This window comes from Limanda limanda, chromosome 6 (genome assembly GCF_963576545.1).
Source record: "Limanda limanda chromosome 6, fLimLim1.1, whole genome shotgun sequence".
Classification (NCBI taxonomy): domain Eukaryota; kingdom Metazoa; phylum Chordata; class Actinopteri; order Pleuronectiformes; family Pleuronectidae; genus Limanda; species Limanda limanda.
Genome location: NC_083641.1, coordinates 8,812,365 through 9,017,667, shown reverse-complemented (window position 1 = coordinate 9,017,667; position 205,303 = coordinate 8,812,365). Strand labels below are relative to the sequence as shown.

At 40.2% G+C, this 205,303-nt stretch overlaps 9 protein-coding genes across 13 annotated transcripts; 7 read left to right on the top strand and 2 right to left on the bottom strand.

The window, feature by feature from the left end:
• Positions 1 to 6,233: 6,233 nt before the first annotated feature.
• usp32 (ubiquitin specific peptidase 32) lies at positions 6,234 to 51,424 on the top strand. Of its 5 annotated transcripts, none has more exons than XM_061072876.1 (34): positions 6,234 to 6,405; positions 17,959 to 18,086; positions 21,469 to 21,574; positions 23,938 to 24,056; positions 25,391 to 25,550; positions 30,409 to 30,540; positions 30,736 to 30,843; positions 31,104 to 31,219; positions 31,311 to 31,373; positions 31,567 to 31,650; positions 31,784 to 31,845; positions 31,980 to 32,082; positions 33,445 to 33,631; positions 34,466 to 34,644; positions 35,231 to 35,371; positions 36,421 to 36,586; positions 38,698 to 38,855; positions 39,659 to 39,740; positions 39,915 to 39,989; positions 40,517 to 40,655; positions 40,747 to 40,852; positions 41,097 to 41,270; positions 42,037 to 42,211; positions 42,305 to 42,456; positions 43,323 to 43,434; positions 43,559 to 43,758; positions 44,037 to 44,221; positions 44,871 to 44,957; positions 45,668 to 45,788; positions 46,077 to 46,268; positions 46,416 to 46,641; positions 46,756 to 47,204; positions 47,286 to 47,378; positions 47,531 to 51,424. In XM_061072876.1, the coding sequence occupies exons 1-34, from the start codon at positions 6,348 to 6,350 to the stop codon at positions 47,702 to 47,704; spliced, it is 4,812 nt and encodes a 1,603-aa protein (XP_060928859.1). In that variant the 5' UTR covers positions 6,234 to 6,347; the 3' UTR covers positions 47,705 to 51,424. The 5 variants fall into 5 exon arrangements, with proteins under 5 accessions (XP_060928859.1, XP_060928860.1, XP_060928858.1 ...); XM_061072877.1 differs by having other exon boundaries at positions 34,463 to 34,644; positions 38,701 to 38,855; XM_061072875.1 differs by having other exon boundaries at positions 34,463 to 34,644.
• Positions 51,425 to 53,727: 2,303 nt separating this feature from the next.
• si:ch211-167j9.5 (tyrosine kinase receptor Cad96Ca) lies at positions 53,728 to 61,796 on the top strand. Its single transcript, XM_061073635.1, has 11 exons — positions 53,728 to 53,837; positions 53,918 to 54,011; positions 55,318 to 55,525; positions 56,057 to 56,195; positions 56,646 to 56,744; positions 56,912 to 57,072; positions 57,176 to 57,313; positions 57,767 to 57,878; positions 58,535 to 58,634; positions 60,282 to 60,381; positions 60,754 to 61,796. Exons 1-11 carry the CDS (start codon positions 53,777 to 53,779, stop codon positions 60,865 to 60,867), a joined length of 1,326 nt encoding a protein of 441 aa, XP_060929618.1. The 5' UTR covers positions 53,728 to 53,776; the 3' UTR covers positions 60,868 to 61,796.
• A 2,349-nt stretch (positions 61,797 to 64,145) lies between these two features.
• tmem97 (transmembrane protein 97) lies at positions 64,146 to 66,279 on the top strand. Its single transcript, XM_061073030.1, has 3 exons — positions 64,146 to 64,309; positions 64,422 to 64,566; positions 65,479 to 66,279. The coding sequence occupies exons 1-3, from the start codon at positions 64,196 to 64,198 to the stop codon at positions 65,751 to 65,753; spliced, it is 534 nt and encodes a 177-aa protein (XP_060929013.1). The 5' UTR covers positions 64,146 to 64,195; the 3' UTR covers positions 65,754 to 66,279.
• A 3,020-nt stretch (positions 66,280 to 69,299) lies between these two features.
• On the top strand, positions 69,300 to 106,005 carry ulk2 (unc-51 like autophagy activating kinase 2). Its single transcript, XM_061073713.1, has 27 exons — positions 69,300 to 70,373; positions 74,375 to 74,467; positions 74,670 to 74,711; positions 84,187 to 84,219; positions 85,913 to 85,949; positions 89,617 to 89,790; positions 90,333 to 90,406; positions 90,540 to 90,641; positions 90,731 to 90,789; positions 91,160 to 91,242; positions 91,344 to 91,394; positions 91,494 to 91,582; positions 92,100 to 92,268; positions 93,150 to 93,207; positions 96,374 to 96,523; positions 97,921 to 98,066; positions 98,179 to 98,259; positions 98,952 to 99,217; positions 99,310 to 99,488; positions 100,029 to 100,138; positions 100,357 to 100,494; positions 100,734 to 100,975; positions 101,083 to 101,261; positions 101,416 to 101,534; positions 101,732 to 101,889; positions 102,016 to 102,151; positions 102,752 to 106,005. The coding sequence occupies exons 1-27, from the start codon at positions 70,284 to 70,286 to the stop codon at positions 102,814 to 102,816; spliced, it is 3,123 nt and encodes a 1,040-aa protein (XP_060929696.1). The 5' UTR covers positions 69,300 to 70,283; the 3' UTR covers positions 102,817 to 106,005.
• Positions 106,006 to 107,149: 1,144 nt separating this feature from the next.
• On the top strand, positions 107,150 to 117,804 carry LOC133003581 (aldehyde dehydrogenase family 3 member A2-like). The gene is made up of 11 exons (XM_061073364.1): positions 107,150 to 107,237; positions 110,113 to 110,274; positions 110,965 to 111,196; positions 111,527 to 111,612; positions 111,717 to 111,925; positions 112,170 to 112,287; positions 112,467 to 112,608; positions 114,059 to 114,225; positions 114,380 to 114,479; positions 114,565 to 114,803; positions 117,360 to 117,804. The coding sequence occupies exons 2-11, from the start codon at positions 110,113 to 110,115 to the stop codon at positions 117,378 to 117,380; spliced, it is 1,476 nt and encodes a 491-aa protein (XP_060929347.1). The 5' UTR covers positions 107,150 to 107,237; the 3' UTR covers positions 117,381 to 117,804.
• A 2,770-nt stretch (positions 117,805 to 120,574) lies between these two features.
• On the top strand, positions 120,575 to 130,027 carry LOC133003580 (aldehyde dehydrogenase, dimeric NADP-preferring-like). Its single transcript, XM_061073363.1, has 9 exons — positions 120,575 to 120,900; positions 120,998 to 121,229; positions 122,197 to 122,282; positions 123,148 to 123,356; positions 128,178 to 128,295; positions 128,389 to 128,530; positions 128,622 to 128,788; positions 128,882 to 128,981; positions 129,469 to 130,027. The coding sequence occupies exons 1-9, from the start codon at positions 120,715 to 120,717 to the stop codon at positions 129,789 to 129,791; spliced, it is 1,563 nt and encodes a 520-aa protein (XP_060929346.1). The 5' UTR covers positions 120,575 to 120,714; the 3' UTR covers positions 129,792 to 130,027.
• Positions 130,028 to 139,995: 9,968 nt separating this feature from the next.
• LOC133003312 (porphobilinogen deaminase-like) lies at positions 139,996 to 149,382 on the bottom strand. Its single transcript, XM_061073005.1, has 14 exons — positions 149,241 to 149,382; positions 147,249 to 147,302; positions 146,863 to 146,935; positions 146,459 to 146,508; positions 146,037 to 146,092; positions 145,626 to 145,703; positions 144,550 to 144,627; positions 144,382 to 144,457; positions 144,103 to 144,216; positions 143,975 to 144,013; positions 143,757 to 143,876; positions 143,606 to 143,659; positions 143,062 to 143,151; positions 139,996 to 142,908 (listed from the first exon to the last, which is right to left on the bottom strand). The coding sequence occupies exons 1-14, from the start codon at positions 149,262 to 149,264 to the stop codon at positions 142,735 to 142,737; spliced, it is 1,080 nt and encodes a 359-aa protein (XP_060928988.1). The 5' UTR covers positions 149,265 to 149,382; the 3' UTR covers positions 139,996 to 142,734.
• A 2,745-nt stretch (positions 149,383 to 152,127) lies between these two features.
• LOC133003204 (coatomer subunit delta) lies at positions 152,128 to 162,907 on the top strand. The gene is made up of 10 exons (XM_061072852.1): positions 152,128 to 152,304; positions 153,466 to 153,729; positions 156,069 to 156,248; positions 157,191 to 157,396; positions 157,515 to 157,676; positions 157,867 to 158,032; positions 158,240 to 158,387; positions 158,691 to 158,799; positions 160,227 to 160,431; positions 161,247 to 162,907. The coding sequence occupies exons 1-10, from the start codon at positions 152,302 to 152,304 to the stop codon at positions 161,334 to 161,336; spliced, it is 1,533 nt and encodes a 510-aa protein (XP_060928835.1). The 5' UTR covers positions 152,128 to 152,301; the 3' UTR covers positions 161,337 to 162,907.
• A 1,141-nt stretch (positions 162,908 to 164,048) lies between these two features.
• Positions 164,049 to 168,589, bottom strand: LOC133003774 (C-signal-like). Its single transcript, XM_061073585.1, has 6 exons — positions 168,402 to 168,589; positions 168,176 to 168,227; positions 165,734 to 165,921; positions 165,128 to 165,298; positions 164,923 to 165,033; positions 164,049 to 164,437 (listed from the first exon to the last, which is right to left on the bottom strand). The coding sequence occupies exons 1-6, from the start codon at positions 168,552 to 168,554 to the stop codon at positions 164,324 to 164,326; spliced, it is 789 nt and encodes a 262-aa protein (XP_060929568.1). The 5' UTR covers positions 168,555 to 168,589; the 3' UTR covers positions 164,049 to 164,323.
• Positions 168,590 to 205,303: the final 36,714 nt, after the last annotated feature.

Below are 205,303 nucleotides of genomic sequence, written 5' to 3'. Positions count from 1 at the left end.
TAGACTTGTCATTGAAAGTGGTTGAATTTGAAATTGATTATTGAAAAATGATAAATCAACGTTTATTTTTTATTTATAATTACAATTAATTTATATGCTTTGTGCTGCTGTAGGTATATCACCCACTGTCCAAGTTACACATTGTGTTGTTTTGCTGTGTTGGGATGGCAACAGAACACAACATCACATAAGTCTTGACACTTTTAAATCTCTCATTTTAATTGTTGCCTGTTTGCTTGAAAAAATGGTAATAGTTCTCATTATGACACTTAAAGTAATTACCTGGATCCATGATTCAGTTTTGTGTCATTGAATCTGAGGTAATTAGGTCTGGAACGCCCTTAAAAAGTAATTGAGTGGGATGTGTAAGAAAGTGCAGGAACCCAGTGGTGATCTTACACTTTGCCAACTTCCCTGTATCCTGACCAGTTAAGAGTCCTTTGTAAATGTTTCACCTCGGACTGTTTTTCATGGCTTTGCCCCTTTAGAATCATTGAAATTAAATGGTTCACAGAACATTTTTAATATCAATCATCTACTCACCACTATGCCGATGGAGGGCTGGGCGAAGTGTTTGAGTCCACACAACACTTTTGGGGGATTCAGGGGTAAACAGCGTTGCAGCCAAATCTAATACAATTAAAGTAACTTGAGAATCCTTCCTTCACAAAAAATATTTCAGGCAAAAAACTGTTTTTCGTTTTGTAACAACACTTCCAATTATTGTCTTTCATTATTTTAATAATAATAATAATTATTATTATTTTAGTACGAAGCACCGGCAATGTGAAGCATCTCCTACCTGAATTTATAGAGAAACAAGAAAGTCACAGCATCTCTATGCATTAATGCTCACAGTAACCTCACAGAGAAAATCTCAGAATTAAAAGAGCGCATCGTGCAACACACTAGCCAACATGCTCTCAGCAGGAGTTTAATGTCGCAAACTTGGTTCATGGCAGCCCTGCTAAACATGCACTTACAAGTCAATGAATGAAGGTTTGGGGGTGAGACTTCGGCCTGCACAGACCAATCCAGCACAGACTGTTGGTACATGAGGTCCATTCAGCTGAAGTATCAAGTATCCACATTCGAAACTGATTAGAAGTATGGTGACATTCCAGGAGTATCCATCTACCACAAATGGGGTTATTGTTAAAAAAGTAAAATAAAGCTCACTTGCCCCAGATTCATCCATACATTATCGCTTATCCTCTTAAGTGTCACGGGGGGAGCTTGAGCCAAATCCCAGCTGACATTGGACGAGACCAGCACAGGGCCAACAAGCACTCTCATATTCACACCTACAGCCAATTAATCAATCTGCATGGTTTGGGGTGGTGGGGGGGGAGTGATTCAAAATGTGAGCCTTCTTGCTGTGAGATAACCTGCCACATTTTCAATAAAAGTCAAATCTGTTATTTAAATGTTCTTTATAAAAAATAAATCTTTTCATCCTTTTCGTATGCAATTTCCAGGTTTGAGCAAATAGTTTTGTGAACATTTTCAGTTTTTTATTGTAAACTTAAGACTTATGAAAAAATACATTAATAAGAATATTGCAGCCAAAAGCAAAAAACAGTCAACAGAACATAACAAAAAAAATCTAAATTTCAATTAAAAAACATTATTGTATCCCAGTATGTCCCATTAATAAGACATTAAATATATCATCATCCATCTTCATGCATCTTTGCATATATAAAGTTAGTAACATCGTTTGTAATAGCTCCAGCTAAGATATCAAACACTTCTTTGAGCACTCACAAACAGCCACCTCATGTGTTTTGCAACAGTGCACTTTACTTCTACTACAGTGTTACACAATCTGAATCTTTTATATTGATTTACTGCTTTGTATTGTTATAAGCTATGTGCACACAAAACCTCTCCTTGGTAGCAAGAGTCCTATAACTAACACAAAGTGGTGTGTGTGTGTGTGTACTTGTACTTGTACTTACACATTTGTGGGGACTCATTTTGAGCACAGACCTTACGGAGGGAGGACATCTTTGTAAATTGAGGATATTTTGCAGGACTTTTACACTTTTAACTGGCTTGCTGATGTTCCTGTCTCAAAATGTTTCTATGACTCGTCTTGTTTCTCTGATTGAAGAGTAACTGGTCTCTGTGGCAGTGTGTTTCCAATAAATAACAGTTCTAAAATACCTGTATTCATTCGAACAGTTTTACAAGCTGAAGAGGCTTCTTCTCCCCGAGTACCTCCACAGTCTGCATCACACACACATGACAGTGTGGGAGAGGTGGGATCAGCCACACCTTTTATCTCAGCAGAGGATAAAAAACCCTCAAAAGTGATCATATCCACTGATACAACATGTTTTAACCTAAAAGCGATTCCATTATTTTTCAAAATGGACCCTATGTTTACAGATTTGGTCGTGTAAAGGAATGGTACTTAGAAAAACAGTAATCTGTGTAATGTTGTCAGACTCTTAAAAGAGACCCAGAATAAAAAAGATGGAGCCTTCTACAGATGAAAAATGAATGTCTAGTGAACATTTCGTCACCTGTTGCCCCATAAGATTACACTATAGCCACAAGTGATGGAGTAACATCAGGGTGTAGACAGGACAGTGAAAGCCAACTCTGCTGAGAGGCTTTCAGTTCTTTTTCTCCTCTGGCTCATCATTGGTGAGATATTCAATGTGTCTCCATACACACCAGATCTGTAGAGAAAAGGGATGGGAGTACATCTCCAACTTTACCACAGAGCAGCAACTACATGTCTTTCAACACCTGTGTTGTCATGTTACTGATCATCGCAGGGGATTGGGTGTTGAATGCCGAGTTCTTACCTCCACAAGCAGAGCCAGTAGGCGGCCTGCAGCCAGCAGCACGGTCCCCAGGGCCTGGATCCAGAGAGGTAGATATAACCAGTGAGACAGGAAACCCCGCTGATACCCATACAGCCACAGAGGGAGGCCGTCCAGCCCGCTCACCACCCACGTGCCCAGTGGTGTCCGGAAGCCTAACAGCACATCAATTCAAATGAACTCACACAATCTGGGATTAGACCTGATCTGTACATTTATTTGCAGCGGCAGAATGTTACCGTTTGCCATGACGGCCTGTATGAACCGAGGGCTGCTGGTGAAGCTGTTCTTCCAGTTGTCACCTCTGGGTTCGTGGTTACACACAAACACACACCACTCCAGTGCAGACACCAGCCAACCCCACTAGACAACACACACGACAACAGACAAACAACATTATAAATTACTGAACAATGCATTTACGTTATACGTCTTGCACCAATTTGTCACACATGGAATTCTTATGTCTTTGTCTTGCTTCAAATAAAGAACAGTACAAGTGTTTGAGTGAGTTCTCAGTGTGATGTCACAAAGAGCAAAATGCCAGTTAAGGAACCATAGTAATGTTTTCACCACAATCAAATATAAATTTACCATTTAAAAAACAAACAGTCCAAAAGAGAACAAATGTGTATTTACAGCTGTTTCCACTTAATGCACACATATATTTATTTATGTCATCACTCACAATTTCCCTTCCACATCCTAAGAGAACTTCAGTCACACTGTTTAAAACGTGGGACACTTGTGGGAGACAGATGAATCAAATGTAGCAGAGGTATCCTTACAGTCAATCAATAATGGACCAAGCTCCAAAACCACAGAATCATACACCTTGCAAACAACAACCTATTATCATCTTTCCTTGTGTCATATGGGACAGATTTTAGAGACGGGAGTGATTCTCGTCTCAGAGATATTATTGGATAATACTGAGCATGATTCATATTGTAGATGATTTTTTGGAGCCAGAGTCTGAGCAAAATGTAAAGCGTTAAACATGACAAACATTGGCTCTGTTATTTAATCAAGAGTTTAGAAGAAAAAAGGGGAATTCTTAACAAAAGCTGCCAGAAAAAAAGTGTTTGGTGTTTTTTGAATGAAAGGACTCACATATGTGTGTGTGTGTGTGTGTGGTTTCTAGACTTCTCTGCATCAACTGATCATCCATTCAATGACAGTCTTTTTCAAAGACATGTGGTACAATAATGAGTATGTATCAATTTTAAATCGAAAAGATGGTGTGAACGTGAGTGTACAGCGCTGTGCGTGTTGAATGTTCTGCAGTCACCAGACCTCAAACAGCAGGCCCCACAGCATCCCTCTCCCCAGATTGTCCACCACTACGTCCAGCCAGGCCCCGAACCTGGAGCTCTGGCCCAGCCTCCTCGCCAGCCACCCATCCACTTCTGCACAGAACACATCATGACACACTAGAGACAGATGACTCTAAAAAATACCCAATAGTGAAAATAATTGTATGCAGTTACATTGTTTTCTGAAGACGGATGCCGTATCTGGTCTTCTTTTGAGTAAGTCAGAACAACTCTGTGTCTTTTTAGTACCTTAAATATTCAATTACAGGGGCCCTTCTTTCCAAGAACACATCCGTCCCTACATGAGCTTTTGAGGGTTTTTTTTCCCCTATCAGGTACAAACTCTTTATTGTCTCCTGCCATTGCTGCATGGTAGGGTGCATATTGATAAATCTCTTTCCTAGCAGGCAAAACAAATGAATATGCAAAATATATTTATTTTTCCAAGTAGAGTCAGGGGACACTCCGTTGATATAATCCAGCACTAAATCAATATATAAAATATATATTTCCCTCTGAATGAAGTGGATCTTTTTAATGTTGCAAGACAAACACAAGTTGGAGCTACACGTCAAACGAGGTGAACCCATGCTACATTACCATCAAGTGCTATGAAGACTGAGTAAAGGGGGACGAAGGCTGCCGGTGTGTCCGAGGCAGCCCATGCAGCCAACACAAGGCCAATCCGGATGTATCCTGGAAGAGACAGACACACAAGAACAACCGAGACAAATCACCCGCATCGCTGTGCATAGAAACACCTGCAGTAATATCCTCCTCACACAGAAAGCACTTCCTTATATCCAGCCATGTGTTCCCCACCAATAATATTGGGCCAGTACAGCAACACGTGGGGTCCCTCCTCCATTCAGCAGCCTGCTCCTGCAAATCCACGTCTGGAGCTTTCACCTCCAGCACAACAAACCCACGGATGAGTCAACGAGCTGCTCCACTCGGATTAACGCTGCTTTGACTGGGACCGGGCGCGGCCGTGGGCGCCTGTCATGCTCGTCACAGCCGCTGGGCGTCGCTGATTGGCTGCGGTGCCGGGTGTCACACTCACAGCGCGCCCCGCCGAACTCCACTGTACAAACCCAGACATTTAAGATTCAAGATTCAAGAGTTTATTATCAAATGCACAACAATAACATTAAGCAGTCGCTGGCAATGAAATGCGTGGGTCACAGGCTCTCTTCTAGCAATGCTCAAGTAATTACAACCAAAAAAAAAAATTGTATAAAATAGAATATCAAAAATTTAAAATAGAAATAATATATACAGCTGAAGAAAAAACGGTAGTGCAATTATGTGCAATAGTGCAAATATGCCACGGTGCCGGTGCCTCGGAGCAGTTTAACAGTCTTATGGCCTGGGGGGGGAAACTGTCTGGCCCGGATGCTGCGGTACCGTCGGCCAACACAGCGTCAGGGTTAGGGTTTAACATATAGTTATTGAAGTTATCCTTCAAAATGTAAACCCTCATCATCGCTGCTAAAACCTGTATCTTGATGATTTTTTCCTACACTTGACATCTATTGCACTTCTGTTTTGCCTGGGAGAGGGATCCCTCACATGTGGCTCTCTCTGAGGTTTCTACGTAATTTTACCCTGTTAATAAAAGTTTTTTTTTTAGTTGTTTTTCCTTACTCTTAAGGACATAAGATGTCACACCATGTTAAAGCCCTATGAGACAAATTGTGATTTGTGAATATGGGCTATACAAATAAAATTTGATTGATTGATTGGTTGAATATACAACAAAGGCGTCATATTCAAACTATAAAGCGCTGTTACAGTGACGTAGCAGTACCGGACCAGCCACCAGATGGCGTCACTCGCACTCCTGTCAGTACTATCTACATAATACAGACATCAACAGCTCGGCGTGACGGCGCGTTATGAATCCAAATGTCTGTTTATAGTTTTCAAAAACAAACATCCTGGTAAACACTGTGTCGCAGAGGACGTGTAAACAAGCCTCGGTGTCCGTCACTGGTTGAGAGGGAGCGGATCAACTGACCTGCGGAGTCCGATCATGTGACAGAGTGGAGGCGTCGCTGAAAACATTCACCCCTTCACCACACACGCACACACACGGCACCAGGAACCGATTTCACAATAAATGGATAAGGAGACAAACACCCCGGGCCAACTCGACACCTCTCTGCTCGCGTCGCAGTGAAATGAGGGGAGCATGGGGGCCAAAGAGTCGAGGATAGGGTTCCTGTCGTATGACGAGGCCGTGAAGAGAGGTAAGCCGCACAGCAACACACCAAATCCACCTCAGCGGCGCTAGCTTAGCCGCTAGCTACCAGGCTAACCTGGTACAACCTGGCACGTCCGGACCGCGCACGGGGGTCCAGCGGGTTTAGTGGCCGCGGGGATTGTACAGGATGGACCCCCGTCAGCGAATAACACGCGTCCCCTGCGACATCGCGCACATCCACGGCGGTGTTCGGCAAAGACGCATAACGGAAAGCTGTCTGGGTTTGAATCGCGCCTTGAGGTGAACTCAAGCTAAGCCTGTGTTTTCACCCGGAGCCTCAGAATACACCAAGCAGCGTTTCCCAGTAAATAAAGCTGAACTAAATGGTCTATTTATGGATTAATTTCACTTCGAAACGTAGCCTTCTTCGACTGGGCATGGACACAACACTGGCTGTCAGCGGTGACGTGCGAGCCGTTCCCTTCCAGCAGGGTCACGTTCACTTGACAGCCTTCTGAACGGAGCTCGGTGCTCGGCTGTCACTGGGTCGTGGGGCCCGGGAGGGAGCGGGCACGGCCCCGGTTCATCCAGACACTGTGACAGACACACCGTGGATGGGTGCAAACTTTCCTGTCCCACAGCTCAGTGTGTCTATTAGCTTTCATCCATGGGGCTAGCTGGATGTCTGTGCTGCTGCTAGCTCCCCCCCCCCCCCCCCCCCCCCGTCTGCTAGCTGGGTTCACAGGGGGAAATGCCTCCAGACGGTTCAGTGTTATTCAGTGTCTGGATCAGGCCGGTGCTTGTGCCCGGGGACTGTCCTCCTGATCGGACACTAGCTCCCGGTGCGGTCCGGGCGTTCGGCGGAACAACAACCAGATGTGCTTTGCATCGCTGCCGCTACTCGGGCTGTTTTTAAACCGAGCGAGTCCTCGTTTGATCCCTGACAACACGGAGCAGTGACTCCAGGCCTGTATCCACCGCACCGTCCTTCACCGAGCTCCTTCTCACACAGACCCAGACGGGCTTCCACTGAGGGTTCCTCCTGCCATACAGGCTATATGCAGGTGGACGTCTAGATTCACCCAGCTGGGGTCAAGCTGTGTTGCAGCCATATACAGTCTATGGTTGCAGCTTGTGCAAAGTCCCAGGGTTGGTGCACTAATGTAAGATGTGGGGGAGCATTCATCAACATGCACATAGCAGGTATTATCCCTGATGGCATTCTCACTGCACTTTACTCCCCCAGTTGGCAAAAGCTGACCTTTGTCAGGTTGGATTCCAGGCATTGAGAGGCTGTTACACATTCAACCAGGAAACTGTCATATCTTTACCAGGGTCATACAGGGAAGTCGGTCTGTTCCTTGTGTCCATATTCAACTTCATGAATAAGGCCTTTGACTGATGTTAACTTAAAGGGATAGTTCATCCAAAAATGAAAAATTCCCTTATTATCTACTCCCCACTATGCCGATGGAGGGATGGGTGAAAGTGTATGAGTCCACAAAACACTTCAGGAGTCTCAGGGGTAAACAGTGTTGCAGCCAAATCCAATACAATAGAAGTAACTTGGACCACTTCTTGAAATGTAAAAAAAAAAAAAAAAACATAGAAAGGCCTCCATACTGCTCGTGTGGTGTCATTCAAGTGTCCGTAAGCCCCACCATTAATAACTGCTGTATAAGCCTGTGCATTACAAGTATGATACATTCAGATAACGATTTTATTGCAATAGATAAGAAATAAGGAAGTGCTGTCACTGTTAATTAATATAGAACAACAATGTGGCTGCTTGATACACCTGGTGTATTTATGAATAATGTTTACCACTGTCGACGTAAAAGGAACTTTAACTTTAAAATAAAGTTTCCTTGTACAGCAGAGATTGAACAGATGGACAACATGGTCCAATACAACCTGGACCAGAAACCATGTTTTCAGAGGTGCAGTGCTCTCGCTCTCTTTTCTATAGAGTGTGTTGCAGTGGATTGGATACATACAAGTTTTTGCAATTGTTAAATAACCAATGTCAGCGTTAACAGCTTTAATAGCTTAGCAGTCTAGATGATGCGATCACATCACCATCACCTGCTCTCAGTAGGAAACCACGTTTGGCGGCAGAGAAAACTCAAAAACAGTTGGTCACCAGTGTGCAACCTAAGCATGTTTTGTAGGGATGAAATGATGACCAGCTTCATGGTATACCGTGGTAAAACTCCTGACAGTTTTTGTACCGTTAGGCTTTAATTAACTGATATTATGTCCCTACTTTGGAGCCGACGTCTGCACTCAACGTAGCAAGTTGTCACTCTTCGATAATAATCATGTTATCTTAATGTTATATATAATATAAGTTTAAATGTACATGTGGGAATAATACATTTACAGCACATTTTAACAATACCGCCATAATACTGATAGCCGTGATAGCTTTGGTCACTATATTTGTGATATCAAATTTAAACTCTGTTTCATCTGTGCATATATGAAAAATCTTTCGAAGATATAAAGTTGCCTAAATAGAGAGGTCATCTGGAGTCAAAACATTCAAACAAATAGGTCACTTGTAGTTTTACACAGGTTGTAAAACCTGTGTAAAACTAAGTATATGTAATTAAGTCATCAATTTTAATTATTTCTGTCTTTTATTTTCCATCATATGATGATCAGGGTTTCCTTCTGATAGAACGACAAGCCGTGGTTAGCTGATCATGCTCATTTTGTGCTTCAGTGTACAAAATGGATGGGATAAAAACAGGATTGCTCATGAATGAAGATAAATCCCATATAACTATTGTGAAATTGTCCAGAAGGAGGGTGTGATCCAGTGTTAAGTAACATCAAGGGTGATGTTTGAAGTGCAAGAATACCTGCTATAACAGCAGTGACTGTAAATCCTTGCAATAAATAATACCTCATCATGTTCAATTACCAGAACTCCTGTCTGAGTCTTGCCAAACCTCAGAGTTAATTCTTAAGCTATAATTTGTTTAGCTTTGTGTTGCAGTAAATGTTTTGTGACACGTGGGAATCCACCTTCAACATGAACACGTTCGTAACTATTTGTTAAAAATGTCAGATGGATGTGATAGTCACGTTTATGTGACACTAGCTGTGTCCTAATTCAGGGGCTGCATTGTTCAGAGGCTGCTTTTGAAGACGATTGTATCACAGTAGTGCAACTAGGCTGTCCCATTTCAATAACCAGAAACAAAGGATTCAGTGGATGGCTTCACCTGGGGCCATCTTAGCCTAGGATTTATTTATCATTGGTGAAGAAACTAACAAGCTAGCTCTGCTGGTAGCCAAGCTGCATAGGCATGATGCAATAGTGAGCTTGAGACAACCTGGTGACGCAAATAGGAGACCAGACGGTTTATTTTGGTTCAGCCTTCACAATCTACTTGAACTACGAATTCTACAGTTCAAGTAGACTGAGTCCCCTTAAGGACGCAGTCCCTGAGTGATGACAGCTAATCTCATTGACCTATCTTTTGTTGTGAGATAAAGTCCAATGGAAAATTGTACACCTGTTTGTTTGGGCAGGGCTGGGGAGGACATATTGAAACAGGTTGTATGTTCTGTGCCTTAATGAATCAAATTTGACTATTTTTTCCTGGAAATTCCTTGGAATACCTTCACGGGCCAATCAACCCTTTTGTGGTTGACTGCCGCTTTATAGTTGAGTAATACAAGCACCATGGTCATCTGTCTAATGGCACAGCCTTACAGTCCCCTGGGTAACTACATAGTCTCATTCTGGTTGACGTCAGCGGCCTTATCAGCCTGGGTGATAGACCCCTGCTTTGCATTCTCACCTTGTATTCCGTAGACGTGCATGTAGATTTGTTTACTGCTCCCACAAAGGATTCCAGTGTGGTGTTTGCTTTGGAAACATGGGCAGGCTATTTTGAAATTTTTGTAATTTGCATGATAGCGAATCACGTTATCAGAGCATAACAGAGCTGCAGGATATGGTGAAAACGTCTTTCAGTATTTTAAATTTATTACCTAGACTTTTTTCTCCCGCCATTATGTCATAACAAACCAAACATGTCATACTTCTCATAATCACATGAACAATTTCTAATAATTTAGTACTCATTAAAATGCTGTCACTATCTTTCTTTCTCTCAAACAAATACATTGACCTTTATGTTGTAGTGAGACTGGCCATCTGAAGCACGTCAGGTAGTTTCCCCTTCAGCTCTGCATGGTCTGCATGAGCATACAGTTCTCAGCAGGCAGGCAGACCTGACCTCTCTGTGCCCTCTCTGTCAGTTGTGCATGAGATTTGCCTTTGTGTGTGATCACTCCACAATTGCATCAACCCAAACTCATTTCTGATTTTAAATCAGGCAATTCCATTTAGTACAAGAACCCCATTCAAGGTCACGTTACTGAAGCCCACTGAGAGGTCCATGATGTGTGCACATGGAAAGTATTTGTCTCAGATTTGTTTAAATGTTAAACTTATGGTCAAACCCCTGAAATTCTTAAGATTTGTTGTCCTTTGGTGCGACAAACTACTGTAAACATCCCATTTTTAAAAATAAAGAATCCTTTTATTAGTCCCACAATTTGCTGTGTTGCAGCAGCAAACAGTACTAAAAGCAGACATCAGTAGAAGTAATAATAAGTCAACAGTCAATACAAATGCAAGGAGATATAAATATAATGTAAGCAGAATATATACACTGTGAGCTGAGTATATACAGTGTAATGGATTGCATATGAGCCATTTAATTGCACAGACAGAAATGAGTTATCGCAAAGTGAAATGAATTGAATATGTTTTTATAGTGCAGTCCCAGAATTGGTGCAGGTGGTCGAAACACAGACGGGCACACAAGCCTTACCGGCAGCCTTTAATAAAGCAAAGTAGCTCTAACCAACACCTCCATCTTGTTTCATTGATTAAACTCCAGGTTTAATAACTCCTGACTTGAATTAAATTAATGTCATTACTTAATGTGGATCATTTGTTAATAACGGTAACTTAGATGAAGATCTGACCATATTACTATTACATATACAAACTTATACATAATTGTAGGTAATTCGTAAATGTTCTTTAACATTTTCTTTGAGACTTTTGTGGGGGAAAAGAAGCCAATTACAGTTTCCCAGAGTCAACAGTTAAATCTTCAGATGACCAATTTTTTGCAACCAACTCCCAAAAGCATGAAATCCTCACAAAGATTATTCAAGTGTCCTACCAAGTCATGCCAATGTGACAGTGAACCAGCATGAACATTACAATGAACCTTAAACTGAAGCAGCTAAATGGTATTAAGTCGTCATTCATTTAATGTTTTTATACCGTTAAACAGCAGCCCTATGCTCAGTGTTTTGTATCAGTACTATGTATCCGCCTGCTGGTGTTTCTGTTGACAGATCACCATGACTAAAAGCTCACCGGGGCTCATGTGAGTTCAGTATTGTCATGCTGCTGCAGAAGCCTTTGTGTTGGCTGCCTGGGTTATTCTAGTCGTGCTGCTAGCAGTGGGCCAGCTAGGCCCAGCTTATTTCATAGGACAGCAAATATTGAGTCACAGCAGAAGGCTGAGCCACTTGCTGCTTTGTTGTCATGATAACTTAGTGGAGTAGTGGTAACACCAACACTGTGTGTGTGCATGCATGCACATTTTTTTTTGCAACACAGGTATGTGTATATCGGAGAAGCAAAGAGAGACATTTTATGTCAAGTTCATTTCTGAAACGTGTGAGTGTGTATGACATTATAGAATGTGTGGTTCGGGGGGGTTGCATCAGAGCTATTGTTTACTGTGAATTGAATGGTAGCTACTGCGGTTAATGCAGCCCAGTGTCCACCCATCGCATCACAGCATGACAATACACAAAGTGCTCCCATTAATCTGGAATTCTTTGTTTTTCTTCACCATTTAATTGTAACAAATTTGCTATTATCTGCCTGTGCTGTTTAGTCATCACATTAGTGTTATAGCACAATACTTGACTCTAATTCACAAACTAGACATTTTCTTTATTTACTGTTGGTATTCTCAGAGGCCACACTGTGACACATACATTGCTGTCTAACTCTTGTGTAAGAAGACATTAGAGCCAGCAGTGATTGTTACTGAACTTAATGAGTTTGAAAGTATCTTTATGGTAACTTTTAATGAGTCTTTATAAGAAAAGTAAGTATATGACTTTTCCACTTAATCAATTCTTTTCATTATTTCTTTAAAAATCTGAAAGCATCTTTAGTGACGTGCCGGTCAAGGTTTTCAGCAGATGTTGTAGACAGATGTGCGCCTCGACACAGTTCTGAATTCCTTCAACCTCAGCTGTGAGACCTCAATGTAGACAGGTGTTGTGTGTCTTTCCATTCCAGTTATGGTGTAGAAACAGCTCAGTGATTATCAAAAGGAACGTGATTTAAATGTCAAATGTAACAGCAAAATATCTGAATACTCTGGGTTTGTTCTCCTTATTAAAATATATGTCCAATATTGCAGAAGCTATTTGATTCAAGAACACACTGATGTTTCTCTAATGCTGATTTTTCAAATGATCGACTATTTGCTATTTGCTCCAACCATGCTCCATGATAGAGATGAATTTGGTTAATGGTTTCAAAACCAGGGCCGAAACCTTGACTTTTAAACAGTTTTCTGACAAATATAATTTCTTCAGCTTTATGCACACACATTCCTTACTCACTATGTTTATCTATATGTGTATACTTAGTATTAGTGATGTCTTTGCTTCATTCTAGAGATGACCCCAATCCTTACCCTAACCCCCTTTATTTCAACAGAGCATGAGGCAATTCATAATTACAAGAAACCAACACTACAAAAACATTCTCATGAATGTATTTCTATGCTTTGAAAGAAAATAATATAAGACTGTACAATCTATTGTCCTTCAGGGGTAGTTCTCTCTAAAAGTAGGTCTGTGAGATCATGGTCAGGGTGAAGGAAACATGTAGCTACCAGTCTTATGAAATATGCAACACGCACTATTCATAAGACCAAATTCTGACAGAGACTTGTTATGCAGGCAGGTTTTGCATCGATTGAGTGATTTAATAGATAAGAAGCTTAAAACCCAGTCCGTCGTCACTTATGTCTCTGAGCAGAAAGGAACGTTTGTGACAGTTGTGAGCTCTGGGCTTATTGTCAAGGAAACCTGAGTGATGCTAACTTCTGGGTTGGCCTACAGAAATGTATCATTTAGATTTTGTAGCTTACACTCAATCTCTCAAATTTTTAAAATTAAAGGTTAGTATCTTCTTAGTATTGTTTATGTACTCTGAGTAGACATTTATGACATTGACATTTTCGATATGTAAGTTGTTGCATTGACAGCTGCTTACTTTCCTATCCAGCAGCAGTAGTTGTCTCCAGGTGTAATCGCACCAATGTTAATATTTGTTTGGCCTTTATATTCATCCCTTCTACGCTTGCTACTCAACTAGTCCCAGTTAAGTCGTATAGTGTGGTCTCCAGTCTGCTCTTAAGAGCTCTGTTCAGACGACGTGTTATCACTATCACCTCAGACTGTTAGGAGACTATGTTGATAAAAATGTTAATGTTAAAGATGGTTTTCTCCAGAAGCTACGCAGCAGAGATGAAAATTTTCTTTTGAGACTCAATGCATAGCTAAGGAGTAACAGTGTCTGGTTTGGTTTGACAGAAAGTTTTGTGTTTCTTATCATGTGAATAAAGTTCAGTTCTACCTTGTAGCTGGTTTACACATGACACCTGGTGACGCGGGTTCATAATCCATTATCACACAGGTAAACACGTTTACACCTGGAAGTTGTCCACTGAAGCCACAGTGTGGTCTGATCGCTGCCGAGGACAGAAGCCTTCAGGGGCTTGTAGGTCTCACTTAAAGGCACATCAGTTTTTGTAAAGATTGAGTCAAATGCTCTTCTTTCCCTTTCCTTACATTCAGATTTATACAAGTCACCAGTTGTGTGTGGGGTGGTTTGCCCCTGAAACCCAAGTGTTGCTATAGAGTGTTCAGACCTCTGGAGGATCCACATTTCATTAAAAAAAACTGTTAATTGGGATCAGCTAATCCAATTGGTCGAAAAGTAGTGAGAAACAAAGTTCTTTTGTGTGTGTGTTCTCATAGAATTGGTCTCATGGTCCTGCAGCAGAACTGCGACAGATGTGGTTTAATTAACATTTTCACCGTGCTCAATAAAGTGTAAGATGGGTTGGATAGGCTTATTCCACAAAGGTTTAATACAGTTTGGAACCAACAGCAGCAACAGAGACATGGTCCAGCTGCAAAGTCCATTTAATTGCCCTTGTTTGAAACAAAGCAGCTTGCAGATGCTCACTGTCACACTCACTGCATGCGGTTAGCCTTAATAACAACTGCAGGTTTTTTGTTGTTGGCATTCCTTGAGTAGTCAGTCATAGCTCTGCTCATCAGGAAACAGTTTCTGTGTTTAAATTGTGCTGAGTGTGGGCAGGGGGCATCTTGGACAGCTGCTCTACATGGAGCAGTGTGTTCACATAAATAAAGGAATTATATTTTTGCTTATCGTCCTGTTACTTATCTCATGATATCCTGATGATGCATTTTTATTTAGGTTATTTTTTTCACTCATCCATTATATGAAGAAATAAGCAAAAACCAAAATGATCCCGGACATAGAGTGCATCACCAATAGGTTCTAGATTTTGTCTTGTTCTTTTGCACTGCACACTGTATACCAACAGCATACTCACAAATAAGCTGCTCTGCCTTGATTTAAAGTACTCCTTTGACTTTGACCTTTCTAATTTGTTTTTTTATCAGTTATTTTTTTCTCACGGAGAATACTTCCTTCTCTGCAGCCATGTAAGCAATTCCCTCGCTCCTATTTATTCAAGTGTTTAATAAGCACATTCTCATCAGTCTTCATAAAGCTGAAGTTGAATTATGTCGGACTTGGGCTTTGTAGAGAAGTCCGTATCCTAAGAAGTCATGCAAATCATAACAACACAAATGTGATGTGAAATGACTTTAGGAATGCATTGTGCTTTTTTAGTACAACATAGATAGGCTGTCATGTGTAGTCTGTCACCAGGACTGATCGTTCTCTGGTCCTCCTGTTGTCAGCAGCATTCCTTACCAGATGCAAAAACAAGACAATACAAAATTATCTGTACATTAAATGATTCCTTTAAATGTATAGTTTAAGATTTTGCAAAAACCTCAGAGAGAGTCACATGTGAAAGATTCCTCTCCCACAATGAACAGAAGAGCAATAGATGCCGCGTGTAACATATTTCAATGTGTGGGATGGCTTGAAGAGGAATTGGTTAAAACCGCAGCTGATCAATATTCTTCAGATGTTCCTCATGTAAATATCTCTGATAATTGGTGTCTTTGTTGTCACGTTGATTAGAGTTGTGACTCTGTACTTTGTTCTAGAAAAACAGTGCTATAAACTGCTGAACATTACTTGTGTGCGTGCGTCTGTGTGCGCCTGGCAGGTGTACATGTCTCTGCAAGTTGGGTAAGCTTCCTGTTTACGCCATAAAGACTCTATTGCCCTCTTCAGGCTGGTGTCAAAACAGTTTATAACCACATGAAACTGAGTCAAATACTCTGTTTCCTTTTTCGTGGGTCTGGAACTTGTGCATGTGTAGGTCTAAAAAGTTGGGGGACAGGGGCTCCCACTCTCTTCAGGAGGTTGTTTATTACACTTAAGTATTAAGCCACAAATAAATAAATAGTTTGTAAAAAAATATAGCTTAGTTTTATATTTCATATTTCAATAAACGCTGTAGTCTGTGAAATTAATCAAAGTCTTATTGGTTACCTGTGTTACTTGACCCTGTAAGCTTTTAGTTGTTCTTATCACATGGGCGCTAAAACAAACCATTTTAACTTCCATGAATTTGATAAGAGACCTGCAGCATATTGTAAGCAGCACAGATGCTTGTCAGCCTCTGCATTGCAAAGGCAGGACAGTGGAAGTGTTCACTCTGCTTTACTGTTTAATAATTCATCGCATCCTGTGTAACCTAAAAATATATATGTATGTATGTTGTATATACTGTTGTGGGCTCCGGGTTCTTTCTAACAGGCTACTGACAAGGCTATGTTATTTACATTTGAGTTGCAAGGTCAGTTCTCCACAGTGCTTTTTGAAAGTTTTTATTTGGGGGACTGGCCAGGAACCACACAGTTTGATGAATGACATTTTTTCATTTTAGTGCCAACAATCACTTAACTTTAGTCCAGACTGGAGAAGATTAGAAAACTACCGCTTATGTGTAAAAACCTGTGTCCTCAAAGTCATCCATCATCGTTTATAGTTATCCTGTCTACATTACAGCAACTAATATCTAACTCCATTAGTCTAATAGTGTTATGAAATCATTGAGGCTAAAAAATGGCAAAAAAATACATAAATTGAAATGCTAAAATGTCTATGTCTCATCATCACATCAAATTCTATTAAACAAATAAGAGCAGCCAAGTCATATCTGTTACCGCACATGTGTTATCATGAATGAACTAATTTGAATTGTTTGGTATACAGTTTTAATCAAAAACTGTTTTAAGTCAGTAGACCTGTTGGTTGATCACGTCACTGTTTTCCGCTCTATTGGAATGACCCACACATCTTTACCAGTTCATCACAGAGCTCAGTCTATAGCCGCTCCTGTAACTGGAAAACTCCATCAGTGTTTGATTTGGATGATTAAGCAAAAGAGCTGCGTTTTTCGCTGCAAGCTCTGCACACAACATCCACCACACAAACAATCAAATATACAGTATATTATAGAACAGTACAACACATGAGAAGGAATAATTATAACATAGGGTACCGGAGCTTTAACCCTGGTTTTCGAAAAGGCTCTGCACTTGTGTGACAAATGAGAAATATGAACATCCACAGCTAAATGGTCAACTATGATAGCTTCAATCAACTCTGACCATTCATTCTTATTCATTCTTTCATATGATGGTTCATGTAGTGGCTGAGTTTCAGCTCTGTGGGAAATAAATGGATATTGGATGACTTGTTGGTTGTTTAGCTGTATTGGTTTTACTCTGAAACTGTAAACCTGACCCATCTCACTCATTAGTCAACAGTGACCAAAGTATGGTTAATAGCTCATCTTTAAAGGACTGTAGCTAATTTTTGCGTTTGTTAAAAGCCATAAAAATGTCAGACCTCAATGCAGGTGCAAGACTGACAGCTACATTTAGTAACAGTTTTACCCATTTCCTCCAAATTACAGAAAAAAAACACTTTTTTAACACTAATGTTATTTGGGTCAGACGCTGCTGCTTATGAATCTGTGTAACAAGCTAAATGCAAAAAGGACATTTGAAATAATTTCCTGATAAAACCACAGACCTCACTGCCAACAGAAATGTTGTCCTCTTTTTTTTCACCTCACTGTAAAAAGTAAATGAAAGAAACTTTATTATATCCAGTTTACATTTTTGCTTTTGACACTTCTCATTTCACTATAAAGATTATATTCATCATTCTCTCATGGAGAAAGAAAGCACTGTGTCACATCACATACAATTACCCATTTTCTGTGAAAAAAAAAGTTGAGCACCTCTGAATGAATTCTCTCTTCTGATCATCTCTCCTCTGTAGTCACTGATGTGGAATTGAAACGGCTGAAGGATGCCTTCAAGAGAACCAGCGGACTCTCCTATTACATGACTCAACAGTGCTTCTACAGGGAAGTGCTGGGAGATGGAGTTCCCCCTAAAGTTGCAGAGGTAAGCCACCTTGATACTTACATTTAGCCGAACAGTCAATATGAAGAGATAACTTTTCAAAAGCGAATGAAATAGTTAGAAATGATCCCAGAGACGCCCAGAAAAGAGCGATGTTGGTGGAAGTGAGTTTCTCTTTAACTATAGACAAACTGGAGAAGACTCTGGGGTTTCAAGTGGATGTATTGTGGGACATGGGGATTACCATTGGCCTGAATAGGAGTTCCCAGAGAATGTATCGCCAGGAGACATCATCATTTTTTACCTAGAACCTTCTGTGACGTTCTCTTTTAAAGGGACTCTCACCTTTGTTGCATTTTTACACTTTTTTTGGATAAGGTTAAATTGGTATTAATAAGGTAATGACACTCTAAAATGCAAGACAGACCCACCAGGAGTAAAAACAAACAATTATTTCACTCTCATAATATTTAGTGAAAACTTCAACCAATAAAATTCTTCGGACCGAAGGACCTTATTGGCCGACAGACCTGTCTGTTTGCTGCATGGACATGCAGGTGTTCTTGTGGCGCATTCGGGCCCGCGTCATCAAGGCGCGTCCTCAACTAGAGGGTTTGTTTTGATTCCACGGCAGACAGTAGCGAGTAGCGACCGTAGCGACTGACGATGGCAGACCAAAGTGGTCTATAGGTCTAAAGTGGCAGTAGGTTGTAAGTCTGCTTTTAAATAAAGTTTCTTCAAAAAAATAAAAACACCGGGATGGTTTTAAGTCTGCTTGTGTAAATAAAGTTTCTTAAATAAAACACCGCGGATGGGAACGAGGGGATGGGGCATTGGAGGAAGGCGGGATGATTTGAATTTGCTGTAATTCTCAAATGCAACAAAGGTGAGAGTCCCTTTAATTAAGGTGCAGTCGTCCTCTGATAGTTTTACCCAGCGCAAAGCTCTGCATGGCAGATGCATTTTTACTTCCTGTTATCCTTTTGAAAGCTCATGATAGGGACAGGAATTAGACAGCCAGGGATCAGTCCCATAGGTCCTTTTAAAAAAAAAATCAGAGTTAGTAGTTGTGTCACTGATATAATTATAGTATAGTGAAAATGCAACACAAATACATATGTATTGTATCGATGGTAGGTCACTTAAAGTTACAATACAGCTGTTTATTGTCTGACATAAATGTAACTTCAGCTAGTGGACATCTCTGGCCAACATCAGAATTTACACACCCACAATTAAAGTAGATTAGGGCTGCATAATGTAGCGGAAATCTTCAAGTTGAAAAGTTAATAACTAACATTGTGGTAATCGGGCTATTGTTGGCAAATTGCTCAATATTTACTGGGACAATGTGCCCTCATTGTATTGCCTATAAAACTGTGGCTCAGAGGGTAGAGCGGTTCTCCTTAAGCAGAAGGTCGGCGGTTCAATCCTAGTGTACCCCATTCAGCCGACGTGTTTTTGGGCAAAATTCTGCCTTCTGTGGACGGGGCTGTAATTCACGCGAGGCAGTGCATTGCTTCACTGTGCACTGCCTCATTATACTACGGCAAATTTATTGCATATAGTTACTTCTGTTAACTAAAACATGCATCAACCAGGGCTTCTTACAGCGCTCAGTCCTTCTGGAGATAAATTTCCTTCAGAGTTCATCGACAAGGCCAGTGTTAGTCATCCTGTCCTCCCCCATCTCCTTAAACACTATGCTTACCTCAGTGAACATTACAGCTCATCCTGCCTCGTCTTCCTCTCAGCATCTTTCTCCTTCTTCTCCTCCTATGTCACCATGACAGCAGTCAGAGGTCCAGATTTAAAGTGACTGCTGCAGAGTCCAATATTTAAAAGAAAGACTGATCACTTGTCAAGAAACAGATGTTCTTTTTAATCAGCAGCAACTTCCAGAGCAATTTATACATAAACTCGATCTATCATGTGATCAAATACATTATTTTCATTCTTTTTTTTCATATGATGCTATTCACAATAACTTGTATTGGGTGAAAGTAGAATCAGTGTTTCAAACAGGAGGGCCTCAGATATGGCTGTATTGTCATTATTTGTGTATCTACACAGGTTGATTTACAGCTTTTCTTTTGGACATTATAAAGTGTCACAAAATATGTTTTTCTTTTACAATGATTTAAGTTTTCGAGATCTCAGTACCACCTCATATTTTCAGTTAGACCCCTTTTCAAAACTGATTGTTAAGCGCTTATTATATATGTGGACACAAGCAAATTTGTCTTTAATGCTTCCTGAGATCCAGTCCCTTAGACCACATTTAGAGGTGGTCTGGGACACATGTGGCCTCATTCTTTTAGCTGCATGAACGCAAATGTGTCCTGGGCCTCATATGAAGGACCACTCACTCAGCTGAGGTCTCTGACCTGCAGTTTCATAATAAAATCAAAAATCAATTGCTCTTCTTAGTGGCCATTTGGGGTGTAACGGTACTTTGAGGTCATGGCTAGGGTAGGTTTCTAGTACAGTTGAAACAAGCAACAGATAAAAGAAAACACTAAAGATGTTTTTTTCTTTCCTTTTATTAAACCCTGGTTAACTATGCCTGTGTCTTTCTTACCTAAGAAATATTTAAGAAGATGTTAGAATTAAACAGATTCGTCAGAATAAATGTAATGATAGTGAAATGAAAGGCGACCGAATGCTATAGAGGAAATAACCTTTTTCTAGTTCCTAAAATTGATAAATCATAAAACTGTCCCACATACACTAGAGGTGAAAATCTGCCTACATTTGCCCATTTTAGTTGCTTGAAGTTTGTTGGTGCTGACTTTGCACAGAGCTCCACAGTAATGCAGCGTTCCCAAGGAGCCAGCAGAGAAGGACTGAAAGTGTGGCTGATTGCTTTACTCCTGCTCAAAGGCAGAAGCTGGCAGGTCCTGCTGGTTTCTTGGTTGGTTGCCCTTGTTAGCAGACAGAGCTCTGCTACTCTGACTTAGTTTAAAATAAGTTATTAAATATGGTCATCAAATAGTCTTGAAAGCAACTTCAGTGCATGGCTAGACGATAAATCTTCCACAATACAATCAAAAAACTTTCATCAATGATTACTCAAACTATAAAGTAACTTGACAAATGAGAAGAACAACTGATCCGATTAAACAAAGGTGTTTTTATCACTGACTAGGTGGAGGTGGAGATAACCTGTGTATATAGAGAGAAAGGGCGTCTCAAAGTGGACTTTCCTTTGTTTTACTGACTGAGTATAAATAGATTTGAAAACCTGCTTTACTCTTGGGAATTTCATTTAATAAAGATTGTACAAGCTAGAATCACACATACTTCAAGTTTTTATATTATAACAAGTTAGAATAGTCTATTAATTGTGTATTAAAACAGCAGCAGCAGTGTGTGAAGTAGTTTGTCTGATTCTCACACTGCCATGTGTTTTTTTGTGTTCTAGGTTATTTACACCTCGTTTGGTGGCTCATCTAAAGGGCTACACTTCAACAATGTGATCGTGGGCCTGGTGCTTCTGACCAGAGGACGCGATGAGGAGAAGGCCAAATGTAAGTGACTTATGATGAGGCTGTTGACGTATTGTTACCCCCATATGTCAAATCTGTTGCCATGTGAATGTTTCTGATCAACATCTTCTGTCTACATATCTTCTAATGAGAATCTGACATGAACAATATAAATCATCCAGTGTCCAACATACATTCAGCCATAAAGTCCATTTACCATTTTTTTCCATTGCACGTGGGTCTTGTTTTTACAAAAAACTGGATATTGATAACATGTCACCAGCACAGTCGTATGAAGGAGTAGCATTAAGGCTATGCTTTTTAGTACTGTTCGTTTGACATTGTTTTTTTTATCTTGAGCGCCACCTGGAAAATCTCATACTATGTTCAGATGAGCCTTGCACTTTAATCCAGTGAAGCCAAAAATATTAATCTGTGACATTATTGCCCATTTATCTTTTAAAAAACACAGACAGGAGTAAAAAAAGACCCTGAGTTAGAGGAAAAGAGGTCAATAACATAACATTATTACTTTTTATGCAGTTAGGGTTACATTTTTTAGTGGATGATGAAGTGTAAAAAGTGTGGAGTGCTTTGTAGACCTGACGTGGGAGACCTGCAGACCAACCTTTCCACGACAGGATTTTGTTGCAACCTTCTCCTTCATTTAAGATTTGTAAAATCATCCTAAATATTATATTTTTAATGCATTTTTCACATAGCTTTTAGAGGTCAAGCCACAGGGGGAACCACACACACCCAACAAGTTTTCATCAAAATCTGGTGGCAAAGATTTCACAAATTTTTGGTGCACATCATCTGGGGAATAGTATTAACCAAGATTAGAAGTGTCATTGATTGGTGGATTTAAGTTTGTCTTATTCATCAATAACTACCATGTTAGAGACCGAAAAACTGCAAACAATGTGCGAATCGGCCTGATGGTGGCGCTATAATTTCAGGCCAAAACTGTAAAAACCACCCACAATATGAGTCTGCATGACTGGAAAAATTACACTTATCTTAAATTCAATGTCTTCAACACAAATGTCCATTAAACAATAACAGCCATTACCATGGCAATTGCTTAGTTGGTCAGATGTGACAGATAGTTTGGTTGCAAACTCAACAGTAAATGTGTTGATCTTCTTTTGGGACTTAATGGGAAAGATTGATCAAAACACATCTGTCCAAAAACTTCACAAAGTTCGGGCCTAGCGGGAAATTGGCCATAATTCAAGTTGTCGCTTTAACAATCCTGATTAAACTCAGCGGGCAAAAGCACCACTGGATCCTGAGCATTCTAACCAATACACCAAAATTCCAATTAAATTATTTTAAAAACCAATATATCAAACGTATGGCACAACCAGGAGTAATTGTAGCTGAAATAGGGGAAGTATTTGCTGTTGAGTTAGACATTGTAGCTTCCTGCTATAATTCTTTTTTTTCTTCCTTTCTGTTCATAGAAACATTTCACAATTACGTTTAATGTGAACATTGAGTGGGAGCCCTTCTTTGTGTCTGCTCAACTGATCTGTGCAGTGGGAGTATAAACGTGGCCTCGTATGCAGTAGACTGTTGTTTTCTTCCTGTGTTCCTGACACAATTAGATCTGCAGAGTCCATGTGTGTTCTCACTATACTTCTCTTCAATGTGCACTGCCGTTACACCCACTTCCCCCTTAAGCTAAAAACAAATCTGATTTGTTTCAGAGAAGTTCCATATTTTTGTGTCAGTTTGGCCTGGCAGATGACTCGATAGGTTCAGAGACATAAATCAGAGCTGCAGCTAATTCAGAATGCTTTGCTGTTGCAGTTGGGAAGAAAACTTTTCTACGTTATTGTTGAGTTGTTCCAAAATTGGATTAAAGCTGGTGAATGTTTTGTGTTTGGAGAGAGCGTAACCTTTAGCTTTCACTCACCCTTAGAAGCACTCAAAATGCCTCTTGGGAATCGAAGTTAACTTTTTACATTCTTATGAAGTATACATTGCTCATCTTTTGTACTGATGAGTCAAACCGAAGTGAAAATACTCAAACTGTCAATCATCCCTAGTCGTCCTTGTAAAAGAACTGAACACAAGTCACACATCCAGGTGTAAATGAGTTGTTGTGGACTTCACCATGTTTCAAGGAATTTTAACCTTCATGAATATAATAGTTATTTTATAGTGAACAATATTGATTGGATAAAATGTTCTTTGACTGTTCATCTCGCCCTCTCTCTGTATCATCCTCATTCTTATTCAGACGGTTGTGGCTGATGTGTTGCAGACGGTCTAATCCATCAGGACATTATCCACATCAAAGCTTCTATTGTCATCAATACTGCTATGTGCAAGTGGGCTGACTTCCTGTGATAAAGCTCATGTCTGACACTGTGTGTGTGTCTGTGTGTTTACAGACCTCTTCAGCCTGTTTGCCAGTGATCTGGGCGGATACGCTGCCAGAGAAGATATAGAGGCAGTTCTCCAGGTCCTGGATGGAGAAATTCCCACCTCCCTCAAGAAATGTTTCAGCGAGGTCAGCAACACGCACCAGAACACATTTTCCAGTCAATATCTATCTAGACTTATAACTAGTATATCATCACAGTCTCTTTTCAGGTTGTATCAATGAGTGAAGGGAAAATCCAGCCCAGATTAGTCTCACACCGATTTTATCATTAATGTATCACATTAGATGCACTGTATTGGTTTGTCAGTGTACTTGGAGTGTGTAATTCAGTGTAGTTTTTATCTCTTAAAGGATTTGTTCACTTAATCTAGTCCCTGTTTTTCTATTTCCATCTTGCCAACTGTGGTTTTTACCTGAGTCAGCCTCTGAAATTTTACAATTTTTGTTAATGTGATTTTATTTAGAATGCTCAAACTATTTAAATTGTTTAAATGCATACATACAGCTTAATAATAACATTTTTACAGGAGACTTATAGGAACTTTAGGAACAGCAAGGCTGTACTAATTATTATTACTATTATCGTTGTACCAAGGCACACAGAGATTACATAACATATCCCCTGTCTATTTCACGATTTGTATGGTTTTTCACACGATAAAATATCCAATATTATTATTGTGATCGAACATATTTATCTTTAACTTTAAATTGTCTTTGTAGAGGTCTTAAAAGGTGTCCTATATATATACCCTTCTCTTACAGTTTTAGAAATTAAACCCTGATAAGCTTCACTGCTCCAGTACCTTCTGCCTCCAACCACATTAAATATTACTGGAAGCAGTAGGTGGTCCGTCAGTGAGTAATTACAGGGCTGTCTCTGGACCAATGATTTTCAACACAGTGTGTAACAGATGATAATTACAGTGGGGATTGAGGATTTACATCCATCATATTAATGTATGTTTCATATTCAAGCCTCCTGCAGATTTGTCCGTTCTCAGTATTCTGTCAGTGGTGCATTTAAATTCTGATGTGTCTGATATAACACTTTGCTCTCCTTCTAAAAAACGGTCTACTTTGAAATTAGATGAAAACTGAGGTGAAAGAAAATATGACTTCCACAAATTCTATTTAACTGCTGTGCATTAAGATTTATTTGACATGTTTTTGTTTTTTTTGGTGCTTGTTCCATGATCTTTTGTAACATGCTTCTGTCAAATGGCCTTTCGAATGTCCCAGAGCCCAGTGTCACCCCTTCAAATGATGTGTGTTATGCAATATAAAAAGATTAAGAAATTAATATTATACTGTTTCAAAGAAACAAGAGAAACTGTTGCATATAAACCTGATAATGAATGAGCAGCGTGACAGGAACACAGAACAGATCACAGGCAGAAAAGAATGGGGATGATGTCAGATATAGACCAACCTAATAGTGTGATCATGTGTTGGGTCAGGGTGACAAGGTCAACTACGAGCGCTTCAGGAGCTGGTTGCTGCAGAACAAGGAGGCCTTCACTTTGTCCCGATGGCTTCTCTCTGGAGGAGTGTGTGTCACACTCACTGATGACAGCGACACACCCACCTTCTACCAGACCCTGGCTGGCGTCACACACCGTGAGTGCATAACCACACAACTCCTGGCCTTGATATGAACTATTTGTGCAGGAGATGTTGACTTTCATTGACACCCATAAAAACAACTACCAAAGCGGGGCTGAAAAGATTTTGGTTCACTATGAAACTGTAGCAGGAAAAATTAGAAAATGTGGGGGTTATTTGATGGCAAACACTGATGGAGATACATAATGCATTAAAACAACTTAAAATATTAACTGCTCTGTGATTAGTCTATGCAAATCAGATAATTGCATCAACCATACAGTAACAAACCAAAGTACATCAGTATATGAGTCATTAACTTTCATAAGATGCTTTCAGACATGCACTGAATCTTTTGGAAGGGCTGTTTGTGAGAATGCAGATGTCTGAGTTGGTTGCATGTCATACATCTTAAGACACATTAATAGATACCTGATTATCCGTGGTAATTTCATTCTTCCTTGGTTGTTACGATAAATTGACAGGTGACCAAGTGGTCGATGCTATTCATTGATTCTAATTTAATTGACCTATTTATTAATCAGTGTTCATTTCAAATCAAATTAAAGTTTTATCTGATTACATCAAGTGAATCAGAGAGTGAGTAAATTTCACAAAAGCATTTTGCCTTCATTTTTTAAACTCCTCACTATAATGCTAGCAGCTATAGCTTTCAGGGCTCTCTATCAAACCAACACTCATTTCTGTTGTCTGCTGTCTCCAAGTTCTAAACAGGGCGGAAAATGACCATTCAATTATTCTAGTGGGGAAACTACTGGCAATACTGACGTAGAAATGGCTCCTACGGACCCAAGCTGCAGCTGCACAACCTGATTAAAGCTGTTCTGAAATCATTTTAACCTTGTATGGAACACATTAGTGTTGCACAGTACACTAGTGCTGATAAGTTATCTCTGTGCGTGTGTATGTGGTACAAGGAAAAAGAAAAAAAAAAAGGTTGTTATGATACTGATATTAGCCTAGCAGTTAAAGTCTTTACCATATAAACACATATATTCCCCAGGTGGACTGTGCATGTTCTAACCCTCTCTAACTCTCTCTCTTAGGGATGAACCAAACTAATACACCTGGTTGGAATAACTTAATTATTCCAATTCAAATAGCTTTTTGGGCAGTTTTATAATAAAGTTCAGTGTTGTCCATTCATTTACGACACGGCGCGGAGTGAGTGTTCAGTGCCACATCAATATTGCATTGTACATGAAGGATTCCTGTCAGCGACACAAAGTGAGGTCTAAAGATTCTACATTTAGGGAGAAGGGAGTATTGTTATCAGATCGGTATTTGGTATTGGCAGATATCCTGAGATCAGGCATTCATCTGAAACTCAGATATTGTTATGGTTTTCAGACATTAACCAGCCCCAGCAGTTGCATGTTTCTAGAAGGCACATGATCTTTACTTTGCAGTGTTTGAGTTCAGTTTTTGCTTGATCTTACTATTGTATATATGTAAGACATGTAGATTTGTAAGTCAAAAAGAAGTTGTTTTCTTCAATTTATTATCATAATTCCCTGCATTTTAAGTACCATACATAATTAAATTTCAGTATGTGGGAAATTATAATAATAAAATACATAGATAGAGTTCATCTTAAGTTGCAGGCCAAGTAAATTTAGCAAGGCTTTATTTTGCCAATTAAGGACAGAGGGCTGGAAAGAAGCTGTCTTGTCCAGAGAAACTGGACGCTGCCTGTTAATCTGCTCCCAGCTTATCCTCTTAACTTTGTGTCTCTGTATGTTTGTGTGTGTGTGTTGGAGAGAGTGACTGAAACACTCTTGGTCCATGACTCTTGCCAGAAGAGGAACACCAAGGTTGACTCATGGCAGAGCTTATCACAGTGAATCCTCCATGTGCTAACTTGCTAGCTTCTGACTCTGTCACAATATTATCAGTGTAGAAATCCGTGGGAATATCAGCTTTCTGCACAGGATAACAGTTTGTGATCACGGCTACTACAGGGACTTTACTATGATACATGCTGGCTGTGGCGACCCCTCTCTAAGGATGTTCCCTGGATAATGGTATGGTATCTCTGCTGCCACTCGGAGAGAGTCGCACCTCTAGGTGGGTATGAAGTCAACAGTAAATTGACGGAATAATTTGTGGCCACCTCTGTTCTTTGAATGTCAGTTACCTTATGACTGACATTTGGGGTCACTTGTGGAAAAAGCCATCGTTGGAATAGTTTGTTTGAGTTCAGGCTCAAGTTCCTTTCATCTCCTTTCAACCTTTTTGATTGACGTATTTTAAAAAAAAACCATTTTATCTAATAGTGTTAGCATTGGTTTAAGAATTTACAATAAATCATTTTTTTTGTTTTTGTTAGACTTATGAGTAGGACTGGAGAGCATAACTTTTTGAATAACAAATTGAATGTTTGTAGGACCTAGTATTGAAAGTGGATTGCTTATCTTTTTGGCGGTTTTACAATGCATCTATTTATTAGGTCCTTGAATTCAGCCTTTCATTCGGTGCCAGCACTGATACTAAAAAAATCTACCCTTTACTCCCTACTTGTGAGGCATATTGCTCTTTTCAGGGAAACCATAGTTTGCTTATAGACCTATGGCTGAGTAGTCAAACATATTCAAATGTCTTCAGTATCTTAAGGGTGACAGAAGTTCAAGTCACTCATATACCGCCAATGCATTTAAGATCCTAAAGCATTTGGCAAAGTGGATAGCTAAACTCCAACTTTAAATGCAGCCATAATTCTACAGGTTTGGAGACCAACAAAGAGTGACAGTGATGTAGCTCTGACCACTGCAATGATGAGTGCAGAGGGGCAGAAACAACCCTGACATGGATGGATGGATGTACAGATGGAGATCCACAGTCAGGTTACTGAGTTTTGCAGAGTAGCAGTCAGATGGATGCACAGCGGTCATTAGTGCTTTGTTCTCTAGCACTAATGTGTGGGAGATTGTTTGCTTGTTTTGAGGGTTCTTGCCTGCCTTTTTTTGCTGAGTTAGTAATGTTCAACTGAACTTTGAGAACTGAAGGTAGTCTCTAGTGCTTGCTCCCTGTTTGAGTCCATAATCTACAATAATTTATCAGTGTCATACCTTTCCCTCCCCCTTAGATTGTACCTGATAAAATTGGTGAATGCTCCCTCCTAGTCCGTTTAAGTTGAAACATCTGAGCCAGGAAGCAGAGTTCAACCAAGGCAGTTAAAGGTGATTCAGTGCTTCTCAGTCAGGCAAAGGTCAACTGTGCTGATATTCACCTCCGGACTCCAGCAAATCACAACCTAAACAAGAGGGGGACATCCCTCTCAGACCGTCCATTCTTCAGGGTTCTGGTTCACCTGCAGTTGGCCTTAACCAGCATCAACATCCCATCCGAGAAACTGTCACCAAAACCTGCTGTAAGCAATATCAAGCTTTCAGGAAGCTTGCTTTATCAGCTCACAGTCAATACCTGCCAGGAATCACCTGCCATTTCATTTGTGTGTCTGTGTTTTGTCACCTGTCATATGTTTTGGCTCCATGCCAAAGGCTAACTGGTTAGCTCCAGAATCCTATTACCCTAAGCTGTGGATTAGCATGTTGGAAGGGGGTAGGCTGCTTCATTGAACCTGGCAAGGCTTCATATGCTATATTGGTCTGATCTGTATCACTTCAATACAAGCTGAGTCAAATATTCCGCACAGTGGCTGCTACCTAGCCACACCTTGGGTTTTCCGTGGTATCATGAGCGCTGCCACAGTATAAATAGGTTACATCATCTGTTGACTTCATCACCTAACCAGGGCGTTTCCAATAAGGCTGCAACGAAAGATTTTTTTTTTTAACCTCATCAGTGGTTATTCTTATTCTTAAGGAGTTAGTGACAGACACTCATCATCAAAGTTCAGTCTCTGAAGATATTCAGTTAACCTTGAAAAAGACAAAAAGCTATCTTGACACTGTAGTAGCTGTTTATTTAAATGATCAGTTGACACTTGACAGTAGTTGTTTATTCATCATCTGTCAACCTACTGATGGTACATGTGCATTGATTAATACACTAATCCTTTTTAGTACACACCTCATCATAGGAGACTTATAACAAGACAAGAATAACCCATATCAAAGCCAAACATGTTTGTCCTGTTGGAGAAGGTGTGACAGTGGACGATGGCAAAATATATCTAGAAAAACTTGTGGATACAACTGAAGTGATTGACTGGACTATGATGGTTGAGAGTAAAACAGAGACCAGCTTGGTTGTTCTCCCTATCCCCACCAGTCATCAGCACCAGTCTTTGATGAACACAAACCCTGTCGCTCAGGTTTTCTCACTTCTCTGCACTTAGTACCTTATTCATTTTTCATGGCACTGTACCTTAATACTTAATAACACTTTTCTCCATTTGATGCATTATATATTTCTAGTGTTGACCAACTCGTGTATACATGCACTACATCTTGTTATTCTTTATTTTATTTATTAGTAACCATTTGGCTGGGGTGTTGGGGTTTTCTTTATGTAGCTGTGCTGTTATGATGACCAGTGTCCTTTTAGACATGACGTACATCTAGAAGTTATAGTTACTAAAATATATCTGTTTTTACGAATGCTTTAAAAACTTAAACCAACAAAATGATGTGGGATTTTAGAATATAGCTTGTGTCTTGTGTACAGTTTACACAGTCTATCAAGTGCATTCTTACCTGGTATTAATATCATTCAGGAGGCCTCGTGAATTACTGCATAATCCTAGACAAAGAAGACAAACTTTCCACTCACCTTCTCTCCTTTGATTCCTGACAACACAGTGAAACAGGGAGAAGTAATCTTTCTGAAGGATGCTGCTGCAATTGTATTTCTCTGTTTCTAATGCTTCTCCTCTCCTTCTCTCTTGCAGTGGAGGAGTCGGACATTATAGACTTGGAGAAGCGCTACTGGCTGCTGAAAGCACAGTCAAGAACTGGCCGCTTTGACCTGGAAACCTTTGTCCCACTGGTCTCTCCACCTATCCATGCCTCACTGAGTGAAGGTTAGACTAAATTTATTCAAATGTATTCCTCACATGTTCCTTGTCGCACATGTCTTTGGATTACACACAGATACAATTTAGAGCTACATTGTCTTATTCCGGTCTTTATTCTTTCAATCCATGCCCTCACCAGTAAATACAATCCTCAGAATACCCTGTATAAATATAATATGTCTTTTGGATCTTATTTTCCAGGCCTGTTTCACGCCTTTGATGAGAATCGGGACAATCACATCGACTTTAAAGAGATCTCTTGTGGACTCTCAGCATGCTGCAGGGGGCCCGTCGCTGAGAGGCAGAAATGTAAGCCGTGCTTTGGTTTCAAACCATTACAGATAAATTCATCCCAGAGGCTTCACATAATGACACCAAGCATTTTTATCGTTACGTGTGTCGTCTGTTTCTTCTTTGTAGCTGTTATCTCTCATCAATGGAAGCATATTGGATTTCCCTGCTAATAGACTATAGTGCATGGTCAAGGCTTAAAATAAAGCTTTGTAGCAGTGCTGTGCTTCATATCCACATTTGTATTTTGCTTTGACATCACTTTCTTTCATTGGCAGTTTGCTTCAAAGTGTTCGATGTGGATCGTGATGGGGTTCTGTCTCGAGATGAACTCCATGAAATGGTGGTGGCCTTGCTGGAGGTGTGGAAGGACAATCGCACAGACACACTCCCTGTAAGTTCACATCCATCTGTTCATTCGTCAGTCGGGATGTGATCTGGTGTTTGGTGCTACTTCGTGCTGATACATTGTGTTACCCTTGCAGGAGCTGCACAGTAGCGTGTCAGACATCGTTGAGGGTATCCTGAAGATGCATGACACAACCAAGGTGAGACAAAACTCTTTTTGACAGAATCATCTTTGATGCAGGTGACAAGACATTGATATTTTCTGCATCGTCAACATCACACTGGCAGCTGCCCAGTACACTTTCAACAACCACACATCCACAATCGTTCTTGTCAACCTCTAAACTGGTGTCTGGAAGCTACTAACCTTCATGTTGTTTCACCCCTTACCAGCTGGGTCACCTGACTCTGGAGGACTACCAGATATGGAGCGTAAAGAGCGCATTGGCCAATGAGTTTTTAAACCTTCTTTTCCAGGTCAGTAAAGCCACACATTAGAAAAATTTGACTGACTATGATGATTGATGATGATAACGATAGTAATAATGTATAGTAATAGTGATCATAATCATTTCTATACTATGTGTGTGTTTTCTACTTGTTATGTTAGGTTTGCCACATAGTCCTTGGGCTCAGACCTGCCACTCCTGAAGAGGAGGGACAAATTATCAGGTACGTCCATGTCCTAATTATTGACAAATTACAGGTACACAACTTTAAGGAATAAATTGTTTGACCTTCGGTGTTTGGATTTCCGTTGTTGTGTATGTGTGTGTGATTGTGTGTTTGTATGTTACTGCATGTAGAGGTTGGTTAGAGAGGGAGAGCAGACATGGGCTGCAGCAAGGCCAGAACTGGTTCCTCATCTCCATGGTGTGGTGGCAGCAATGGAAGGACTATGTCAAATACGTAAGTCAAGTTTTTATATGTACTGATACTAACACTGCATATCCATTTAACAGATGTTGTCCTTGTCTAATGTCTCAGCCAGTGTTCTGTGTCATACAGTCTGCTGTTCTGTGCCGGGTAGCTGATAACAAGGATTCAGAAAATGTGGTGCTTTAATGTTTACAACTTGTTATTAACTCGTTAACATTTTGAAAATAATCTCTTAAGTGTAAATAGCTGGTTTGGGATACAGGAAATTGTTATGATTAAGTTCCACATTTTGGTGAGAGGAAGTATATGTTTATTCCTTCTATTCAGAATGAATTGCAGTTTTGTTTCCGCTGCAGCTCCAACATCCCTCACATCTACATCATTTCCAGTCAGCAGTGGCACTTTTTTGAAGCAGTTGACTATTTAAATTTCAGTCAAACTACTATGCAGATTTATGAGTTGTATGAGTCAAAAGGTTTTTTGTTTCATTTTTGGTTCCCGTTGTTCTTTCTCTGGTACAGGAGGAAAGTGTACCATAGATAATGAAAAGTTTCCTCGTAGATAATGAAATACATGTTGTTTGTATTGAGTAGAGGTAGGGAAGGTAATCCTTGAAGGTCCGACTACATCTTGAAGATCATTTGACCTCAGGGTCTCCTGTGGCAACAAATGTGATGCACGTCGTTTTCTAATAGGATCATTCAGATCTGGATTGATCTTGAGTTGTGTTGCAGACAGAGTGGATTCTTTATCTGGTTCCCAAAATGTAACTTGAAAAATGTTCCTCTGACTGACCTGTGTTCCTTCAAAATCAGTACTTGCTGTGGCCATGCTTTGCCCTATTAACCTAGCACCATCTCTCCTCTCTTCCCTCTGAGGCTCTTTGTCAAGGTACTCCGCTGGTTTCTTGTGTTTTTTTTTTTTTTTATCTTGGAGAATTGGCCACAGTTCTTGTGTGTCTCATTGTCGTCTGTCTCCTCATTTGATCCTAGACTAATTCCATGATGCTGAGTAGAGCGCTTTTTGTTCTTCTTGTCTCTGAATATAGTTCTTTATGACTATATGTCTGTGTGTAGGCCGCTTTGTCCTGCCGCAGATTCATTTTGGGAGCAATCAAATGTTAATATGCATTGTTAAAGTAGTGTGTCCCATTTTAAGAGCCTTGTTCTTTCATAGATTTCTGTAACTCCTGTAGCTTTTAAAAGTGCCACTGATGCGGTCTTAGATGTTACTTACATACCAGTTCATGAGACGAGGTTTATAAATGCTTCTTTTACAATAACCTCACACCGGGACAGAGGCAGTGACTGTCATGAGTGCAAACACCACATTAATATCACATATCACTTTAAACAATGACAGGGCAGTCCCTGCTGTTGTCTTCCTGTCCAGGAGCATAAGGGCATCGTGGTGGAGCAGCCATCCATCCTGAACTCACTCCGAAGTCCGATGGCCACAGCCACCATAGAGCCCGCCCCTCCGGATAGACTGGGAGGACTGGGGAACTTCAGCGCTGTCAGCCCCACTGAGGAGAGGTCACCTGATGCTGTGTCCAGTGCCTCAGAGGCCACAGAGACTGGTCAGTCACTTCACATAACAATTACACATGACAGATCTTACATGTAGGTTCAACAGATCCCATACTAAATTGTTTCCGAGACTTAACAATGTAATTGTCCACATCTTGTTAATTTAAAAAATATGACCCAGTCAGATGCAGCTGTTACCAGTCAATACATTAAGACCCAAGGCACTGAATAAAAACACCCTCTAAAACCTCAGCAGTGTTTAAAAATAACTACCTTAAACCTGGGGGGTCCTGAAGAGAAGATAGAATTGCCAACTTTTACAAAAAGTAAAGTAGTAAAATAAGTGAGCATTCATGAGCATTTAAAAAGTACATGAATATATTCGCGGAGATCTCCACTTCTTCCTCTGCCTCAAACACGTCTCTTACTGATTGAGGTCAGCAGGTCAATAGGAATATCATCTGGGTCTGAATATTCTCTATTGTTATTTCATCGCTGTTTTTGTCAATGACACTCTGCTGTAGTCTGCTTCAGTATCGCTCCCCTCGCTTAGATCGTCAGCCATTGTCTGAAACGTAACATACATTATTTGCAGGCTAAGTGTGCTAAAATTCTACCTATCCCACAATGCTTTTTGTTTCCAATTTCATCAACTTTGCTGCTCTGTCGTGCAATATCAAGTCATCGCAAGTTAAATTAAACAGTTCCCGCAGCAATTAAAATCATTTCAGCTCTAATGAAGGCTGTTCATTTGAAGTATCTGCAGAGGAAATAAACAGCAAAGAAGAAGAGTAGTAATGAATGATTATTTTTAGTTGTGTTTTAATATGATTTTTCCCCTCTATGTGTGTGATCTGGGTGCTTTTACTCCTGTCTACCAGCAGCCCTGAGCCCTCACGTAGCTCCGTCTGCTACAGAGAGCTGTTTTGCCCGTCAGCACAACGTATCAGACAACAACAATCAGTGTTTTTCTGGGGCCAATGGACACCTCCCCTCCCAGGCGGCAGCACAAAGACCTGGAGCTATCGACAACCAGTCTCTGGTCACCACCGACCCCATGAAGGCAAGGAGTGTGTGTGTGTATGTTGTTGTTAAACAGTAATTGCATTAACTGTCCCACAAATGAACTGTCAATTTGAAGGAGACTTATATTACATATTGTGAGAAGACTGGCTGCCATTAAAAAGCAGAAGCATCCATCTAGAGCTTTTCAATATGTAAAAAATAATATGTTATGATGTTACAGTGGTTTGTGTAATTATTTACTGCTCCAAAGATAGTTTGAGTTTTTAATCCTGACGAACTCGTACTACATCAGAAAATCGATGATCAGCAGTCAGGAGGTAATCATGTTGCACAGATCATACATCACATTCATTATCTCTGGCACATTTGAAATATGAGAACAGTGAAGCTACTCAGTTTCAGAGAAGACTCGGAGTGTTGTGCGTTCCCTCTGGGTTTGTGTACTGAACCAGGCTCATCTGTCCTGCAGCTGTTGCACGAAGCCATGCATTTAACAAACAGTTGTGATCCTGATCCTTTGACAACAGAAGCAGATCTCACAGCTTGTTGTACTAATCAGCATTCGCCTTCAGCACATGTTTAACAAACCAACAAGTGTCTTTCTTTCTGCTGTGCCCCAACAGGCCCCCACGTTAACCATGGAGGGTGGCAGGCTGAAGCGCTCCCGGCAGCTGATGCCTGATGGAGACTTTGAGACAGTGCCAGAGCCGGTGTGGCGGGCGCTCTACCACTGGTACGGTGCCAACCTCAGTCTGCCGCGTCCGGTGAGTGAAGACAACCAAAGAACTTATCTGTGTCATCCAGTACTGTCAAATATTCAATACAGAGGGAATACACTGAGTGTGACATCAGAAGAATGGCTGTCGTGTAAACACAAATGTAAAAAACTCAATTGAACAGCTGATATCTGTCTTATATCAGTGTGAGAGTTAAACTGTAAGAGAGAAGAAAAGTAAAAAATAATGTCTCCACTATGAATTCTTTAATAGTTTTTGGACCAGCCGTGCATGGTTGAGCAATTTATATATTTCTACGGAGAGAGAAATGCCACCTAACCAAGTCTTTTGGCTACTAAGTATCCTCATGTCACTATTGGCTAGTTGTCACAAAAATGCTCATGACTCAATTTCCTTCACAGCACCTCAGGGTGCTTTTACACCTGAACTGTTAATTCAGTCAGGGAATGACATGAACAATGAAAACCGGTCTGATGTGTGTGTCAGTGTATTTGATTAACTCGGGCTGGTGTGAAATACGTTATTTGTACACTGGTGCAGTATAAACAACTGCTCAAAGAAGGGTTTCTCCGGCCAGCTCCAGCTAAGCTCTGGTGCACGATCAGCATATGGATTGTGGGAAATGTGAAGGAAGCAAACTTGTAAACATGGACCATGATTTAACGATGATAGCACATGGATCAGTGGAGCAGAGGCATGTTGTGAATGTGTCCAACTCTTACATGTTTCCTATTGCAAAAGAGAGTGAAACATAGTGACCACACAGCTGCTGATGATGCAAGATGACAGTCACCAAAACCATGCACTGCTGACTATTGAGTTACCTTAGTCCATGTCAGCTTTTGGTTTATTTGAACAAAGTCTCTGAGATCCAATTATATACCATAACTAAAAGGCAACATTATATTTTCTTTTATTTGTTTCATCCAAGGGAAATAAGTACAGGAGTGAAAGGGACTTTACACAAAAACCTGATCCCATGTTTCCGGTCTGATCCGTGCACTCAGTGGTTTCATGTAAAGTAGGGAAGAAAAGTTGTCGTGCAGAAGGTGAAACTTTGTCTCTCACCCCTGCAGGTTATCCTGGAGAGCAAGACGGGCCACCCAGAGCTGGAGCTCTTTCCCCGCTACGTCCTCTTCCTCCGCCAGCAACCAGCAACGCGCTCTCCACAGTCCAACATCTGGGTCAATATGGGTATGACCAGCCTGCGAATGTTCCCTCCACATATAAACCCCCCAAGAGGTAACGTAAGCCTGCAGCAAGACCAGAGCAAGCCGTCAATGCTTCACTGAGCAACCCTGCATCCCCCGTTTAATCCTCCTTCAGTGGACTGATCCAGCTCAGGCAGCGCTCTGGAGTGGGCTTGAGAATGAACAGCCCATGAAGGGGAATTACTGCTTATCACTATAAAAGATGAATAATTCAAACTTTCCAGCCTTCACAGACCTTGCCATTCACGTATTAGTTTTGACAATTCCTTGTTGTAGTGCTCTACAATGATAGTGGTATTTTAAGTGTTATACTTAAATAATGAAAATGTTCAAACCAAATGGAAAACATATTAGAACAGAACATCCTGGATCAAAATTCCTTAAATATCTGTTCTCATCCGTTAGGATGTGTACATTAAAATCATTACCTTACCATAATTGAGAAAAGCAAATCCTTCATCCCATGTTATTTCAACCACTAACTGTCCCTTATTTTGAATACAAATTGGCATTGCTAGAGGTGGAGAGACTGACATTGTAGGAGGAATGTTCGTAACCTCAGATGAAAATCTTTTTTGTCGATCATCATCAACCTGCCCTCGTCCTTCCTAGTCCCTTAGAGGTGGAGCTACAGAAGTCCACCAAAATCTATGATGAATCGGATTATAGAAACTCCACCAAAAGTAGTTTTAATCACACACATTGTTAATTGTGGCCATAGAGGCAAAACTCAGCCAAGGTCCAACAGTCTCTATGAAATCACATTTAAATTCACTCAATCAGGATTTTTATCAAGGCCCATGAATTATTTTCTGAAAAATCAACAAAAATTCTGAAAAACACCCATCTAACAACGTTTAAGAAATTGAAAATCTGCCCCCTGATCTGAATCCACACCAATATTCAATATTTCACGAGTGTTTTTTGCATAATCCTGCTAACAAACAAGGAAGCAAACGGACAAACAAGCACAGATAAAAACATACAGTAACCTACAGTACCTTTCAATTCAATCAAGCTGTAACAAATAGTACCCACTCATCTAGATATATGAATGAATCCATGAAATTAGTGCATCAAAAAAGGCAAACCATAATTGAATAGAGGGCATAATGTTGCTGAGCACTCATTTCCTGTCACATTGTTTCATGTAGTTTGCTCTCCACCAAATTAAGCAATTTAGTATTTATTCACAACGGAAGTTGTAAACACACATCCACTCACTCCCACAATAACTGAAAATGAACGTCTTATGGGTTTATTCTTGTCATCCCTTTGCTTGATGTCTAAATGGATATCATGGACAAGTATGAAGTGAAAATGCGAAATTGAAAAAAGAAACTAGATGACAAAGCACTAAGCAGTGACATGCAGAGTTGCTCCAGTATAATCAGATTGTGGATGGCATCAGCACTCAGCAGGAGAGCGCTGATCCAAATCCCGCCAACAACATATCAGCTTTCAGGCCACAGACCTGAGTCCCCAGAGGAGCCTTGTCCTCCACAATGACTCACTCTCTGTCTGAGCAGCTCCTTGTCATTGCTCGGCATTTAGACCCTCGCCTGACATGTGGTAAAGTATCAAATATAGATCGAACAGCATTCAAAAAGAGCAGAGGAAGTTTTTGTCTAGTGGTATAATTGAATGGCAAGTCTGTGTTGATGGTTAATACTGCGTGATGATTTACACTTTGTAGCATATTAAAACCATTACTTAAATCAAATCAACATCAATGAAATTAATCTTTTGTATTGATTTAACAGGACTAATATTGATTGGTTTGCATTTGATTTAATACAATCTTTGTCCACTAAATTGATTGACCAATCAAGTTTGCACTGACTGATAAAACTGCCCTTTTCTTGCTGCTTCCTTACAACTAATCCTCAGTCAGCTGAATGCTGTCGTTAGTATCCATGTTCATGTGGGTAAATTATGTCAATGATTACTTGCATCTGTAGGCATCTTCTGTACATAAGACCATGATTATGGTTGCCAAAGCAACCAATCAGATTTAGAAATGTACTTTTGTCATTATGATTTGAGAAAGTTTTAAAATGCAGAAGGATTTTAAAATTGCAGTTGGTATTGTCTAGCCATTACAAAGACAAATGAATGTCCTGTCTTCTTTGTACAATCCAGCAGGTAATGTTCCATCCCCCAATGCTCCTCTCAAGAGGGTGCTGGCCTACACGGGCTGCTTCAGCCGTATGGCCACCATCAAGGACATCCACTTCTACCTGTCCCAGAGACTCCGCATCAAGGAGGAGGACATGCGACTCTGGCTCTACAACAGTGAGGTGGGCAACAGAGCTGTCACTACATTCCCCATCACGTCTACTGGGGGTTTCACACATCTGTTTTGTCGTATATTGGGCTAAATATAAGCTATTTATCAGCCTGTATTTGTCACAAAACTTCCCATGGTTGTTGATGCTGGGTGCAGGAGGGATGCAAAGGTCAGTTTGTGTCCTGTTATGGTCTCAGCTTGACCCCTTTAACTGGTCACCACCCGTTTACTTTGATTTGTTTACACTACTACTGCTAATCTGATTAAAGGTTAAGTGTGTACAACATGTCGGCCTCCAAAAAGAGGAACCGCTCTAGATGTAAATATAAAGGGGCCATTCTAGGTTAAAAACACAACAATTCATACAATTTAGATGATTACACACTAGTAAAACATCACTAGGATTATTTTATATTCAATTTCTGCCAATAGAGTCTTTGACCTAAATCTAACATGCTGAACGTTTAACATTGTTTTGAAATGTGAGTCATATGAGCACAGTATACCCTAAAAAAATTGATGTGGTACATAAACTGCAATGGGACATGAAGGACCTTTTATAAGACAGGACCTCAGGGTTGCACAGCAATGCATGTACATTTTGTTGACACACTTGAGTTCTATAAAGTCACAAACAGATACAGTTTAGGAACTCAACACATTTGCAGTTCCTTAAATTAATTTGTATCTTCTTTGTTAAAATCCTCTCCGTGACATAAAGCATATTATGTATATATATATATGATACTGTTTTTTCCTCAATTAGTTAAATAAACATTTGGGAATATGTTTTTTCTCCTCATTGTTTTTCAGAACTATCTCACCCTCCTGGATGATGAAGATCACACACTAGAGAGTCTGAAGATCCATGATGAGCAGCAGCTAGTTATAGAAGGTATGAAACATATCCCTTTTTTTCTATTCAAATTCTCTTCAGGATAAGTAAAAATCCTTCTTCAGAGTTTAATGAACAGATAATTTCATCAATAATAGGTCATTCTGAATACTGGTACAAGAAATTGGGAGTGAAATGGTTTAATCAGATGAATTTCTTACTCTTCTGCCACAGTCAGGAACAAAGATATGAGCTGGCCTGAGGAGATGTCTTTCATTGCTAACAGTAGTAAGATGGACAGACACAAAGGTAAGCTGGTAGACACTGTCATGATGAGCTCACTGCTTTTGTACACAAGCAGATCCTGAAAAGATTGAGGTTAACAGAATATTAGAAAAATGCATTTCCCAAAAATCTCTACAAATAATTGGGAGACAATTAAGCTTATATTGATGTCGTGCAACTTTCCTTCATTTTATTCTATCAGGGCCAGAACAAAGGAGATATAATATATATATATAAAGGAGAAATATATTCTGTTTAATCTTTTTCCAAGAATATTTTGAAAATACTTTTAGAATAGTTTAAAATGTTGCTAAATAATTTATTATACGTAGTTTTTGAAAAGCATGTATCATCCAAAAACAATTTGGCTCTAATGTTGGTTATAATTGTACTTATTTATTTTTCACATTTTTGTCATATATGCAACAGGAAGGTTCATAAGTTGTGGTCAAATAAAATCATTTGTTTACATGATTCCGTAGATTCCATTGTTTTGCCTCATTCAGCTATTTCTGTAAATCTGATCAGTGTGTCCTTGTTCATCAACACAGTTCCCACAGAGAAAGGAGCCACTGGTCTCAGTAACCTTGGCAACACCTGCTTCATGAACTCCAGTATCCAGTGTGTGAGCAACACCAAGCCACTCTCAGACTACTTCATCTCAGGGAGACACCTCTATGAGCTAAACAGGTGCCACTTAAGTGCATCACTTTTTGTATACATCTTGCCACCATTGTTCTGAGCTTTTCCTTTTAACGGGCCTGTGTTGGTGCATTTACAGAACCAATCCCATTGGGATGCGGGGTCACATGGCCAAGTGTTACGGCGACCTGGTGATGGAGCTGTGGAGCGGCACACAGAAGAATGTGGCTCCCCTCAAACTCAGAGTGAGCAGTTTCATCAGTCTTGAGATTGTCTAACAATCTGCCATGCAAAGCTTTTGTGTAGAATTTGTGTTGAAGTTGTACTTAAATGTTTCTATAACCTTTCTACCAGCTGAATTCCTGTTTTTTTACCTTTTTTGTGCAGTTTCTCAGAAATAGAAGACTTTTTGTCTTTAAAAATACATTTAAAAATAAAGTTAAAATACAAATATCTTATCTACATATATATACATTACTTCCTCTTCAGTGGACGATAGCAAAGTATGCCCCACGGTTCAATGGCTTCCAGCAGCAGGACTCCCAGGAGCTGCTAGCCTTCCTGCTGGATGGTCTACATGAAGATCTAAACCGAGTCCATGAGAAACCTTACGTGGAGCTGAAGGACAGTGATGGCCGGCCTGACTGGGAGGTGGCCTCTGAGGTCAGTCACATAGCTGATCAAACTCAGCTATCTACAATTGGAATAAGCACTAAATTATATATATATGTCGCTCTGGCATCATGGTCCAGGTCTTCAAGATGTAAAGGAAACATGCAGGATGCAGCTCTTAGACATCATTCAAAAATGATGCTCTTCATAATGACACAACTTAAGAATCAGCTTGTTTGACTGTCATACTGACTTGCTGCTGATCAGCTGGTTAACATAGTGGAGCATTAGGTCAGAATAGTCAGAAAGAGAGTTATAATAGAAAGAAAGATGATAATAAAAGAAAAAGAGAGTTATTCTAGAAAGAAAGAAGAAGATAATAATAATACAAAGAACGAGAGTAATTGCAAGAAAGAGGGTAATGATAGTAAGACTGAAAGAAAGTATAATGGCAAAAGCGAAAAAGAGATTCAGTGGCGACTTCTGATAAAGGAAACTTGATTTTTTATAAGCCACTCACAACTTCTCTAAATGAGATTTGCATCTAGCCTCCTTCTCCTCTGAGATATTTTGTGGTAATGAGCTGTAACATCCTCTGGTGTCCATTCTGAAAGTCAACGGATGAGGAGAGAACAGAGGAATCGATACCAGCCAGTCCATCAGCTGCGCTTTCCTTTAAATTGGAAATGGAGCTGTATTGATGTTCTGTTTGATTCTGGTTGTCCTGAGGGGAGGGATTTGCAGGATTAGTAGTGTGTGATCCCCACAATCCACTGTGTTTATATGTGTGTGTCTGTGTGTGTGTCCATGCCTCCAGGCATGGGAGAACCACCTGCGCAGGAACCGTTCCATCGTGGTGGATCTGTTCCACGGTCAGCTCAAGTCCCAGGTGAAATGTAAGACCTGTGGCCACATTAGCGCTCGCTTTGACCCTTTCAACTTCCTTTCTCTACCCCTGCCCATGGACAGCTCCATGCATCTGGAGATCACAGGTGAGGAGGCTGGAAGACGGGGAAAGAGACTCTTAGACTGAATTTCCTTCTTGTAATAATGCGAGTGACCCTTGCCATGTTCTATGTTTGTAGTTATTAAACTGGACGGCTCCACACCTGTGCGCTATGGCCTGAGGTTGAATATGGATGAAAAGTACACGGGACTGAAGAAACAGCTGAGTGAACTTTGCAGTCTGAAGCCGGAGCAGATCCTTTTGGCTGAGGTCCACACCTCCAACATCAAGGTACTGAGACTGACTCACAAAGCTGGAAACACAGAGTACTTTAAATACTTTATCTTTGGTGCTTTACAACACAATTTGATATTAAATTCAAGTTCATTCAAATCAAATCTGACTTTATTGTCATTTTACCAGACATACAAAAAAAGGAAAAGAACAAAACACACAGAACATGTGAACAGCACCATCCACAGGCAGGGAGGGAGAGTAACCTCAATATCAACACATTGAAATACAACAGGGCAATACCAGGTCACGACATGTCAGCCGATGATATGTTCTCTGTCTTCTCAAACCCTGCGGTAACACTCCTCTAAGCAGCCGCTTTGTAATGAAGCTAATTGATGCCCACAGAGCAGTGGAGGCTATAAACATTTTTCAAAGTGCTTCCAAGTTAAAATGTCCACTGTTCAAATGCAACTGTGGAAATCAACACAAGTTCTGGATGACCGGAAATCTTCTGAACTAAAGTGTATGTCTGCTGTCGTTTGCAGGGGTTGATATTTACTTCCTTCCTTCCTCCAGGAGTCACTGTTTGCATACAGTACACACAGTCCACATGCACAGAGCCCAGCTGTCTTATTGGTGGTTAGGGACCATTTTGACTAAAGACAATATGGGTTGAGGACCTATAAATAGGCCTCACTTTTTCAAAGACCTGTTTGAGGGTTCTTGGTTTTAGAGTTAGGGTTAGAATTAGGTTAAGGTTAGAGAAGGGGGCTAGGGAATGTATTATACCAATGAATGTCCTCACGGAGATGGAAACACAAGGTTTTGTGTGTCCTCGTACTTTACAGATACACACTACTAGTGCTTGTACAGAATTACAATGAAACACTCAGTCTGATGTAGCAATGCTTTGTGTGTAGAACTTCCCTCAGGACAACCAGAAGGTGCGTCTGTCAGTAAACGGCTTCCTGTGTGCGTTTGAGATCCCGGTGCCAGGTTCACCAACGTCCCTGAGCTCGCCCACACTGACAGGTGAGCTGGACAACTCCCGCCCTGTGTTTGTATTAACCTCGGCTCTGTCTGAGAGGCCGCAGTTGACTAGACACTTGACAGTATTTTTCCTTTCTTTCTGCCTCTCTCTTCTCAACTTCATTAGACATCACCCCGGTGGCCAATGGCTCAGCTGCTAATGGGCACCTGGGCAATAAGTCTGTCCTCATCCCTAACGGTGGGCCCAGCACTTTGGTGCCCTGCAGCCCCGATACGCCCCTCGCCAGTGGAGTCGCCAACGGACACATCACACTAGTGCTGGAAAGCCCGTTCATTGGATACATCATCGCCATGCACAGGAAGATGGTGAGAGCTGTACAGCATTTTTAAACAAGTGTTGTGTATAATTGTATGGATAAATGGATGACAGATTTTTAAATGTTTAATCTGTGGAAAAAAATTATAGTTATTATTGAATTAACATAATAATCTACATAATTATTCAGGCTACAAAAATCGTTTTCATTTTATTATGTAACAGCTGCTTTACCACAGTTTCCCAGCCAATGAGAGTGAGCAGAAAACTGACCTGGCTGAGTCCCAGCTCTTACACTTTACTTACACTCTACTGTGTCCACTTTCAGATGCGCACAGAGCTGTACTTCCTGTCATCTCAGAAGAATCGGCCCAGTTTGTTCGGCATGCCCCTCATAGTTCCCTGCACTGTCCACACCAGTAAGAAAGACCTGTATGATGCCGTCTGGATCCAAGTCTCCCGTCTGGCCAGTCCACTCCCGCCACAGGAAGCTAGTAACCATGCCCAGGACTGGTAATTGACACTTTCATCCCCATAACTTGTTATGTATTCTCTACATGAACAATATCAGTTTGTCCTGACGCCACAATGCTATACTAGTATCTTTTTGCTGAAGTAACCAAGGAAGCTCACACAGATCCTTTCCATCTTACTGGGGGGTATTTATTAAAATGTCAGTGTTCTTATAAATATACTTGACTTAGACTTAATGTAGCAGTTCGACCTTGTCTTCACTCACAGGAAAATAATTCCCTGTCTTTCTTATTCTTAGTATTTTGCAACAAAGCAAATAAATCTGCTCTATGTTGTATCTACTTATGTGAATGGTTTTATTTCAGATGTAAAGCTACACCACTTGTCTGGATGGAGTTCAGTATAGTTTTAAAATGGCGTTTGGAAATGTAATAGTGTGAACGTAGTCTCAGTGTTGCACAGCAAAGAGAATATTGTGGTGACTGGCCAGAGCTGATTGACATACTGTAGCCTTGTTGCTGATCTAACGCTTCATCCATTTCTGTTATTTACTCTGGGTTCAACCAACTGCTGAAAGACTCATCACATACATAAAACAAAGAAATGGTTTTGTAACACAGACAGTAAGCCTGACATCAGAAGAAAACTAATGGTTCATTCTGTCTCCTCCACATCTGTGAACCTGCAGTGATGACAGTATGGGCTACCAGTACCCCTTCACTTTGCGGGTCGTTGGTAAGGATGGTAACTCGTGTGCCTGGTGTCCCTGGTACAGGTAAGATTTCTTTCATTCAGACATTGTTCTTACACATTTGGTACTTGGGAGACGTCTAGATTTATGAACGTAGATAAGAAATTAAATATGTTTCTTTTCAGCATGTGTATTGGGAGCATATTGGCTCTTTATAAGTCATTATAAACCCTTATTAATGTCGTATCTTGCATAATCATATTCCAAATTCACCAGATTATTAACTTAGATTTTTCCCTCGTTAACATCTTAATTACTGCTCATTGATAGTGCGTAAAGAGGGCGTGTAAAAAAAACAGATATAAAAATACAATATTCTCCCGTAATAACACTTAATAAATATGATATTTTCTTGTGTACCAATCAGGTTGATGATTTAAAAATAAATGCAAATTAAGTCTTTCTAACGCATAGTATTTTGTGGTTTTTCTTATCAATAATTCACAGGGATTTTGTCACTTTTTTACTATTCTTAATGAAATATATCAAAATGGAACCTGCTGCTTTTATTTTTAAACAGCTGATTTAAGGTATTTTTTATTGTTCACTTTCTACAGTAACACTGTTTGAAAACAGAAAATCCAATAAAATCTTTTAAATCTACACTTGTTTTTGCGCAAGGTTGATCAGAGTGATTAGATTGAATTCAAACAAGGATAGTTTTTAATGGATGTGCTCCAGAGTTCTGTGCCCAGGTGAATGTATGTACTGCAGCTGCATCTTTGTGTTTCCAGGTTCTGTCGAGGCTGTACAATAGACTGCACAGAGGACAGAGCCTGTGTTGGAAATGCTTATATTGCTGTGGACTGGGACCCCACTGCCCTGCACCTCCGCTACCAGACCTCCCAGGAGAGGGTGAGACTTGCATTCACATACGTCACTGTTTGGGGAATCACAGACTTTCATTAATTTTATGCAGACTTACTCTAACCTTAACTGATAGCCTGATGCTTACCAGCATTGTCCTATAAGAACGTGATTTCTTAGGACCACCTTAAGGGAAACATTAACTTGGACTCAGAGATCAACAGATTCGATTTTAAACCATGATTCACACATTTTTCTTTCTCTGTATTGATGAACCGGGTACTGTGAATACACCCTCACTCCATGCAGTCTTATCACATCATGGTCTCTCTGCAGATCGTGGAGGAGCACTGCAGTGTGGAGCAGTCCCGTCGGGCCCAGGCTGAGCCCATCAGTTTGGACAGCTGTCTGAAGGCCTTCACCAGTGAAGAGGAGCTGGGAGAGGATGAGCTCTATTACTGTTCCAAGTGCAAGACCCATCGGCTAGCCACGAAAAAGCTGGACCTCTGGAGGCTGCCACCCATTCTGGTCAGTGGCACACTTATAAGACTCTGTCGGACCTGTGCTCTTGTCTTACTGTTGTAGTTTAGACCTAGAGCTCTGTGTGGTCATCAGTAATATCAATTACCTTTGCATCAACAATAGGACAACCCTGTTTGTGTGTCTCCTCACCAGATTGTCCACTTGAAGCGCTTCCAGTTTGTTAATGGTCGCTGGATCAAGTCCCAGAAGATTGTCAAGTTCCCGCGGGGGAACTTTGACCCCAGCGCCTTCCTGGCTCCCAGAGACCTGGAGCAGCACAGCCTCCACTCACGTAGTGAGAGTGAGGATCTACTGAGGGTCGGAGAAGACAACCTGTCCTCCATCTCTGCTCCCGCTGGCTTCTGCAACCTCCCCAAAGGTACCACATGTTGATCATTACACTGTGTGTTTGATGATTTCTTGAGAGCCTGAAATAATGTTGAACTAAAGAAAGTTTAGTATAACTGCTGCTTCACCCGTGGTCTCCCAACAGCCTCCCCTGCCTCGAGCAGGAAGTCAGCTCCTTCTCTCAGCCGGACCAGCAGCCCCTCCAGTAGCCCAAAGAGCGGAGGGCGGAGGCCTGGCCGACTACGCCTGCCTCAGCTGGGCAGCAGACACCGCCTGTCTAACAGCAAGGAGAACCTGGATGCTGTTGCAAATCCGGAGGCTGAGCCCCGGGAGGATGCTCCACAGGCAGACACAGAGGGGAGTGCAGTAGCAGGGGTGATGGGCCTTCCTGGATCAGCAGAAGCAAACGCATCAGAGTCAGTGTGCAGTGCTGAGGCATCCAGCAGCCACTGTGATGTGCACTTGTTGAACGGTGATACCAACGGGATGAGCTCGGGCTGCAGCACTGAGAGCAACATGGATGCCGACAACTTGCTGCTTCAGAACAGAGACAACATGTGTCTGGACGACATCTACAACCTCTATGCAATATCAGTAAGTCCCTGCCATACAGATAGTTATAATAGACTTACTGTTTGAAACAAATCTAAATATTGTTGTGATTTATCTTCTCAGTGCCATTCAGGAATCATGGGAGGAGGCCACTATGTGACGTATGCCAAAAACCCCAATGATAAGTGGTACTGTTACAACGACAGCAGTTGTAAGGTAAATAACAGCAGAACAGTTTATATGTTTGTATTTCAAAGTATACCTTTCATTACATATTTACTTTAGGGTAAAATTGGCTAAGCATACAATGTCACACTCACGCATAACAAACAGAACTCAACTGTGACATTTTTTTTTTTCCTGTTTAGGAAGTGCCCTCGGAGGAAGTCGACACCGACTCAGCCTACATCCTCTTCTACGAGCAGCAAGGTGTAAACTACTCCCAGTTCCTGCCAAAGATCGATGGCAAGAAGATGGCCGACACCAGTAGCATGGACGAAGACTTTGAGTCTGACTACAAGAAATACTGTGTCCTCCAGTGATGGCGCATTGTCTTCCCTCAGCCAGCACTACGCCTGCTCTCTGCTGCCGCCTGCTGCTCTGAGCAGGAAGCACCAGACATTCTGATCAGTCTGAAGAATTCTCACAAACTGCTAATGACTAGAGTCAGACAGTGCTCTCTGTCTCTAGGGATGCATCGCAGCACTTTCTACACTTGATCGCAAACATGGATTAGTGCAAAGGTTTGCCCAGACAACATGGAAGCCCCGGTGAAAGCACTAAACTGGTGCACTTTTCTCTAACCCCTGCTCCCCTTCCTTCCTCTCCTCCTCCTCTTCCTCACGTGAACAACATCCGCCATAACATACGTGTAACATATACTCGCATACTAACACGTCTCTGAATGTATGCCAGTATGGCCAAGTCATGAAGTGATGTTGCTTTGTTATTGTGCATTTATCATTTGTGATGTCAGAGTGGAGAAAAAAAGACAATTGGAGTATACGTGTGATCTGAGCCCGGATATCTTACCTGCAGAAGGAAAATAGTAAGACTACGTCATGCTTTCTATTTGTAAATGCACAGCCAATGATTGAAGACCCTTTTAATGCCAAGTGTAAACAGAGCCCAGAGCGTGTGCGTGGATTTTACATTTGGTGCCACAAGTCAACATGATGATGGAATTTGGTGTCTGGTAAACTTTTAAAAAAGTGGTTCTAGTAGTGATTGTTTCACGAAGGAAGATTTAAGTCATATGCTACCTCATTGCTTCTTGCAGCCGCTCAGCCACTTGTACCCTAAAAGTCTGACAGTATTAATAATATAAAAATGCGTCCTTCCTGTAGGAGACATGGTACAAACATTTCACCCCAACCCCATAAATCTGCCCCCCCTTATGGGGATAATCACACACATCCAGATGAAATTAGGCGCTTTTGCCAAAACTGTTTCATCCTGCAGCTGCCATATATCAGTGTTGATTTGTGCAATGTTGATCTGTGTGTATCCATAACTTCGCTGAGAATCTCTGAAAAGCTTGAGCAGGAATCTTTGATTTGCTTAGGACAGGTGCCATGATTTCAGAAGAGACATGCTTATATCATAATTAATACACAACATATGTTTGATATTTCTTTTCTTTTTATACTGCACATGCATTGTTTATTTTTTTTTTAATAGATTTGTTGTTTTGAAACAAGCCACAGGAGCCCCTTCAGGTCAGGGATGATATTTATCTCAATGCCACACTTAGAGCAGTCAGGCTCATCTTCGCAGCTCTGTCTCCACATGTACCTTTCACCCACTGCAGGTGAGATTCAAACCAGTCCGTGACACTAATGTTCGCCCCCTCCCAAATAAGAAAGGAGAAAAAGAAGTGATCAAAATTTAATTCACCTTCATTTTAACATTGTTACTTAAAGAGTAATTTTAAAGACTTCTCCACAGATTTAGCATCACACCCCTTACAGCTTAACAACAGGAATCTAAATCTTTGCAGCAGAACCACAGATGTTGTCATTTTTTTCCAACACATTCTTAGCTATAGTCAAAACCTGGCTGCTACTTCACCTACAGTGCAATTTCACTTAAATTAGCTGCTAGTAGCCTCAAACCTGAAGTCTCCAGGAGACACAAGGTGCAGGCTACAGAGTCTATCAAGCTCTCCTCTTTCTAAATTCACTCCCAAGGTTTTCCAAATCATATTCTTCAGCTCAATGGCTGTAGGTAAAGAAGGAATGAGAAGACTGCTCCCTTAAATCAAGGTTAAATATATGCCCAACATATCACCCAAGTAGAAGATGGTCCGGGAATAGTAGTGGTAGCAGCTGTAGTGTTCCTGGTGTTGCTGGTGGATGTGTTTGCACTTAGCTGAACCTCCAACCACACTCAACAACAATGTCACAATGTAGTTGAGTTATCCTGTACATAACTGCAGTTGGGTGAGAAGTTGACTTGCTAAATATCTGTGGAAGTTTCAGTAACACTGGATTACTTACTGGGTGGAGTGGCCAGCTCCACTTCCCAGACTCTTATGGCCCCAAAACTAATTTAATAAACTGATCATTTAGTTGATACTAAGTGCAGCTAGACATGAACTTATTTGACAAGGGCCTCAGGAGGTCCTGTGTCCAAATCTAGTTTTAATACTTTCAGTATTTCACCTGTCATTATTATTGTATTTCTAAACATTATTTTTGTTGAATCTATCTTTTATTAATTTATCATAAACTATCTTTATTCCTGTTCTTGTTCATTGGTTCATCTGTCCCCATGGACCCAGAATAGAAGTTCTGTCTACGTGAACTCATTGGTAGGTGATGTGGTACAGTGAGAGACAGTCATTTAAATGTATCCCTAGTGTCATATCATATATCATATCATCATAATCCCACTGGATTTCAACAAATACAAGAAAAACACAACACAACTCCAGTACTTGAATTAAAGGAAACGATAACAACATTTCAGATCGGCTGATGATTTAAGTTGACCGTTTATTTATACTTAAAACTAACCAAAGCCCGTTGAATCTGATGAGAGCTAAGGCATGTGTCTGGACGGTAGTTGTATCGGTTATCTTATCGCTCATCACTGGACCCAACATTTAGATCATATATATCTTTTTTTTTTCTTTTTCTTTGTGCTGAATCTAAATACCCGTTCAATGTTAATTCTAAACTCTGTTGCTCTTCTTATCTGAAGGTTTGATGTGACTGTTGAGGTTAGTTTGTAATGAACAAACGCATGTGTTGCTGTGCAGAGTCCTGCAGCAGAGATGAGTCTGCTGTGTGGGACTCTAATCACTGTGAACAGACTGCGGACGATTTCCCACTTTGTCTTCTAGATCACATGAGATGAGTCGTTCTGTTCGCCCCTTTTAGCTGCTGTATTTATGAGAAGGTGGTGTCATTATGGACGTCTGTGAGTGGAGAGATCTCTGTCACTGTTCCCTTCCTTTGCAGATTATGTTTATTGAACAAATGGAAATGTACATACAAGGGCTCTCCTTGAATGAGCTCTTTGTTTCCTCCCTCCTTTGCACCGAGCTGTAGCCCATGTCCAGTTTCTGTCCGTGTTTGTCATCACATGGCTCAAAGGGAAGCATTTAACTAAGGATCTGTCTCTTAAGTCCCCAATTGGAAATGTCTGCTTCCTTTAATGTTGCCCCTTTGGCCCTCAAACGACTACTTGTGTGATGCTATGCTAACTACACATGTGGCTTCAACTGTATCAGCAAAAATACAATGTTTATAGTTGATGGTAATTTTCAGCACAACTTTTATAATCCTGGAACATAGATTTTTCGGCCCAACAGAACTGAGCTCTGAAGCTGAAACTGGGCGAACGCTGATCCTGTAAAACGCGGGGCTCAAATCGGAAACCCCTCCCCTCTCTAGAAGCCCCCCCACCACCACCACCACCACCACCAGAAGAAAGGTTCAGGGTCGCAGACAGTGCAATCTACTACTGAGCTATCTGTCAGTGTCTGTAGCCTCTTTTTATTTAAGTTCATTTCTGTTGGATCTGAACCAGACGTGTTAATTTAAAGAAATTTTTTTAAGGTGTTTGTTGAAAGAAAGTGACGTTGCACTGACATGAAAACATGTACATAAAAATGTGTTTTGTAAATAAGCCAATGAAAAGTATGTATTTGAATATGAACTGTACAAAATACTGTACTTGTAGTTGTATATGGAGTGATACTGTTGATCTGTAACAAAATATCCAACAAACAAATTAAATTCTGCAGAGCAAAAAATGACAGCAGACTGAAATGTTTTCATTTATGTCCGGGAGGGGAATGCAGTTTTTGTAAACGGAGTGATTACAAGAAGAGTTGGTACAGACGTTCATGAATTATACCTTTGGTGATCCATCAACTTTTTTTCAGCCAAGGTGAACCTGGTGCTATGGCTGCTGCAGAGCCGGTTCACCTTCACCTTTTAAGAACAGAGCTTTTCAAGGGGCTAGATTCACCATAGAGTCTCTATACGATTTCCATGTAACACTAGCACCGACTTCAAGCACAGCATCAACAACAGCAGACTACAGCGTAGACTACAAACAACTCTCTTATAAAACAATCTCTTTATAAAAATGATATAATAATCCCGCTTCCTGACGTAGACAGGTCTTTCTTCTAGTCGTCTAGAATAGCAAAGGGTTGGTGCCAAAGTCATAGCACTTTATCTCACCAAGAGCCAATTTTTTGATTTGTCAAAACACAAAGAACTTATTCGAGCAAAGCACTGGCTCCAAAAAACAGGCCCTTCAACTGCCTTGGTGGAAAAGGGCAACATGACTTAATATCTATATTGCACCAGCACGTCAGTCCTTCACTTCATCCACTATGTGAATGCATTGTGTTAGTGTGTTACATTACACCTTCTTAACATTACCATTGTCACATTGACCATGATGTGACATTATGTCAGTGTGAAGGTGTACAGCCGTCAGTGGAACTTGTGGTGTTGGTGCAGTTTATCTGCAGATGAGAGAGGAAACCACACTCGGGGTCTCTGCAGCAACTTCCCCTCACTGCAGAAGATATTTCTGTCACGCACATGTGAGGTCCTTTTGTTTTCCGCCTCTTATCTAATCCTCTCTGTCTCATTAACCCATTCTATTCTGGTTTCTACAGTTGAGTTTCCCTAAACTCTTAAGTGGAGACTTAAGTGTGATTCTCACCACCTCATTTTTTAAAATTGAAATCTTGTCTGATATGTTTCTTATTATTTTCTCCAGAAATTCACCAGGATAAATAAATAGCCATTTAACAAGTCAGACTTGAGGTATATATATATATTTTTTTAATACCACAAAAATGTACAATCTATAGCTGCCTGTTACTTCACTGGAGAAAATGTACGATTTTACATACATATTTTTAAATATTAATTTCAATGAAATACTACTTTCAAAACTTGGTCTATTTCAGTGCAAAAAAGGGATTAAATCACTTGAGCTGACACTGGTATAAAAAAATATATAATATCTCTTTATAAGTTTACGTCCATTATCTATACCTCTTATCTATACCGTCTTTGAGGGTTCCTGAGGAGCTGGGGCCAATCCCAGCTGACCTTGGGGCGAGAGAGACCCTGGATAGGTCCCTAGTGTATCACAGGGCCAACATTAATAGACACACACACACACACTGACAGGATACAGTGAGGCCATGGGGACACAACTAATGATACAGGATAACTTCTTTATACACCATTCACCCACACATGTGCACCTGGTTTAGGTGCTAGAGTAGTCTCCAATGGACCAGCTGAAGTACCTGGAGCAAACCCTCACAGCACAGAACAGAAAAACATGCAAACTCCAAACAGAAAGGCTCCGGTTCGAACCCAGAATCGTTGGGGCTATAGTGTTGACCACTGCACCATCGTGCCACACATAAAAGTAACTAGATTCGATGATTCTGAGCATTTTGGGTTGAAAGAACATGGCTAATTTTCGTATGTGATCTGAATCTAACAAAACCAGCTAAACTTGATTCATTGTGTTTTACATTTTGTTTCATCTGAGACCTTCACACCTCAAAAATCCCATCACTGATCTGTCACTGCCTGTTTAAGTTCTGTTATAGTTGATTTGACTGCAGTTAAGTCATAGGTGGAATGTGATACAGTGTCATGCATCTCAAAGCGCCTGCTGCTACAATGCGTTTCCTCTGCTTTTGTTGGTGGTTGACATGCGATGACGTCTCCTGCTGGCGACAGTACAGACAGGCTTAGCACAAGACCACGTTGAATTGTTGAGCACAATAAACAGGACAGACCCAGACGGACTGCTCCAGCTCCACTGTCGTCCCAGTCAGTTTAAGGATGATCTGGTGTTCAGGTAACCACAGGTGAGACTCCGTTGTATCGTAAACATTTAATCTAAATGTGTCAGCTTCATGTGTCTCCTCTGTGTGATAATGTTTGGGGCCATTGATCCGTTCACAAAGAAAGTCCCGTGTTTCTGAGTATTTCATTTTGTGACCTTTCTTTCTGCTCAGCATTTCTTTGGATCACTGATGGTATTTTAACACCACGATCGCCATCTTCCAGTCTGACGACTCGTGTCTGAGACATAGTCCGCTTCAGTGAGCAGACCATATGATGGATGGTAATAACACCAGTGAAGTTATAGGCTCGACTCCGCCCTCAGACTCTACAGGTAACATTTTCATCCAGCTGAGTTTAGATACACACAGTGAGAGCCCGTTGGAGCTGAGTGTTTCTCTCTTACTCTTTAAGTCTTGGTGATGGACAAGGGTGTCTACTTCCTCGCGGGGGCCCTCTCCTTCACCGTCCTGACGTTCACACTGCTGGGCATCCTGTGTATCAGAAAGTAAGAGGGGCTAAAATGATTTCACGAGGAATTTACTGGTGTCAGTGTCGTGGATTGTGTTTTAATCTTTGGTACAGTTGCACTAAGGCTTGATTTTTTTTTAATTTTTTTTTTTTTATATACCAAACACATAGTGTGGCCGGTGAAACATTCAAGACTAAATTCACAAGTGCAGCTAGTACGTCAAGGTTTTCAATTACATGTTTGAGTAGATCTTATTTTAACAGAACATCCTGCAGAGGGTTTCATATCATTCAATGAAACGTGAAAACTGAGTTTATACAAGAGCAAATAAAACCTTGTCAAAAAATGGTAACAGCACGTGTGTAACTACTTTACTTATGTCTCTATTCCATTTAAGAGCCGCAGGCGCAGTGCAGGAGTAAATACAAAAAGAATGCAGCCACTGCTCATGTTATTGTTGCTAGTTCTTTGTGTGGTTTTCCTGTTCTGTCAAACTGGCCTCCAGCATGTATTTCTGCAGAAACTCAACACGGGCTGACCTACATTAACCGACAGGCTGCTGGCTTCAGACCGAACGTATATCACACTCTGGTTTTAAGACATCACCTTTGTGGTGGTGCTTCTTCTAAACATTTAACACTGTTGTGGTGCTTTTATGTCATTATAAGCTACTAACCATTACCAGTGTGAGCATATGAGCATTCTATGATTTTAATTTTGTTATAAGTGTGTTATAAGAACAGCCGCAAAGAACCACTAGCATAGCCAGTCTAGAAGTCAGTCTAAGAAACATTGTCCAGATAGGATTTCTTTTCTTTTCTCTTTCTTTTAGTATTTAAAAAATATATATATACTCCCAACCAAAGCTGCCTTGAGCTTCGTAAAGAATCTTGAGCTTCGTATAGAAGCTTTCCCTTGTTCAGGGAGGTGATTTAAATGATGTCTCTGATCCTCGGGCAGGGAGACTCTGAGCCGAGGGGCCCTGATTATAAAAGCTCACTGAAGTCACTGAAGCTGGAACAACCAGCAGAGCTCTGGTCGAGGATCTGAGGCTGAGCTGAGCCGTGAAGTTCTTTAGAAATATTCAGCACAATTTGAAATCAAGTCTGTAGTAACCAGTGAAGTGCAGACGAGAACAGCTGTTGTGATCATGTACAAACTGAAGATATCAAAGTGCTGCTTGGTTTAACCCTGAATACAATTATTTAAACAAGATGAAAATAAGGCATAAACAACCTTCTCCAATCAGACTGAGAGAGAAAAGACTACATCTTGAGACAGTAGAGGAAGGTACAGTGTTGAGTGCTGTGTGTTTCACAATATACGCCACTTTCTCTTGTAGATATCGCTCTTTGGTTCGTACCATTAGAGAGCTGGAGGTGAGGAAATCGGCGCCTCGCCCTGTCCCTCGGCTAGAGGCACCCGTCAGGCCTGTGAGGCAGCAGCCAGCAGCGGAGGAGGAAGATGAGGAGCCTTCTCTCCGGGCTTCCCTGCAGCACAGCAGCACAGTCAGGGCCTCGTCCAGGGGGCTGTGGAGAGGCCGGCCACAGGTACCACCACTCTGCCAACTTCTCCACGCCATTGCACGATTCAGATAGAAAAATTTATTTATTTATCAGATATTAGATCTCTGTTAGCAATTGATTTCTGCCACCAGTCACCTGTGGACACAGCAGAGGACACCTCCCATGCATCAGAGGGTGAATTGAGCGCCATGATACCCACTTACTGAGCTCTTTAACAGAAACACCACCCTGATACTGGGTAGTTCCTCACTTTTCTCTCAGTTCTTGGTGCCGTGGATTTAAGAAGATGTTGGAAACTTTCCTTGGAGATTCTGCTCCATGTTGACATGACTGCATCCCATCATCTCTGCAGATCTGTCAGCTAATGCTTTTGTGTGGAACATATCATCACTGTAGCTCAAGGTGGAGCCAAAATACAACAGTTGTGGTGCAATGTGGACAATTAGTGTGACTTTGACCTGCGTGGTATTGGTTTGTTGGTGGATGCCCGTGTCACTGCTGTTCTGAAGCTGCCTCCAGCCGCCTCTTATGAATGTCTCATGTCATTTATTGAAGGTTCCTCGGTTCACTAAGACAGATCTGAACCTAATGCAGCTGATCAAATCAGGAAAGGAGGGCGCCTTCTACCAGGCCAGGATGACCAGAGGGACGTGTAAAGGCCACAACATGTTCACGTGCAAGATCAGCAAGGAAGGTTAGAAACACAGGCATTTATTTTATGTAGCTGTTTCTGAGATAAAAGGCACAAAGTTATCATGTTTGCACAAAACCAAAACCCATGTAAGTTGTAAAAGAGGGTTAAGCATTCCATTTACCTATGTTAGAGACAAACTGCATACAAAATTGGACCATATCAAATCATTTCCAAAGCTATGAAGATACCATGAATATCTTTGTAGCTCTCACTTAACATGTCCATCAAATCAAAAGCGACTAACTGTAATCCAACACTACTGCAGAGTCATTTGAGGAGTGAATGCTGATTGAATCCGTTCTCGTTGTAGACAAAGGTCGGATGTTAGTGGGTGTTAGACGTTTTTTTGGCCAGTGCAAAAAAAGTGCCTCATTTCACACATGGTCAAATGTTGCTAAAGTAACTTATCAATCATAGTGTGCTTGATTCCTGTGTCTTTTCCCTCCTGAGGTGTCCGTTCTAAGCATGTGGACATAGAGGTTTCCATCATGAGGAAACTGGTGCATCACAAGAACATCCTGCAGTTACTGGACTGGAGCAACACTGAGGGTGAGATTCATGCAGTGTATTCTGGGAGGATGAACCTGTTCCACCGGCTGGAAAGAAAGAGGGGAAAGTCCTTTAACTTCCACCCTGTTGTTCACTGCTGCTCTCTGAGTTAGGACTGTGTCACCATATCTATGAGTGTGTTTGACTGTGTCTATTGCTTTGTGCAGATCCTTACATTCTGATCATGGAGTATGTGAGCTATGGCACTCTGAAGACCTTCCTGCAGAGCAACAGAAGTCACCTGAGTGCAGATCCTGAGCTGCAGAGCCTCCTCACCATCGCCTCTTATCACATCGCTCTAGCTATGAACCACTTGCGCTCCAAAATGGTAACAACATAGTCTGTCCTCTGCATGGGGATGAGTAATGTTTCAATCTCTTACAATTTGTCCACCAAAACTGAATACATTTCTGCTGTGGTCTTCCCTGTAGATTGTGCACTGTGACTTGGCTCTGAGGAATATCATGGTCAATAAGTTTCCTTGGGAGGTGAAAGTGGCAGAGTTCGGCCTTGCCCGAGATTTGTCACGCATCACAAGTCGCCACAGCAGCCGCTGGAGGAACCCACGGGTAAGACAACACTGACCACACGATAACGGTGACACTTATTTCACTTTTCCTAATAGTTGACATGCATGACACCACCAGGACATTTGACTTTATCAGATGACAGGTTGTTGAGATTGTATCAATTTTAAATAAATCATCATAAACCCTCTGAGTTGAAACATTAGCACTTAATGAAGGTTTCATTGGTAGAAAATCATCTCATAATTTCAACACTGACCACACTCTCAATTTGATCTTTCTTCAACAACAGTTTCCGAAAAACATGGTGTTGATGAGAAAGACCAGAAGTAACATGAAATAATGTTAACTCTTAATTTCCACCATCAACTCACCATATATAATCATACTGGTATATTACAATTGTGACTGAGTCTAAAACTGTTATGAGTGATTCAAAATACTTTCATACCAAAGAAAAAAAACACCTTTTTCCAATATGTATAACTTATACAGCAGCCAGTGCCACTGCGCTGGTACCCACCTGAGTACTTCAGGAACAACTACTACAGCTTCAAGGGAGATGTGTGGGCCTTTGGCATCGTGCTGTGGGAGATGCAGACATTTGGTGAGTAAAGAGCAGTATTTATATATACATATATTTATCATGATCGGAAGGTGTAATGTATTTTACAAAATGCCTGGTTAAAGATAGTAAATATTATTTCTATATCTCTCCCTTTGTCTGGATCGGTGACAACATTTAATGGATTCTTTGTTGACCCATGTCCCATCATTCCACCATGTTTAGTGGAAATGTCTGGTAGTGTTTACAAAAACCAAAGAAATGATTACTGACTGGATAATTGGACACAGGGGGCGGGAACTCAAGGTGGAAACACACGAGGAACAAAAACTTCAAATTAAAACAGGAAACAAAGAACTGAGGGAGAGCACAAATCCAACAAAACCTAAACACAATGAGACACAGGCAAAGACGATAAGCAAAATACTCTTCATATTAAAGTGGCAGATAAAGTGAAATTAAAAAAAACATTTATTTTGATTATCATACAATCTCATTCACTTTGGGACAATCCTTAACTCATCTATCCACCCAAGAGGATTCAATGAAACTCATTACTTTAACTTTCAAAGACAGCAGGTAACTAAAGACCCTGATGGGCTACATGTATTTTAACAGTGGAAAAGTTGATTCAACCAATTTAAACTATCTGTACTTTATTTTGTCATTGTGATCATACGTACACGTTACATTTTCAGGTACCTTACCATACCCAGACCTGGAGACATCAGAGGCAGTGGTGTACCACATCTGTATCGGTCAAAAAAACACAAACCCTCAAGGCTGCAGACCAGAGATGTGAGTAAAAATCTATAAAATCAGACTGAATAATAATGATATATATATTTTCTGTCATGCACTTTCATGTTTCAAATTTGATATAGTCTTTCTTAAGTGCATACAATATTTGCTATATTGTAATGAATAATTATTAAATTACAAATAGTTGGCTGTGAATTTGCAGTTTTCACCGTTTTACTTGTAGACACTCAACTAACAGTCAGTTATGGTCCAAACTAATCTCACTCTACAGGGTTCAGCCCATGAAGTGAGGTTGATTTGCTGCTTTCCCAGCTTTTTCTCTGTGATATTAGACGTTGACCTTGTCACTGATTAATCATCATTATGTCATGACTCTGAGCTCTATGTAACTAAAGAGCTTTCGGATTCTGTTGGACACTTTCTGATTAAACACATTTAGACTGTGTTTGGATTTGGTTTGTATTTCATTGTTTTTCCCTGAATCCTGTTTCCTGTTGTATTTTGATATTATGCTCCTTGTGTGTCTCAAGCTTGATTTTCTGACTTTGACCTGTTTCCCACTGTGACGGAGCGCACGGCGCCCGTCACGGCAGTGATGGCACTGCCCCGTTTACCTGTGTATCGGTGCGTGCGGCGCCCGTCACCGCACCAATATACTGTCATGTTGACACGTGTTATATGTATAAATGTTGTCTGTGTGTGTTACGTGTCTGTGGTCTGTGTCGGTATACAGTCTGTTCTAGAATTAGTAGGCTATGCCTTTAGGGAACAATTGTGTGTCAATATGTTGCTGGTTATGCTACCGGCCATATTGAGTTTTAGTGTTTAAGCTGATTAAAGCTATGAAGCTGGCCGTACCTGGGACACCCCTGTGCTTAATGTAATATTGGTATGTTCCAATTATACGGGGCGTGGTCTAGGTCCATTTAAGCCGGGCTGATCATTGAGTCGGGGGGAGAGACATGGGAGGACGTAAGTCGGGGAGAGCTGATGTAAGAGGGACGTAAGTCTGAGCGCTCTCGAGGAAGTGTTTGTTGAAAACAGTATAGTGTTATTGTAATTATTTGTTTGGCCATGGTGCCTTTTTATTTTCTTATTTCATAGTGTTTGTTTTTTCTTTTGTTTTATTTTGTATTTTCTTTCATAATTCTGCCTTGTCGGCCTTAATTTGTTGGGAATAATAAAATCCCTTCTTCTACCTGAATCTCCAACTACTACTGCGAGTTATTTCCATCGAGCTCAGCCGCTCATAAACATACCTACCTTTAACACCCACCCTTGTGATTGTCTGCATCTTTTCCTAAAGTGTTTCGCCTGTGTTCAGCCCTGCCCCCTTGTGTATACAAGTCTGTGTGCTTCCCTTTTTTAGTTGGTCTTGTTCAACTTGCTTGTACGCTTTCTGCTTTTCCTGTCAAGTTTCGATGTGGAAACCTGTTTTTGCTTTAAGTTCCTTTTCCCCGTGTTTTGCCTACAATAAAGGACTCTATTTTTTTCACCTGAATCTGTAGCTCCTGCATTTCATCCTCTCTATCCCCTTATTGTGACACATTATTCAATGAAATAATATTCTTTCAAAATGTCAGTCTGATCTTCACTAATGTCCTTTATTTCATTTTGTATCATCATCTGTACCTTTATTCCCAGTTGTTCATAACATGATTTGAAATGTCTAATCCCCCCCAGACTTCATATCATGCAGGCCTGCTGGCGGGAGCCATACACACTGAGACCCTCATTCACAGACATTGTCGAAATGCTGGAGAACATCCTGGAAAATGATGCAGTAAGAAACAGCTGAATGGCTGAACCATGTTTCTAATGATTTACATGATTATTTCCTAAGCTTGGATCTCTTGACTTTGTTTTAATGTGTAAAATGTAGTAAAGAAACCTAATGCAAACTTCATCTAGAATATAAAGCTACATGCCCTTTAAATTATCTCATGTAACACAACATCCTCAGAGATGAAAGAAAGAATTTACATTTAGGGTAATTTCCTAGAATTTAAACTATGATTAAAAAATGTTTAAGAAAAAACTAATCTTTCAATGAGTTGCTCATACAGTATGTTGCATCACAGTTTGACTAGGTAGATAGTTGGGATATGTGGTATGTTGAGGGTGAATTAAAACGTCCCTGTCCTCTTCTTTTCAGGATTATGTGGACATCGAGGGCCCAGGGCTTCTGGCAACAGACGAGGCTGAATATCATGACTCTAAATATCTACGAGCAGCAAACGTCACCTTGGATGATGAAAATCACATCTAAATAGATTAACTGCAACATCAGATCGAGCAGTTTACTGTACATTTAAAATCCATGCACCCTGGTTAGACTGCACCACTGCATCTGGTTGGGGGCAGCCTTTCAAGTGCTGTCTCAAATTAGACAACTGTGAGATGATCACACATAAACAACCCATCAAAAATAAAACAGCGAAAATAGATGCAACAGGAAATTGAATAATCTTGCTTGGACGGTAAATGTAATGTCATTTCATGGGCTGATTTGTCATTGTAAAAATAATTATACCATGCCTCTACTTTTTAGCTTTGATCCAAGTCATTTGATGTGTTGTGCATTTTCTGTATTGACACAAGTATAACAGTTTTAGTTTGACAAAAGAGATTTCTCTGCCAGGACGGACAGAAGTGAACTAGATTTCACAGGTATCAGAGCACTTAAACAATATTTACAACGTTGATGATTGTGGATAACATACATGGAGAGGTGTATCTTTGTTTAAAATATTTGTACATAAAAAATGTCTGACAGAGATAAAGGGAGCAGCAATGACACTTGTAATTATATAGGTATGGCAAATGATGGTATTATATGTGATTAGGCATAATGTATATACTTATAAATCTGAATCCACGATCTACTATCCATGGTCTTCCTCCACGATGTTGCCACATTTTTCACTATTTATAATTTTTCCTCAATATAAGAGTAAACCGAGAATCCCTTTGGTTACACAACTTGGGTCAGCAGACTCACTGGTTCAGAAACACAGCACCGAGAAGAAAAACAATAAATTAACATTAAAACAATTACATGGAGATTTCATCACATTATCATTATGTGACAACTTTTTTGTTCATGTTCCGACGTGGACAAACAGCAGCACGCTGAATGGATCCATCCTGGATTCCCTTGAGTGTCTTCAGTTCAGTGAATAAAAAATATGGAGACTTTTTTTGCTTTGGAGTTTGTGTTGGACCAGTCGTGAGGACATATATTGCAACCCTCTGCACGTTTGTAATTTCTAAGTCGTTCTATGTAAAAACTTTTCTTTTGCATGATTCTTTTACACATAATGAGCACAAGGAGATGTCATAACTTACAGCTCTCACTGGAACCCCCTCCTGGAGCTGTCTTTTTAAGTCATCATGTCTTTTTATCATTTTAGAAGAATTTAGCAAAATTATTATAATATATATTATGATTTTTCGATCTATTAGCCTTAATGTTTCAAACAAACTAAATATAGGCTGCCTGACACGTGGGGGTTTTTCAGCCTCATGTGTGACTGAATGGAAATGAAACACAGAAAGACGTCAGACTCTCGCTGCCTGTCCCACATGCATGTTTCATACGTTCAGAGAACCAATAACTGATAACTGAAAAAATATTTATAATGAATGAACACAGTTACTTTTGCTTTTTTTCAATCAGTCCCCCTTTTTGAAGGAGGATCTGAAAATATAAGACGAGTAAAAATCTTAGCATTGAAGCAACACTGTAAGCCATGGGTGGTGATTCATTGTGTTGAGAGGTTCAGTGCTTTTCATATACAGAAAGCAGATTCCATCAATGTGCAAACCGTGAGTGTGTGCTCTCACTCACTGAACTCAAACAATGCCTACAGCGTTTTTCATCATGACCCATGGCTTACTGAACCAGCAGAGCTGTCGCTGTATAAAACAGCCCAATCATTATATCATATATGTGGGAATTATTGATACTTTCAAAGTTTCCTTGCAGAATATCAGAGATGAATTCTGCTTTTTAATAACTTCTAGATCTTTTAACTGGTCAACAGTTAGAGGGGTCTGACATAAGGGTGATATTATCCATCCTGTGTGCACAAGATATTAACTAGTTCTATTTGAACAAGTTAATATCTTGTGTGAACAAGTAAATGATCTTGTGCGAAGAAGTTAATTATCTTGTGCAAAGAATAAATATATTTTGCAAACAAACTTTTTACATTTGTCCAAACTAGACAAACTAAACACCTTTTGAGTTTGTATGACAACTGACCTTACCACAGGTTCTCTTTCATGTTTGGAAGAGGAGAGTGAGGCGAGGGGTGTTCAGCTGCAGCATGCAACTTCACCACTAGATGTCACTCAGCCCTACTGAACAAATGCTACACCTCTATATATACAGTCTATGAATACACAACTGTGCAGAAACGATTTCCGGCTCACTCGAGAATCTCGCGTGAAGACCCGCCCACACACTACTTATGATTGGTTTACCCTGATAATCTCCCATGAAGGCAAAGGGCACTAGCCAGAGAGACAGGAAAGGGGCGGGTCTTTGTGCACCGCGGTTGAGGAATAAACAAAGGCTGCGTTCGAATAGTCAATTTTGCTCAGGAACCTCCCTCACTGAGTGACACGACCCGGAAAGTGTTTCAGCGGCTGCCATAATAAGAGTTGCTCAGATTTTCTAAATTATTAGAAAATGAGCTTCAATTCCCCCTGGACACAACCAAGTAAATATAACAAACAGAACAGCTGTATTATTCTCATGACATGATCCGGAAATGATCCTCACACGACTCTTCTCTGCCACATCTGTCCAGTCTGGACTCACAAGCATATTTAACTTTTATAGTTCACATTATCATCATCACGACTTAATATAATATAAAAATAAATAAAGTTATTTCAACCCCCTGACTGTGTAAAATGGACACAAGCCTCTCTCCATTTGGGTTTTCTTCATGTATATTCCTCACGTTATCATATTATTTCAACAATTCAGTCCTGTTCATTTACAATTAAATCTGTTTTGTTGTTTCTTCCTGTGAGGAGGTAATGATTAAATGTTCCCTTTTGTATAAAATGAAAACATATTTTCTCAGGACGTGCCGTTCTGTTTTGGAAAAGGGAACTGTACTATAACTGTCAGCGCACGGCACAGAGTACTGTACATTTTGCTCGTACCTTCTATTATGAATAAAGTTGTTTTTTAAACAGGGAGTATAAATCGAGTCAGATTAGCTCCGCACTGTGGTTCTACTTTCCTTACTCCTAACGTCTTCTCCTTTCCTAACTCCTTACAGCTTCTCCTTCTAATCTCTCCTTGCATTATTGACACATTCCACCGGGCTCGAGGACTAGTGGTTAGGAGAGGAGACATTTTGGACTTTCTGAACGCACCTAAAAAGCAGATCAGTGTCAACCAGACAGCAGCCAATAGTGTCCTTGTGTTGGTGAATGGTGCGTCTGGAAACGCCCCCATCCTTCCTTGTGAACCAATAGGATCCAGCCTACCAACACGCGGTTTTGCGACATCGTTCTGCTGAAACTTCCCTGTGTGTTTACCTTCACTGTCACTTGTGTTCCGTAAACCAGGGACAATGTCTCTACGTGTGTTAGAGCTCATCTTCTTCTTCTACTTTGCCTCTCACATCCCCATCACGTTATTTATCGACTTGCAGGCTCTGCTCCCTGGACATGTGTACCCGCAGCAGGTAAGTAGACCAAGAACCATGTAATGTACCCGTGCTACCAGTGACTGATCGTTAAACAGGGACGGTGTGGTGTCAGTAACTCTTCTGCTATGTGGCACCTTCCGACCTGCAGCTCAAAGATCTTCTGACTTGGTATGCAGAGGAATATAAAGACCCCATGATGTTGGATCCTCCGGTCTGGTTCAAGTCCTTCATTTTCTGCGAGAGTCTGCTGCAAATTCCTTTCTTTCCCATCGCAGCGTATGCTTTCCTAAAAGGTCAGTAGGTTGTGTGAAATCTGCCTGGACTTTCTATTTCATATGTCTAGTAAATGCTACTTAGAAATACATGCACGAAATACATGCATTTCCTGAGTGCTGGAACACAGGGAGTGGTGAGTTAAACTCAACAACTCATAGACAGTTGTTCATCAAACTTGCTCACAGATGATTAACCTTTGTATCTTTAGTTGTAGTTTGTCTGATAAGAGAGAAGCCCTGTAGAAATAATGTGGTGTTATCCAACAGTTGCAAAGAACTGTGGGAGAGGTAAGAAGCCAGAAGCTGGAAAAATGATTCATTTTATCTTACAAGATATTCATATAATTTACCTACAATTCAGGTGTGTCTTTAACAATTATTATTATTACTTATTTTCACTTTAGAATTTCATAAAATTAGATTATTTTTGCTCTTGTACAGAAAATGTGATTGTTATCAGCAGTAGTCATTTGCTGCACATACAAAAACTTGTTCCAACAAGAAAATTGTGTGCACAAAATGTTTATCATGTGGGAACAAGTTATTATCTTGATATATTATCAAGATAGAAAAAATGTCCCCTGACAGGCCTTTTTCTCCTCCCTCAGCCACCTACTTTGAGATAGTAAAAAATGCTCCTCCTGTCAAATGTCATGACATTGAGTCTGTACGCAGCACAGTGGATTTGACATGAAGCCATCTAAGTGTGATTGAAGTGATGACTTTCAGTTTTGATTGAAGGGGTTTTACAGAAACATTACTTTATCTGGAAGGAATCATTGCCATGTTTATACATAGTTCCTCCATTTTCCAGCGGCTTAAAATAATTTAGAGAAACGAACATTATTCTAAATATAAGGACTATTTGTAATACATTGAGGAGAGCTGGCTGTAGTCCACGAGTGTCTGAAGTCATATGTTTCTTTTCAGGTGGCTGTAAGTGGATCAGGACTCCTGCCATCGTGTATTCCACACACGTGGCCACCACGCTGGTTCCGATCCTAGCCCACATCCTTTTCTATCAGTTCCCTATGAAGCCCCACCCAGGGCCCCAGACTGTGCAGGAGCGCTGGCTGCTGATCTCCATCTATGTTCCTTACCTGCTGGTGCCTGTGCTGCTGCTCCTCACCATGCTGCTGTCCCCCACATACAACTCCACCTCCAAGTCTGGGAATGCATCAGCCAAGACCAAGAAGAAGAACTGACGCATCAACATCGTCTGCCTCACTCTCAAATCAAAAGATATTTTTCTACATTTCTGAATGTACCGTTTATATGTGGTATGAATCGATCAGAGAAGCTGTGTTTTGTACTGTGGAACATGGATTAGAAAGAATGGGCCATTGTTAAAGCAGCCAAATATAAATTTAAAAGGATTGTGGTGGTGGATCCTGATTGTGGATGCCGCTGTCCGTGGTCTATGATTAAAACAAAACTGCTTGATATACAGTATGTCTACCCAGATACTCTTCTATTACTGACCATAACTCCTCAATTCATTTACTTTCCATTCTGCTGTGTAAATACTCTTGTTTTTCTGATGTTCTCCATTACACGTGGCATCTCTTGCTCTTCTGTCCGTCCTTGGAGACTTTTCTATGATCCTTTCCCCCTGTTAATAGGGTTTTCAATAGTTTGTCCTTACCCGTTTTCAGGTTTAAGGACAGAGGATGTCACACCTTATAATTTGTGAATATGGGCTATACAAATAAAATGTGATTGATGATTGAACGTGAAGAACTGAATCCTTTTTGTCCAGTAAGTCTAATTTGTTAAGATTAATAATGAGTCTGTATGAAATTGGGATATAACTGTAGACTCTAAAGGGTAAGTGTGTCATGGTGGCTCATTGAGCCCTGACGTTTGGCCAGTGACTCTAGAACCAAAAAAATATGAGTCAGCTGTCAGCAGCCGCTGTAGCCCACTAGTCAGTCAGTTCATGTCATTGGGTTGTACCTGAGAAAAATAAGCAGAGCTGTAAAATCTGTTTCCTGGTTAATCAAAGGTCCTCAGAAAGAAAAGAGACAATAACACTATTATTCAACGTTTACACCTTGTTACAATCACTGTCCAATAAACTAAAGTAAACTGATCTGAAAACGTTTACACGTATCACAACTCCATTAAAATCCCTGGCCAAATGTGATGGCCTGATGGAAATCTATTGCTTTAAGTTACTTTTTGCTTTGGATGGATAAATAATGTGTTCCTACTTTCCTCATACACAAATGTTAAATGGACTGCATTTATATAGTGTTTTTCGAGTCTTAATAACCACACAAAGCACTTTACACTAGAAGCCACATTCACCCATTCACACACATTAATACACTCCCTGCACAGCCGGCAGGATCTTCCCTAAGGACATTAGCACAGACTGGAGGAGATCAAACCTCCTCTGGCTATGTTGAAAACCCTCTCTACCTGGTCGAACAAATCACTGTAATAGACCTGTTCATTGTTAAAACTATTTGTGGGAAACCGTGTTAAAAGTCCATGTGAATTAAATACATTTATCCACTGTATAATGTGAGCCTTGTGTTAAGATGGAAATATCCATCAGACACAGTGTAGATGACTATAGGTCTTCAAGTTGTAAGATCTTGTAGCTTCTATTCATTTTGTACTGTTCTAGGAGGGTTCCTTGTGTTGCTCTACAGTAGCTGACGAGTGCTAATATTCTACAACTCTTATGTTAAGCTCCTTTTTCACCACAGACGTATTGACAGTGTAATAACATTAACGGTTCTCAAATCTGTCATCTGAAGCAGCTCGGAGAAATTCATCCTGCTCACCAGTGTTACTTGCAGCAAGGTCAGGCAGGGTCAAAGGGCCTGTGTGTCTTCCCTCCTGCCTGTCTCTCTCTCCATCCCCTGTCTCTCTCTCAGGTGCCCCTGTTGCTGTTGCTGCTGCTGATGATGATGGCTTCCATTTGTGTAGTTTGAGCTGCTGCGTTGGTTCAGCCTATCACAACCCAGGGCTCCAGAATAAAGGGAGCAAGCCCTCAGGGTTCAGGGTCTTTTTGACTCAGTCTCAGATCTGTTGTGATGCTGTTTTGCTGTTTGCTATTTGTATGGTTTGTGGTGGGAGGTTTGTTTGAACATTAGGTAAGCCGGGGTTCCCTAAACTCTTTTGCACTGACAGAGTCACCTGTACAGACACACTTGGTGTCACCTGTGTATTTTGGAGATCTGCACCTTTAGAGTAGTTAGTTAGGCATTTTGCTGGTTTTATTTTAAGAATAGACAGATCAGGTCGTATTTTGTTATATTAATTTCAATTTCTTTGACACCAACCTTGTTGTACAACCTTCCATTTGTTTAACCACACACTAAAAACTTTTGTCACGTACAGATTTTAACTTTATTATTTTGGTTTCTCTTTATTTGTCTCTTTTTAACAAAAAATAGGGACGAACAACCAAAAATAGCCAATATTGTGTTTATGTAAAAAAGGGTTTTCTTCAGTGTTGTACTTTGACAAAAATGTCCCCTCACCTTCCCTGAACTTTGCATAAGAGCACATGATTTGGCAGTACTCAGCATAAATGCACGGCCCTTACTATCGCATGGACTTTCATATTGCAAAGTGACGAAGTTCAATTTCAGTTGGCAATGTAAATGCAGCTCTTAAAAATTATTTTACAGGCTGTACTGCTAATTTCAAGAGGTTAAAGGTCATGTATCAAATTATGCAGTACATACCAACAATGTATTCACCCTCACTGGGGATTAAATTGGTTTTTTTGAGGTGTGGGAAACCCTTGTTTAAATATTCTATTTTTAAATTAGTTATATGAGTTATATATTAGTATATATTATACTGGTTATATTAGCTATATAAAATAAGCACGTACCCATTTAATTTGACTTAAAAAAGGGTAAATGTAAAAAATGTCATGTGGTATTTTTATGTATTTATTTGTACCTGTGTCACTCTCACATCTGTCATACTTCGGTCACACATGTATCATACAGTTACTGTCTGCCAATGTCTCTTTGAAATCCACAGTGACTGGGCTTGAACCATTCAGTCTATGGCTTGAACACGTGTATGTGTCTCACAATACAGGCATTGTTATATATGTTTAGGACATAAGTGTACTGCAAGTTATGTTTGCAGCCATCAGGGGGCGTAAGATTCTAGACAGCGTATAGTCTGTGGACAACAACAAGCCTGATTTATACATACATGTGCAATTTAGTTATTATTTATCCGCAGCCAAATTACTGTGCTTACTCTGAATAATTTCTGTGACAATCATGTAGTACAATATAATTTTACATCTTCATAAATATAATTGGATTTCCTCCGGTTTCACCTCAGCTCTCTTTGTTGTAAATGCTTAGAATGTTGATAAACACGAGTATGATACAGTGTATGTCTCAGAGGTTCTCAGATACTTTAATGTAACATGCAAACAAAACCCACTTTAAATCTATTTCTATATGTTTGATTTAAATACAAGTCAAACTACAACGGTCTTGGGATCCCTAGTGAACTGCGCACACGACAAACATTTGATATTTTCATAAAAAGCGCATATAATTGGGAAAAACATCCCGATTATTTCAATTAGGCCACTTAAAAAAAAACTAAAAAACAAACACGACTTTGTCAAGCGACGTTTAAAGCTTCAGGAGGCGGACTAGCCCTTGCAGCGGAAGGAATGGTGTACATCTGGCCTGCGCGGAGGGATAGAGGTATAAAGAGGGAACCCGGTGGTGGGTCTCAGTATTGTTTGAGACAGCAGCGGAGGAGGAGCTGCGGAGTCATATGAGGAGATAGAGCTGTCCACTCATCTCCACTCGTTCTATCAGCAGCAGCTCGCAGGCGGACGTGGAAGAGACAGACAGCGAAGAGACAGACAGTGAAGAGACAGACAGTGAAGGAGACAGCTGCTCTCACGTCCGCTTCATCCCAGAGGAGGAGTTAATGTTCACGTTGAGACGCACTGAGGAAACCGTGTCTTCTGGAGGACAGAGATGTGTCTCATGGACTCGGACGTCTCGTTGAAGAAGACACACAATGAGGACTAACGCCGTCAGACAAGTGTTGACATTCGTGTTGACATTCCTGTTGCGTCCTTGTCATTAATGCTAGCACTAGCCTCCTGCTAACATCTGGCTGTAACGCGAATGTGTCGGTTCAGAGCCGTTGGAATTAGTCAGTGTTACACAACCTGCTAACGTCATTGACCCTATTATTGTTAGCATGTCCGCAGAGACTTGCTAACTAGACATGGGCTATGTCCATAGCTGTAGCCACAGGGTATCATCAGAGTCAGGCTAGCTCGGTGTCTGCTTCACTGTTGTCACGGTCATGTCCAGCAGGCTTGGCATCATGTAGACTGTCCCTGTGAACAGCTCCGGTGACTGGTGCCACTCCGTGTTGGTGAGCGAAGCTGAATCGCAGCTTTCCCACTGGGTCAAACACTGACAGCTGGCACGGTCGAAGCTAAGCTCAGAATCGTTGCTAGTCATGCCCAAAGCCGTCTGGTCTGTGTGACAACACAAACATCCCGACCCACTCAGAGGGCAAGTGAATGCACCATGTCCTGACTGCATCTCTTATTTATGCAATAAGCCACATCAGAGCTACTCGACATGGAATAACTCGCTGTGCACGAAGCAGCATCGCCAGGACCGAGCGGATCATCTGCTCCAGGACTGGTTTGGGAAGAGGAGAGGCTGTTTACCAGTGCCCAGCATCAGCTGGACCATCGGCCCATCACAATGGAGACGGTGGGAGATTTTGAGTACAGCAGAAAAGACCTGGTTGGTCATGGAGCGTTTGCTGTGGTGTTCAAAGGAAGACACAGGAAGGTAAAGAAATGGCTCGGCTGCACAGTGTTTTCTTCTTTTGTTTCCATCTTCTCTTCTCGCAGGAAATACAGGGGGCAGGTTGGCAGCTTCGTTTGTAAATCTGGGTCATTCAGTGGCAGTGCAGAGTGCTGTTCTGCAGCACTGTATGTGGGCTGTCACCATTTTTAGGGTGGTGATATCCGCTGCCACTTTAATAACTGAACGTCTAGATGCAGTGTGATGTCATGTGCAGGACAGAGCCGTGACAGCGGATTGCATCTGCCTGGTGTTAGCTGTGTAAGTTGTATGTGATTTGGTTCATTCATGAAACGGATGAGTCAGGCACCACTGAATGACCTGCTGACGTACTGAGGCAGGAGGGAGGATGAGGTGCAGTGTTTTTCCTTTGCCATTTTTAAAGGATACAAGCCATCCTTATGTAAGAGCTGCACGATGTTCATTCACACTGAAGCCATACAACCAATGACTCTCAGTGTGTAATGCTCAGACATGGAATTCGATGTTTACATTTGAGTTGTGTGTTATTTTCTGTCACAGGACACTAGGATAGTTAGTTTGTGTGTGTGTGTGACATAGATGCAGGAGGTGACATCATGTTGCCCCCATTACTACTGGTGTGTAACAGATGGTCCTGAATTGCTCAGGGACGTTAGAGCTTCCCCCCCACCCCCGCTTCCAGGGCAACTTCTGTCTATATTTCTATGAATTCAGAAAATAACTGGGAGCCTGGATACTGAACTGAAAGGACCCAATGAAAACAGTGACTCTTGCTTACATGAGCACAGCTTCACTGGAACATGTGCACATGTAACAACACATCACATGTGGACATGCAACAACACATCACATGTGCACATGTTACAACACATCACATGTGCACATCTTACAACACATAACCCTGTGGTATTTAAAACAGATGAGGCATGTGATCATGATCAAGTCCTATCATCTGCATGACCTCAACATATTAAGCTCCACCTTGGAGGAATACACATGTTAGTGCCACCTGCATCGATGACTTCATTGCTCAGGCAGTGCTTGTATGGGCTCTAGTTACGCTGTTATATCAAGTTATTATTAATATGCATAGGCTCATCAGAGAAGAGGTAGGACAATCGGCTAATAGCGTCAGCAGCTGTGTATTTGACATTGTTATGTAACTATCCAAAACCCCTATTTAATAACCACAACCAAACAAAAAGAAACAAAACTCTAAAGTGTAAATAACAATTGTATCAGAATCCAATTAATTTAAATCAAGCAGACAGACGTGCTCCTCTACATGTCTGCTAAAACCTTCTCAGAGACCGGCAGCATCATGGCCCAGCAGTGACCAAGTGAGCATGTGTCTAAAATGTATTCTGCTGGAAGAATAGAGAATTAAAAGGACCGCAACTGCCATTTAGACTTATCAATCTCATTGATCAATTGTCAATTGATATAAAGTTGAATGTATAAAAGTGAAAACCATGCTCATGAAGATGCTTGTTATTTTGTTTGACCAGCAGATCATAAGCAAAAGTTATAATTATTAAACTGATATAAGCTGCTGTAATGTCATGTGAAGCATGTCAATTTAAGATATGTTAAACCCCCCTGACCAGATTGATACCAGTGAGATTATTTGTTTATGGTTAAGTGATTTCTTTGCAAGTAGAAAGAAGGAATAACAATAATTGATCAAACATCATCAAACACCATTTCTCTTTACTTGCATGTCTGATTTTCATGAAATTGAATGAGTTCTTTGGCCATTAACTATCCCAAAATAAATAAATTTCTGTTTAATTAGATTAAAAAGTCCGAAGTGTCCTTGGGCAAGATACTGAAGCCCTAAAATGGCCCTCATAGATGTTGAATGCACTAATTGTAAGCTGCTTTGGATAAAAGCGTCTGCCAAATGACATGACATCTTCCTTTTTCAATGTCACAGTGTCTTTCTTTACAGGATATAATGACAGTGTGGACAGATGATATAGGTGTTAAGATAGCAACTGATGTATAGAGAAATAACTAATAGATGTTGTGTTAATACTCCAAAGTCTCTGCCATCCACACCTGTCACCCCCAGCAGTACTTGATGGGCCAGCAGGTTCACTTTCTATTGATTGTGACCCATTTTTTCTATGGGTGTGTTTTGGCAGCTCAGTCACAGTTGGCTGAACAGGTTGCCAGTGAGCCGGGGATGGATGCCACTCTGCTGGCCGTGTATTACGCCAGCCTCTAGGGCGGTGTGCACCCGCAGAACAAGAACATCTCCTATTAACCTAGATTCATGTGGAAAGCATGTCGCTTTATTCACACAATTCCTTCAATGGTTGTCAACTTCATTTGATTGACTTGTGTTTTTTCTTAAAGGCATAGAAGCAGTCTAGTACTCTGCTGGATTGATTGCTGTGTCCCTAGTTGGATGTTTGCATGTGCAGCACATGTCCTGAGTGCCTTTCAGCTCACATGAGCTCCATAAGTCTTTTTATACCTGCTCCAGGAGCTCAACTGAAAATAGCTTCCCAGAGAAAAAATAGGTCCCTCTCCTCGAACTTAAATTTTAGCGTAAGCAGGCTGGCTACTGCCCTATCTGTCATTTGAGTACCTCGTCATTCAGCATGTCATTCAGAGCAAAAGTGACCTGGTGTTACTGTGACAGCTCAAATTTCTTCCATCCTGCGAAGCCATCCCTTAAACATTGATGCTGACAATACAGTTTATATCAACACAGCTTGCCTTTAAGTACACAAATATATTCATGTATATTTATCCACTTATGTCAAATTATTTAAAAAAGGTACACTAAGTAGGGCTCTGCAATATGGTTAGAAACCAACATTATATGAATACTTCTGAATATGAGTTTCTTTTAATCATGTCTTGCAAAATCACGTTGACTATAAAATGACTCATTTTATTAGATTTAGCTGGTTACACAATGCACAATTGTGTAATATTAAAAAACTGCCACATGAGGAAAGCCAAAAAAATGGCAGAGATAACAATTTTACTTATTATCATTTCCCTGAACAGCCCAGAATGAGGACAGTCAACAATTCTAGTCTGATTTATTCATCATCAACTACAGTAGTTGGCTTATGACCGGGTTTAATGAGACCTGATTCCAGCTTCCTTAAAACAAGTATTAGCTACTTTTGTTTTGCTTCTAATGTTTTAAGCATTTTAACATCTTCTGCTAGATTGATAAGTAAGTTGTAGCAGTTGTGTTCATTTACACAAAGGCCTTTTTAAAGGGCACGAAAAGTAAGCAGAGATGGTATTTCACACAGCGAATATCTCATGTTTAATTAATGTAACTTCGATTTTCTACTACTACTAAACGAAAACGTTAACGATTTATCATATATTATCAACATATAGCACTCCCTTTCTCTCTTTTAAAAACTTAACCCTTTATTGCAGATGACTTCTAACTGACTTATGTACTTTTATCAGATTACATCATACACCAGTAATTCTGCTTCTGCTTTTAAGTATTGGACATTTATATTTACTCTAGTAAAAGTGGTCCTCAGACAAGGGGAAGCTGCTGCACCAGAGCCAAAGAAGCACTTTTTAAAAATTTTATTGGAGGTTAAATTAAAAAATAATCGGATAAAAAAAAAAGAGGTTAATTTCTGGCAGCAAGTTCATGCTCTTCCGTTAGTGGTTGTTGAATGCTAATTCTGACAAATGTAGAAAATTACAAAAATATGTAGGAATAGATGGGTGGCTGTACCAAAGACTTAATTGGTCAGTGTTAAGAGTAATAAGACTCTTATGGTTTGGCTCATGAGACATACTGAGCGTTGTTGAATAACTTGAAAATAATGGTTCAGGAGGAATACATATATGAAGTGTATGTGTCACATTATAAAAAATTTTGGTTTATCACGTTTTTCTTTTGATACAACATAAATGAAAACTGAGTGCTGGGAGTCAGTTAATGTCAGACAAAACCCATGTACTGCATTTTAATCTGTTACCTTTTTGTCCTGCTCTCTGTTCTACAGAAGACCGATTGGGAGGTAGCCATTAAGTGCATTAATAAAAAGAACCTGTCCAAGTCCCAGATCCTTCTTGGCAAGGAAATCAAGATCCTGAAGGTGAGCATGATCGCCTCTCACTTATCTCCTCTGTGTTCTTACGGAATGATTTGACATTGACCTTGTGTGAGTCAGCACCTTTGACAGAGATGAGCCTTGACTTCCCTGATAGACATATCATTGGCAGGGATCCCATTAGCGGCTGTAGCCAAAATTGATGCTCTTACTAATCCATTTTGTTTTTGACTCTGTTTTATCTCAGGAGCTGCAGCATGAAAACATTGTGGCACTTTACGATGTCCAGGTACGATTCTTATCTTTTTTGCAATGAATGAAAGTTTACCAAGAGCATCCCTCTTTATTAGGAACACCAGTAAACCTTATTCATGCAATTATCCATTATGACAATCAACCAGGAGCAATACAATGTATAAATCCTGTAGAAAAGGAGCTTTAGAAAATGTTCATATCAAAGATCACAAAGATGAAAAATGTGATCTCAGTGACTTTTATTGTGGTTTGACTGTTTTTGTCTATGGTCCAGGCTGCTGCTGGTGATGTGATAGTGTGGTAAATGTTTTCTTGACTCACTTTGGGCCTTAAAGGGATAGTTCACCCAAAAATTCAAATTCACTCAGTATCTACTCACCACTATGCCGATGGAGGGGTGGGTAAAGTTTTTGAGTCCATAAAACACTTTAGCAGTCTCACGTGTTGCAGCAGAATCCAATACAATTGAAGTAACTAGTGACCAAATCTTCTGACATGATAAAACAACAGAAAAAACAAAACATGCCTCCGGTCGTTATCAATTCCAACGGTCCCTGGATGCACCTCGTCGGAAGATATCAGTGAAAAACCAGGCTGAGATGATGTGATGCACTCATGTCAACTTCTCAGAGGAAATTTCAACTTCTTGTTTAATCCACGATACGGCTGTTTGAGAGCAAAACTACCCAGTAGAAGTATGGTGTTCCTAATACCATGCTAGGTGAGTGTACATTATGCAGACCATGAACACTGAGTGCTATACTTAGGCTTTTTCATTGTACAGTACAAAAGGCATTGGTCATATGTGGTCATGTGACTAACTGCTTTATAGTAACTGTTCAGTCAAATATGTTATCATGAGTAGGGATGGGTATCGTTTGGTTTTTATCCGATACCGGTTCCTAACCGATACTTTTAAAACGATACCGGTGCCTAAACGGTGCCGGAACCGATACTTTTTTCAAAAAATCGCACAAAACGATGCTTGACTAAGAAAGGCTTTTTTATTGCCAAATATATTAACTGTTTAAAGTAGATTATAAATATAAATAAATACAAAACCCTTTTTAACTTAAAACTATGAATAACATACGAACTGTTAACAAAAGTTTACACTATATTTAAATAAATAAAAATAAATACAAAACACACACACTCTGACTCGTGACTCTGACTTCGATGCCTGAGCCAAATAAAGACTGAGGGTCGCTTTTCCATCACTCAGAGACCCCCGTGTCTCCGCGGCTGGGGCTGTCGCAGGGAGGCTTCGGCCCCCCGCCTTCGTCCCCCTAAAATGCGGTCGCTTTTATGAAACATGTCTCGCCGTGGTCTTCGCTCCTCCCGCCCCGAGCCTTTGCAAGCCGACCCGGAGCCCGCGGCGCACCGCCACGGAGGAGATGCGCCCGGCGGGGCCAGCCAGCGCCGGGGAGAGGTCCCCCCTCTCCCACCTGCACTGGAGCCCTGACGCACGCGGGGCGCGGGCAGCGCGGGGACAAGAGTTTGTCCACCGGGAGCCGGGGGTCCCCGGTGGCCCGGCGGGAGCCGCCGCTTCCCGTGAAGGAAGGAGCGGAAGTGTGAGGAGGCGGGACGAGCGGAGACCTCAGTCTTCAATTGGCTCAGGAACCGAAATGAGGCACCGAAATCTCCGTTGCATTTCGGTCCGGGTAGGTACCGGTTGTATTGGAACCGGTTCCATATTGGAACCGGTTCTCGGTACCCAACCCTAATCATGAGGCATGACTTCTTAAAATAGTCTGCCTTCCAAACTGTCCCTCCACAACCGAGAGGATTTAAAACTGCAATTTAAAGCATTTCTACGTCAGCCAAACAAACCACTTTGAAGGGTTTTGCCAAACTGTGACACCTGTTGAAAGCATGATGTCTGCTGCCCTTAGAAGGGACCCACATTCACATGTTATATGAGCACAACCACAGCTCAAATCCACTATGTCTTCTGATTAGGAGCTCAGCATCTAGCAGAGTTCCATTTTGAACACTAACACACAATACTTGAGGCAGAATTCTAGTCTGTGTTTTTTTAAAGCTTACTGTCTTCGGCATTTATCTCTGGTCCTGGTGCTATTGTTGTAGTGCTTAAGTGATGGTTTGTTGATTTTTGGACTGTTGGTAGGCATTTTGTGCGGATTTAAGTTAATTTATGTACTAGTTTGCAGCTAAATTGGTTACACAGATGTTAATGTTTGTAGTTTTGTAGGAAACAGAGACTCTTAGCTGTTGGAGACACGTTGACCTGGTAATTGTGTTTCCACCACGTGAGCATACAAAAGGATGTCTAATGAGCTTCTTTAAATTGTTTTTCTATTTTGTCCTGACAAAGACATCCTTACCAGCAGATTGTGAAAATACAGATTTTAATATTATATTCTTTTTCATTCTAATGTGCCAAATTGGCTGTAAAAGCCCCACATTTGATTGCACTTCAACATAGAAATGGGATAAATGGGGAGTGAGGCAGAAACAGTTGATGTGATGATGAAGCACTTCCCACATGGTGGTGGTACTTCCTGTGTATGCATAAGCTTCCCCAAGGCCCTTCTGATCCGTCCATCCACCCTTCCACTTCTCCCCCCATGTCTACATCCCCTCACCAGTCCTGCAGATGTAATAAAGAGCACAGTCATCATAACGCAGTGGAACAGGTTGCTTTCATCAGTGACCAGACTTACAGAAACTTAGAGAATAAATGGGGTTTTAACAACTGGTTGTTTCTTGGTTAGGTGATTTGTATGCATTTCTGTTTTCAAAGAAACAGATTCACAACCTTAATATGAACACTAGACTGATTCAAATAAAATATACGACCCATGAAGTTTTGTATGTTATTGGAGATAGTACCAAAATGAAAACGTAGTGAGAATGTAAGGGCCAAAACAATAAGCCGGGCTCAGTTCAAAGGTAGTCAAATCCACCTGGAACGTCCTCCGATACCAGTTTCAGTCTATAAGATGGTCATTGTGTCAAATTAGACAATAACATTGCTACATAAGTTGTTGCTGTCACTTGGCCAAGACATATGACAGACTTTGGGGTTCGAAGCAATGTGTATGATACTGGCCAGCTTGTTTCTTGATGCGACCCAAAAAAGACAGGGTGACATTTTCTCAGTTTCTGACTCCTAGCTAGTAGCATTAGTTGAACCATGTCATCATTCTTCTCTTTCTTTGCAGTGTTTACTGTTGTGAACATGATAGAGACCGGTGCACCTATTGGTCAAGGTCACCCAACACACATAGTGGAAGTTAACATGCTAAAAACGATTACTTGTCATGTCTGGTGCCCATTTTTAATTCCTGTTTGGGTCTGCTTTTTATTGGGTTTATGTTGTTTGGTCTAAACCCAGCTTAATGCTCACTCATTAACCCATCATGTCTTGTTTGTTGATAAATCTATTTACATCAACCTTAAAGCATGTTCCAGATTCATGAGGGATTTGCGAAACCAGCAAAGACTAACTGTTCTGCTACCTTTGGGCTGAGCCAGGCTAGCTGTTTCCCACTGTGTTTATGCTAAGCTAAGCTATCCATTCTTTTGGGTTGGGATAAAATAATAGTGGCTGATTGTAAGAAAACTACTGTTGGTATTTTAATGTGTTGAGTTTTTCATGAATTTGTCTCAGGCATGATTGTTAAAATTTCATATCAGGGGACAATCAATAGTTGACTCAGTAATTGCTCATCATCACCCAACCTCAAACCACGGAACAATAATGACAGATGCTGAGATATTGCTGCGATCTTTGCTTTTATGCATTCTCAGTCCTTCAAAGCTCACTTTGTCAGTTTAGTGTATGATTTGAGTTAGTTCATCCATTTTCTTTGTGTGTGCCCTTATTTTGTTATCTGTCATCTCTGCCTCTGTTGTCTGTAACATTCACTGAGCTGGTCTAGTGCAGTTTTAGCCACAGAGTCTTCCTGTCCCTTGTTTCCCTCCCCCATATTGATCTGTCTGTTGGTAGCCAGTGTAATGGTGTCCATTTCCTCTTCAATAGATCTTGGAGTATTGCATCCCTATTGCAGTCCAACTGGGATCTGCCAGTTTTCTTTCAAGTTGTATGTCTTTTTTGTAATTTCCCCATTTTGCCTTTTGTCAACATGACTTCCTTCATCTGCCTCATCAGCAGTTGTTGTAGTTGTTGTTGTAATCATGTGCCATATGACTGGTCTTACCCAACAGAACAGGAAATGTATACAAAGTTGGTTGGTGCAAAAGTATAAAAGCCTATATTTATCAGAATTAGCAGAGATCTCTACGTGTTACTGTCATTTTGCATTCTCAGAGCTGCTTGCACATGTCAGTAGTAGCTAACATGATTCCAGTCGAGTAATTTGATAGATGGCAAAATTTAACCCAAATACCCAATTCATTTTCACTGTAGGGTTATGACAGTAAAACTTCAAATTATTTAAGATGCGACAAAGATATTTGAGTCATATCAAAGAGATTTTGTTCCTGTGGTTGTTGAATCAAATTATTTAGATTTGGTCTTGGAATAGTTTTGTCCTCTAATTAATTGTATTGTAGTATTTACAACCCGTAAAGCTAAAACCGAATCCTAGATTGCAATTTCTTCTGTGAATTTTCTCAAGCTCACACCACAGCTGACTGTGTCTGTTCACACTGCTCTGTGTGTATAGTGGCACTATACTCACTAGGCTGCATTGTGACGTGTGGACACTGAATAAACACTGAGTAGAACTGCTCATGTCCCTTTTGTATGTTTGACGTGATGTGTTAACACACCACCGTACTACCTCAGCACTTGTTGTGTTCTTTGCTCAATGCAGAAAAGAAAACAGTCAGTTCTTCCTCAGGACTTTTTACCTCTGTAGATTTTCATTGTATATCTGACTTCAACATAGTTGAATATGGTTAAGATATAAAGAATATTTTTCTGTATTAATATAGTTCGTGTGGCCATGACAGATTGCAGGTCCTTATTCACTGTAGTTTGTTGGAGCTCTGCTCATTTGCTGCTTTTAATGACAGTCTTAAGCGCGCAGCTGAGCACCTCCAGGTCCTCCTTCATGGAGCTGTTAATGTTAAGCAAGCTGTGGTCGGTGAGGTAGATGGGTCTAATTATAAGATTTTCTATATGTCAGAGCCCCATGACTCACTCGCTCCTCCTTCCCTTCACCACTGGCAGTGCAGATAATTGTGGTTTTTTTTTTCCTCTGTTTTAATATTAAAACTTAATAAGGATTTTCTTTTGATCTGGGAATGAAGATTATTCAATGTCAAATCCCTCAAAATGTCCCTCAAAATCATTAGGTCACCTTCCATGTGCCTTGAGGACACTGTTGCAATATATAAGTCTGGAATATCACAGTCTCTGTTGTACTGTATCTGTATATAATATCTAGTAGTGATATTCAGAATATGTAGTTGGTTGGTTCCATAACCTGAATATATTATCCACGTGGATTGCTTATTTGCTCTGCTACTGATATAAACTGAACCATTAATATAAAAGTGGAGATTGTTGTAATGGTGTAAAAGGTAAACAGGAGAATAGGGGGGTGGAGTTTGTTTATGAAGTGTTTGAGTGAAATTGCTCTTGTGGAACATGGTGTTCTTGCCAGAGGGGCCCCCAGCCTGGTGTGTGTTTTGTGAGTCCTAATTACTCAAGGTATTGAGGCAGAACTGACACAGAGAGGGCTGAAAGAAAAGAGGGGCAGTACTTGTTCTTGGATACTTTCAAGGGGGATTTTTGGAGCTCTTTGAGTTTTCCTAGAAAACTTGTAGTATGAACTGCCCTGGTGTCTGTCCAACATTCCTTTACAGAGATTTGCTTTCCATGTATTTAACAGGCTGTGGCACAAAATCAGATGGACTGTTACTGCTCACTAAAGCACAGTCACACACTCATGCCTTTTTACACTGAAATTACTGGTCGACCAGTTTGTCGTTCTTTTCAGACTGACGTTGAGTTGCTAGCTGCTGTACAGAATGATAGACATTGCTCTCCTCATTTGTGTGTTATGAATGTGGCCTCATCAGCATATCTGTCTCAGTAAAGTCAGAACAAAACAAACAATCCTGACCTTTTGTCCTCAGTACATAACAAGTGTTTTCTTGTTGCCGGCACTAACACGGTCATCTGACATTGTGTGCTGCTGCTACGACAAAGTGCAGAATACTCAGGATTATGCTGGCCACTTGCGTGACAAAAGCACGTCAGCCCTCCACAAATGCTTAACCCCCCCCCTCCTCTCTTGCAAAAACACAAGAATGCAGGCACACATGTAACCACGCACACACACACACACACACACACAGTCTCCTCATCCCCTCCACCTTCTCTAGTTTGACCATATCCCATCCCCCATGTTGTTGCATAACGTTTAACTCCTGGAGTTGGAGTGTGACGCAATATCTGAATGAATAACCAGAAGCACTGTTGTTGTTTTTAAGCTCCCATGACTCTTGGTAGTTCTGAGTATTTTTTTTTATGGTTTTGTTTTTGTACCATATCTTTTTCAGTGCCTGTGTATTGTGTTGTCAGTTTTCACATCTCGCGATGAAAAACATCCTCTCAGCATTCTATCTAGCCTACAGATCTGGTTGCTTGCAAAACAGCTTCTTAACGTTACATGAGAGTGACAAGGTTATGTTGACAGGTGTGTTATTTATATCATAGTTGTTTTGGAATATTTGTGCTGGAAGGGAATGTTTTTGCAGCCCAGCCCTCATCTGGGAGCAACCCATAAATTTCCAAAGTCCAGCAGTTTTTATACCAGATGTGGCCAATGTTCGACAGTGTTCTCTAGAAAACATTTGTTCTTGCAATCACTTTGATCACTTGTCAAATTCATTACTGCTACTCTCTCAAAGCCCTCTCAAGCAAAGGCATCCCTATGTGCCTCTGTCACCACCTGCCTCTTTAAATTCATCTAGCTCCTTGGCTATTAGGCAACAAACCAAACTGAGGAAACTGCAGCTGCCAGATAGTTGTTAAAGGGCCAAAACACACTGGATAAAATGTTCCTCCAAGCAGCAGATCTTCTTAGAATTACCCTCAGTTTCTGCTGTTTGTTGATTTACATTTTTTCTCTGACACTCGCACACGTGTTTGTGTTAAAAAAGCATTTTTGAGCAGTAATTTATTTCTGTGTGTGTGTTCATGTGTGTGATGGGGCAGAGGTCTCCCTGGCCTCATGGTGACTCTGCTCCCATCCCCCCTCTTTTCCAGACTGCAGAATACATCCTCATTATGTAATCCCTCCCCTCTATACACATGCATATTCTCAGGCACATACAGTCAGAATGGATACTGGTGGCCCATCCCCCACAACCACCTGCCCCTAATTGGAAAAACACAGTGTGTCCTTTCACAAATGTAACACAGAACCGACTGAAAATACTTTGACTATGTCCACACTACTACTTTTTCATTTTAAAATGGAGGTTTTTGGTGTTTTATGAACTGTGTTTTTAGCTTTAAATTCGTGTTTCAGATTAAATTGTGTGAGTGCAGTGTCAGACTGAAAACTAACTGAAACGGTATTGAAACAGAAATTTATTTTAGCCCCTTACCCTAAGCTTAACCGTCACAACGAAATGCCTAACCCCTTAGCTTAATTCTAACCCTAACCCTAAAACCAAGGCTTAACCCTCAAACAACCCTTTGAATTTGTGAGGAACCGCCAAAATGTCCTCACAATGATGGTATTGAACCAAAATTGATACTATACCCCTACTAGACCCTAACTATAGGAAGACAAGCGCACACACACACTCCTGCAGACAGGAGATAAATTCTTCCTGCAGATTATGACGCAATGCTGTGTTTTATTGTTGAAGTGACGCCTGGTTTATACAGGAACATAAATATGATTTCAGCAGGTTTTAATGATCAGTTTTACGTGTGAGTGATTATGAAAAGGACAGAGGAACAGAATCACTTGAGAAACAACATGCAACTTCACCACAGATGTCAGTAAATCTTTAAGCAACAGACACAATCTTCATAACCAAATTTACAACTTTTCAACATAAAAGCTCTATAATTCTGCTTAGTATAAAGCAGTGCAACTACAAAAAACGTTGAAGCATTCATGAAACATGAAGAGATTCTGTGAATGTTGTTGCCATTACAGTGACCTGTCTGTGTCCGATATGGTGATGACAAAAATCACGATGATCTAATGACGATTTTGACCATAAATCACATTGTTTTGTTTCTATTGGGTTTTTGCACCAGTTGCTTGAAAGGTCATAAACACTTAGTGGTTGTGAATTCGCCAGACTCTGATTCACACTGTTCACACATGGACTCGAGTGGACTATTCAAGCTGGCAGGGGAAAGTCTGTTCAATGTCCAAATGATGGGGACATTGTGTTCATACGTACAGCGCCGGTGGTTAAAATCTAGATAAGTTCAGGGTTACAGTGCATTATAGGATTGGATAAGACTTGAGCTACTTACCAACCAAACAAACAAGCTCTTTAGCATAGGGTCTGACGTCAGTTGACTTGCATAGTGGCACAGAGTCGGAACTAGTGGTCACAATGTGTTTTGAAGTGAGCTGAAGACCGTGAGAAATACTGGATTGCCTTTTGTTGTGTTGTTCTTCTCCTAAGAACAGAATTAAATTCTTCTGGTGATTCATTGCTTTCGAATCCATAAACATGCAGACAACTAGATTCTGTGCAGAGTGATCAACAGAAGCAGTATTTGGATTTTGGAGGAATTAAATCACTAAAACGTATCATTAAATATTTGAACTCTTATCACCCAACACTATACCCTCTAAAAGGAGTAAGCAACAACTTCATACCTCGTATAAATACTACTTCTACGTTGGATGCCTAAATACTACAATACTATTGAGGTTTTATTTGCTGGGAGTTTGGTCATTTACCAAATCTCCATTGGGTCTGTGAGGGAAAAACTCCTTATGTTTACATTACAAAATATTGCATTTATGACAAAATTTCACTTTAAATCTGACTTCATGACTAGTCTAAAAAGAGCCAACGTTTTAAATATTTTATCAGTCTAATTGACAAAGTTGTAATGGACTTTTAGTTCCTGATTTCAGTCACAGTGTCTCAGTACCTAGAACTAATTGGTTCAAATGTTGGTGAAAGTTTGGTAGATTCCTACATAATTAAAGTAGCATTGTAAGATTTCTTACTGTAACAACGGGCATGTACAAAATGTGTGTTAAAGAACCTTTCGTGTCAAAATGATTTACAATAACAGTGAGTCATTTAAACTCTGTTGGGATTATTTACTAAATACCATTAACCACCATTTGTAATCATGGAGTGTAAGTGCAGTACATACAGTTCCTTGAAAACAATATGCAAATAAAACTCTTAAAAACAGAAAATGTTCAGAAAAAGCCCTGGGGGTCATAAATAGAAGTTCTGGTGTTGTTTATATTGGATTCTATCCAGTGGCAGTTTTTTTTCTTTGTGGTGAAGCAACAGCTGCTCCATGATAAATGGCTTCTGTAACTGATTCTGTGTCTCTTCTGTTCCAGGAAACACCCAACTCAGTTTTTCTCGTCATGGAGGTAAGTTTTGAAACGTGACTGTGTGGATATTTTCTGATCAGAAGTCATATCCAAGTCTCAACAGCAAATACATTTTGTTACCTAACTATGTTTTCTTCACTAAAAAGTAACTCAAGTGATGACATCACTTATTATACAGTACATGTGCCCATTACCACTACATAGCTCTCTAAATATTCATTACAGGAGAGTTGTTTACCCCAAATAATAGTTGTCTTCCCCATTTGACAGGCTGCACTGATCTTACCCTCCAATGCTCACAATCTCTTTCACATTTTTTCCAAATTTCCTCTTTTATATTGTTGAGAGCCTCACACTCGGCATCTTTCCCAGCTCTCTCAACTAGTTTGGCTCCACACTCTCAGCTGGCTGCAGGCTTAGAAAAAACAAACCTCAAGTTACTCACTAAAAATACACGCCCTGTTTTCTAAGAATCATGTTGCTCGAAAGCCTAAGTTTTGACAGCAACACAGCATACTCCGTTTATAATCCTTCACAATCTTATAGGTTTGGATCAACTGTCAAATTACTGGTAATGTTTATTTGAGGATATTTACAATAAACTGTTTCTTCATCATGTTGTTTTCATAGCTGACACGATTGAAAGACAACGCAGGCAGTAGGATTTTTTAGATAATTGACTTTTTGTTCTTATATTTTAAATCCTAAGCAGTCAAATGTTTTAAAAATGTTTGTGAGGTTTATTTCTCACTAAACTTTGAAGCATGACCCTCAGTCTGGTTTCATCAGTGCTGATGCTGGTTTTCCTTAGCTGAAAAAAAGCCTGTCTTACTGAAAAACAGGTGGATATATAAGATATAAGTAGATGAGTGCACTAAGCCAGGTGGAATCCCAATGACAATAATACTGTGCCCTTTAAAGACTCAGTCTGGTGGGGGAAAACAGAACTCATTGGTTGCAATAACATTTTAAGTGAAGGAAGATGTTTGTCTTGGAGGCTTAAGCGCAGCCTTCTGCCAACGTACAGTAGCAGACGGTTTGAATGAGACTCAAATATCACAGATAAACTGCAGGCAGGCTTAACAGCGAGGCTAAATTATAGATGGCTAATTGCATAACTTTGGGGTTTGACACTATCTTCAAATCCTGTTACCATGTAAGTGTGTGGGGCCATTATTGAGTTCTTCAGGTGATTGTGAAGTCTTAAATACACAGCACCATCTCCATCATCATTACAAAAGCATTAGATGAGGCCATGTCTTTTGGAAGGATGCTGTTCAATCAATAGTTTGTGAGCCAGTACAGTTCAGACTTTTAAACCACCCCATTCTTTTTTTCATGGCTTTAAAATGACACCTCTCTGTACATGACGATCGCCTCAGAGGCAAGAACAGCAGATTTAGATTCGTAACTTCATTCAGTCTCACTTGTCTGTTCTTATCCACTCAGCAGTTCAGATTTTCTTAACTCTCCACAACAACAACATCATCTGTCTGTTTTTGTCCCTCTTGAGAAGTAACTGCAGTTGAGCAGAGGTTGTCAGCACAGATAAAGCAACAGCCGTTCAGAGGATTAATTGATGAGGCTGCTAGTATCTGGGCTTGGAACAAACACTCACATCCAAACACTGAAACAGATACACACCCATGATAACTAACTGTGCTTCTGAGAATGACATTGTTAAACCTTGTTTAAATTGTTGCTGTTAGTGATTATGTGTCTCCCCACACAGTACTGTAATGGAGGTGATCTTGCTGACTATCTGCAAGGTAAGCATCACACTAATCTGTCTGACACACACACACAACAGATGATTGCTCATCAAAACAAAGTTTGTAATGCTGCAGATGAGGAAAATCCACAAGACTGCGATTGTTGTGAATGCAGGGTTAAGAAGGTGTGCATGTGGTTCACTTATTATCTATGTGTGACGGATAGCTTGTGGAATATTGTAAGTTGGTATTATGTTGGAATGTTAGACAGCATGATTGTCTGTGTGTGTTTGTGTGTGTGTGAGCATCTGTGGGAGAGAGGCTGAGTGTTTATATGTGTCTCCATTAAAATTTCTATGTGGGGGATGTGAGTGTGTGTGTGGGAACCACTGCAGCTTTGTACAATGACTTCCTTCTGTAGTTCAGAGCCTGATAGCACACTGTTTATCATTGTGATTGTTTATAAAAAAGGTCAACAGCTCTGGTTGAAGAGTAACAAGTCAGCTTAAACTGAAATTATACGTAATGGACATGTTATGGGACGAGATGTTTAAAGGTAGGGTTGTAATGTTGTTTCAGAGGGGCTTTTTTAAAAATCTTATTTGATGAAATCTTCTTGTCCTGATAGCCCTCAATAAAGTTGTCTGGGGAAAGTGTCGCCCTTGCAGGACTGTTATAAACATGATAATTTCATTCGGACCAAATTAAATGATTTGCTGGCGTACCTGCCGATCACTAACCGACCTGCCTGCCTGCACGCACGCTGCTCGGGCCCTTACTGCACATGACGGGAGTCTTCAGTCGGAGAGACATATACCGCTGAAGCAGAATCTATAACAAGAAGTAAGGGAGCGAGTCATAGAGAAGTCAGCTTGTAGCGGTTTTCAGGCAGTGTTCATGTGTTTTGGGAACGGCAAGAGAGTTAATCGGAAATGGGATGGGATGTATTGGTTGCAGTGTTTCAAAGTGTTGCCTTCTTAACAATCCTAGGTTTAACAGGATCAGAATCCCCCCCACAAAGTTATAATTGAGAACATAAATCAATCCAGATGCAGACACAGTGTCCTTCACTAATGAAGCAGTCCCCTCAGCCTTGTAAGCGAAATGAGAATATATGTATACATAGATTTGAATAAATGTAGCATTCTAACACTGTGAGAAAAAGACAAAAACACTCCCAGTCATACAGCACTAGTTTTGGATTACCACTGAGGTGTCTGTGTTGTCAGTGATGTCATGGGTGAAGGATGATCTCTCTTACAGTAAGGGTCTAACGTTGCAGGAAAGAAAACCAGAATGTTGAGTTTCATGTTTGTGTTTGAGAGAAAAGACAGTTGTTGAATAGATGTCTCTGGTAGTTGTGAGTGAAAGACATTCACCACAACTTTTCTCCTCGAATGCTTGTAAGTGAATCTTGCTGAGAGTCATGAAAGACACTGTGATAAGACACTGTTTCAAAGCAAATATTTCTTCATATGTTATGCACTTAATCATGCCCTGTTATTGATGCATTCCATCATTGTTGAAAACGTGTTTAACTTCATAATTTAGTTTTAACATTGGAAATAGAGGTTTGATGCAAAAATCCTAACTGAAGGTTTTCAAGATGTCCTCAAGAGATTTTAGCTTCAACCCTTTTCAACAACATCACTTCTTGGTCCATTATCGGACATCATAGATTAATAACCAAATACATGATCGTAAGTTTTTCTAAATCATAGCCATACTGTTCCAAATGTTTAATATTTATTCAAGATCAATTTATGTTAACAGAGGCAGATTATATGATATATATATATATCATTTTATATATTTTCTTGGTTGTGAAGAATTGAAAGTCCATTGCTCTTTGAAAGAGTGAGCCTGCAGGATAAGGCTCTAATATTATAATTTTTCAGTAGTATGAAATGGTTCAAAATGATGACTTCATGATGATCATTTTTCACATAATATCTGGGACATGTCATCCCACAAAATGTGTTATGATGACAGGCCTACCTTAATATTTTCAATAATGCACCAAGTTAAAGGTTTCCTTTTACATTTTACAGCTTTAGTTCTCAGAGAATCTCTTTCATATCCAAGCAAAAATGAAATTGTAGACTGAAATATCCCTAACTGAATCAATATTGAATCGAATCGACACTTTGTGACTTGTTTTCAAATTGATTTGAGAAAGTCAGTGGCGATACCCAGCCCTAATTGGCATTAATTTAAAGTAAAAGTGCAGAATAGCCAATTACAGAATAATATATGCACAGAAGAGGATTAGATCTGATGTCAGAGCGTCCCTGCATGTGGACACAGTAGAGGACCTGATTAGAATGAGGGAACTGGCTCGGTGGAGGTTGATGCTAAGAAGAATGGTACAATTGAGGTACAGTCGAGGCAAGAGAGCTAGAAAGCTACAAGGGTTGGCCTTCAGAGGTGCCAATAACTAGTGGTCCTCAGGGGGATGTGCTCTAAAGGGTGGGGAAGGAGAGGCATTCTGTAAGAGGAAGTTCCTTGTTTTGTTGTGGTTGCTATTTTGTACATTTTTATTACCAAAACATTTATCACTAAAACCGTTTAGATGGCAAAAAATCTGAATGTGTGTCATTGTAAGTGGTATGCCCAAATTTTGCGCATTTGCCCCTAAAATCTTCAGTAAGGAGCACCGGTGCTACTAGTGGAAAATGTTTGTCTGGAGCTCTGACCTCTTAGATAACAACAGGGGGTTAAAAGCACAGATTGTGTTGCTGGAACTGCTCTCTCTTATCACTGCACTTTTGCATAATGTCCCATATGTCCACTTGTGCAGTTTGCAGAGTGGGTCATGGTCAGAGCCATCAGAAAAAGAGTAGTCTAGCAGCTTCTGCTTGAGTGACACTGATTGTTGTGAGATAAAACCACAGAGTATTAGTGTTCAGACTGTTACAGTGCTCTGTACCCAAAAGCTCCTTGTGGCGAACTTCTAAATCCCTGAGACAGTGAGCTTATCAGTGGGGGGGCTTCTGTGTACACTTAGAGTTTCAGTAGGTGTTTCATCAGGCTTTAAACATCACACAGGTAATCACCATAATTCACAATATAAAAGGATCTTCATTGTGAAAGGTCGGTTATACAACCTTTCCATGTCAGTTGGTCCACTGTGGTGGGCAGAGAGGACCTAACCCTTCAAATCCTAGATTAATGTTGGTCAGCTTACTGGTTTGATCGATGCACACACCGCAATCACAATGGCTTAACAGAGAAAAAGGGAGAGAGTTAGAGTTAGAAAGAGGGAGAGAGAGGAATCCTCTTAGTTTCACATCAGATTAGATTTATTTCACTACCACTAAGGAATAGGACCTTCACTGCCTCAATTTACACTATTAACCTCAGGATTATTACTATAATATGCTAATTATACGATTTAATCACGGGAGGCTAATAGGTACTTTATGTGGAACAACAGATGTTTTTCTTTCTAGTGTAGAATTAATGAAGGAACTGAAATTATTCTCTTGCCTTATGTAAAGGCAGCAGTGCTGTGCTTCATTATGTAGCCTGAAGCAACTGAATGAGATCAATAAGAAAACCTTAAATAGCTTACCAAGGGATACGCCTGAGCAATAAAGGCAGCAGGTTTCTCATTATTGAGAGGAAACATTGAAGAGATCTCAACCTGTTGCATCAACTCCAGCAAATGTGAACCGATTGACAATCCTGGCTGACTTTTCATTTTATCTCCCCTTTTCTTTAGCTAAGGGGACCCTGAGAGAAGAAACACTGAGGGTTTTCCTGCAGCAGATTTCTGCTGCCATGCGCATCCTCAAAAACAAAGGAATTATCCACCGTGACCTGAAACCACAGAACATCCTGCTGTCGTACATTGGCCGCAAGAAATCCACCATAAGCGGCATTCGCATCAAAATAGGTAACAGAGTCAGAAAGAAACAATCCTTATAGACTTGCTGTGCACATTGACAAGAATTTGTCAGAACTTTATGGTAGCTACTCTCTGTAAGTGCTTCAAGTTTTCTAAAATTTTAAAATATTTTTGTAACAATCATAATCAAATACCTTAGATTTATACATTCTAGATTTAATATGCCTATGTATCTAGTGTCTTAACAACTAGAGCAAAGTATATTTCCAACCTTTCAAATGCTGACTAAAGTGAAAACTGTGCGGTGCATCTATTGATTCCAGGTCTATAATTATCTTTTTTTTTTATAATTCTTAAGCAGCTTACTAAACGCCATGCTGTCTGCAAGTGTCCTGAAATGTGTTTGGTCAACAGTAGAATGAGAAGCATTTACAATGGCCATGGAAGAGAGCATATTATTGGCTGAACATATTTGTGTTCATTACCTTGACCATCAGACATATAGCTCTCTAGAGTCCAACAATGCTGTATTTTGTGAGTTGTAATCGGATCATTTACTAACTAGTTTCTCTCATATTTCTGTCCTGCAGCTGACTTTGGCTTCGCACGGTACCTCCAGAGCAACATGATGGCTGCCACACTTTGTGGGTCACCCATGTACATGGTCAGTGTGTCATACTGTATGTGTTGTGTGTGTCTAAGATTTCTGTTGAGGTTAGGCCATTCAGCTTTCTCAGCAGTATGTTACATAACTCCTAATTACTGTGGAGCTTAACTTGTGACCTCCTCACCCTCAGGCCCCAGAAGTCATCATGTCCCAGAACTATGACGCCAAGGCCGACCTCTGGAGCATAGGAACAGTTATCTACCAGTGTCTGGTTGGCAAGCCACCATTCCAGGTTCATACTGTTTGCAACAAAGTTTAAGTGACAAATGTGTTTGTAAATGTGTGTGTCTGTGCATCTAATTTCTATGTTTATCTTTTCAGGCCAATAGTCCCCAAGACCTGAGGATGTTCTACGAGAAGAACAAGAGTCTACAACCTATGTAAGTCACAGAAGCTGTTGATGAAATATTTCTGCTTGCAACTGTTTTAGTATTTGTAGTGGTCTCTTGGCCATTTGATCCGCCCCTTTGGTCCTAATGGAATTATCTCAACATCTATTTGATGGATTGTTATAAAATCTTATACAGACACCCACAATTCCCAGACAATGAAGCCTACTGATGATCCTTTAAATGTTCGTCTTGTCCCACCAGCAGATAGACATGTTGTCATCACATATATATTTCCCCCAGGCATCCAAAGACTTTATCAGATCCATCTGGCACAGTGTGACATGCATTGAACTTGTAAGATTGTTGTTTTTCCAGGCATCAAAAAAGACTCTAATATACCCATGCTCTCTTTACCCAGCATCCCGAGAGAGACTTCCCCACAACTTGGCGATCTACTTCTTGGGTTACTTCAGAGGAATCAGAAAGACAGGATGGACTTTGGTGAGTGCTGACATAAGAGTACTTTCCTTAAATATAACATGCTACATGCATTGTTGGTTTCAATACTTTTTGTCCTGATCTTGTTACCCCTCCCTCTACAGACACATTTTTCAGCCATCCTTTCTTGGAGCCATCACCCACCATTAAAAAATGTAAGCACAAAGGTGTTCCTGAGAAGCACAACAGACTGTTCAACATGTTCTGATACTCGAGCCTGAAAACACCATTAACTGTGTATCTATTTGCCACAGCATGTCCAGTGCCGGTCCCCAGCGCCACCAACACCGTGACGGATTGTTCCTTTGGCAGCTCTCCATGCATTCGTTACAACTCTCCTCCTGTGAGTCTGATATTGCTTTATATTAGAAATCCTCATTCAGAGGGGATTATACCTTCTTTGCTTGTTTGCTACAAACAGTGCTGAAAGATTAAACACTGTGTCCAAAAGGGGAAAACAGACAGAGCCGTCTTAACATTTCTAACATAATTTTACAAACTCATTTATCACAAATCAAATCCTTTGAAAAACTTACCTTCCCCACCAAGTTTACACATGAATGATTCTGAGCATAATGTGTTCCCCAGAACAAGGAGCCACTGCTCATTCAAACAATCTCTTTGCACAGTGGCACATCTATCTCACAGCAGCAGTGGGAATGCAGGGCCAGTCACTTTCTCAGGATGTCAGTGTTCACTGTAACTAAATGATTACATTAGTTTGACAGTCAGCACTGCCTTGCCTGGAAGTCATGTTATTTCATGTTTCAGGAGCCGCACTACAACATAGTCCTCTCTCATGCTCCCCCCCTCTCTCTCTGTCTCTCTGTCTCTGTCTCTGTCTCCGTCTGTGGAAACAGTCTCTCCCAGACATGCAGACTCTTGCAGAAGATGGTCTTTCATCCCCTCCGCTTGGTCCTCCCAACTTCCTGCAGCTGTCCAAAGAGTCTGCAGGAAGCTCCAGCAGCAAGAACTCGTCCTGTGACACTGACGACTTTGTCTTAGTGCCTCACATCTCCACTGACAGCTGTAAGTTCTATCAGACGTATTGCACAGACACACGCTGTGCCTGCACCTGTATTTCCCCTACATACATTTATGTGTTAATCACAACATTTTTGTAAAGGGATTTCCTGCTTTCACTTTTTTTATGTCAGTTGATATTGAAACATATACACAATATCTGTTAAGCCACTAATCCGGTAAAGTTTGAAGAATCTCATAGACCTGGAATTCTCTTCTCTGCAGTAGATTTAGAACCTTAAAAAATAACCATACAAATCTCCAATCATGTCAACCATAACTATTCATCATGTTGTAATATATAAACCAATATGGACAATATGATGACTGCTGGTTCACATACTAAACAGTACAAACAGCATCAACTACATGTAAGTTGTGGAACAAAAGTAAACACATCAATGTACATGTCCAATATATGAACACATGGACATGCATGAACATCTGTTCTGTACAAGCATGCAGATGTCTTGAAACATACCACATGTACAATACAGTCTCATCGAAGTCTCATTCAGTACCTGCCAGTGACACACACACAGCACATGTCACTTAATCCACAGCCAGTAAATTAGACAGCTGCTAAGCATTTCATGTTGTAATTGTAGACTGCAGTCCGCAAAGAGAAGGCACGCACACTTACCCTCTTGACTGGAAAAACGAATCCTCGTGATCTGCACCTGCTGCAACACACAGACATGCACACACACTTGCGTGTCCTCTGCTCACACAATGAACTAAGTGCAAAGCTTTTTGAGTGTCGGCTGCTATCTTAAGTGGCATGTTATCAGCTAATACTGTAACTGATGATGGTACATCATCATTTATTAGTTATTAGCAAAGCTTTTTACACCAATCACATTCTATTATTTTCTTTACTTCTGCAGATGACCATCCAATGGGAGCTTGTCGTCGGCCGTCCAGCGAGTTCCTCATGTGTGCAGGGTGAGTACTATGCCGCCTTAGGAATCAAGTTTATATTTTTAGTTTTGAAAATGTTTTTTCAATTAGTTGAAATAACAATGAGCCAGTGCTCAAAGCTATAAAGAAAAGAAATTAAGGAACCTTGACACAGTATTTGTAAGCACAAAAACTGTTGCACATACACAAGAATAAATAGGGTTAATGGAATTAAATAATCTTCTTGGCTTTCTTTGTGAGACATGGTGAAGAGCATTGTTCTTTCTATAGGTAACACAATTCATCTACTATCATCTGTAAGCTCACTAATTAACATATTATTTATTGTTTCTCTTAGTTTTTCTGAAAAAGATGTGGTTTTATGAGGTTATGACAGGTTAGATGGAGCGTCAGTTTAAGCAGGTCAGTCTACAGAGTCACAGGAAAGATTGTGTTGGTGATGAATATCCTCTGTGCTTCAACTGCCTCCATGGTGGTCACATGTCTCTGGTACTGTTATTTTGGAGGCTAAAAATGTGGCAGCCCCATCTCTGACGGGTTCACCAGAGTCAGAGTAAAAATACACTGTCTATGCTCTCGAGGTGTGACGTGGTGCTACAAGGGACACACTGTTTTGACTTCATGTGTATGTGTGTAAGGTCATATGATCTATTCTTCATGTGTTTTCCTGTCAATGATACTTCCAATGTATCTTACTGTTACTATTTCTGTCTGTCAGACTACCAATAAAATAGCACGATAAGAGAGTTATGAATCAGAGTAGGCCAAACAACAGGGTGGTGCTGTGATAAATAAAGCACGCGACTCACCAAGGGCTTTGGGACAAGAATAACTTCACACAGTTGCCAAAACTCATCTGCAAATTGTGACTGTTATTACGGTGCCTCAGCTGTGTTGTCTTGGTTAGCTCACAGGTCCACAAACCACAGTGAGAAGATGTATAAACTGTAACAGTACATTTCAATATTCAACCTTTGTTTCCGAATTGGTTTTTAATTAAGCTTTAGGTCAAATGTAAAAAGTAGAAAAATGCATATATTACGACATAGGCAATTTCTCTCTAGGAAAGTCGTCCAGTCTGTTACTTCTTTGTTTATTCTCTTTCCTTTGTTTAGGAAATATGACGCTGGCATTATTCCCAATGTTCCTTCTGCATTGCCAACAACACTACCAAGTGTTGTTCAGTTTGTCCCAAATCCTATTGGCTCTTACTGAAGATGCAAATCTCTGGTTTTGCATTGTTCACAAATATAGTTTCAGTTCTAATAAAGTCTGAGTAATCTACTCTCCAGCAATGGAATAAGAGTTAGTGCTTTAGAATGCCGGAAGGTATCTGTAGTATTGAATCAAAAATAAAATACAATGTGTGTGTTCATGGTATCGTAAAAACAATAAAGCTCCATTGTGCAGTGGAATATGATATGGAAGGCACTGATTATACCCACAATGCTCTTTGTTAGTGGAATACATTAATCTTTTTTGTCTTTTATGGGATTTGTTGACAGTTGAAAAAACGTTAAATGTCACCAGCCGTGTCCCTTAAATCCTGTTGTACTTTTATCAACGAAACAATAGTCATCACACCCACTGCAACACATCATGTCCACGACTCATTTTCCTGTGGTTCTGTGTACTGTAGAGTTTCAGAACTGACACTATAGGCTATATGAAACCCCTTTTATCTTGCTGCTTTCCCTTTTGCACATGTTAACAGCCTCAAGCAAAACAGTTACACTCTCTCTCTTCCCTCTTAATTGCACCTGCACTTGATTTTCTTGCTGTTCTGTCAGTCTCATCCTCCTATAACTATTTAATCCCATCTGTTGTCCTCCCAACGGCTTTCACCATACCAATCAAATGTTCCTACATAAATTAGGTAACCATTGACACGAGATGAACCATTTTTTCTTCATAACTGCAGTTGCCCCTTACAATTTAGTAACAAGAACTTTGCTATCAAAGAAATCCGAAATCCCAGCCTTGTTTTATCTGTCCTCTCTGTGACCTATATTGATTGGTGACAAAGAAGAAGATAGAGGGAAGAAAAAGGAACAGAAAATGGGTTTGGGAAGATGGAGTTAAGAGCAGGGTGCTCTCATTGTAATGGTGATGTCATTGTAAAGAAAAACAAAAGATAAGAAACAGGACAGGAGAGTCTAGGTAGGCAAGTGAGGGAGATAGATGAGGAGAAAGAGAAGTGAAAATGAATATATGCTCAAATGGTTTAATCCCATCCCCCCTCTGCTGGGCTGCTTGGTAAAATCCAGGTCAGTTGAGAGACAGACTTCATTCACTTCTGATCCAGTCTCCTCTTCCACTCATGTGTCTTTTTTAAATGCAGCTGTTCACTGACTAACAAATCCTCTCTAAATAAATCTTTTCACAACTTGGAGAAAAATAGCCTCAACCAGAGGCTACAGTATCAAATGTCATTCTGCTCAGTGTTCGTTTAGTGGAGCAGGACAGCACATGGTGAGATTTATTTCTCAGAACTGCAGATGTCCCACAAAGAAACTGCTCCCTGGTTCTTTGTCCGGACTTGTCTTTGCCTCACGTGTCCGCCTCTTCTCTCCCCTGTAGACCCACCCAGGCTTCTCATCATTACATAACACTGGTTTCCAACTGGTGTTGTACTCAAATGGCCATTTTCTTCACTCCTCCTCCTATTTTTGCATTCTATATGTAGTCAGAGGCCCGGTGTTGTGATGAGGTCATGACTTTGTGTTCTAGGACATTATGTCTCCTCTAGAATAACAAAGGAATGTAAATTAAGCTGTCTCTTTTCACTTCCCCTCCTGTGTCTGCTGTACACAGAGAACCAGCCTTGCATGTGCCAGTGGTTGGCCCTTCCTCCAACCCTTCCCCCAGTGGGATGAGCTTGAAGCTGATTGGTCCTGCCTTTGTGTTTACAAGGAAGCCCAACCTCCTTTTTTCACCCACTGACTCCCCTCATGATGTCCCAGGCTAAACTTAGTTCCTGAACCTGCCTCCATACTGAAGTAAACAAAGACCTCAGGGCGACAGAGACAGTCCCTACGTTAAGAATTATTCGAGTAGCAGGACTCGAGCGGCAGTCCTTTGGAGATTTAAATACTTATTGGCAACCTGAAGATGTCCTGCAGTTATGGAAGTGTCAGCAGCCTTCATTGGACTAGCTAAACAAGTGGCTCTCCTGGTTCTTCCCTTCCAGGCAGCTGCAGCCAACCCCAGGACAAACCCCCATGGTGTCCCCACGGGCCGAGACCACCCCCATCCCAGTTCCCACCCAGGTCCGCAACTACCAGCGCATCAAGCAAAACCTCTCCAGCAGCCCTACTACCACACTCTACGGCTCCCCCAGGTAAGAGCTGCCTCTGTTAGGTTTGAGGGTGATTTAAGTCCTGACTCGACTCTGCATGATTCATTTATTCCTCACAGTGATTAGTTATTAAACACCTGGAATGAGCACCTGTTTGCCCAGATCACCTTGGGACTAATGTTTGACTCAACAATTAGTGATGAGAAGTTTTAGGAGTGACTTGTGTAATGAAAACCCAGGATGTTATTTCATCAGCCACAAAGTTGGACTAATATTACATCAGCTTGAATCTGTGACATCCCAACCTGTGGCCGGGAGGATTTGTCGGGGGTTTTGTCTGAAGACAAAGCAGATGGGAGGACAGAAGAAGACAAAAGGGTGACAAGTTGTTTTACAGACAGATTAGTTCAGTTGTTTCCATTCCCAGTCTGTTTTCTGAAACTTTATTGGTAATGTGTTTGTTATTGCAACGCTTACTTGTGCCGGTGTCTGTATGTGCTTGTGCTCTTCTGGTGGTTTACTTGTGTTGTCATTTGCCATAAAATCCCTTTGTTGTGGTTGTAGCATTGAAGATTAGGATTAGTTTAATGACTCAAGAGAAGCACCTTGCTTGGTTTATGTCTCTGGGCGTTAGAGTAAACGTCTCTCTCTCACCCTGAACCCTTGCTCTGCATCTTTGTTCACCTGTCTCACTCATGAGCCTGTCTTTCTTGTCAATCTGTTAAGGGAAGATTTAGGCCATGTCACTATTGTTTTTCTCACTGTATGGAGCAACACTATGGCAGGTAGAGACTATGAGGGAACTTCTTTATATACCTTTACTGTATATATCTTAATATTGCTCTGTCAAACTAAAAAAACTGTAACCAGATCCATGCTATTTTAAATGCATTCCTAAGATTTGTTAAGGCAATTTCAATGTTTGTACAATATTTATGTCTGTACTATAAACATACTATATGACACTTTACATGGTATTTGTTGTGAAATGTATGTCCTCTGCAGTTATATCCAGGGCATTTTGTTTTACTTCTCCTCAGATGATGTAGTGCATCTCAGTAATTACATGAGACCCTACAAGCCCCGCCTCTCCTTACACATATTACACCCTAATGTGCCGACTAGCACTTGTATTTTTGGTGCACTTCTTTAGCTGATCTGCCACATGTTGTCTTATTGAACAAATTTAGCCTTTAGTGCTTACTAAGGGTTTAGTTTTGTCTCCCAGTAAGTCAAGATAAAAGTGAGTCTGTTAAATGAACAACAACTCACTGCAGTTGAACCACATATTCTGTGGGATGGATATCATTCATATTGTATTTAACTCTTTTAATTAGTTAATGTTTAATAAGAGCATTTATTCTCATGGATCTGAAAACTTTTAGTACTGAAATATACTTCCACCTAATGTTTTTTTGTGATATGTTTGTGTTTTCTAGGTCTGGCACAGTGAGGCGCTCCAACACTAGTCCAATGGGGTTTCCCAAAGTGGCCTCAGGGTCCCCAGGTTCTGCAGATGTCCCTCAGACAATGAGCCGACGCCTCTCTATCGGCAGCTCCCGACCCTATTCGCCCTCACCTCTTGGTAAGGTCATGTCTAGACATATCTCCAAGCTCATTTGTTTATCAGTAACACATTTACTGAAAGCAACAGGACATGTCTCAAAGCTCACAATTTGAAATCACTGTGTTTACAGTGGGCACCATCCCAGAGCAGCTGGGTCAATGCTGCTGTCATCTGCAGAACCATGAGCCTCGCAGCCGGAGCTCCTCAGGAGGTCAGTTCATGTGCAAAACTTCAGCTGCTCCCTACAAATGCCAAATATGCTCACTTGGTTTAGCTTTTAAGTTAAATGAATCAGTACGTTATTAGCATTAGCTCTAGTAAATTGTTTTGATCCTCTTCTCTGCGTCATGACTCTGTTATTGTCAAAGTGCATGAGTCACCATGAGTCAAAGTCCTTTTAAAAGTCTCTGACGCTGCTGTTGTATTCATACTTCAGACGTATCACAACACCGGGACTGTTTGTGGCGAGAGGATTGCTGTCATGGTGACTATTTAAAAAGAGGGGGAGTTACAATGTACTCTCTGAAATGCAGCCTCAGTCAGACAGCAATACTTTGTCCCCTGTGATGGAAAGTCTCACAAACAACCAGATTTTATGGCCCACACAGTCTGTGAGGAAAGTGTCACAAGCATTTTCTTTTGTTGAATTGGCAGAAACAGTTTGATGAAGCAAAGCTCATGAATGTGTCATCAGAGCAAATGTTGGAGCTAAAGAATACAGCTGAGTGTCATCAGAGACATGCAGGGACATCTCCTCTGACCACCGAGGATGTTTACAACGACGTGCTGTCCATGATCAACCTTATTTTATAATTATTTACTATTTATTGCTCTCTTGTTGGGTTGTTTATGGGAGGCTGTTAAATTTAACTAAGTTTGAGTTTCTCTCTCTACCTTTTTCAGGTTCTCCTGTCCCGTCCTCCCAGCTCCTGGGGGCTCGGCTCCAGAGCTCCCCCACGTTGACTGAGGTCTACCAAACCAGGCAGAAGCTCCACAAGCAGCTGTCGGACCCCATTCAGCCTTCCTCCTCCTCCTGCAGTCACTCACCTCAGTTCGGCAGACCGGCAAACCTTGGCTCCTCACCAACAAAGTTGCTGGGCTCCTCGCCCCGCACGTCCGACTGGCTGCAGAAGTCCCCGCTGCCCACCATTATTGGTTCTCCTACCAAGGTGAGTGCAATGCTTGGTGAGTCAGCAGATGGCCAATACTTATAATAGAAATAAACCGGTCATTGAGTTCTCAAAAATTATTTTTCATCCAGATCATTTTGGCACCATTCAAAATTCCCAAAACGCAGGCGTCCTGTAACTTGATGGCACTGGCAGACAGCCCTGTGCCCACCAAGACCTTAGCAGATGCCCGGGATATCTGTGCCCACCACTGCAGCCCGTACGTCACCGGACGGCCAGCTGCCCCTGAGGCCAGTAAAACCATAGGCAGGTAAGTCTCACTGAAAGAAACAGATCTCATGTCTCCATACATCCCTAACTAAAGGTAGACTGATCATAAATATACATTAACGGATCATTTAATCTAATGAGACACTGGAAGAGTTCTTTGCTGCTTACTTATTTATTTAGTTTGCTGGGTTTAAATTGTTTAAAAGTGTTTAGGTTTTCCACTGGCTATTTTTTTTTTTAGTTCTAGTCCTCTGCATGAAAAATACAATTTGAGTTCAAATATGAAACATTTTTAAATTGTAGGACTTTCTTTGCATTATGAGTAAAGAAAATTAAAAAAAGCAAATGTGATTCCTTCCCAGTTTTTGATCAGTTTTAGACCCTTGATATCTTACTTATGCCATGTAATAACACAGCAGAGTTTATAGAGGAAAGGTCACCAGCTTAGAACACTGGACACTTTATACGTGTTAACAAGATTGAATTTCGTCATTAGTAAAGTGAAATGTTCAGTACCACTGTGGCACTGTCAGTTTTTCTGCTGTTTGACGTGCTGACGTTGCCTTTGGTTTCCCTGCAGGTCTGTTAGCACGGGTCGTCTGTCTGATCCGCCAATCAGAATCCCTCTGGGCGGACAAGCCTATCAGGGCAGCACGGACAGCTTGAACACAGAGCGACCAATGGACACAGGTATGAGTATATTGCTGCACAAACTCTGAAATGTGTTTTAAACAGGTTGCGTTAGTAACATTTGGAATGACTAATGTCTTGTCTGTGTTCTTCCATACGAAATATCTGCTATGAACTACTGTTAATTCATACAGTGCAGTTATATATATATATAAAGCTTCAATGAAATGTCAACAACAGTGTATAAAAGAGATTATCTATGTTTCGTATCCCCAAAGCCCCTGCGGGTCCCATTGGTCTCGTTCAGGGTGGGACAGTGATTCCCCGTACTGTTCTTTTCACCGTGGGTTCACCACCTAACAGCAGCACTCCTCCTGCTTGCAGCCATCTGTGCACCCGACCACGTACCACCTCTGGTGAGGACCCTTCACCTTAGCACAGCTAGCGTGCAAACAAATTAGCATTAAACAGCTAGAATTAGGAAAAGTTAGTTTGCCTCAGTGAGTGTTCTTGTCAGTAGTATTTATATGATGATTTGTTTCATGCTCTCACTGCCTCACGTCAGACCCTGTTGATGAAGAGGTATGTGGTACTGCAGCAGAGGTTTGATAACAAAGGCTAAATGTTCCTCTTCTTTCTTTGTTAATTTCCTCAGTGGGATCCAACAGTTCAGGTGGTTCTCTCTGCTCCACCAGCGGTCGGATCTATGTCGGCTCTCCCCCAGGCATGACAATGGGCACCTCTCCTCCAGGAGGTTTTGGGGGTGGGCAGGCAGTCCCCGGGGCAGATGGGGCACCGAGCAGTCTGCGCTATGTCCCCTATGGGACCTCCCCTCCGAGCTTGGAAGGATTCATCACCTTCGAAGCACCTGAGCTGCCCGAGGAGACTCTTATGGAGGTGAGAGAGACTAACATAATTGTTTTTATCTCCTGACACTTAAGAGGGTGACGCTCAGTAAGTCAATTGTTTGATTTTACATTTAATCTTGATGTCTCCTGCTGCAGCGTGAGCATACAGACACACTGATGCACCTGCGGATGATGCTTTCTTTCACTGACTGCGTGCTGGAGATGGCAGCTATTCGTGCTGGTGGGACAGAGCTTGGGGTGTCAGCTGCGTCCCTCTACCCTCCCCAGGACAGTGTGGTTGTGGACCAGATAAGTCAGCTCAGCAAAGAGTGGGGGTAAGAAATAACCAAAGTTTAGACTTTAGTCTTTGATAATCTCACATGATTAATAATATCATGCAGTCTTAGCAGGCCTGTTGTTCAGTAGTCTTGCTGCAGTGCTGAAGATTTTCCATGCTTCTAATATACTTTGTTTTGCTGCCCTCTACAGGCAGGTGGAGCAGCTGGTTCTCTACATGAAGGCAGCTCAGCTCCTGGCTTCCTCTCTCCATCTGGCAAAGGCTCAGATTAAATCAGCCCAGCTCAATCCTTCCACTGCTGTTAAACAAGGTAAGGAAACCTCAAACGTCATCTCCCATCAGTGTATTATACTGTAAACTGCTGTTCACCCACTACATCATTAGGAGAATGTCATTGTGGTTTTGTGTATGAAACAAACCTCTGTCCATCTACCTAATGGGTACACAAATACAGTATCAAACTTGTTAAATACAAGTACACTGAACCTTTTTCCTTTCTTCTCTCAGTGGTGAAGAATCTGAATGAGCGATACAAAAGCTGCATCTCCCTCTGCCGGCAGCTGACTGACAAACTCAACCACTTCTTCTCTGATAAGCAGCGATTTATGGATGAGATCAACAGCGTCACGGCAGAGAAGCTCATCTACAATCACGCTGTGGAGATGGTGAGTGTCAGACACAACACGGAAACCCCAAAAAACGAAAGAAAAGAAATTCATCATTTTGTGTCTCTTTTTCAAACGGCATGTTCAGTAAAATTCTGCTGTTGTGTGCGATTGTGTGTGTGTCAGGTTCAGTCAGCAGCTCTTGACGAGATGTTCAAGCAGACGGAGGATATAGCTTACCGCTACAGCAAGGCCGCCATGCTGCTAGACGGGCTGTCCAAGATCCTACAGGACCCCACTGACATTGAGAATGTGGTCAAATGTGAGTATAACTACAATCACTGACCTACACCCACATCTGACACAGTGAGCCCCATGCAGGAGCAGTATGAACAGAGAGGTTGTTAAGTGGCATGTACAAGCACTAGTTGCTCTCACCAATGTTCTTGTACTTTAGATACAACGTTGGGGGGACATGTCCATCTAGTCTTCCCATTCTCACCACTTAATTAACTTAACAATTCTAATATTCTCATCTCAATGAAAGCGAAGTTTCAATTTTCACAAATTACAATTTGTCTCATAGGAGTTTTAACGCCAACAGAGGATTAAGAGTCTACGGTGGCATGGTGTTAACAGCTGCAGTAATACTTTATCATTTTTAGATCCCCGGCTATCATTATGTTTTGATGAATATTTTTGTGAAATAAAACATCCATACATAGAGTATGACAGGAAGCCAGTTTGGGGTTGTTGTTTAAGATAACGATTAAACCTTGTGAACAGATAACATTCATCAGGTTTAATCTGCATGAGGCCCATTGTGTCTTGGAGGCCTGCTCTCAATCTAATAACTGTTTTACTTCAGTTTTCTGCAACAACTTCTATCAATAACATCTTGTTTTGTGTGTTTTCCCGGCAGACAAGGCCAGTGTTGACCGCAGGATCTCAGCCCTCTGCTACTGTACTGTCACGCTCTATGAGTAGCTGAGCTCACATAAACACACGCACGCACAGGGACCACGTCCTAAGACTATCGAGAACCATCCTCACACAGCCGCTGTTCCCTCCTGTAGCAGGCCAAGCACTTTTTCATTTGATAGGTTTCATCTGTATTTATCATCAGTTCTTTTTATCCGCTGCATCACAGAATGAACTGTAACAAGTGACTGATGCAGAAACTTACAACCAAAGATGACCACGGATCCAGAAACAAGAGACTGAAACCAGATGTGGACATAATTCATGCACTTTGATGTGCATGTTTTTTTTTATCAAGGATATTATTTGTGTTTTTTTACCAGAAGAAAAAGAAAATGGACGCAACAACGAGACTATGTTTTGAACTTGAATAGACTCAAGCTCCACATGAAGCAGTTCATCTTTTTAAATGCTACTTACTATGTGAAATCAGTGGTTATCAACTCTGTTTAAGTTGTTATTCTTATTTATTGGTTCAGAAGAACATGGGTGTTTGAGTCTCCTGCCTGTCTTGAAAACCTGAAGTATTCAAGTGGAAGGAAATGGAGGAAAAGCAAAAGGCTGACGGCCGTGCACTGTAACAGATCCAACATGGACATTTACACAGAACACAAGCTCCTGTTACAGAAACACACAGCCACGAGAGCAAACAATTGGTGGATTTGTAATTGCTTTGTTTTTATTTTTCTCATGTTCTTGGGTCAAGCACTTTATATTGGGCAGAGAGGAGGAGACGGAGGAGTCCTATAGGTAGAAATATGAAGGCAGGGGAACGGTTGTCTAATCACTCCTGCTTTCACCCTCAAAACTGAATTGCTCTCTGTTCATGAGCATCACATCCACTGCATACATTTCCCATAAGGTAGAGCAACCTGGGAAAACAGGGCAGGGAAACGGTGCTGTCTGGCATAACATTTAGGCCACACCTCAGCCTTTTGGGGCAGTGACTATCAGAGATTAACAAGATGCTTGACGGAACCCCTTATCTCAGCTTTGAATCCTCACAGTTAAAGGGGCATTCCACTGTTTTACGAATTGGAATTCATCACAAGGAGTGTTACATGGTCTGAAAAGAGTTGGGGAACTAACCCTGTAATTCTGTCAGGAGCTTTGTCATGTCAAACAAAATAACCCATGACAATTTCATCACTGCTGTGCTGATACCTCTACGATGATGTCAACAATGTGATCTTGAATTAGCCTCGAAAACCCTGTTAATAACTGGAGTGTGGACTTTCTCAGTTATGGGCATTTATCAGACAGGTATGGTCTAAAGGCAGAGTGATATGATAAATGTATGAGCTTGACCCATCCCATGAGAGCCTGTAAGTATAATTTCAGCCCCTGCTGCTTTGAATTTGTATTTAAACTGTTTCCAGCCGATCTCCAACTTTATGGAAGTGTAATACTAAATTGGTGGAATATCCCTTTAATTCTAGATCCATTAGTTGTGTCAAGCATGTGAAGAATGGTCTACAGTTTCCCCATTATAACACTTCTTCATGAAATAGACATCTTTTTTAAATAGTTTGATTAATGGAATAAAACTAAGCGGCTGGGAAGCTTTGATTGGCTCGTATCAGCTTAATATTCATGTTGCACTTTGAATGCAGAAAAAATGCGACAGGCGTTGGTCACATCCCCTGTTTCCCTTTTCCATGGTGACTTGTTGATCATATTGCTCACAATGAGGAGGGGTTAAGGTGAATTTGATGATGGTTCATTCTGCTCACATTGTCACAGGGTCTGTACGTTCAGGTATTCAGCGGAAAGCCACAAGCTGAGAACCATTGCAGTTGTATCAGACTCGTTTCCTGTTATAGTGCTAAACAGCAAGACATGTTCACTGTAAAGCCCGATCGAGTGAACGGGGAAACTGAACGGTCATATTACTTGACAAGTTACCTGAACAATAAGTTTCAATCTACTAAAAAATACTACAGCTTTTTTATGTTTTTTCAGTATCTGTAGCTACTTTTTAACAAAACTTGATGTTTGCAAACTTGTTTATATTTGTATGTTGTTCATGCGATTGAATCCTTTCTCCTTTTTTTTGGGAGTGGTGTGTGTGTGTGATTGCAAGATCATAGTTTGAGTTTTTGGCCTGTCAATGATTATGCCATCAGACAGCCTGCCTGTCAGTCAATGAGCACAAACATTTATATGTACATATATGAATTTGATACATTTTATTCATGTCTGCCAAGGGTTTGATAAGGAAACCTATTGTGGCACAACAGGGGTGTGCCAACAAATAAAATAAAACTTATGGCAGCTCTGAAACTTCCCAGAGAACTCTTTCTACCAGGACTGTTCATTGTTGAGATCAACACATGCATATTTGTTCAGTGATCTTGTGAAATTTTCTGAAATAAGTGTGATGTCTTCAGATTTTGTGCTTATATCATAAAATTTTGTGAGACTTGATTTGTCACAATCTTCACTGCCTAGTATCCACGTAGTCCCTCTGCCTCCCCTCAAGTTGTCTGCTGTCCTCCCAACAATGTATGTACTGTATGTATCTATGAGTGTGTGTATACACACTCACACACATGCACTTGCCAGGTGTGCATTAAGGCCAGTAGTAAACAGTAAAGGATAGAAAAGGAGGTACCTTCTTCTTGTGAAAGCAGACATAGGCCTACTCTTGTACAGCTGTTAATACATTGTTTTTCTATGTAAAAGTAAAAGGTGTGTAAATCCAATTCACAGGCACCAGTGGACTCTGGGCCTGTTCCTCTGATGTACTGTTTGTTTTTTTCTAGACATATTTGGGGTTCAGTTTCCCTCATCCACATGAAGCCTTTCACTGCACACCGAGTGAGGAGGGAAAAATATAGCTGATGTAAACCCACCTGAATCTTTTCTCTGTACCATTGTGTCCATGGACTGTCACTGAAGATGGGCTGTTTTAGATAAAGCATGGGTACCGACTCTGTATGTTACCCCGTAGAACCTCTAGAATCTTGAATGTATGTGCCCTGTTGTTTGCGCCTCTCCAGCTCGATTTGAATGCATTTTGAAGAACCCCACTGTCAGTCACAACCCTGAAAATGCAACAACTTTCCAAGCGCAGATTTTTTCAAAGAGAAATGTTAACGTTATACTTGTGTCTCCCACCGATGGGTGTCTCTCTTTGTTCTTTATGGAACTCAAATACAGTCTTTGTTATTAAAGAGAGGAGAAACAAGGTTATCTACCTGTCTTTTTATTTTATTCTTAAAACCATGTAGCTTTTCTTAGTTTGAATGAGAAGTTTACAACTGAAAAAGTGAACAAATTAACTTTGAAAGTGGTGTGAGATGAGGCGTAATAATTAGAATAATGATTATAATTACAAATTGTTGAACATGTTGAAAGTTAAGCTGTGGTTCTATTGTGGTACAATAAAGATTCATTTGGAGTAAATAAAGTGTAGAAACTGTTTGATACAAACAGTGCAGCAGTGTGAACATGCCCTTTCGTCCACTTTGATCAGATTAACTTCAACAGCGGTTAGTAACCGGTCTGAATTGCTGCCAGCTCATTATGACAATCGTTCTACTTTTATGCTACCTTAACAGACTGACACAGATATCTACGGGTGTCACAGGTGCAGATCTGTGTCACGGCAACAACATTCATATAATCACTTCCTCTTTTGAAATTTGTTTACAAAGTAAATGTGCAACGTTCATTTTGTCACCGGAATGCCTTAGATTTAATTGAATTTAGGAGCTTTTATTTTAAAAAGTAGTGAATTTAGGTCTGAAGGTTTTTGTCAATTGCTTAACAGACAACATGTAATCTTTATATACAATCTTTGCATGCAATGCAAGAACAAATAACAGTTAAGAACATAATTTAACTTAAGTATAAACCACACCACACGCATGAACAGTAATGAAGCATTCACTTTGAGCAAACAATCTTCATCACCGTAAACCAGGTAGGATGAACACACATTGTTCCAACTTCACTCTGCATCATAGACTGTTTACAGAAAGCTCTGCACAAAACGTCCAGCACAGAAACAACACTAAGTGGCAGTATAGTGAAGAACTGTCAAGGATGGAGGATTTACTAAAATACAAATCTGAAGAAGCTCCAGAGCTTTCACACAGGACAAGAGAGCCGAACTTTCCAAATGGGCCAGGCACTGCTAATAACACAGGAGCAGCTGGAGGTGCACGGGGGTTGTGTGAAGCTGGAATGAGACACCAGAAGTGAAAAGTGCAGCCTGCGGCCACGGTATGACGGTTGTTATGGTGGGAGGGGCCAAACTCACCATGCGTCGCGCTGATTGGCGCTTTTCATCATTGACGCACTCACTGACCAATTGCTGCTGTGTACAGTGGGATTCTGACAGTGTAACAACAGTAGCTTATAACTGTGTAGATAAGACGTAGATAATATTCAAACTGGTCGAAGAGGATCAACTCTGCAAGGTAAAACCTATTTTTAAAGTGTGTCTTTGTGTATGCGTTTATTAACGTTAGGCAGCTAGCACTTACCAATCTGCTGTAGCTTTAATAACTGTTTCTAAAGCTGTCAGTAACAGCTGTTAGCAGCCAAGCTAAAGCAGCCGGGCTTATTACACTGAACTGAACATCATCCTCCCAGTTAACTTACCCTGTGAAGCTGGTTAGGGACTCTGGGGTTTTCCTCAGCTTGCAGCGCGTCATCGCCATATTTTATAAGGTGAAATGTAAACAACATCATCACATGACGACACCAGAAAAGCAGCAGAAGTGTTATTGATAAACACACAGAGGAACCGTATTGAGTTTACCACTTGCTCTTTTGTTGTCGATGAACAAACAGTGAACATGTGATGCAGATTAAAAAGAGCAAAGTAATATTCAACTGTGCAGCTAAAGCAGAGAGTTCGTGTGTTCATGAGATGAGCTCAGCCTGACTCGCATGTTCTTGAATATTGAAGAGCGTGACGATCATTTTCAGCAAAATGAATCCGAGAGTTTAGTTTTTATTTCTCTTCGTGTTGTTCTAAGGTGCACTGATGGAAGAGGAGTTAAGCATCAACACTGTCAGGAACGGTGTCACAATCAAATCTTTGTGGAATTAAAGTGAAGCTTTATGGTTCTGATATGTTTCTTTAGAGTAAAGAGTGGATTGTATACACGTAGTTTCTTTACAAGTCTTATCGATCACACAAGGTGCTTTACGGTACAAGTCACATTCACCCATAAACGCTCATATTCATACACGATTTGATTCAATGCCTGTAAAGCCATCAGAGGCAGTTTGGGGTTCAGTATCTGTCTTAAGGACACTCTGGAATGGAGACAGGAGGTGCTGGGAATTGAACCACTGACCTTCTGGTGAGTGGACATCCCTCTCTGTGGCTCAGGAGGTGTGATAAAACTCTTCATTTGTTTATTAGAAGCTCTGTTTTAGAACCAGACTAGACAAAACCATCCCAATTATCTTTAAATAATACCAATTTTACTTTGATGTTTTCTCACTGTATTCTAAACTCTTTTGAGCCTGTCAGGATCTCGTTAATCGATAACTCTGGTTTTCTAGTGATCTGATTAGTCAGTAGTTAGTCTGTTGACAGTTTTGATCTGTCATCACAAACGTAACCTGGTCAGCAGTTCAGCATGAGTTACCAGTGGTGTATAAAGTACTTGAAAGCCATACTTGGGTAAAAGTACAGATATCTTTCTTGAAAGTGACTCCGGTAAAAGTCAACCGACAGAAAATGACTTGGGTAAAAGTCTTGGAGTCGCTCATATTGAGTGTACTTAAGTACCAAAAGTATCTGGTGTTGAAATGTTCTTAAGTATCAAAAGTAAAAGTACAATTACCAAAATTAAAAATGCTAAGTGCTTTTTATAGTAGGCCTATACAGACACAAAACAACCCAAAATTGTTCAATTCAGGATTTATTTCAACTGACTGAAAAATAATAACAACACTATATATATAATGTATAATTTTACAAATTTTGAACCGGAGACGCTGAGGTTAAAATAGTATTTGACAAGTGCATCTGAACTTCTAGAGACAACAAAGAATCAACACAACAGAATAAACAAGTGCCTCTTGAGTCTACCTAAGAACACTAATAAACCAAAGTATAACCACTCAAAAAGTCTGTAAATATCCCTAAACATGGACCTTTCATCAGTAGCAGGAGTGATACACAATGCCCCTTATGATAACTCAGCAAAGGGAAACTAGGCACACAAAATAAGATAGTTTCTGTTTTGTTAGCCTGGACAGTACAGAGAAGTAAAAACACTGTACACAGTCTTGTTTTGCTGCCAAATTTCAGACTGAACAAGGAAATAAATAACTGAAGACCAATGTTGTTGTTTTTTTAATGCTAAATTACATCTACAAAATACATCCAATAGAATATCTTAAGGTGCAAATTTGGTTACAGTATTTTGGTGACTTTATTTTGAAGTTTATAAATTATCAGTGTCTTGCTTGACGGCACTTCAACACTTACCTTTTGTGTCTATTAGCTGTATTTTGTAACTGCCTGTATATCTGCCCGCCAGCTTGTCCACGCATCTACATGTAAGCCTGTTTAGTTATCATTAGACTATCTTCACTGAATGGGCCGCCTTTGTGTTTGCATTTGTTTCCAGCAGGGTGACAATACATCTGTAGGGTATCTTGCCTGCAGGGACGGCAAAGTGAAGACACAACCCTGCATGAAGTTGTACACATTTTTTGTTTTTCCTTCTTGACTTGTTTTAAATCTATTTTGTTTACGTGGACGTGTAAGACTAAGTAGACACGGCCAACCAATGATAGACTATTTGCCAACAGTTTTTGTTTAAACCAACTACTTCCACTATTTTCTTTAAGACAAGTTAACCACTTACAGATATTTGTGCTCAAATGTAGCGAGTAAAAGTAAAAAGTCATCAGGAAAATAAATACTCAAGTAAAGTACAGATATGTGAAAAATCTACTTAAGTACAGTCACAAAGTATTTCTACTTCGTTACTTCCCACCATTGTGAGTTACCATGGTGAATTACTCTGATAAGAAGTGAGCCAGCTCTGAAAATCCAAAGTGATACGTAAAGGTATAACCTCAAATCCTGACTCGTAGCAGAGGCCTGTGGTCATAACAAACACTTTTCTTAAATTATTTATGTGAACATGGGAGTATCAGCAGCAAAAGTTTCATCATTTTATCAATTTGCTAAATTTGCTTTTAGCTGATAATTGATTTCAGAATTTCGTAATTGGCTAATTTAGCCAGACGATCACCATGGTGACAACTTCATATAAAGGGTCACAATTGTAACATTTTTGTGTATCATTGTTTCTGTTCAAGATGTCCCGGGATCAGCTTGTTGTTCAACGGGCCAGGAAGTCTTTTCAGACAGGAAACACCAGGCATCTGGAGTATAGGATCCACCAACTGGAGGGTCTGCACCGCTTCATCACAGAGAGACAGAAGGACATTGCAGATGCTGTTAAAAGGGACCTTGGCAGGGTGGGTCAGTCAAAACTCAGGAGACTGGGTGTACTGTGGTGGCTGTACAGGGAGGTCACTTTGCAGGAATATACACAGAAACAGAAACAGAATGCCGCCCTCTTTAATATAATTTAATATAGTAATAATAATAATAATAATAATAATAATAATAATATATACACACACATGGATAGATAGATAGATAGATAGATAGATAGATAGATAGATAGATAGATAGATAGATAGATAGATAGATAGATAGATAGATAGATAGATAGATAGATAGATAGATAGATAGATAGATAGATAGATAGATAGATAGATAGATAGATAGATAGATAGATAGATAGATAGATAGATAGATAGATAGATAGATAGATAGATAGATAGATAGATAGATAGATAGATAGACTATTTTGTGTTGTCTAAATCTATTCAGTTGTACTTCTGGTAGTCTATTTATAATTTTTCCAATGAAAGCAGTCATGAATCTTGGCATTGAGGAGAATCAATCAGTGCAGTCATTCTCTCACCAAACACATACTTAAATATTTATGTACAATTTTACAAAATTCAGTGTGAAATTTAGACTGAATTATTAGTGAGTAGTTATCAGTGAGTATATGGGACATGTGAATGATTTTGGTGTTGGGACTGAACTGAAGGTTTGAACTCTGTGTCTGGGTCTGTCCCATTTTCTGCTTTCAGAGTGAAAATGCGGTGGACCTGTTTGAGACTCTGGGACTGGAGGGGGACATCAAGCTGGCGATAGAGAAATTGGCAGAGTGGGCTGCTCCTCGACCTGTGGAGAAGAACCTCCTCACTCTACTAGATGAGGTTTACATCCAGCCTGAGCCCCTGGGAGTTGTGCTTATTATTGGAGCCTGGAACTACCCCTGGGCTATCACACTCCAGCCGCTGGTTGGTGCTATAGCTGCAGGTACCAAATACACCCATGTACACCCACATATAAACTAACAGAGAACTTTATTCGTTAGATGCAGATTGACCACAAGATGGCACTTTTACTCAAAGTATCACAGTTAAGAAACAGTCCAGTCTGAGTAGGAGAAAAATGAAACAATGTTGCATTGTATAACTAGTATTTTTGTTAAATGAACAAAGAATCAGCAAACACAGTTGTTTGGTATCTCATTGGGTGAAAAGATTAAGGATTGTCATAAATCTGCCATTGTGTTGTATTTATGTTATTAACAAATGAAAAACGTCAGTGACATTGGTGATCTATTGCTTCTTCTTCCTCTTTCAGGTAATGCAGCGGTAATAAAGCCATCTGAGGTCAGCTCACACTCTGCCAAGGTCATGGAGGAGCTTCTCCCTCTATACCTAGATAAAGTGAGCCATCCGCTTTGTTTGATATGATGCGTTATGCCTTTTTACCTTAATTTATCAATTGTAAATCTACAGAGAACTTTAATGACTGGTTTCTCTTTCTCTAGGACCTGTACCCAGTTGTGACCGGTGGAGTGTCAGAGACCCAGGAGCTGCTAAAACAGAGATTTGACCACATTTTCTACACAGGAAACAGCACAGTTGGTAAACTGGTGATGGAGGCTGCAGCTCGCCACCTCACCCCAGTGACCCTGGAACTGGGAGGGAAGAGTCCCTGTTACATTGACAAGAACTGTGATCTCACCATTGCATGTCGGTCAGTGTCATTTTTTTCAATTACAAAAAAAATTGCATTTCCTTATCATTATCAGGACCTTATAGCTCCCAGTAGATCTTAGGGTGCATGCATATGAATATATACAAAGCAGCTATCTGGACTTTTAAAGATCAGTTGTTCTGAGGGTTCATTTGTTTTCTTAATAATTATATGATACCAATAAAACATAAAGCTGTATCTCAGACTTGAGGTGTAATCAGTATTTTTCTCTCTCTCAACACAGTCGCATCACATGGGGAAAATTTGTCAACTGCGGTCAGACATGCATTGCTCCAGACTACATTCTGTGTGAACCCTCCATCCAGGACAGAGTAGTGGAGGAGATTAAGAAGTGCATTAAGGTTGGTCAGACATGAAGGTTTAGAACAGTTTTTTGGAAATTTTACACTAAAAAAAATTTGTATCGGTGTATCTCTGTATTTTATGCCCTGGTCTTGAGGAAACGCAAATTAATTTTTTTTGTTGAAACTCGTATTAATCTGAAGAAATTCTTATATATGTTTTATGTAACACATCACAGGAGTTTTACACAGATAATCCAAAGACCTTCGAGGACTATGGACGCATCATCAACCAGCGACACTTTAAGAGGCTCATGGCTCTGATGGAGGGAAGCACAGTTGCTGTTGGTGGAGATAGTGATGAAACCCAATGCTACATCGGTACGTGACATGTGTGACTCCCTGGTTATCTTTGAAAAGCATTTATTATGCTTCCGTGTACAGTTGTGTAAACTTAATTGATTGTTTTAGTTGGAAGCTGACAAGGCTAGCCCATGATGTCTAATCTAATCTGCTGGCAGCCTTTACTTGCATGCTCATGGCATTGATTAAGTTCTTTGAAAATCACTGTGCTCTGTTATTGTGCCCTCAGGGGGTGTGAAGCAAGATGTGCTGCATGTAACTTTCCTGTGAGAAGCGCCTAATGTGGAGTAATGTGGAAGTGTAGATCAGTTAAAAAGAGTTAGAAGTTATTCAAAAACTAGTGTTCATTTCTGATATTCAGTAAAGAAACTCTTATGAATTAGGCAGATCTTCAGGTTGTAGACAGTTGGGATCAGGAAATCTACTTCTGACCTTGGTTTTCTGCACATGAAAACTGTTTAACGTCTCACACTCTCATCCCAACATTAATAATTACCACATTTGCCTTGTTGCTCAGCTAAAGTTACATTGTGTTTCTTTAAAGCAATACTGCACCAAAACATAATAGAAAGCTGGCACTGACAAGTTTGTAACTTCAACTGCATCTTCATGCATGATGTCTGTAGTCTGCTTAGACTCATAACAGTTCAAGAAATTCCAATGATCCCCCAGTGTTATGGCAATAAAATAAATAAAACCAACAAGAAGAATAGACTAGATGTTCTGCTCCTTACCTACAAAACCCTTAATGATTGAGCCCCATCATATATTAAAAGGCTCATAGCAGCCTAATATCCCAACTGGCTCACTTGTGGTACTCAGAATATGCAAAGCTGTTTTCCGACATGAAAACTGTGTCCAGACTTTAAACAATGCAGCGGGGAGATTTTCCGCCTAGGTTCGCAGCAGCAACAAATCCTCCCGAGAATTCAGGTCAGGATGGTGCAGCAGGCAGAGGCAGGATGTAACATATGGATTATTGTTTACAGCTAATTCACACTGGCGTCGGCCCTTACCAGCAAAAGACTCTCATGACATCTTCGTCTGTGTCTTCGTCGGTGTATGGCTCTGCTTTGTCGTCCTTATATACTTTTTTTCTTTTTGTTTTTTTCATTTTGGCATCTGTCACATGTTAGAAAACAACAAGTGATTTCACATTGTGGAATGAGTGGATTTCTCTCGACCTTATGATGACAAGTGCCTTGAGAATATTTATGTTTTTAATACAATTTTATTTGTATAGTGCCAAATCACAACATACATCACCTCAAGGTACTTTACATAGTAAGGTCGAGCTCCTGCAGCAGTTGGGGTATTCAGTCTTACTGTATCATCATGTGAGATTGTGGATGTTTGTGGTTTCGTCCTTTGTTTCAAAATCGTTACACCTCTGTTCTGTATATGAAGAAGTATTAGTAGATTATAGTCCACAACCTTTGAATGATCTCTGCTTTCTATACCGTGGCAGCCCCGACTGTGCTGAAAGATGTTACAGAGACATCTAAAGTGATGAAGGAGGAGATCTTTGGGCCCCTTCTGCCAATAATCACTGTGAGCAATGTAGACGAGGCCATCCAGTTCATTAACGAGAGAGAGAAACCGCTAGTGGTCTATGTGTTCACCCATGACAACAAGGTAAAACAAAAATCCTCAACAGACATATATGTTTCCCTTTATTCAAATTAACATTCAAGACAATGTTTGTATCCCTGGTTTTGGTGTCCCACTTTTTTTTCTCACCCTGATGTGTTGTACCGACTTGCCCTGATCTGTCCTCTCTGACTAACAGCTGATCAGAAGGGTGAGAGCTGAGACATCTAGTGGAGCTCTGCTGGCTAACGACTGTCTGGTCCACTTTACTGTCAGTGCTCTGCCCTTCGGAGGAGTTGGTGAGTGTGTGAATGTAAAAACCACCTGCAGCTTTTTCTGTGCAGGAACACAGCTCATGAGCTTATCCTCCCTCTGCTTCCCCAGGTAACAGTGGTATGGGCTGCTACCATGGCAAACATGGCTTCGATCAGCTCAGCCACCTACGCAGCTGTCTCATCAAGCAGCTGAATAAGGAGGGAGTGAACAGCATGCGTTACCCCCCGCACACGGCCAAGAAACTGGGCTGGGCTCGATTCTTTCTGCTCAAGCAGGTCAATGTGTGCAGGCTGCGCCGCATGGTCCTGCTCGCAATATTCACTGGCTTGGCTGCATTTCTGGTTCAGGTAAAGGAAAATATAATTTATCTCCAGTTATTTCAGTGGGTTCAAATGGATAAATCAAGCAACATTTTATGCTTCAATATAGAGTAATTTCACTTTCTGTTCGTGTGCTGGCAATCAGTAGAAATATATTAATCAGAAGAAGAACACTGTCTCCATTTCTCTTAAAATTATACACTTATTCTTCCTGGAAACATACTCTAATACAATCACCTTTAATGACTATTTATAACAAGTACATTTCAGTCAGACTACTTACATTAAAATGTTTATTTCAAAAGTCGAACAGGTTAGTGTTAAGGTCTGACTTAATTACTTAATCATCCCCCAAATATGATTGCATAGATATGATGGGAGTGACCAGCAAATACGTATAACCCCCTAGTATAAAAACAGATGAGATTGTCTACTCAATAAACTGTAAAACCTTTATCAGATAGATTGAATCATGTGGCGGAGGAATCTCTCTCACACCACAAGTTAACAATCACCTGTGACAGAGGCAAACAACAACAACAACAGTAACTTCAAAACTTTGCATGAAAGTGATTGCTGGTTGGGTGATAATGTTCCTGCTACTAATACCACGGTTGAACACATAGAGCACACACAGTTTTATGTACTGGTGTAATCAGTACAATTCGATAATTCCAGGGAAAGGCCCTCCCACCCATGAACTTATTACCTTTGAAAACTCCATGGTAGCACCCTTCCAGACTGGTAGGAACCTGGGTGTGACACTCCACAGTCAACTCTCCTATACTGCAAACATTACTGCTACAACCATTTCCTACAAATATAAGCTGCACAACATCAGGAGAATACGTCCAAACACTACTCTGCTCCTCCACTCTTATAACTGATTAACAGTGGCTGCCCGCATCCATTTCAAAACACTAGTTCTTGCGTACCATGCTGCAAATGGATCGGGCCCAGTCTACATGCAGAACATGGTCAAACCTTACAACCCAGCCCATCCACTCTATACATATATCCCATTAACCAGGGAGGTAAAAATTTTTATTTACAGATGCTCTTTCCTATGTTATTCTAAGCAGAATACTTCTGTGACAGAACACAAGACGTACAGCCCGTGTCTTCGACTTTAAAGCCACAATAGTCATAAGTTGCCCATTGATACTTGTCGATACTTGGAGGCTATAAAGAAATTCACCTAGGGAATACATTTAATTTTCTCCAGTACATAATTTTCACGGGTAGACTGTTTTCCTGACAAGCAACTGTATGATGACAGATCATCCATCCAATCATCAGATCAGCCCCCAATCAGCTTCATATTGCACCACAAAACAGAAACTAAAAGCAACCAAAGATGGCGATTTATCACATCATTACTTAAAGATAAAGAATTTCACTCGAACAATTACGAAATTCCTATGTAGCGAACACACAGTCATCGATAAATAAATAAAACCACTACACTGTCTGTATACCTTGGCAGCAACATTACAGTATCCCCTTCTGTATCTTTACTCTGTGATCTGAACAGATAACAGATATCAATGGAACGATAAGAGCTACAACAAAAAAACAATTTGAACAGTTCAGTAAAGTCTACTCAGCAATCCTGAAATCTATTATTATGACAGTGAATTATTGCCACAACATAAATGTGAAAAGTGAAGTAATGTAACCATATAACTGGGGCGGAAGGAAGATAATAAAAACAAAAGGAAGGCAGAGAAGGATTATTGAAAAAAGAACAGAATTGGAAAATGTATGCAAGTGAAAATGTGTGTAATACCAAACCCATCCTGTAAAGCCCCATGAATGAATATAAAACCCAAACACATTACAATTATTTTAATGTATTGTTTGTTTGTCTTTGTATTATTTGTTTTCTCTTTATTCTATTATCATAATTATTACTATCATGACTTATTAGTTATTAGTCTCTTTCTCCTGCAACCTGTATATATCCCCCTTATCTCCTGTATGTTGTATTCATTAGTATATCCCTATTAAGAACAAGTGCTACTTCTTTATCAATGATTGACACACTGTTGATTGCCACTGTCTGATCCAAGGTCTAAACTGATTCTGCACTAATCAGTGCTGGCAGGACAACAAAATGACTGATAGGACCATTTTCACCTTAATAGCAAGAGTCATTTATGCTATGGCAAATGACTGTGTACAAATTGTATCATTTGAAGTGACGTGCATGAATTTTTACAGTGAACCTTTTGTTCAATGACTGTTTACAGGCTTTTAAATAATGACAAGCATTTTCCCAAGATAACCAGATATGAGTACTCCGCTCCACATACCTCAGTCCTACAGGCTTGTACCCTCACACAACAATGGCTTTGTCTGCGGCACACAATGTGTGGTGTTGTCAAGGAAATGAAGCACTGAACGCCCCCTCATCTACCCTCCCTTTAATTACCCAGCATGCTTCTCTCTCCTCTGCTAAATGGCCTCTTTTGTCTTGGTCGCCCCCACTATTTTTGTTGACATCCACACTTGTTGTGCTCCTGCAAACAGTTAAAGTTATCTCTGTGTTTATAACAGTTTTGTGTCTCGTATTTCCTGCAGAGTTTCCTGCGAAGACGATGAAACCCTCATCCTTGGACAGCCACATGGACTAATGTCCCATAATTAAATAAGACACATGTTTGATTTATGGGTCCATATCATTTCTCATTTCTGTAGACAGATTGAACTGATTTGTCTTGAAAAATGTGTTTCTCACTTCTTGTTTCTATTAAACTTCAAGCTGCTATTATAGTTTTTATTGTCTTACACCTTTTGATAGTAATAAATCTGTAATGTTCTAATTTAACCTGGTAAATGAAGAATTTTATATTAGAATTTGGCATAATTTTGACCGCTGATGATATTAATTTCATTACACACAGACTACCTTTAACATGTTTATTCATCACAGTGATTATCATGTGTGCTTTTAATCCATGTGTGATTTCACTTTGACTCCTGAGAATATTTGATTGTGGTTTCTGCAATTAAACATCAACCAAAACGTGTATTGTAATTCAGTGTGTTACTGATGACTTATAATTGTTAATCGGGTTGGAAAATGGTAAATATAGTAACAGGGTGTCATATTATTCCAAAGAACACAAGGTTATTGTAAGTTATGGCCTGATAAGCTGTGATTAAGATACATTGACCTCCATGATGACCCAAGTTAATAATTAACTCAACTAAGTGAAAAATGGAAAATATTAAGTGAGCTATAAAGCAGCTACCCAGCATGTGAATGTGTGTTTGTGACTGAATTAAACTTGGTACCCTGTGAATGAGTGTATGTGTGGTCGTGTGAGTGTGTGTGTCTGTATGGTTGGGGGGGTGGTCTCCTTGTCACATTGACTGGTTGGTGAACAGTGCAACCACACAGTCAGTGAGGCAGAAGCGTGTCAGACATCTGAGCCTCTGTCGCATCAGAACCGTGACGGACACAGACACAGTGTTTCTATAGAGTCTCTGGACTCAGGTGAGTACAACTCTTCATACTCCTGTTCACTGTAGTGCTTGTCACTTTAGCGTTTGGCTTGGCAACTCATCAACTGGATTAAAATGATATATCATCTGAAAGAATGCAAAACCCTTTAAACAACAATCTGGTAATAATTTGCACTTTTCTTCTTTGTATTTAAAACTGACAAAGAATAACACATTATCAAGCCATTGATTCCATTCAGTCCACTGACCCACTGTTAATGTAATTTATAAATTCATGGTTGCAGATGATTTCATATGGTTGACAGTATGTACTGTAAAAACTAAAATCATCTACTACGATTATTGTTTTGTTTAGGAGATCTTAAGTTTATAAAGGGTATAAGATGTGACAGAACTCACTGTCTATTTTAAATCTGACGTTAAAATCAGTTCTTTAGCAGAGGATTGTTGATATTTTTAAAAGCCACATCTTACATATTTCTGAATGTCTTTAACTTATATGTTATTTTTGTATCTTGGTATTTCTTTATTCTAAGATTGTTTTAATGGTATGTCCTGTCTTTCAATGTTTATTAATTTATCTATTTTCTCTGGATTGCTAATAACATACATTTACAAGAGAAATTCTCTTCTCTTTTAACATTTTATTATTTTTGCTTTGATATCTCTATCTTCTCCCCTTTTTACTATTTTATTAATATATCTTAATCCTTTAGCGTTTCCTCATTGGAACTTTATGAGATGTGTTAGTGTCTTGCCAGTCCCATATTTTACAATATTGTTTCATATTGTTAGAATGGGGTGAGGAGAATTTATTGTTTTTATTTCATTTTTTCTGTAGGTCTAGCTAAAGCTTAAATGAACCATTGGAAAGTGGTCTCAGATTTAAATTCCTTACTGTAGCTGGGGTAGAGCAGGGGTTCCCAAAGTGGGGGTCGCGAGACACAGAGTGGGGGTCGCGAGATGACGTCCAAAAAACAAATACAATTTTAAAATAATTTAGTTTAAAAAAAAAAAAAACATTTCCATCATTTTTTTCATTTTTCTTTGTTGACCCATGAGGTCATTACGGCACGGATTAGCGGAACGAGCGAGAGTTGCAAGGCCAAAAGAAAGTCCATGCTAAACAGACAATCCCTGCCAAAGCTCAAAGGGCATCATAAGAGTTAGGCTTATTTAATTGCACAGGCAAAAAAGCCAGACGCAATCGGCGAAACGTTAATAAAACCCGCTGCTGTAGCTATAAATCTAGCCATGCATGGGGATAAATTTAAACCCGTGATCTGGAATCAGTGCCGCTGTCGAACGGGACTATTGCCCTGTGCATCACAGACAGGGCCCAGGACATAACGTGCCAGCTGGTGGATAGAGTTAAGAAAGGTAAATATGCTTTACAGTTAGATGAATCTACAATTATATTTCATCAGATACAGTTTTGACTCTGGGGTGGACGTGCACAGGTGAGGACATTTTTACAAAACTAAAAGACGGGGTCCTGTATTGGTGTGTGTAGGAACAGGGCTGGAGTGATGCTGGGGAAAAGGCAGAACTGAAAGCGAGAGTCTTACAAGTGGCGCCGCACGTAAATTCCACACACTGTATTATTCACAGAGAATCTCTTACAAGCAAAACACTTGAACCAGAGCTTAAACATATTCTTGACATTGCGATAAGAATGGTCAACTACATAAAAACACGTCCACTCAATATCAGACTTGCTTTTTCGGGGAAATGTGCTGAGCCACCTGTATGAGCTGCGGGACGAGGTGCGCATATGATCGAGCATGGATCCCAGCTCGCTGACCACCTCACTGACCCTGACTGGTTAACAAGGCTGGCGGTCTTTTGCGAAATGATTTTCTCAGCCCTGACATACTTAAATAATGAATACAGAGCCCAGCTAAACGTGGAAAATGGTCTCCGAGTCGCCGTCTCCAAAATAAAGCCGATAATGGACTTGCTGTGCTCCATGCATATTGCCCAACTATCGTACTAGTGACTTATGAAAGAAATTAAAGTAATTTTTAGGCTAAAATAAATAACCCTAAAGTTTTTGCACATGGCAGCAATAAGGTGTCTCCTGCTCGTTATGCACACAGACGCGCACAGACATCACCTGCATGCGCCCTTTTTTTATACTTACAGTATATGCTCACTCAGCCCTGCGGTTTATTCTGGTTATATTCTGTTTGCTATAAAATAATATTATGGCTGTAAGGCTGTTGTTCTTTTGTGTTGTATTAATGCCCGCGTTTGCATAGCCCCTAATAGTGCGTGTGCGTGGCTGTGCGCAACAGTATATAACATATCCAGGGTCGGTGGGGGTCGCCAGTCTCTGGCACCGTTATTTTGGGGGTCGGCCTGAAAAGTTTGGGAACCCCTGGGGTTGAGGGCAGTGCTAAGAAACAGAGGTTGTCCTGGGACATTTACATTTTTCAGTTTTTAAATGTAAATATGTTAATCCAGAATGGATTATGGCGTTTCCAGCAGTGTACGTATGGACAGACAGACGGTGCAGAGGACCAGGGAGGCCTTCCTGAGTGGCAGGACCCGGCCTTTGGAGTTCAGGCTGCAGCAGCTGCATGCCCTGAAGCGGATGATCAGTGAGAAAGACACAGAAATTTCAGCTGCACTTAAACAGGACATCAACAGGGTGAGTGGAAAGACAGCCACAGCTGTATATATAATATGTAAGCCCATGTTGCTGGCCGTTGAATTGTCCAGTTGATAGAATGCTGGGTTTCCCACAGAGCCAGTACGACACACCTCTCCTGGAGCTGATCGGCATTGAGAATGAAATCAAGCTGGCAATAGACAAACTGGCCGTGTGGGCAGCTCCTCGGCCTGTAGAGAGGAACCTCCTCACCATATCAGATGAGGTTTATATTCAGCCTGAGCCCCTTGGAGTGGTACTTATTATTGGAGCCTGGAACTACCCCTGGGCCCTCACTCTGGTGCCCCTGATCGGAGCCATAGCTGCAGGTAAAGAACCCTTACGACTCCATAACCCCAATAACTGCCTGTAGCTCATTTAGTTAAGTAGACCTCCAAGTGCATAGACAGTGGCAGACTGAAATCAGCACTTAGTTGCATTTATATGGCACCCACATGTTTGGCTTTTTTAAAGCAAATTGTACTTACTTGATTCTTGTTGTTCTGGGTCTGTACCCTCATGGTTGAATGCACGTATTGTTAGTTGCTTTGGATTCAAGCTTCAGCTAAATGAAATGTAATGTAATGTAAAGCACAGAACCTGGGTAGGTCAAATGAGTCAAACACAGGGAGAACATGCATACTCCACACAGAACTCTTACAAAGGCCCTGGTTAACTAGTGCTAACCTATGTACCATGTTATGATCTTTCACTATAGTAATGATGTTTTTGTGTTTTTTGCTACTGCAAGGCACCTAAATTATGTTAAGGTATTAGTTTAAGAGAAGTCTGTATGTTATACCCATGACTTACTTCAGATATTCTCCTGCTATTGAACAGAAGGCTTACAAGAGCATTAACTAGAAAGGCCTTCTTTTCTGAAAATAAATGGGTGACAAAGATCGATCTCAATATATGAGTCACATCCATTAATTCTCACATTTTGGTGAAGTGTCTTGACTCCAGACTGATGTTAAGATAATCCTGTCCTCCATGTCTATCAATCAATCCATCAATCAATCAAGAGTACCTTCAATAGTATTAGTAGAATGTGCACAGTTTAAGAGATTGTAGTATTTCTAACCATTTTCAGTATTTTAAATGCAAATAATGTTAAACATTTTTTCATATTGTTATGTCCCCCTAATAATGGCATAACGCATGTTGGTCAAATTTTAAGTGTAAGAGAACCATTCTGCTGTGAACATTTGCTAACCCACCCCAGCTCTGCTTGTCTGCTCTCCTTCACTCAGTGACCTCATCCCATTCACAGAAAGCTGTGTTCTGTCTATACAGGCAATGCAGCTGTGGTGAAGCCGTCAGAGCTAAGCGAGTATTCTTCCCTCCTCCTCCGGGCACTGCTGCCTCGCTATCTAGACAAGGTCTGCATAATGCTCATATCTGCTGTAACCTTGAAGCCTTGTGCCAACACAGTATAGTACTTTCCATAGTCACGTAGTCACTGTATGAGGACTCCCATTTAGTCCCAGCTGGATTGTCAGAACAGGTCTTGGGTCTTGGGACTGCCCAGCACTTGAGTCCATATAATGATCTCCTGTCAATTTCATATTGAGGAAGAATATGTTATTTATTTTAAATTGTCTTCAGACAATAAAAGCAACTTTGGTAACCCCATGACTTTCAAAATCTTTCAAGAGGTAAAAAAATCTTCCCTTTGACCTCCTGGTGCAATATTTAAAATTTTGGTCTTGTTAAAGTTTTGCTTATTAAAATCAAATTAAATCTAACCAATTTTTCATTTGTATAGCCCATATTCACAAATCACAATTTATCTCATAGGGCTTAACAAGGTGTAACTTTCCCTGTCCTTCAACAAAAACTGTGTGATGAGTCATAGTTGACTTTACAAAACATCAAGCATTTAAGAATTACACCAAACAAGCGTATTTAAGACCAATACTACAGCCGCTGAGGGTGAGCAATTTTAAGAGTAACTATTACAAGTGATCATATGATTAATTACGATATGAATAATATTTAAATATACGGATTTGCTCCAGCTCCCCCCACAACCCTCAAAGATAAATCGGTACAGATAATGGGTGAAAATATCAATTTTCAGAAATATTCATTCTCATTATAATTCAGCTATGTTAAGCATTACGGAATATGATACTATATATTACTTTGAATTAAGCCAGTCAGAAATGGCAATGAACCTATAATACATAAACAGTGAGTGATTTACCTATATAAACCTGTGGTGTTCATGCTGGTTGTTTTCAGGACCTGTACCCAGTAGTAACAGGTGGCGTGTCTGAGACCCAGGAGCTGCTGAGGCTGAGGTTTGACCATGTCTTCTACACAGGAAGCAGCACAGTTGGTAAACTGGTTATGGAGGCTGCGGCTCGCCACCTCACTCCAGTTACCCTAGAACTGGGAGGGAAGAGTCCCTGTTACATTGACAAGAACTGTGACATCAGAACTGCCTGCCGGTAAGACACTCATCAGAACACCCCAAATCACAAGCAATTGTCCACAGAGTTGAACAGATTGTAAAATTTGTGGTTTGTGATCTAATACAGAACTGTGTGTGGTATCCTGCACTGAAATACATCTTGATAACTTTGCTGACATCTTGAGATTTAGCTCATTCAACAAACAAGGCACAGAGCCAACAGCTTTAACCAATAGATGTGTAATGTCTGCTCTTAATTCATCTGTTAAAGTGTTTTTATAGAATGGATTGGCCACTCAGATGATTTCGGTGTCTATATTTTGCAGCACCTAAGCTTCTAGTCAAAACGTCACTTTACATTATCTAATTTTCAAAACTGAAAGAGTTGATTAAAGAGTGATTGATCATACTCTAATCTACAGGATTCAGTTTCCATTGTTTAGAAGATAAAAAAAATAAAGTATTTGGCACAATGAATAATGTGTTGACTTCTACATCTAAGATTCAGAAGAAAGATGCTCAACACTGTCTCCTCTACATCATTAAATTCAGAAATAGATCTAAATTATTTGTATTGTCCATATTTGATAAATCCCAATTGGTCTCATAGGGCTTAACAAGGTGTGAAATCCTCTGTCCTTAACCCTCCACAGTAAGGAAAAACTACCAAAAACCCCTATTAAGAGGGGAAAAAACCTGTAGCTACATAAGAGGGTCACATGTGGGGGATCCCTCTCCAAGAATGGAAAGAAGTGCAATAGATGTCCTGACAATCGGCCACCATGTTCCATGATCTATTATCTACCATCACATAGATATAGCGGAGGACTTTGGGGAAGATGTTAAGTCAGTAACATTTACTGATGAGACATTAATGTGATGGAGAGGAGGAAAGATAAGTTCCTTGTTCCAATGACTTCTCACCCTTATGCAGTACAGTGATATCAGAGTAAGCCCTTGTCAAATAATGATTTTCTATTGTTTCTCTCAGGATTGTTTTTTCTGTTATATGTGAAGCAGTGTTTGCATGAAATTATAGCTATTTATCTGGCTGACATTAGTCTCAGTTCTGTTCGAAAACTGCCAAAGCGCAAGCTTCCTCCTCATGACTTACCACAGTTATAAAAGCAATATGGTAGTATTTTGCAATCTTAAATCTGCAAGTTATCGAAATGTAGTGATCTACACTGTAAATAATTGAATATAGAATCAACTGTAAATACCTGACTACTTTTAGTTTTGTTGTATATAAATTACAACAATTTCTTGTTTGTTTGTTTTTTACAGAAAACCGCAATTAATTGTAATCTAGTTAACAACATTACCTTGTATTCTATTCAAATCATAGAAGTCACCTGGCAACTAAAGTCACCTGGCAGCCAATAAATAGCTGTTAATACTTTACAATACAATTTGATGTTGTACAACTCTTTTAGTTTATTTTTTATTTTTTTTTTACATTAGCAGTTAATGCATTATGTATATTGTGTGGTATTTTGAATGAGACCAGGCATACTGTTTATCCAAAATTCATCTACATTGCACTTAAGTCTCTTCACCTGTTAATTAAAAATGGAGCCAGAACTGTAACAAAATAAAACTTTTATTGACACAATACAGTTTCACAACATTTCAAGTACATAGTTTTCTTTTTTTCAGAAAAGCTCTTAAATGTAAATGTTATATCTTTGGATACTAGCCAGAGTTTCAACATAGTCAAACATTATTAAAATTGACAACATTCTCGGCTTAAAGGCCCTATCTGAAACAAAGACCTGAGGTAGAAATGTATTAAGAACAAGGTCACATCATTTTTGGTATAATTTAACTTTTAGCCACCTAACTAAAAACAGATGACCTTTTTTCAGTGTAATTGGAAATCTAAATACATCAGCAAAAGATGTAAATACTAATAAAATGTTAAGAGAAGAACAACGTCCAGTCACATAGTGAGAAGGAGAACAGTCCTCATGCTTTACGTTTGACTTGCACTCAAAGTCAAAGTCCACTACTCTCTTGAGGAGAAAGAGACAAGAGGACTGACAGAGTTGTTCTTGTTTTCACGCACCTTCCCACTTCTTTGGCTGACCAGCTTGTCTTGAATCAGGTTGTTCAAGACAAGATAATCACCATTTAATATGAAAAGCAAAACTTCACAAGTTTGCATGAGCTGACCAGCAGTGATATAGTTGCATCAACATAACCTCAGGCAACAGGTCCTTTGGTTAGAGACTTCCTGACCAGCTTGCAAGGACAACAATCACATCGCAAAACATACCGACTTAAAAAAAATGGTATTCACAACAGAACCATATTTAGTGTATTTTGGTGCTTCACTGTACTCCTATACCACTCATTGTATTGAAACTGTTGTTTGTGAAACACAGCCTGGATACACACTGGAGCCTTTTTACATATCACACCACTGCACAGGCCACCTAGTGGCTCCAGTGTGTAGTAATACTGCCATTCAGGAACAAACAACATTTTTCCTAAATAAGGAGTGGTCTGAGGGCACCATAAAATGGGTAGGAAAAATCATTGAATATTGAGTTAATATGTAATCTATTGTGGATTACAAAACATATTTTTGGCATGTTTGTTGTGGTTTAAAATGTTGTCTAGTAGTTGTCCCAGTTTGCTGCTACTGTTGTTGGGCTAGTCATCACATAAAAGCATGACGTTCATTTTATTGGCGTACTGCTTTGTGGAATCACAAGGTATAAAAAAAACTATAAAAGCAGTATCAGTGCTGGTTGGTAAGCCTAACCCTTAAGACAGAAAAATCCCAACTATTCCAATCACTCTGGTTTTATAACGGTATTACAATTAATGAATAACTAAATGGGCTTGTTACTGTTGTCTTACTTGGACAACTGCAGAGGGCAGCACACAAAGGCAGTTTATGATCTAACGTCATTTCTGTTTTCTTCCACATAGACATATCCACAAGTTTAACTGTTATATAGCCTAGGTCTGTGCAATGCTTAACAACAGTTGTAAAAAAACTGTATACACTACCTGAGACAATTAGTTTCGGAAAGTCAGGAAGTGTCAGTGTTCTTTCGACGTCAGCTGCTGTTGCTAACACCTACAAGAAAAAATACATAAAAAAATAGCTTAACTGTTGAGGGTAAAAAGATCTACCAATATAATTTTCAAAAGCTTCAAAGTATAATCATTTCAAACTTACATCTGTTTGCAAAAGTTATACCTGCTAGAACAAAACAAAAATTATTGCAAATCAGCCGATTCGGCTCACAGATGATCAGTGATCGGCGAGGAAAAAAAGCAGGTCATCCCGACCACAAACAACGAAATCCAAAACTTTCAGTAAAATGATTAGTTGTGCATTCATTAGTCTACATAAATTCGCAAATTAACATGCATAGTGGATCAAAATATACAGCTTTTAAATTTATGAAATGAGCTCTTCTGTTTTAAGTGCTTTATAAACATAAATCTAAGCCATACTTTCGGTTTAGCAAGCGTTGTGAAGCCTCCGACACTGGATAGGTGGGATGTTGGCAGGGAGATCCTCCTCTTTGATGAACTGCAGGTCAGATTTGGATTCCACTCCTTGTCCAGGAGGGGACTGTAGTTGGTCCTCTGTTAGGCTGGGTAATACCACCAACACAGCTTGTCTGATGTCCTCCCCCAGTATTGACATGTCAGTATATATCTGGGAGGGAGTGGTGAAATATAATCACTGATGTGCCATTCAGCTTGTACACCATTAATGGACAATAATCAAGGAGATCTTCTTGCTTAACACACAAGTAGTTTTAGCCCTGGACTACCTCTGTAAAGGCCGATATATGCTTCTCCGTTTTTGACTCCACTTTTAATTCCACTTCTATCATGACACTGTTTCTACAATACCGTCAGGTTAGAAGCAAACACTGGGTAGTGGTTAGTATCGGGAGTCCCTGCTGACTGTGTGTGGAAGCTGGAGTTGAAGCTAGCTGGGGCGGAAGCAAGCTAGCTCAGTGTAGCTTCAAGCTGTGGAATTAGCAACACAGTTCGGAAACAAGACCGGGGAACCGCTGCGCTAAGAAACGATTACATCTGCATTTTGACCTGCTGGGTGTCACTTTATTTTATTTAGTTGCCATCATAGCCTACACTGTGTGTGAGAGAAGTGGGGAGTAAGTAAATAAACAGCGTGGACTTCTTCTGATTACTTGTGAGGTAGGCTTCTCCAAGCTTGTCTTCCGTTGCGCCACCTACTGTTCTGGGGGTGAATTGTTTTCACGGACAACTATAAATGAAAAAGTGTCCGTCCGATCCGTCTGTTCGTCCGTCCGTAACGGATTACGGAGTAGCATAATGGAGCCTTTAGACTGTGAATACCCAAATCAGCCAGTTCCACAGCTAACTGCCTCCTCACAATAATGTAGACAAGATGAATGCCAAATGTCCCTATGTTCAAAACACGACTAAGCTACAATTACGGGAAATTGCAGTCACTGACTGTTCAATTTAGGCCCAATCCCATTTCATCAGCTAGCGTTAGCATGCTAGCTTTAGCGCGATGTTAATGAGCTTAACTACTCCTCTCATAACAAAGCATTCTGGTAGGGTTGCATACAAGCTTTTCAATTTCAAATGTCATTGATTCACTTCAAGTCATTCACTTTGGTTAGTTGTCAGTTTAGTAACTGCAAACAATAGCAAATCGATATCAACAGTATTTAACTGTAACATGCACCATCTACAGTCAGAATACAACTTGCCTGTGTCAGAAATGTAACTGAATGTGATTTAATCATTTAAAACATTGACATTGTACATTTGTATAGATACTGACAGTGATCAACACTGTTAATTAATGCTTCCATACCTTGTTTGTGTGCAGTCGTATCACGTGGGGTAAGTTTGTCAACTGTGGTCAGACCTGTATCGCTCCAGACTTCATCCTGTGTGAACCCTGCATCCAGGGTCAAGTGGTGGAATGCATCCGACAAACTCTGCTGGTAACATTTAAACTCTAAATTGCTCTGTCCTGACATGCAAATGCAAAGCTCTGCTGTCTGGTGTTTTATCAAGACCTTTTTAATCTATCCCAGGAGTTTTATGGAGCTGATCCCAAATGCTCACCTGACTACGGCCGGATTGTCAACCAGCGTCACTTTAACAGAGTGATTGGCCTGATGGAGGGTTACACTCCAGTGGTGGGAGGCCAGAGTGATGCTTCACAGTGCTACATCGGTAGGAGGTTACACTCTGTTCAGACTATACTACAATACAGTATTGTGTGGTCTATATTTCTGTTTTATGAACATTGATGCTTCACTTAAAGCCCCGACAGTCCTGAAAGACGTGCCTCCCCAATCCAGAATGATGCAGGAGGAGATCTTTGGTCCTCTGCTGCCCATCGTCACTGTGAGTGACATGGATGATGCCATTCACTTCATCAATGAGAGAGAGAAACCTCTGGCCCTGTACATCTTCTGCAGTGATAAGAAGGTGAGAGGAAATAGCAGGAAAACAGAGATTTGATTTAAATTTAGAGATGAAACTATTCTTTAGGTTTCTCTTTTCCTCCTTTGTCTCCCAAAGGCTTCCAAAAAGATGATTGGTGAAACCACGAGTGGAGGAGTGACGGTCAATGACGTGATGATGCACTACACACTCAGCTCTCTGCCGTTTGGTGGTGTTGGTAAGACTGACTCTGACTGACTCTGACCCACAGTTCAAACATATGCAGCTGAAAGTGTTGTGTGAGCCTTAATGGTTGTTTAACTCTGTATACCAGCCCTTTCATTTACTGTCTTTTGCCCAATGTCAGCTGGGATTAGCTCATGGTGATTCGTATTTTGGTATACAGATTAAATATCTTGTAGGAGCACATCTGGTGTAACAGTTTGGCATATCTGCAGCCCAACAACAGTGTTGCTGTGTTCAGTCAGGTAGTAAACCTAAGCAAAACCTCCACGAAGTCAAATAAATACAAACAATAAAGAAATATACAGTAATTATATTAAATAAGTAAAGAGAGCCATATAAAAAGGCTACAGATGAAACTGATGTCAGATGTGTTGCATTAGGACTAACGTCACCATACAGCCCTCTCCCAGCTGCCTTTGACAAGGACTTTGAAATGCTATTTGAGGTGAAAGACACATACTTTCTTGTGCCTCCTCTAGGTCAGAGTGGTATGGGCCGTTACCATGGAAAACACACCTTTGACCAGCTAAGCCACCAGAGGGCGTGTCTGATCCGGTCTCTGGGCATGGAGAGTGTCAACTTGGCTCGGTACCCTCCCCAGGACCGCCGGCGGGCGCGTAGGGTGCGGATGGCCCTCAGGTCACCCCTGATTGACATGTCCAAGAGAACATTCATCTGGGCTGTTACCGCCACCATCATTGGCTTCGGCCTGTTCATCACCCTCCTGGTCATCCTGCTCATAGCTTCAGGCCTCAACTGTACCTGCTGGTACTGGAGAGGCTTTTATAACTACTTCTACTGATAACCAGAGACACTTCTCAAAGACAGTGCCTGTAATTTGTGTTCCATGTTACACACCTGAACAAAATGAATCCTGTTTTACATTCAGATGTTTGAAATCTTTACATATATGTATGTTTTAAATATAAAACTGATGGTTGAGGGTTTGAGGCCATTAGATCTAACTTATATTTGCCGTGTGCATGATTTTGTACATGATATGGTTCTTGTTTGTTGCGAGATTAACTTACAACTTACATACAGTATTCAATAATTAAATAAATGCATTTTTTGCTTTTTTATTACAGAATCAGATTTTTGTTAATATGTTACTAATTTATTTAGCAATGTTGTTTTAGTTCTTCCGAAAAAAATGCCTTTTCTTTTTGAAATAATATATCAGTTTCAAACAGCCTGTGGCAAGTCGGTATCATTTCCATATTCAGCTCTAGTTTTTGATTATATAAAACATGCAGATCAAGATGAATCGGATCTTTTTTCCACTCTGTGTTGAATTTTGAAACAACTAAAACGACCTCTACGGACATTAAAATGAACACTTCTTCAAATAGTAATGCTCTGTTACTATTTATTTCACTGATCAAGATTAGTTATATAGTTTTAGATCTCTGCAGGTTTTTTGTCTTCTCTTCACTACAGCATGTTTATCTGCCCACAGATCTTCAGTGATGATCAACTCCGGGAACTGTGAAGATTGTTTCAAAAGCTTCAGCTTGTGCTGTTGTAGAAACCAGCTTTTTTTTAATTTTGGGCATTTGCATCTTAAACCTGTGAGACCGCCTGGGAATACCAGGTGCTGTAAGCGTTTTCCAATTTTCTTTGCAACCAGCAGAGAATGCTGTTGCTGCTGCTTCACAGGAGAAACGTCTGGCCATCAAAGAAACAAAGGATATGGAACACACACACAGATCATCGCTGAAGGAACAGAATGAACATTCAAGTGACTTTTCATATTCAAACCACTACTTTATTCATGTAGTAGTAACATATCATTCTCAAAATGTCATATTTGGAGAGAAGGATGAAAGAGCAGCGAGTTTACTCACCATCAAAAGAAGAAACAGTGTATGAAACCAGGACATTATCACTGAAGACAATTATTGAAAATTGTAATGATTTATTCTTGCAATATTGTGACAAAATTGCACCTTGAGCTTCTCTTTCCTTAACATTAAATAACAATAAAAACCCAGTTTCAATGGTCACAAAGCGACAACAGTATTCACCATGGTGGTGGTTCACATGTTTAAATAAGGTATTTCGCTTACGGCCATACCACCCTGAACACGCCCGATCTCGTCCGATCTCGGAAGCTAAGCAGGGTCGGGCAAATAGTAATGGGGGAATTAAAACAAAGCAGAATAGACTTATGTATAGCACATCAGACAATGGTTAAACTTATAAAAAATATGGGGTATAAATTCACATCATTAGGTGACCATGCAATCCTGTCTATAGAGGTTGGTACTGGGATAGAGAGAAGGGGAGGAGGAGTGTGGTGCCTAAACAATACTCTCCTAGAGGAAGAAGGATATAGAAAGAAAATAGTGGCCTGCATAGAGAATGGAAAAAATAGCATAGACATATGTAGAAACAAGGGATTATGGTGGGAAAGACTGAAGCAAAAGATAAGGACAATAAGTATTAGATATGCAAAGGTCCGGGCTTTTAAAGAAAGAGAGAAAATAAAATGGTTGAAGGATACATAAAGGTGAAATCTAAACTGGACGTTTATGAACAGAATAAATGTATGGGGGCAATAACAAGGAGTAGGGAGAAATATGCGATGAAGGGGGAGAGATGCACAGGATATTTTTTGGGATTAGAAAAAAGGAAACAGGAGAGGGTATATATTGAAGAGTTAGAAAATGAAAATGGAGAGATAGTAAATGATTTTGTAGACATTATTGGAAATGTTGGGACATTTTATAAAAATCTATACAAAAAAGGAATTGCAAAGGAGGAAGATAGAAATACAGTTTTAGGTAATATTAAGAAAACGAAAACAAATGATGAGAAAAGTATGTGTGATGACAACATCAAAGACATAGAAATAAAGGAATCAATAATGTCATTAAATACCAATAAAAGTCCGGGAACAGATGGCCTTACAAGTGAATTTTATAAAACATTTATCGACGAGCTGCTCCCAATTTTAAGCATAATTTATGCAGAGATGGAGAAGGAGCAGGAGGTACCAGAGTCGCTGGCAACAGGACTAATAACGATCATATATAAAAATAAGGGAAGCAAAAGAAAACTGGAAAACTATAGGCCGCTAACTGTACTAAACACAGATTACAAGATTTTAGCAAAGGTATTAGTAAACAGAATAAAAACAGCAGCACCAACAATCATAGCACCAACACAGGCGTACGGGATACCAGGGAGGGACATATCGGACATTATTTGCACAATAAGGGACACAATTGAATGCATAGGGAAGGAGGGTGGAATTATTTTAAGTATGGACCTTAATAAAGCTTTCGATAGGGTTGAGCATAATTTTTTATTTTGCACATTAGAAAAATTTGGTTTTGGGCAAAGAATAATCAACTGGATTAAATTATTGTACAAAAATGCAAAGAGTAGGATAAAAATAAATGGAGCTATAACGGATCCCTTTCCATTGGAGAGATCTGTGAGGCAAGGGTTCCCGCTATCGGCAGTACTTTACAGCTTAACTGCAGAAAGTCTCGCGGAAATGATAAAGAAGGATAAGAAAATAGAAGGGATAAAATTGCCAAATGGAGGTGAAAGCAAAATACAGCAATATGCTGATGACACCACTTGTATGGTAAAAAATATGAATAGCGTGAAAAGGATAATGGGAAAAATGGAAGTATATGGGAGAGCAGCAGGGGCTAAAGTAAATATAGACAAAACTGCAATAATGTACGTCGGAAATATAAGCCAAAGTGATTGTAACATACCTTTTAGAATTTCAAAGGATTATATGAAAATATTGGGGATAAATATGGGAGGGAAAGAAAAGGAGGCGAGAGATGAGACATGGAATGGGGTAATAAATAAAGTGAAAAACACATTAAATGCGTGGAAGCCGAGGAGATTAAAATTAAAGGGGAAGGTTTTAGTGGTAAATGCATTAATACTATCCAAGATTGTCTATGCCTTGACTGTGATAGACATGCCAGAGTGGGTGCACAAAGAGCTAAACAGCACAATTACAAATTACATTTGGGATGGGAAACTGGCAAGAATAGCACAAAAGACACTGATAGGGGAATATGAAGAAGGAGGATTGAAATTGGTGGATTTGAATATTAAGAAAAAAGCAATACGAATAAAAACTCTTAAAAAACTGTTAAAACGTATCTGTACGATAGGGTTGATTATGGATGGAAAAATGTTTTTAGGGAATATTTATATAAAAATGGAAGATGTGAAGAAAACGGTCTAATAATGATAATGAAAAGCTCCATATATGAGAAAGTGCCAAGATATTATTAAGAGGTGTTTGATGCATGGGGGAAATACAGAATAAACATTAAATATGAATGCACAAAATACAGTCAGGTAATAAATCAACCAATATGGTGTAACCCATTGATAAAAATGAACAATAACATGCTATGGGATAAAAAAAAATGTTATTCCGGCTAACGCAAATAAAAGATTGCCTATATGAATTCATACCTGGGTTTCTAAGGGACCAGGCTATAGTAGACGCAGTTAAGGAGTATGACGAAGAACTGAATGAAACAACTACTGTAAATATGTATGATAAAATCAAAGGAAGCATACCAATAGATTGGGTGAGGCAGATAGAAAATAGCGTGGTTATAGAAAAGAAAATAACGTTCCCCGAGTTATATATGGAAAATAATGGTGAGAAAAGGCCACTAAGTGATTCAAAGGTAAAAGACTACTACAAAGCGCTGATCCAAAATGAATTTAAGGAACCTGCATCGGAAAAGGTTTGGGAAAAGGTGTTCCCAGGTATGGAAGGAAATCAAATATGGAAGCAGTGGAATGTAAGCAAGAATAGTATAGAATGTCAGGATCATGACTTTAAATTACGGCACAAGACTGTACACAAATGTGGTGATACACCAAATAAATAAGAATGTAAGAAGGGAATGCGATATATGCAAAACTGATCCGGAAACATTAATGCATTTGTATTATGAGTGTGACAAACTTAAGATTTTTCTCACGAAGTTAAAGGATTTCTTGCAAAAGAACTGGGGGAAGCAGTACTTTGAGGGAAAGGACTGGAAAAAAATTGTTTTCTTTGGAGTATGGGAAAAGAAAGAGAAAATAAACATAAATATGATAAACTATGTACTAAGTCACGCTAGATATGCTATATGGCTAAGAAGGAATCTAGCACATTTTGAACAAAGAATAATATCTGTCTGGGCCTACTTTGTATCGGGGTTGAAAAAAGATATAAGTTTAATTTTTAAGTATGAAAAGGAAGAATTTCAACACTTTGTTAAGGGATGCAGTTTCATTTCTGTCAATCACAAAGGAAAACTGATGTATAGTTTTGCATAATACTTGGCAGGAGGGCCTATTTGGTAGAAGCTGATGGTTTTTTGTTTGCATTTGATATTATTTATTTTTTTGTGTGATGTTACATTGGAATTCAAGTTTTCTTGTACATAAAAACTGATTTATTTTATAATAAAAGAAAAAAAAAACACGCCCGATCTCGGAAGCTAAGCAGGGTCGGGCCTGGTTAGTACTTGGATGGGAGACCGCCTGGGAATACCAGGTGCTGTAAGCTTTTTCCAATTTTCTTTGCAACCAGCAGAGGGTGCTGTTGCTGCTGCTTCACAGGAGAAACGTCTTGGAAAGAGCAGGAAAGACCATAAAAGACTGGCCATCAAAGAAACAAAGGATATGGAACACACACACAGATCATCGCTGAAGGAACAGAATGAACATTCAAGTGACTTTTCATGTTCAAACCACTACTTTATTTATGTAGTAGTAACATATCATTCTCAAAATGTCATATTTGGAGAGAAGGATGAAAGAGCAGCGAGTTTACTCACCATCAAAAGAAGAAACAGTGTATGAAACCAGGAGTTTATCACTGAAGACAATTATTGAAAATTGTAATGATTTATTCTTGCAATATTGTGACAAAATTGCACCTTGAGCTTCTCTTTCCTTAACATTACATAACAATAAAAGCCCAGTTTCAATGGTCACAAAGCGACAACAGTATTCACCATGGTGGTGGTTCACATGTTTAAATAAGGTATTGTGACTTGGGTCTTTCGCTTACGGCCATACCACCCTGAACACGCCCGATCTCGTCCGATCTCGGAAGCTAAGCAGGGTCGGGCCTGGTTAGTAACATGTCGACCTTCATAGAGAGGACCTGCTCCTGACTTTAATATAAAGGGCCCTTTCTAGAGAACCGTGTTTTCTCTAGGGTAGAGAAAACACGGTTCGAACAATTTAGATGATTACACATTAGTGAAAACATCATCAGGATTATTTAATATTCAGTTTCTACCAATAGCTTCCTTCCACCTAAATCTAACACACAGATCCTAACAAATGATGAGGTCAAAACCACTAATCTCATTTACATGACATTTTATGTCAGGGTGGAACATTGCCCAATTTACATTTTGAGTTGACAAAAGTTTCACGAAACAAGTTCTGGTGAGAGATAACTGCATTGCATGCCACATGAAGGTAGTCTCATAACTAACTGTGAGGTCGGGTATATATACATGAACATATGAGTGACGTAGATGTGTCTGGATACACCGTTGTATTCATGATAATGCAGATATTTAATCATCCAACCGTTTTATTTTCTCTTTGGTTTCACAAAACAAGTTCTGTTGAGAGAGAACTGCAACGATGCCACTTGGAGGAATTCTTTTAACTAACTGTGAGGTCGGGCCTGACCTACGTATCTGACTGTCTCTGGGGACGATAAAAACGTTATGAACAATAGTGTGAGTAAGCATGTGGCAAATAGTGCTGCAAAGAGCAATGTGCACAACTACAAGGCAGCAATGGAGGATGACACAGTTAGAGCGGCAGGCGTATGTTATTATGAGAAGTTTAAAAATAATGGGTTCATAATGAAACTGTAGCAGTATTATTTTATCTATTTTTGATGAACATGGACAAATTCTGTCCTATGAACGTGTTAGATACAAGTCTCCTTTCCTTTTAAATAATACAACTCTTCTATTCCTACAGGACTGATCCATATTAAGAGAAACTCTATCTGAATTGCATTTGGATGTCATCAACATATATGACAAGAAATGTAATATTAAAGATATACAGCTAATTTCTAAATATAAACTAATTCACCCTGATAGGTTAATATCATATTTAGAAGTAAATCTTAAAAAAAGTATTTACCTCTTACATTTTGCATCCCTTGCAAAATCAAAAACCTCAGTATCAAAATGTTGCATAAAATCCATCCAGTGAATTCATCATTGGCAAATGAGCACAGAATTGATAACTATTGTTAATTTTGTGGACATGCAGATTAAATTTCTATCATTTATTCTTTCATTGAAAAAAAACATCAAAATTCTGATATGATTTAAATCTTCAGAATTTTAATAAGACAAATGTAACCCACTGTTTTACACTAAAATAAGTAAATGTATTAATGTATAACCTGACTCTGACAAGCAAAAGCATCCTTGTGCTCAGATCCTCTGCGCATGAGCCACAGGAAGTTAAGTCACGCATATCATAAGATAAGTTCTCTGTTTTATTTATGGTTTTATTTTGCCACAGCAGTGGTTACAACATAGTTACCTTGACCCAGGAACATTTACAGACTGAGCCAGGAGGGATCAGTGTTGAGCTTGGTTTTGAGGTGTGTGATGAGACTCGAGACAACACGATTTTAACAAAATATCGGCAATATTCTCCAAAACATTTACGGGAAACAATAAGATTTAATCAACGCTCGACGCGAATAGAATAAAAACAACAGCATCATAGTCACCACGACACTTTAATCTGTCGGAGCTCCGTTTGACAGGTTTCACTGCGGAAATAAGTGTTCAACGTTTTAATGGCGAAAAGGCGACATATTAGTTCAGTGTAAGAACAAAGTGTGGAGTGGATGGAGGAGTGAAGTGAAGGAGAGAGAGCAGGTGAGAGCAGAGAGAAAGAAAACACTGGACAGCGCCTGTGGTTTCGATCCCGTGAGGGACTGGTAATCATTATTCTGAAAGAAAGTAGATGAAGTAACCACTGAGCTAAACCAGCGCAATTCTGATAGCAGGAAGGAGGGTATATATACATGAACATATGAGTGACGTAGATGTGTCTGGATACACCGTTGTCTTCATGATAATGCAGATATTTAATCATCCAACCGTTTTATTTTCTCTTTGGTTTCACAAAACAAGTTCTGTTGAGAGAGAACTGCAACGATGCCACTTGGAGGAATTCTTTTAACTAACTGTGAGGTCGGGCCTGACCTACGTATCTGACTGTCTCTGGGGACGATAAAAACGTTATGAACAATAGTGTGAGTAAGCATGTGGCAAATAGTGCTGCAAAGAGCAATGTGCACAACTACAAGGCAGCAATGGAGGATGACACAGTTAGAGCGGCAGGCGTATGTTATTATGAGAAGTTTAAAAATAATGGGTTCATAATGAAACTGTAGCAGTATTATTTTATCTATTTTTGATGAACATGGACAAATTCTGTCCTATGAACGTGTTAGATACAAGTCTCCTTTCCTTTTAAATAATACAACTCTTCTATTCCTACAGGACTGATCCATATTAAGAGAAACTCTATCTGAATTGCATTTGGATGTCATCAACATATATGACAAGAAATGTAATATTAAAGATATCCAGCAAATTTTTCTAAATATAAACTAATTCACCCTGATAGGTTCATATCATATTTAGAGGTATATCTTAAAAAAAGTATTTACCTCGTACATTTTGCATCCCTTGCAAAATCAAAAACCTCAGTATCAAAATGTTGTATAAAATCCATCCAGTGAATTCATCATTGGCAAATGAGCACAGAATTGATAAATCTTGTTAATTTTGTGGACATGCAGATTAAATTTCGATCATTTATTCTTTCATTGAAAAATAACATCAAAATTCTGATATGATTTAAATCTTCAGAATTTTTATAAGACAAATGTAACCCACTGTTTTACACTAAAATAAGTAAATGTATTAATGTATAACCTGACTCTGACAAACAAAAGCATCCTTGTGCTCAGATCCTCTGCGCATGAGCCACAGGAAGTTAAGTCACGCATATCATAAGATGAGTTCTCTGTTTTATTTATGGTTTTATTTTGCCACAGCAGTGGTTACAACATAGTTAACTTGACCCAGGGACATTTACAAAGTGAGCCAGGAGGGATCAGTGTTGAGCTTGGTTTTGAGGTGTGTGATGAGACTCGAGACAACACGATTTTAATAAATTACCCGCAATATTCTCAAAAACATTTACGGAAATCAATAAGATTTAATCAACGCTCGACGCGAATAGAATAAAAACAACAGCATCATAGTCACCACGACACTTTAATCTGTCAGAGCTCCGTTTGACAGGTTTCACTGCGGAAATAAGTGTTCAACGTTTTAATGGCGAAAAGGCGACATATTAGTTCAGTGTAAGAACAAAGTCTGGAGTGGATGCAGGAGTGAAGTGAAGGAGAGAGAGCAGGTGAGAGCAGAGAGAAAGAAAACACTGGACAGCGCCCGTGGTTTCGATCCCGTGAGGGACTGGTAATCATTATTCTGAAAGAAAGTAGATGAAGTAACCACTGAGCTAAACCAGCGCAATTCCGACAGCAGGAAGGAGGGTATATATACATGAGCATATGAGTGACGTAGATGTGTCTGGATACACTGTTGTCTTCATGATAATACAGACTATATCATCCAACTGTTTTATTTGCTCTTTGCCAAGTCACAAAACATTTAATGACTTTATTTCCTCCGCCAAGAAGATTATTGTTTGAAATGTTTGTTTGTTATTTAATTAGCTTGTAGAATTAAGTGACATCTAGTGGTGACGTTTTATGTCGCAGCTGAATACCTCACCTCACCCTCCCCATTCAAACATGAAAGAGAACCTGTGGTAGCCTTCAGTTTTCATAAATCCTGAAAAGGTGTTTAGTTTGGCCAGTTTGGCCACATGATCAGAGGCCTGACCTGCCACGATGCTGCTTCTTCACATGTGAAACACACTCAAACTCCAGAAATTGTCTTTCCAAAATCAATACACAAATCATAGTTGGATCTAAAGTAGTCTTCATTAATGAATATCTTCCTCTATAATTTCAGTGCAAAAACAGAAAAACAACAGGTTGTTATCCCATTGACCACTGGGGTTTGTCGTAGCTCACTTCTCGTCTCTTATTAAGTCTAAGTGTGTAACTTAGTGGGGGTTTGTTGTTTCTTAAAATATTTATTTTTAGACAATCATCTATATGAATAAGCTGATACTCATATTTAATATCTAAGTAGCAGCTTTGTAATTTATAATATAATACATTTTTATAGTACAGCTATCTAAGCAAGGTGCCATTCAGATTTACCTTTAGCCTCAGTGTACCCTCAATTCGGCCTGTATCTGTTAATTACAAGGCCAAAAAACTTAATGACGCTAATTTAACAAGATAAGAGCTGACGCCAGTGTTGCCAGTGTAACAACTCTCAACACAGTTGAACAGACCCACAGAGGTTAAATACCTTAAACCTTCCATTAATCACTTAGAAGGGAGGAAGCCTCTTGGATGAGAGATGAAGTGTCTTCATGAAACACAAGCACGTCCAGTTATACAACCCCTGAAGATACCATGACCTGGAGGACTGAGAATCTTCACAGATACAAGCTCAACATATTTCTTATCACACTGCTATTTGTTCAAGTGTTAATTGTTCAGGCAAGTTTGGTTTTAATTAGTTATTTGATGCACTATAAATTAAAGAAGTCATGTTTGAAAGCTGAGCTGACTTGAGTGTGTATCGGCTGGACCTCGATACCCACAGCTTCATCTGGCTCCACATGACATCAGCATGAGGCATCGGCATTCATTTTCAAGATACTTTGGCTTAGCTTGGATAGTGGTAGGAAGGGCCGATACATCAAGCCTCTTTATATACAGTTACTGATCTAAACAAAAGTGTAGATCAACATTATCTGAGCTGATCTGAGGTTTGGTTAATAACAAAACAAGAACTGGAGAGTCAGGTATAACACACACATCTTTATTAACATATCAGTGTTTCTAATCTGACATGACTTCCACATAAGTGTCAAAACATGTTACCGTGACACAGATTCTAAATAAAAGAACATTCAATGTTAACTCATACAGAAATTAAAGCTGCAAAATAATTATGGCAGATATTACCACCTTTCTCAGGAGGTTTAAATTAAGTATAATACACAATAAAGACCTAAAAAATAAAGTTATACAACAACACACTGACTGTGGGTTTACGGCTGCAGAATAAAGATCTACTGTGATTTTAGAGCAAAAACAGACAGTTCTTAGTTCTGCAGTTCTGTAAGGCAGCTTTACTCAGGCACAAATGACAGCTGGCACTTTGATAGAAGCTATAGGAAAGTTGAAAAATAATTTACGTTTATTGCATTAGGGAACCTATTATGGTTAAGCAGGTTGGAAATCTGCTACAGCATCAGGTTTTCATCAATTGTACAAAAACATGTAAACTGCTAACATTTTTAATAGGTTTGGATGAACTATACAGAAACGCATTGTATTCACCAAAATATGCATTGGCATATCTATGTTGAAATAAGGATTTAGCAACTCAGGATGACAGCATACATATCTTTTTGGTGTTTAGATACAGATTACATATGTATGAGTTTATTGATTATTCAATGTATAATAACTGAGATTATCTCAAGAAAAATACACCATCAATATGAAATCCATCTCAGGAGATACAGATGTAATTATTACCAGTCAAAATGAAGTGAAAATTAATGAATTTCTTACGTTAGGTGAAGCAGGTGTGATTCTTTAAAATTCAGCACAACATAGTACCATCAACATGACCGAGTCCATAATTGTAATTTAATCAAGCCTTGAGCCAGTGTTCAGAATGTGGCAATACAACAGTAATATACTGATAATGTAATGTAATATTGTGCATTATTTTCAATGAAATAGGGTCTGTCTCGCTTACTAACTCTACACAACAGGAGTATCCCCCATAGCCAACACATGACAGCTTATAACTGGCTGTGCTTCTGTGTCCTTCACATTTTAAACAGTTCATTCTACTCCTATATAACCAAACAACCTAGCAGTTATACCTCAGCTAAAACCTAGTTTGCTGCCTAATCTGTGACAGATATTACAACCATTGATTGAAGATGCTATCAGCAGAGCATAAACAGGACAAAGTAACACTACACAACAGCCCAGAGGGCATTTAAAATAAAAGGCAAGAAAACAGAGACCAGATGAACTCCAAAGTTTAACATGGATTCTCCACTCATTAAGCAAAACTGAAATAAAAAAATATACTTGGGACAAAGCTGTTAGCGTCACAAAATGCTTATCGTCATGTATATGAAATAAATTCTCTCTATATAGTAGCCAGCATACTCTGAAAACATGGTAAACCTCCTTGGATGAAAATGTTGCTATCAACATGAGCTGAATGAAGATCATGCAGAAAGAAAACCTCTGTTTAAGGAGCCTACATGTTAAAACATAATACTTTAACACTCCAGTGGAAGAGGTCTGATCAACTTGTGAAGGTGGAAGTTTAAAAAAGAAGGTCATCAACCTCCAAGGAGTTTAGAGCTGATGAATGAATGACTTAAATTACATATTTATTTACATTTCACAACCTCCCAGCCATATTTCAGTGGATAATTACCAGACAAATCACAGAAAATGTGCCCATGTGCTTGGAAACAAGTCTTTGGTACCATCAAGTCATCTTTTTCCAAAAGCTAGAACAGATAAAAGCTATGAGAGGAGCTCTGGTTTAACAACCCTATTCTACCTGCTTGGGGAAACCGATACTGGACGCGGATAAAACATCCTTGGGGAAAAATATACAAAATGTTGTATTTTTCTGAGACACTGATACTATATTGATATGCTTTAAAAAACAATGCAGGGTTTCACCATGAGGACATCAGCCAGTGATGGTACTCTAAGACTACATCCATACTATGACATTTTCATGTGAAAACACATCAACTCTGATATGGATACGCCGGGTGTCCACACTACCGCAGAGTTTTAGGTCCTCCAAAACCGAGAGGTTTGTAAAACTGTTCTGGCCCTGTTTTAGTTTGAAAACTCTTGGGTTGAGTTTTAGTCTGGCCAGAAAGACACAAAGATGTTTAGAAACGACATAAACACACCAACTTGCTGATTCTGTCTTTTCGGCCTCTGATTCATCAGGCTCCCATCACATGACCCTCTTCCAGAAGAAAACATAGGGCATCGAATCATCAATTATCAGTGTGGCGGAGCGTGTTGCTTTTGCTAACAGCTGTTGTGCAGTTACACTGTTTTCAAACAAAATTGTAGTAATATAGATGTAGCCTGAGTGCTGAGGGTTGGTTTGTGTTACTGTTTGAAGGCCACTTTTTGCTTCCCATTGTTCATCATAGGTGGTTTGGAAAGCTCCATGAAGTACAATGAACCAAGACCAAGAGTGCTGCACACGGCAGTGACTCTGAACAAGCTGATATTGACAGGAGACATTTTATCAGACTGAGAACATCATTGGTCCAAGTAACAATTTATTGACTGCTGACCGAGCTCATCTGGTGCAGAAGGTATAAATGGCACCATTTTGCTCATTTTAAAGGTGTAACATTAAATAATAAAAAAAAAAAAAATCAAGGTTTTACTTGACACAAGACTCTGACTGACTGTAACCAAGGACCCAGCCAACTGTGCAGCCCCGCTCTTCAGTGGAGATGGATTACCTGGCATCATTAAGCTGCCTGGCCACTGTTAAGATCTCCTTGGCTCCTTTGCTCAGCAGTAGGTTGGCCAGGTTAAGCCCCAGCATCTCAGCTCTGTCTTGGGCTTCACCCGAGATCTTGGTGGCTGTCACTCCCACACGTTGGACCTGCTCGTCCACCTCTTCCGAGCTCTGTCACACAGAGACACAATTTCAAAGTACAGTTAGGGAGGTGATACCAGACATACACATGAAAAACAGACGATTTCCCTCTTACTACATTTTCCATCTAGACTGTATGTTTGTGGTCTAAAATATAACATTTTTGATGTGTTTGGCTGATACCTGGTCAGCAGTAGCAGCGATACTAGTCTGCATGGTTTCCTTCAGACTGTCTGATCCGTCCAGGCTGTACACTGCTCCTGTCAGGTAGAGCTGAGAAAACACAACAACAAACTTTCTATTAAATGTTGTTCTTTCATCATTTAACAGTTAATATTTATTAGTTTAACCCAGTCTTCTAGTCTTTTGGCTTATCCAAAAATATCCTCTATTAGCTTAACCAGTGTAGCATCTCCTCTGACAGTGTGTTAGCATGCAAGCGCGGGTCAAGTCGCCTGTCAGTGTCTGTGTGCTTGTGCTATCAGAGTTAGCCCTCACTTTTATTATATCACACATATACCAGCTAGTTGGACAGACCTGGCATAGAAGGATAGACTCTTTCAAAACATTTCCTCTAAAGGAACTACAGAGAATTAGGTCCGGACTCTCTCCAGAGGTTTCTTTTGACATGCAAACAACTCAGCAAGAGATTCTTTGCTCAGACATGTGCACAAAGCAACAAATCCTTCACAGGATTCAGGTGTCTGAGTAAACCTTGTAATCTTACCTGGGAGTCTTTCACTTCGGTGTTCACAGCCACTGGAACGCTGCACCCACCCTCCTGCAAAGTGGCAGACATATATTATTGAATACACTGTGTATGCTATGTTCATAGAAAAGGAAAATGAGTGGAGGGATCTGTGTGTCTGTGTGTGTACCAGCTTTTTGAGGAAGGCTCTCTCAGCTATGCAGCGCAGCACAGTTTCAGCGTCGTGAAGGACGGACACCATTTCCAGGATGTCTACATCTCTGGCCCGAATCTCCACTGCCAGAGCCCCCTGAAAGAGACAGGCATACACACACATTAGCATAATCGATCATCAGTCATCCATCAACTATCCTCCTCTTGTATGAGTCATATGTTGTATTCCATTACCTGTCCAACAGCGTACATACAGTCTTCAGGCTCCAGGATCTACCAGTGGAAAAAAGTCTGTTAGATGAGAAAGGTCACACAAGCTTTAAAGCTTTAAACAGAGGACCAGGATAAGGTCAGAACTGTACCTGGCTGATCCGGTTGTCCCAGCCCATCCTCTTGAGGCCAGCAGCAGCCAGGATGATGGCATCAAAATCCTCCTTCTCATCCAGCTTCTTCAGACGTGTGTTCAGGTTTCCACGCTGAGGAATACGGTTAAGGACAGAAACTGCCTTGCCAACACACCCTTCCTTGTGAGAAAATATATCCTTAAACCAAAATAATAAACAGACGGTTTGTTGTGTGGTAAAACACTAATAATTTCGGTCTAATTTTCGGCCGCTATCGTTTGCTTTCTTGGAGGATACGATGTCTTTGAACACGAGTTGGGGGAATCTCTTCTTCAGCTGAGCAGCGCGGCGCAGTGAACTGGTGCCGATGACACTACACAAACACACAGTATGAGGTCAAGTAATTCATACCGTTGCCATGACTGTGAGCAAGTACAACTAGAGACATCATCCATTGTGCTTTACCTGTTTTCTGGCAGACAATCAAGAGTTTTCCCTGCATTTTTTGGATGTAAAACCACTGCATCATGGGGATTTTCTCTCCTAGAGGGAATACAAAAATCAAAGCCCTGTGAGCCATTACACCTGGTCAAAACAAACTTAAAGCGTCTAAACTACAAATTCTATAGGGATCTGCAGAATGGACAATAAGCACCATTTGACTTGTACTGAGATCAATTATGGATCTGGGAAACAGGAACAGTTTGGGTCTCAAACACAGCCTCACAATCTCCACTGTTCCGCTTTAACATCAGCGGCTTGAAATAATATATGACAGTATCCTCCTGATAAAGTTTTACACCAAGTTCTCTACACAAGTTCATCAAAAGTCATCCTCCCTATAGACCACGTTTCAAGGTTTAACAACATATTTAGCATTCATTAGACAACAGCTAATGTTAGCATTCTACCACTTCCTAGCCTTGAAGGATGTTTTCATATTGAAATATAATTGAGGTATAACTTAGCTGTTTTTTATTTGTTTACATCAATGTGTGCTGCTAGCAGTCCTCTTTTTCACTGCCGACTGCGGAACTGTAATTTGGTCAATTCATCAATCAATCAATTGTTTGTGGTTCGGCAATAAAACTATTTTGGTAGTTTTTGGGTGGGGGACGAGAAAGCACGTACCCTGGCAGATGGCTCAAATGAGCTCAATAACAATATGACAATTCAAATTTTTGTTCAACTTGCAAGGGGAAAATCTGTGCAAATATCCCTATGGGGGCTAAAATAATATATATTTGACCAGTTGAAGGTTGAGAGCTATGAAGGTAAAATAATTACAGCACGTGCCACATGAGCACGAGCAATGTTGCGGATCACACCTGTTTACTGTCTGGCTCTTCACTGTTTCCCAATAAATAAAGGCTAGATGATTAAAAAATAACTTAAATAAATGCCAGTGAGGTGAGTTTTTTATTTTATTATTAATTCAAATAATTCTCATGGTAGGGCTGTAATTTAAATGATTTTAAATCTCACAACCAAAATAACACACTTAACATATGCCGAGTTCCTCTGTGTGTGAGCGCACTTACTTCAACACAGCTCCAATGGTGAATCCTGGAGGCAGAGTGGTGGGAAGGTCTTTCAGTGAATGAACAACCAGATCAACCCTGTAGGACACAGAAGAACCCAGTCATACATACATGATCCTTTTATGTTTCAATACATAATACAACCACTCAATGGTGAGACATATGTTATATCTTCAAGGCAGCCACAGATCAGAGAGATGTGAAGCATCTGAGGCTGCAGGAGATATCAAAAGGGTTTCTCTATGCATGGATTATTTTTTTTGTTGAGAGGATGTTCAATGGCAGCTACAATACAAGAAGTATCCGTCTTCCAACGTGAAGCCCTTTCAGTTAAACCGTTAGGGTCAGCTGGTGAAACAATGAAGTGAAGACAGTGTGGTGTCAGCCCCAGATGACACAGGTCCTACTCACTCATTCCTCTCCAGAGCAGTCTCAAGCTCTTTGGTGAACAAACTCTTCTCTCCAATCTGCAGGACGGACAAAACACATTGTTATTTAACATTCATCTGTTACAGTGAATATGAGACACTTCTACATTGAGTAGTGAACATGTGGTGCATTTTAACAATTTTTGTATATGACTTTAAAAATCAGTAAATTTGAATAGAAATAAATAAATTATGCCAGAAATCCAGGAATTCAGCTTAAATGTAAGTGTTATTTATGAATATGCCACCTTGGGCTCTGGGATGTTTTAGAGGAATTGGGAATGACATTGTCTGGGATATTTTGCAATTAATCTAGAAAACAATCGTCAGATAATGACAGTAACAATCATTATCTGCGACCTGAGATCTGCTCATTCTTCACTTAAACAATAGTCACGTAATCACCTTTGATAGAGCGGTGTCAAGGATTTTGTCTCCTGTCGTAGACATGCCAACTGAAAGAGAAGATAGAAGGATTCAATAATATGATCAACCACACACAGAATGGTGAAAACACAGTAATTTGTCCCCAGTTATGACACAGAGGACATAAAGGTGAAGTAACACGACCTGTGGCAAGGTAATGGTGTTTACTGGTTTTAACTGTCCATCTACAAGGCCTTAACTGTTTTTTGATCAGTGAGTCAGACAAAAGGAATGACTTAACGTTGTAACTACGAGTATATTGGGCTCATTTTAAAGGAATTTTTTAGTTCACAGCTACAAAGGTGTATTTTATATGTGCAATGCATTTTTTGGTATCAACAACAAAATAAATCAGTCAAACAGAAGTTTGGGATGATTCTCACCTATTTCCAAGTTGAGTTCAGGGTAAAGGCCTTTCAGTTTCTCCGCCACACTGTCAGTCTGGATGCGGGCCAACTGGGATAGAAAAGAAAAGAAACCTTCAACTTTAGCGAGACTCTTTTCATATTTGTTAAAAAAAATTAAACAAATTAAACAATCAAATGACCCTCCAATCAGACTGAAGGAGGAACCGTTATCTTAAAAGTGTATGTTATCTCTGCAAGAAGAGCTCCAGACATCTCTCTTTACTGTATCTACAGCAGCATGCAGGAACGGTGCACGAGATAACTGACAGTTAACTGGCGCATTAGGACTCTGCTGGATCTGAAGTTCACACATTTTAATCAAAGCCAAAAATATGAACTGGAAATATACAGTTGTACTTTACCTGACTTTTGCGGGTTCCGATCCGGATGACCCGAATAACCTTGCCATTCCCATCCTGCAGGGGCAAAAGAGAAGTTAGCTGAAAGAGTTTTAACTCATTGTCTGCAGAACCTCTTCCTGATATTCTGGCTGGTGTTCATCGATCCCCCCTACACGTTTATGTAAATGCAATGGAACCCTTTCTCTGCTCGCCTCACCGTGATGTACTTGTAAGGTCCAGCCTCCATAATAATAATTCTGAGTCCGTACCGGGTGTCTGCACTGTGGAGGCTATTGTGTGCTCTGTGTGGCTGGGAATGCCTGCTGTGTCTTGGTATGGAGCAGTGCTGAGGTCATATGGCCTCTACATACTAAACAGAGGTATTTTTTACCAGGAACCACCCCACTTCTTCAAGATCTCCACCCCAAGATATCTCTGGTCCCTGAAGATACGGGCGCTAATTCACCCGAGTCCGTTATAAGAGGCAGGGAGGGGCAGCTCCAGGGTATAAGGTGTGGTCATTAAAACACACTGTGTTTGGAAACTTTCTTATTTCTGAATAAAAAAATAATTAAAGCTATGAAAATTCAAATCACAATTTTCCCTGCAGTTACTTGAAAGAAAATGTTGAATAACCATTAAAATAGTAGAATGAGGCATCAGATATTGAACACTATGCACTACAATATCTAAAAAATGATCTACATATATTCCTACTGTATTACAAATTGGAGATGAGGAAGGAATAATGTTTTTTTTAAACAATTACCTTTTTTATTATATTTAATTTGTTGACTTTGTCTGCCAAGAGACGTTGAGGGGAGGAGTATTGAAGATAACATTACTGTTAAAAATAATTATATTGTGAAATAGAATATATAAGAGAGTGCCTGAGAGAAACTCCAAAATGAAACAATAGCTCTTTGGAATTTAGATTCAAATTTAATTTATTGTGAAAATAATTGAGGTTCAAATATTTGACCATTTACTTTTTCTCATGTGTATAATAGGGCTGGGCAACTGAGCAACATCAGTGATTGTGGTAATATAATTTCCTCAATAACAACAGTAGATAGATAAGTCCACTATATAATACTTATGAGTCAAACACAGTGAGGACGTAGAACACATCATTGATCTACATTAGATTTTGTTTCTCTTTTTATCAAGTGTTTGTAATTCTCTGCTCATAAAGAAATAATATGATACTAACTGTGATAATGATTGATATCGACTGATAATCCCCCCCAACCCTAAATTCTTGATATAACTTTGGTGTGTCAGCATTTAAAAATGTCAGCTTATCTGTTACAATACATCTAATTTCTTTATGTTTTTCACGTTATTGAAGAGAACTGTTTCATCTGTTTCCATATACAACAAGTCATCCTGTCAAAAAACCTTGAGGCTGCATTTGAACTGTTTAGTTGGTCAACAGCTTTCCCTTTAGAAATCTAACTTTTTACTTAAATTCAGCCAAAAACTATCTTTCTACAACTTGGAAATTACTCAATGTGTTCTTACGGGAGCTTATAATGGTCACTTTCATTCGGCATCAGTGCAATAGAGTTTTCGGGACTTTATAAACTAAAACTGACAACATTAAAACGTGTGTCCCTTCCGGACAAATAAGAAACGTGAAGTTCGCAGTACTAGTTTTAACACAGTATAACACAACAGTTTGTGTTTCTTCTCGGTTTCGGAGCCGAAGGTCTGGGTCACTTCTCTCTAAACGTCAGAAACCATGACCCTGTGAGAGGCGTCATTAGTAACATCAGCCAGGGAATCAAACTCCAGAGTAACCGCTTATCGACTTCTTCTACACACCCCGCCCCTCCTGCTTCCTACTGCCCAATAGAAAACAGACTACTAAAACAGACCGAAGCTTGAGCCAATCACCGCGCTCCATCTGCCGTCGCATACGGAAATGGCGGTCGCCAGCACGGAGAGCCGTGAATGAAGGCGCCTCATGCCTGGTGTAAAACCACCGGCTCAAAGTGAGAGGACACCTACCGGAGAGTTGTTCTCCTCCGACATGTCGACGGTCCGTTTCCCTCTGTCGATGTTCAGTCAACAGCGCGTCTGCGTGCACGGCGACTCCATTAAAACCCCGTGAAGACTTGAAGTAGTGGCAGCACTTCTCTCAGACAGCTCCCATATGAATGAACCCGGAACGTCGTGATGTCATTGGACCAGTTGGAGGTCATTTCCTGGTTCCATCCTACAGTTTCCTATTGGGAGAGAGCGTGAGAGAAGTCAGGGGCTATTACAGATCTAATACTTCTCTCTTCTGGACGTGTCACCTTATACGTGTTAGCTGTGTAAATCCCTATTCTGTGTGAGGATTGTGAAATCATTTATTTACATACTTGCATCATGAGATGATGTTTTAAAACAATTATTACAAACCTTTAACTTAAGGCATTTTGCAACATTTTAAAGGGATTGTTCACCCAAAAATGTTCACCTCAAAATAATAGTGTATTTGATTTGGCTGCAAGACTGTTTACCCCTGAAAATTCAGACTCAAACACTGAGTAGATGATGAGTGGATTTTCATTTTTGTTTGAACTATCCCTTTAAAGCTTAAAACTCGAATTTGTGATTCTGAATTTATAACATTGAAAAATAAAATGAAAAGATACTAATTTGACGACTAAATTCAGTGTAAAAAAATACGAATGCATAATGAGACTGATTTACTTCCTCACTCAAATTGTTTACTTTGGTCAAAATACAAATAGTAAAACTAAAAGCACCACATCAATTTGTCTTGTGTTCAAGTTAGTAAGGAATCTCTTTTTAAATATACTTAAAGTCTTCAGAATCCACTTTCTTCATTAATGAGAATGTGTAACACAGTACATTGTAAAAATGCCATGTAGTAGAAGGTACAGATATTTGCTCATCGCGAGTTGGAGTAACAGTACCTGAAAATAAATGTACTTAATAAAGTTAAGATACATAAAAAATGTACCCAAAGTGCATTAACAAAGTTAGATGAAGCTTCATGTAGCATCGAATCTTTCCACCCAATTGGTTCACTCGTAGGCCGAAGCTTCATGGTGCTTAATTTGCTCCACTGCGCCATCAAGTGGACAATAAATGGCAGGCAGAGCTCTATATACAGGTACATCTCAATAAATTACAATATCATGGAAAAGTTCGTTTATTTCGATAATTTAATTCAAAAAGGGAAACTCATATATTATATAGATTAATTACACACAGAATGAAATGTTTAAAGCGGTTATTTCTTTAAATTTAGATGATTATGGCTTACAACTAATGGAAACCCAAAATTCAGTATCTCAGAAAATTAGAATATTACATAAGACCAATAAAACAAAAGACAGGCATTTTTTTTATTTTTTTGCAAACAAACGCAATATAAAGTCCCAACTCCAAAGTCCACAAAATGTGAGGGGGGATCCATTGTGGCCGGCTCGCGAGGCTATGATCGTCACCACCTACGTCATCAACACAAGCCTCGATACGCGCTTCACAAACATCTTCCTGTATTACTCGACACACGCTTCGAAGCTTCGACACAAAAGGACACATCACTAGTAAGTGTACGTCGTTACATCCCACCGCTGGTTAATTCTCCAATTGAATGGGTCTGGCATGTGGTTCTTCGTCTTCTTTTCATACACAGTTGAAATGGGGACATCTGGTGACCAACAAAAGCTACTGCAACATTATGCAGTTTGTGACAACACCATGGACTGTGTATAAAGGGCAACACCCACCTGAGGGCCCTTGTGTCACTTGATATAGGGCTTTAACGCCACAAACCAGTTAGAACACTGTACCAAAGGCAAGGCAAGATCACATTGAACCTACATGAACAAAGAAACAACCGGATTAGTGTTCTCCCTGAACTAGAAGTTGGATCACTGAGTACACAGAGCAATTAAAGAGCCTGCTCAATAGTCCAGAACCAGAGTAGTTCTTTTCTGAGGTTTTTACTTTTTCTAAATGTATATTATTATGATTGTTTAACATACATAATCAGTTTATGCTGTGTCTTTTTACCGTGTATTTTACTTTACACATAATATGCTCTATGTTATCTGTCACTTTTAACTACTGTATTAATTGTGTGTATTATTTTATTACTAACAGTCCACAGTTCCCTGTACGATGATGAACCTCGAGTAATACCGACTGGGCATTTACAATTCTTCATTTCATGTTCGAAAAAATTTGAAAATCCAAGTGACTGTCAATCAAGGAGAAGTCATTTTAAAAAAGGCACATTCTGAAATTGCATGTCAGCGCTGACATCAATTGAGATGTAACTCTGCATGATGTTCAAAGCTCAAGTAAACCTACCTCTATGAACCTGATGTTTTCATGTTGCATAACACACACACACACACACACACACACACACACACACACACACACACACACACACACACACACACACACACACACACACACACATATTTTAGTTTCTCTTTACTCTTTTCACATCCGTTGCATTTTCACTCTTATATTTCTGTCATTTTGTAATGCGACCTTTTAACTCTTGTCTATTGTTTGCCTTCAGTTCCTCATTTGTGTTTATCATTATTATCGAGTTATTATACATTATTATTATCAAGTTATTATTATTATTATCATCGTTGTTGTTATTATTATTACCCAATACCCATAGACACACCTGTGTTTGATTTCTAAAAGTTATGGTATTTTACATGTTTTTACTGACATGTTTCATATTTACATCACACAGGAAAGAGATGAAGATGGACAGTATTTAACACCGTGTTGGAAATCTGAACAGTGTGAAGAAGAACCACCCGTGGAAGTCGCACTAGTGAGTTATTTATGCAACGACAGTTTGGGGCCCACGTCACTGGTTCCACAGTGGGCTGATCCAACGCTGCTCTTCCGGTGGAGACGTGGCTCTGTGCTGCTGCCATATTGACGCTAGCTAGCTAACAACCACACAACGAGAAGTCAGCTGCACAATCGCTCCTTGTTATTCCAGAGTGATACGAAATCCCCTCAAAGCGAGACACGCGAGAGACCGAAGACCGTCCTACCATAGCGAGGGACCAAAATGGTGAGTTATTTCCCTGCCTGTTATCGGGCCTTGCGATTATCATAACATTGGCTAACCTGGCGAGAAGCTAAAGCTAGTTGGGTCTCAGCTAGCTAGCTTCTCTAGGAGGAGAAGTACAGACGCTTCACTCCGTCGGGTTGACAGGTTCAACTCACTACTTACACGCTAAAGTGAGACACACGAACCGTCGTTTCGTTGCCCAGCTGAACTTGTAGTGAATGGCCGACGCTGAATGTGCTGATACGGCTGACGTTAACTAGCGCTACAAGCTAGCGCTGAGGTTAGCTCCTGTCATTAGCCGGATCCGGGCTAAACCTGCCAGACTGTCCCCAGCCAGACTACACCGTGCTGCTGTTAACCAGAGACGTGTGTATGCTGGTATAATTATTATCATCACTTGTATTATTACAGTTGTTGCTCGTTAACTTCACGTTGAGATACAGTACACTCGGTGTCTGTCATTCCCAGCTTCAGCCATTGTCAACGTGGAATTAATGCAGCAACCACCATTCAAGATTGTGGTGATGCAAAATGGGTTTTACGACTAGTCAGACATGAGCACAACTTAAAAACGACCTTACTGCTGCTGGATCGCAGTTGCATGTTACAGACATACACGTTGTCTTTGCTCATAGTGGATCTGCCATCTACTTTCATAGTCACCATTCTCATCTACTTTAGTTGTAATGTAAGTTTTAATGTTATTTAGTGTGTTGCACACAGAGTTCCTCAACCCTCATGGGTTCATAACTTTCTATCCATGGTTGTTTTTTTTCACAAAGATCTGCTTTTACAAAGGGTCCTCCCCGAGCCAGATAGTTTAACATAAATAGAGGACGTTAGCTCAGAAGATCATCCCTTATGTCTTGTTGACAGCACAATAGAGCAAGATGTGAACCTTATTCTAAATTTCACAAAATGCACACAACAAACATAATTTGGCAACACTTTCTCTCACCTGAAACAACAAACGTTTGTGGCATCCAGAGTTTAGGTAAAATGATGATTCATCACCTTTATTGTTAAGTTCCTGTAGACATATAGTTTACTTCTGCCTTTTGGTCTCATTTGTACTCTCACACTGTGACTGTCCAATATATATATATATTTTTTAACTTAAGGTCTGTAGACAAAGTAATCATGATTTCTCATCGCCTGCAGGTGCTGTTGGCAGCGGCGGTGTGCACCAAGGCCGGGAAGGCCATTGTATCGCGGCAGTTTGTGGAAATGACCCGGACTCGTGTAGAGGGTCTCCTGGCTGCATTCCCCAAACTGATGAACACAGGCAAACAGCACACCTTTGTGGAAACAGACAGTGTTCGCTATGTGTATCAGCCTCTTGAGAAACTCTACATGGTCCTCATCACCACCAAGAACAGCAACATCCTTGAGGACCTGGAGACGCTCAGACTCTTCTCCCGCGTGGTAAGAAACAATGTCATCTATCTGTATATTTCTGACAAATCTGTCAGATATTCCAACAGATTATACATATTTAACATTATCTACATTTGAAACATTTGTAAAATAGATTACAATCTGCTGCTGTAATCTTTCAATCTAATTTCATAAAAGTTGAGGATAATTTTTTTCTAATCTTAATTTCACTTTTAGCTTTGATCATGTTTCCCATACTGCTTGACTCGCATAGATACTTGTTCCAAAATTATTTTTTAAAAAAAAGGAAAAACTGTTTGTCAGAGACAAATGTACATCAGTTGATCAACGTTTACACCCTGTAAATGTCTTGTTTAATCATTTGGTCCAGCTAGTTGTATTGTGACAACCTGAATTTATGTCTACAGTGATACAGCAAACACTTGTGCACTGCCTTCCTCTTTCATTTTCTGATACAAATGTTGGTAGCACAGGAAATGTGACACAGTTGAGACTTGGTTGATGTTTTGAGCAAGAAGTTAATTTTTTCTACCCGGTCACTCCAACACCTAGTGATTGCTGGTAGATTAGTGCAGGTGTGTGATCTTTGATAAACTAAAAGCTTGAGGCTGAACAAAAGCAAATGCCTGACACTATTTGAAATACATTGAATTTGAATCTAATGACATCAGATGCAGGACCTCTCCACTTGCAGCATCCAAATGAAAGATGGGTGGCGTCACCGCATGTTAAGAATCAGGGTGCACAGCCACACAAGCTATTTTCAGACATGAATATTGGATCTAGACTTTCTTCAGAGGTTGCCTCCTGTCTTGGAGGTCTGGCACTTAGATCACGAGGCGCTGCTGCCTGTGATATGAGCCTGAGAAGAAAACACATGGGTAGTCTTACCAGAATGAATGCAACCCCCAGTGACGTTATCATCTGCATCAGTTATTTAGGTGAGCTATTCTGACTCTGGCTTCGGGGGTGGAGGCTTGTCCACGGTGGGCACAGATGACTTAGTGGATTGAGCCACAATGGACCCACATTAACAAGCTGTTGCGCTGGGTGTGAGGCCCAACTTTTCCCTGCCATAGCCCACAGGTTTGATGTGTAATGGGGAGAGAGAATGGGTGAAGACACAGCAAAGGATGAGCCAGCAGGCACCATACTTTGAATTGTGCTCCACCGGTTAATTAATTACAGATTTGAAATCTCAAGAAGACAGACCATTAAATCAGCAAAACAAAATGACTCACCACTAATGGCTGATATGTTTGGTCAAGCTGCCCAATTGTTGTTGATGTTCATTTCAATATGTTCTCACTCTATTTATCCTTTTGAATGAATAAACTTAGATTACATCCAAAATGTAAAAACGTTTTTCATAAGTAAAGGAGGATTTAGCAGATTAAAGTTCACTACTGCTATAATGGATTTACGTTTTTTTTTTTCTTTAGGAGGTTAGGGACCAGCTATCAAGCACCATATTCATTTCTTTCTCATCTTTTGTTGTTCTGCTTGTTTAGCTCATGAGATTTAATGTCAGTAGTTGGCGGTAATTGGCTGTGGATTTGCTAGGGACTCTAGTAAGTGGGTAGGGACCCAATCAGGCTCGTAAAGCTAATTAGTGTTGAAAAGGAAATAAACGACTATGGTCATTCCCTACACATAACTTTATTCATGTTAGTAACTAAATTAAATATTTCTGAAACAACATGACACTCTCAGAGTATCATTGGTTTAAAAGTTGCTGTTTGTTAAATGTTAAATACATTTAATGTGCATGGATTATTCTCTAGTGTTGGCTTGTTAGCCAGTAGAACACTGACACTATGGTGAATATTTACAGTGTTTTTTGAACATCTTGTTCAACTTGTTTCTTTGTGACTTCAATGACAAGGAGTTTGCTTTAAGTATTAGTTAAGGCCAATTGGGTTTGTTGAAATGATAAATGTAAAGATTACATTAACCAACATAAGATAAAAACGTACCAGCTTGTTAATGTCTGGATATGGACTGCTTATGTCAGCTAGTGTGCAATTCGTGTGGATGCATATATATATAATCGTACAGAATATCTGTTTATATTAGTGAAGACTAAGAATAGAGCTGAGACATGGACCATGCATGGAGCATAGTGAGTGGATTTGGATGAGAGAGATAGAATGTTGAACAGTGTGAACACAACAGCGGCTGTACAACATTTCTGTTAAGCAAACCTAGATTAGACCTTGTTGGCTTGTGGACTGTCCACAGGAAATAAAGAAATATGTTTTTTTTAAGTTATTCTAAAAGTACACATCTCTTCCTCACTGCAGTGTTAACATGTTTGCCCTGATTCAAGTTATTGATATCAATCTCTTTTCCCCCTACCTTTTCAGATCCCAGAATACTGTCGTGTGCTGGAGGAGAGTGAAATATCAGAGCACTGTTTTGACCTGATCTTTGCCTTCGATGAGATTGTGGCATTAGGCTACAGAGAGAACGTCAACCTGGCTCAGATCCGCACCTTCACAGAGATGGACTCCCACGAGGAGAAGGTGTTCCGTGCTGTCAGAGAGGTGAGAGATAAAATGAGATTCACGATTCGCAATTGGGTCATTATAGTCGGGGTTCGTACGGTCATGGAAAACCTGGAAAAGTCATGGAATTTTAAAATGTGTTTTTTCAGGCCTGGAAAAGTCATGGAAAAAAATAATCTGAGCCTAGAGCCTGAGCTAGCCTGAGTCCAGAACATGTGGACATGCTGACATTCTTACATTACAACACACATGTCTAACTGACGTTTGAGTCGGATTTTGAGCTGGACACCATTGTTTCTTATACTTTAAACATGTTGCACTTTAACTCGGTTAATATGCAGACCTAACTTTTTTATTTTGATAAGGGGTTAAATAGAAAGTTTGATATCTTTTTGAGTTGCACTGCTGACTTAACTTATAAGCCCTCTTTTTTATTTATTTTTATTGCTGTAAAAATAGTTGCTAGTTTAAACCTACAGTTTTTACATTTTGTTTTGTGCTGCATTATATGACATACAGTTTGTTGTCAAAATAAAATTAACTGAAATGAAACGGTCAATTTGAATTTTTTGGAGGAAAATTAATTGTTTCGATTAATCAACTAATCGATAAAATAGTCGTCCGATTAATCGATAGAAAAATAGTCGTTAGTGGCAGCCCTAGTTTGAATACTACATTTTGTCACTTTTTCGCGTATACACAGAGACTTCACGAAATGTTCGCTCATGGAAATTTGGTTTAAAGTTATGAAAAGTCATGGAAATCTATTGGTCAAAATGTGTATGAACCCTGATAGTGACATTCTCAGGGGATAATACACAGAAATGTAATTATGTGCATTTGCAAGCATTAATATAGTTTATATTTTATACTTAGGCAATTTCATGTATTTATCACGTACAAGAGTACTGTAAACATCAGTGAAGGGGGACATGTGTCTCTCGGTTGTTCTAACAACTTCTACCTGACCATACTACACAGACCCAAGAAAGAGAGGCCAAGGCAGAGATGAGGAGGAAGGCCAAGGAGCTGCAACAGGCTAGACGAGACGCTGAGCGCTCCGGAAAGAAGGTGCCTGCTTTTGGCGGCTTCGGCAGCGCTGGCATGACCAGTATCTCCTCAGGGTCCATCATCACAGACACCATCGTCGAGCCGGAGAAACCCAAGATCACACCCAGTACAGCCAGGTACAGCTGGGAGAAGTACACAAATGAACATTGTTTTTTTTGGTTTGCATTACAATGGACAAACTTTGTAGTTTGGCAAATATTGATGAAGCCTTTTTTTTTTTATTTAATTTTTCAGATCAAGTGGACCCAGTAAGGCTCTGAAACTGGGCGCTAAAGGAAAAGAGGTGGACAACTTTGTTGACAAGCTGAAGTCTGAGGGTGAAACCATCATGTCCAACACAGGAAAGAGAGGCTCAGATGTATCCAAGGTTCTTCCTCCGCCAGTCAATGTGGAGAGGTACAAACACACCAGAGACTGTATATGAAATTCTGATATCTTTTGCTGTCCTGACTTAAATGAAGGGGGCTTCGGAGTGTATATCCTGTCTATTATAAAAATAAATAATAAAGATACTTAGGATTGTTTTAATTATGTAAGATTAATATCTGACCATGCAGCTCACAGTTTGAATGTGTTTTTACCCTAGTGTACATCTGCGTGTGGAGGAGAAGATCTCGCTGACTTGTGGTCGTGACGGTGGCCTACAGAACATGGAGTTGCTGGGCATGGTGACACTCCGAGTCATGGACGACAAGAATGGACGCATTCGCCTCATTCTCAATAATAATGACAACAAAGGGTTGCAGCTGCAAGTAGGTCAACACAAATGTTAATTTGATTTGAAAACAAGAATGTTGGAGGAAATCATAAAAGTTATTTTTTGAAATACCTGTTACTATTGCTGTAGTTTATATTTATTTATCAGTTCGGTACTAACAGCCACTATTATGTCCGGTGTACATACAGTGGATCACATGAGTTCTGGGTGATAACCTTGCGTCTCTATCTTCTCTGCTCAGACACATCCCAATGTGGACAAGAAGTTGTTTACAGCGGAGTCCGTGATTGGCCTGAAAAATCCAGAGAAGTCCTTCCCTCTCAACAACGATGTTGGCGTGCTTAAGTGGAGACTACAGACCACAGACGAGGCCCTCATACCTCTAACCAGTACGTCCTAACATGTGCTTGACTTAAGGAGTAAAGTTTAAATGATGCCACTCTTATTTATTTCTGTAGATAATCTGAGCACTATGCTACACATGTACTGTGACACCTTTACACAGTTCACACATGTATTTGTATGGCCAATATCATAATAAACTAACCTCTATAACTCTACTGCTGCACAACATCCTCTGTTTGCCCTGATGGCCACAGTTCACTACAGGGGCTTTGATACTGCCATAACCAATATAGTATAACTGAGCAGTCTCCTGCTGCTGTCTCACCCTCTTCATATTTCTCTCACAGTAAACTGCTGGCCTTCAGAGAGTGCTACTGGCTGTGATGTCAACATTGAGTATGAGCTGCAGGAGGATAGTCTTGAGCTCAATGACGTGGTCATCAGCATCCCTGTACCGTAAGTACATCCACTTCACAAATGTTTACGCTCCCCAGTGTTGGGAAGGATACTTTCAAAACGTATTCCGTTACAGAATACAGAATACATGCACAAAAATGTAATCTGTAACGTATTCCATTACATTAACTAATCTGAGTAACGTATTCTGAATACTTGGAATACTTCCGGTTTGTATTGCATTTTTTAAGTGTATGATTGCGGCGTTGTTATAGTCAGTGGAGCAGCAGCAGTTTAAACTCTCTCTCCACCGATGCTGCGGGCCCGCTGGATGTCCGGCTCCCATCCACTCCCACCTCTGTGCGGGTCTCACCGGAGGCTGAACCCCCCCCTGCGCCAAGGCTGCCTCGCGCCGTGCAGCGATCGTTTCGGCGTCGGGTCTATTTTTTGCGCTTGACGCGAGCATATCGCTCCAGGAAACACACTGAAAAAGGATTTTAAACGATATTGATGACATATTTTATATGATATAAATGATAAAGCATGCATCCCATAGTTTGTATTCCCCTTCTGTTGTCCTGGAGTTTTAAATAAAGAGAGGGGGGGGGCGGCGGAGAATACGTAATTTACCCTCGACACCCGACATTGAACGGAGCAAACAGCGGAGAAGTTCTTGAAGATGGATGACATTAAATTGGGACGCTGTTGCAGTTAATGTTGGAGCAACAAGTGACCATATGCTTTTATACTACTGGGTCAACGGGTGATATTATTTTAGCGTCGCTTCAGCGTCCGGTGTGAACCCTGCATGCCTCGCTGGTCTCCTGCAGAGCCATGACAGCGGAGCTCTGGAAGCGCAGGTCGGTCTTCTCTCACCAGGCGCTGGAAGGGCAGCTTGCGGATCAGCAGCTCCGTAGATTTCTGGTAGCGACGGAACTCTCTCAGAGCCTCGGTCCCGGGCCTGTAACGGTCCCGAGCGGGTAGCGGTGAGGCTTCTTCACGCCGCCGGGGTCCGGGCGCTCTTACGGCAGCCCTGGTCTCCAGCTGCTTCCTGGGGGCTTTGCCTCCGGTGGATTTACGAGACAGTGATTAAACTCGTGAAACAGAGAAGTACCGTCATGTAATCCACTGATTTCAACAATGTAACTGTATTCTGAATACCATCTATTTAATTTGTAACTGTAACGGAATACAGTTACTCATAATTTGTATTCTAAATACGTAACGCCGTTACATGTATTCCGTTACTCCCCAACACTGACGCTCCCACTGTCTTTTGCTGATGGGTTGCAAACTTCATCATATCTGGCTACAGAGTTCGTTGATTTTGAATTCAAAACAACAAAGACTAGAAAATGATCTTCTTTTGTCATTTAGCTTTATTGATTTTTATAATGCATCCATAACAAAGATCCATAGATACATGTTTTGGGATACCTTGTCTTATTTAGATGCATTTTCAATTAAAAATGTCTGTTCCTCTGCAGGTCTGGGGTGGGAGCTCCAGTTATTGGTGATTTGGACGGCGAGTACAAACATGACAGCAGGCGAAACATCCTTGAGTGGTGCTTACCTGTCATTGATTCCAACAACAAGACCGGTAGCCTGGAGTTTAGCATCGCCGGTCAGCCCAATGACTTCTTTCCTGTCAACGTGTCCTTTGTGTCCAAGCGCAACTACTGTGACATCCAGGTGGGTTACTGATCAGAAATGTATCCTGTCAGGAGTTTCTGTGTGTTTGGTCGCAATCCCTTTTTCACCAATGTCTTCATGAATGTTTCTATCGTGTGAGTTGTGGTGCCGAAGACAGTTTAAACTGAGTTGAGATCTCAAACGTTTTCAATTTAGGCTCCAAAAGTCTGAATGTGTATGGCTCTAAAATGATTTCAGCTGTTGGCTAACCCTTATGGCACCCTATGGACATTTTTTCTAAATGTATGCAAAAATGAATGCATATGGCGTGAACATTTCCAAAAGTGTGTATTTTTTTGTGGAATTTAAAAACGTCAACCTTTTTCCTTTGATGTTTCCCTGTGTAAAAAAAAAGAAGTCCTTTCAGCACCTTCGTGGCAAAAAATGCCCCATTGAAACTCACTATAACTGCCATATATGCCCCTGTCCTGGCCAAATGTCTTTGGGTTGTCCGTACATACGTACATCCCATTCCCTTGAATGTGATATCTCAAGAATGCCTAAAGGGATTATCAAAAGTTTTGTGCAAACATCCACTTTAGCTTGGATTTCATCTTGTTAGTCAAAGGTCAAGGTCACTGTGGCATCGCAAAGTATGTTTATGTTTGATATGTTCTTGAGGGTATGTCTTCAAATTTGGTACAAACTTTCACTTCAACTAAAAATAGGCGGTTATACAACCACAGTGTGGTAACTCGTTTTAAATGTGACACTACACCACAAAAAGTATTGCAAAACCATCCAAAAGAAACTGATTGTGTTCATTGATGATAAACTTCTTAAACTCTGTTAATTAACTTCCTTTTTTCCCCTAGGTTACCAAAGTGACTCAAGTGGATGGCGACATCTCCACTAAATTTTCTTCAGAAACCTCCTTCGTTGTCGACAAATACGAAATCCTGTAAAATATTCAGAAAACGACAAAATCTAAAAAAAAAAAAATCACCAACAAAAAAGTTCTATGCTACAGAGAAAGATTGAAGATTTCTTGCCTGCCCACCCTGTATACTATTTCAAAGACTGTGTACATCGACAGGACGACATCAGGCCTCCGGTCGAGGCCTCTTCCTGTGGTGGAGCAGAGCAGCGTGGTGTATTTATATGTTTGTATGAGAGAGGATCATCTATATATAGAGTTAATTGAACAGGTAAAACCATCAAGCCCACACAAAAAAAAGAAAACTACACTGATGCTGTTGTGTTGGCCAACCAGAGCAGTAAAGACAACTTTAGACAAGTAGAGGATGACTGGGGGAACAGCAGTGGCCATCCTGCATCAGTCTGCCATGTGGTAGAGAGAGAGAGAGAGAGGGAGAGACCACGGACCTGAGGCCACTGTATCAGTCTCCAACAGAAAGAGCTGGTAGTGATCATCCTCCACAAACTCTCCTTCTCACTCACATTGCAATGGTTCATCAAATCTTAAATGGGGTTCTTGCTTTCTGTTATCCATAGTAACTGCAGCATTGTAGCTGTCTCAATCATTATAAGCCTGTTGCTCTTTAATTTGTTAAACTATTGTGATTTGCTCTAATGATCTGACTTCCAATTTCTTTGTTTTTCTTTCTTGTGAGAAGTTTGATTTTTCAGTTTTTGTAGGGAGGTAACACATTGGTTCTTCGCTGAAAAGCTAAATATGGCTTAGTGCTAAACATCCTTTATGTACTCTCTGTGGTTATCATCAGCAAAATTGTCCTTTTATTTCTAACTTTGATATTTTTTACTGTTTGCTGTATAATTTGTCAATGTTTATCATTAATTTGGATATTGAAATTTGACAGTGAAGAGCAGGACTTTGTAAGGGAGCCTCAGCTGCAGGGCAAAGAGAATTACCAGTAAATATATTGGACTTTCGCATCAATTGAATGTTCTGACTTTTTTGTAACATGAGTGCAACCACTTCTCACTTTGTCAGAAGGAAACGTGGCCATGTTTCATTCTGCTCCATTTAAGTCCACTAGTCAGCCCTTAGATACGTCAGAATGAAAAGTTCTTTGAACACAGCCCAGAAACAACACACAAGCAACTAATCTTACATCTGACACCCGACGCAAGGCGTTGTTGATCTGGAGTGGGTCTGAGTTGTTTTGATGGTAGAAATCCGGGCACAGCAGGAGAGCAGGGATCAGACTGTCAGCCTGATATTCAGCCCCACAGGTTCGAGGTAAGCAGAGAGACTACTGGAGCACTCGCAGTGAAGTCTGCTGCCGACAACCTCTGACCATCCACCCAGTCATCCTTTACTTACATTCTCACTGTACATCAATACTATTCAAAACAATGCTTTTCATCTTGGTTTCTTTTCCTTTTCTTTGTCATTTGTACTCCCCAAATTACAATTTGACAGTGGATGTGGGGTTGAAAATGGCTATTTTGAGCATTTTTAACTATAGTTCTGAAGGGGAATCTTAACATTCCAGTGTACAATTAGAAAAAAGAATCTTTAATGGAATAAAATGTATTATTGAAAATGTAAGTCTGACTTTTTTTTGTATTTGCCCCTGGGGGGAGTTGGTGACTTAAATAGCTTATCTTAATTAACACAAGGAATATCTAAAAATATCAAACTCAACAATCATAAATGCTGCTTTATTAAAGTGCAGTAGATGTGGATCTCCCTGACTGGGCCTCATGACAATCTTACTCCATGCAAGTATAGATTGATTTACTAGTCTATTTACAAATGTCTGAAGCATAGTATGTATATTATGATTGTCGATGCATCTCAATTTCCAGAAATTAGGCAAAATTTAAATTAAAACTAAAATACAATTTCTAAAATTTCTAGTACTGCAAAGGAGCACTGGGCGGACCCGAGCACAAGCATTTTCAAGAGTTGCATGCGTTTTGTCTGAAAAAAATAAATAATGATTGAGGAAATATTGACACAGAGCTGTCCAGGCTTGGACTCTGATCATGAGACAGAAGTTTGGTGGTGATAGCACAATGCACAGTGGATTTATGACAGTCTTCTTTGGCGAAAGGATGAACCTTCGCCGTACCTCAATGTTTACACGGTTTGAGGAAATGTCCCAATTCTGAGTGAGAGAGAGACATAAAGATTTCTTTAATCTATGACCACTGACACTGCAGGAGTGGAGTTGTTTATGTCTATGGTCCATGTATGTTCGCGATACAGAACATTGTGTTTTATTGGCGTGTAATCAAACTTTGATGCCATACCACGGTCACATCATGTGACGAAAAATCGATCTTTGAGTTTGTTTGTATCTCCATCTTGTTGTGATGACATTCATCTCAATTTGAAGTTGATCTGATGTAAGCCCTGGTACAAGTACCTCATAGTAAAAATGTGGAATATGGTCAAATCGATACATGTGTATCGTTTTTTGTGAAGATCGAGACAGTGCTTCTTATAAAAGTAAAATTAAGATAGTGATATTTTCTCCTGGTCAGGATAAAGTGTTTATTTTCCCCTTTTATTACGAGACTTGACAAAATAAGAGAGGCCCGATCCATGAGTGGGGACTGTTGGGCCTTGGTGCAGGTATGTTCTCTACTGAGTGGCATTCTAGTTAATAGAAATACTACAACAAAATAAGAGCACATGACAACAGGAGTTTATTTAGAGCTACAAACTTCTATTAACATGTTAAATTTGTGGAAGTTTTCACATCAATGAGACTATGAGATTTACTGGACACTGTGTGGTCTATATTGATTCGAGAATCATTACAGCCCTAATGAACACTAATCCACTCATATAATGAACCATAAAAGGGTTCTTCCAGCAGATGGAGCTGAATTAAAGAAAAACTCTGAGCTGGTAACAGATTTATCTTTGCATAGTTGAAGATGATCTTAACTGACTTAACAGCCAAAGTTTAATAGCGCTCGTAATCATCATATTCATTACTGGTGATGTTCGGGATCACCAGGGCAGCACCTCTCCACAAAAGCTCACAAACGACCCATGATCCTTTACACTCAGGCCACCGATCACAGACAACATGGAGGGAATCGTGTCCTCTGGACTCAATGGAGCCTGGAAAGACACAAAAACACACAAAAATAATGATGTGCACATGACCCAGGACACTATTGTAGAAAAGCTCTTGAATATTTGGAATGTTAAAGACAATTCTAAGTTCGATTTATGTTGTAAGAGCCGGAATATGTTGGGGATTTTAATTCTCACATATCTATATAAGAATTCTTTCTAATATTTTATAAGTATTCAAACAGAGTTGTTTGCATGATCTTGTTTAAATCAATCTTTCACTCTTTTTAAAGCAGAAAGCAGAGGCCCGTCTTCTGCTTTGTAATAATATATTTAACTCTATGTATAACACAGTCTTGGGATTCTTATTTATCAGGTATAATTACCGTATAGCTTAGGTTTTACAGATTTTACGTAAATGTGCTGCATTTGAAGATTCTCTCCAAAGGGCACTGAGATACTCTTTCTATCCCAGAGGATGATATGATTGAAACACAGTTTGTGTTCAGAAGTGACTGTCTGGGTCTTACCTGAGACCCCCCCATGTCGGTGTGGACCCAGCCTGGGTGCATGGCCAAACAGAGAATCCCATCAAGCCCGAGGTCTGTAGCCATACAGCGACTCACCATGTTTAGGGCACACTGAGGAGGCACATCAAACTACCATGAAGCCAAATGCTGCACTCATCCCACTATAGAGCAGTTTAACACATCAACACAGCAGCTGACACAACACCTTGGATGTCCTGTAGGGGTACTCTTTGACATTTGCAGTCTCCCCCCAGTTGAGCGCCACAGAGCCCAGCTGAGAGGAAATATTGATAACTGCTGCCCTCTGGATGCTCATGCTCCCTGAGCCGGCTGCTCCTCCTCTGGACGCAGCTGCTTTTAGCAGAGGGAGGAAGGCCTGGGTACAGACGGAGGAAAAAACATATACATTACATTTTTTATTATAAACATGATATTTGAGACCAAAACACAACACATGTATAGATATTAAGTTATAAGGAGATCATGACTAAAGCGTTCACTGCCAGAGTCAACCATACATAACACTGTTTGGAAACAGACTGTCAGTGGAGGCATAATTTTATAATTTCAGAGAGAATGGCAGAACTCTCCATACAGACTTTTCTAAAAACAACATATAATATAATTTAAAGCATTTCAGTCCACGTTAAAGTTTTACAGTGAAGCCTTAAGGTTGCAATTACTTTTATTTATTTCCTTTTTTATTTAACTTTCAAATTTAAAACATTTTTTTTATAAATAATTATGAGTGCCATTTTTCTCAGTTGAGCCCCTGCCCCCCAAAAGCACAAAGCCTATTAATAAACATTACCTTGGTGATCATTAGAGGAGCCACAGCGTTGGTGCGGAAGTTTTCTACCATCTTGTCGGCTGTAACAGTGTGAAAGTCACTCCTAACATTAATCCCTGCATTGTTGATCAGGCAGTTGAGACCCTCTTCTTGCACCAGCCGGCTCACCTCCTCTACACATGTATCTATGCTCTCCTGGCTCAGTACATCTGGAAAAAGAGACATCAACACTGGACATCAGCAAAAGCACGGACAAAATATAAAGAAAAGTGGAATATATCCTGAGGAAAGTAAATTAATACTTCAAACAGGTAATTGTTTATGTCGCTTGAGACACATGTACATATTATGTTCCATTTCTATATAATTTATACAAATAACTTCATTTGTATTGTAGGGAGCCCCCCAGGGGACACGGGGGGAAAAAAATGATGGGTGACAAAAAAAAAAAAAAAAAAGGACGGACGGACTTTCTCGAGAAAGTTTAGGACAATGTACATCCGGCGGAGCACCACAGAGCAGGGAAGCTGAGGCTGAGCGGCTGCGGGGTCAGCCGCCTTACTCGCGGAAGTGGGCGACTGTGCATCGATACAGAGACATAACAGGATCGTTCGTCCTGTGTGTGTCGGAGTCTGCTTCCGCCTCACTTCCCTCTGTCCCCCGCTCACTTTACACGTTAACAATAAACACCAGCACTGATCACAAGTTATTAGGACACCTTCAGGACTGATGTTTACTTTGTGTTTGTTTGAGCTCATGAAACACATGTTTAAACACCGTGTGCACGTAGTCCCCCGCTCCACACAACACGAGCAGAACGTGACGCGCACAGTACCGGACCGTCAGCGTTAAAGTGACGGAGCGATCCGAAGTCATGATCGGTCATCATCGGATAATAACAAATAAATACATGTGATCGTCAGTTTTAGAGAAGAGGAACAGAGACAAGCATACACCCCCCCCAACACACACACACACACACACACACACACACACACACACACACACACACACACACACACACACACACACACACACACACACACACACACACACACACACACACACACACACACACACACACACACACACACACACACACACACACACACACACACACACACACACACACACACACACACACACACACACACACACACACAGTCTCCCATGACAGACCCTGCAGTCAGAAAGTATCTCGAGATAATTATCCCGAGATCTCGAGAAAGTCCGTCCTTTTTTTTTTTTTTTTACCCATCATTTTTTTCCCCCATGTCCCCTGGGGGGCTCCGTAGTATTGCACTTATCTCAACAAGGTTACAAAGTGCTTCACAAAATCAATGGGAAACACTTAATGAACTAAAATAAAAGGTTTTCGGACCCTAAAAATCCTAGAGAAACAACAGTTCTCACAATGAGCAGCATTTTGGCGACTGTGAAGAAAATGTGGAGTGAAAGAAGACATGGAAGCCAAATAGACCAAAATCTCAAATTGGCCAATCAACGGAAAAACTGTTTTTGCATGTAGTCTCCTGCCATAAACAGTAACTGCATCATATTGGTTGTAGGCTCCTAATTTAATAACTACTCATTAGTTTGTTATTTGCCTATATATCATTATCAATACATGATACAGACAGCCCTCCCTCAAATGTTAGTTGTTGTCACCATCAGTTATATTGTGTGTGTTGTACAGGAAAAATGACTTAGTGTAGTGAAAAATAACTAAGTGTGGTTCAAACCTATTTTATAGTTGAAGAGACTTTTTGCATACATGTCTAAGACTCCATGACCTGAAACCTGTAGGACCTTTCTATATAACCATTTATCCTTTCCATTACTTATTAACTGTCCAAAGAACCCAATGGAAATGTATGCAAATCATTGATTCCTGTGCTTTAGTTCTGGTCGTAAACTACGCCTACAGAACCAGTCTGAACTGGCTCAGGAAAACAGCCTTGTTCTCCCATGTAAGATCCTTACATTCGATTGTTCTCGATCCTCACGCTGAGATCCCTGTGACTCACTGTGTTGATCCTTTCTGCAGAAAGCCCCAATTAAAACATGTAGGTGAATTTGGTGTTCCAGCCGCTTGTATTTACAGATTTCCATCAGTGTGTTATTTTAAATATATACTAGTAACTAGTAGCATAGTAAACAAGCACATAATGGCCTATTTTCCTTTGCTGTTGCTGCTCTTGTGATAAACCAAGTGAATACTAAAGAAGACCATGGTCTCTGTGAACGGTTCAGTATTCAACAATTGTGAGGGTGCGAGTATAAAACAAATATATTGTTAAGCAAGTCAGAGATATGATACTGTATTTCACTTTTATTTTATAAATTATTATGGAAAGTGCCCTTTTCTCACTTGAGCCCTTGTCCCCCAAAATGTCTGAGCACGTCCCTGATAACATTTACTATGTGATTCTTATTACTATTCACATTAGTTCTGTCTCTTACCCAGAGGGATGATGTGGATGTTGGGATGTTTCAGAGCCAGATCCTGAAGTTTCTGAGGATCAAAAACCAATCCAGTTACAGGGAATAAAAACAGATTAACACCGGTGGTTTCTGTGACTTCATCCCGGTACATGTTGCACCCTCAGCCCGGTGCAGACCCATGTTTGACCCGGTGTCACAGCTCCACACACTCGGCGGATAATCAGTTAGTTTAGAGGGTGTTTGCCTTGGCGCCGTCGGGGTTCCGGGTCGTGGCTAGAATCTTCCCCGGGGGGAAGCCTCCTCCAGCCAGGCTGTCGACCATCTGCAGCCCGATCCCGCGGCTGGCTCCGGTCACCAGCACCGAGCCGCACTGTCCGAAGCTCCTGGCCCCGCTCATCGCTGACTGACTGGGTGCTGGAGTCGATGCAGCGGAGGCTCCCTCTGCTTCCAGACAGTATCAGTGTCTGGCGAGACACTCCTCCGGCTAGTGGAGTCACCACGGTCACATGACACACGGTCTGCTGTTAAGAAGTGCATGGTGCAATTGGCACTAATATCCACCCAACAACAGAGATCTCAGAAACGGCTGAGAATCCTTCCCATTATTTAGACAGCTTCTCTCTGATCACCCGTGATCAGTTTACCAAATAATCTCAGGTTCTAAACCAACAACCTGTATCTTAGGTCCGATTCCAACTAAATTACTTAAAGAAATTCTGCCCCTAATAGATAATTCGTTACTTAACACAATCAATCTGTCATTATCATCAGGTTATGTACCACAGTCTTTTAAAATTGCTGTAATCAAACCCCTACTCAAAAAACCCACCCTAGACCCAGAGGTTTTAGCAAATGACAGGCCAATATCTAATCTCCCCTTCCTGTCTAAAATCTTAGAAAAAGTTGTAGCCAATCAGCTGTGTGACTTTCTCCAGGAAAATAATATATATGAAGACTTTCAGTCTGGGTTTAGAACCAATCACAGCACAGAGACAGCCCTGGTAAAAGTCACTAATGACCTTCTAATAGCTTCAGATCAGGGACTTGTGTCTGTCCTCGTTCTTTTAGATCTCAGTGCAGCCTTCGACACAATTGACCATAGCATTTTATTACAGAGACTAGAACAGTTAATTAACATTAAAGGAACGGCCCTAAACTGGTTTAAATCTTATTTTTCTGATCGCTCCCAATTCGTACAAATTAATGATGAGTCATCTGTGCGCACCAAAGTTAACCATGGTGTTCCACAGGGGTCTGTGCTCGGCCCAATTTTATTCTTATTATATATGCTTTCACTAGGAAACATTATCAGGACACACTCGGTAAATTTCCACTGCTACGCGGATGACACCCAGTTATATTTGTCAATAAAACCTGATCAAAGTAATCAATTAACTAAACTTCGAGCATGTCTCAAGGACATAAAAACCTGGATGACCCGCAATTTTCTCTTATTAAACTCAGATAAAACTGAGGTTATAATACTCGGCCCTAAACACCTTAGAGAAACATTATCTAATGATATAGCTGCGCTAGACGACATTGCCCTTGCTTCCAATGAAACAGTCAGGAACTTGGGAGTGATCTTCGATCCTGATTTGTCCTTTAATAGTCACTTAAAACAAATTTCTAGGACCGACTTTTTCCACTTGCGTTATATCTCAAAAATCAGACATGTCCTTTCGCAAAACGCCTTTGTTACATCGAGACTGGACTATTGTAATTCATTATTATCAGGCTCCAGCAGTAAGTCGTTAAAGACTCTGCAGCTTGTCCAAAATGCCGCAGCACGTGTCCTGACGAGAACCAAGAAAAGAGAGCACATTTCTCCAGTATTAGCATCGCTACACTGGCTTCCTGTTAAATCAAGAATATAATTTAAAATTCTCCTCCTCACCTTCAAGGCCCTTAATGATATGGCACCTTTTTACCTTAAAGAGATGTTAATACCATATCATCCTACTAGAGCACTCCGATCTCAGAATTCAGGTTTACTTGTCGTCCCTAAAGTCTCTAAAAGTAGAGTAGGAGCCAGAGCCTTTAGCCATCAAGCCCCACTGCTGTGGAATAATCTCTCACTTTCAGTTCGGGAAGCAGACAGGCTCTGTTCGTTTAAGAGTAGACTGAAAACCTTCCTTTTTGATAAAGCTTATAGTTAGAGCTAATTAGTGCGGCAGATGACGCTAAAACGCACAGGGAATTTATGACAAATGACACACGGAGCTTCTCTTTCCTGCTTCTCCTTCCTCTTCTCCATACTTATCACATCAAAGTAATTCTTATCTCATCAGTACATGTTACTAACTTGACCCCTTTCCCGGAGTTTCTGTGCCCATGGATTAGGATCTGTGGATCGCGTGTCGGAGGTCGCAATGGTGGATCCAGTTTGGTGGATTCTGTATCGTGCCAGCTGATCGTAGTGGTAATGGAGGATCCTTTGTCGCGTTGGCATCGGATGATGGTGGACCACGACCGAGGCGGCAGCTGATAATGGATTCTAACTGGCGGCAGTGGACAATGACTGTGGACTATAGTGGATCCCATCCTGATGCTGGATCGTGATCTTGCTGGCTGCTGACCAGAGACTATGATTGCAGCAGGACTGCTTCACACATAGTATTGAAAAATGTTTACCCTCATCGATGCTGCTAAAAACTTTAATCCTGATGATGTTTTCCTACACTTGACATCTATTGCACTTCAGTCCGTCCTGGGAGAGGGATCACTCACATGTGGCTCTCTCTGAGGTTTCTACATATTTTTACCTGTTAAAAAGGTTTTTAGTAGTTTTCCTCACTCTTGTTGAGGGTTAAGGACAGAGGATGTCACACCATGTTAAAGCCCTATGAGACGAATTGTGATTTGTGAATGTGGGCTATACAAATAAACTTGATTGATTGATGGTGACTTGGTCAACAACAAGCGGCATTATCCCGGGCTGAGCGAGGAAGTCAATACGGAAGTGCAAAAAGCTGCAGTTCCCTGGGTGGCCACTGGAGGCTGGCTCCAAGAAGAATTAAACATGTTTACAGCATGGTTCAAAAAATGGTATTAGTCTCAATCACTTAGGTCTTCCTTCATGCCAACTCTGAGGGGGGGACAGTTTTTCTAACCCGCTGGTTTAAATTATATAGACGTATTTAATGTCACATCCGCATTTTAAGAGCAGCTGTTAAAAGTAGCATTACGTCTCCTAAAGCTCTTTATTCAGAGTATTGGTGTTAATGTGTTGTAACGTGTTACAGTAAAAACTAAACTTGTCTGCTACATTCAGTTTTTACATCGTTAATCTTAGGCAGACTTTACTGAATTATTGTGTGGACATATAAGTGGACATGCAGAATAATGTATTTTTTACAACAGTCAACTTTTCTGCCGTTAAAAAGAGGCATGAAAACGGTCAACTTTTCTGCCGTTAAAAAGGTGCATGAAAACGGTCAACTTTTCTGCCGTTAAAAAGAGGCATGAAAACTTACAACTTTTCTGCCGTTAAAAAGCGGCATGAAAACGGTCAACTTTTCTGCCCTTAAAAAGTGTTAGGAATTTCAAACTTTTAACTATAGGTTGTGTCTGAAAGAACTCTTTATAATAAAGCTAGAGGTAGTTTTAGCTAGATATAATGCACATACAAATTAATTTAATAACCGTTGCTGTTTAGTGCCAATAATGTATCTTTTAGTTGTCCTCATAATTAACTTCTTGGATATTAAAGCATATTTTCATTAGCTGTATTCAACATCAGACAGAATTCAAGGAGCTGTCCTTTCTGGGGCAAAGTCAGTATGACATTGTTTAGTTTCGAGGATGCGAATGTTTACACATTCACAGTCAAGATTGTTTTGATGGAGCAGACACACACAATAATAGGTTCTCAAACCATAATGGCACTGACTCTTTTCATAAAGGCGGAAGGGGAGGTAGGAGCAGTGGGTCAATAACATTACCTTATACAAATCATTATTTTCAACCTTTCGCTTATCATATTTAATATTTGGAATTTGCTAATAATGTTTGTGCGTCACAAGGATGGTCAGTCTAACAGCTGTCCTGATAGGAGAGTCGAAGAGAGTTTGTTATGGTTAAGTTGGTGCAGCCGAGATGGCTAGAGCAAGACACTTTCTACTCAAGGCTAAATTACGAGACAACATCAGACTGTCAGGGTAGATAGAGTTGCCCTAGCAACCGGTAGAGTAGCGTAGGTGCATGACGGAGAGCTGCTCCCTGTCACTTCCTGGATTCGGTGACAAGAGGCGTGGGACTGCGGCTGGACCAATAAGGGAGATCCAAAGTGATTTGCGGTGACTCCCCTCCAAATATTCATAACCAATCACATCAATTCTACTGTTATAACTATACACGACCCCTGCTGTTCGGGGCCATTTTCATCTTCCTACTGCTAACTTAATTAGCATAGGCTGGGATAATTGTCCATAGCTATGAATAACTTTTCATTGTATCTTTAAATAAAACATTTGATTGAACCAAAATCTTGGATCGGCTTCTCTCATTACATAGGATAAAACAACACGCCTTAACAGATGGTGACCCCGACGTGATCCTATGAGAGTTTTTGACCGACTTTTTTCTAAGGAAGATCTGGACCAGACAGCAGGCCTCAAAGTCTAGGCTGCTCCGATCGATTCTTCGCATTCTCATAGGAGCTCCAAACAAAAGGTATGCAGAAACCAGTTAAAACAAATTCTGTATTACTTAGATAGTCATTGTTATAGATATGAGAATGCGGAGAGGAGATAAAATTTATAAATAAAGTTCTGTGTGTTTTGAGATACAATGAAAAGTGTTGGGAGGAATTAAGTGAGTCAACATACAATGAAAATGTTGTGAGGAAGTGAGTCAACATACAATGAAAATGTTGTGAGGAACCAGAAAATGTTGTGAGGAAGTGAGTCAACATACAATGAAAATGTTGTGAGGAAGTGAGTCAACATACAATGAAAATGTTGTGAGGAAGTGAGTCAACATACAATTAAAATGTTGTGAGGAAGTGAGTCAACATACAATGAAAATGTTGTGAGGAAGTGAGTCAACATACAATGCCCAGATCTTGGCGCAGGGCCGGGAAATTTGACGAATTAAACAACAGTTTGACATCGTTGTTTAATCGGACCTAAAGATAGACATTCAGGTAGCAAGGTTGCAGTGGAATCTGGAGACGGAGTGCTGGTTCTGACGGGAACAAGTGCTTATCGGGTCAGATACACTGTCGAATCGAGCCTGAAGCAAATTTTAACAAGGGATCCGTGAAAATAATGTCAAACTGAATGCACGAGCGCTGTTATGACGAGACCAGACGCTTAATGAATTCAGACACAGCTTTTGGATCGACCCTTAAATTATAAATGGTAAAACGGCTGTGATAATTTTGTTATTCTGTAACAGACGTGGGATTCGATGGGGCCGGGTCTGAATAACCAGAGTGCAACGTTTGATCAAGCTTAAAATTCGGCGTGTGACACAGGTAATTACATCTGATAAGTCTGCCCCAGCACCTGCTCTGACGAGACTGGAGCTGGGCCGCAGACTCTGCCGTTGCCATGTGTCAAGCCTAAACATTTAAAGACGCCTAGATCATAAAATATTATTATTATTATTGATTGTTTTGTCCTAATAAAGTATTTTATGTAAATAAGCTATATGTGAGACAGCACTGAGGCTGAAACAAGGGAGTTTCCCTTTTTTCCTGCTATCTCTCTCTCCCCCCCCCCCCTCCCCTCATTCTGTGTATATAAATTTAAAAAACTTGGCTGGCTTATCTGGCTTATATCATTCAGGACACAAAGACCTGAGAGGATTGAATCTGGCTTTGTTTTGTAAAAACAATTGGGTTGTGTATTTCACTTTTAGAAATCAGAGACTATTTAAGATTTCCAGAAACCGTAGAGGTTTAATTAAAATGTGGGTTTGTCTGATTCAGAGGTAGAAGGGCAATTATTAGTCGGTGCTGCCTGGAATCCCCAAAATACACATCATCGTTTCAATTGGACACAAATAACGGAAGGATGTTACAAATAAGGATTTGAAAGAGGAAATTACTTAAATAAAAATTATTATACTACTATTGATTATATAAAATAGAGAGGATGTGAAGTAACTAGTATGAATGGAAGTGTGTGGCTGTTGGACTGAGTGACTGGTAGAAAACGTTGGGGCGCGGCCCTTCGTATCTCAAAAGAGGGAGTGCGGTCTCTGCCTGAAATTTAAAAAAAAAAAACGTGGCAGAGCATGCTTGGCTGTGAATGTTCGTGTGCTTGTGTGCAGGGAGATAACTCCCAGTGTGTGTGGGAGTAGGAGTGTTTGTGTGTGTGGAAACGAGAGGAAAAAGAGTCAAGGTCAAACGATTGACTGAGACACAGAACAAACTGACTAAGACAGAAGAAACTGACTGACAGGAAAACGACTTTTTCCTAGAGAAATATATAGGAATTAGATTAGAAGTGGTATATGTCTGCCATCTGATGTATGTTGTGTTGAAAACGGAAGAGAGGAGAAAGAGTGTGTCAAAGGTCACAGGATTGAGAGAAACAGAGGCAGAGATTTATGCTTGATGCTTGGTAGATGACAAGGGTATTGAGGGAGAGGAAGCTATTGGGGAAGGCCAGAAACCTTAAAGCTTACATCTGGCGTTAAGATCACAAGGAGGCTTGGTGTTTGTGTTTATTTGTTTGTTTGTTTGTTTGTCTTTTACTATTGCTAAATTCAGAAGTAAAGAATTCCGGAAGGAATTGTTAAAATTACACTTTTTGGCACAATTTTGTTGTTTCAGATATTTCCAATACATCTAATCTTTTAGAGGAAAGGAGAAAGGTTTTGGCCTCTAAAGTTCTACATAAAATCCAATCATTTAAATATCTTATTACTATGTTAGTCCTGCTACAGCAGGGATTACAGTAGACACCAGTATGATACTACACAATTTATTAGTTTGATTTGTTATACAACTCCATGGAAAAGTGATTAACGAAAACACAAAATCACATTAAAGTGCCTTTTAAAATATAGTAATTAAAAAAGATAGTAATTGGCAGTATTTTGTTTTTTTCCTGATTTCTTTTTCTTTAAAACTATTCACACTAAGTGCATTTTCTGTCAATATTTTTTAGTATATCTAAGCCATTTGACCCGTACAAAGCTTCATCCTCAACCTTGGCTTTGTTGATAATGAATAAGTTCACAGTGTCTTTGTTTTGTATTATGGAGAACTAGGCTCTGATAAAGTGGGCACAGTGAAACTAAATAGTGGAGGACAGTTTTGCTCTCCTCAGAACAGGGGTCAAAGGTGAAATATTTCTGTCCCCTTTAGAATATCAATCTATGGTCCAACTTTTTTCTTCTTAGAGTATGTTTTCCATAAAATTTATGTTGAAACAATTATCGATTATATCAACTGAATGAATTAAGATAATTGTGTCAAAGGAGGGAATATTGAGTGTGTTTTTTGATCATAATGCTGTAATGCTGATTTTTATTACTAGCTGAAGTCATCCAATTGCTTGCTAGGAACGGACGAGAATTTCAACCTAAGCTTTAAACTTGTTTACGAGCTGCCTGGAATTAGTAAGATACAGAATTTAGATCTTTTGAATTTATGTTTGCCATTTGACTCAATATACCATCTGGGGTTAGATAAAAGTAATTACAACCAGAGGCTTCAGCCTGCCATCTGGTAGCTGGGGAAACTTTAAGAACATTAAAACTCGGGTTACAACTGTGTAGACATCATTGAATTTGATTGATAAATTGGTTAATTAATTAGTTTATATTTTACAAATATTCGTAAATATTTTTAATCTTTTCAATCTTTTTAATCTTTGTAATATTGTATTGATTTTTGTATTGTATTGTTTTGTTTTGATCTGTTTTGTTATTGTTTTCAATTTTCAATTTTTTATTATTATTATTTAAATTTTGATTCTGATTTTGAATTATTACTTTTATTGTTATATTTGGAATTATTATTTTATTTTATTTTTCCTCTCTCTCATCCACTAAGAAATGTATTTATTTTACAGTTAGAGATAAACACCCCTGACATACCCACACGACCAACCCACCAAGATACACACACATTCATCGAGTCACAGTGCTGGAAAAACAGTGAGTGGATAATAGGTGGATGACCTGGTATTTTCTGAGTCTGAACCTTCTGTTTGAAATACTGAAGTGTGCTGGTCTGGAGGTATTATTATTAACAGGCTAAAGAAAAATAAATAATAACCTGTCGAAAACAGTTTGTTTTGTCCCGAAAGATGGCCGCCGCCCCTGTCCAGACCCCCACCACCATGATGCAGCTTCTCTCTCAGCTGGAAGACACAGCCTGTGATGACGAACGTCAAGTCCAGAGTCTACAAGAGATGAGTATCGTTTTTCAGTCTTGTGCTGATAATACATTTGAACTATTGGACCAGTGCAGTGCTTCTTTTGCAGCAGCCGAGGAGAGTAAAGACCAACTGAGACGGGAGGTGATGGATGGCAAGCGCCATCTCAACCAAGCTCAGAATGCAGCAGAAAGCCACAGGAGAGTGAGTATGGAGCTGCAACGCAACCTCAGCGAAGTGGAAAAATCACGACTGAATGTTCGGAGAGAACTCCAAGAGCTGCAGACTCGTCTGTCAGTGGAGGAGCAACAAGAGGAGGAGAGAGGGAAAGAGGTTTTCGTGCTCAAACAGAAGTTGAAGAAAGCTGAAGCGGACCGAGAATCTCTAAAAAAAGAACTTTCCCTGATTCAAAAGCGCCTGATGGAGTCTGAGTCTTGCTGGCGATCATGCGAGAGAAAGCTACTGAAGGCCCAACGGAACGAAATGGCGCACGACATGAACTCCAACAAAAAAGACAAGCCCCTTAATCAGATGGCTGCTGTGTCAGGATTAAATTTAGAGATAGCTGAGGCAGTAGCACAGGCTATGAGGATCGAAAGAGACAATCAACCCATGCCTCCATTTGGTCAACCCCCTCCATTCAGACCAAGAGGAGGGTATGGCCCTGGTCAGTATCGAGGTCAACCAAGAGGAACCTCCAATACCGGATGCTTCGTATCGCTTCATATGCGGCCAGCTTGACCACTGGGCCCGAGACTGCCCTTATGAGGAACAAAGAGGACCACGAGCCCCCTACAGAGGACAAGGCCCCGACAACAGAGGCCCCCCAGATCGAGGCAGAGGAAGAGGCATGCCTCCGCAGCTACACCAGAGGCCATTTGCCACCGGGGGACACGGCAACGACTTTGACCAATGAAGTTGCCAATGTCCACAGCAGGTCACGTCATGACCCCCGAACCAGACCCCATAGTGACCTGTAAAATCAATGGAGAGCCCATCCCCCTCATGGTCGACACAGGAGCAGCAGTATCAGGAGCGGTGGTGAATGCGGCTCCAGAGTTCTGGATCAGAAAAAAGAGGGAACCAGGAACCTGGAATGTTTCCCCTAAAAGTCAACTCGGACCACGGCATCACTGTATTTTCTGAACTTTAAGGCAATTTCTTTTTCACCAGCCCGAATCCAAATCTCTCAGGCGCTCAAACAGCCTGACATCACCTTTGAATCTAAACCTGTCAACATGGCCAATGAAATGACAGTGGACACACACGCCCCACATAACTGTGAGGCTCTCTCCGAAGAAGAGATCAAACTCAGAAATATCTCCAATCCAAACTAGCCCAGATATTTCTCATATAGCGGCCAATGGACCAACACACATCAGTAGGAAACAGACTCAAAATAACTTTGAGTCTGGTAGCATCCACACACGACAGCACTGGTAGAGAACTTAGGACATGGGTAAGATACATGCAGTTCACAACACTAAAAGATCATACAGATGTAAATAGGCCATTCAAAGCGCTGACCACAGAGTACAGGGCATTTTAAGATAGGAGTTTTAACTCTTGTTAAGACTCTTGAGAGTCCTAAAAATAATTATGTTTTACCATTTTTAAAGAAGAATAAATTAAAATCCAGTTAAAGATCAGAGGTCAAAGACACTTTAACACATAGCCTGTTTCATCTAAAATGAAAAGCAGAAGCCAGAATACAAGCCCCTGTGTTTACACAGTTTATAGAATGTCATATCTATAATCATATTTAAATTTATTTTGGACACTTTAACTTTTCAAATTCAGGCGAGAGGGTTTTTATTTTTTGTTGTTTTTGTTTCACCAGTTATCTTAACATCTAATGCTCTTAATTTGAAAGGTGTTGTTAAGCTCTACTTATTGTTTTTATTTTATCATGAAGGAAATTGTGAGAATTACTTTTAAATTGTTTTGAACTGTTTCAGCTGTAAACTCTGAGACGTTTGATTGAATCTAATCTCTCACATATTTGTCCTTTGTATGTGATTCCTGTTTTATCACAGGACAGTTTGACGTCAAAGCTTCTGAATTATCGTGTTATGGAGCAGTCAATACATTTTGGAAGATGGTTTGAACACAAATACTCAAACACTGTCATATCTGCTGCTTATTGAAATTCAGCTTGTTGATCATTTTATATTTTATGAAATGCCAAAGATTTTTGTCACTCTTATGCCACGAGTTTAATTTTTATTTTTGAATGTTTGAATATTTGAATGTTATTTTTGATTTTGCCGACCACACCTCAAAAGTTGCATTGAAATAGTTGTCAAAAGAGGGTATGTATGTTTTGCTTCGATTATTTTGTTTGTTTCTTTTTAAATAATAAGTTTATACAATCTACTTTAATTACACATCGCAGTAAATTAATCATTTTTCTGTTTGTTTTCCTTTCAAACTCTGGATCTGGGCTTCATGTCTTCATAACTTACTCCCATCCGGTGTCAACTCCACCTCCTCCACCCTGACCGACTACGCCCTGCGCCTGGCTTGGCACAGTGCAAGCTTAAACACCTGGCCTGTAGGCGAGTATCAATTCCACGAAAGGATCTTTACAAGGCTGAGATCCAGATCACTGACTCTTAAAATTGAAAAAGCCTCACTGACAATTCTTGATAATGTTGTTCCTGGAGCAGATCTGAAAGCTGAACAGCTTGCTCCTGTACCCTGTTTGGTCACACAGAAACGAATGGCCCTGGCCCCTTCTACTGGCAGGAAGGGTTATGGGTGTGTACTATGATGGGAAGTTTTTGAAAGACATTTTTTCCAAACTGCCCCTGGTGGCTGGGTGACCAGTGCCCTCTCCACCTCTACGTACCATGACATGACATGGCAGTAGACTTTGAAATTACTAGATCATCGCCAAGGCTCTGAGGGAGGAAAACATGCCTCATGCCCCCAGCTGAGCTGATGCTGTGAAGCTGAGGATGCTGAAGACGAAGGAGATGCTGACGATGATGATGAGGATGAGGACGGGTTTGCACTGGATGGGATGAAAGTTTTGTGAGAACATGAAATTCCCAGTAGGTGGTCACACCGATTTGAACGGTGTGAAAAGAGGGTCTGTTAGGAATTTCAAACTTTTAACTATAGGTTGTGTCTGAAAGAACTCTTAATAATAAAGCTAGAGGTAGTTTTAGCTAGATATAATGCACATACAAATTAATTTAATAACCGTTGCTGTTTAGTGCCAATAATGTATCTTTTAGTTGTCCTCATAATTAACTTCTTGGATATTAAAGCATATTTTCATTAGCTGTATTCAACATCAGACAGAATTCAAGGAGCTGTCCTTTCTGGGGCAAAGTCAGTATGACATTGTTTAGTTTCGAGGATGCGAATGTTTACACATTCACAGTCAAGATTGTTTTGATGGAGCAGACACACACAATAATAGGTTCTCAAACCATAATGGCACTGACTCTTTTCATAAAGGCGGAAGGGGAGGTAGGAGCAGTGGGTCAATAACATTACCTTATTCAAATCATTATTTTCAACCTTTCGCTTATCATATTTAATATTTGGAATTTGCTAATAATGTTTGTGCGTCACAAGGATGGTCAGTCTAACAGCTGTCCTGATAGGAGAGTCGAAGAGAGTTTGTTATGGTTAAGTTGGTGCAGCCGAGATGGCTAGAGCAAGACACTTTCTACTCAAGGCTAAATTACGAGACAACATCAGACTGTCAGGGTAGATAGAGTTGCCCTAGCAACCGGTAGAGTAGCGTAGGTGCATGACGGAGAGCTGCTCCCTGTCACTTCCTGGATTCGGTGACAAGAGGCGTGGGACTGCGGCTGGACCAATAAGGGAGATCCAAAGTGATTTGCGGTGACTCCCCTCCAAATATTCATAACCAATCACATCAATTCTACTGTTATAACTATACACGACCCCTGCTGTTCGGGGCCATTTTCATCTTCCTACTGCTAACTTAATTAGCATAGGCTGTGATAATTGTCCATAGCTATGAATAACTTTTCATTGTATCTTTAAATAAAACATTTGATTGAACCAAAATCTTGGATCGGCTTCTCTCATTATATAGGATAAAACAACACGCCTTAACAAAAGCTGCATGAAAACGGTCAACCTTTCTGCCGTTAAAAAGAGGCATGAAAACGGTCAACTTTTCTGCCGTTAAAAAGGTGCATGAAAACGGTCAACTTTTCTGCCGTTAAAAAGAGGCATGAAAATGGTCAACTTTTCTGCCGTTAAAAAGCGGCATGAAAACGGTCAACTTTTCTGCCGTTAAAAAGCGGTATAAAAACGTACAACTATTACAAGTTGTATTTTGTTGACCTAGCTGACATTAACTTACATTAGCTAGCTAGAATAGAATATCATGTTGACCTAGCTGACATTAGCTTACATTAGTTAGCTAGAATAGAATGTCATGTCGACCTAGCTATCATTAACTATAATTTACCTAGCTGACATTAGCTAACATTAGTTAGCTATAATATAATGTCATGTGACCTAGCTGACATTAGCTTACATTAGCTAGCTAGAATAGAATGTCATGTTGACCTAGCTATCGCTAGCTAGAATTGACCTAGCTTACATAAGCTAACATAAGCTAGCTAAAAGAGAATATGTTAACAGCTAGCTAATAATATTGGACATATTTCTCTTTCCCACCAGTAGAGGGAAGTTATGTTCAAATGTAATGTGCAGTTATCTGTTCACAAGATATCAAACATTTTCTTAGGTAGAACAAAAATAAGACTTACCTGAATCAGATGTGCAAAAGCAGCCCGTTTAGTTCTGACAAGTGTGGCATGTGAAAAGCTGTCCACAGTAAACATGTTCCTAACTACAAACATTTACCAATCAAAGGTTCCTATCAAAGTCAATCTTGCATACATGGGTCATTTTTGACCCTTGTGTGTAAACTTGATGGAGTAATACAAAAACTATTTTAGTTCAAAAATTAAGACAGTGAAAAGGACAATAATGATTTGTGGTAATCAAAAACAAGATATTTTAATGAATACTTTGTTATATTAAATGATTAAATAAATAGATTTTAAAAGATATAGCAAAGAAGCACAGCCATGCATGAAATAACATGGGAAATGAATACGGGTCATTTTTGACCCATGTTGTGCCTTAGAAGGGTACTGATACAAAAATGATTTTTATTAAAAAAGTAAAAAAGGACAAATGAAAATAAGAATTTGTGATCAAAAACAAGTTAATTGAGTAATACCTGGAATTCTGAACGATGAAATGAAGTTATTGCAAAGATATATACAATTAAAACTACATCGGGTCACTTTTGACCCATGTTGTGTATCAAAGGGTTAACTACCCGGTTTGGTCTTTCATTCTCTCTATACATATATCTATATAGATATACATTATGTATAGATATATATATGCATTCTTATGCAATTTGTTTTACCCATTGCATTATTGTTTTTTACCTAATGTATGAACCAGGGGGGGGGGGGCGACACTGTGAGAAAAACACACTTTAAAGTGTTGGAAAGTACATTTAAAAATATTTATCATTAAATCAAAGGTACAACCGAGTTTCTGTATGCTCTTTGATGAACTTCAGACCTTGATATTGTCCAGAGCATGAATGTAAGGAAGAAATAATTAGGCCTGAACGTATCCGTCTCTCTGAAAAACATGTGAAATCACATAAACACAGTCATACACAAAATAATGTTGTCTAACTTATTCTTAAGTTGTTACTTTCTGAATTGTCTAGAAGCTTTAAATGTGTTTCTGTTGGGCTTTATTTCATATTTTTAGATAATTGTGCTCTTAAACGGGCAATTCACCAGAAAGTGATTTCATTTCATGGGAGATATGTTTAAACACTGAAGCTGCTTCACTGACAGTCAACAGGTGACTAACGCTGTGAACCAAGGTGGTTTTTATGGGGTATAGACATGTTTGGTGTGTATGTGTTTTCAGTAGCTTGAGGTCTAAGGTCAAGCAAACATGTCCCTCTCTTATTACTTCAGTCACATTGGGTCTCGCTGTTGTATTAACCTCATAGATGCAAAGATTTTGCCCTCCAGTAAAGTGGTCACAGCAATGTCCCGAAATCTTTTTTGAACTTCACGCTCATTTTACACTGCAGTGATCAGTGACCTGTCGCATATGTGGATTCATTTGAATTTACTGGAGTGTAGATAATCCTTTGTTCTCTTATATCCTGCACATACAGATGGATTATGTGAAGATGGGAAGCGGAACAGCCCAAAAGATGAGGTGAGTCAGCTGAGACGCTGCGGCCAGACAGATGGGTAAGTGTTGCGAGATGATGAGTCTGGGCGGGGGGGCGGGGGGCAGCAGGGCTCTAAAAGGGTCAGAGGGGGCGAGTTCAAGAGGGCTTACCAGCACCCGTATATGGACTGTGTGGCAGGGGAGGGATGGGGGGTGTTAATGGCAGCCCTCCAGTCATAAAAAGAGGGTGTGTCTGTTTTACGGATGAATGAGCAGGCTGATAAGCTTTGTAAAGGGTCTCAGAGGAGGGCTAGGGGCGAGGGGATAGCAGGGCGACACTGAGGCAGACACTGTTGTCTTTGGCATGTTAAACACACAGGGTGCAGGCAGACAGCTCACACTGCAGAGCACACAGTGACTCAGGCTGGATGTTGTGATTGGACCTGGAATCAGAGGATCTCAACTGATTGGAGTTTTGGTGTGGGCTCTTTTTCTCCATGCAGCGTGGAGTTGGGAAAGTTTGGTAACATCTCATACTTGTTGCTGTTTGAATTCAAGGATGATGCTCAAGAAAGTCAGATTCAAGGTAAGAAAGTTCACCCACTTTTTTTTCACAGTAAAGCTCATTCGCTTTTCCTAAATATATTATGTACTAATGTGATTATAATATTTCAAACGATCTGGTCTTATAGACACATTCAGCTAGATGACTGTCCACGCGCTATTACTTTATACAGTGTAGTTTCTGTAGAAATCCTCTTTAGAGTCAGTCAAATCAAAGTCACACTGTTCAGGTCTAACATGTGGAGGTGCCTCAGAGTTTTATGATGTGACATTGTCATAGAAAAAACCTTCATCTTGTTGCTCTCAGTCTTAAGATACCACAGTGACCCAGCCAGTATCAGCTTCATGAATCTTTTCCTGTGGATGCTCTAAACTCCTAATGATTCTTTCCTGATGACACTCGTCTGTCTCACAGGAAGTGTTGTGTACTTTTTCCAAATGATTTGGTTGAAAGATAAAAAAAGTAGAAGAACCATCAAAATCAATCAAACTAAAACCCCATTGACTGACTTGTGATATGCTGAAAGTAAATATGAAAGAGACAAGAGAGGAAAAACCCCAGTAATGGAATAAACAGTAGGTAACAGGTTACTTATCCAATCTGTGTAACCACTTTACCCATGTTAAAAAAGACTTAATCCACCAGTAATCCACAAGCTTTGTGTCGCATCCTCCTTAAAAAAAAACTACAGTGAGCGAGTGAACAAAGCTCTGCTGGGCCTCTGTTGGATTTCCTTCATCCGCAGCGTTTGCCTGCAGTTCAAAGAGAAAAGCTGCTGCCTGCTGCTCAGGCTGTGTGGTGACACTGAGACGATAATTACAGCACAGGGACAGCATCAGAGAAGCTGCAGCTCCTTATTCTCACCATCCTTAAATACGGCTATAAAAGATTTACTGTTATCACTAAAGTGGCTGTGAAACAAGAGACACGGCAACAGCTACCAACATTTATTATTATTTCATTGAAATATGACGCATTCTTGTAAATAAGTCATATTTTCTTCCATATTCCCATACACTGCCTTTTTACCCTACATTTAGTATAGTAACTACATATTTTAGTTTCTGTATTTGCAAATCTTTGAACATTTTCCTTGTCCTTGTTCCATCATTGCGTCTTTCAAAAGAAAATTTGTTAAGCACTTTAAAGAGATGGAACAACATTATAAAACATACACATATTATTACATTAAATAAAAATCATAAATTTCTCTTAAAATGTTTGTTGTTGGGTGGCTTCACTTTGTGGCTACCCTCGCCTTTTGTTCTTTTTCCTAATGCTAACAGTTCTGTTTTAACTCTTACTGTACTTTTTGCATTCAAAGCATTTAGTCTGGACCCTAGAAAGTAGAAGATGGCTACTAACGTCCAGCATTGACTTGTGTGTAAAGAACAAACTACACAGATGGACTGGTCACTGTAGGGGGTGGGGCGGGGACACAGCATGCAGCGGTCACATCAGGGGGAAGTGTGACACACCATTATTCAGTGTTAATGTAACGAGCCTGATAGCATGTGGTTGCTGATGTCCTGTAAGTTTAGTCAAATGATACAGGACAGAGTAGGTGGGACTGATCAAAGTTTCATTCATAAGCTGAAGTCGTCTAATGTCACTTCCTACAACCCTCACCTGTTACTGCAGCTGCTTCTGTCATCCTCTCAGAGGTGACACTTTTCCCAGGCAGTGTGTCAACAGCAGCGAGAAGCAGAGGGACACAAGTGAGAGTGAGAGAGGCCAAGTAAACACAAAGTTTAAGAGAAAGGAGGAGAGAGTGAAAGAAAGGTTGGCTGAGTGAATATATACCGTACACTCCAAAAAATGATCATGCCTAAAACGGTAACTTTATGTATTTCAATGACATTAAATTGTGGTCAGACTAAATAAATTGTGTTTAATGTTTATTTTTTACACAAACAATGACCAAGTTATTCGATGTATTCAAACTAACTCAACATGATAGACAACACTTCACCAAATGTGACTCTTTACATTGAACTTATTCAATGAAGTTACCTGGAAATTTAATTTGTAATGAACATACATAAAATCATGATTCTTTTTCTGAGCATATATCAGGCTTGACATTAAGTTCTAATTTGTTAAATTCATAATTATAGTTGCACTTTCTAGAGGTTTGAAGAAAGGAAATATTAACAAAGACAAATATTAATTAAAAACTTACTGTAAACTATTATTTACTGACCTATACTGGAAACCCACGCCGTTGCATCAGTATATTATCAATTTGAGCTTTAATACATCGATTTGAATGATCACCTTGATTTCATTTCAAAATGTTTGATGTGTTAATACGCAACCATTTAATCAAGTTATATTTGTTTCTCTATAAAGATTTTGGTATAGCAACAACAAGGTATTGTACTGTCGAACCAATTTGTTGAAAAATAATAAGCAAAGCATATGTCAGAAAGTTTTGCGGCCTCACACAGGATATTGGATGAATTCTGTATGTGTCTGTGGAATTTCCTTTGACAGACGATCAAACCGTCCTCAGCAGCTTTTTGTTTGGATCTCTTCTCACACGGCTCTGCTACATTCTGTCTGCAAACCTATGAAACAACAGCTTCTCTTTGACAGCCACAGTTACTTCAGGGTTTTCAGAGCAAGTGTAATTGAAGGTATTGAAAATTGCATGTGCTCAATGTTTCTGAATGAGGATTATTTTTTGTAACTTGGAATAATATTCTGAGATGGCATTTACATTTCGGTAAATGAAAACTTTTCTTCCACTTGAAGCGAAAAGGAGGGAACTTATCAACTGAAGTCAATGAAATATAACAGACACACAGGGCATGAATTCACGAAGATATCAAAGTTTAAAAAATGTCAGCATCAACTAATGCACAAGCTGAAGAACTAGAGGCAGGTGACAGTAATGGTCATTTTTAGACACTTTGGGACAATCATGAAATTCAATTTTGAAACAGTGATTTATGTCCAAATACGTAGATCAAAATTTTGCTATGCTAAATTAAAAAGAAACAGACCAAATAACATTAAATCAGCGAAAAATGTTTAATTATTCACGTGTTAGCGCGCCAACATTCGCATTCAGCTGAAATAGCCACCGTGTATAACCAACGCTTTGTTGAGCTAGCAACTCCGCTTAGTTAAGCTAAGAAATTGAATAGTGTGACGTATTAAATAATAAATGTTTCTGTTCCTCATTTATCTTTATATAATTTTCTTATAATTTTTTAAGTGTTTTTTTTTTATACATTCAAAATGACATGAATAAAATAAAGATTAAGTGTTAATTCACACAAAACTCAGGCACGATTTGCCTGTCTACATGAAAACGATTACATTTTTGCTAGTAATAAACTCTGGTGGCCCTTTTTGATCAGATTCAGTCACTGTTGGCATCAATTTTATTACCAGAGCTCTGACACCCAGCAGGCGGAGGGAGAGGAGGCAGAGCACTAATCATTGCAGTACTGATACATTTAATCTCTCTTCTTCATAACCATCATGAATAATTATAACTCAATAATATGTGTAAAGCTGCTGCCTCTAATTTCTCCTGTGGGCCATGAAGCAGCATGTGTCAGCTGCACTAGATGGCGCTAGTGTTCTGTTTTTCAACTGTTTCCTGGCTCAGACGCAGCCTGATAAAGAAATGATGCCTGAAGCTAAACTCTCAGTAATCCTTTGGAACACCAAGACTCCCAGACATGTGTCTATTATTAAAACACTGCTGGCCATTGTCGGAGACGGGAACAACATTTCAGCGCTGAAAGACAGAGCATGACATGAAGCTTGACGTGGAAGTTATTGTAGGAATACTCGGTCACTCAGCAATAGTGTTGTTCAATAAAACAAAGCCGCAGCTTCCTTCAGTATGGCCCCGGGCTGAGGGGGCAACACGTGGGCGTCTGATCCACCACCCGTCAACTGCAAATACATCCTGGCAAAAAATGATGACCCATTTCCTTCAAGTCTTCACAGTACATTCCTCCCCCTTTGCCGGCCATGAATCGCTTGGTAATTGAATTTTCCAGCCCGGTCGACAGTATCAGAGGCGCGCAGAGACGTCCAAGCTTTTTGTTCACTGAGTGAGTTACTCCAATCATCTCAAAGGATCAAGTCATTGCCCATCGAGGCCTTTGATGTTCATAATGAGCGCTTCCGTCAGCTCAGCCCTGCAGCGCTGCACTGTATGTTTCTATAAAGGCGTTAGGATTTGAATGGGTGCGTGGGTGCTGCTGTGGTGCAGGGGGGGAGAGGGGAGCCGAACCAAATGTGCTTTTCATTAAAGATGAAAGCAGGGAGAGCTTTTACTGTTTCAGACGTCTGTTTATGCTAAGTGTGAGGGTGTGTATGTGTGTATAGACATAAAAGAGAAGTTTACGTTTGACCCCCAGTGATTTGTTGTTACCTGAGGGCACGGCAGTGGTGAGCAGAGGAGGCTCAGATCCACATTGGCTAACATTTGTCTTTTCCAGACAGACGCTAAAGGAGAATTGAAGGTCTTCATTGCACGCTTCACTGCATTCATCTTACAGCTGCTCAATCATGCACATGTTCAGCTCACAGAAAGAAGTTTACATTCCCACCTTCTGTGGATAGAAATCCAACTTGTCACACCAGTCAGCAGTGCGTTAACGCTCCAATTACAGATATTACTAATAGATTAAATGTCTACTGTGATAGATGAGGCTTGTTGTGACTCAGTTTGGTCAAAGGGGAATCTGTGGAAATTGTGTCCACTAGTAGCGCCACAGAGCAGCATTTTCATTTGTACTCACACGTTGTAGGCAGGATTTATGACCTATACAGCTGACAGCCACCAGGGGGCAATCAAGAATCTTTGGCTTCACTTTTGGGGAGCTGTCATGTCGACTATCTTTTAATACATATGCAACGTGTTTGTTATATGCACAATCATTTTGACAAAACATGAAGTAAGCATCAACAGAACTTTTTATTTGTCCATAGGGAACCTTTAACATTTCAAGATGTGTTAAATGAACTTGAGGCTAAATGTGAAATGCATTGAATCATATGGGAATGACAGCACACACTTTACACTGTTACACACTCATTTTGTTTAAAGCTCTGAGGTCCTTGTTGTTATGGTTTTATTTATGTTTTCTTCTAACTGCTTTCATCAATTTTATTTCCAATGGGCAGGGTCTTGTTTTCAGCAAAATAGGTCCAATAAACAAATCGTATGCCCTGTGTTGAGCATCAAACAGCCAACAGACAATAAGTTAGTGAATAGGCTATAAAAACTAGTGTAAGGATAAAAATAGTCTCCAAGTGAATCCATTCACTACTCGGTAAAACGTGGAGAAGCTAATCTCAACATGAAAAATAACTAAGACGTCGACATAGACAGCAGTGACACTAGACAATATATAGACACAATATACTGGACTCGTGTAAATCAGCTCCTGACCTACATCCCCGTGTCCTTATGCGTATCGCTGCTTAGACGTGATTGGCTGATTGGATAATTGGATGAATAAGCACGTGTACAGTCGTGCACCTGCACAGAGAAACGGACCAGGATAATTACAGCCAACACACATGTCTGGTAGAAAAGGAGCACACAACCATGCAACTGGAAAAACTGAAGCAGTGACAGCCCTTCAGCTCAAGATGCGCTGTTGTAGCTGAGCAGTTGAATCTGTGAGTAGGTGGTCATGGTGGGAGGCAGAGCTTGCTTCTAAAGTGGTGATTAACACTCCTATATACTCCTAAACGTCCGCAGTGACGATTTCCCACCATCAGAATTAGATTTGAATAAACACATTAAACATGTTGTGCCTGGTTCAGTTTGGGATGTTCGTCTCTATAACAGCTGTGTGATTTAGGCTGACAGATGAGTGTGCTTCATATAAATCATGTTAATTCCCACCCAGGCTCACAGGAATGTAAGACATGTGCAGTTTGTCATACAACTAAAAATAAAGCTTTTCCAGATCAGGACATGTGTATTCACACATTAAAGTGAAAGCAGCAGTTTCACCAGGAATCCAGGCTCAGGGATTTCACAGTGAGGAGTGTTTGGACATTTGCATCATATTAATTTAACATAAATCTATAAATGTTCTCTGTCAACAACAATCAGGAACACAAACTAGAACAGATTTTCATGATGTCAGTTTGCCAAGTCACAACTTAAGAAAGAATGCATAATGCCAAATTTCTGTTCATGTTATCCCTCATCTCTCTCACCTCATCAGCTCCCTACTGTCTCTGGGTCCAGGATTGTAGCAATGTTCTTTGCAAATATGTTTGTTTGATTCATGTATCTGTCTGTGTTAATTCACATTTTCAGATGTGTCCACAAAACTCTGGATGTGGATTTATCAGTTTTAAAAAAATATAGTCATGCACAAGGCCTCTGTAGACAATGTCCAGTACATGTTAGAGAATGGCGGTCAGAATAAGCTGCTTAGGCTTGACAGAATAAACGTCTGTTCCCCTCACTGTATGCTCAGCGCTCAGCGAGTCTGGTTTAAGGTTAACATGAGCAACACAGGACAACACAGGATTTCTTTATCCAGAAGAATGAGGGCCTTGTGCACTGTAACCGTGTTGGGGCGAGGCTGACCGGACAGGAAAACTGGGAGAGAGAGAGAGAGAGAGGTCCATGTGTTCAAGCAGTGTGTGTGTGTATGTGTGTATGTGTGTGTGTGCGGCGTGAATGAGTGAATAATGCCAAAGGAGAGAGAGAGTGAGAGAGGGAGAGAGAGAGAGAGAGAGAGAGAGAGAGAGAGAGAGAGAGAGAGAGAGAGAGAGAGAGAGAGAGAGAGAGAGAAGAGAGAGAGAAGGACACCAATTGGAGAGTGAAGAGATGGAGTGAGGAGGGGACCAGCAGCAGCCAGACAGTGTGTGTCAGCAGTGTCGGCCACATGGCTTTAGCAAAGTGTGTGTTATGACCGTGAGGGACATAAAGAGAGTGTGTGAGTGTCAGAAGAGAGAGGGGCGGGGGGGACACCGAGGAAGCCACTTCTTTGGATGTCAGTCAGAGTTTTGTGTCTTCCCATGTGTTTTTGATCTGCCGTCCCGTCTTCATGAGCAGCCGTGGTGTGTTTGTGTCTTACTGTGGTGTTACTGGGCCCTCCCACCACACACACCCACCACTCAGTCAGGTAAAGTTTAAGTTTCACACTTGAGGGTTAAAAGGCTTTCGTCAGACTGGTAGTTTTCAAAATGCTGCGGTTATGTGTGTGTAAGTGTACGTTTGTGTGTGTGCATGTGTTAGTTCATGCGTTGTGTATTTCTACCAGTTAGCAAAGTGAAATTTGATTTTAAAGCAGTACATTTGCTTTTTTGGTTTTATTTGCAAATTCAATGTGTCTCACTGTGATTATAATGACTTCCGTTTTGCATGCACTCACAGTATAGAAGCTCCGGAAAAGGTGCACAGTGCTGTGGTGGTTAGAATCGTTTCCTCACAGTAAGAAGGCTCCCAGTTTGAATCCCAGCCCGGGTCTGTCTGTGTGGAGTTTGTATGTTGTCTATTTGGGTTTCTTTGTGCACTCCAGCTTCCTCCCACATTCCTAACTCATGCAGATTGGGGTTAGGCTAATTGCAGACTGTGAGTGTGTTTGGATGTTTGTCTCTCTTTGTTGGCCCTGCATGCGTATACCTGTCACCTAATGTCAGTGGGGCTTGGCTCCGGACCCCTGTGATAAGCGGGATAGATAATGGAGGGATGTGTTTTTTCCTGTGGGAGCTCTGTGTTGTTTTCTCCTTCTGAGGTTCATTGTGTCTCAGGTTTATCAGCAGCACAGACACAACAGTCCAGGCTGAGCTTGTCAGGTGCAGGAGTCTCAGACAGTTGTTTACCATGAAAGAGTTTGTGTCTATTCCACTGAGAATGATCTCCTGCCTCAGCAGCTCCTCTCAGCGCTACAGCCTCTAATTGCCTATAAACTCATTGTTTGTTTTGGTGCCCACAGCTTGTTAAGTTTTAGTTCACTCTCACTGCTCTCATTGGTCAGTGTGCCAGAAACAGCAGGATGTTTTCAGTTAAAACATTAACAACTAGCATGCACAGTGGAGCATTTAACAGCTTAGGATACAGAAATGTTTATCAGAAGTGGGTGGAGACCAAAACAGAGGACCATAATTCACCATAATAACTTCATCAAGTAATAATACATCTATCTCCAAGTACATTTCAGTATTTGTGCCTTGAGTGTATGTTTTGCAATTCTACTGTCTACAGATTACTGTGAATAATGCCACTGTAAATACTTAATCATATTGTGATATTGTGTTATTAATTTCAGTTTTTCAACCTACCTACCTGTTGCCTTTATAAAGCAAAGAAAATCTTGATTAAATATAGTTTTTGAGACCATCAGTGTCTCTCTACCTGGAGGAAAATGCTGTAAGTCACAAATTTGAGGAGAACAGCAAATCATGGTTCTGTGAGAGGCAGTGCTCTCTCACTGCCACGTTAGTTAGTCTATCCTCCCACCCCCCGACACACAGGCTGCTTTATGGGTAGAGAGAGAGAGAGAGAGAGAGAGAGAGAGAGAGAGAGAGAGAGAGAGAGAGAGAGAGAGAGAGAGAGAGAGAGAGAGAGAGAGAGAGAGAGAGCGCACCAATGCAGAGCCGGGCCACATTTTTCGGGCGCCTGGCAGAGAAAACGCCTGCACAGAGTTCCCAGACTGCAGCAACTCTCCAGCCAATGATAATAATTCCTTTGTTACGTGAACTCATTCTGTTCAGGGCACAATCAGGCCAGCACAGAGGCACTCTATCTACTCCCCCCATCAACCTCACCCCATCACCCCCTCACCCAACATCTCTCCGGTCCCTCTCTCGTACTGTGTTCGGGTCTGAATGCCTCCTCTGGGCTCTGGGTGCTTCACTCCTGCTGGTAACGATACTGGTGACCTTGAGGGAAACATTTTGATTTAGTTTGCACTGGAGAGAGCCAGCCTTGTTGGATTTTCACCAACAGAGGACTGTAATACGCTTACGATGTCAGTGGATCCCGGCTGCTCAGTTTATGACCCGTGGGAGATGAATGAATTTAATGAGAAAAAAATGAGCAGATGCTGGCAGTTATCGGTTGTAAAAGTGGAGCAGGAGACAGAGCCTCATTGCATGCAGCCAATTTGCTTCATAAAACATCAGATTATTTGTCAGTGGTGTGAACTGTTTGAGTGGTAATTGACCTCCGTGTGGTAACTGGAGAGGATGGGTACTACAGATGTGGTTGTGCTCATTTATTTTACATGCCAGTAATTGAGTGTGGGGGGGCTTAATGAAAGGTTCATATTTGCACTGAGCTGCAGAATTAGAAACGACTGCACAGAAGGGGATCCTTAAAACTTTATTTAGAATACACACTGAAGTGATGGAGGTGCTGTAACAAAAAAGTCTTAACTCATTTCATTTCCAATTGCAAAATAATGATACAATAAATATTCCCCAAAAAATCTGAATGGAGTATTCTTCACAACCTTCTGATGACTCCCTTGGATGCAAGTGAAGCTGATTGGTCTTATTGGGATGAATTATGATTAAAGGTCAGAATCCCGATTATTGTTAAACATGTCACAGGGCCAAACACTTGTCGAATTAATGTTGTCCTGCTTTGAAAACATTTGACAGACTGAAATGTATAGTTGAAGATGTGGTCATCATTGCTGGATGAGTGGAAACTCACTAACGTATCTGAAAAGAAACGTGATGCTTGGCCACAGTTTCATGGCAGATCACTTTAGGACATCACTACTCAGTGTATATCAGAATAGACCAATGAATACATATCGATATAATTCATATATATTGTGTAATATAACATATCATATATCAACCTCAGATTTGTTTGCTGTTTATCAAGTGTTTGTCGTTCTTTGCTCAAGAAGAAGAGTTTAAAACCAGAACCATCACTCAAGAGCAGTCATTAAACTGAAGAGAAATCATAATCTGACATTTATCACTATAATTATTGATACTTTACTTTATTGAAATACATTTTAATCTTGATATAGTTCTTGGCCATATCGTCCAGCTCTAATCAGCAGTGGTTCAGTTGTACCTGTGATATGTAAGATATGGCTCGTAGTGACTAACTCACCGACTCCCTCAGCTCCGTGGAGCATTTTAGCACCTTTCAGCTCACTGGTTTTGGTTTTACAGGCCACAGCTTTACTGTTCTTGTTTGGTGTCACCATTCTCATTAGTGTCGTTCACAGCAGCAACAGGGCGCTGGCTTCAGGAAACACAAACTCTTTGTACACTCGCTGGCAAACACCAAACAGCAGGCACACACAGTTAACAACCAGTGAATGTAGTGGGGCATTTAGCAGCTGAAGAGCCACACATGTTTCCAAAGAGTTGATGAAGGGCAGAGCCACAGGAAAGTGAGTGTTGGACTTACATTCATCAAACATGACTCCAAATAGATGCTAATATCACTAACATGTAATCTTTAACAGCTTTTTCCACTTCCACTGTTTTTTTTTTGTATGATCTCTACATTTAACTTGATCATGACAACGGAGAGAGCATATATTTCCGCTAAGGTCCAACAGTCCCCTTTCGAAACCACATTTAAATTCACTGGATCTAGAGTCTCATTTATATCAGTCCCCTAAAAATTTTCATCAGGATCCATGAATTATTCCCTGAGGAAACACCCCAAAAAGAAAAAAAACAGATTCTTCCCTGACCCATCTCATCCTTCCACCAATTCAGTTTCTAGATAACCAGTTCAGTTGTTTTTGTGTTATCTTTTTTACAAACAAACAAACTCCTCAGCGACTGTAATAACAGTCAAGTGTCGGCCTTATCCTTTAAAGTTCAGAGGTCATGTTGTGATTGACTTGATTTGACTCATATCCTGACAGACTCCTCCCTGCACTCTGCTCCTCTGCTGCCACACACACACACACACACAAACACACACACACACACACACACACACACACACACACACACACACACACACACACACACACACACACACACACACACACACACACACACAAGGGCAGCCAATCAGAATCCATATCTTCTTCAGACTGGGATATGACCTCTGCAGATATTTCCCCCCAATATTCTTTCCTCCTCTATCATTTCCTCCCTTCATATTGTTTGTTTTTGATCTGCAGATGGCCTTAAGGCCAGAGATTCAGCTCCAAACAAAGACAGAACCATTATCAGACCGCTCACCTCACTTCACCTCACCTCACCTCACCTGGTTTGGGGCTACAAATAACTTCAGATAGGCTACAGTTAGTTGCAGCATCTAGCCGTCTGTGAGGAAGATTCTGCAGTCATTTATAAATATATATATATCTATATATAGATATATATATACATACACAAAAAATACACATCTCATCCCAGTGTTTTGCCCCAGGAGGGGTTGCCATGGTAACTAAGGATTGGCAGAGACGGTAGTCTGGTAAGGGATGAGTTGGTGATTAAGCTGCTGCTTCTCATCTTCACCTGGCCAACACACAAACACACAGCTTGAAACTGTGTTGGGCAAATATGGTGTTGACAACATATGGTGTTGACAACATATTACTGTGAATTTGAAAATATGTAATATATTAGATAAATATATTATTAATTATGATATTGCTGCACATAAAATGTATGTCCCAGGAAATAATGAGATGAACAATTTTAGAAATATGTCTGAAAATCTGAGTTTTACTGCAAAACATTCTGTATAAGTACGACTTTTAAAGACAGGTATTCATCAGATGAAAATGAAGCGAACATGTGTACACACATCATATATTTTGACTTTTCCATTTCTCTATTCAAAGCTTACTTTTGCAGAAATCTTCATGCAGTTCTCTCTACAGATCAGCTCCACAGCTAATGTCACATCTCTGGATCAACTCCTGACCAGAACACAACTTTTGTCTCTCAGCAGTGACACTTTGTCGCTCAGAACTGAGGGACCTAAAATCTTGTTAACAGCAGGTGGCATTACATTACAAACCAATGTTTTTTTTTATTTGCAATAGCTTTAATCACTTTATTTATTTATTTGGCATTTACCAAGATTTCATTAAAAATAAATAAAAGTCATATGGTTATGTAGTCCAAAACTATACATACCTCTATAGTATATCTGCTGATGAAGACATGAAGCTGTGTTAACTAGTCAATCCGGTCTTCTGCATCTGATCACACACACTCATCAGTATTGTTCTCTTTCCTTCAATACACCGGGGAAAGATTTATTTAAATCTTTTTGCATATCTGATCCATCCCTGACAATCATTTGCAGATGTGTGCAGACGTCCAGTATAACTGCGTAACCCTCCACCTCCATGAGGAGAAGAACTCCTCTGTGGAGCTGAGGAATGCAAAGAAGGGCCAAAAACTACTGTCCCGCACAGAGACGAGGATTTGACCTCACATCGCTCCTTTCCTCCTCACCTGGCAGCCTCAAGTCTTTTTTATGTGGATTTAAATATGAAGTCAGTATTGTGCAATGTGCATGAGCGAGCGCTTTACAAAAGATCTCACATGAGAGAAAGTGTTGAATACAGACAGTGTGTGAATTCCCTAGTGATATTATGCATGTTTTCCAGAGAAGGAAGCACAGTAAGTGTTTCCAGTGTTTCTGCTGGTTGTCCTCAGTGTAATGAGGCTGAATGACTGGACAACACATGGAGGTAACAGAGGGCTCATTGGCTGTCTGTGAGCATGTCTGCTCCTTGGATCAGATTCCATGACTCAAAGGGATATCCCACGCTGCCTACAGCCTCTCTCCATTTCCCTTCCCTCCCCACCACTGCCTCCCACTCCCCGTCACTCCCTCTTCTTATAGTTCACCACCAACAATGTTCACTCCTAACATGCGACTGTGCTGGGAGGAATTTGGACGTATGAAAATATGGACACAGGATGGATTTTTGAAGCTTAACTTTGAATGAACTGGAGGCATCAAACTGCAGAGAAGAGAGAGGGGAGGGTGAGTGACAGTGCGTCTGTCTGTGTGTGTGTGTGTGTGTGTGTGTGCGTGCGTGTCACATTAATATTAAAGGAATAGTCCACAGAAAAAATAATATTCACTCATTATACTCACCACTTGGATGACATCACACTAGCAGAATGGAGGCATTTAGGTGTTCTTCTTTTCTTCTTTCTTCTTCTTTCAGTGTTTTTTTTTGTAAAGAAGGGGTCCCCCATTTACTTCAGTTGTATTGGATTTGACTGCAACATTATTTATCTCTGAGACTCCAGAAGTGTTTTTTTTGTGATGGTTCAACGCTGCAGTGGTGAGTAGATAATTAGTGAATTTCCATTTTTCGGTGAACCATCCCTTTAATGCTGCATCTTCAGGAGAGAAAAGTTAAACATTATGTTTTTTGAGACAAATTTAAATAAAATAAAAACAGTTTAAAAGTTCTTTGTACTGTTCTTAAATATTTTCTTTCGTGAAAAAATATAATATTCATTGTTTCTACTGCAATTCTATTTTGAGCTGGTTTGAAATCTTGGCTGTATAAAACACATTCCTTACCACCTGAATGGATTGCAAAATGTCCCATTACCTCATTCAATAACTGGTAGTGAGTAAGCACTGGCCCCATATGTACTGGCCTATTCCTTATACCTACAAACACATGTTCCTCCTCTCTGGCGTGTTGTGGTCCTTCAGTCCTGGACGCAGCAGCCGGCCAGTAGCGTTCCCGCTCCTCCTCCAGAGGATTACTGCTGTTGAAAGAGTCTCTTTGTACCACCAGGCTGGAATGCCTGTCCAGCTCCATGCCTTTGGGAAACACTGAGCCAAAAGTCAACGGAACCACTGAGCAATGGAATCCCCCACCCCACACTTTCCCTGTTTAGTCCCCCTGCTCCAGAGCTATTGTGGATGTGACACCTGGCGTCCACACGTGCATTTACCACTTTATTCCAAGTGTTTCATTTTCATTACTTTGTGAAGGCTGTGAGGCAAAACAACAAGCATCAGAGAGTCTGTGGTGGTTCGTCACTGGGAAGATAATGATTCCATAATTCTCTCAAAGTATACAAAACAAGGAACACCAGAGCAGTGGTGCTGTTGGGATGATTTGAACTCTGATCAGAAAATGAATCAACTCTTTAAAGCTGCACTGATCCGTGTTCTGTCCACTATGAGGAGTAATATGTCCAACAGACATGAAGAAAAATGTAAGCATTCAGTTTGACTCAAGTTTTTGTCCAGCTTAGCTTTGTTTTGTGCTTCACTGTAATGAATGATAAATGGTCTATATTTTTAAAGAGCTTTTTCTGAGTCAACCTCTCCAAGTAATTTACAGTCAAAGTCACATTCACCCATTCACATTCATTCAACTGGTCTATACGCAGAGCTATTCAGTTTAACACAAGTTTCAAACATCTTGTCCAAGGGCACTTCGGACTGGGATCGAACAACTGACCTTTTGGTTTGTTGATGACCGTCTGCACCTCCTGAGTCACAGCAGCTCCCTGACTCCCCAGCTGTTTGGTGCTAAACTGAAAATGATGTTAGTGAAAATTGCCAAGTTAAAGCAAGACCGTAAAGTTGTCGGTGTTAAAGCCAAAAAGATCAAACCATAAAAGCTGCTGGTGCTGAGGGGGAAACTGAGGACTGGTAGTCAGATTCACCTTCACATTACTTACAGTTATTTTATCAAACATTCATTTTAAATTAAAAAAAATGTTTGATTTGTGGAGGTTTGAGTTCTAATAATCTGACTTTCTGGATGACATACCTTGGGACCATTACAGGAAAAGCTTCTTTGAACATGTCGGCATCAGATTCAGGAATAAAATCCGTGGATCATGAATTAAACTGGACAAAGAGTCCAAGGAGTTTTCAGAGAGTATTTTAGAGTTCCCTGAAAATCCCAAATCTTAGTCTGTGGGTGTATCATCAGCTTTTTTTGGGATGCTGACAAACTATTCATGCAACTCATATATTCACTGATAATATTTTCCTGCTGTGACTAACCATGTTTTGAATCTGGTCGTGTTTCTCATCACCGTCATTCTTATCACCATATTATTAGTCCTTGGCTCTGGGCCTTGGTTGGCGCAGCAGCACACTCACAGCTGTTGTTGCTCTTGGACAGTAGTTTGGTCTCAGTAGATTGACTCATTTGAAAACAGTGAAATTAAAGGAACAGTTGGTAGAGGACATTGTTTTTGTTTTCATTACAGAAATGAGTGTGATTCACAACAGATGGAGTTCCAGTAAAGAAACCTTTCATAACTTACCATCAGCGACACAGCAAATGGAAATATTGTGTGTGTGTATCTGTGGGTGGAGGGCAGGGAATTCTTTTCATAAAGTTAAATAAATAATATTTAATAACTGTTTCCACTTCTACTCTTGAGTAATGAGGCACTCAGAGAAACCCTGAGTCATCTGTGCCTCAGGGTCTCAGTACAGTTGCTGTTTTGCTGTGCTCAATGACAGTGGTTTGGATGGTGACAACGTTTCCTTCATGGAGGCGTTGAGCTGTAATTTCTACTGTCACTGGAGACAATAATCCGATAATGGCAAGTCCTCAGATCCTCAGAACTGCAGAGCTGCAGTTTCCCTGCTCGTAATAATTTCAGAGCTTTGCTGAAAAGTGCAAACTACAACAGATCAACAGTCAGGTTGTTATGTCCTGATGTACGCTGTGTTTACTCGTATCATAACTCGTATTCATCCGTGGAAAGTCACCTGAGCGTATTTTCAGACACAGATTGTTACTGTGAGATATAGTTGAATAGTTCGAGGGCATCTCAGCAGTAGTCATTAAACAAGGTGGGATCTATTTTCATTCACTTAACTCGCATATTTTCTCCCAATCTGTCCTGGGAAGCCTCTCATTTCCTGCCAGTCCAGTGTTTGTCTATGTGTGTGCACACTTTGTTTGTGTTCCTTCCACTTTGTGTGTGTGTTTGAGACGCAGAGATGGGGCAGCTGGTGTGTTTAGCTGCCTGCTGATAATGGCGCCTCTCCAATGCTCGGAATTTTATGCCAAAATAACGAATCTGTGTTTACTCATGCTGTCGGGCTACGAGGGACATGCTGGTATCTCACTGTGCATAGATTTGCATTTTAATGTGTATTTCCTAGGCTTAGTCTTATCTTTGGAAAAATACTATATTGGGTTGGGATTGTTGGGCTCTAACTCTCTTTCTTTTAAACCAAAACATTCACAAAAAACTTAAATCGTGTGAGAATGTAAATGGATTTGTATTTATATAGCGCTTTTCTAGTCTGATGATGACCACTCAAAGCGCTTTACAGTACAGTTTCACATTCACCCATACATTCATACAGTGCATCTATTCGCAGCACTTTGTTATTCTATGGGGGGCCATTCAGGGTTCAGCATCTTGTCCAAGGACACTTCGGCATGCAGATGGTTCAGACTGGGGATCGAACTGCCGACTTTCAGGTTGGAGGACGACCACTCTACCCCTCAGCCACAGCTGCCCCTCAATGGACAGACTCCCTCCTAAGAGGTCTGGGAGTGGTCCATGGCAGGTAGAGGGATAAGAACTGCACAGGCCAGTGCCATCCTCTGGGCCTGGGCCTGGCATTTAAAGCATTCAAAATAGGAAACAGGAACCAGGTCCCCATCTGTTTAAAGCTGTAGTAATATGTTGCTGTGTATATAAAAGAAGGGAATATATATATTTATATTTTTTTTCCCCCAGTTATATATATTTTTGATGTTTAGTCAATATTAAGATATTATAGTTGCATAATGAATGATATTTGTTTTAGGCCACTTTGGGTCAGAACCTCTTAGCTAAACGTGTTAGCTAAGAGGTGTCTTATTACCCATTGAGTGGACGCACAGCATAGCTTTGATTTGGAGTTGATGCCACATGATGAATATCACACCCAAATATTTTGCTATTTGGAAATAGTTGGTAACTTTGTTCATGCAGTTGCTTGTAATGTGTACAGTGTGTTTATCAGTGCCTACATACCTGCTGTGGAAGGAAACACCATTATTGAGAAACATCCAAAATAAACTTAGCTAAGCATAAAGACTGCAAACAGTAAGAGCAAGTCCCGGCTGTGTGATAGAATACAGCTGCTAATACTTTTAAGACTGATGAATCAAAACATTAGATTGCATTCTGAATTATTACTAAAAGTGCACAGCAACAAATTAAAGAACAAAGCTCATGTTAAGCTTAAACGACTGCTGACTGTTGCTTCATATTTCTTTGATGCTGAAAAAAATGACCAAAGTTCACTTGGACTTTTATCATGGAGAAGTACAAATATCTGAGTCTGAACAGATGTGAGCAAACATCTGTGGTGTTCACCGTCGAGACCAGCTCGGTCCTGCAACAAAGGCAAACTCTGACCTCGGCCTGTGTCACTAACAGGAAATGGTCCCTGGAGCAGCTCGCTGTACAGGAAGTCTACATATAGTGACACTTAGTGACAGCGCTGGACGAAGCGTCTCTGTATGTCATCTTCTTCCTCAATCTGTCTCACACTTCCTCCTGTTGCCAACACACTCTGCTTCTGTCCCTGTTTAAGAATGTATCTGTTTAAAGACAAAGGGTTAGTGGGAGATGATCCCACATTGTAATCTACATCATTGGAAATGTGCAAATATAATAGTGTTTTTCTTTTCCATCGAACAATTTTTCAGTTTTGTCTGTGCTGTGCAGCAGCACATTGATGCACTGTATTCATGTTTGTGTGCGTGTGTGTGTGTGTGTGTGTATGTGTGTGTGTGTGTGTGTGTGTGTGAATCAGTGAATAGTAAAACTATATGTATAGAAATTAACTCCAGAAAAGGCATTAACATCAGAAAAGCTCCAAATGAAAACAGTTATTATACACACACGCACACACATTATATTTGTATCAAATAGATGACATTTTTGTCAGGGTAAAATGATTTCTAAGTTGACTATTGATCTCATATTCCTCAGTTCAGTTCTTCAGTCACACTTTTTTCTGTCAGCCACATTCTTTGTGTCGACGAGTTGCCAGAGCACATGGAGAACAACATGGCTGTTGTTTTTGTAGCTTTTTTGAAGCTGAGCCACCACAACTGAGGACACCACTAAACAGAGCTATTCATGCTGAGGGTATGAAGTTTGTTCATGATATGTTTAAGTTTGAATGCCACTGATATTTACTGTGCAATAAATAATGGGAAAATGGGAACAAGTTGAATGACCTGGTTTCATTCTGTGTCTCACACTAAAAAGTGACAGCTCCACTTCATCATATTCACATGTCTCGTGTTTCCATTAACTGCTGTTTTATAGATATAGTTGGTGCAAATTTTTGCAGTATACTGCCACTAAACATTTGCAGAAGAACAGTGTGGAATGACGTGACCAAGAATATAACAATAAAAGAATGCTGGTATAAGCTCAAATTAACAAAAATATATTGAAATAATGATGGAAATATGACATTTATATTAGTTTGGTGTACTGTTTGATGCACAGAATAAATTGCATTGAAATTGAATGGTAATTTCACCATTTGTTAACTTACTATACAAGCAAATTGTAGCATGTGGTCTGGTTTGTGCTATTTGTTAATGCAAACTTAAATGTATCTGACCTGCATGTATTTCCAGTGTCAAATCCACATGTGTCAATTGGTAGCAGAAACCTTTTTTGGCTCCTGCCTTATTTTCTCAAATAGAACTTTTGTAATTTGTAAATGAATAAATGCAGTGGATGGATGAGGTTTTCGGTGGACTGAACCAATAGGGTCTGTGGGTGGGTGTATGAGATCAGATGTCTGCTGTCTGCTGGGTGTTGTCAGACTGTGGTCCCATATAAAGTGTGTTGTGTGTGAGCCATAAAACCAGTTTAAGCTCGGTGTCGGACTGTGCATTCCATGAGAGTAGACTTGTGTAATTTATGTGCTTGGTTTTTAGATGTTTTATCTTTTCATTAATGTTACAATGGTGTGTCCACATAAATGACCTCATAGCAAATCTCCACTCAGCTGCTGAGCCACTGACCTGAGTCATCCAGCTGAAAGAGACTTTTATCTCAGGGTATTTTACACCTCTCTATGTTGAGCAACAATTTGTCCATTTGCTTTTTGAGCTGTGCAGATGTATATAAACAGCACATTGGCAGGCCTGTCTGAAAAGGAACCTGCAGTGGATCCACCCTTCTCCACTCTGCACAAGTTTACTGCATTTCTGTGGTGGCTCTCTAAAAACGGAATGTGTTATTTGACTTTGGCCACAACCAGCAAGAAAATACTACATAACACTTCAGCATACACACACAAGACTGCCACAAATGGCAAGCATTCATCTCTTCATCTCTTAGTCTGTGACGGCTGCTGGAAATCCTGACACCTGTCTCTGAGCGACTTTGTGCGATTTTCATACAGTATGTTTATCTGAATTGTAGCATGAGGCATTATTTGGACCAGAATTTGGACAAAATTTGGTATCTGAGTGTTTATCTGTAAGAGGAAACCCTAAGGTCAGAGGGAACGAAAACGATGAGAAAAAAACAATTACGAAGAAGAGGGAAATATAGAGGGATACAGATGGATATCCCTAGCCTGACGTTGTCATACTCATGATTCTAGTCAGAATATGAGTCTGAGACCGCTCCATTGGGCTGTGATTATGGGGCGTGTTTCAACAGAACCAGGAAACAAAATGCCTCTTCGCTCAATTGGATAGACCTACAATTAATCAGAGCAACGTAGTATGTGACGTATGAATCCCGTAGGAAGGACGGCAAAAACATATTTTCTACAATCTACAATTGCCTTGATCACGTTTCTCTGTTCCTCTTTGAAAATGAATGCACTGTCGATGTCACCACTTTCTTCAATGGCAGCATCTACAGCCGTGGCCAAAAGTTTTGAGAATGACACAAGTATTGGTTTTCACATAGTGTGTTGCTTCAGTGTTTTTAGATCTTTTTGTCAGATGTTACTATGGTATACTGAAGTATATTTAAAGGCATTTCATAAGTGTCAAACGATTTAATTGACAACTACATTAGGTTTATTCAAAGAGTCAATATTTGCAGTGTTGACCCTTCTTTTTCAAGACCTCTGCAATTCGCCCTGGCATGCTGTCAATTAACTTCTGGGCAACATCATGACTGATGGCAGCCCATTCTTGCATAATCAATGCTTGGAGTTGTCAGAATTTGTGGGGTTTTCTTTGTCCACCTGCCTCTTGAGGATTGACCACAAGTTCTTAAGGTCTGGGGAGTTTCCTGGCCATGGACCCAAAATTTCAATGTTTTGTTCCCAGTGCCACTTGGTTATCACTTTGCCTTATGGCAAGGTGCTTCATCATGCTGGAAAAGGCATTGTTCGTCACCAAACTGTTCTTGGATGGTTGGGAGAAGTTGCTCTCAGAGGATGTTTTGGTACCATTCTTAATTCATGGCTGTGTTCTTAGGCAAAATTGTTAGTGAGTCCACTCTCTTGGCTGAGAAGCAACCCCACACATGAATGGTCTCAGGATACTTTACTGTTGGCACAACACAGGACTGATGGTAACGCTCACCTTTTCTTCTCTGGATCGGCTTTTTTCCAGATTACTCAAACAATTGGTAAGGAGATTCATCAGAGAAAATGACTTTACCCCAATCCTCAGCAGTCCAATCCCTGTACCTTTGACAGAATATCAGTCTGTCCCTGATGTTTTGCCTGAAGAGAAGTGTCTTCTTTGCTGCCCTTCTTGGCACCAGGCCACCCTCCAAAAGTCTTTGAGACGCTGTGCGTGCAGATGCATTCACACCTGCCTGCTGCCATTCCTGACTAACCTCTGCACTAGTGGAGCCCCGACCCCGCATCTGAATCAACTTTAGGAGATGGTCCTGGCGCTTGCTAGACTTTCTTGGGCGCCTTGAAGCCTTTTTCACAACAATTGAACCTCTCAGGTGCAATCTTACTAGCAGCAATATCCTTGCCTGTGAAGCCCTTTTTTTTTCGTGGCAAAGAGGGACTTTGCAATTAATTGTAATTCATCTGATCACTCTTCATAACATTCTGGAGTATATGCAATTTGCCATCATAAAAACTGAGTCAGCACACCTTGTGAAAATTTATATTTGTGTCGTTCTCAAAACTTTTGGCCACGGCTGTACACATCTCAGCTCTCCACCGGCAGGCATGTTTGTGGAAAACAAAGTCAACCCAAGCGCTCTTTGATGACGTAGTTGATTACGTAACTGTTGATCATCTGTCCATCATCGTATAAAGCCCGCCCTGACAATTTGATTGGTCCGAGCAGCTTCTGTTGAGATAATCTCTCGCCAACGGAGCGACTCCAGACCGAACTTCCCGACCAAAAAATGTTGTGGGCGGGGCTAAGTTCGTCTGGCACCCAGGCTAGGATATCCCTGCAGGAGGAGGACTATATGGCAGGCTTCATTATCAGAGCCCAGGAGACAAGAGCAGAGCTGTGTGGTGGCAGCTGGACTCTTGGTCTGGCTGTTAAATCAGGTCTAACCAACCTGCTGTTTCCTTCTTAAAATAATGAAAATGTCTCACAAATAACTAGTGATTATTGCACATTGAAAGCACAGACACAACTTTACATGACCTCAGTCATTGTGCTTTGTTTTCTACCCCCCCATGCACATGCTGATCCCTGATGATGTCATCCAGAAACCCTTTTTGGTCTCGCTGTCCCACTGTTATGTCTAGTGCGATGGAATCATTAATGTTATTAATGTTACACATGTGGTTTTCCTATAAAAGTCAAAATATGTTGTTTTGTGTGTTACTGAGCTGGAACGATGACTGACAGATGAGGCTGAGAACTCACAAGTCCACATTGATTTATTCATATTGAAAGCTACAGAGTTCACTGATGTGGAAAAGATATTTTAAAGGATAAAGAGCAGAAAGGAATTTGACATCCCTCTGGTATTTCTGTGTCTGTTCTCAAGCCAATGTGAGAACAGTATCATTTAACAATGTGATAGATCATCTGTTGAAGGGATTTGAGCGGCTCCATAAGTTAAGAAAGATGTTGGCCTGAGTGTAGTGGAGGTGGAGGTGTGTGCATGTGTGTGTGTCTGTGTGTGAGTGCATGATTGTCACCAACATAC

What these genes read in the sequence shown, in the direction of transcription:
- usp32 (XM_061072874.1), top strand. Translation starts at nt 6,348, where the DNA reads ATGGGGGCCAAAGAGTCGAGGATAGGGTTCCTGTCGTATGACGAGGCC. An exon ending in TTTTAAACCTTCTTTTCCAG is followed by an intron (nt 31,651 to 31,783) that starts GTCAGTAAAGCC and finishes TTGTTATGTTAG; the next exon opens with GTTTGCCACATAGTCCTTGG. An exon ending in GAGGAGGGACAAATTATCAG is followed by an intron (nt 31,846 to 31,979) that starts GTACGTCCATGT and finishes TACTGCATGTAG; the next exon opens with AGGTTGGTTAGAGAGGGAGA.
- si:ch211-167j9.5 (XM_061073635.1), top strand. Translation starts at nt 53,777, where the DNA reads ATGATGGATGGTAATAACACCAGTGAAGTTATAGGCTCGACTCCGCCC. An exon ending in GTGCAAGATCAGCAAGGAAG is followed by an intron (nt 56,196 to 56,645) that starts GTTAGAAACACA and finishes TTCCCTCCTGAG; the next exon opens with GTGTCCGTTCTAAGCATGTG. An exon ending in GCCGCTGGAGGAACCCACGG is followed by an intron (nt 57,314 to 57,766) that starts GTAAGACAACAC and finishes TAACTTATACAG; the next exon opens with CAGCCAGTGCCACTGCGCTG.
- tmem97 (XM_061073030.1), top strand. Translation starts at nt 64,196, where the DNA reads ATGTCTCTACGTGTGTTAGAGCTCATCTTCTTCTTCTACTTTGCCTCT. An exon ending in GACATGTGTACCCGCAGCAG is followed by an intron (nt 64,310 to 64,421) that starts GTAAGTAGACCA and finishes TCCGACCTGCAG; the next exon opens with CTCAAAGATCTTCTGACTTG. An exon ending in AGCGTATGCTTTCCTAAAAG is followed by an intron (nt 64,567 to 65,478) that starts GTCAGTAGGTTG and finishes GTTTCTTTTCAG; the next exon opens with GTGGCTGTAAGTGGATCAGG.
- ulk2 (XM_061073713.1), top strand. Translation starts at nt 70,284, where the DNA reads ATGGAGACGGTGGGAGATTTTGAGTACAGCAGAAAAGACCTGGTTGGT. An exon ending in CAGTTTTTCTCGTCATGGAG is followed by an intron (nt 84,220 to 85,912) that starts GTAAGTTTTGAA and finishes CTCCCCACACAG; the next exon opens with TACTGTAATGGAGGTGATCT. An exon ending in GCCAGTAAAACCATAGGCAG is followed by an intron (nt 99,489 to 100,028) that starts GTAAGTCTCACT and finishes GTTTCCCTGCAG; the next exon opens with GTCTGTTAGCACGGGTCGTC.
- LOC133003581 (XM_061073364.1), top strand. Translation starts at nt 110,113, where the DNA reads ATGTCCCGGGATCAGCTTGTTGTTCAACGGGCCAGGAAGTCTTTTCAG. An exon ending in TCCCTCTATACCTAGATAAA is followed by an intron (nt 111,613 to 111,716) that starts GTGAGCCATCCG and finishes CTCTTTCTCTAG; the next exon opens with GACCTGTACCCAGTTGTGAC. An exon ending in TGAAACCCAATGCTACATCG is followed by an intron (nt 112,609 to 114,058) that starts GTACGTGACATG and finishes ATACCGTGGCAG; the next exon opens with CCCCGACTGTGCTGAAAGAT.
- LOC133003580 (XM_061073363.1), top strand. Translation starts at nt 120,715, where the DNA reads ATGGATTATGGCGTTTCCAGCAGTGTACGTATGGACAGACAGACGGTG. An exon ending in TGCCTCGCTATCTAGACAAG is followed by an intron (nt 122,283 to 123,147) that starts GTCTGCATAATG and finishes GGTTGTTTTCAG; the next exon opens with GACCTGTACCCAGTAGTAAC. An exon ending in TGCTTCACAGTGCTACATCG is followed by an intron (nt 128,531 to 128,621) that starts GTAGGAGGTTAC and finishes CTTCACTTAAAG; the next exon opens with CCCCGACAGTCCTGAAAGAC.
- LOC133003312 (XM_061073005.1), bottom strand. Translation starts at nt 149,264, where the DNA reads ATGTCGGAGGAGAACAACTCTCCG. An exon ending in TTGACACCGCTCTATCAAAG is followed by an intron (nt 146,093 to 146,458) that starts GTGATTACGTGA and finishes TCCGTCCTGCAG; the next exon opens with ATTGGAGAGAAGAGTTTGTT. An exon ending in GATTGTCTGCCAGAAAACAG is followed by an intron (nt 144,458 to 144,549) that starts GTAAAGCACAAT and finishes GTGTTTGTGTAG; the next exon opens with TGTCATCGGCACCAGTTCAC.
- LOC133003204 (XM_061072852.1), top strand. An exon ending in TCAGACTCTTCTCCCGCGTG is followed by an intron (nt 153,730 to 156,068) that starts GTAAGAAACAAT and finishes CTACCTTTTCAG; the next exon opens with ATCCCAGAATACTGTCGTGT. An exon ending in ATCACACCCAGTACAGCCAG is followed by an intron (nt 157,397 to 157,514) that starts GTACAGCTGGGA and finishes TTAATTTTTCAG; the next exon opens with ATCAAGTGGACCCAGTAAGG.
- LOC133003774 (XM_061073585.1), bottom strand. Translation starts at nt 168,554, where the DNA reads ATGAGCGGGGCCAGGAGCTTCGGACAGTGCGGCTCGGTGCTGGTGACC. An exon ending in GGAACCCCGACGGCGCCAAG is followed by an intron (nt 168,228 to 168,401) that starts GCAAACACCCTC and finishes TTTGATCCTCAG; the next exon opens with AAACTTCAGGATCTGGCTCT. An exon ending in CATCCACATCATCCCTCTGG is followed by an intron (nt 165,922 to 168,175) that starts GTAAGAGACAGA and finishes CTCTTTTTCCAG; the next exon opens with ATGTACTGAGCCAGGAGAGC.